Here is a 255,126-nt window from a genome sequence, read left to right on the forward strand (position 1 = left end):
CATATTTAAAGAAAAAGGAGCACTGCATCTCATTCCACTCTTTCTCACTCCTCTTTCTCCTCCTCCATTTTTTTTTAGCCAGGCTAAACCACCAGGGAAGGGCCATGCCTATAAACAGATGCCACTCACAGAGGTTCTGGGAGGCCTTCACATCATTAGATGATGGTGAACTTTGAACCTGTGATTTGGAGCCTCTGTTTGCAGGAGAGGAGGAGGAGGGGGCAGCAGGGATGAGTCTGGGGTGGAGGAGTGGGGGGAGTTTGACGGGACCTCTCTGGTGAATTGCTGGCCTACCCAGCACAGGAACGCTCAGGACTTCAAATCGGCTCCAGTCACTTTGAAGCTCCTCTCTCTTAATCTCTCTCTCTCTCTCTTTCTCTCCCTCTCCCTCTCTCTGTCTTTTCCCCCCTTGCATCTATGAATCATTCATGTCTCTTTTTTCCCCTCAGAGGTTCCTTTAAAAAAAAAAAAAGAAGAAAAAGAAGAAAAAGGGAGAAAAAAAATATACACACTCGCTCACAAAAAGCCCTGCCTGTGTTTATGTTCTTATTGCTCTGTGTAGCTTATTATCACCAATGTTGAACAAATTACTTACATGATGTTTGCACTGTGCTGCCAGCCCTCAGAGTGATGCTCTTGATGGGGCTGACTATTTTGTTTTAAATGTTAATGTACAGTGGGGCAATGTGTTAAATGTAAATACACGGTGAATATTATTTACACGGTGCATTGAAAAGAGCTTGGTCCTAGCTTTGGAGCTGTCAAATGCAGAAGTGAGCATGCATTTTCCAAAGACAAGGAGCCAAAGACTAACGCACATGCTGAATTCAGATTTGGGTGGGAAACATGCCTTTTGTTTTACATAGGCACATACACGCCTTCAGGAGGGGTTCATCAGTCTTCAGAAAAATTACATGAATTTAATGGTAACCTCAGAGGATTATCATTCCTTCTCCATCTCAGAACTAGGCAATGGGGGGGGGGGGGGGGGGGATGATCTTGGGACAAAGATCTAGCCCCTGGAATCAGGATGTTTGGAAGACACCTCCAGCACAGCTGGTATGATCCGTAGGCAGGTCATTCACAGGCTGGATTGCCAAAAAGCAGTGTTCAGCAGTCAGGCCAGAAGGTTAGGGAGCAAACACTCCCAGTGCTGAGCCCAGCCCGGGGCTGGCTGTAAGGTCTCAGTGGGAATGATGTGATTTCGAATCTTGAAAATCAGATACTTTGTCTTTCAGAATATATCTATGCTACCAGATAAACACAGCAAGGGATCAGTCCCTGCCCTGAGACAAAGTGGCATGGCATGGTTACATCCACATTCACTCTTGGACTCTCCTAAACAGGATGGTCGAATCTGAGCTGCTCGTGGGGAGCAGCACCCGGCTTGTAATGCCCAAAACTCGTCTTGAAGAGCATCAACATGTAAGAGGCAAAACTAGGCCAGTAAACATGCTAACAAGTAAACAGTCTGCATGGACTTGGGACATCTGCATCTAGAACAGAGGCGGCATGGGCATTCACGCTGCTTTCCTGTTAGCTTGCTCCCTGGCTTGCTTCACGCAACTTCAGCTGGCTCTCTTGCAGATGACTGGCAGCAGACCCTCAGCCTCCCACCCCTGCCATGAAATAGCAATGTTCCTCTATTCTGTCCTTGTTTTTTCTGAACCCTTTCAATTTTTCAGTGTTTTCAAGAAAAATGTCCCTTTATTACAAACAGCAAAGCACCAAGCGCAGGGAAATACTGACCCAGCTCTCAGTTCAGCAGGTATTAGTTTACCTTTGCTGATAACAATGGACACAGCAAGAATGGGGGTTTTCAGGCAAAGATATGATCCTAGAGGATTTTCCACCGTGAAAACAAGTGATTCTGGCCAGAAGCACAGCTCTGCAAGGACTTTGGGTGCAAACTGGAACTGGTGAAAATCCACCATGTCTTCACTAGGGTAGAGGTCTGCAAGCCCATCCCAGGGGGACTGCTTCACTCTGTCAGCTGGGAGGAGCCCAGGACATGCTCCTGTGCTCCTATAGGTAAAGGTTAAGCAGAAAGGGAAGAGAGAAATAACAAAGGCCATTTGCTGAGCGGACTTTCACAGTGAGAGATGGAGAGCACATGCTTCCCTCAGGAGGAAGGGGAATCTCAGTAGGTGGGACCAGAGGGGCTGAACAACCACACTGTTTCTGAGTAGATGAGCGGTGGTGTTACTGTAGCAGTGGGGGAGCCGTGAGGAAATGGCACTGTGTTCAGAGGGTTCCCTTGGGATGCAGCCACAGCTTTCACTACTGCCAACAACATGTAGCTGATGGATCTTGGCCATTTCAGTGTCTGCGGATTTTCTTTGCCACCTTTTGCTGTTGCAACAAATCTATTTGCAGTGAATTGTACTAATGCTCCTGCAGCAACAAGCTTGAGCTTGGGCGTTCACAGAGATGCAGCAGAAACCAATCTGCTCAGTAGCTGCTGCTCACACCATTGAAGAATTTGAATAGCTCAGATCTACTGGAAACAACTTTCTTTCAGAAGCTCCCCGCTCTGGCTGGAGTCACTGGAAAAATATTGTTTGCCATCCTACAAGACTTGTTCGTATCCCAATATGAGCAAGCTCGCATATCCTCATGTCACTGCTTTATTCCTCTCCTTTCTTGCAAGTCTACTCCTGGGCCCATGCAAAGGCCATGGCCTGCTATTGAAACATTATGAGTATATCTCAAGTTCTCAAAGCAAAAGGACACCCAGGGGGCCTATCGTTCATTTGGAAGCTGGGAAACTGGGGCATATAAGGTGGATATGATTTGCCCAATCCCTCCTGGATGGTTAGTGGAAGAACGGGAAGACAGTCAGCTCCAAAGCCCAGTGCCATACTTCCTGTTTCTATGAGGTCAGAAATAGGAACTTTACTGCTTTTTTGGAAGGAAATTCCACGAGGACACCCATTTTTTTCTGAGCTCTTGGAAGGTCTAAGCAGAGTGATGTGGGATTAATGCTGTCGGATGAGGAATTTAAAATACAGGCAGCTTTGTGTGGCACTTCTTTCCCCCTGACACCTAGACTTGGCAGCAATAAGGCTGATGCACTTAAGCATCCGGCTAACTTCAAGCTTTCAGCTTCTAAAGCTGGGGAAGCTTTGCGAATATTTGTTAATGATGTCTCTGAAGAGGGAGCAGAGCATTTGCTGTCACCACGTGCCTCCCAGTCACTTCTAGGATCCTGGAGGGCAGATTGGTGCCATTCCATTTCTAGACTGAAGCACAGTCTAGGTTAAGTGGTTTTATCTATCCTGACACGGAATCCCTGGGTGAGCTGAGGCTTGAACCTGCATTTCCTGCTCTGAGCATGTCCCTTGATCATATTTCTAGACCATGTGCTGGGAGATGCCAGAACAGGTCACACAGTCATGGAGGATGGAGATTCTTTCAGCCTTTCTGCAAATCTCACTGAAGGCTGTAAGTTTTTGAATAACACAGTTTGCACAGCCCAAGCAGGGACTCCTACACTCCCACTGTCTGTACAGACCTCAAAAGCAAAATCTCTTCCAGCCCAGCAGAGCCAGCACCATACACAGAGGCTTTATTAAATGGGATATATGACCTATTTAATATGTGAAAAATAAACAGCTTTGGTATTAATAATAAATATTTAGGGCTCATTCAGGCTGTTCTTGTATAGCTCTGCTACATACTGTTTACCACTGCTTTGATTTCTCAGGAAAATATTTCTACTGATGAGATGTTTTGTACATCCCCTACTTATTTTTAGCACATAACGAAATACATTTTTTAAGAGGTTTAGGACAATAAGTCTTATTAGGACAAATGCAAGATACCATCCACTTTGCTAGCCAGGGTGTTTGATATGTGCATGTAAAATTTGCTCTCTCTCCCTCTCAGTCTTTCTGGCTGATTTAAACCCTGGATCCTCAATATAAGAACCTGGCTCCCCAATGAACAGCACAGAGAAGCTGAAGGAGGGATTTAAAAGGGGTGATTCCTCAGGCAGCAGGTTTAAACAAATCAAAGGCAGTGCTTTTCCACACCACAAAAAGCCAGCTGGGGAACTCACTGCCACATGACAAAAAGTCACAAGCAGAGAGAGGCCACATACATTTGGGGCAGGCACCCATATGGTGCCTGCTGACATGGGACACCCTAAACTCTCAGTTGCTGGGAGCTAGAAAAACAGTGGCAGGAGAAGGATTGCTTCTAAGTACATTGTCTTGTTCTTTCCTAAATAGCTGTGAGCTGTACCAGACACAGGAAAACGTATACCAGGGTGATTTAGTACCAGCAATCATATTTTTTCTCTCACTTTGGGCTGGATCATTTTGCAATTATTCTCAACACAGTGCAGGCTGCAAGGGCTGAGCTTGTATGTGAAGCATTGCCTGCAGCACCTCCCTGAATTTGGAGCTGATATCCTCGGTTACTCTGTCTCTGCCCCAACAGAAGGGGGTTCAAATCCCCTTCCATCAGACTGGCTGCTGGATCATGAGGAGAATTCAGGTCCTTGACATGAGCAGGAGCATGTGCAGGAGTGAATGATGGATGCAGAGCGGGCACAGTGCTCCTCCTTACCACATGATGCAGAGAAGGTGACACTATGCTTATGGGGGAGCTACCACCCCTTTAGCCACCTTCTGCTAAGACACAGCTACCTCAGGCTCCTCTAACTGAATGGATTTAGGACATTAAGTACCAAACACTTTTTGACAGTGGGGCCCATGTTTACTACAGGCTAACAGAAAACATGACCCCAGATGGCTGCTAGCAAACGTGGGGGGTCTGATATTTTTAATTCTTCAGATGACTTTGGTCACAAAATGGGTCAATTAAACATCAGCAAGAGCAGATGTGTAGGGCCCAACTTCCCAAGCCACAGTGCAGTTGCTTTCCTCTTTCTGCCCTGGAGCAGCTCCTCTCTCAGCCCCTCTCCCCAGCATTGGCAACCGCTAAGAGAAAGGCAGGAGAGGTAGGCTCACTTTTCCATGGAGCAAGTCGTCTGTGGCAGCTGCTCAGGAGGTTTCATACCACCAGACAGAGCTCTGAGATATGCTTCCACGCTCATCTGCTGTGCTTTCTCCTTCAGCTGGAATTAATGGCTCCCAGGGCAAAAATACATGCTTTGTTCTCAGGGACTAGGAAGTTCAGCCAGCTGCCACAGCTCTTCTTGGCTGTCTCATCTCCCTCTGTCTGCATCTGGGTAGGGAACGGGTCACCAGAGGACACACAAAGAAATTGCTAAGAAGTAAAAGATGACTCAGGATCGCCCTCTCCCAGGCAGGGGGGTGCCCTAGAGCCGCACACAGAGCAGTGTTCAGCCTCCTGAGTGAGGGCTTGTGATGGGCTGGATCTGCCAAACAAGAGCAACCATAGAGGCAGCGCAAACCATGCTCAGGTGATTGCAACTTTGTGGGGCTCTCCAGGAACCAGGCACGGGGAGCTGGAAATTTCTCAGGTCTACCCCTTGCAAATACTTTCCCTACTTGTAGTCCAGACCTCTGTGGGGAAATGTAGCTACACCTTCATTATGGGGTACTTGGAAATAACTTGGAAAAATTCCCATGGGCCCACCCAATGTGCCTGGAGTCAGCATGGCATGAAGACCATGAGTCTATCTTACTAGAAACAGCGATAGGCCAGCCCCCCTGCCACAGCCACCTGGATATCAGTGCTTACTTCCTGCCTCCCTGCCCCAAGCCTTCAGGATGATCTATTTTAGGGAGCCTGCTGCCAGAAAACAATCTTCTCCAAGCCCGTCCCAGGAGTTTCCAAGGGGATAAACACCTCACAGCTGGAGCAATAAGAACAGGATAAAGACAAACAGCTCCATGGGCATCTGGCTTGCTTGGCCAGTGCTCACAGGAATGTGAGGAGCAGTAGGAATGGGCCAGGCTTCTGCTGAGCCTGGAAAGTTCCTGTCTGGCAGTAACCACATTACCTGACCGTGGGGCAGCTGAGGATCTGGGTGCTATCCTGGCCGGGAGCCCCGCAGCAGGGCTCTAACAGTGGTATAAGGTGTTACATCTACGTGTCTCCATATAATTCCCCAATTGAGGTCCACCCACCAGCAGCTAGTGGAGCCATGGCATCATTAGAGTGCTTTTAATCACAGCTTTTGAAGAGAAATCCCTGATCTTCCTTCGCTTGCAGGGCTGGACAGTTACCCACAGCTTGAACCACCTGGCAGCACCTGCTTTCAGTGATGGACATGACGCAAGGAAAGAGGGAGGGACGGTGGGATGCCTCTCATGGAGCAGCTTTGGGCAGGGGCTGGCTGGAAGTCCCAGCGACAGCTGAGGGCACCAGCTGCAGAACCAGCTCCAGCCTGAGACTCGCAGAAGTGGTGTAGGGAGAACAAAAGTGTAATTTGTCCTCTCCTCAAAAATCAATAGAGAGGGATTTTCTTAGGCACCTTGAAGAAAAGGTATTCAGGTACTGAGTTCTTTTCTGCTTACATGGGAGCTGAGAACTTTAGTACTTGTGAAGCCTGGCCCTTCAGCATGAGACTCATTACATTTCCAAGACATTTTCCCTCTCAGTCACTTTAACCCAGGAGGAAGTTTTGGGGCAATGGAACCTCAGTTCCTGTTTGAGCTGGCACCAGCTTCTTAAAAAGCTGAGAGACTAATTTTCTTACATTTTTATATTTACATGATAGCCAGGCAATCAGATAACTCCAGCACACATTTTCTGGAGAAAATGTGATGCTTTGGGAGGATGCAGGTAAAAAAAAACCCCTGTTTTGAGCAAGTTGTGTGAAAATGCATCTGAGTCTTGGAGAATAAAGCTAGACCATGGGAGAGACTCCATAAGGGTTAAACACCAGACTTTAGGGGAGGCTCCTAAAACTTCCCTGCTCCTTCTACGGAGTTGGTAAATACATGTATGGCATGTGCAAAACTGTCAGATCTTCCCAGGCTATTGATTTTTGACTTTCATTCCCCTAGCCATCTCTGACTCGTTAGCTCTGGATCAGGCAGCCTAATCTGACTTGATTCTTAGATCTTAGGCTGACAGATTTAAATAAAAGTCGCCTCTCCAGCCCTAATGCACTGTCTAATGGGCCATCTGCATGTCACTGGGGACTGGAGAATTGATGTGAATGAGGCTACTCGTTATGGCATTGGGAAGGATATTGGTATCTGAGGCTTTCCAGGCTCAGAAACAGGTTCTCTCTGTGCCTCAGAGCAAGGCACAAGTTTGGGTCAAGGTTAAAAACAGGCATTGGAAATGAAGCTTACAGTTCACGTGCAGAGGGGACCCAGGGCACAAAATCTGACTTCCAAAGCTACTGAGAGGCTGGCATCATAACCAGGCCTTGCTAACACCCAGCGTCTCTGGAGGGCCCCAGGGATCTACAACTCAGCTATAAAAAGCAGAGCAGGAGCAACCAGCATGAGTCTTTTTCCTGACACAAACCTGCTGACTTCAGTTATGCTTATTCTTAGATAGAACCAGAGCAGACTGGTGATTTGGGGGTTAATTTGCTGAAAAAAAGAGAGAAAGAAATAGGCCAAATGCACCATTGGTGTGCAAAAACGAAAATCTGTTTCTGACCAAGCCCAGACTCAATATCCAACTCCAGTCAGTGTGCTTTACTGAGCTTCCAACCAAATGGCCACCATTACGGCCACCTGCCCCAGTCCCAGGCAATTCACTTCCATCCTTTGTGCCTCAGTTTCCCCAACTGAAAAATGAGCGATCAAGCCCTCGGGGTCTCCTTTTGCTTTGATATCTTGAGAATTGCTCTATGAGGCACATACTGCAAATTCTCATTAGCAGGCCATGCTCTTTGCATGGCTCAGGGCCACCAGATCTGCCCTGCATAGACCTGTGGGCAGCACTGCAGCTTCCATCATGCTATGGCTTAGCCTTGCTCACCGACTTTGCCTTGAAGGCCACCTCAGCAGTGGGAGTTTACTAGCCATATGGCTCCACCGGCAGGAGGTGGGAATAGAAAGCCCAGCTGAGTGTCCTCAGATCTGTTGTGGCAGTAGAGGAGCTCAGCAGGGAGCATCCAAACCTTCCAGTGCAATCAGGATGTCTACCAGGAAAGGCAGTCAGAGCACAGGCTGAGCTGTGACCAGACCTCTGGCCTGCTCAGACTCTGGATTTCCCCAAACTGTGGGCAGGGGTGGGCAAATTGGCTTTATTACCTGAAATGTGCCAGAGGCAAAAAGCTGGGGGAGGCAGCAAGAAAGAAAGGCACAGAAAGGAGGGAAGAGAAGAAGAGTCTGATGTGGCCAAGGTAATTGCATCCCACCAAGACATTTGGACTAGTGGGCAAGGGACTCCCATGTCCCATGTGGGCTAGACCTTTTTCCTTTGTTGGTCAATGATGCTGAGCACTAACCACCCCCAGAGAAGCCTCCATGTCCACCTCATCACACCCCCCTGCCCCATCCATGGGGCACACTGCTTCTCCTAGGACACAAGGAATATTTTCCTCGAGTCTTCAGTTTTATGCTTGCATCTGTACAACCGATGCAGGTGAGCAGAAAGACTTCTAGATCATGAGAAACTATCGTCCTCTCCCTCTGTCTGGGGCTCTTGCCTTCCCTTCCCCACTAGCTTTCAATTATTTAATTTCCCCTCCCCCCCAGCATCTGAAAGCCAAGCGTCTTAAATACAAATCACCTCCAAATCATTACGTGCAGGACCTTTCAGCCCTCTTCAGAGCAATGGGCCGTGAGTAATGAGCTCTGCTGAGAGTTTGCTGGATTTCACATACAACAGATGTAAAAGATGGGGTTGGAGAAGGGGGAGGGAAGAGGGAAGGAAGCTGTCTCTGACTGGGGAAAGGAGATATTTGCCACTCACCTTTTCCTTCATCTGCAGCAGGCAGAGGAGATTCAAGCCCTCACACACTACTGTGCTCTGGCTCCCAAGTTGGTACCAGGCGGACAAACAGGCAGGGTACAACTTGAAATAAAGCCCTGAGCCCACCATGTGTTCAAGCATCCTTTCAGTGTTGGGGGGCCTACCCCCACCAGGTCCCAACTGAGCCCTGGTCTCCCAGGAGCTCTCCTCCCCTTCCTGTTGCTTCAGGAGATGCTAAGGTATAGGGCAAGCAGGAGGTTTGTCTGAGATGTGAGGACCAGGACTGGAGGTGATGCCCCACATCACCCCAGCCCTACCCACTGAGGGGCAGTTCCCTCTGTTTTTTCCAAGTCCCGGAGAAGCTTACTAGCGCAGGCTCTGCACACACAAGCCTCACTGCTGGCTCTGGGCAGAGCACTGTGAATCGGACAGCTTGGGACAGAAAGGAGAAACGCCATCAGGCCAGCCTGAGGGTGACTCTGGACAAATGCAGATTCAGAGATGGAACATGCTCAAGCTCACCCAAATCAATCAGGTCCCACCCCTAGAAAGGGGCAATTATGCATCTTCCTGATGGCTGTGTGCCTTTCACCTGTCCCCTTCCTCAGTTCCTTTGGTGCAATGCCAAGTATTTTGGGTGAGGAGTGCCTGGTAGGAGACAACTACCATGTACCATCCTTCCTTCCCAGATCGTGTCTACAACACCCCTTGCTGTTACTCTTTGGAAGTGGGCTTTACTCCACACAGCACACGTGCTAGCACCCACAGCACCCTGCGAGGTGGGAGGCAGGATGACATGCCGGGATCCTGTGGCTCAGGGTGCTAGGCACCATAGCCTCAGGCAGCTCTGCTCCGTACAGTGGGCCCTGCCTCGTTACTGCAGCTCACCAAGGCCAAAAGAGGCACAGTTCCCCACACCCACAACTAGGACATTGCAGGCCTCTCAAGCCATCAAGCGACCTGTGAAGTGGTTTCATCTCTCCACATCAGCCTCCAGCTGCCAGGAGAGAGCAGCGCACATGGACAGTTAATCTGGATCTCTTCCCTGTGGAAGTAGGCTGCCTCTGCACTGTGCCCAGCTCCAGCTGGCTCTTGGGACACCAAGAGGGCGACCTGCTGTCCCTGCAGAGGAGGCCAAGTGCAGCTTTGCTGTCATTCCACTCCCTCCGCTGCCCCTTTAACTTTCAAACACTCACACCCAGAGCACAAGATTTGTTCTCTATTAGGGATTCCCTGGCCCCTGCAGCCAGGAACCACAGCTTTCCTCCTGCTTCAGCAGCTCTGAGCACCATCGCAGAGCCACCAGCAAGTTCCCACACACAGGACAAAACACCCTCTGCCATCTAACCCAGGGCCACAGCCCTAGCCCCCCGCCCTGGGAAACCCATGTCTAGCAGCAGCTTGCCCTCCCCTTCCTGCCTGGGAATAGGTGGGAATGGAGAGGGAGGGGGGAGAGGAGAAAATGAGAGCAAACTCATTCACTGCAGACTTCAAAGTCATCGTCAGCAGGAGCCTTCGGAACAGTTTAAGTACAAAATGAATTGTTTTAATATTTAATCAGTCTATAATAGGCCCTGGGATCCCAGTGGAGATGGTTTGCAGTTGAAAGGATGTCCAAATTGAGTATGCCCCTCCAGAAGGGACAATAGTCCTGTAGAAGCCCTGACTCTGCTGCCCATGAGTCACATGTAAGGACAAGCCCCTCTCTCCCAGCTCCCTTTGATCCAGCACAGCACCTGGAACTAGCTCCCACCCACTCACCTGACTTGCGCTGTGGGCTTTGAAAGCCATAACCATAAATCCTCATCCTAGAGGATAACAATTTAATTCTCTGATGAGCTCAGAATAAATTCCAGCCCATTCCCTGACCATCCTGTAATACTCTTCTAGAAGAGTCAGACCCCCCCCCCCCCCCCCAGCTCGCTGCAGTCCCTATTCCCTGCAGGTCTGCAGGTGCACACAGGCAGAGAGGTGGGCCCTGTGGCTGCCGGCTCAGCTCAGCCTGGCCCCTGAAGCAGTTAGGCTCCATGGAAAGCATTTGAGCAGTGCTGGAGCCTCTCCAGCAGATCCTGGGCAGGCAGCTGAAGCCACCTTCATTCAGACAGTCTTCAAGGCCGAAGACACAAGTCTATTTCAAGAAGAGGCAACACTAGCCCTTACCAGTTTCAGAGGCTCCATAACCCATCTCTCCCTCTATCTTCACATCTTTCTCTACAGCTCCTCAGAGGAGAGATCCACCTAAGCAAGAAGAGAAAGCAAGATGATGGTCTAACGAAAGACCAACCAGAGCAGCACTCTGCATGTACCAGCCTCCAGGAGCGATAGATGTTGGTAAACCCAGGCATTGCTTAAAAAAGCAATTTGTTCCCCCACTGTAGGCTTGCGCACAACAGTCCTTTTCAGGGACCCATCCACAGTCCTGTTATATTGGCAAGAAATATTCTGCTCCCTCCCACTCTCCATCCAGAGAGTTGGTGAGCTGAGAGCTGCTCACCAACCTGTTCCTGGAAGGTTTGTTTACTCAAGATATTGCCATCCCTGCTTCTGTGCAGGCTCTTGTGCATCATCAGTCATGAGACATTTCTGACACCAGCCAGGCCTGAACACAAAAGTATGCAGGATTGATGCCACTAATAACTGCAACCCTCACTGCTGTCCTGCCTCAGAGAAGCTGGTGGATTACACAGCCAGGCATAATCAAGTTCCCAGGATGGGCAGGTAAAAGGAAGAAGTATTGTTGACTGCTTTCAAATAACGCTGTCTCCCATAACACCCTCATAGGCAAGCTCAGGAACTGCAGGCTTGATGAGGGGACAGTGAGGTGGATTGAGAACTGGCCGAATGGCAGAGCTCAGAGGGTTGTTTTCAGTGGTGCAATGTCTAGTTGGAGGCCTGTAGCTAGTGGTATATTCCAGGGAATCAATACTGGGTCCAGTATTGTTCAACTTATTCATCAGTGACCTGGATGAAGGGACAGCATGCACCCTTAGCAAGTTTGCTGATGGTACAAAACAGGGAGGAGTGGCTGATACCCCAGAGGGCTGTGCTGCCATTCAGAGGGACCTTGAAAGGCTGGAGAGATGGGCAGACAGGCACCTCATGAAATTCGACAACGGCAAGTGCGGAGTCCTGCAGCTAGGGAGGAATAACCCCCTGCACCAGTACAGGCTGGGGGTAACCTGCTGGAAAGCAGCTCTGAGGAGAAGGACCTGGGAGTCCTGGTAGACAACAAGTTGACCATGAGTCAGAAATGTGCCCTTGTGGCCAAGAAGGTCAATGGTATCCTGGAGTGCATTAGGAAGAATGTTGCCAGCAGATCAAGAGAGGTAATCCTCCACCTTTACTCAGCCCTGGTGAGGCTGCATCTGGAATACTGTGTCCAGATCTGGGCTCCCCAATATAAGACATGGAGCTACTGGAGTGAGTCCAACAAAGGGCTACGAAGATGATGAAGGGACTGGAGCATCTCTCCTGTGAGGAAAGGCTGAGAGAGTTGGCACTCTTCAGACTGGAGAAGAGAAGACTTAGGGGGGATCTTATCAATGTGTATAAGTATCTGATGGAAGGGTGTCAAGAAGATGGGGCCAGACACTTATCAGTGGTGCCCAGTGACAGGATAAGAGGCAAAAGGCACAAACTGAAACACAGGAAGTTCCACCTGAACATAAGGAAAAACTTCTTTACTGTGGGGGTGACTGAGCACTGGAACAGGTTCTCCAGAGAGACTGTGGAGTCTCTATCCTTGGAGCTATCCGGACATGATCCTGGGCAGCCTGCTCTAGGTGACCCCTCTTGAGCAGGGGGGTTGGGCTGGATGATTTCTAAAGGCCACTTCTAACCTTCAACTGCTCAGTGATTGAAGTACTACTGTTGCATTTTTCACATCGGCAGCTGGAGGCATGGAGCACCAAAATGGCCTTTCCAAAACTCTTCAGCAGATCTGAGTCCCTGTCTAGTGACAGCACTGCAAGCCCCCCTCCCCTCTGTCCACCCCTCCTTCCTCAGGGATCAAACGTTCATGTGGCCAAGAGGCCCCTGGGGCATGAAGGAAACAACACGCTTCCACCTCTTCAGCTGTTTCCTTCTTCCTTTGGGAAAGGGCAAAGCTTCTGTATCCACCAGGAGCCAGAATTAATTTTCTCAGTGCCAATTCCCTCATCTACCCTGTCATAGGTAGAGATTCCTTCATTCCTGATTAGCACCTGAGCACAGTGCTAAATCCTTCCCAATAGTGGGATTCAGCCACGTTTTCCAGAAGAATGACTGAAAGTCTCACTCCTAACTTTCCTGAGAACTCTCATCTAAATTGTCCCAGCTTAGAAGACTTGAATAATAGATCTTGTACCTTATAAACTGGCATAGAAGTCAGCTCCTGTGCAGCACCTCTCAACATGCAGCTCCAAATGCCACAGCTCTGCTTCTGATAGGTGCTGCTAGACATGCATGTAAGAGCCACTGGTGGGCCTAGGCTATGATAGAGCAATACAGTGAGCTCGGCTCCCTGCTATAAGTGCAACTGTTTTGGATCTTGCCAGGACTATGACAGTGTGAGTGACAGGTCCCATCTACACCAAGGATAAGGGGTATGCACTGGCATCTGATGGGGAAGTACAGGAAACAGCACTATTTTCAACGCAAGCAATTTTCTGAAATGCATCTCCAAATGTCTTCAGTACCCTGTAGTCCTGCTGCCCAGTTGCTCAAGGCCATAGGAGGTCGCCACTACCTCCTGCTCCCAAGAAGCCCAGAAAGGTGTGTGGATAGGAAGAGGAACGGCGTCTGCACCATGCTATCTGACGACTTCACCACTGTTTAACTTTGCACAGGGACAGGTTAGCCCCTGCTCGAGGAGCTGGGATCTCTTGCAGCCACTGTGCCAGGCAGTGTGGGCAGGAGGATCAGAGGTGCCACAGTAGGAGCAGCTGCAGCCGGAGGGAACGGAGACACCAGTGTGGCTCCACAATCTGTTGCAGACATCACCTGCGCAGGAGGGGCAGCGCTGCACATGTGTGTGCACAGGCTGCACACATGGTGACACGCTGGACCCTCCTAGCAAGAAAGTCTGATCAGATCTATTTTTGCTCCATGGAGAATGGAATGGTCCTGGAGCCCCATGAGTTCATCCTTCAGGCTGGCTGCAAAGGTCCTTCGCCTGTGAGAGATGGTAAGTCAAGAGGGTTTGAAATCTCCAGCTGGAGTTTCAGGACTCCTGGGTTCTCTCCTCAGCTCAGCCACAGATGGTGTTTGCTTGTTCTCCCTCTGCTTCAGTTCATCCACCTGCACAGGGACAATGCAAATACCAAACTGGCTTGAAAAGCAGTCTCAGTGGTTCCACTCACACAGACACAGAACAGCTGGAGATCCGTGAGCTCAGCACCACTGTCTGCACTGCAGACTCTGTGGTCCCCATCCCCAAGCTGTCTGGAGCTTGTGCCCAAAGCTGTAGCGGAAAGAAATAGTTGCTGTGTGTTCACAGCCTTCACAAGAGGGAGCCCTCCCCAAAGACCTTCCCCAGGATTGCCCCCTCCGCACGCAGTTTACTATTTTTCAGGGGAATCCCCAGAGTCACCCCAGTGTGGGGCAGTCTGGCCTAGCCAGACTATGCAGGCGGATGTTATGAGAAGGATCCTGAAGAAAAATAAATAAATCTAAAACCATTATCAATCAGGGTTATGCTTCCATTAGTCGCCCAGAGAATCCTCTGCCCAGAAGCAGCCTCCACCTCGCAGGTTTCGAGTTACTGCAGTTTAGCTCTCAGTAACCTGCTGGATGTAATAAATAACTCTGCGGGCCATGCATGGTAGATTTGGGACCATTAAACACGCTGAGTTATTTTTACAACGTTTCTTATAGGAAGGAGGGGGGGGGCGGGGAAAAAGCCCAAATCTAAACTCTCCTCTTCTGGCAGTAGAGTGGAACACTACTGATCGCTTTCCTACCAGCACCATCTTCTGGCCAGCCCCAGCCCCTATCCCCGAGCCTGGAGCGCGCGCGGCAGCACAGGGCTAAGCTGGACGCAGGCAGCTTGAGGCTCAATTCGGAAGAGCTGCGCTGCTTCCTAGGTCTGGGCGGTCTGGCACTTCTTGCCAGGTACCAAGTGGTGCTTTTGGTAGCACACAGAGGACAGCAGGCCTTCTCCCCTCTCCTGGGCCAGGCTGGGGACCAGAGTTAGGGTCCCAGTAATCAGCTACCGTTCAACTTTTTAACTCTGTGGGCCTGGCTCTCCACCTCGTTAAAACTGGAGGGAGTCTCCAGCTCCAGTGAAGTCAGCCTGGGTGCCCTGAGGAGATGCCCAGCTATGCCCATCTCCACACTCCCATCCAAAGCAGGTTTTCTTCACCAGCAAGAAATTAACACCTCATAGCCGAGAGCAGCCCAGGCTACATGTGCAGCCCGTGGGGAGAGCTTCAGCATCCCAGGGGGGTCGGCTCCCATTATATGCAAACCCCGCTTTCAGAACAAACGGTACAGATGCCTGACACCATAAGGCAGCCATGCGATTTCCCTAGTTCTTCCCTAGACAGTCCTTCAGGCCATCCGTTGATGGATGCGTTTATCTCAGCACCAGCCAGCTAGTTTTGTATTAGGGGAATGGGGTGTGAAGGAGGGGCATCTGTGGCTGTCAGGGAACAGGGTCTTTTTTCCCCTGGGTAAGGTTTCTCGTCTCCTCTCCAGAATGATTTCAGGAGCCAGCAGCCTCAGGAAAGGTCCCAAATGGCCACTGAGCCCATACTCAGGAGATGGCAGCATTCAGCAAGAAGAAGCACACACAGCCCGGACCTCCTGGGGACCAAGGCTTGTCCTTGCTCTGGGCCTGGAGCCATCCCAACCACAGATCACCCACCCCTGCTACCAGCCAGAAGACCAGTAGCAACAGCTCTGGGGAGACCCTGCATCCCCCATGCCTGGAGATGTGCAGCCTCCAGGAACCTCTGAATATTTTTGCTGTAGCAATTCAAAGGTCATTTGTTGCAGCTGGAAAAGTCCAAAGCTGAGAGCTCAGCAATACCATTACACGAACAAAGCAGAAATCCATCAAGGGCTGTTAATGCCAGGATGCCCAAGCCGTAGGCTGAGTCAGGAAGACAGTTACATGAGACATTTATGCACTAATTTTCGTTGTGCACTCCTCCCTAGAAATACGTTGTTGGAAGATGGGAACAGAGCACAAGTTAGATGGACCCTTGGCTCCAGCAACTATAGTTGCTCTCAGGCTTGTCCTGTATCTTGGCTTTTTGTATACTTTTTCTCCCAGAAGGTGTCTGGGAGAAGAATTCTCCCAGCATCCCAGGAGAAATGGCCTTTGAGCAGTCCACATGGGGAAGCAGGGAGACTGGAAGCAAAATTAAAAGCCTAAAAGTGCTGACTTTTTCCTGAAATCATATGTTAATGTTCATACCCATTTCCAGCTTCTTTTAGCAGCTGCCCATAGTAGAAGGAATGATAGCTTCCATTTTCATAGAAGTTTTGGAAGTTTCCCAGGAAGGTATGAACTGTTTTCTTAGGACATTTTCATTATTTGGGGCCAGAAAAGGCCTAGGAGATCTGCCAGTCTGACACAGCTCTTCCTGCTGAGGAAGGAGCAGACCTCTGAGAAGCTGATGCTGCTACCTGCATGCCAACAGCCAGAGTTCAGGTGAGGAGTGGGAGCACCCCTTTGGGAAAGGCTGCTCCTTCCCAGAAACATAGACAATTTGTTTCTTAGGCTTGCTTTAGAGATTTAAAGGGAGCAGGGGAGGAATTTCACGAACTGTGAGCAGCTCAAACACTGATGCATGCCAAAAGCTTTTTTAAAACCTTCAGGTTTAATCAAGTTGCCAAAAAAATCACTGTTTTGACTTAAATAATTTTTGCCTTCAAACCCCCTAACTTGGGAAAATAACCATGTTCTGTCTTATCCCAAACTGATTTTCACCTGAATTCCATCAGCTTCCTCCCTGCTTTCAGCAAATTTTTCCACCTCCTGTTGTCTTGCAGAGCCGCAGGGTCAGTGCATGGCAGGAGCTCTGAAGAAGCAAGCTCACGCAAGCTGCGGGTGAAGGGGCGCCCAGCACCTGAGGCAGGGGATAGTGGCAAGAAGAGAGAGACTGGCTGAAGGACAAACTCACACGTGCTGAGAGTGACAGGACCAAGGTCCAGGTCAAACCATCTCTGCAACCTGGTGTGGGAATCAAGTTCAAGGGTTTTTGGTGCACAGCTCTCAGCCCACCATTTGCCAGGACAAGCCAACCAGCCAGACACTGCTGGCACCACCTCAGCACACACCTGATGAGCTGCTGCAGTGGTGACTGCAGCCTGTTCAGCCTTCTTCCCTAGCTTCTCCTCAGATCCAGGCAGCCTAATAATTGCAGCCCTTCCAGAACAGCCACACCACCTCCACATCAGGCTGAAAGTACCACTGATTTGCTGTATCACAACATCTCTGCCTACTATAGCTGCAAGGGTGGCAGTGATCTGATGAAGAATGTAAATGCTCATTAGCATCTGTGATTAACTGTGTAATTAGCAGCCATCTCCCTCTCAGCCCTGCCCCTCAGGGATGCTAAAAAGATAACTGCATTAGAGAAGTGTTTGGTACACAGATACGGTGGGCTGCTTAACCTTGTAGGAACACAAAAGCCTGGTGAAATCTTGCCTCAGCAGGCAGCTGGGGCTGAAGAGGAGGAGGTGGCATGAACACGGAAGGAGTTAATTTACCCCTCACTGACATCAGCCAGGAGGACTCCAGATGGGTGTTTTCTTTGAAGAGCAGCATAGGCTAGAGAGAGAGGCTGGCATCACCCAGACTCCATGCAAAGGCCCTTGGGCTCATGTAGAGGCTCAAAGACATTAGTATAGTGGCAAGTCAGGAGTGAGGCCTTACAGCAGGCTCAGCCCTGCATTTCCTGCCATTCTCGTGGACTTGCGTCAGACTGCCCTCTTCTCCCCCAGCAAGGCAGCCCAAGGAGCCCACTAGGAAGAGCCCAGCGGGCTATTTTGTGTGCAGCCCCAGAACTTGAGTGGTGAGTGAACAGACAGCACTGGTCTCAATCCCACCTCCATTCGGACTTCCTCCCATCTACCCCAGCCCATTGCCTCTGCACCAAGGAGAGGTGGTCACAGTAGTCCCTCATTCTTCTCCATAGGGAGCCCAGTAATCTGTAACTCAAAGGCAAAGTGAGTTTGCTGGACTCCCCCTTACCTCAAATAATTTAGTACCCTAAACCCATTATGATACCAGGGAAGGCAGCATCCTCTGCCACAGAGGAAGCCTCAACTGAAGGGTGAGTTGGAAGAGTGGGACAGAAAAGATGCTGGCAATACAAGACAGGAAGCCAGACAGGAAGCATAACTAGATCTCCTTAATCGCCCAAGGCTTTATATGCTTCAGGTCCTACACATGACAAGGTTGGGCTGGAGAGCAAGAGCCAGGGAAGAGGCTGAAACTGCTGCCTTGACCAGGCCAGGCCCCACCATGGTAGCCAAAATGAAGCAGTCTGACCTCATTCTCCCTCCAATCTGTGAGGAATCCCACAATGACAGGCTGGCAGTCTCCTCATCCCTCCATACCAGAGGACTGTAAGATTCCTCCCTTTGTCCCAATGGATCAGGTGGGGACTGAGGAGGAGAGTGTTCTGTCTAAGGGGCATCTTCCCCCTCTTGCACCAGAGGCCAGGCTCTCATGGCCTTTGCTTTAAGCCCTGATGCTACTACTTACAAGTGGGAAGCCCACAAGTGTCACTCAAGGGCACCAGGAAGGCAGCCAGCCCATTCCTGAGCGAGCTCTGGGTCTAGGGCTTCAAGGGAGCCCTAGCAAGCTGAGTCCAGTCCGTTATCCCCAGCCAGGGGACTACGATGATCACCAGAAGGTGACACTGCATTCCTGTTGCCCCAGTGCCTCAGGGGCTGTCATGATGGTCCTTACAGGGCAGTTCCCTTTGCAGCTCCTCCTGCTCTGGCCTTTGCCTGTGCAGCCAGAGTGCTCCCTGTCGCCACTGCCCCTGGGAAAGGCCAAGAGGCAACCAGCAATCTTTCCTGAGCTCAGCAACACAAAGTCTCCTTTCCCTCCTACATCACTTTGCCCTTCAGGAAGTCAGTTCCTGGCAAGACCAAAAATAACTACCTGAGCGAGGTGGTGACCAAGCAGTCAAGTCAGGGCCAAAACAAACAGCAATTGTCTCAAAATAGCTCCAGCAGCATCCTGCTTCCTAGGGGACGGGTGGGCAGAATGGTTCCTCACACAGTCACTCCAGTTCCCACAAACGCATCCACAGAGCAGCTCTTCCAGCTTCATGGGAAAGGGAGAGGAAAAGTCTTCCCAAGTGCTCCACTTTGACTTAGCACTTTAGTACTCCTGGCACAGCAATTAGTTCCTCAGGGACCACATCAGTCACTGCACACCCTCCAGACCCTGCCCTCCTTCAGCTTCAGACTGGGTCTAGAAGAAACCATTCTCAGCACTGTCTCCTGATTAGAGTGGCTGGGCTTCACTGCCCTGCCAAGAACACTGGTACACAGGGTCTTTGCCTGCTCCTTGGTGGCCTCTCAGTGGAGATGCCCAAGGCGGTGCAGCTGACCAGATGCCGCCAAGCAATAGTAGCAGCCAATCTCAGCTTCTCACCATCCCCACACAGAGGACGTTATGTCTGAACCAAGCATCTCTGTCACTTTGGACAAATAGCCGCTGGCAGGCAGAGAAGATTCCTGACTGCCTCATCCACCGAGATAACTAAATAACCTCTCATTCTTAGGCCTGGCAGCCAGTAGTGATAGGAAAGATTACACATACGCGCACACACACACACTAGGAGACTGGTGCCAGGGCCTTTTTTTACCCACTCCTACGGAGAAGTGGTATGGTCTGATCTATACCACCAGATTCTCTCTACAACAGGGTTGGTATCCAGGTTGCATATTGGGACTGCTCCAGACCCCCACCAGCTCCACAGACCACATCTGTCAATTGTTTGGATGCTGATACTTGACCCAGGCTGAAACAAGGCCAGGGACCATCGTACTGACGTAACAGAACAAACGGTTATATTATGGCACCTAGAAATACTCATTAGACCCATGATTTACTAGCATAGACGTGGCCAGAGTCTGTAAGCCAATCCTGACACGAATTACATTTACATTTCCAGCTCTTAGCTTCCCTGAAGCACAGGTGGCCAAGTGTAACATTGATGTTTCTTGTATGATATGAGAGTATATCCAGAAAGTGCAACTATATCATGATGCTAGAGCCAGCTTTGGAACAAATGACTCAAGATGAAAAGTCAGTTAAGTTCCCTGAACCTTTTGGTTTCATAGTGTGATATGTTTATTGTGAAATTATTAGTTCAATATCTCAAAAAACATGGAGAAACACTCTGTGAACCTTAACAATAATAAAATATATGACAGGGGCATTTTTCAGTCTCTCCCTCTTCTGTACAGGGACAGACTGGGCACTAGACACAAGCTGAATGGATATGTTACACTTATCTCTACAAGGTAACCATAGAATTGAACTTCTGGGAAGTTCTGGAGCACAGAAAAGACTGAGGAGTCATGCCAGCATCCAAAGCATATCCAACGGTTGAGAGGTCCATTAGCAAAGGAAGATGTGTGGGGAAATCCATCCTCACCATCCTTCTTACAGTTACTGAGACGGAGAAAAATTGGCAGACTTTATTAATAGCATTTGAAAAGCTAAAATGCACTCTAGAGTTGCAATTTAGCTTTCATTTGTCTGGAAACATGAATGCTGGAGACACACAGTTCGTCTTGTCTTATCCAGGCTGGCTGAGCAGGATGCTGACAGCATCTCCACACAGATGCGTGAAGCATCTGTGTAGAGTAGCTCTTGCTGCCCACCAGGCTGATACAGAGCTGAATGCAGAGATTTTGCACCACCCCACTAGGGCAAGGTTTTAAGGCACAGTAGCATGGTATTGCAGTGGACTGAAAGCTCTGGTTACTCAGGGATTCACGTTCCTATGTAATTGCTAGCTGTGACAAAATGATCCAGTAAGTAACAGCTGTTCTGCTTTATTTGCTCTTTCATTCTTTCCTCCCTGCTCTCATTTCCCTAATCCTTCCGCTGCAGAAAATGGAACAGAGGATGTGCAGGACAGGTTATCCAGATCCTAACAAAACATTGCCAACAAGACAGTGCTTAGTGCACATCACCAAAAAGCCAGAAGACAAGCCTTCCTTGCAAAACATTTCTAGGAAAGGGTCACGGCCTGATCTAACAGCAGTGACCAGGTTCAAAAACAACCATACAGAAGCTGCAGGAGAAGAGCCACAAGCTCACTGCTTGCCAAAATTACCCCAGACAGATTAACTGGGTGTAGCACACTCAGAAGAAAGCTAGCAGAACTGTGCAGGCAGTAGGTAAAGTCTGGTCCCTATTTACAGTTCATACACACCTCACTTCACTCTATTTTGTGGGATGGTCCCACTTTACTTCCCTGACACATGGTAGGGAGTTCCACCCCCATGCAGACACGAATAGGGAGCGAATTGACTCTCCTGAAGCCTGGGCAGGGACTGAAAGCAAGCTATCCTTTGAGGATGTCCAGGACACCCAAAAGACTGGCCAAGAGAATCATTATCACATGCAGCACATCTACTTGGCCAGCTCAAGTCTTCTCCCTTTCCAGGGTCAAGGGAGGTTCAAGCTCTCAGTTTAGCCTGCTATGAGTTCCCAGCTTGAGGAACTGTGCACTTGAGCCTCCCTGTAGGGCTCACTTCCCCTCACTCAGACCCACCCCTCGTTACTCCAACCTCAGCAGTCCAGAAAAGCGGCAGACAGCCACCCCTTCCTGCTCACTGCCTTTATCACTGGCCACGCTTGCTCCTCAAATTGTTAATCTATAGCTGCCTCTCAGTGTGTGGCTCTGCAGACCCCTCAGAGCAGCCACTGCTGTGCCTAGCAGCAGGCTTTTATAGCACCTATGTCCAAGGACCTTTGGGTCACGGCTGGAGTCAGGAAGAAGGCCTTTCTCTCCCTTTCCAAAATCCTGCTCAGCAAGACCACATCCAAATCACGAGCTTAAGCCAGCACCTTCCATCCCCTGCTTTTGTCCCATGTGTATGTGGGAAGGAGCTTGGTCCAGCATCAGGACTCTCAGTTTTAACACCTCTTGTTGGATGTGAGCCAGCCCATCCATGCTGCTTCATGAGGCGCTGTGCTGATGGATTTGTTCACGGCATTTCCACCACCCTCTAGTAGGGCTTGCCCAAACTGGGATTGATTCCTTGCTTTGGGGACCTTGGCTGGTGCCTAGTCTGATTTTGGTAAAAGATGCACAGTGGGTTTTTTTTCCTTGTAGCTCTCTCTGGTCCTGCCTAGTCCTTGTTTGGAGTCCAAAGAACTGACTTTGCTCTTCATGTGTTTCATCTCACCTGAGGCAGACTCCACATAAGGAGTTGCATGCAAGGCATGGAATAAATTGTAATCAAAGGGAGTCAAATCCCTCCCTTTTACCAGAGATGTCCCTCTACTTCGCAGTGCAAGAAAATTCACACTGCCTAATGAAGGGGGGAAACATGGCAGAAGTGGTGTACGAAACCCTGGGAATGTTTGATTACCTGACATATTTGGGAGGAACCCTACACCCATGTCCATGAAAGACAAAGCCAGGTGTCTGCTAGAAACCCATGAAGCCTTCCTGCTTGTCTAACACACAGTGTGGTTAGTAGGATACACAACCAGGTTTTGAGTCATAGTTGGGCTGTTTAGCCTTTGCAGTGCAGCTTTGGGAAGAACCAGGGCCAAAGTATTTCAGCCTTTGCTACTCTAATTCTCACCTTTTCAGCTGGAAATGCCTCCAGTTATTCCATGCTGCAGGTGAAAATGCTTTCCATAGGGTCCAGCCCCCAGCAGTAGGCTGGCTGTGGAGGACTGCTTTTGAGGGAGTCCATCCTTTTCATACCTCAGTTTTCGAAAGGAAAAGACTGGGCTGCCAGTCACAGCAGGACTTTCTGTTCTCAAGCTGATGCTCCGCATCACAGCATTGCACCTGACACAGACCAGGCACTCACAGTATAGCATCTCCTGGTGGTATTGTATCCTGTCTATAGGTTAGAGAGATACAGGCATAAGACGAAAAGCCAGCACTCATAGCTGACTGCCTATGAGAGACAGCCAAGCCATGTCAGGCCACCTGAAAGAGCACTGTCAGAGTCCATGCTGTCTTGCATACTCCAGCAAGTGTCCTCTCCTCTCCTGCCACCAGTGTACACAGTCAAGAAGCTGGGGGTATGTGGGGGAATCACTTTGTCACTGCTAGCTGGGAACCTACCTATCCACATGCAGTGCAGCATGCTGGGATTCCTTTGCTTTGCTGCTGTTCCAGCCCCTGCCCCCTACCCCGAGCAGCTGGCCCCGGGAGTCATTTTCCCACCATTTGGTAGCAACAAGATTAACAGTTTCCGGGAAGTGAGTGAGAACAGAGGCACAACGAGTCGTAACGCTGCTGCACCACCCCTCTCATGCACCCTGCACATGTGGGCTCTCTCACAGCCCATCGGACGAACATACCATACAGACACCAGAACTTACAGCAGTCCAGGCCAGTCCCTGCCAACGACCTCGTATCTCTGCATATGGAGAGACAGGATATGAGCAAACTGGCGGCTTTGAAAGAAGTTAGATTTCGGGCATATGTTCTGGAGAATGAATTCCAAAAAGTCCTTTCTCCTTTCCAGTTCATTGACACATCAAAAGAAGAGACTCATGCACTGCCAATAAAGCTGAGATAAGCCTTACAGATCATTGCACTTTCAAGGAGGGCTTGGGGTGACATTATCCTTCTTGAGTTCTGACTTACGCATTCTTCTCCCATCAAAGGACTGCTACCCACTGAGATACTTCTGCTTCTGCTCATTATCCCTCCACTGCCCATCTTTTGGGCAGAGCTCCCATGGTCACCCAGCTGCTCCTAGAGGGAGTGCTAATGTGAACCAAGGTGTTCACCAGTCCTGCTGGGGAGCATGGTCCCATTGCCCTGTGCTCTGTCCATATTTAGCACTCATAGACTTGTCCCAGACAGGAACACCAGGAAAAAGCCTGCAGTTTCCATAACAACAGGCAAGAACAGGATGACTGGTTTTGTATTTGGTGGTTCAGCATTCTCACAGACGACATAACCTTCACCGCAAGGAGGTAGAGCCAGGCCCCACCAAGCAATTTCAGCTCCTAACTGCTCTGTAGGAACTAGGGATCTGTGTACCTTTTCCACAGTTTCCGATGCACATGGATTCTATATTTGATCACCTTGACAGACACGGGAAAACAGATACTAGAGTACTTTCTTATTGCAACGAGACTCCAGTGGAAATCACTGTGCACAACAACAATCTTATGCTGGAGCTGGATCTCGTCTGTGATCCAATGCATTGGGAGCAGCTGCAGGTTCTATTAATGCTCTTTGAATTTCTAATGGCAGAGCCGATGGCATAACTGGATACCAGAGACTATTTGTGGGTGTGTTGATCTCTGAGGAACTGACTGGGCCAGTGACTTATTTAATTGGGGATGCAAATCAGCTAAAATATACCCAGAACAGTTGCGGGTATAAGATTGATTCCCAAGAGTGTGAGCTGAACAAGAACTAGACAATCTACCATCTGAAAATCTGATGCATGCAAGCCCAGTGTCCAGGGACCAAACTGCATCCTTGTCTTCACTTGCAAGCAGCGCTTCAGGAAGGGAAAGTTGATCCAGCAGAAGCAATGGGTACCATCTTTCGCTTGACTAACCAGACCAACAAGCAGCCGCTCCTTTTACCTTGCAGAATGAGCCAGAGCATTTGGAGTGATAGCTGCTGCTGCTGCTAGCAGAGAGGATTACTCCTAGCAAGAGCAGATATCACCACCATTCCTTCCCCTGTGGTCGCAGGTGCAGGGGGTCCAGCTCTGCCCTTCCGTGTCTGGCTCACTGAACCTCATGCAACCCTTATCTCTGGCATGGGCATGCTTACAGTGGCAAATTTCAATTTTGTCTGCACCAGTACCAGGTTGGTGCCAGCTTTCCTTAGGAGCCGCACGGCTCTTGTCTCAGCACCAGGGCTGATGGGCAGACAGATTACCTTTTAACCAACATTGCTGGCTGCCATGAAGCCAACCTGTGCCATCCTGATGTAAAGAAATACCAAATCACTGCCCTTTCTCTCTGTTTAATGGGAATCATTTGGAAGCCATACAGGGATTTGAGCCTGGCAGTGCTGGAAATGTCTCCTTTAACCCCAGAGGCTATCAACAGAATAGGTTCCTAGGCAAGGATATTCTTGTTTGGACTCTCTGTGTTTCAGGGCAGAAGGTTAATTAGGTAGCAGGGTAACGAGGAGTCATTAAATCTGCCTTCACCATGCTGTTAGCATAACAAGGGGAGATCAAGAAGGTTAAAGCCTGGATTCTTGTTTTCCTATTGCCTTCAATTAACCTTTCCATGTTTTTGCAACATTGTGGGCCCCAGAGATGGGTTCTGGGTGTCTCTCAGAGGATATTAATTAGCAAGACACAGAAATAAACTTTTTATTTCAAAAAAAAAATGGCATGATCATCTTGGCTTTCAGTTAAAAAATAAACAGGCAGGACCCAGCTCACCCTTGGCTCAATGCCACTGTCCCATCAAAGTTTAGGGGGATGCATTAGGCTCCTGGGTTTTATTACAATTATTATTCTACTCTTTCTTTCACCTCCTGAAGTGGAAAGCACTGAGAGTTCATCTCAGCCCCAAGACACTCCATGAGTGACGTCCCTTTGCAGCAATCCCATCCTGCAGCACTTCAAGGGTGAAGGCTAAGGCAGGGTGCCTTAAAACTGAAGAGTAGAGGGGCTGTTGGGAGGGAGGGTCAATGAGCCTTTCCAAGTCTGTGATGTCTCCACAGGGCAATTTAGCACAGCTAAATTCAGAGTCTACATCATCCCATTAACTAGCAAGCAAGGATAGGATCTTGACTTTGGTACCTACAAATAGGCAATAACAAATGTATCTGTTGGATATACCTGAATAGCAGGCATTTTTCAGGAGGTCCCAGTCAGAAAGCACTGATTAATCTACCTCCTGAGAATGATTGCTCAGCTGGCATTGGCATTAGCTCATACTGGAACAGCATGTCAGAAATACCAAACTGTGCACGTAAGAGATGAGAAACAGGGGCCTGGCTGCATAGCTCCAGTCAGGGAGCACTTGTGTCCCAAACTGAAGCAGAGTCCAAGGTGTGAAGTAGCTGAGAAAAATGTAACCTCCCCACTGTAATGCATTAACAACTGCAGCAAGCAAATACACAGAAGAGATCTTTTGCTCTACTCAGTATCCACAAGGCCTCATCATGGGACAATGTCCAGTTTGGGGGATCATGATTTAAGAAAGATGAGCAACTGAAATGAAAATGCAAAGAGAGAAGTGAAAATGCTCAGCAGTCTCCAAACAGCCTGAGAGGGACAGAGAACCATCTGGGAACATCTCATCTAGAGAAGAAGAGGCTCTGCAGAGGGAAGTAATTCTTCAAATAGGAAAAGAGCATCTGAAGGGAGGACAAGAATAACCTGTTCTCTCTGTCCACTTCGGAGAGGGCAGGCCATGATAGCCCTTAATTTCAGGAGAGGCTGAAGCTGGGATTCAGTTCCTCTAACTCTGAATTTTTGCCTAAACTTAAGCAGACAGGATCTCCCTCTGAGATCTTCAAAGACTTGGTCCTCCCTCCACTGACTAGATGGAGAAGGAAGGCTTTTACTCTAGGGGATCTGCTCCAGGAGAGGTAAATGAATTGCTTGAGTTTGGCAGGTTGCATCCTTCTGTAGGAAAACTTCCAACAGAAGGGCGTCTGAAGCATTTGAATGTACCTCTCTGGATGCTGGGACGTCTCCAGTACTGGGGGACTGTAAGAATAGGATGGACAAGCCCCTGTCAGTGGGTTAGGTAGAGCTGATTGCAGGTGGAGGCAAGGGGATGGTCTAGATGCCTTCTGGAATTCCCTGCTGGGTAAGATTTCTTACAGGATGGGAAGATCAGAGAAGACTGATGGTGGTTTACAGTGAAGCAGGCAGATAAGAGTCTGGAAAGGTCCAGGCACTTTCCTTACTTTGATGAAGGTCTTCGTTCAGTGTAGGAAGAAAATATTGTTTTCTCCTATAGCCTTTTTATCACTGTATCAAGACAGCCTTCTGCCACCCAGCCCTGCTTTCCTCCGCACTCTGTGGCTCTCTGTTGGTGTTCTTTCCTTCTGCTGTCTTTGATCTACTTACAGATGGGTGGTGGGATTCCCACAGCAGCCCAGCTCTCTGGATCAGGTCCTTCCCCTGCAGAGATTGTGAACAGATCACACAGGACTGTCTCACTGACCACCAAAAAGAATATTCAGGGTCCATAGTGCACTGAGAGGTGGTTAGCGGAGAGACATCTCAGCACAGAGGGACCGCCCCATCACCAGATGTAAAGGTACTTAGCAGTGGGTCTCAGTTACTTCCAATAAGCTGCTTTCCTGTCTGAAATCCCAAAGGAAAGCTGTGTGTAACCAATGAGAAGCATCCACAAGAAAAGCCTTCTGCTCATCACTCCACATCAGCAAGAACCATTCTGCACAGCTCTCCCGTGCAGGAGCTTGCAAAAGTCCCAGAAAGCAATATTTTAAAGGCCTAAATAACTCGTGACCTTGGGAAGCAGTTTTAGCATGGAACCCTCCAAAAAAATACTCTTTCTTTCCTTCTCTCACTTTCTGTTTGTGAGAGCTGATGGAGCACAGAGAGGCTTCCTGACACACGATGTCCCCACAGACACTGTCCTTAACTCCACCAAGAAGATGGATTGGCCATAGTGGGGCCTCACATTCGGGCAACAGTCTCCAGTCACACGCACTGCTTGTGACCCAGCAGCCCTCCTGGGATGTGTAACTCTCCACAGAGGCCCAGTGTCTCCTCTGCACAGAGACAACATTGAGAAGCGTCACATGAAACTAGTCAGTCCTAACACGCGTGACTGCGTTTTGTCTCCAGGACATTCTTGATTTACAAGGCAACTTTTTTTTTACCCACTATTAGTGTCATTCCAGTCCTAGTCCATCAGGATGAAAACTTTGTGTGAGCCCCTTAGCATGTTTGTATCACTTGACTTACCCTAGAGTCTGGGAGCTAATTTCACATTGCCTCTCTCAGCAAACCCTATCTAGCATGAAGCTCCCAAAGATAGTTGACCACTCTGGTTGGAACAGGCACCTTCATGTTAGCTATAAATCTCCTGAGTGGGATATTTACTATGGCTATCAAGTTTACAAAAGGGGTTTGGAGGCTAGTGGCAGTAAGTTCAGAAATGGAACTGAGCTCTGGTGTCTACCATTGTTTTTAAGAGAACCTTGGGGCTAATACTGAGCTAAAAATGGGACCTTTGCATTAGTCGCTACTAAAGTTATCAGTATGCCCTGGAAGGAGACAGTATTTAAGATGATGAATTGTACCAGGAGACCGAGTAGTCATCAAAGATATGGCTGACATTTGGATGGAGAATTACTTGTGTCCAGAAGGGGTTTTGCTATTTCTGAAATCTCCTTGAGTAAAGCTGTATGTCCAAGAGGATTGTTTATATTCTCAACAGGAAGGAGGGGTTTGGAAATCTCCAGTCCATCAGTGACTAACAATCTGAGCAGAAAGAGGAGAGGAGAGGAGAGGAGAGGAGAGGAGAGGAGAGGAGAGGAGAGGAGAGGAGAGGAGAGGAGAGGAGAGGAGAGGAATGATGGGAAATCAAGCCATGAACCAGAACCATGGAAATCAAAACTTGTGTGAGCTGCAGTGCGAAATGGATTTAGCCCTGAATGGACATTCATGAACCTACTCACTAGCAGAAAGTCCTTGCAGCTGAAGGCAGAGTGGCCTCAGCAGGACAGCAGTCTAGGCCAAGTGATGGCTCCATCCCCTGCCTTTCCTCTGCTGCTGAACCAGCCTAGAAGCACATTGGTAATGAGGCATTTCCTTGGTGTCTGAGGTCAGCAGACTCCTCTTTCCACAGAAGGGATTTCAGCCAGACTGTGGTCCCTGAACCATTTGCTGTGGTGATGGTATGGAGGAGTCCATGGGTATTTGTTCTAGGCGGTCAGCCAGCTTACTCAAATGAGATAGTGTTTACCTCCTGATTGAGTTACCTGAGAGCACAAATACAGAGGCAGGCTAACGCAAGGGAAGGGTCTGTGACAACTGTATCTTCTAAGGGGTCCTCTTTCACTTACCCTGAAGCTTGGAAACTTTCCTTTCTACAGGAAATACAAACATTTCAGATCTGCTTTTCATTCCAGGTCAAACTGAAATGAAATACCTCAAAAATTCCCCAAGAAATAACATTTAAAAGAATTAATTTGGGAATTGAAATACTTGTCAAATACTAAGCACAAGCATGAACAATCGCAGAGTCATTTTTGTAGCCTTCCTTCAAATCTCGTCCAGGGTATCCACATCTGCCTCAAGGTCTGGACTACAAGGCGAAGACTGCAGTGCATTCCAAGAGCATCCAATTTTTTATCAGTAGAACTGGGGGGAAAGTTTCATTAGAAGCATTTCCTGCTTAAATTTGGAATTTCTGCTCAATGTTTCAGTGTTGCTAGTTGACTGTGACCTCTCCACATTTTTTATTATGAAAACACGTATAAAGAATCTCCACCCAAAGCAATATTATTTTATACATTTCAAAAGAAAACATTTCTCTGTGTGGGGGGGATAGGAAATCTATAAAATATTGTCATTTCAAATATACCCTTAAGCTTTCCTAAATTAAAAAATTACCACAGAAATAAACATTTCATTTGACCCAAACAAATTTTTGCTACTTTTTCAGTTAGCAAAAGTGATACAGTCAGTTGGATTAGATTTTGAACTGATAGTTCAAAAGTCGTGAACTGACAGTTCATAAAGTCAGTCTGCTATATATGTATTAAATGCTTTTTCCACCACCTCTTCCAGGGTTACGCTGTGGCAGCATGCAGCTACTAATTGAAGCTAGAGGGTTTGTGTCAACTCTCTGCTTTCTTAATCCATTTTGGGGACAAGAATTTCAAGTATCCAGCGTCTGGCCCAAAGAAGACTGTCACACATCGTGGTGCTGGGTTGCCTACCTCCAAGAGTTTCACAGTCATCCAGAAAAGTCCCGTTGGCATGATTCAACCAGTGATGTAATTCGCTTGCAAAACTCCTGATTCATTTTCAGTCTCACATCTAATTGCTACTCTGTGGTGGCTCTTCCAATGACAGAGCTCAGAGTAATAAAACTTGGGCAGTATTGTACAAAGCCACCTCCACATCATTGTCAGAGCTGTCACTCACTGAAAATATCTTAGTAAAAGGTCAGATCCCCTTCTGGCAGTGGGATTTGCAAGGTCAGTTTGATGGCATTCATGAACCTGTTTTTCTTCTAACAGGGTCCAGGTTTGAAGGCCAGATTTGAAGCCAGCATACACTGGAACAGGCCAGTTGTAAATTAGACACCATCTACATAAAGCTCTCCTTATGTGCGGCTCTTCCTTGAGCTGGCTACTAAGTTGTTAAACATTATCAGGAAACCCATGTCTTTGGACAAATGCTAAGCACCTTTCCAAGATACTGCCTTGGTTACGCACACGCTTAATGTTGTGAACACACAAAACTTCTTATCTCTGTTGTAAACAGCTAACTGCCTGAGTGGGGGGTCTCAGCAGGAAAGGCTGTTACGAGAGGTACCCAATTTACAGCCCTGTTTTATCTCACTGGCTGTTCTGCATAATCATGGCCAGGGAACATTTGTTTTAGATCCAGCCATCACTGTTTCTGTTTGTTCTCAAATGTTTCTGTGCTCTGAAAAAAGTTGGTTTGAGTCAAATACAGAGATTCTTGAAAATGGAAAAGTTTCCTTACTACAGTGATTTCTACATGTTTACTGCAGCTCATTCAAGATGTGTTGCTCTTGGTTGTAAAATCATTGCATAAAAGAATTGATTACAGTCAATCTTTTGGGGCAGTGAAGCCCGTACTGAAGAAGGCCTTGAGCTCCTCCTTAGTTACGTACTCATTTTCCTCAGTGATAACCAAAGCTCAGACTATAGGAAGAAGATGGCATCTAGCAGATGTTGAGGAGAGATGACATACACTTGTGGTTTTGTCTGTCTTCTCTGACTCCCAATGTATTTCTCTACTAGCTATGAGGCATTTTGCACTTCAGCCTTTCTGACTTTATTGCTGGTGAACTGCCAACAATTTGTGAGCTGCAGTGAGGGGGATGGAATAGGTTGAATGTGGGGAATCATATCAGTCTTGCTTTCCCCATAATTTTAGAGTCTAAATTACATGTTGTTTATCCAATCCATCTCACACTGTGTTTCCTCATTCCCAGTTTCTGGAAAGGTCAGCAGGAAAGCTGTATTGGTGGCTCTTCTTGAAGAGGCTATTAATCTTTATATAATTCATTGCAATTATTTCAGGGGCAATAACCCATTTCTCCAAACTTTTCTCAGAAGCTTATTAAGCAGAGTGAGGGAAAGGAAGGTAAGAGAGACTGGGAAATATTCCACTGATCTTCTGCATACCATGGCTATCATTGCTCCTCTGCTGACACTGTCCCGTCAAAGTCAATGAGCATTTGCACTGTCTGATGCACCAGTCTCCAATTTCCATGCTGGCAAGAGTGCAGGAAGAAACAGAGAAAAACCAGTGACCTCTCCAGCTTCTTTATGGGCTGTACATGAAATGGTTAGGTCAATATCTATACTGAAACTACTAGGATTTATTTTATCTATAATATTTCTTCTCACTGTTTTTCAGGAAAGTTTAAAAATGTTTGTGCAAGACAAACCAATTGTGGGGAGATGGAGCCATGTCCAGGGTATTGGTTGTTGGACAGAAAACTGTAGCCTGCTCCATCCACAACAGACATAAGACTTGGGTCAAGTGCTTCTCACCCCTCCTCCCCCCAACCTGAGCACTGCAGACCTAATAGGCAGTTTCTCAGAGTTTCTTCAGAGCTAGCTGAAGGGTTAACAGCTCTTGAGCTTGAAAAAGTGCCCTAAGCAGTCCTGAACTTGCCCATAACTTTCTCTTGCTCCTTTCAAAGTTGAATGTGGACCATGCACTCAGTCCTACTCAAAAGGAATGCTCAGAAAAATCTCAGCCTGACCTGAATCCTTCTCAGCTCTAGTTGGAATAGCCCTTGCGGCAATAACGCCTGCTGTGTGCAGTGGAAATGGTGTTTGGAGAGGAAGATAGCAGCTCATCTACTGCAAGATGTTAATCTGAGACACAAAACTAAGGCAAGAATTTTTCCAAGGACATGAAGTTTTGATAGAAAATATCAACACATTTTATCCCAAAAGATTAAGTCAAAATGTCTTAAATCTGACAGACTATCACTAAACCCAGGTGATGGAGCTCTGCCTTGATTTCTGACAAGTTGCTCCAAGGCCTCTGGTGGATAAACCTGAGTTTGTGGCTCTGGAGCAATCAAATTGCTGAGCTTATCATATATAATAGGCTTGAAATTACCAGGTTCCTCTCCCTGCAGCAGATTCTGCTCCTCTGGGACAGGCACATAAGCCATTTTTTCCCTCCGTTTTTGTGTTTCCAGGGTGAAATTATAAAAGCAATTTCCATTTTGTGAAAAAAAATGTATTACTTTGGCTGAGTTTGAGACACAAACAAACTGAGAAGGGAAAGAAAGAAAGAACCTGTCCTGCTTTTCAGCCAACTCTAGTCAGGAGGAAAGACACCTGAGCATGAAAATGGCAAATAGAAACAGAGGTCTTTGAGCGAATACCAAATGGAAAGTATATTCACAGTCAAACCAAGAGTAGAAGGTAAGAGCAGCAGTGGGTTTGGCTGCAGGCACAGAAACATCATGCCCTTGCGCAAAGAAAGCACATATCCCAGTGTGTTCCACTTTTCACTCCAACACTTCCAGCATCCATCTGGGAGGCCTCAGGGCAGCAGACTCCACGGCCTTCCATTTGAGAGCTCATGGTGTTATCTGTCATTGCCCCAAAGGCATCGTGGGGCCAGTTTGATGCCTGAGGGACAAATTCCCATTCTGCACAAGTCTCCAGTTCTCTACCTGAACTAATTAATGAAAAGAAACAGATCCCAAAATATATGGAGATAATAAACAATGAAACAATTGAATGAAATGAAATGAAATGAAAGAATTCAAAACAATGAACAAAAAAATCAAATTCATCTTCTATCAGATTAATCAGATCACTAGATTAAATAAGTCAATGATTATTTAAAAGCTATAGCGATTAGGGAATACAGGAAAGTTTGTTCAGCACTAGGAAGACATATGATTACTCTTAGTTTTTAGTGCTAACAGTGTTTATATTTCAGCCAAAGAACTGGTAAAGGGAAAGGAATATGATATTTATATCTCAGCTCTGTTGCCAGTCACAGTGGCCTATCCTTAACTGAGATCACCAGCTAATAGCATCAGTGCATGGCTACCTTGTCGAAAATATCTTATGTGAAAGCTGCAGAAAAGACAGTGAAATCTAGTACAGGAACACAGAAGGGGGGGGGGCAGCATTTTTTCATTTGGATTTTAGATGTCATGAGGAGTCTTTTCCTGAGCTGTTTCGGAAGGCCTTATATAAACCCTCACCTGAGGCAATCTGGCAGGTGTAATTTGGTGGGAACCTCTGTGCTCACAAGCAAAACATTCTGTTGTTTGCTTGAACAAGAAATAAAGAACTACAGATTCCAGATTAGGAAATGCCCCTGAATCTACAGACTAGATTAACGCACAGTCATTAAGATAGCATAGATATTTAGGCTGGGTCTTCAGAGGCACACAGATAAAGCCTTAGAGCAGACTGCAAATTCCAATGGGGACTAGAGGAGCCTTATCACCAGACCTGGAACATTTCCACAAAAATTTCTAATTTTGATGGAAATCAAGAAAATCAAAATTACACCAAATCTCCAAAAGGCTCTGACAGAAAATCCCTACTAGATGCAATACAGAGAGGGTACTGTTCTCACATAGTTTCCGATCTAGAGTTTTACTACATCTCTCCCTACAGAGCTGCAAGGCAACACATACTTCACAGCCCTTTGCATTTCACTGACAGTGCAAAGTGTGCCTGAGCACCAGTTTAATGCCTGGTAGATGTTTCTTTGTGTCTAGGGAGAATCCTTAGGATTTGTGGGGTGTCTGGAAAAAAAACTCCTCCACTCCTCATCAAGGTGTGGATCCACACCCTCCCATCACTCTGGTTCTGGCAATATCTTCGGAGCACAGAGATGTCCACAGTCCTTAATGACCCTTTCCACCAATAAGGATTACAGAATTGTCTGGAGCCCTGGTACAATTAGGCTTGCAGCGAAGGCTTTGTTTTAAGGCATCCAAAGAACTGGAGAGGCTCCCAATTATAGGAAGTCCCAATTTATCCAGTGTTGAGCAGGAAGTCATACACACATACCCCCTCAGCTTTGACACTAGGACATAACAGGCAACCTTCAAAGAGAAGAAACTGGCAAGCTTCCTTTCTTTCTTTTGGTTACTGGCTTGAAACTCCCTGTGTCTCAGAAGTCAAAAGCTGCAAAGGCTCTGTCATCCCTAGCCAGCTTGACTTCAGTTGGCCCCAACTGATAAGAGAGTTACAGGCAAAAAAACATCAAGTGCGGGGTCAGCACAGGCTCGTGGGAACAGCAGCGATCTGGCTCTGCGGTGCAGGGACGCCTTCTGAGACATCCCCTCCTCCAACAGGACGGAAGAGTCTCAGCATTCTGTGTGCTCTGAACAAGTCTATTTCTCCACACATCCATCCTGACTGATAGGAAGGGATGCAGCTGCAAACACAAATGCATATGTACAGGCAAATGCAAGTACTCACACAGTAAGTGTTTTCTATCCCTTCGCAAAGAAGCACATGGGCAGAGTTTGGTGGGACCCAGTCTGGAAGTGATGGAGGTTTTGTAGAGCAGGGTCCAGGCAAGGTTACTTGCAGTTCCTCTTTGATTGGTACAAGTTAAGGCTGGGGAGCACTGACAAAGGTGTAGGAGAAGAAATGGTTTTCCTCCCACCACTGAAGCTTTCCCAGGCCAATGGGGCACCTCCTTGGACTCTCCAGAAGAAAGCAAGTGAGCAGAGAGTGGGACTCATCTATCCAAATCTGGGCATCCAGAGAATGGCTGTCTCCATCCAAGACACATAGCCAGCCTCCTTTGAGAGTCAGCAGAGAATAAAAGGGAGCCTAGCTGGGAGAGCTCCCTCAGAGAGAGAGAGAAACTATAGCCAACACCTGCCTGCTTCTCTCCAGACTGCAGAAGGACCGGGATCTGCTCCCTGGGATGGAGAGTACGCCCTGCACGTCACAGAGGGCTTCATCTAACTGCCTGCACGTGTCCCCAGTGTGGATGGGCTCACATGAGTGGGCTGCTCTGGGCTCCCTGTGTAGTCACAGAGAAATCATATCCTAGTCTGCACTGATGAGCTCTCCCCTGAATGCAAGGGCAGCTCAGGGGGTGCATGTCAGGATAGACGCCACACTGACCCCTGCATTCAATACGATGGATCTTCCTTCCATAGTGCTGCTGGCCAAGCACAGCGCCAAGCTTGCCTTGTTGATCAGACTCGCACATCCACTTTATACCATGCAAGCCTGTCCTTCAGATGCCCCAGAAAACGAGGGCCTAGTCATGCCCAGGTCTGATCAAAGCTCTCTTTTGCATGGCCAGGTTGGATCAGGCCAAGCTAGGCCAGGCATGGTTTATAGCCCAGCCTACCAGCAGTTTTCTAAGCTGAGCTGTCTCCACATGCACTGTAGATGTTTGAAAGCTGTGCTGCAACTTGAAGCATGACTGAGAAACAGCTGGGTGACTGGTCTGAGGGTGCTTACATCTCATTCTCCATCTCTTCACCTCCAAAGGCAGATGCAGCCTCCATGGTTTACTCTTTACTATCCAACGTGTTCCCTATGGTGATTGCACTATGGGTTAAAACTGGAACACATCAGCTTGGAAAGGCTAAAGGATATAAGGAAGGTCAGAGATCGGCAGCACCTGAGAGCTTGGCAAGAATGCAAACATTTGCAACAGAAAAGCAACCTTGGAAAGATGCCAGAGCCGTGCTCCAGGACTCCAGTCCTCTCAGATAATAGAAAGAGAGTAAAGCCTTCCCCATATGAATTCTGGCAACAAGGTTTAAAGAGAACAGCTAGCAATGAAGGTACAACATCTTTTTAATAATGCCAGTGAAGATGTCAGTTTGGGAGTTAGTGTCTGAGGTATGATGTTACCATCAGCATTTCTAGGGCCCAGCAACAAATCCAAGCCTTCCTGGAGATTTTCTGAACAGAATACATGGAGTTTTAAAATCAGATGAGAACAGGTCTCACAATAGTAGGAGGATTTGCCCACCCACATTCCTAGAGAGCCATATTCCCAAGGATTTGTTCATACGGATCCTCAGCAGTCTCCTCTCCAGACTGTTTTATCCGTTTGAATTCCTAATGACCATCTCTAAATTTTCCTATCTGAGTCTCTGAGGAGACCCACTGTGCTTGACGTTCCATTGCAGGAATATCCTCCTCCCAGCCAGCCCCGCTTTATTGCACATTGCTTCCTCGTGCAGTCCCTGATCTTAGCAGGCAGTGGGGGGACCTCAGACAACCAGGAACATTTGAGACAATGCAGACACACACCCTAGGAGATGCCAGCTTTGGCAGGAGAAACAGAAGATACAGCATCTGGCTAATTGGCAAGACTGATCATGCTCAAAGTGATGTTGGACAAACTATGCTGGTTCCTGTGGCCAAGTTAACTCTGCATCATGTTGTGTTCCAGAGCACGAGCACAGTAGCATATGAGGCAAGGCCAGGGATAGGGTGGGAGGAGATGCAGAGGCATATAGATACTATGAGGGGGCAGGTGGGCAGAAGAAATAGGAGAGAGGAGGTGAGGTGAATAAGGTGGGAAGGGCAAAGAGGTGGTTGTGATAGCAGACTCCTAAAACTTCCTTAAGGAAAGCTAGAGACTGACTTGGATCTAGCTTCTGCCCATAAGGTCACAGGCTTTCCCCCATGCTCACCTGTGCTGTTCTCTCCATCCCTGTCCCTGCTGGTGCACTCCTACCATAGGATACCTTCCCACTGTCAGGGCACAGCAAGGACCAGCTCCTCCCTAAAGGATGGGAGATCCCATGGGCAGCAGGGCAGGGGCCTCACCAGCCAGAGCCCATTCCACAGTATCTGGGTGAGGGAGCAGGGCAGGCCTGGAGATAGCAGCTGGGTTCAACCAAGAGGCCAGATCATCAGATAAGTTCATGACAATGAGGCAGGTTCAGAGGTCAAGCCAGGAATTCCGTCCATGGGTCAGCATCTGGATCAAGAGGGACTCTGACCAGGCATGAGCATGGCTGTGGCTAAGGTGGGAAGTAGCATTTGTACAGCTGAGCTGAAATGGGGTTCCTGGGCCCATAGGCACAGTGTGGATGGAGGCCCCAGGTGGGGCTGGTCAGGGCCATTAAGGCTTTTTAGTGCTCTCAGAGCCCTAACACTCATCCCCATCCCAGGCCTGAATTTACATCATGGTAAACAGCAGAATTCATTTTGCAGGACAGTGAATGACTCTGTGTGTGCCCATACACTATGGGAGTATAAAATGAACCTCTTCAATGATTCTTCTAGAGATTTTTCTTCTGTACAATCATATCTGTATGATTTGATTCCTCTGATATATGATCACACAAAAAATTAGAGCACAAATTACTCTCTGGGGGATGTCTTCAATTTGGTTTATCTGCAGGTTAAAACCAGCAATTCAGAAATGAAGCAGAAGCATATTTTTTTCTTTACCAATGCTTTAAAGATTGCTGTTACAGTGATCTTTACTAGGGAGCCAGGAACATGTTCCCGCAATTGGCAAAGCTATGGGGGATGGAAATCCCAATCCGAGCTTCTCTCCAGATCACAGTGATAAGCTGTTCACACCAGTAAGCTCATTTCTTGCTGTGATACAGTATCATGGGACTTGGTCTTATTGTGATGCTGCAGTTTTAAAAAGCTAAAATTAAGCTTCCAGGTAAAGCCATGCAATAGGATGAATTGCTCCCAGAGGAGCAAGAGGGTTTTGGATCAAAGTTCAAGTACAAACTCCATTTCGACTCAGACCATTTTCTATGAGCATCTCAAACTGGGCATGCTGAATGTTACTGGTCAAAGATAGTCCTAGAGTGCACAAACAACCTCAAACTTGCCATTCATTTAATCTTGACCTGATCTCTTCCATCATAGTAGCCCTCTTTTGGTAAGCCTTAGACACAAGATCTTTGATATGACAAATTCATGCTTCTTAGGTTTTACTTATTAGCCTTTTTTCTTGTGATAATTGAGCACCATATGGACATGGACAGGTTGGGTGATAGGAAAGAACAGCAGGCTGTCAAGGCAGAAGGCCACTAAGTGATCCAAAGTCCATGTTAAGATGCACAAAGTGATATAAGATGATGAGCCCTGGATAAATCAAAGAGATGAATCGGGTACTCAGAACAGCTAGACTTAGTGGGGAAATGTGATTTTTCCACATCTTTGCTCCTTGAGTACAGAATTAGTTGTAGAAACCATGTAAGTTTAACTGCAGAGGTACTTTTGCACTGTGCATCCTTCTAGTAGCTCACTTAGTTAAAAATAAAAGCTGTGTTCTTTCTTGTGATATGATTAAGCCATGGTATTTCATTTAACCATAGAAAGATCCATCTTTCTTCTCAATAGAAATGACTGACACAGCAGCAGGAAGCACTCACAGGTGGACGATGGTCTTTAGCAGGATCTCATCCAGATGCTCTCTCAAGGCAAGGGAGTGTGTGTCTGATTTCCAAATGAGATCTTAGTCCCAAACTGCAAATCAATAAGCCAGTCTTAAAGACAGTGTGAAGACAAAGTATCAGTTATCTTCTTATCTCATACATCAACTAAGACTCAATGTATTTTTGAGCTTGCAGCGCCAGGCTTGGCAAACCTTGTCAAGCCACCTTCTATGCTGCTTGCTCAGGAATCAGTTAAGCACAATAGCAGAAAGTCAAATTGTTTATACCTGACAAGGCATCTGTGAAACAGAAGGGTCATGCCTCACAAACCTAAGAAGGGAGGGAGGAGGCAGAGAGGACTGTGGCACAATAATAGGTCTATATTGTCTTTCAGTGACTTTGGATCCAGCCTCAAAAGAAGGTGGATTCCTGTACAACCGGACCTAGAAAATAAAGAAGTAGAAATCCACCTATAGATTCAGCACATGCAGGACCCTGTACATTCAGGACACAGCACTCTGACAGTCTGTGCAAAACAGACGCCATGAAGCTATCACTCATCTGGGAATTCCAGCCCCAGCCACTCATTATAAGTTTGAGGACTTCAAGATTGCATGAATATGACTTGTTTTGTCCATGCCAGAAATACCAATTCAATTAGAGTGAAGGACATGACAGTATGAAAAAGGATTTGACTGACAGGTTAAGAATAACAGAGCTGCCCACAAGCTTTCTAGGCTTTAAGATGATTCAGACAAAAGACGCGTCTACCAGCATTTAGGTAGAACCCATGTTATTACCTGTATTCTCATTCATGTTTGAACCAAGCATGTCTGACCCAGTCGGGGTCCAGATCCTGACACCAGGCCAAAGAGCAGTCTTAGGATCTGAAAAAGACAGGAACAACTTCACTGACGTGAACTTTCCTTCTTCAGGCCTTCAGGGAAGGAGAATAAAATCTCTTAGTGCTTGCCCCTTGTCTGTGGGAAATTTTACTGCAAATCACAAGCCGTACAGTAGGCATATGCTGCCCAGCAGAAATCACCAGAAGCGTAATGTCTTGGAAGATATCCCTTGGAGTGACAGTTCCACAAATACACCCTCATAGGGATGCAGTCTCCTCTTCCTGCACATCCATCCAGCTCTTTGAGCTAACAATGAGGAAAAGGGTAAATATCTCCCCTGTTTTTTTCAGACAAGCAGATATTCAATTCTTCCTGCTCCAAAGAGACTTTTATGTAGCAGCTCCACTGTGAAGCAGCTTTTGGTCGTGAAATGATGGAATAGAATAATTTCATATTCTTTTTGCCTAATTTTTTTCCTGTGGTTCTGACTAGAAGTGCTGTTCTCCCTCCCTGCCCTAATCCACCATGCTGCATTGCTGGATGCTGCTGAATTGTACCATGACTTAGTTCAGAAGTAGTTGCTTCATGCTAATAATGTAAGTGATCCTTAACATCAGCCTTTAGATTGAATTGTGTTTTGAGGATGTTGGTTGACAGTACAATCAGATTGCTATTTTCTTGGGGGTCTCTGAAGGGGGCTGGAGCTGTCCTTTGTTTCCAGCAGGACAGAACAGCTATTCATTCCTCTGTCACATGCAGAAACATGACTGTCCCGGAATAGGGCTGCAGGATACCTCCTTAGTGGGGCCAAGAGGAGAGGTGCCATGCAGACTCATATGTTCTGGGAAGAGAGCCAAAGAAATGCCGCAACCCTCTGAGCAGGGCAAAGGGTTAGAGGAGGCAGTAACCAGTAAATTACAATTTGTGCCCTATGCAGAGATGAACTATTGGAGATGCATATTTCCTGATCAGTCTGATGAATGTAAGAGTGCAGAGGGGCAGGTTCAGATAGACCCTCAGGCAATGATCAGAGGTCACCTCCTAATGCCCTTCAAAGACATCAGCAAGTACCAAATAAGTTTACTCGCACCCTGCCTCAGACTGAAGGTCCAGCCAGCCCACAGCTGTGTAAGGGGCATCCACATGGTGCACAAATGTTCTGCTGACAAGTCAGGCTGTGCCCTTCAAGCCCAGAGTCTTTGTCCTACATTTCCACCCTAATAGGCTCATTTGGTCTGCCTGGGAGAAAGAATATGCCAGGAAGAAATGAGTACAATCAAGATAGGTGAGGAAGACTGAAGCTGGAGAAAAGAAAGCAAAATGACTAACTCTAATCACTACAAGGTCATGTCAGCAAAGAAAGTGAGAAACAGGATCCCCAAGCAGGCTCCAGAGGCAGCCTTCTAAAAAAAAAATGAAGTCATGAAGTGACAGTAATAAATAAAGCCTCCAATTTTAAAATGAAAGCACAACAAGCAAAACAAGATCCATCAACACCTGTCTATCACCTGTGTTGCTCTGTCACCAGAGCTGGTTAGAGAAAAGTGTTGTTGGAAATGTGTCTGTCCATGTGTCAGCACATCTCCAACTGCAGAGCAAGCATGTGCCAAGACTGGAGAAGGCCAGGGAGAGGTGATAGTGTGAAAGATCCCTAATAAGGAGTCTCCAATTTGGGATGCTTTGAAGGATGAAGAGAGAAGGCACTGAATGGAAGTTTTGTTGTCAGCTCTTCTGAATGAAGAATCTTTTCTGGCAAACAAGGATATGCAGTAAATGAAGACATTGCTTTTCTATAGATTATCCACAGCTCTGATTCATCAAAGCTGCAAATAATCATAGAAATGATTCAGTGGAGAAGCACAAATAATTTGCTTACACTCCAAGAAGGAAGAAAGTTCTGAAACAACCAATACAGAAACTTATGGAAGGTCTTGCGTGTTTTATGGTGACAATGTCTCTAACTAGCCAACACTCAGAAGATTTCACCTTCTTTCCATCACAATATTTATCTTAATCTACTCTTACGCTGTGACACAGGAAAACTGAACTGAGACAGATACATTTTATAGTGAGACTGGTTGTCATCAAAACCTTCCACATTGGTGACATAGCTGCAGCTTACTCCAGAGCCCTCCCAAAATCAGGTCAGGCAGAGACCAGTGCTCTCTAAGTACTTGGCATGATTATCTGTGCCCTATGTACAAATCTTGACAACCAAGAAAAGCAAGGCTGGCCAAATTCTTATTAGCATTTTTGGCCACATCTCAAGATGAAAGGGAGTCGTCTTCTTAGTCTAATCCATTCTTGTTTCTGGTTCCCAGCTGGAACAGAGAGCATCACATACTCTGGAGGAGCCCTGTTTTGGTGAGGTTTTCAACTTGAAAACCTGTATCAGAAATCTCTCATGAAAGCTCTTTTACTCCAACCATGATAGGAGAGCTGGATCCACTCAGATTTTCTCTGTAAGAGTGTAACAGCATTTACACCTTAAAAAATTTTATTGTGAGCTTCTGCTGTTCTCTCATAAGTAGCAGAGATATTGTAGAGACTCATTTACACTCCTTGTGAAAAGAATAGCAGCCAATTAGCAGTCAAGGCAAATGTAGCATCTTGTATTGCATTGCCTGGCAAATGCCAGCAATAATGCCAGAAAGTTTTCACTGATGGGAGTTGTTTTCTCTGTTGTCATGAGCTGCTACTCATTTCTTCTGGGAAATAGAAGTCCCTTATTAATTTCAAGATCTGTTCCTCATTGATTTCATTCTCTTTATTCTTCAGCACTAAGGTTTTTTCTTCTTTTCTCAGTTCCTTAAAAACTTGTATAATCTCTTCTGTCTTCTTACTTAATCTAGTCTGAGAACTATGATTCATTTCAAGGCCAAGACAGAATCTCTCAGAGTCACAGAAGAGATTTACTCGCACATGTTGCATGAGCATCAATGGGGACTTTTTCTGTTTGTGTCTCAAAGCTATCTTTGAAAAACTTCCTCTTATGGATTGGATAGTCTCCACCTTTAACTCTGAGGTGGTTTGTTGAGGTTGCAATCAAGCCTGGACTTCTCCTTGGTGTTTGGTGCAATACAGATTGACCTGGTTGATTTGAGGAGTCTCTGTAGGGAGAGTTTAGGAATTGCTGTTGATTTTATGAGCTTCCAAAGCCCAACATCTAAGCCCCTAGTCTTTTGCTGACAAGGCAGGAAGTGACAACTGCACACAGTCATTATCACAGCCTGTCTGGATCTTTTCCCAGGAGCAACAAAGTTGTCCATGAATAACGTACCAAACTAAACCTGGGTTCTGACCGGTCTGTGCTCTTACCTTAAATGCTCCCATCACTGGAGAGTGTACAGTGTTTGTCGGGGTTATCTCTGGGTGCAGACTGGCTGGCCAGTGCCCCCGCTCCAATTGACCAGCTAGCTGGCATGGGCCAGAGCAGGCAGTGGCTGAGCTCTGCTTACCTTTCAGTCACTGGGGATGCTGGTTTGGGTTTCTCTTTTCTGCTATGCTGCTGATTTTCAGAAAATACAGTGGAAAACAATTTATCTCTGAGATGTCTGACTTTTTGAAACGTTTGATTGAAGCTGAGACTAAGCTCACTGGAAAAGAGGAAGCATGAATGGGAGATAGAACAGTCACATAAACCCCATTTCTTTAAAAAACAGACCAGAAAGAATCACTGTGACCTAAATAGGGTCAATTGTCATCTGGGAAGCGCCAAGGTTTGAAAGCGTTTTTTTTTTCCCCCAGATGTTGGTCAAGAAAACCAGACATTAATTCAGAATCTTAAGAAGTCAGGAAGACCCCCAGGACAAAGGAAGTTTGGGTAGCAAGGGAGAAAGGAGAGCATGCTATTTTTAACTGAGGGAGCAGCTGAGGAAGAAAGTTATAGCCATGAAAGACAAAAGAAGAGAAAGTTCATGATTTTGGAGGTGAGAGTTTCAGACTCTGTAAAGTCCGAAGAAATCTCAATAACAGAGGAAAAGCAGCAGGAGAAATGCATCCAGATGTTTTACCACTGTGTGTAAATCTGTCTATTTCTCACATTACCTTAATTAAAGAGTGAGTCGTTTTGCAGTTTCTCACAAAATCCACAGTATGCTACTCTTTGTCTTCAGAGTACTGAATGGTTAAAGGTTTAGTAAGACATGTTCTAAGACAGAGTCACTGAAGATCAGCAATGACCAGTGGGGCTGAAAACAGTTGGAGTCCAAAGTGCCATTTCCACTAGAGAGTAACAGAAATATATGTGCCCTGCACAGAGCAAACAGGAATCATAAAGCTATAGTACAGGAGCCTGCTCAGGCTAAAAACTTAACATGACGTTGGATCTAAACTCAGTAGCCTTGTGACTGTCCAGGAGGAGAGTGATTTACTCAAGCTGCAAGGGAAACTGCATACCCCAAACGCATGTGGACCTCTCCTGAGTTACACTGCCTGATGATCTGCTTCGCAGCATCAGTGTGGAATCTGCAGGGAAGCACAGAAATGATTGTGTTTCCCATGGAAACATGTTCGTCTGTAAGGCTATGAATGGCTCTCCCCACAGTCAGCTATGCAGCCAGCCTAAATTTGCCCTCGCCTCAAGATGAATGGCAATGATTTGTTTGCCTCTCAGTTTCAATAAATCAGAATCATTTGTGAGTTTCATATTTGTTGTTTTCATATTACACAAGCTTAAACTGTCTGTATTCAGACTGACAAAAGGAACACATAGCACAGGAGTCTGCCTCCAAAAGTGGATTGCAGCAGATTTACAAAAATAACTTCTACAAAAGTAATGCATGATGTGGGGGGAGGGGGGCGGATGATGACTTATTAGTTTATTCTAAAAATGTATTTAAAAAAATAATAATTTTCTGAATATGCTCCAAAGTTTAGTAGTTTCAGTCAAGGAGTAGGAAAAGAGAAAGAAAAAGAAAAGAACAAAAGAACAAAAGAACAAACATTTTATATAACATTTTCAAAGCCAGATATGCTTAAATGGCAATTATGTTTTGAAAACTGGTAATGAAAGACATAACAAGAAAAGACCTTAGGAAAGATCATAACTTGAAGATAAAACAGTACACGAACAACATGATACAACTGGAAAAAGTCCAGAGGTGGGCAAAAGGATGAGCAAGGCAATGAGATGGCTTCCTACAAGAGAGCTAGACTTTTGGTCTAGAAAAAGGGAAACTGAAGTATGAGAGGGATATGAGTGAGGTCTAGCAAACAAGGGCTCAAAACACACAAAGGGAGCTGGTCCTTTACGACCGATGTGGGTAAGCTGCCAGACTCCTGGCTGCGGGATGTTGTGATTGTTCAAAATGTATGTGGATTCCCAGCAGAGTTGGCGAAGTTCAAAGAGGACCAATCCACTGAGAGTTATTCGGTACCTAGAAACCATATCTGGCTCAGGCCATCCATGAGCAGCCTAAATGACCTGAAAGAATTCGAGGCAGCATCACATACACTTCTCTAGTTCTCACCCTCTTCCCTTGGCAGTGGCTTTCGGACACTGTCAGAGTCAGGATCCTGAGCTAGATGAATGCTGCTCTGACTCAGCACAGCTGTTTTTCTGTTCTTATGTAGTTTGGGCTGAAGTAGAATATTTTGTTCAATATAAAATAATATTCTTGTTTGTTTTATTTTTCCCTTTCTCCTCTGTCAGGGACAATAACATTTCCTCTTATGCTCAGTGTGGCATGACCTCTCTTTCCCCAGCTTTTGGATCTAATAGCAAAGTAAAAACTTTACTTTTAATTCTGCTCTACAACAGAGAACCAATGGGAAAAAAAAGCTCTAGTTAACTTGAGAGATAGGATAGGATAGGAGATAGGATTGAACAGATAGGATGGTTTGGAAGAGAGTCTGAGCCCATTCTTTCTGTCCTTGCTTTGGGGCTAAAAGGGAAAGTGGTCCTATACCAAAGTGAAGTTGCCTTGACTTCACGTAGCTTTGGTACACCAAAACACCTTTCCAAGCCATCAAGGACTCCAAAGCAAGGTGACTTGGCAATTTTCTTTAAAAAACAACCTGCCACATATCAAATAAATTTCAGGTTCCTGAGCACAGCTCGGTTCAGAGCACAATGAGGAAAGAAATGTCCTTCTCTAAGCAGACGAGCCAAGGAGATTGGGAGAAGCTTTGTCAACAGGGGAAGAGACATGCTTGTAAAGCATGCAAATTACCTACAGATTCATGTAATTTGGAGGAAGACAGAAGTCTCACAAAAGAGCTGCTCGTGATCTTCTGCTCAGAGGCAAGTAGAGAGCAGAGAGGTCTTTGAGCCAGATCCAGGACTGTTTCCCTCTCACTTTGCTGGTAAAGATAATGGGGTGGGAAGTGGAAGATTCTGGCCTCCTCCTGTTTCACAGACTGCAGGGCTAGTGAGGTGATACTGGAAACTTTGCCAAAGCACTGGGGTGGGTGGAACAAGGCAGCCGACATGAGACACCTCAGAAGCATGGACCATGTTCAGAGACTTGGCCCCTGGAAAGGCTGAGGGCACCAGACACATGGCTGATGGCTGAAAGCTGATGTGACCATATGGCAGCAGCAAATTCTCAGCCATGAAGGGCCCAATGTTCTTTCTTGCATCTTGAGCAGTCATATGCTGCTGTTCAGGCAATTTAGGATGCACAGAAACCACAGCAAAATAAAAACAGGGCTTGCATGTGAAAAATCACAAGTGTAACTCCTTATAGATGGGAGTGTGGTCTGAAATCTGTCCCCAGCCTGTTTCACCTAGACGAGGACTCAGGGAGATTGTGTTAGAGGGAAAAGTGAGGCCTGTCCATTTTCCAGCACCTCAGGAAAGGCATCTCCTTATAGTCTGTCCTCTCAACTAAAAGGGAAACTGCACACCTTTTCTGCCATGCTGGCAGTACTCCTCTTGCTCCTGAATGTTTGATCTTCTTCAAAAGCCCCAAGTGCAGTATCTTGCTTTATACACCCTGAGCAAAAAAGGCTCTGATGTCTTCCAAATCCTTTCCCTAAAAGCGGTCAACACTAAAGCTCCATCCGCCAAAGCATAGCCACGGTGCTCTTCAGTCTGTCACAACAACGTGCTAGGCAGGATCCAGGCAGGCACTCTGCTCTGTGGTCAGAAGCCTCCCCCCCACCTCCCTCCCTCTGCCTGAAGCTTTATTTGTTTATTATTTTCATCTGCTTCACAGAGCTGCCCTGCATTTTTTCATTCTTCACCCTCCTCCTACATCCCTGTCCTGCGCTCTGCCTATTGGTTGCAGTGGGGAGAGCCCTGTGATTTTCTATATAACCAACTGCTCCATTCAGAGAAACCTCAGCAAATCACAAGAGGGAAGAAACATTCTCCTGAATACAAGCACACTCACAGAGGCAAACTCCGGGATCTAAAACACTGTAGTTCTCCTGGGACCTGCAGAACATGCTCAGCTGCCTGCTCAGACGGAAGAAGCCATAAGAGGGAAAGAAATTGATCCCAGGAGCATCAAAAGTTCATAGCCATGAAGAAGGTAACTTAATTCTGTCGAAAAGCTTTGCTGTTCCATGCAGTAATTTGCAAACAAAATGATTTTGTGCTTCAGTGTGAATTTTTGCATGTTTGTCAGCCCTCCCTGGGCTCCCACTCTGGGTGAGATGTTGAAGGGATCATGGTGCCTGAGCAAGGTCTAACAGGTGCATAGGGAAAGGGTGCATGAGCCGGAAAAGGAATCCAGGACATTTCTAGACAAATGCCTTAACCCTGCCTCTGCTTTGGGACCAGGTTGTGTTCAGGTCAGGGAGAGAGCTGCGAAGTGATATTAATATGAACCTGTTTCTTCCTTTCTCCCCACTCACAGCATTTTCCCCACAAGAGATGTTTATCTGTAGGAAAGGTCTGTTTTGTGTTTGGTGAGGTTAGTCTGGCAGGAGAGCACATGCTCTCGTGCACACAGTTGCTCCTGGATGCAGCGGGTGCCCTGTTGCAGGCAGGCCAGCGTGCAACATGGGGCACAGGGAGCTGGGTTAAGACGAGTAACCTCACTTGGGATGAGGCGGGCTCTCCCGGCTTCCAGGCAAGAGCAGTCGGGAGACCCTGGGCCTGCGCGTACCACCTTTCAGATGGGAGCAGGCTGTAGGGGGGTTTTAGCAATGGTTTTCAGTCTAACCTCCTATCTGAGCATTATTCTCCTGATGTCCCTGTCATAACTTCAGTGGATTCAGCTAGGTTTTGGACCCAGCATAGTGGAACGGTGGTCTCCATTTTCACGTTTTCAAGCTATTTGCTAACATAAGAGCCCAAGCCAGTGCAGGTGTCACTTCAGGTACAAAGTTACTTCCTCAAATGATTTTAGGTCAAGTGATGCTGTCCGTGGCTTCATATCTGCTGGGCACTGAACAAGCCTCAAGGTCCTCATTTTTCCCATAAGTGATACAGGCTGATAATCTCATTTTTGTTTAAGCACTCTGAGATATGTGAGAGGAGAGGCAATATGGAGGGGAAGAAGTAAATGAGCCAAAGGGCTGTTGAACAGGAGAAAACAATGCTCCTTTTTTACTAAATAATTGGATTTTAAGGCAAGCGGGACGAGAAGAATTTTTTTCAGAAATGGCTTTGCAACTGCGTTGTCGAGAGGACAGGCAGGATACAGTGAGCAGTGTCCTGTGATCCTTACTCACATGAGCTGTTCTGCCAAATACCCAGGGGCTGAACAGCCACATCAGACTCTGCAGTTCTGCCTCTGTGACAGCAGATAGGAGCAGCCCATGGCAGCAAAATGCACAGGACACAGCTTTCCGGAGCTGCTCTGTTACCTCTCTGTCTGCTTCTGACTCCAGGAACCACCAACTTTCTCAAAGCCCCCAGCGCACTCTGCTTGACTGCATGGGTACCCAAAGGACAGGCATTTGCCTACGCTGTGCACTGCTGCTCGCCGTGAGCTGCCCTGACCCTGGAGGACCACAGACAGTGTCCTGGCTGATTTCTAAGATAGGTCTGCACTCCCCACTAGGCCCCAATTCTGCACATAGAGCAGTGAAGAGAGGAGGGTGTTGGTTAGGGCACCCACCCAAGAGACTCTGGCTGTATGTGAAGGAGGGGCATGAACCCCTGCGTCCTGCACCCTGGACAAGGTCAGCGGTCTCAATCTCTCTGGCTCCAGCAGAACCAACACAAGATTTGCCACGGAAAAGAGCTGAATTTAAGCCTCCCACATCAAGACTGCAGTCATCAGATGATCTAGTTAACTCCTCCTCCTTCTTTGGCCAAATGAAAAACTTCTTATTCTGTAGAGAACAGCTCCCACAGGAAAGAGTGAGATAGCTGCACTCAGGGCAGACTGGGGCAAGCAGAGAGCTGGGGACCTTAGCAGGGGTGCAGGCTGAAGTCTCTGCCCCAAACCAGATGGGAGGGATTTGAGTCCAGGTCTCCAATGTGTCACGTCTGTGCTTCTTAGGGTTGTTCACCAGTTCTCTTCCTCCCTTCTTTTCCCCCTTCCAAACGCAGCTAGGTGCCCAGCACCAGAGCGGGTGTCACAGATGAGAACAGTATTATAACAAGTCAGGTCAAAAGTCCTCCCTGGTCAGCACCTTGTCTCCAGGACAGCAGTTGGATCAGATATTTAGGCAAATGTCAGAAGGAAGGTAGCGTCAGAGAACCCCCTCCGGTCGCAAGGTCCCAGATTTGGCAAACAGCTAAATAGGGACTTACTGAGCCCAGGGGAGGCTCCAGGACCTTCATGCATCATAGCCACCAAAATCTAGGATTGTTCCAGCAAGTAGGTGGAATTTCTCCCTCCAGACACTGCCTGGTGACAACTTTTTTATGAGTCCTCAGCTTTGACCAATGTATCCCCAAAGGGGTTTTTGTGAAAGAAGGCTCCTTCTTACCCAGACTTCTCAGTAGCCAGCTGCTCTGGTGCTTATCTTAGTCTCTTCCAGTAGCATTTTATACTGGCTAAACTAGGTGAGAAGATGGCATCCCACCATCCCTTCCTTAGGCACTTAGCTCTCCCCATGCAGGATGGACAGTATGGGCCAAGAGTTTCCCCAGTCTTAAGATAACTTCTTTCTTAGGAGTTACAGACTTCAGTGCTGGGATACCTACATGCCTTTGAGAGCTGAGCTCTTACAGGACAGACGTGAGTTCTTTTCCCAACTGTCATATGGAGACTTTTCTCTAAATACTCTTTAAGTCATTGAAAACGGCTTTCTTTCTGCCATAGGCAAGCAGATAGCTTTGTAGTGGCTGTTTTGGCTCATGCCAATATGGGTTATCTGCTGGTTAAGTTTGCAAAGCTGTTAGAGTCTGCACGGATGAAAGGCACAGTGAACACACAGGATGACTATGCACCAAGCATGAATATTTTAGCAGATAAAAGCGTGCTGATTCTAAGCTGAAAAGTGATGGGATCTTTTATTTTCCTCTGTGAAACCATATCTAATGTGCCATTCTAACATGAGGATTCAAACTAGAAAGGAAACACTTTTAAGATGCCTTTATTATAATGGAACTGAAAGCTTAAATTGTCTAGTTCATGAGATCTATTTAAACTATGATTGATTGAAGGAACTTCATTATTTTATTGTCTATCTTTGACATGTAAGTGGGAATAAGTTTTAAACTTCTTCCTAAAGCTGCTTGTTTACAGTTTAAAGCACTAAGGACTTGACTGAAGGAGGTAAAAGGGTCAGAAGGAACTAAGCCTGATTTAGATTTCTTGGCAAGAGTAGTAGGGTGAAACTGAGAAAAAGATATGCCTGGTTAGACTGCTTCATTGGGAAACAGCCCAGCTTTGTGTTGATAATGCTGGAGTCTTCCAAACAACCAGAAATGCACAAGCATTTCCACAAAGCCTGATTTGTGTCTCTTACACATGTGAGAAATGAATAGTTTTATCTGGAGGAGCTGGGTTTGTACCTGGCAGGGCTCATGGGTGTCTTGGCCATATCATCCTGGAGTGGGAACAGTATGCTCCCAACATACGCACACTTCTGGTCCTGGGATACACCGGGTACATGGGCAGGGGGGACCCCTGCTACATGTCAGCAGTGCCCTGGCTGAATGGTCCTAGGGGAGCAGATACCCGGGGATACACGGGTTTGGGCTCATATCCCCCCTCTGCTTGCTGGAGTTAAAGAGTAGAGACTGAATCCCATCTCTAAATCCCAGGTGGGCACTCTGATCACTAGAGTTGCCTCCCCTTGGGGTATGTGGAGGGGAGAGGGTGGCAAATCTCACCCCACAGAAACCCTTTAAGGCTCCTGCTCTCGTTCTGGGCACAGCAATTTTTCCCCACTGCAAAGCCGCAGAGTTTCACAGGATGAGAAAAACATTCTTCACACACTTTAACTAGGGGACCTAAGATCTGTTCCTGTCTGCGGCATGCCCTGGTGCTTAGAGAAATCACACTCTCAGACAATCCTTTTGTTGCCTCCTTCTCTATAGCACTAACCACTGCCACCAGGCAATGCCATTAGGAGATTAAGGTCTGGGATGTGCTTTCTCATAAGCCACAGGTGGAGCAGCAACTTGTCCAGTTCTGTTTGGAAGCACTGTCTGAGACTTGCAAAGCAGAATCTGCTCTGGGGATATTTATTATTAGTGTTCCAGCCTTGGTCAGCTTGAGAGGCCTTTTACTGCGCTCAGCAGTCAAAACTGCAAACAACGGGGAGATTTATATCCCCAGGAATTGAGTTGAATGGCACAGTGGCTTTGGAAAGGAAGTGGTTCAATTAACAACTATAAAGATGGGGAAGGAGGGGGTGTTCTATTTGCACATAAATTGGAATAAGATGTCGGGTATTGATACAGCATTTCTGGAAAAACCCTTGTGGTATTTTCCCAGCATGGTTCCCAGCAAGAATATGTCGAGTCTTTTCTCTTTGCATTGTAAGATGGCATATGGATCTGCTGAAGAATAGGATTTCAGTGCTGCTCCAGTTTTCTCGTGGCATGAATTGGGAGAAAAGCTCCACTGATTCTGTAGACCCCTGAGATGGGGTTTGCAGAATCATCCAGATGTGCAGACCTCGACAGGGCCTTGGAACTGCTTCTTTCTCTCCACTGACTGTAGAGGTGACTAGTTCATAGGCCAACACTTGCCTGTTGACATCTGCTTTTCATCAAAAGAATCCCTCTCTGGCACCTTCTCATGGGCCTTGGCAGTGCCTCTTAAACAGAAGGGTGTGCATTCATAGGCAAAATTCTGCTGTATCAGTGCTGCTGCATACTGCGTCAGCCCAGGGCTCGGAAAAACAGGGTCAATTCCCCTGCTCCACCTGGCATATCCTGCAGATCTCTGCACTAGAACATCCTACAGTGGGTCCTGCCACCCCATCACACAGCCAGCTCAGTCTTGTTTGCGGTAAGGGAGGACTTTTTTTCCTCTGACCTTTTTCAAACAGTCAGAAACTGAGAAGTATAGGGGGTGGCAGAGAGGTATAAAAGGCTGTGCCAGGGAGAAAGTCAGGTTTACTGGGTGAGCAGTGCTACCAAGCTGAATGCTCTGAAGGTGCATAGCTATTTCAGAGCTCCTTGCTGATACGAGGGTAACCCTCACCTCGCAATTTAGAACTCCGGCACACTCACACAGGGGAAATAAAAACGTCTATTTGAAAAGGGACAGGTGACATCGTTTGCTGAAATCCTGTGAAAGAGGCATAAGAGACTGCTTTTTTTCCCTTTAAATTTATGTTACTGAATAGGCATGTTTAATTTTAGAAGCAAAGACTCCCACCCATGGGTGTCAGCTGCTCTGACTGGATGGTATCTAATCCAGCATTACCTCTGATCGCTGTGATGACAGACTTTCTCCTGAGATTCCTTTCATTCAATTTCATCTTGTTCCTCTGTCCTTTGCTGACCAATTTCCCTCCCTTGTCCCTTTCTTCATCTACAGATCAAATCAAGACCCAAGCAGAGACGTACCATGAGCCTTGCAAGGAGTTCTGCACCAGGAATCTGCTGGGCTTTGCCATTTCAGTCTTCTTCGGTGAAAATCCCAGCTCCTGCAGCTCTAGCCATTTCTCTGACTTGCCTCTTCTCAGGGGCATGTGGCCAGACTCCAAGGGCTTTCCAGGAGAGCACCATTCCCTTTGAGGTGCTTAGCCAGGAGCAGGCTTACAGTCTTGTCCAGCCAAGCCTGTTCCAAGATGTCAAATTCTCAAACCACTCAGAGAGCCTCCCCAGGAGCACCGAGACCGAGCCACCCCTGCTGCCTGTGTGCGTGAAGCCTGCAGATATCAGACACATCTTCAAGTATATCAACACTATTGTGTCCTGCACCATCTTCATAGTAGGGATCATTGGGAATTCCACGCTCCTGAGGATCATTTACAAGAACAAGTGCATGAGGAATGGGCCGAATGTCCTCATTGCTAGCTTGGCCCTCGGGGACCTTCTCTACATCCTCATCGCTCTGCCCATCAATGTGTATAAGGTAGGTTCCATGTAGCATGAACGTCACATCAGCCTTGCAATTGCAGGAATGGTATCTGCTCCCACATGCCCTGGTTAAAATCTATCCTTTGCTCTTTACTGTGGACTCCATTTTTGCAAAGGAGAGGGGGAGGGTCTTCCTGTTCTCAAAAGGAAAAGAAAACAGACCAAAAGTGCAGAGTACATTTCTAAGAAAAAGAAAGTGTCCTTAGCTACAGCTGTGTTGTGCACATACACACACACAACATTCAGCTAACTTCCAGACCTTCTAAATCTAATTTAAAATCACAGGAAGAGAATCACTTGTAGTCCCATGACATTACAACCCAAAGTTTATTTCAGCTGAGCAAATACTATTGTTCTTGTGCACTGGAGACACCTCTCCCAGCACTGTTCAGTAAGTTGGCCTCAAGCAAATATGTATCTTATTCTAGCTAAACTTGAAGACTCATTAAGGAACAAAGTAAAGGGCTGTAATTATAAAATATGGGCTTCTTGCAGAGACATCGCTCCCCAAGCTAGAGAGAAGGTGCACAACAAATAACCAGGTCAAGCTGAGCTCTGCATGCCGCATCAAGGCAGAGAGGGCTGGGCAGACATGGGCATTAGACCTGAGACACCAGTTAAGAGCAGAAGTTAAGCTACAATAGCTGTGATGTGCCTGGACTAGTGCAGCTACTTGAGAAAGGTTTTGGTGGACTGGAGTCAGAGGGGAATCAGAGGATTATAGGAATGGCTGGAAGGGATGTCTTAGAGCTCAGTCAGATCTGTTTGTGGGGAAGTCTTTAATCTTCAGCCTAGAAAGTGAAAATTGAATCCTAGAGCATTCCTGAAGCAAACAGGCCAGGTGGCAGGGAGAAACTCAGAGTAGGAGGAAGATGTGCATAATCTGACTGTGAGAACAACCAGCTGTTATTGTCAAAGACTCTGATCACTCTGAATAGATACATTTTTAATGAAACTGGACTGAAAACTGTAAAGGGATTTTTAGTTCCAAAAAATCTTGTGAGGGAAGTCATTCTGCCAGGTTGTCCAGGTGGCCAAGTCTGAAAGCCAGATGATCCCCTGCAACACCAGTATATGGATCCACACACAGGATTTCAATCACATGTGAATCTTCTCCTGTCATCAGCTGAGAAAACAGAGTAGCTTGTGGCCAGCAGCACTGATCCAGCTGCCTTCCTCCACCCATGGGGTACAGCCCATCTCTGCTTTTACACAGACAGATCCCCTTTGTTTTGAATAATGTGTGATTTGTTCTGCCTGACAGGGGAGACACAGTCGGGGGAACGTGGCTGCAATGCTAGCAGTTCTTTGGGATCACATCTACCCTCTGCCCATTTGACAGGGCCGAGGGCTGTGCAGACAAGCACAATCAGGTCTGACCGAGGACTATCAGCAAAGCCCCTCCAATACCTGTCCTGCCAAAACCAACGCAGGAAGCCTTCCATTTTAATTCTTTCTTTGCCATGCTTCGTGAGAAGTGACACAGAGACATTTGACCATCTCAGAGCTGCAAGCAGCACAGCTTGCAGCTGGTACAAGAAAAGGTCAAGATATTTTGTCCACGCTAAGGCCTTGCATTGATGTTTCCTGCCTTTTCATGGGGAAACTGGGTCAAATCCCCAGGGACAGATACTCCCTGCTCTGGCCATATCTACACTGATATTTCCCAACTGATGCTTTGGATTTTCCTAATCTGCTTGAGCATCTCCCTCTGCCTTCTGCACCTCACCTTCCAGCCCCCTCTCAGAGAAGCTGATGCTTCTTTGAGAAGGCCAAACTAACTATGAGTAATGTGGTCCTAAGAGCAGCCCAGTTACCTCCCTCCTTTGTGGTGTGTCTTCTTATGAGGCAGAAACAGATGAGACGTGGATTGCCCAGGTTTTCAGACAAAAGGAAAGGGTAGGATGAATCGGTCACCTTCACCTCAGGCCCTGATTTCTAGGAGAGCTTCTGATTTGGGGTTGTGTTGCTGCTGAGGCCAAACTAAAGAGCTTGCCTGGGGAGTTGTTCTGAGTGAGGGCAACTTTAAGATGGGCCTCAGCTACCTCAGGGATATAAGGGTTGTGAGCCCAAGATCCATCACATCCTCGTGAGTCAATGACTCTGGATTTCTCCTGCCTCTAGGGCATCTTGTTGCCTCCGATAGCTCTGCTTGCCCCAGCTGAGCTGGGGGCCACAGGTAGCTACTGACCTCAGAGGGAAAACCTGACCAAATCAACAGCCAGAGATGAGAGAAGTTGGGAGCAGAAGGAAAGGAGGCTGCTGGCACAGGTTGTAGAACTGGACTGGAGTGAGAGAAGGCCAAGAACAGCAGATGCTTCCAGGGATTTTAGGACTCAGTCTCAGTGTAAGTGTTTTATCAGTCATAGATCAGCGTAGCCATGTGTGGCACTGAGTTTCCGTTCAGCAGTGTCATGAAATCTTTCTTAGTTAAAAACAGCCAGGCAGTGCAAGAATATAAATGTCACTATATGGAGAACTACCGTGTACCATATTATGGCTATGACCACTTCCTTACATGGGCTTCCTCTTCCACACCCTATCCAGACCAGGTCTGTGAACCCCCGCCCCTTCTCCCTCTGCACTATCCTCATTCAAATCAACAGGGGAAATTCATCCTTGGAGTAATGCTGTTGCATTCCATGTGATAATGGATCTAAACAATTATTTCAAATAAAGTAGATCATCTCCTATCTCAGACCAACTTGATACTTTTCAACTGGTGGAGTCTCCACTCACTGACCTTTGGAGTCTTAGCCTGTTTCTTTGTCCAGCAAGTAAGCAACTTGGAGGGTTGAGTGCAATTTGGTCCTTGGCAGAAACAAGACAGGGAAATCAAGTTAGTTCATTCTGCACTGCATTATCCTGATCTTCCTGAAATTCACTTAGAAACAAATGTAGCTTCTTGCCTTGTCTTAATTTGTTCAGGATGTTCTGACACACTGGGGATGCTCAGATCACTTGATTAAGTCCACCATTGCTTTCCTTTGGTCACAGGCAATCAAATATCATTCGTTTCAACTAATGCTGCACAAAAAGTTTGAGGGGGATTTGCACAAAGGACTCTAAGTGTGGTAGAAAGGCAGAGTATGGTGAAGGCTTAAGCCTACATGGCTTTGAAAGCATTCTGAAAGAAGCTGTCCTTCCAGGATTTTGGCTGCATCTGAGAACGAAACCCCCTACCCTTCTGAAAGCAACCCAAAGCCCAGGCTTTTAGGATACATATTCATCCTAAACCGCACAGAGTTTGGATTAAGGACCTAGTGTCTGGACCATCCTTCCATGTATGTGTCAATTCATCTCACTACCAGTCCTTGGGGAAATTAATGGTTCCCAGTATTACAAAAAGTACTGGAGAGCACGCACCACGTAATCCCAGTGGAGGTAACCTCAGAGTGCTTTCAGCTGCTCTTTGTGGACTTCTCTTACCATGTGGGTAACCACCTGATGTTACAGGAAGCTGGACACAGTTTCTCAAAGCAGACTGTTAACCCTGTGGTTCTTCCCCAGCTCTTGGCAAAAGACTGGCCCTTTGGTGTGCAGGTGTGCAAGCTGGTCCCCTTCATCCAGAAGGCCTCAGTGGGCATCACAGTTCTCAGTCTTTGTGCTCTCAGCATCGACAGGTAATAAAAAAACTTCTACTGCTTCATTGCTAGCCTGGCCCATATTTAACCATGGCATGTCCCTTCATTGTCACCAAAGGACAGTGCAGGGCAGCTTGGTTCCACTCCAGGCCAAATTTCAGAAAGGGCACCAGATGCTGTCACATAGAGGTGATATCTACCAGGAACTGACTCTTCTCTGTGGGGATAGAGCTCAAGTATTGCCAGAAAAAATTGAGGGGAAGAGCATGACGTGTTGGAATGTGCTGGGTTGGTGGAGGTGGGTGGCATCTCTTCCAGTGGAGTAGGGTAGAGACACATGGGATATCACACTCATCCCTTTTGAGGTCTCTTATGAGCCCATTTCTGATCCTTCCCATTCCACTGAAGGATGTTCCTGGGTCTGTTTCTACTCTGAAATGAAGGAGGAAGATGTAAGAGAAAGGGCCTTTGGGAACAACTCTTAATTTCCACCTTATCAACCCCCTCCTCTCTTTTGCTTTTCTCACTCCTCTCTGTTCCCTCCCTGTTGTGTTTCCACATGTTCGACAGGTACCGAGCGGTGGCTTCCTGGAGTCGGATCCAGGGGATAGGAATCCCCATGTGGAAGGCAGTCGAGGTGACGCTCATCTGGGTAGTGGCCATTGTGCTTGCAGTCCCCGAAGCTATAGCCTTCGACATGGTGGAGCTCAACTACTGGGACCGAGACCTGTGGGTGTGCATGCTCTCCTCCGAACAGAAATCCAGCTTCATGATGGTGTGTACTCTGCCCTATTGCAGCTGCAGCACAAGAGAGAGGGAGGCAGGCAGATGAGGCATCCTCCCTCCTTGTTTACAGAATCTGGTGCTTCTGCAGATGGCTTCTCCTAGCCGTCAGTGTAAACATGGGGAAAGCAGTATCAGACAAGGCACAGGAGGCCCAGCGTTGTACTGACACGGGGCAGTCTTGCTGTGAATGTGGGATCAGAAAATGGGGAGCTGGGCCTTAAGCTGGGTTGTGTTCACTGTCCACCTCAGAAGGCTGTACCCCATCTAAGTAAGCTCCAGAACCTGCTACACTGCCACAGCAGGTCAAGGAGCAGCTCCAGAACCATTCTGCATGGGTAACAGTTAGCACAAGGCCAGCTAAGGGACAGAATGGAAATAAAAAGGCATTAAAACTTACTGCCTCTGTCTGCCAAGATAAGCTCCTTGCAATTGCCTCTTGCACAAGAGTGCTAGACTGGACTGGCAGCTGTGGAGTGATGCGCCAGACTTGTGCTGGAGTATGTAAACCAACCTTTATTTCTTTGCGATAAGCATGTGCACTAGTTTGGGGAAAGATAATCCAATATACACCCAAAACAGGGGTTGTTACACTTTTCCATGTCAGAAATGTCAGAATGGTCTGATATTGGTCAGCATCAGGATCAGCTGTCAGGTCAGCTCATGCCCCAGTTACCCCCTCCTCATGCACACACACCCTCCTCCTAGGTTTCACATTCACATCCCTCTCTGTTCTGGGTTTCACATTCACATCCCTCTCTGTTCTGCATGCAGTTCTATCATGACGTGAAGGACTGGTGGCTTTTCGGGTTCTACTTCTGCCTCCCCTTGGTATGCACTGGCATCTTCTACACCCTCATGTCTTGCGAGATGTTGAGCAAGAGAAATGGAATGAGAATTGCTCTGAATGACCACATGAAACGGGTAAGGGACACAGAAGAGCAGAAACCCAGATATTTCCCAAAACAGGAGAGTGCCGTAGAAGGGGATGCGTGGATTAAATAAAGTACAGGGGCCTTCAGTTCTACAATCTCCCATCTCAGGGATAACCAAAACCACTAGCATTATGACCATGGATCAGCTTGATTTTCAATTTCTTATGGTCATTTATCTCTAGCCTTACTGTGGCACCACCAAAGTGGATCAAGTGCTGTAGGTGCCTTATAACAAACACAGGATGCAGGAAGAATAGTTCACTGGCCCCCTCTCGCCCTTTGCAGAATGATCCTTTGAGGTAGACCAGCTGGTCATCAAGTTAATGTAATGTGAAGGGTGGATGGGGGAGGCACCTGTGTCCCGGGGAGTATAACCCTACCAGAGTCGCAGAGAGCAATGACTCTGTGTGTGTATGTGAAGGAGTCTCTATCCTGGTCTACTTGTGCTGCTGGTACCCTACCCCTTTCTGCAGCCCAGATATCAGAACTTTCCTCATGACACAGCAATGAAGAGCTATAGGTAATGCCTTGATTCAGAAGAGGTATTCAGCCCTCATCAGGTGATAAAAATGACTTGAGGGGCCCCTGCTCAGAGTGGGAAGGTGATGCTTTGCTGCACCTGCTCTCCTGTGCTTAGCCGGAGCATCCCTTCTCCACTGTCCACCTTCTCCTTGCAGCGCCGGGAGGTGGCCAAGACGGTGTTCTGCCTAGTGGTGATCTTCGCACTCTGCTGGCTGCCGCTCCACCTCAGCCGCATCCTGAAAAAGACCATCTATGACCAGACGGACCCCAACAGATGTGAACTGCTCAGGTAGGGGCACGATCATGAGTGCAGCCCTCACTCTGGCACCATGTCCTGTGGGTGCTGGCAGAGACACTGCTGTGTTCATGTCAGACTGATGGAGTTGCCTTCCAAAACCCTACCTCTTTCACTGGTTCCTTTTCTAAACACCATTGCCCTTCTAATAGGCACAAAAAGAGGGTGTGGGGGATCCCAAGAGGAAGGGAAATTCCATTGTGCAAGGTCTCTGTAAATCTATGGATTAAAGAGATCTCCTGGGCAGAGAAGCAATCACTGCAGGAGTAAAGGACTGCAGCATTTCTGAGGACAGTGCCCACTTTATGCCACATGGTAGATGCCCATCTTCCCCTCTCCTTCCTACCCATCACACCTGAACACTGCTAGATACCGCTACTGCGTTTGAGTCTGAGAACATCAAGGTCACCCAGGGGAGAGCAGATCTTGCGATCTTAGGTTGCTCAGTAAACGACACTTGCAAGAAAAAGCATTGTGCAATTGCCCAAGTACAGGAGGGGCTGTTCTGTGCTTTCCCCTCTGGTATCGGTCACTGGCTCTCTGTGGAAGCAGGTTCCTGGGCCAGACAGTTTGCAGGCAGTTTGGAAATCCTTTCTCAGCTCTCTGCTTGGTGAGCTTCCAACATGTTCATCCCTTTCTCTTTCCTCCTGCCTCAGTTTCCTCCTGGTGATGGATTACTTTGGGATCAACATGGCCTCCCTGAATTCCTGCATCAACCCTGTGGCTCTATACTTTGTCAGCCGGAAATTCAAGAACTGCTTCCAGGTAGGAAGCCAGGAACCCCCTGGAGTTCCTGGCTATGACAACTGCACACTTTGGCCGGCAAAAGCCAGATGGTTTGCTCACCAGTGGGGAGTGACTTTGTGAGAGGGGCATGTCCCAAACACCTGTCCCAGAGCACAAGCTTCCCTGGACCAGGCACAGTGCAACGAGAGGCACGCTCATTGCAGTGGACTTACTTGCTCATTGGTGAGGGAAAAGATGGAAAATGGCTTGGCAAACACCCAGCAAGCAGTGGCAGAGACTGGTTTAGACCTTGGAGCTCCTGGCTCCCAGGACAGTGTCCCATCAGGTACATTTCTGGGCCTGACAGCAGCTTATAGCATTCCCATATTTGCTCTTTTATTGATTATATTTCTCCTCACAAATTTTCCCCCTGGTAGATGCCTCTCCTCCCAACTTGAAGTAAACTTGAGCATGCTGCCCTTCTCTCAGGAGGCTGTTACTTTTGCCAGTGCCAGATCAAGGACAAGCCAGTTAGTACTGGAATCCCATTCTTGTCCTTCCTGCCCCCTCCGACTTCCCAAGTATTGTCTTGCAAAGGATGAGAAGTTGCTGGTTGTTCCTAACTTCACATCCTGCTCCAGGAGCACAGCCAAAGAGGTTGTGCTGGAACAGACTGCTGCTGTGTTTCTTCCCACAGAGGCAATGATGCTTCTAGGCGTCCAAGCCCCTGCTGAGAAACATTTGAGTTAGATGCAAATGGAAAACAGAGTCAGGTTTATTTCCTCTTCTCCTTGTCTTCCTGATAGTGGAAGGAAACAAATTACAGAGTCTGCTGGCTGAGACAAGCACAAATGTACTCAGAGAGGCTGATGGGGGGTGATGTTCCTTGTTCCAATCCCCTCCTAATTCAACACACATGGCCCTGTGATATGGATCGGCACTGTCTCGTCGTGGAAGGGGACACCCTCCCATAGAGAGGTTAATGAGCAGTTCCAAAATTCAGCCAATATCTAGTCTGAATGAGGATCTGACAACTGCTGGACAGGGCTAGCTTTGCCCACTTTGGTCAACAAGGACACCTACAAGCATGCCATTTTTATCTGGGCCATTACTTGTAGAAAGAAGTGTTGCCCTGGTCTAGTCACTGACAAACCCCACCAGAGATTTGTTACCAATTCAGAAATGCATAATTCAGCCATTTGCTGGGATCCGAATCACAGTCAGGGCCGTTACACCATGGAATAGCCCTACAAGGAAGAGACACCCGTAAACTCTGGTGTGTCTGTGAAGTTACCCCAGAACTAGTTCTTCAAAAAGCAGAGGAAAAAAAACAGTCATTCTGGATCAGGAGCGTCCCCATACAGCACTGAAGTAGGGAGTGGGTCTGCTTTAAAATTCCAGCCTAAGTTACCCAGAGATAATTCTCAGGAGCAGTCGAGCCCTGAGAAAGGAAGAGAGGGAGGATGGGATGGGACGGGACGGGACGGGATGGGATGAGATGGGACGTGAATCACCTCCCAGCTGCTGTGGCAGAAAGAGGAGTTGAGCCCAGTTGAGCTTTATCCATATTTTTGGTCCTGCAAGGGTGAGAAAACACAACTGCAAAAAGTACCCAAAGTTTTCAAGATTTCCCCAGAGATCTGGGATCTTTGTTTCCAATCCACATCAGCCCTATGGTTACTTTGAAACACCCACTCTGACCAGATCTGTAGGAGAACTGGGCTCAGAACGTGCAACCTACAGTTCCCAGCCTAATGTTGTGCAGGTTGACCTGCCAACATCACTAAGGGAATATTTCTCCCTCTATTGTCCTGTAACCCAGGTTTGTAACTTCTCTCTCCACCCTCTTGTCTCTTCACAGTCTTGTCTGTGCTGCTGGTGCCAGAGACCAGCTCTGAGCATCACGCCAACAGATGAGAAGGGCTCTGTTGGGAAGTGGAAAACCAATGGGCAGGAGCTTGGTCTGGACCGGAGCAGCTCCCGCTTGAGTAACAAGTACAGCTCTTCCTAAAGATGAACTGCCCACAGGGCAGAGAGGAGAAGGCACTGTGACAACATGGCAGGACATCTCCATTTCTCTTGCACAGCCATTTCCTGGCTGGGCCTGAATCGTTTTTGCCTTCCTGTTATAACCCGCCTGGAAGGAGCTGCAGCAATTCACTGACCCCAGGACTAGCTCTGAATACAGCCTCTGAGCTGCACTTGTCCATCCTCTGGTTTGAGTTGCCTCTGAGGGAAGGGGAAGAAGGGGATTCAGATCCTTGTAGGGTTTTTCATTTCCTTGTAGGAAAACCAAGTGACTTACAGCCATTTGTCCTAAGTGGAAACATGGGGTGGGGAAGAGATGTGTGTGAAAAGGGAAGAAAGGTTGAGATGTGATCACTTTGACATGGATGTGGGATGGGAAGGAGAGCGTGAAGAACATGAATGACAATTTCCAGCTGAGAAAGCGAAAGCAAAGCCAAAGCTACATCTCTTACCCTCTCTCTCTTTGTTCCTGGGACAGTTTGTCCCTGGGCAGCCAGCCAGCATAAGACCTAGGCACCACATAGGTCTTATTGAAACCAATGGCCTGAAATCTCCAGCCATGATATGGAGGGATGGGCAGCAACTCAGCTTCATCGTGTGACCAACCTGCCCTGGGGAGCACTAACAGAGGGCTGGAGGCTATTGTCCTCTCTACCTGGTCCTCGGAAATCTAGCCCACGCTCTCTTCCTGAGGATGAAGTTCACCCCACCTGTGTAAGGCACAACAAAATGATTATGTGTGTGTGACAGCAACGCTTGGGAGACCGGAGATCCTTGGTAAAGCTAATGGCAGCATCCAACCAAACCATCTGCTCCAGCTTCCTCCTCCCCAAGGACAGGTTAGCCGCTTTCTAGCCAGGCATTAAAGCTGGCCCAAAGTGCTGTCCCTCCATGGAAGAGTTTCTAAGTCCAGTAAAGGGAAGGCAGAGATTGCTTGAATCTGGATAAGGCGGGAACCAAGCAACCAGCCCTTACCTTTCAAGCCCCCTTTGTAACCAGAAGCAGTTAATTCTTTGCCTGACACAGGATGCAAGTGAGAGGGTCAAGTTGAGCCCTTCCAGAGAAGCATCCGGCTTTGCTCTGCAGTCTCGAACAGCTGGAAATCCCACAGCCTCCTTCAGTCATTGGCTTCCAAGGGGATTGCCTGCAAGGCCATAGCTCTGACAGGAAAAAACAGGTGACCTGGGTTTTGGTGCCAGGATTTCATCTTCCCTCTGCTAGCAAGGCAGGGCTGCAGTGGGGGTGAACTTCAGTACGTTTTGGCCACAGCACCATGTTACTGAGCTTCAGGCAATTTGTAAAAAGGACAGAGATGCACGTTCTCAGGGCCAAACTAGGCTGGAAAAGGTGTCGGGGAAGGTCTGATCCCAGCTCAAATTGCTGCTGGAGCTAACTGAAATACGGCAGACCTTTCACAAATTTACTCCTTAAAACAATTAATCCCCAAGTGCTTTTCCCAGCATGACTTTCTAGGAACCATTGTGCTTGCATCTCTTGCTGAAAGGCCAAGAAAACCTGTATGAGAAAGTTTTAGTAACCAAGATTTTGATGGCTTTTCTGCTGTTTTTTTCTTTTACCTCTTTTCTCCTTCCTTCCTCTTTCCCTTTTTCCTCTTGTCACTGAAAAAAGGGAAAAAGGAAAAAGGGAGATGAGAAAAGACCTGCAAATGAAGCAAAATATTTTCAAGTCGTGGGGTTTTTTTTAGCTTCACTTTCACCAAAATGCAAATGTTTTATTAAAAAAAATCATATTTTGGAAAGACAGACAGGTTTCAATGAAAACAGAAGGACTGGAAAACATGTAGACCAGAATGTTTTCTACAGTCTTACATACCTACTAGAATAGATTTGTTTGTATCAATTTAACAGTGCCAGAGCTGGCTGCATTTCACAAATGAAGTCAATGGAGAAAAATGATAAATCCTGAAATGTTTCAGCATAGATGTCTTCTGAGCAGGAGGAATTTTTAAATGATTGCGCTTTTAAAAAAATGTGAATTCTACATATTTCTATATTTGTCCACATTCACAGACAAATCGAGTCTGTGACTTGAAAACAATCACTTCAGAGCACAGCAGTGGGTAAGCCAGTGTCAAATTAAGCCCAATGCCAGGCCTCACTCAGATTCTGCTCCATCCCAAACTGTGACAAATTCAGCTTCAGATAACCTAACTTCCTAGCAGTCTCCTGGTAGGATGTGGCAGGCCTTCTCCTCCTATTCAGGGCCAGCACTGCTTGGTTGCAAGCAGCTGCTACAGTGTGATTTGCTCCAGACCAACATCTCTGCCATTGCTCCTCTGTTGGTACTAAGATTCATGCACTCACCTGAGCAGTGGGTCTAGACTGCTCAGGAGGTGTCGGGGCAGCTGCTCAGTGCTGGTGGCTGGAAGGGAGGGTGGTAAAAGACAGACGAGATGCACTGACCTCTCCATCTGCTGCCATGTACATCACCAGAGTCTTTCCAGTAGTTAGAAACCTCTTGACTTGTTGCTTCAAAGAAGGGTCTGTATATTGGGCCACACAATGAGGAAGCCCTTGGAGGTGTCAGATCTTCTCAGGTCAATGGGTCCCAGCGACAGGCAGTAATTAGGATGCAATCTATCTAACAAGGCTGCTTTGAAAGTCTACCTTATACTCACCTGAAATGGCTGGTGGTTAGGTCACAGGTTGAGCCAATAGCTTTCTCTTTCGGGGTCCTCGTTGCATTGCATAAATCCGGAATATAGTCCTGGCTGTCGAGGACTCCACAGCAGGAGTCATATAGGAGAGGATCAGTGTGCAAGTAGGGGACTTGCCGGTGGCTCATTTGGGTCAGTGCTCTCATAGTCTGGATGACCTGGAGAAGACTGACAGGTCTAGTGACCAGAGGTTACTATGGATAAGATCTGGAGATGGAAACGGAGAGAATTGTCAGGTTAAGCTGGCAAGTCTGGGTCACACTAGGTAACTCAGGACCAATAGATGCAACGAGCAGGGCCAGCTTCAGTCCCAAATCAGCACTTGAGACAGCTGAGGATGAGCATGCACACACACATGGAACGTGACTTCCTCCATCCTGTCCATCTCTGCTCTCCTGGCATTTGAGCTGTTTCTCTGCTAGCCCAGGTGCCAGTTTTCAGGTCATTTGTTCCAACCCAACCCTGCAATGCCAGTCACAGTGCCACACTTAATTAAAAAGAAATAATGCCAAAAAAGAGCTGGAGCTGGCAGAAGAAAGGATCCCTTGGGCAGAGAGCCAGGAGAAGCAGTTTTCTTTTGAAACGAGATCATTCCAGATCCAGGAAGGATGTGGACACCAGCCCATTGCGCCAAGACATGAGGGAGGGAGATACTCTTCTCTTGAGGTGAGAGATACTTTGCACTGGGGACACAGGAACCTGATAAAATGAAACCTGTGCCTCCAACAGGCAGGAGAGAGCATCAAGCTCTGCACATCCTCCTGGTAGGGAAGCCATGAGTGACAAACTAGTGAAATGGCAAAGTGAGAAAGAAGCTTATGAGTTTAAAGCAGCAAACTTGGCTCTGGTTGCTTCTGCCCTCTCTGTTGCAAAATAAGACCAGGCCCAACTGGTAAGAGTCAACCTTTATCACACCGAAACAAGAGCAAAGCATGCAAGGGCCCTTTCCCATCCAGAACAGCTTAAGTCAGGTCAGCCTGGCTTCCTCCAGCTCCATCCAAACTAGCGATAAGCATGGTCATGCAGTTTAGTGACTGACAGCAGCTGGGGAAATGTTGTTCTGTCTCTTATTTGCACAGCACATGGAGACTAGCACATTTAAATGCACAGCTCCTGTTCATTTCAGTGAAGACTGAAGCACCTTGAAAATTTTCTATAGTTATCTTTGGTAATGCCATAAGGAGCAGCATCCCAAACTTCCAAGAACGACCATCCTCTCCTAATGACAGATAAAACAGACAGAACCTGCTAATATTTATAAGACAAATACGAATTACAGTCACACAGGGGAATCCTTTTACCTTATACAACCTTCTATGTCCCAAGTGGCTAACATCTCTTTTTATGCTCCAAGAGCAGATTTAATCATTCCTGCATTAGCAGCTACAATCAGATCAACATTTCAGGCTTAAATAGTTCAAAAATGAGTTTTAGATCTGCACATTATTAACATTGCAACAAACAGACTGCCATGAATACATCCCAGCTCTGGACATTGATATCACTTGCTGCAGATTTACTTCACAGTGACTTCAGTCTCTTTGGTATAGGTTTTCCCTTGCATTTTCCTCCCCAGTGTCTCCCTTCAAACTGAACACCACAAAGTTTGACCAAGGGTGAGAGAGGAGGGAGAGAAGAAGATAGCTGAGATACCAACTGAAAACGGTATCCTTTTAAAGCTCCTATATTGTTTTGACATCCAAATGCCACTTTCCCAGAGTTAGGAGGTCTCCCTTAGACTGTAAACAAGACCAAGACCAACAAGCTGCAGCCCAAAGAGAAAGTAATGAGCATCAGCAGAGGAAGAATGCATATGCAGTCTGGTTTTAGCTGCTCATAGAAGTGCAAATGCAAATACAGCTCCCTGCTGCCAGCTCCTTCCGCCCTTCACAGAGGAGAGCTGTACAGTTCTGAGCATATTCAACCTTCCCTTGCTCCTCCAGTGCAGAGGGAGTCCAAGAACAGAGCAAGCCTTGCAGCCCAGCTCAGGGAACATGTAGCTGGCACATGGCACACAGCATCCCCCGGGTGCTGGAGGAAGTGACCACTGCGTCAATGGCCAACTGGGTTTCGAGACCTTTTAAAGAAGTTTGTTACTCTCCATGAAGCCTCTGCTGAGCAGTCATGGGATTGAGTCTTGGTGCAAGAGTCAGGTTCTAGTTTATTCCATCCCTTCTCCCTCTTCCTCCACACCAGGAAAATTGCTTTCTTGCATTATCATACCTGATCACGCATGCAGAAGACAGTGCTGTGTCTGCAGGCCAGTGTTCATGCCAGAGGATGAAACGATTGCCAGGCATCAACCAGGCAAAGCCTCTCTTTCCCTTCTCCCACATGTTCCTGCTTGGTTCCAAGCCCTACGCAAAAGTGTATTTATCCCAGGCAGGGGTTTCTGCATCAAGAAACCAGGCCAGACAGGATTAGCCAAAAGTGAAGCCACTGCAGCCACCCAAGGCAACAGACCACTATAAATAACGCAAAAGATGAATCTACTGCAGCAGAGATGCAAAGGAGCCTTATTATGAAATGTAGCCTTCAGCTGGTTTCTCAACCTTACGTCTGATAACACAAACACACTGCCAGCCTGTCAGAGAGACCAACTCTGTCAATTTGTATTTGAAAGAATCCTGACATTTTATGATCTCTCTCTTATTCCTCTGTATGTTAATAAAACACGTTGGTGTTTAAAAGGAAAGTCACTGGATGTTTCTTATTAAGTGGCAGGGGGTCTGCAAAGTCTGCTAAATACTTAATTGAGTGTCAGCAGGTTCCTTTGGTAACTGCAGACCTCCACTGAAAAGAGAGAGAGGTGTCTCCTGGAGCAGAGTAAACTGGAAAGATTCACACTCCCATGCCTGGCACAGAGCAGATAAACTCCTGCAATTTCATGCCACATTACACTTAATAAAAGGCTTTCACTCAGCTAGTTGTCAGCAAATCTGAACAAGACCAGGGTTTCAATGTTGTACTCTTCAGACCTGCTCATCAGGAGTGGTCTGTCTGCATTTTTTGGAGGTTACAAAAGGGCAGCGGCTTTTTACTCACCTCACCCCCAAATGAGCACAGTACCATTTTATAGTGACTTGTTTAAATATGAACACTGGCCATATGTGTTCAAGTCAACTGCATCGGGGCCAGTAACAAAAAGATTTAAATCAGAGGACAGTGCTGCCTCTCTAAAAGCCTGATGTTACTCAACGGAATTCTGTGCACCAGACTGCAATACCATGCATGGGTCTGAAAATCCTGGGCAGGAAATGGCAACAACATTTGGGGAGGGCAAGACATAAGACAGAACAGTGAAAGATGAGGAAGTGCCTTTTGGCTATCTCCTTCTGTACCCATGCTGAGCTAAATACAGTGACACCTCTGCAGGATCACACTTCACAACTTTATTATTAGAAGAAATAAAAATTTGCTTCAAAGTAGTCATAAAAAACAACAAAGTCTTGACATGGGGAATTCAAAACACACACACACACACACACTATCCACAAGGGACTGCCATCTCCAGATGCTACTGCATCTCTTCCTCCCTCTGGGCCCTGTATTCCTTCATGCTCCTCTGCAAACAAGAGCAAAGGACAAATGTTAACACAGTATGTCTGAGTGATTCAAACACAACATTGCCACCACCCTGGTCTGTGTTGCAGCTTCTCAGTCTAACGCCTGGAAAGGCTGAAGGAGTGAAGAGGCTCTGATAGAGCTCCAGGTACTTTCAGAAATGACTGAACTTTACAACCACTGCAAGAAAAAGGAAGCCAGGCCATGCTGCTTAAGTCTAACTGCAGAGGCATTCCCTAGAGAGAGTTTGTGCAGGTACTGGCCTCATCCTGCTAGAGATTTTGAGGAAGGCAGGACTAGACCCATCTCAGAGCAATCCAGCACACTGTGCAAGAACATATGCAGCAGCTCTGATTCCAGGTCCCAGGATCGCCTTTACTGATCCCAGTTCAACCTCTCAGTGTCCTGCTGAAATGCACCTCCAGGGGCATCATTCAGAGACATGTAGTCCACAGACCAGCCATGGGATATGGCAGGGGCCTACAGCTCAAATTTTCTCCTGGCTCAAATAAAACCCTTTGTGGATGCTTTGGCACTGGTGTTGCTTCTCACCAGGAAGGGAAAAGCTCAGATACATTCTCATTTCAGGGAAGAGACTGGAAGTCTCTTGAGAACTTCTTCCTCCATTACCTCCAGGAGTTTCTGCTCCTTAGTGCTCTAGCAACAAAGAAAGCTGGCAGAAACAGCCGTGGAGAAATGAAAACCTCTGCTGAGTCCCATGCAAATATCCTTCATTACAGGACCCACAGGGATTTGCAGACACTCATTTCTCCTCTCCTCTCCCTCAACCTTAGGGGCTGAAATGATGACTTGGGACTTGGAAAACCAGAGTCAAATCAGGGTCAGGTAAAAAATGTCTGAAAATACTGTCATGTTTTCATGTGTAAAGTGCCTCTAACACCTCTCTCAGCCCATCCCTCTCCCCTCTGGGACCGTGAGATAGAAAAGGCCCCTCAGCATGTTCAGGCAATAGTCTCACCTCAAAGGTGTTGAGCACGTGCTGGCAAACTCCCATCAGATCGTTCAGCCCTTTTCGGAATGGCTCAATGGCAGGAAGGGCCCCTTTGGGAAAGAAGACGCGTTAGTGAAATGGGAGGTGGCTGCAGAAGGGTACAGCAGCCCTCTTCCCTGCCACATAGCGGCATGCAAAGGGGTAGGCCCCACGGCAGGGAGAGGCTCTCATGCCACACCTAGGTATGTGCCCACACACTTCTCCCCTCCCAGACCACCATCACCAGCCTGAGAACTGAGCACAATGTGATGGACCAGCCTATGACCCAGGGACAGCAGAAATTTTTCCCACAGCTGGTTCACATGGGGAAAGGGCTCCTCTGGCAAGGCCAACAGTCTAAGTATTTTTAAGTATTATAGTATTCAGTACTAAGTACTATTTTTAAAAAATTAAAGAGTCAGTGAGCACAATCTAGCTACTTGCTTCTAGGAACCGGTGTCTTTTACATAGCTGATGCTCAAGGGAACAGCCCCATGGGCAAGGAACGAAGTAATACCACCCCTCTAGGCAGCAGAGAAAGCTGCTGACTGCACACAGCCTGGGTGGAGGGCAGTGGATGAGAAAGGCGACTGTACTGGAGGGGTTGGTGAGCTGGGAGGAGTGAGGGTCTACAAGAGACTCAGAGATGTTCATGCTATCTATTATCAGGGGACAAAGTCCTCTCCGAGAGGCAAGTTTGTGGAAGAGCACAGACTGATGAGGCTTTTCAAAAGAGCCTCAGGTCACAGACGGATGATCAAAGCTGCAGGATGACTTGGAGGGAGAAGCAGAACCTAACTTTCTCACGAGGTGTGGGTTTGCAATAGCAGCTGCTTAAGCCAGCACATCTTGGCTTTGCTTTCCAAACCCCAAACTTATTTAGGGGGAAATGGAGCACTCATCACCTCTGACTGTGGCTGGTGAACCTACTCCACTCCTGCACTACAGTTCAGTGACTACTGCCAGTCAATCCAGATGTCTGGGACCAAGCAGAGCCATGCATTCCTCAGTCCTCAGCTGGTAGGACACTGCTCAATCTTACAGCCAGGTAACAGAAAAACTGTAGCATAACGGCTCAGTAGAGGAGAAGAGTGCTTTCCTTCCTTTTTTACAACCAGTGGTTGAGGCCTGACATGAGCAGGGGGAATCCCACAGAAGTACCCCAGCACAAAGGCAATGCATGTGCCCATACCCCTGGTTTGGATCCGGAAGTTAATCTTGCTTTCAGAGGGGTGAGTGATGCAGTAGCCACAGAACTCCACATCCGGGCTGCAGGAGGAGAGAGAGAGAGAAAGACAGACAGCAGTGAAACTCAGGCAAGTTCACAGCAAATCTCAGCAAAGCCAGAGGCTCAGGTAACCCCAACGGCTAACAAACCCGCTGGGTCTCAAGATGTTTCTGAAGTGACTGGGTCTTACGGGAGGGGTAGACAGAAGGGAGACTACCTATGCAGCCTTATTCACATTCCTCATCTTTCTTTAAGCTGTGGCTGGAGCTCTGGAGGTGCAGGACATAGCTGGCACTCTTCTAGGTGCTACCCAGACACTGCCAGCTGTACAGCAGCAGGCCTGAGAAGTTAAAACAGGGGATCCTGGCTGCTTGGAAACTTCCCTGTAAAACAGCTTGTACTTCTGCTGGGCAAAAGTGGCTGAAGGGATGAGGGCACTGCAAGGATTTACTTAGATGGTTTCCAGGCTGCATGGCATCTGCCTTCATACCCAGAAGTGGCTCCACGTGGGAGAACATCTGCACGCTCAGCAGAGAGAACAGCCCCTTGCAAAAAGTTGGCTGCTTTTCTCATCATGACAATTTATCAGAGGAATTCACATGATATTTGCAACGTAGCTGTCATTTGAGATGATGCGTTCAACTCCCTGCCCTAATTCTTCTGAGGTTTACAAGGAACTCTTCACGAACCTTCAGTGCTGTCCAATTCAATAAAATTACGTGACCAGTGTGACCCTATTTGTATATTTTGATGGAGCCAGCCAAATAATTAATTCCCAGCATCAACTCTGTGTCTCCAAGTGAGCATGAAAGACTATCAATTCGCTTAATACTAGCTATTCCTACCCTTACTTCTGAGACGACACATCCCAGGAAGAGACAGAGGCACTCTCTGACCACATGCACTTACACAGATTTGGGCATCATTTTACCAACGACGAAAGACTTTCAGAAGGCTTTTGCACATCAGATGTTAAATTTCCCCCATAACTAACTGTCAGAGAGCGGTAAGGGCCGGCTGCTCCCTAGGGGACAGGGAACCAAGCTTGGTAACACAGCTGGCAGGGCAAAGGCCTCACCAGTCTGGGCCCCATCCCACCATCTCCCAGGGAGGGAGTGGGGCAAGCCTGGAGATGGCAGCCAGGGGCAGCCCAGAGCCCAGGGCATCAGGCAAGCTCATGGGGATGAGGCAGGTCTGAGGTCAAGCCAGGAAGTCCACAGACCACGATCAGGCCCTGCGAAGGCCTTTGACATGGCATGCCTGATATAAAGAACCCGAAAGATGTGAATGGAGGTAGTTTCTGAGCATATGCCTTGCTCTAGCAAAAATTAGGACGCAGGTTAGTAAGGAGAAGGCCAGGGTAGGAGACGGAGGGACACTCAATGATGCCAGCCACCACAGGGACTCCACTTACTTCTTCATGACCATATATCGGAGGGAGTTGCCAAGCGTGTGATCCTCATCATGCAACACAAATGTGACACAGTTTCCATCTGTCCCATCTGCCTGGACCTGCCACAAATCAGGAAAGAAGAGATGCTGTAAGGTACTTTCTGAGGTAATGAAGGCCAGTCCAACAGTGAAGAATAAATTACTGTGTCCAACTAAATGAGCTGCATCAGGGTAACTGTGAACAGGGGCTGAGAAAATAATATTCAATGCTGTTTCAGCAAACTGGGCTCTCTATGCACGGCCTGCTTTGGGGGGACTCCACGTGTGAGCCCAGGTCATACGCAGATAACTACCTGCAGACAAGTAATGTATCTTTGAGGCAAAGAGTCTTAAAAGTACAATTTAATAAAAAATAAGTAGTCATAATCAGACAGTATCAGACAGACATAATCTCCTAAGGAGCCAGCTGGGTGATGCCCCCAAAAGGACAGTCTCTCAGGGAAGAATCAGGAATGCTCTTAAACTGTACTTAGAGGCCTGCATGCTCTAAAAGCTATCCCAGCACAGAAGCACCACTGCACAAGCAAAAAAACTTCCTAAGAGAGCTAAGAGGGAGAATACATCCAAAGAGAACCTACTTATGATGGTGCTTCATTAAAAATGTGTTTGGGGGTTGTTCAGAGTGGCAGAGGCTGGTCCCAGGGCCAAGAGAAACTGCAGCTCAGCTGACGTGAGGGAGGGCTTGTAGGTCTGTCTGGGCCATCTCCACAGCTCACATCTCAGATGCTGCAGTGTGACAAAGTGCAGCTCCACAGCAGAAGGAAAGATGCCAAATTACAGACTCCAGGCAAACATTTCCCTTGTTATCAAAGTGCCTTTGCATCCTTCCTCTTCAAGGGAGAGGAGAGGAGCCCAGACAAAGGCCTGCCTTCAGGGCCCATGATGCAAAGTGGCTGGGACGAACTGTTCAGGTTGGTGTTGCCAGGTCTCATCGCCAGTGGGTGACTAGACATGAATGAAAGGGACGGTCGAAAAAATCTCAAGGGGAGGGAAAACTGCTTGTCAGCAGAGAAATCTCACGTCATCTTGAAAACAAAGGAAGCTTTGCTGTAAGTCGCTATGTGCCAGTCCTAATGGCTTGGGATGTGCCTGGGGAGCCTTTGGGACTCCAGGCATCCACCAGCGAGCCTCAAGGGTGCTGAACCCCACACGTAACGAACCCAGCAGTGCCTGCAGCCAGAAGTCAACCTCTAATCCTCCTGCTGCTTCTGGCTCAAGCGCCTGCAAACAGCACTGCCAGCTAACGCTTCCTCAGCAGACTTGTTTGAGATCCTCTCCAAAACCAACAAGTCACTTAATTAATCGTTCAGCTGTCAGAGGGCTGCCGATCCTCTGGCCTTTCCCCAGGCTCAGCACAGCCACCGTGGAGCCTGACATGCCCTGACAGCCCCCAACTGTTTCCTCTCTCAGCAGCATAGAGAGGTTTCAAGGTTAAGTGTGGAGCCAGGCCCAGACGAGCACTGAACTCTGCACACCCAGCCCGCAGCCAAATCCTCAACCGCTCCAGGAAATTTATAACCCCTCACGTTTCCTGTTGTGTAGCAACACTCCACAGCAGTCCCATTCCTCCTTCTGCAGGTACAACCACAACGAGGAATTGACTCAGCATTTCAGAAGGGGAAGGCAGACTGATTTCTGAGAAGGAGAGATCACCCAGACCTGCAGCACAGTTCAAGGGCAGGCTCCCGATGCACCAGCTATCGCAGAAGGGTAGATGTGATGCAGCAACATTATAGTGACAATGAAGATGTTGGACTGATACAGTCTCTGTCATCTCCCAGCATCTTGCAATCCGTTCCCATGATCAAAGCAATAAGTTTTACTGACAGGGAAAATAAGTCAGCAGCAAAAACACTTTCCCTTGGTGTGGAAAGATAGTGAGTAAGTGACTTGCCAAAGGCCACTTGGGCAGTCAGTGGCGTGGATGAGACACCTCGCCTTCTCTTCCAGTTCCTAGACCCAATATCCTTCCTCCCTCCTGCTTCCCAGAACCAGCTATTGGCCTCAGTGTGTCCTACTGTGAGGCCTTCCAAGAAAGTATTTATTAAGATTAACATCACCAATAGTACTTAAGAGCTTGTTTTTTTCCAAAGGCTACAGACTCAAACAAGAACAGACTAACTCAGGAGTCACCTGCCTGCCAGGACAGGTCACCTGATCCACAGTTTGCTCCCTGCATCCCGTCACAGGATTAGAAGTGTGCCTAGGCATGTACCAAAATCACAAGTGTCCCTCACCGCCCCCAAGACAGGTACACTTCTGTTCGCTTGGACAGTGACATGCTTGTAATTTGGTCACAGGACAGGTGAGAAGCCCAAGCACGCAATTGTCGCATACTCCTTATCTCAGAGATGACTCTGTCACTGGCTGGGACTGCTCCAGGGTCTCCACACAGCGCTATCCACCACCTCCACTTCTATTGACAACAGGCAGGATCTGCAGTAATGAATTCAGCACTGCATAAATGCAGCTGCACTGCCTATGGACCCAGCCAGACAGCTGTATTTGTATTATCCTGCCTTTGGGCTAAAAAAAACTGTAGAGCAAGGGATCTACACAGCACTTTTCCCTGCCCACTGTAGCCAGAGCACGGAGGAGAAAAGAATTATAACTCCATCCTACAGATGGGAAACTGAGGCACTGGGTGATTCAACAGTTTGCCCAGACTCAGGCAGATGACAAAGTTTGATTCTGCAGCTAGATTTCCTGAATCCTGCACCAAGGCTTCAGCTGTTAGACTCTTCCCCTGGACAGAAAGGGGAATGAACAGAACAAAAAAATGCACATACAAGAGCCAAGAGATGCTTTTCCAGGCTGAGACCAAATGTTTACATCTGAGTTACAAATGGTGTATAAAAAAGATCTGAAAAACAGGATGACTAGGGCTTTAACATACAGCGCTGGAAGTTGCATTGACTTCAGACGCATTCCCAAAGTTGAAGAAAAATGTGTGCATGGAAAGGTGAGAAATGGGATAGACACGTCTCTGGTACAGGTGCTGGGTCTGCTTGCGGGGTTGCAGCAAGTGCTTAAGAGAAGTAACACATAGCAGAGATGGAGAAGCCAATCCACCATGCAAGATGCTACAATGAATTTAGCTTTCTCTGCCTGCTTACTGCAATCTGCGTACCCAGTGCATTGATCGGGCAGATGACAGCCAGGGCACAGCTGCTTCATGCAGCTGAAAGAAACACACTGTGCTGAACCTGCTTGCTTCACAAAGACTTGATTTCTCTCTCTCCTTTCCTGTGAAGAGTCCTCTGATACAATTCTGGATCTCAGCAGGAGTGTAAGCTTCCTTTCTTATGAAGCCATTGGCCCACCTAGTCACGTTATCTTGCCTCTGGCATAGATGCTATCTGATGCTTCAGAAGAAAACAGCCACCTTCCTTCCGAGAATACACCTCCTGAAGGATGGAGTCCTTTCTGGTCCTGGCAGCAATCAAGTCTGCAACTGGAGGCAGCAAGTTGAGGTTTCTCAGGGAATTCCTACAGGTCTCATCCAGGAGGTGTCTAGGTACCAAACTACCCATCACATGAAAACTCGTTATCCTATGAGCCAACCTGGAGAAAACCCTTGACTCCCCTGGGGTAGACAATTCTGCTCTTCTGGAGTTTTCTGTCTTTGGTTACATGCTGACTTGCCAATAACACTACCAAGTTGCTCTTGTATTACGGTAGAGGAAGAAGGAAGAGCTGATGAGATGTTAAGGCAGCTTTTGGAATCTGAAATGTACGACTCATCAAATTCAAATATTTCAGGGACCACAGAGATGGAAAAGCCCAGGGTTATAGAAGGTGTACCCTCCCAGCAAGGTCAGAATACAGCCCTTGAGGCCTGGCCACGCAGGCATCAGACTCCCTCCTCCTCCTCCACCTACTAAGCGAGCCTAAGAGACATAGTGTCTCATCCCCAGAAAGTTCTCCTGCTTAGAGAGGCTGTGATTTATGATGATGAATTATTTAGCACTGAATTTGGTGCCTAGGTACTGCAGTGGCATATGTATTAGCACAGCACTGAGCTATGTGCCATTGGGATTGGATATGAAGCAGGAAGAGAACAGTCCTACAAGTCACTTGTTCCTATCCTGCCGTTTATGCATAATTTGTCTTTTATGCCAGAACATACAGTCCTTTGCTAGTTCAGTTTTTATGAACCAGTAACACTCTCTACACCTTCTCCTGTTTTTTTTATGGTACTGCATTCCTCACTCTGAGAGCCTGGTTTGCTGCCAAGGGCCTCTCTCATAACTGCAGCTCTTCAAACATCAGTTTCATTCATCAGGGTGAGACTTGCAGGACTGGGCTTCCTCGCAACAGCGGCTTTCAACCTGTGGCTTGCACACACCAGGGGCAAGATTTGGGTCACACAAAACCTGAAAGTGGAAAGTAAAAAAACCCAACTATTGCCAAGAAACTGGAGCTCCTTCTGTAGGGTATGACGCACCATCAGGAAAAGTTTTGGAGCCCACAGATTGAGGGACTATGGAAAACTGTTGTGCTAGGAATGCCCCACACAGAGCTCTTAAAACCAGGCAATTTAAAGAGCCCGTTTGTTCCTCCCGTGCAGCTGCCCTGGTCCTCAGCTCCCCCTCCTTCTGGCTGACAGACTGGCACACAGACAGCAGGTGATCTTTTGGCAGGTCTCCCTGTAGCTACGTCCCCTGCCTCGGCCAGCTCGGTGCCTCACCCGCTGTTAACGCGCAGCGCAGGGCCATCTAGCGTCTTCCCCTTGCCTGCAACGGGGACCAGAGGTGGCGAAAACGTTCTTCCAGGAGCGAACTCCCACCAGCAGCCCTGGCACGGGGGTGAGTGAGGAGATGAGACACACTGCCAGTCCCTGATGGCTAATACGCAGAGCCACCCGAGGCCTGGCGTTCAGAAGTGCTCAGCAATTCATCTTTAAAAAGAAACAAAGCTTATTCTACAAAATGTTAGCCTTAGCCTCTTCTCATCTAGTTGGTCACTACGATACTGCTTCTGTTCCCTAAAGGACAACAAAGCCAATCTCAAACGCCGACATTTCAAGAAATTCAGGTCAAAGGCATCTTCTCAGCTCTGCGTCCTTCCTATTTCAGGAGGCTCTTCTTTACGCTCCCCCTCCTTCTTCCTCCCTCTGCTATTCGCACACAGTTTAACAGAGCGGCTGTACCAACAGCTCAGGCCAGGCGCCCGGTAGGACCGAGCAGCCTCACGGCTGACAGGAGCTGGGCGAGGCCACGCAGGTCTCCGCGGACGAAACGCTCCAGGATGACCGAGACCTAACGCCGAGGAAGACACGCTGCAGCTCGCGCGCCGCTTTGGGAAGGGCCCCGCAGGCCTTCGCCCCGCTCCGGGCCGCAGCGGAGAGGCGCGCGGCCTCCACCCGGCTGAGGGCGACCCTCCCCGAGGGGCTGCTCCGCCGCGAGGCAGCGCTCCCCGGGGCTCGGCCTCCCTCCCCCAGACCCGGCAGGCGGCTGCCGCGAGGGAGGGCGGCCGGCCCCAGGCGGGCCCGCTCTCCCGCCCTCCCCGGAGATGGGGCGCCGCGGCTCCCCCCGCACCGCGGGGCCCGGGCCGCCCCGCCCGCCCGCCCCTTCCCCGCCCCGCCAGCGCCGCCCGCGCGGCGGGAGCGGCCCCCCCCCGGCCTCGCCCCGCGGCCCCCCCGAGCCGCCGCCCCCGCCGCGGCACCCACCACCTCCAGCGCGGCCTTCCGCTCGCCCTCCTCCGCCATGGCCGCGCGGCCCGCGGACTACAGCTCCCAGGAGGCAGCGCGGCGGCGGCGCCGGGCGGCGGGAACTACGCGCCCCAGGGGGCCGCGCGGCGCCCCGCCGGAAGTGCGCGCGGGCGGCAGGCGGCGCAGGGCGGATAAGAGCGCGGCGGGCGGAGGCGCCTGCGAGCGCGGCGCCCTGTCCGCGCCGAGCGGTGAGCGGGGTCGGGGGGGAGAGGCCGCGCCCGGTACCGGCCGCCGCGGGGACCGGAGCGGCGCCCTGCCGGGGAGGCGGCCTGGGCCGGGCCCGCCCGGGGAGGTGGCCTGGGGTGAGGGCGTCACGGGGCCGCTCCCTCGGCAGGTCTCCGCCTCCCCCGGCGCCCTCAGCGCGGCTCCCGAGCGAGGCCGGGGCCGCAGCTCGGCAGGGCGAGGGCGGCCCGGGGGCTGCGGGGCCCGAGCGCACGGGGGGGGGGCTGCCTTGGCCGCTGTTTTGGCTGCCCTTCGGCATCGCGTGCTGCTGCTGTAACTCAGGTTATGGGCTGACAGGGCCCTTAGAGGTTGGATGCCGATGAATAATCTACAGCGGGGCTTGTGATAGGGGGTTGGGGAGGGTGCCAGTGATCCTGCTTTGGGGTGTGCACCGGCTGTTACGTGTTACCTCCTTAGCGAGCTGCTTATCCAAGAGCTGTGATGTTGTTTCTTTACCTCTCTTGTACAACATGTTGTATTGCCTTCCAGAGAAGGTGATGGGCCTGAAAGAGAAGCTGGATTAATCTTGCCTAGTGACTTGTTTTCCTGGTGGTGAACCAGAAGAGACCAGAAGGGAGTAAGCTGTGTGTGTAGAGGGGAAACTAAACTTCTGTTAAATTAGTGCATGAAATCTGTGCTTCTCAGGCTCAAAATGGACAGATAAGCTATTGCACTAATAGTTGAAGTACCCCCTCCACTATTTCCAAAAAGGAAGAAAAGAAATAATAACTTGGAGAAGCCAAGGAGGGGTTAAAGGGAAGTCTAGACTACTTTCTGCTGAAGTCACTATACTTAACCGATCTTTTTCATTGCAGCCAGGCAGCTTGCAACTTGTAGAGTTGCAACACTTAAACTTGCTTTGGGTTTAAAGCCGGTAGTAATGTGAGGCCCCTTGCTTTCTGTATTTCTGGAAATATAAGGAGTGACTTCCTCCAGCACTTGGTGCTGAAGCTTTGAATGTTTTGATCAAGAAGTACTGATGAGTCCTCTCTGGCTGGTAAGGGCAGTACTGCTGAGTGGTAGAGAATGGGTGCAGTTGCTCTGGGATGACTTCTTGCCCCAGCTATCTTAGCTACCATCAGACAGTTTATTCTTGGTCTTCAATGAAGTCAGAGCAACAAACAAGTTTTGTTTTCTCACTTCACTCAAAAATAATAGGCCATCTGCTATGTTTGGACACTTCACAGCTGAAACTTTAAACATCACATTGAAGACTGAACCTGTATATTTTTCATTCTTTAAGATGCTGCAGATTTCTATAGGCAATTCTGTCAAATATCATAGGAGAGCTTGTACATAGCAGTGTGCTATGTCTTGCATTGAGTCCTTGATGTATGAATGCAATACTCAAATCCCCTTTTTTACTTAAGCTGTACTAACTGCCTGATGCTTTGGGCACAGCTTAAGGAGCTTTTTGGTTTGATGTTTTCTGGTTGGCTGAGGAATACAGCCTTTTTTCCTTCTTCCCTTTCCCTGCTGCCTTGGAGCCTTTTGATGTAAGGCCTGCCTGGTATTTCTAAGTGAATTCAAATTGTCCTTTAGGAAGGCTTACCCATGGTTATTTTCAGCCACTAAGTATTGTAAGTTTAGACAGAAACTAACTGGTTTCTAGGTTATATGAAGAGGTGAAGTAGTTTATTTCAATGGATATAATTCCGGACTCATTTGTAACTTCTGAGGAAAGATGTTCTCTAGCAGCTTAATAGATTTTTATCTTATTCTTTTCTAGGAAAAGGTGCTTGTGCTCTCTTCTAGAGCTGGATGAGACACTGCTTGGAGAGAGAAATGTGTTCATCATTAGTCTGTTTTACTTGATTTAAGCTACTTCCAGAAAAGCTGAGAGAATGGTGGCTGGGAGAATGTTTGTTGACTGCTCGGTAAGGCTGAGAACTGTGAATTCAGCTGGTTTCCCTGCCGACACAGGACTGCAGGGCCAAATTACTGACTTCCTGGTGAGGTTTCTGGGTAGCTTCTGGAGTCTCAGCTAGCATCACCCTTCTTGTGTCCTGTTGGTAACAGCCCTGTTGAACTCCTAACTCACTAAGAGTTCTACAGATGGCCTATAGTAAAAGACTGGAGACTCTTAAAAGTTGTGGCAGAGACTTCAGAATCTGCAGTTTGAACCTAGAGATTTTCATTTTGGGAATTAAAGTGTCTCTGTGCTTGTGTGGGCTTTGTAGTTCTGAGGTTAGCTGCTGTATGGCAAACTGCTGATACTTCGCAGATGATGTGTGCATCTGATGTGTGACTGGCTTCTTGATATTTGTCAGTCACCTGATTGCCCAAGAGGCTTTATCATGTTTGTTTATCCTGGGCTGTGACCTAGTGTTGTACCACACACTGACATTGTTCTGGTTAGGTTGCTTGGCTGGCCAAAACATTGCAGGCTACCTCAGGGGCTCTGATCAGACAACTGTATTCATTTCTCTTGTTTCAGTTAGTATTGTTGCAGATCGGTGTGCTGTTGCAATCCTTGTTGCAAGTACTTAGAACTGTGCTGCCCAGCAGTTCCTTGCTTCCAGCCCTTCCTCCCTTCAGTTCCAGCTCCTGAAGAGGTGTTGAGTGAGTAGAAAACAGAACAAAGTGTGTTTTGTGTAGTTCACACTTCTAGCTTTATTTACAGGAGTTTAGACAAAGTAAGGGATAGTGAACAGTTTAAGCTTGTATAGGATCAGTTGTGTATACCTGTTGACAGTTACGCTCTCTCTTTTTTTCCACAGATGTTAGTTATTTTTGAGGGAAAGATGCTTGTGCTTTTTCCTTGTGTCCTCATTAGGCAGAAGAATGAGCTGCTGTCTCTTTAATCAGGAGGAACCAGCAACAGTTGCATAGCAGTTTTATGGTTGGGGGTGGGGGGGTGAATTGTTTTTGCGAGATCAGAATCAGCTGTTGGGCTGCTCTTGTCTCTGGTGTGATAAGCCTTTAACTTAAGTTATCCAAGGTCTAATTTTGTTTCATGTTTGTCTATAAAAGTGACTTGTTGGGTCTGTTTGGCTTGGCTTCTCTTCTGCTTCAGCGTATTCACATAAAGGTAGTTCTTCCTTCAGGAAGATTCCAAGAAACTATTTATTTCTTCATGGCTTAGCTTGGAGTAATCCCTACTTCTGTTCACTTCCTTATCCAGATGCTCATATTGGACACAAATAGTGCTGTGCGTATCAGCTTTTGGTCTCTTCAGGTCAGTGGAGGGAGAGCTGTGATTGCTGACTTACTCAGCTTGTGTTTAACTGAAGTTAGGTGAGTCGTGGCTTGGAGCACTAAAGTCTCGCTTTGTGACCCTCAGATTTGTCTGTCTTTAGTGATGTGCTTTGGAGAGCTGAGAGCAGGTTAAGACCAAAGGCAGCAAAAAATCACTGGAGCCTGACTACTTTTCTTGCTCTGCTGTCAGCTTGTGGCTGCTACAGCAGTTTAAGGCTGGATTAAAAAAAAAAAAAGTTGTATTGTGGCCATTCTAGTCTTCAGTGGAAGGATGTCAGAGCACAGGAGTATCAGTAGCACAGTGACAGGAGTATCCCTGGGTGATTTGCATGTATGCACATTGGCCAGACTGTGGGCTCCTAGATACAGCTTTCCGGAAGAAAGTTTGGATTTTCTTTACTGGGGCAGCTCTGAAACACTCCAGGCATGATGTGGTCTGGCAGGCTGGTTCAGTGATGCTGGAAGGAGGAGGTGGTGGTCAGGCTTTGCAAATGGCTTTGACTCTGTGTTCATATCTTTTATTTATTTTCCTCTGGCTAGTCAGGCTTGACGAAGTAGTGGAAGAGATGCTAGGATGCCTTGGAAGAAATGCTTTTAAACCCCTTTAAGCCATTTGCTCTGAACTGTAGTGCTGGGACTCTGTAAGCTTTTGTGTAACTGTTAACTGTCTCTCTATGGAAAGAACCCATAACTATATGGATAGGGAAGAGCAGCACTAAGCCAAGGCATTACAGGAGTTGTAACTTCTACTAGGGCTAGACTGTGGATCTGACTTCCCTGACCTCCTGCCTTGTTGCTTGAAGAAATAACTTGTTTCTAATAATATTTCTCCCTGGAGAGCTCCTGAACTTCTCTGGAGTAAGTGATTCTGTGTTAAGAATGGCTGTACTGAGTCAGACCAAAGGTAGGTCCTGTCTAGTATTGGCCATGGTGACTAATGGGAAGTCTAGGGAAGAGTGGAAGAATAGAAGAAATTTGATAAACTTGGCTCCAGTGAGCTGCTGCTTGGCTGGTATTTGTTTAATAGTGATTCTTTTTCTATAAATTTGTCACTCTTTCTGAAGAGTTCATATGAACTTTTTTCCACAATATTCTGAGTAAGTTTGAGGATGCACTGTGTGAAGAAATACTTCTGGTGGAACCTGTTCTCAAGAACATTCTCCTCTGTTTTGTATTAGAAGTAGTGAATAATTGCAACTTTTTGCTTTACATCCTTTCTGCTTGGATATCTTTCTGGGCTGATGCATTCTCTTTCCCCCCCCCTTACACACTTTCCATATTACTCTTGCATATTCTGTAGCTTCTACAATCTTCAGATGGATGCTAATGGTGCTTATTATATTTAATTAAACAATAAGTCCTGACCTTTAAAGATCACCTTTCTGAACAGTTCTTATTCAAATCTTCAGATGTAAAATAACATGGTTTTTATTCTGTAATGACAAGACACTTAATGTCAGAGGGCAGGTGTGAGGCTGTGAGTCAGTGTACCTGTGACTGCACTAAGTCAAGCAAGGCAAAGCAGCACAAGGGAGACTTCCCCTGTCCTTGGTCGAAATGGTACACAGACAGGTCTGAAGAGTGCTAGCTTCAAGCCAGGAGGAAGTGAAAGAAGCAAATGTGTTTGTAGGGTACTGCTGCTGAGTGCTCTGGCGTTTCCTTCCGCCCTTTGGTTTGATGTTCCTCTGGTGTCTGACTGGTGAGAGAGAGTGAAGGAGGACGGCTTATCTGATAACTCATGTCTGAATGATATGAGGCTTTGTTTTATGTGTTCCTCCTTCCCCTTTACTGATGCTATGAACTTCCTCTGTCCTTTCTGGAGGTGTTTGGTGGGTGCTCTACTCTGAAGCCTTTGAGAGCTTTTATTATGCTTTGTGCTTTATTTGTTGTCAGATTAATTCTTTGCCTTCTGTTCCCTTTTGTAATGCCAGTTCTGAATACCTCAGTGCTCTCACGTGGCTGAGTTAAAGGTTGTGGCACAGCCATGGAGCGTCTCCTGAATAAGTCCATAAGCTTGTTCTTTTGCCCTCAAATGTTGAGCTCTTGTGCCTCTGGGAAGTTGTCTGACCACTAATGGCCAAGCCTGAAGCTGTCAAGTTCTGGCTGATAAAAAGGAGAACTGTGAGCATTGCAGCAGTGAGGTCTGTGCAGTAGTGACTGTATTATAACTTCATGGTCTTGTTAACAGTTCTGCACCTCTTACTTCACCTCTTCCAGTATTGCTGTGATCCTGTGTTGTACGTCAGCTCAAGTTAAATAACAAGATCTTCAGGGAAGATCTGTCTGCACAGTGCTTGGTAGGACTGATCGTTGATACAGAATGCCTCACTGAGATCACGAGGTCATTTCGGTCAATGCCAGATGGGTAGAAAGTCTAACTGGGCATAGCCTGTATTCATAGGCTTTCTGTAAGTGGTCTTTGGATCCTAAAGCTAAACCAGTGCTTTGCTGCTGTTGTGCTGATTTGTAGAGACGCTTCCAAGTTACTCAGTTGCATTGCAATAGCTGTATAATCTTTCCAGCCAGAATGTGGAGGCTTCTGGACATGGAACAAGACAGGCAGTACCAAGTGCAAAGTGGAAAAATAAGATTTTCTTGCAGAGTCAGAAGTCTTCCTGAGTCTTTTCTAAGCAGAAAAGAGGCTTATGGGTGTACTGAAATCAGCTGAGCAGATGTCACAGCTGCAACCTGGCATGTGGGTTTGCATTTTAAATCTTGAATTTGTGTGGATTAATGTGATGATACCTGAGCTGATTAAGTGTGCCCTCTTACATGATAGCATACATTTTTTCCAGCTCTGGAGGCTTCACAGAACTCAAGCCCTTGCATTCAGTAGTCTGTGCAGTTTGATACATGTGCAAGAATGTCACCTTGTGAAAAGGATGTATGACTGTAGATAATCAGTTTGCAAATGTGCAATCTGGCTTTGAAAAATGCAGATTATGTGCTTTTACAGAAGTCTTAGAGCAACACACCTCAGTAAGTGTCTCTAAAACATAAAAAGTGGATGTGCATGGTGTGACTCTAAGCAGGTAGTAGCTTCTCTACTTCAGTTTTAAGAGTGTCTTAGTTCTGAGTACCATCAAACTGAAGTGATAGGTTCAGGATGTTGGACTTGTCTGTGTAACTATTTCCTGTTAAAATACTTGCAAGACAGTTGCTTTCTTTCTGAACTGTAGTTTGCTGGCTGCAGGCAGCTTCTTCAAAGAGAAGCAAGCAAAATCTGAAGAGTCAGAAGAGCTGAAAATGTACTAATATTTAGGAATCTAGATAGAATGTAGATGAATCTTGTTATGGGTTCACTGACTGTGGGACATGTGGTAGTTGCAAAAAAACACCTTCTAGAGGTTAGTGCAGTCTTGCTGTCATCCTGAACGTGACCTAAAAGAAGTGAGAGACTAGGAAGATGGCTTGCTGATAATGGTAAAAGTATTAAACATGCTTCTGCCTCTGTCCTATTACGCTGGGAACTGAGAATACTGTTAAGATTGTAATGTATTCTCTGCCAAACAATGGAGTCTAACTCTCTTCTTTTATTAATTCCAGATAGTGTGAAGTCATGGCTATCCTGTTTGCTGTTGTTGCAAGGGGCACAACCATACTTGCCAAACATGCCTGGTGTGGAGGAAACTTCCTGGAGGTGACAGAGCAGATCCTGGCAAAGATACCATCCGAAAACAACAAACTCACCTATTCTCATGGGAAGTGAGTAATCCTTCTCTGGAAATGGGAGGGGAAGCTTGAACATATGGTGGGAGTCTAGCCCACTTCAGTTCTTTACAACATATTTAATGTGTTAGTATGCTGCCCGCACATGCAGTAGCCCAGTAGCTACTTATTTCCCCAGATTTTGCAAAATAACTAAGACTTGGGTTTGGTTTAAGTAGTAAGCATTGAGGCAGTTGAAATGAAATCAAGTTTTCTAACTGGATGCCATTTCCAAAGTGAATTGGAAAGCGTTCTGCTGTGGATGTCAGAAGCTATTGGAGTTTTTTCTTGCTGGTGTTTGGAATTTGGCTTGTGGAGTCTTTGCTGGCTTTTGAGGCTTGGACACAGCTTTAGGCAAAGATGTTGCCCATCTTGATTACTTGTGGTTCTTTTAAGATGTCATATTGCCAATATCTTGTAGAGTGACCCTGAGCTACCACAAATCCAGTCAGACAAGCATTTCTTTCCCCAAGCTTTTACAGATCTCTGAACAGCCCTGATCAAAGTTGATGGAATGAGGGTTTAAACATAGCATCTCTTGAGACTATACTGGATTGCTGCACCTGAAAGTAAATGCACTAATGTGCTGGTGTATGAACTAAAGGAGGAGCTGTGGAGGCAAGAGTAATTTAGAAACCTTGGATCCCACTTCAGCTGTCTTTGGAATTAGCATTGCGGTTGGGTTCTCAATGTTGTCCAAGCTGTTGTGTTAAAAAGCTGTTTTTGTTGCCTTAGGTTTTGAAAACATAATACTGTTTGTCTGCTTCACTGATAAGAACTTGGATGTAGAAGTTCTGTTGATGGGTAGTCTTTCTGCACCTTTCTCTGGTTTGGGAGCACTAAAAATCCCCAAGGAGAAGTTTTATGAAGAGGCTGCTTGCTTCATGGTCTAAGCTTCTCTAGATGCTGAATCTTTGCTCTAGTGTAATTCTAAGGGCGTGGTCCTCTTTTGCTTTATCTTTGCCTTGAATATGTTTTGGCCAACTACAAAGCAGAGTTTTAGGAGTGCTATAGTGCATTTTTATAGATGAAAACTTGAGTTGCGATAGAGGCTACTGCTCTTCGAGAGCACTGAGAGGCAGTAATGAGTGTTTACACTTGGAAAGCATGCTGTGGATGAAATGTATAATCTTCTGCTTGTTACTAAATGTTTCCTCAGTGAGGCTTCCATAAATGTGGCAAAAAGATCACTGCTGTCATGATGTGGTTTTTCTGATTTGCATTGTGCTTCTAGAGTGTACTGATGCTATTCTGCAGCTCTGGGCATTAAGCTTAGCATTAGAGTGCTTCTGCTAAAACTAGTCTCTTCTGACAAGTCTTCTATTAGCATTAGTTTCTAAGCATTTGGAGAGCAACCTTTTTGGTTAGAATGTCTGTGCTGCCTTCACTCTGGGAGAGGTGAAGAAAAAGTTTCTAGTCTTCTCTTTGGGGTGGAGATTAGATATTCATGCACGCTTTGGAGCAGGAAGTGTCTTCCTGCTGTGGGAAAGCAAGGTTTTAGTTTTAGTGCCCTTCTCTCCCTACATGCAACTGTAATGCCTGGAGAGGACATTAAAACTGAGAAGCTGGGTGAGCTCAAGGAGTTTTTCCTGCCTATATGATTTCAGGGATCTTTCTGCCTTGCCAGGGCCCCAGCTTATAGGCTAGAAAATCACCCCATTACCTGCATGTCTAAAACTGTTGCTTTAATTCTGCAAAAGGAGAGAAAAAACACTCATTAAATGGAGTACAAACTCTTTTAGGAAGACTTCCTGAGCCTTTAAAAAAAATCTCCAAGGAAAACTAGCCCTCTGGCATCTGGAGTTCTTGAGGATGTTCTGTCTCTGTTTAGATTCTTCCACATATCACTGGGTGTCCTTTAAGGTGGTGTCTGATAAGCTTTGCTTCACTCCTTCCAGGAAGGAGTGACAATAGCTGTAGATACGGAGGCTTTCTCATGAGAACAGACCTTCAGGGCAGCAGGCTATACTTAACACACCCCTGAGCCTTATTTCAGTGTTCAGTTACTTGCATAATGCTAAGCTTGAGTTTGAAAACTACTGCACAGAACGCTCTGGTCTGTACAGGGCAGTTGCTGTGCAGCATGTGTGTTCGCTTGCTTTTATTCTGGAGTTTGTAAAAGGGTCCCCACACTTACTGGGAAACTTTTGGAGGTCTGCAAATATCAAAATGAGCAGATATATGGTGTTTTAAAGTATTCATGTGGTCTTTTTTGCAACTCTTTTCCTATTCTGTCCTGCTGTGCTGGCCAGAAGAGTACCTCACTTACTGGAGTTTCAGATAGTAGTGGGACAATATAAGAAAAGGGCAACAGCTAAAGTCAGTGAGTTGAACTAAAACACTCATTCTGGCTTGGATTTATCTGTCTGAGTTGATGCTTTTTTCTGATAGGCCTTAGAAATAACAGCTTGGTTTCATTTTGAGGGGAGGTTATTGTTTTGAGCTAGTTTGGACTGTTTTTTCTCAGGATCGAGTTGCAGTTAACTAACATCTGTATTCTCCTGACACCAGCACAGGCATCTTTCTATGAACAGCTAACCTAGCCATATGCTTTGAGCCAGTTTAGTATGATTATTGTTCTATCTGATTCACTTCGTGGGCTGGTTGCTCTTTTATCATCTTTGTGATGAAAACCAAAGGCCGGCCAGCACTGCAGTCATACAAACAAGGCTTAAGAAGCAAGTTACTGCATGAACAAGGTTCATCAAAGTATTAATGTTGTCACTCCTGGCAGCTGCAGATAGTGTTGCATGTTGACTAGTGTATGGGTGCTTGTATACCTATTGGCTAGGAGCAGGCATGAATGTTATCCCTGGAATCCCATCAAGGTTTTGTTTCTGCAAATACGTAGCTGGTAGAGTGTGGAACTGAAGTCAACTTGGAATTCATGTCCCACAAAGCTATTGCTGAATCTGGAATGCTGTGAATGGCTTGAGGCCAGTGATCCTTTAACATGTAGGTGGTCTCTTTTTTCAATATAGCTCTCAGGAATCCAGGTGCATCTGAACAAAGATGGCTGGGCATCACTCATGGCATCTACATGATTTCCTGTAGGGTAACTGGAATCTGGTCCTCTACTTTTTAGCCTTTAAGGCCCCACAGACACTAGTGCCTTTTACAAGATTTGTCCCATGGCAGCTCCAAATGACTTGTCCTCTCTCTTTGCAGTTACCTGTTTCATTACATTTGCCAAGACAGGATTATATACCTCTGCATCACAGATGATGTAAGTATTTCGGTTACAGCTCTTGCACACAGAGGCTCTCTGCAAGTGTTAGCTTTTTGGTATCTGCATGTCAGTGAAAATCAATGGGTGCCAATCTGAGATTCATTTTTTCCATTGGAGCTACTGCATGTAACTGATATGAACAAGAACACACCTGCAGAGTTCTAAGCCTGAAACTCAAATGCTTTTGAATAGTTAGCTTTGAGGTTAAGCTCTTATTTTGCCATAGTCTCCCAGCAGTCCCAGTACAGTAAAATCTAGATGTAGTGATTAGTCTTTAATCATCAGTAGAATATGTGCAATGCTCCTCAATTCTGGAAATGCTGAAGGAAAAACTTCTTCCTCCCTGGAGAGGCATAGGGTTAGTACAGAGTATACTCCATTAATGTCTGCTGCCAATGAATGTCCAGGAAGCTGGGATTAAAATCTGTTTGCCATTAAAACCACAAGATAAGCAGTTCAGTCTTGGCATCATGCACAGCATGCCTGTTGAGAGTTGATAATCGGTTTCTCTAAAATTGGCTACATACTCTGTACATTTCATTATCTAATAGCCCTGTGACTTGACATAGCTGTAGCTAACTGCAGCAACGTCTGGTGTGAATGTGCTCTCTCCCTTCCAGGACTTTGAACGATCTAGAGCCTTCAACTTCCTGAATGAAATAAAGAAGAGGTTTCAGACCACATATGGCTCAAGAGCACAGACAGCCCTTCCATACGCTATGAACAGCGAATTCTCGAGTGTCTTAGCTGCACAACTGGTGAGACTTGTTGTAAAACAAGGTTTCTCTAACAACCCAAACTTCTCCCCATAAAGTGTGCTTGTATTTCCTCACTTGGAACGGAAGTGCCAAGCTGAGTCTAGGTATAAGGCAGGGGGAGCTGGTGGCTTTCCCCCAAACTTTGCCTATAGCTGAGCCACTTCACAGCTTCAGTGTTAAAAAAGAGTTTGGGATTAATAGTGAATGCATTCCCTGTTCAAACCAGGTAGCTGCAAAGACGTACTGTGAACTTCTGCATCAGTAATGGTGTGTGCTCTGTCTGTGTAACAAGCTAGATTCCTTGTGCTTCTGGAATCTCTGCTTGTGGAACAGCTGAACTTGCTTACCTCTTGAGGGAATTTAATGCTGGCTTCACCCTCCTTCAGACTGGTGTCTTGCCCCCTTTCAATTGAGATTAGATCTTAAAGGTAACATTTGAAGTCTCAAATCTAGTTCCAGGTTGACTGCCCAGTCCAATTTAACATGATTGTCATGAAGAGCCAGACAAAAGTATAGCATTACTTCTGTCAAACTAAACTTAAGACTTGAGTATTTAGTAATCACAAACTGCCTCTTGCTGCTGCTTTCCCTTTTTCCCTGTTGCTTCATAGTAATTTCAGTGGCAAACTGGAGTGTGATAGAGAATGTGCTTGTGGTATGGCTTACTGTTCAGGACGGAAGAAAACTGGGATTAAGTTACAGGCAGGTACTGTATACAGAACCATGATAGACTCCCCAGCATCTTGCACAGGCTCTGAGTATTTCCATTCCCAAGATAAGAGATCAGACAGGAGGATAAATGAGTTGTCAGTTGTGCCATACTATCAGAGTTGGGATTTGACCTGCACCTGCCCAACCCCCAAAATATATCTGTTTCACTGTTGACTAATGTTTTTTGGTGGAGGCTGTATTGATGTTTAAGGTGATGCTGGATTCTGAGACTAATCTTTGCAAGAATGAGATGGCTGCTCCACCAGTGTGATTGCATTCTGGAAGCAAGATGAAGCCCATGTCATTGGGGTCTGTGCAGGCACCAAACACTAGCATGTAAAGAGCTGTGGGACAAATGGTTGTCTTGGTCCACTGGAAAGCTCTAAGCACAATTACAGTGAGAAAAAGCTAGTCAGACAGGGAGCTGTGAGTAGTATGAGGTATCTTCTTGCACATTGCTGTAGTAGTGAGCTGGTGCAGGGCCAGGCTGATGTTCTGGCTGAGTTGTAGCAAGCAGCCATCTTCTGTGGTGGCAGAAGGGAGCAGCCTGTCCAAGGTTCCCATTGGCGATGTGGTGTGTTAGCTTCCAGAAGGTGGGACGGAGTGGATCTGCTGTCCTGATGTGATCAGACTTGTGCTGTCTGACATTAGTGGACTGTTGATAGCTCAACTAAAGCTGTGTTCTGAGTGTCATCATTATGGCACATTCAGGATACTGCAGATCTCCTTTTTAAGAAATTTCCAGGTTTTAGGACACTTTAGCTAGTCTGAATCCCTTCTTGGATTACTGAAGGAGAAGGTGGGCTGGGCTGGAATCAATATCAGACTTGAAGTGCTGAGGCGCTGCATGCTGACTTTGTTTACCACAGGAATCTGCTACAGTCCTGATGCTAGCATCACACTTCCACAAAACTGCTTTGCTCACTGCTTATGTTTGAGATATGACAAAGCCCACAGCTACCAGGCAGGAGAAATTTAAAATTGAGTTGTATTGCTCTATGTATTGTATTCACAGCAATGCAAGAATACAGATGGGTGTAGCTTCTGAAGTATGTCAATGTGCAGCATAGCCTTTGCTTTTGCCCTCCACAGAGTGAGGTGAGATGTATTTCAGGCATTGTCATTAATGCACTGTTGGCTTGATGTGTGACCTGAGTATGCTCAGGAGTCTGCAGACAACATGCTGCCTTGTTTCAGTGAGGATTTTTGTGGAGGGAGAGTAGGAGGAAAGGCAGAGAGCAATTGCTCCAGCAGTGGGATTGGACTGCTATTTAAATACAAGCTCTTAATGTAGTGGGAATGTTGCGGTTTGCATTTCTCCTTGGCACTTGGACTGCTGTGGTACAATCCCAGTACCTGTAAGGAAAACAGGCCTGTGGAAAAGGATAGGCTAGATGTAATGTCAAATTAAATGAAGTTGGATAGAAAATAGAGGAATAAATAACTGCCCTGTGGCTCATGATTGATAGCCTCATTGCTGCACAAAATCTAGAGGCTGCATAGTCTCCAGGAAAGTGTTTTGAATTTTCTGTTTAAAATTTGAGTTCTATTCTTGGAGTCCTTCATTGATTCCATACTTAATGTTGCTCAGGTAATTATGAAATTAAATTTTTTGAGATCACCTTTAAATTAAATGTAAGATGGCCTTGGAATATTGGCTTTGGGGGCTTTTACACAGGCTGCATTTGAGGCAGCTACAACCTGAGCTGTATGCATGATGCAGCTCATTCTTAATTTGCTCCACTGTGGCTGGTGAGCGTGTTAGTGCTGTTACCGCTCTTCACAAATGGCTTGGCTTTCTACCTGGTCTACTAAAAATGACAGGTTTGATATTCCAGGTGTGGGCTGAGAGGTCCTCTGCTGCTGGTGACCATGAGCATGCATGCTCCTTCCTGTTAAGTGAGGAAACTGGGCCACCTTTATAACACTCTCCAGCAGTAATTGTATTTTGAGGTGTAGGGTGAAGCCAGGAGCTGGGGACAGGAGGGGAATTGGGGGAAGAGGAGGGAGGACTTGCATTTGCACTGTTTCTGCCTGACATGTGTATTAGCGTCAGTCAAAGGGGCTGTTGGTCTCGGTTCAGTCAGCTGATTGCAAGAGGAAATGGTGACTAGTGGAGGTGACTCGGAGCGCAGAGTTGCACATAGGTCACCACAGAGACTATTCCTTGGCTTATGCAGCAGACGGAGCAATGAATAGCAATGCCAGTGTGGGTTCAGAAGGGCCCAATGGATTGTGCATAATAAATTAGACTAGCTCCCTATCTGTGATAGGGCTGAGTCTTTTCTGTCTCCGCCAGTCTTTGATATGTAGAAACTGAAACTATATGAAGTGATGACTTACCAAAATGTGAGCAATTCAGTGGCTGGAGTAAGCTTAACAAATTGCCTTATCAGAGCAGCCAGGCAGTCTTCAGAGCCATGGTGTGATATTCTGCTAAAAATCCCCAGTCTTTCCATTTCTTAAAGCACTCTGAGTAGAGCTGGCTACCTTGGCCCTAGCATATTGATAGAAATCCAGGCATCAACTGAAGTCAAGCAATGACAGAAAGCTGTTCTCTGAAATGGCTTTAAAACTTGCCGAGATTAGAGCCCTACTGATCAGACATCTCATGTAGTGCAAGAACGGGACTTATCTAGATAATTCCTGTAACTCAAGGAGTTTAACTAGTGTGACAGTGAGCATGGAGGAGGAGATCATATAGCAGTTCTGAGATCATGCTGCTACTCAAGTGTATCACAAATAATACTGAAAAAGGTGGGGGGGGGAGTGCATTTCCAATAATATTAATGACCAGCTTTGATAACATGCTGGTTCTGAAACTTTAAAAAAAAAAAAAAAAAAAAAAAAAAAAACCACACACTGAGGACAAGGTTCAAAGGAGCTGTTGCTTTCAGTGCCATAACTATTATGACTCGAGTCTCTACTGCTCTAACAGCATCTACATGCTCATATTTCATGTTGTCAGAAATGGATGCAAACTGAACACTTATTCAGGAAAAAAAATGTGGTGTAAGTAGCCACTTGAGTGGTTGTGAGGTACAAACTCTTAATCTAGTCCTGGCCTCTGCTCTCACCAAGTCTCTTTTGACTAGTATTAAAATACAGATGTTCCATGAAGGTCTCCCCACCAGATGTGAATGTGATGGCTACAAGTGCAGAGCAAGGCAAAAGCTTAACTTTGAGTTCTGCTATGGTGACCTAGATCTGTGGATGGAGGCCACTTAAAGGGAGCAAGGCAGTAGGAGCAGTGACTAGCAGTGCTTGACTGGAAAGGACCTATGTTGAGCAATAACTTAAAATCAGTCCTGTACTAATAGAACTTAGTTATCCAGTACTGGCTTCATCTCAGTTTGCTTCCTTTGATTCTGTAGCTGATTGTGAGACTCTTAACCTGGGAATGTTGGCTAGCAATTCTCCTACTTACCAACCATGTAACTGCCTGGGATTCATTTGCTGCCCTGGTAACAGGAAAAACAGTCTTTGAACACCTTCTCTTCTCTGACGGGAAGAGAACTAAGGGAGAGGAGTCACAGTAACATCTGTGCTTAGTTTTCTTCTGTGAGACCACAGAATGGAGTGGGTTGTAACGTAGGTATCTGATGAGCAGGCAGATGAGCTTGATTCATACAGGAATTGAGCAAATCACATCACTGGGGTATCTACTGTTTTTTCCACTTGCTGTAATACCAGAGGGATTGCATTGTCAGCAAAGCTGTTCAAGTACAGGCTGTAGCAGGAAGGCTCTTTCCTTCCAGGTGGGTCTAGTCTAGGTATGTCTTCCTAGACTGGTCTAGTACACATCAGTCTGACTCTGACTGTCTCAGACATTGCTTGGTGTGGTGTTTCCAGTTCATGGGCCCTTCCTGTCTCTGCCAAGGCTCCCTCTAACATTCCTGTAGTAGAGATACTTGTGTACTGTCTTGGTTGTAAAATTGTGGGGCTCTTTTGACATCTTTTAGCCAAGAAGATTGTGAAAAGCTCTTAACTTTTACGAAGGCAACAGTGATGTGTGAGAATAGGAGCGATTGTAGCCCAGGGATTTGGTGAACCACATCCAACAAATCGTCTTAACTGTCCTTCTTTGCTGTGCAGTGCTGCTGATTGCTTAAACTTTAAAAAGTGACTGTTAGTTCTGGGTGCTCTGGAAGTTGCAGGCACGTGGCTAATGTGCAGTTCCTGCACTGCAGGAGCAGATGGGCATGTGACCAGCAAGTGACCTGGAACTCGCTTCTGGGTCTCCTACCCACTTCTAAATGCCTCAAGTACTTTGCAATCTCAAACTTGTGTCCTCTGTGCCCCTCTGTAGTGACCAGGAGTTCCCCTTTTTGTCCTCTTACGGTCCTTCTATGCCAGGGACCCCTGCTTTCACTGACTATTTGTTTGTTACAGAAATACCATTCAGAGAGCAAGGGTACTGACCAGGTGGCAGAGACGCAAGCCCAAGTTGATGAACTTAAAGGAATCATGGTTCGAAACATAGGTATTTGGCTTCCCTTTGTCTTGCATGCAGTGTTCCTTCAGGCCTGGGGTGGCAGTCCTGCAGTGAGAGTGACCGAGAGTACAGCCGATGAGTCTGGCCTGTTGTCTTCATGCAATAAACTAAAAGAAAAAAAGGGGCTGGGGGGTTTCTGACTTGTAAATGTGTCGTGGTTGACATGAAAGAGCTCAGAGTTTGCAAACTGCTACTTGTGTTGAATTTAGTTGAGGGTGGCACACAAGGGTGAGGAGCAACACTTGTGAACTTCCCCAGCCTGTGATAGGATGCAGCATGCTTCACACCCGGTCTCTGCCACTTTGGCCTTCCTGCAGGGTGAGAACTGCTGTGAGGAGAATGCTACTTGGTAACTCACTTTGTCAGATGTGACTCCTTAATTCAGGTTTGGACAAGTCTGATCACCTGAAACAGAGGGCTAGGTATGGAATTGGGAAAAATCCCACTCAGTTTTGACCAAAGTGTGGCCTGGGTGACATGAGACTGTTCCTGAAGTGCTGCTGCCTGGTAAACTCTGAGGGGCTGAGGACTGCTTTATGTCTAGGTAACAAAAGCTATTGCCAAGAGCTCCTGGATTACAGTTGGACTTGGGTATTGGAAGCAGCTCTTTGCACTGGGATTCTGCCTACTGATTTGGATTCTTCTTTTTCCAGACCTAGTGGCACAGAGAGGAGAGAAGCTGGAGTTGCTGATTGATAAAACAGAGAATCTTGTGGATTCGGTAAGTTGGGGGAAGAGCTTAGAAATAGTAGTACTGCATCAGTTATGTTTATTGGTGAGCAGTGGATGCCAAGACAAGGCTGTAGAGCAGCTTATAAACAGAGCAGACACTGCAGCACTTAGATCTAAAGGTAATACTGCCCTGTGTCAAACAAGTCCTGTCTTATTGCCCCTTTCATGCAGGTGTTTTAACAAGCTGCACCTTAGTCTTGCAGCATCTTAACAGAATGAAGAAATAAGGTATCCCATACATCTTCCTATCCTACCAGTGCTGGTGTGACTTGTGAATGGCTGCTAAATACTGAGATGCACAGCTGGCAAAATGCTTTGTTCCTAAGGACCAGCTCAGCTGGCTGTCTGCTACTCATCCTGTTAAAAACCTCCTTCAAGTGGCTCCTGTTTGCTACAGCCAATGTATGGGCTACCACACTGCCTGCAGAAACTGTGGTGTTTCTTGTTTTTGTGTTTGGGTTTCTTTTTTTTTTTTTTTTTTTTTGTGGCATAGTAAAGGGAAAACCTCATTCTTTATCTGGAACTACAGGAAGCCAAGGAACATAACTAAAATTTTTCTCAGCCTATTCTGAAGTCAGCTTGACACAGATGAACTGGAAACCTTTTAACCTGCAGAGTTGCTCTCTTAATCAAGAGGAGAAAGTGCAGGTGATAAAAAATACTCCATGAAGCTCCAGGACCTAGGGAGTCCAGGTGGAACAAATCAGCCTTTTTTGTAACAGACAAAAGACAAAATTTGTTTTTAATTAAGATGTAAATTGAGTCTTGTATATGCTGTCCAGTTAAGTGGCCTATACTCTGGAATCTTCTTTTTACCTTTTCCTTTTGAACCCCTAGAACTGACTAAGCACCTTCCTTTGCAGAATGCTGGCTTGGTGCCTAATTCCTTTGGCACTTGGCCCTCAGAAGGCAATCTTGAACCCAGTAGACTGCCTGTATGCCTTCCGTGGGGCTTGTGGAGATCTAAGCATCTTTGAGCTGGCAAAAAGCATTCATGCTTGAGATATGTAGTAGAAATGCCTGCAACTACTCAGTAGGGAATACTGTCCTCCAGCTATCAGGTTTTTAAACAAGTCCCCAGGTAGACAAGTCTGCTCACCTGGGTTCCAGAGGCTTTTTCCTGAAGCGTGTGCCTACACCTTTTAGGGCAGGAGGGGGAGGTTAATCTGAACAGGCCCACTTGTTTCTCTGCCAAAATGGAGCTGAAAGAGGTGCCACCTCTTTCCTGCTACCTTTGCTGTTATCCAGGTGATGTGAAACCTTGTAAACCAAGCATGTTAGGCCATTTTTAGCACTTTCTCAGGTGGTGGCACATAGTCTAATATCAGACTAATTTCTTAGGGGGGGAAAAAAGGCACCTGGAAGCCTTTCAGCTGAAGCCATGTATGTGCTGTCCCAAGGAATGTTTGTTTTTTGGAAACCATGCAGAAAATGTGCTGCTTGTCTGAATTTTTATCACCTGATGGTGAGAGCATCCTAGGAGATGCAGCTTTGACCATCAGCCCTGAGAGAGCAGTGTAGCTGTTTCCTATTGTCACCTGTGCAAGCTTCTACCATATAATTACTCTAAATTAACAAGGCAATTAGATCCTCCCAGGGACAATGGCAAGGACTTCCTTTTGGGAGAGAGGACTAAAGATGTTGGTGTTAACTTTGCTTGAAGTAGTCTTGTCATCTGGAGGAACTAGGATGGAAGAGTCTGGACTGAAATGTTGTATGCTGTTATGTTGTCTGAACTAGGATAGCTGAATGCAGGTATCCAGCAATCTGCTCCCGCACATAGAAAACTGCACAGCTGAGCAAGAGAAATGCTTCCAAAGTTTAGAAACAGACTGAGCATGAGAGTCTGCTTTAAATCAAAAATGTAATTCATAGTGATGCAGTTCTTTAGGGTAGCCTTATCCAAAGAAGTCTGGAGGGGTGGTAGAGAATATGCCATGAAACTCGGAAGTAACCAGCAGAGTGTGCTGCTGAGTTGGCTTGGCCTGGATTTTGCAGCCTTTCTCTGGGCAGATACCTCACTGCATGAGCTGTTCAGGGAAAGCATGTGGAAAATAGTTGCACTAATACTTAGGAGCCTGGTGGATGTTTGATGTCATTTGGTGACCAAAGCTTGTTTTGAATGGGTGGAATTACAGGATACAGAGAGACTTTTTTGGAACAGGATGAGCACAAGCTTACCATGAAGTACAGCAAGCCCAAATACTGAAGACAAATTCTGGTATTAAAGGGCTTGTCATTTAACCCCCAATGGAACTGTTGTCAGAAAGTAGAAAAATGAGTTGCCTCATCCTGGCAGGTATATTTATAGTAATAAAGTTGTATGTAATGCTTTCTTCATTGGTTGTTGGATCAGTAATTCCCTAAACACTACCAAATACTTTGATTTCCTAAAGTTTGCAAGTTAAATGAGTAGCCAGAGGTACCTTGAGGTAGACTAATCCTTGTGAGGATGCCTTATCTGTATCTCGCCCCTAAAATAGCATAGGAAATGCCTGTTTGGTTTTATATTACTGTAGCTGCAGGAGTTAATCTCTCTGGAGGAGAGAACTGTAGCAGGTGAGCATGTTATTATTCAAAGAAAATGGGATCCAAATGCTGAGTTGACTGGGTGAAGTGATGCACTTGTTAGTGACACTGGCTGTCTAGGCTACTGGGGAGGTAGAGACTGGCAAAGAGTATGTTCTTCATCCAGCTTCCTGCGATGCAGCTTCCTCTGCAAAGGATTCAGGGACTAAATAGTTGTTTTACCTTTTCTTGTAGTCAGTCACCTTCAAAACTACCAGCAGGAACCTTGCTAGAGCCATGTGTATGAAGAACCTCAAGCTTACCATCATAATCATCATTGTATCAATTGTAAGTATGGCGTACAGTAACTTACCTCTTAAGGCTTAAATATCTGAAAATGCTAATAGCATTACTGTCTTTAGATCTGAGCCCAGTCAGCTCTAACCCTGGATCAGTCTTGGCTCCAAAACAAGTATTGATGGCTTTGTGAGGAGACAGGGTCACTGTGCCAGGCAGCTTTTTGTGTTAAGGCAATAGGAAGAGCATTCCAGAAAACTCTGCCTAGCCTCTAAGCACCTATCAGACACAGCTGCCTTGCTGACTCCAATAGAAGTGATGACACTGGGTTCATGGCTATTCTGTCTGTAATGGCTTTTAGGCCTTAGTCCTATTGGTATCTTGTTACTTAGCTTGGAAGTAGCTTTTTCATGTGATGGTGTGCCTCCAACCTGGAATAAATGCAAACAGCAAAAGCATCTTGAGGTGCTGAAGTGTAACTGCAAGTTAGGTATGTGTAAAGTACTTTGTCACTACTGGGCCCTCCTGTTTTGCTAGAGGACAGTTCTCATCCCTGTGTTCCTGCAGGGATGTGGAGGAAGAGGCACTGGTATGCTGTGCTGTAGGGCATTCAATGAGCTATTTAAGGTGTTGATAGCCTGGGGTTTCCAAACCTGTGTCTTGATTGCCAGACTAAATCAGCAGTTGATTAATCGAGGTATAAATCTCTACTGAAGTCAACTGTTTTCTTTCTCCAGGTAATCATCTATATTATTGTATCAGCTGCCTGTGGTGGGCTTGCATGGCCAAGCTGTGTGCAGAAGTAACTGGAGGAGAGTGGTGCTGGTCAGTTGAAGATGAGAATCACAGGAGTCTGAAGAATCAACCTACAGAATAACTCTTAATCTTTCACTACTGACACCTTTTCATTCTTCCATCCCTCCTGGACTTCAGACTTTTTTTGCCTTACCAACCCAAACAGGCCCAACTGGTCCCTGCTTCTGTGCAGCTGTAACCTCAAGAATGGGCTGTTTTAAATTACTTGAAGGAATTCTTTGTTCTTCTGTCCCAACTACAACCTTCTCAGCTGGGTGGGCGGTACAGCCAGCTCTGAAGCGTGTGTGCATGTTTGCCCATATGTACATGCAGCTTTGCACTTCCATGTGAATGTGTTAAGTGGACAACAGTATTGCTAGCAGCTGTCCTACCCCCAGGATTGTCTTGGAGAGTAGTTCAGGGTGGGCTGAGCCAAACTAATGGGGGAGGGAAGAAATGGGATGTGAGTGGATTTCTGTTTCTTACAAATAAGAGATCCAAGTGACTCTCTGCATACCTGGCTGTATATGGAAGCATGTAGCCCTTCTGTAGTGTTCAACAGCTCGAAGGTGCCAGTGCAGTATTGGTAGTAACAAAAAGGCCTGGGGTAGAGGTCTGTGCACTGTAAGATGTAAGTGCTGCTTCTGTATGAAATCTCCCTTTTCCTGGAGGTCTTTCTGGAGTTGGTAGGAGAGGGTGTTAGGTCACCTCAACACTTTGGAATGGCCTTCGTCCTTGCTATCCCCCCCCTTAATTTGTAGCTAAATCCTTACAGTAAAGGAGATGGTTGCATATGGTTAATGCTGCAATAATGCATCTGCTTTGTCACATGTCATTTCTCTTTATTTTGAGGGTGGACTGAAGTTAATACTAATGTTATCACTTGCTGGGATGAAACTGGGAGCCAGTTTATTGATCTGGCTTGATAAGCTGTCAGGTATCACCTGCTTATGTTTTTATGCTGAAGGTTTGTGCTAAAAACTGAGTACAGAGAAGGGACAGCACACTGGATTTGATGCATAGTTACTTTTTTTTCTGTTGGTCTGAAGAGGAAAGGCTTTTTCAGAGGATCTAGTAACTGATACTTAAAAAAAAAAAAAAAAAAAAAAATCCTCCAAGGCTAATAACCAAATGTAGGGTTGGGTCCCCTGATGATATGTTGCTGTTGGAATACAGGGCAAAATCTTTGACTGCTTTTGCTAGTGTCAAAAGCTGACTGTGAACAGCTTATATCTGTCCTACCAGCCCTGGGAAAGGAGGGCTGCACAACAAGGAAGCAGGGCAGCATGGGGGTTTGAAGTTCTGGCTGACTGGATCAGAAGCTGTTGTTGCCTGGAGGGTGTGAGTGGCTTACAGACTTCAGTCTTATATCTTACAGGCTCATTCTTCAAGAGGAGAAATGGAAACAACTGAAATCTGATGAAGGCATCAGATGGTCTAATAAGGAGCTGCTTTTTTTTTGGCCCAGAGAAGTGGCTTGCTTCTAATGGTGGGTGGAAGTTGTGCAGGTATGGGAAAGGGAGACTTAATTCAGTGGCTAAACTCTTGCACTTGGCTGGTGCCATGTAATCTGACTTTACATAGTGTTTATACATCTTAGTTCCTTCCTTCCTTATGTGGGCCCTCTGAGCTGTGTGAGATGGGCTTGCAGGGCGATGAAATTAAATTGCTGCTCTTCCACATCCTTTTCTCAGTGTGTGCTACACCAACTTTGGAGTTTTCAGGCAGGTCCTGGGTAAAGAGTTCTCAGGTGAGCTTGGTGTTACTTGGATTTGTCTTCTACTAGGCTAAAATTTAAAGAATAGTCAGATCTTGATATGCAGAAAGCATCAGTGACTTCAGATCAGCATTGTGGTCACTTGCATCTTTCTATTTTGTTAGTCCAATGTACAGCTCATAGAAAGATTTTGGTCCTCTTGAAATGGCTTATCTGGAAAAGGATGTGGAAGAGAGCTTTCCTTGCTCTCCTTGTTACTTGTACAGCCACCCACAGCTCAGTGTGCAATTATGCATGTTTTAGGGACTGATGTTGCTGTGTTCATTTCTATGATTTGTCTTATGTATAACACTTTTTAAAGAAAAGACTTCCTCTCCTTTTAAAAGATGCACTGAGGCATTAGTGTAAAACAAAGTTAACCTGGTTTAAATAAAATTGCTGTAGAGAAAGCAGCTTTCCTTAGTTTTGTGAAAGCTCATTTTGCACAAGATGGAGACAAGCAGTAGGAACTACTCTCCTTTTGGCTAGAGCTCCAAAGCAGTTGCTTTCCCTGAGGGTGTGGGGCTCTGTAACAGTGCAGGTCCAAGCTTGGTATCACCCAGCAAGGCTTCTGGAGAAATTGCCTGTAGAAAGTCTGCTCTGAAGTACCATTACCACAAATCTATCAGCAATGAAAGAATTGTGGTGTTTTGTTTTTTGAAGGTTTGATGCAGGTGCTAGTCTGTCATGACTTAATTTCTTGAGAAGGGAAAATCTTTTCTTTTCCCTTTCATGAATTCATAGCATCTGTAAGTGCCTTATAAAGAGGGCTGCTGAATCAGTCTGGGGACAGCTGCCCACTTGCTCAGAGTATGTGTCAGGGTGGAAAGAATACAGAAGAACACAAGTGGTGGCAATATGCCTGCTGCTCAGTACAGGTGACCTAGTCCAGTAAGAACCTGCACTGAGTAAAGGTTGCTATTACTGGAAGCCAAGTGAACATCTGTGAACCCTTTGTTTTGAAGGAAACTTTCAGTGGCATTAGAGAGCTAAATCCCTAGTAATGAATACCCTTTTCCTCCAGTCTTGTCTTGGAAGAGCACTGGCTTTTTTTCTGTGGGTGTATACCATACCATGCCAGAGTGATTATGGCAGCATTGACTGAGCTCACCATCTTGCACTAGAGTCTCTGTAAAAGTTTGGTGGCCTTTCATCTACCTCAGGAATGTTAAGTGCTTATGTAGTATAAGGTGTTGGGAGTAGGCTCATGCATCACTATGAGGGAGTTGGATTTCCTCTTAAACTTGCAGAAACAGTTCAAGCTGAATTGATTGTTATCTTGGATCTAGGTAAAGAAAACATGCATCCTAATGGCGTATCTCTTAGGGCTTTAGCTGATAGAGTATAAAAATGCAAAGACTGACCACCTGGTGTGAAAATGGCTTAGAGAATGAAAGGATCTGTAATTTGAATTAACATCTTAGTAGTCTGATTAGTGGGTTTTTTTGTGCTTCATACTTCTGATCTGTGGACCAAAAGCCAAAGAGATGGCTCCCTTCAGAAAAGGGATGACCATCTTAAAGTACTTGACATTTTTTTATAAAACAGGATACTGACCATGAATTCAAGCAGAAGCTAACTTCAGATTAAGGCCCTTGTTAACCTTCTTGCTTACTTCTGTATGAGCCTATGGTCCACCTGAAAACATGTATCTCCAACTCTGCATCTTTCTTTAGAGATATTTATCCTGCAGCTCTTCCTAGAAATTACTACATGTCTGATGAGCTTTAAATAGCTTAAGATTGTATTCTGGCTAAACATCTTACATCACTGCAAAGTTTTGTTCTTTACCTACCATTAAATGTCTGGTTAAAATAAATAGCAGCAGCTGTCTGGATGTTAGGAGGCTACAGAAGAATACCCTGCCTTTAAAGTGCAGGCACGCTCTTACTCTCAGCATACTGACCAAAATAAAGACAAGAGATGATTTCTTAAACAATTGCAAAATCTAACTGAAGTGTCACTAATCATTTATCTTTCTATGCATGGGGAAGGTAAATGTGTGCTCAGGGTAATGAGGCAGCAGCTTTTCCACCAGAGAGAAGTATTGAACACAACAAATCCTGAAGTGTGTCCACAAGGGAAAAGCCTTAAGATGACAGTGCTGTAAACTTGCCAAGCCTTATCAGTGGGTATTAGAAGCCTATTTGCCTCCCCCCACTAAATCTGGCTCTCTTGCATGTGGAAGGGAAGTGCTAGTATTCAGAGACTGAATAGTCTCATCTGCCTGCTTTTTGTCTTAACTATAACAGTGCTCATAACAAGAACTTTTCTTCTTGCTCTCTCATAATATAGAACTTGCTTAGTGAGTTACAAGCAGATTTTTCCACCTCTGGGCTTTAGTAGCTACAAGCTGCTATTATACCCTGGGCACTACCCTTAAAGGTGGAAGGAAGCTATTTCCACTCCAGGAAAATAGTGGTAGACAGCTATTTCTTGAGAAGCTAATGGTAAAACACTAATATTAATTAGTGAGCAAGTGGAACATGAGAATGGTCCTGCTTTAAGAAAGAAACCCTTGCTGCTTCCATTCTTATTTGCTTAAATAGATGTATCTTTCATCAGGTAACAAACCCAACCTTAGTCTCAAAGCATAAATACTAAATGCTAAAACCTACTATTTTATGAATACTATTTCTTATCCCTTTGTACGGAACAATAAGCAGAAAAAAAATCAGCTAATCATGTAGTCAGTCCTGTGCCAGCATTTACTTTCTGATGTAATGCTCCTCCATAAGCCAGAACAAATAGCCTGTTTGAAACTTGGCCATTAGGTACAACTCTGGCTCTCCCTTTTTAATTTAGTACTTTGATGTAACAAGTGGCCTTTGCTATGAAATGCCTTATAGGGCTTCTTACTCTAAGAGCTATTTGCAAGTGCTGTTTCCCATATCTTGTTCTATTTAAGCCACTTGCAGTGGTTGTCCTGTAGGAAGATGAAAACTATTAATGCCTGTATCATGTAGGTTGGAGCCCTGTGTCAGTAACCAAGCCTCCAAAGGAAGTCCCTTGAAGCTAAAGTGTGGAAGCAGTATGGCTGTGTCATGAAAAGCCTCATTCCTCAAACACAAAAATAACTCACTCAGGCTCACTGTTTGTAAGGCAGGTCTATTTCAGCACCATAACATTTTATTAAACTATACTATCAATCACATTGATGGCAGGGAAAACATTGCTATTAGTGCATATTTTGTGTACTAAGACTGTATTAATGGCCCTCCAGCACTTGCTGAGGAAAAGGACATCATTTAAACAGAATCCTTCATATCCAAAGAGACAGTAGAAAACTTTTCTACAAAAACAAGGGCAGTCAGGACTAGAACTAGTTGAAATAGATCAAAGGGAAATGCTTCAAGAGGAATTAGTCAGGGAGCACTACCAGTGCTTGTTAGCTTCCTCATGAGACATGAAGGTGCTGATAAACAGCAGTTTTTAAATAGCATCCACCTGTCCCTGCAACTGCCTGTTCACAAACCCACACAAATATTGTGTACTGCTCCTTCACTTGTGAACTGACTACTGTGATGCACACACTTGAATACAACACCTGGAAGTGTACTACAGTTATAAAAACCAGCTTCATCTTCTAGAACAAACAATAAAAAGTAGCAGAAATACATTCTATACAGAAGTAAAAAAAAAAAAGTTTCAGACAAACATCAGATTACACCAGGTTGAATTTAAAAAGTCTTACTTCTAACACCTATACAGCTATTTCTAGTCTCCCCAACCCATTGCTATGCAACACACCATAGCAACAGGTCAAAGGCTTCTGGCTGGCATGAACAAGCCAACCTGTAGCCTTTTTAAGCAAGCCATCCTCATTAGTGGGTCATGGGTTTCTGCTGACAGGCCTTTCCAAGGGTTGCAAGTTAGAGGCTTATAAGAAATAAGGCTAGTTTCAGTCTTCATGTGAAGACACTCATATTTCAGTAATGTTTTGAACAGTAGGAATACAGTAAAGTAGTTGTCTGTTCCACCAATTAAGAGGCTAAACTCTTGCCAAAAATAAGTTTGCATTCAAGAGGCAAAGAACTATACAAATCAGTCCCCAATGTGATGGGTCTGGTGAGAAGAGTATTGTTTTAAAACAATGTTCTCATGCCCAGCCAGCTGGGTTCTGCTCCACACAGGTGTTTGGCAGTGCATCAGCTCTTTGGGATGTATCAGTAACACCCATCCTTCCAGGAATCATCAGCAGTTGTCTGACTGGTCTTTGCTGATTGAAGAAATCTGTTTTGAGAGACAAAAGTCACTAAGCACTACAAGAAGCAAAGTTCTCAGTAGTCTACTGCTATACACAGGAATGCTTGTTTAAGGTTTCAGTTTACATTAGGCTTCTGCAATGTCCATCCTATTACAATGTCAACATCTGCCTGCCTTAGGCAAACTGTTGTATTGTCTTGCATATATGCAGCTTGCACACCTCATGTACCAGGCAGCCACCAGAACAGACACAGCTGCAACAATTTCAGGTAACTCAGAGAAATTAAGTGAATATGACTGGATACTGAAACAATGACATGTTTATCCTGCTCTGTTAAGTTAACACTGTTGTGGGGTTTTTCCCCATGAATGAGTCTGGAGGAAATTTCTCCTACAAGTGTGACTAAATGCATGAAAAATAATCAGGTGATTGTAGAACACTACTGGAAATTAAGAATTTTAAAAATTTCTTTCAGAGTATTTAATAAGCAGATATAAGTCAATCTTAGGCTACAAATAAATAACAACAATGAAAAAAATCAACAGTACAATATGGCTTATTAGACTGATACTGCATCAACTTAAATTTTCCTCAACTCAAAAGTTTACACTAAAATTGCATTGAAAAGAGCTTGGGGGAAGAAAAAAAAAAGAAAAGCTTTTGACAATTTCAAAGAGGCTGCTACTTACTAAAAAGTATCAGCACAGACCTATGCTAAATTATCTCCTACAACTCCATCAGCTAAGACTGTGGGATCTGAGAAACAAGCTATGATTTCAATGTTAAACATCACCAATAACTGATCCAACTACTTCGTACATGCTTTAAAATAAATCTGAGATTAACAACACTTTATAAAAAGTATTTCTAATCCATGAAATAAAGGTAAATGTTCAAGTCCATGATGCTTAGTCTCACACTTACCTCTTGGATGGTGGTGTCAGTTTACTCTTGGGCACTGAAGTTCCTCCAACAGATGTTCGTGCTTTAACAGGTGAATTTTTAGCTACGGTGACCATATTACTGCTTCTAGTAGTAGAACTGCTACTGGAAGAGCCCGTACTAAGTGAAGAAGTCTGAGGCTTTCGAACTCCACTGACAGGACTTGCGTAGCTGCAGGCTTTTACTGGCTGCCTAGGTGTTAACAGAGAGTTTGTGCATGACCCTGCTTTTATTGATTGTCGCACTGTTAAAGGAGACTGCCCAGCACTGGAGGAATACCTGAGCTTACTGGGAGCCAGACCTAGAAATGGAATGACAAAGAAAGGATAACCCAGTTGGACAGTGCTATCTTAGGAACACTTTCGGATACTGGGCCTTTTAAGGGCCTCAGTTTTAGTCAAGTAGGTTAAACAGACAAAAGGAAATCAATTACAACAGCGCTCATAGAACAAGTTTAACTGACTTGTTGATGGCTGCTGAATTCTTGAAAGTCGACTGCTTGGCACCTGCAGATCTGATTCCAAGCTCCGACTGCTCCTGACAGACTCCAAAGCTCGAAGGCTTGTTCTAGCCAGGTTGGGCATACTGTGGCGCATATCCTCTGAAATCAAGAGCAAAGTCTCTATTTGCTGCTTCTGGTAGCAATCAAGACGTATTATGGTTTAGGCTATCCCTAGACAAACATAAGCACTTAAAAGTAGACAGATATGTAGCTAATTTCTACAGTAGCTTCTATTAAGTAATGTTTTTGAAACATATGGTTCAAATTATTTTTATTAACACATATCAAAAGCTCACAGATCAGCTTACCTTCATTGTTTGCATACTTCAGGCGGTCCTGCATTGGACTTTGCACAGATCTCCTTGGGGGACGGATACGAGAGGTAGATGCCCTACTATAATCTGCACCAGAAGGGGACTGACATCGGGGTGAACTGAGCGGAGACGGTGAATATCTGTGAGCGCTACGGTATGACAGGGAACAATCATAATCATCCTCATCCTCAAGGCTGTATGTATCAAACTCCTGGTCACTGTAGGTGCCTCTTCGCAGAGAGTGGAGGGAGGCACTGGAGCTGCGACGCGATACAGAAGCAGAGCTAGAGGCACAGTCCTGACGGAGACCTGAAGATACAGAGCAACATGGCTCAAATTAATACTTAATATAAAATAAAAATTCCTTACTCAGTTGCAACATAAATTCAGAAGCAATACTGTTATCAGATATTCCTTTCACCTTGGAAGAAGAGTCAAGCTAATAGAACTGTCTTCACTGAAGACACAGAATACAGCACATCACTGAATCTCTAAACTGGAACAGTGTCACCCATGTAAGTACTGATTAATTAGAGCGAAGAGTTAATATTCGGACTGACCTGAATTACTCCTGACGTTACGTGGACAAGCAGCTGTGCTTGTAGACTATTTTGCCACACAAGCTGTGTTAGGTTAACTATGTATGAGTCTAACTTACAATATGAATATTTTACTTCGATTAATTATACACCCACCAGCATTTCAACAGGTTGAAACACAGATTTCAACTTACGTCTCCAAGTGAAAACACACCTACTTTTTTATTGGTGTTTACAATATATCTGCCTAGTTTATTTACAGGGTAGAACCCAAATTATGCCTCTATTTAAAGCCTTCTTGCCCAACAAAATACAAGGGACTTCTTTAATAATTAGTTTAGCAAACTGGGTGAATGAGCTTTTGAGAAAGGCATCAGTTAAAGTTCTGGAAAAAAACACTTCTCAGTGTATTCCTTTCATTGCAGGGATAAAAAACAAACATCACCACACACCTCCCTTCATGATACAAATATGAAAAGTTTACATCATTCTGAAGATTACATAATCTTTTCATGCTTCACTGGAAACTTGGTAATGTGACAGGATTTCCTTGGCATACTTTTTGAAGTGATCACAAAGCATAAAAATACACGAGTTTACAAAGAGGAAAAGCTGCTCTTTGATTTATTCACTTGATCTGTCTTTTGCTCTTTTTGGTCTCATATTTCAATTACTATATCATAATCTTTTTTAAATTTATAAAAGCACAATGCTAAATGGAAATACGTGTCTTCCAAATGAAGGAAGAACTTCATTGTCTATTTCCAGTAAATCAAATTAATGATTAAATTACACAGACCAACAGATCCAACCACTTGATTCCACCTTCATCTTGAGTATGATTTAGATAAGGTCCTAACTGAAGTCAACAAAAAGTTTACCAATGATTTAATGGGAACTGGATCAGGTCCCTGAAACCCCCCCACACACAAGGAAACAGATATGGTTTATGCTTAGTTAAATTTGCAGAACAGTCTCTGAGCACTTAACCAGAGAAAAGCTTAAGTTATAATTCCAACTCTTTCAGTTTTAATATTCCTGAACTCTTGGCACTCAAAACAACAGTGAAAATACTTGCATCTTCTGTGCAATGAGCAGTTTTTAAAATTCAGTTCCCTAGACTGCTTCTACTCTAATTTCAGCCTGCAGTTACGCATTAGGGTTATAAATTTTTCACCCTCATCATTTGTGGTATGACAAGCAGCCATGCAGTGAACAGGAGGTGAAAGGAGAATAGAGCCTGCTTCGAAAAACAAAAACTTACACCCAAGAAATTTTGGTAGGTTATTTTTTCACCTGGATCAGTCCCCCAAACTGATGCACCCTGCAGTCATGCAGCTGCTTGCATTGGCTCATGTGAGGGGGCAGCAACCTGACTGGCAGCTGTGAGCAGCTATTATTTAAACTGCCACTGCTATGAAACATTTACTCAAACTTCACCATACTTCAGAGACAATCTAATTTGGAGCAGAATATTTGTGAAGGTCAAACGACACTTACACATTTAACCAGGCTGAGTTTTTGGATAATACTTTCAGAACTATTCTCTGCTTTAAGAAACATATGTTCAGAATGTTACACAACTGAAGTGGCAATTTGGGTCTTTAGATTTTTAAGGGAAACTCTTACAAAAAGCCAATCATTTCAAATGATCCATTAAATCTTTCTGCTGTTGGGGGAGGAGGAGGAGCAGAGGACAGTGGCTGAAATCCATCTACATTTCTAGACCTGTAATACGTAGGAAATTGCTGTCACATACTTTCTTCCTGAAGGCGTGCCATAACCTGGACATCAGTCAGGTCCTGCAGTTTATATCCCATGGAGATGGAGTCATCAGATGTACTCAGCTCACTGTCCACAGACGACTGAGAGCTCAGTGCAGAATGCATGCTCAAGTAACCTTTAGGAGCAAGGAAGAGGGAGGGAGGAACAGAAAAAACATTTAGACATCCACATACAAAACGAGAGTAAGCAGCAGAATCTTTTCTCCAGTAATAAAATCAGTGCAGGTGTCAAGTTCAGTGCTGAGGTGCAGTTGCTAGAAATAAGAAGTTAGCAATGATTTGAGAACACAACGCTCAGTATTTTAACCTGCAGCTTTCGGGAGGCTGAGAGTCTTTGTGTGGGGAGTATATCATGGGCTTTTGTCCAAAAGAAGGCAAAGGGATGCTTATTAAGTTTGAGCTTAGAAACATTCTTTCAAAGATCAGTATTTACTGTTTCTGCCTGTTTTTAGGAGGCTGCTATTAGTCTAGATATCGAACAGCAAGGCTGCACAAAATGTCTGCTACCACGTTTGTAAGCAGTCATAGGAGTAATGGGATCTGAATGGCTTTCAGAGTACTGTACCTCAAAAAGTGGACATGCAATTTACTTACGCAAAGTAGAGTTTACACTAGATTTACACACCCCCCTCCATTCCTGAGTTTTACCCATTCTCATCACGAACCAAACTGAAAGCTCTCACAGGAAAGGACGTAACTTGTTCTTACAGCAGGTCATGGAGCCTTTACTGTAACATGAATAAAAAACAAGCTGGAAGGATCTTCCTACCAGGATGTCTTTTCATAATGCAAGCACTAGAAAGAGGAATGAATCATTTTCCTTCCTTTAGATAAAAGCATAAAACCATCATTAAGTGCAAAATTTTACCTATTACTACTTCTTAGTAAGTGAAGCAAATCAGTATTTTCCACAGTACAAAACCACTACTACTTGCTACTGAAACAGGAAGACAGGAAAAAGCCATATAACTTGTGGGTTATACTAATATACTTGTCCGTTGACAGCGGACAGCTTGTAAGCAACCCTATATGCAGAAGTGTTGAGTCTGCTGGTTTTCCTCAAATACTTTTCTTCCTGGTGACTACGAGGAAGGTTACAGCAGTAAGGGTGAGCCTGTGGCACCACCTAACAGTTAGCATATCTCCATCTGCAGATGGCACACAGGAGCAAGCAATATTAGCAGAGTCTTGCTACCATTCCATCGAGATTAAGTTTTGGCTTGGAGCAGTATCATTTTGCGAGCAAGAATTGGTCAGTAGTTAGCATGCTAGCATACCTCCATCTTCCCTTCCCATTTTAAAACTACTATACTGCTTTATACAAAAGACATTACTAGAGAATCCTTTGGAAATACAAGTAAGGATTGTTGAGTGTAAAATCTCTCATGGCAAACGTGCCTACCTTGTCAGAAGTTACAAAATACTGTAACATGCTGCTAGCAGAAGTAGCCCTAGCACATAGGCTTGTAAGACCACATAACTTGCAGAACTATTTTAGAAGAGCACCTAATTATCTGAAAGTAATTCCGAGACAGGGCTGTAATTAGTACTACATAGACTTAGACAAACAAAGAAATAAGGAGAAAAAGAACAATCTTACAGAAGGTTGGATAAAGATGTAGATGTGCAAGAGCACTTGACACCACTTCAGCTACAGCAGGATCAATAAATACAAATCCCGTTCAGACAGGGATTCAAGATCACCACTTACATAAAAATCAGCTGGTAGGCTCTAAAGCCTCAGCAGACAATCAGGAACATATCAGCCTCCCAAAGCATCTACGTAACATCATTCACCATCTACCTTTACTTCAGCTCACGCACTTTTGTCAGCTGTGTTCCTGAATAAAAAAAGTGTTTAAATATTGAAGGCAGTACACTTACTGAATAAGTCTCAACAAAGTTTCTCCAAATGACACTGGAAATAAAAACCTTGTCTGTTCTAGGCAATGCATTTAAAAACCGCTGTTGAACAACGCTTTCAAACAATGGCTAATTTCCTTACAGAAAGGACAAAGTAGCAAGTTTTCCCTGTTATTTCTTCAAGATTTTCTTTTGTACTGGTTGTCAGGGTACTAACAGATGGCACAGAAAACACACAGTTCAAGTCCAGGGCTTACCCCAGACTCTCCATGTGGACGTTGATCCAACTGCTTCCTACTGGTGTGCTTCAGATTCCTCATCTGAAAAGGCATCAACTTTTTCCAGTTTCAAGGTGCTCACATATTGTGCTGACAAAAGCGCCAGCGTGGTGTAAGGGAGGTGCGTGTGCATATGACACAAACACGTATGAGCTCCAGATCAAGACAGACCAGTCTCAAGACTAAACTACTATTTAACATAGTCCTGTTTGCTTTCTTTTGGTGTTAAGAAAAGGTACTTTAAGCACCCGAGGTAAAACTAACATGTTGGTAGGGATCATACCAGTAGGAAGTAGTATAATGAATAACCCACCATGCTCTCTAGAAACATGCCACTCTGAGCCACAGCTAACAATAAAACGTGCATGACCGCTCTGTTCTGGGAAAGGACAACAGATTAAATCTTTTATTAGTTACCGATCACAGTGGTCTTAGTAACATCAACAACATCTGGTAACTCCAGAAAAGTTTTCAAGTTATTCTTAAGTCAAAAATAATCAGGGAGACTACTCAATCAAGTCTCGACTCTTGACCGAGTATGTGCTGGTCTAGTTCTGTTGTGTCACCTGCGCTTCAGTCTCCCAGAAGAAATTCCAAGGATGTAGTAACATAAGTCTTACGGTACAGATATGCATTAGTCCACTTGACTTACTGTATTTGTATAGCACAGTCCAGTGTTAGGTGATACAGTCTAGGTTCAGACTTCGATTCATATTACTTTGGAACTCTTTGTACCAATACAAGCACAGAAAATAGTCTCCATAAAAGAGAAAATAGCGTTAGATAGGAAGGAAGAAACCAGAAATTTTCTTAAACTATAAAAACCACTCAATGACTAGCTTTGAAGTTATTCATTAGTGGACAGAACAACATTGGTATTAAATAGGTCAGAAAATATAAAAGGCTAAGATACAGAAGAAAAAAAAAAGTCCTGACCCATTCTCATATCGTAAGAGAACAATTTCAGAGCTAAAAGGGAGGAGAAATACAGCTACAGCAGATTTTCAGTGGATGAACAGTCCTAGAAGTTGCACAGACACTTCAGGTTTACAAATCAGTAAAACAGCTTTATATGAAAATTAGGTCATTATAGATCTAGTTTCAAATCTTGCACCAAAAGAAGACAAAATCACAACTAACCGCATAAAAAAACCATACACACACAAAAAAACCCTGAACACATAGATAAATCAAGTATTTTAAGATGATTTAGAGATTTCCACCCCTGAAACTCAACTTGGAAAAAAAAAAAAAGTTTTACATGCATCTCTTTTCTTTACTAAAGACATAAGCATTCATTCATATCTACAGGTGAAAATCAACAGATCCCAAAACAACCTGCAGCTGTGAAAACATCCATATGCAAGAATTTTTTTTTTAAAGGTTCATTTAACATCAAGTTTCAAGCCAACAGCTGTTAAACATGCTTTATGTTTTTAAACATGCAAATTAGGATGTAGCAATTTCCACAAAAACTAAACCACACAAGGAAGCCTCATTTAATAACAAGCCAAGAGGCAAAGCGTTTCTAATAGGAAACTGAGCATGAACTACATCAAGGAGAAACAATGCTATTGAAATAGCCCACAAGGACTCCTTAGGCAGCAACTTAAAAGCAAAGGCAAACTTGAGACCAAGAAATTGAGGAGAAGTTTCATTGTTACACCTACAAACACACAGAAAATTCTGGTTAGAAGTCAGTTGCCTCTAAGTTAGGAACTCTGACTCCAAATACAGTACAGCCTGATGAAAAGCTTTTGCTATTTCATGTTCAGTTGCTCACTCAGCCAATTTAAAGACATGCCTCGAAAACTATGCTTTTTATCTTAAAGCATAAAGCTTTTTTCTTGTCTAGATTTGCATTTTTTTAAAAAAAGAAAAATCACAAACTCTCAAGCCAAAAAAAAAAAAAGGAATCCAAGTAACTTTGTATAGTTAATGTCCATGTATGATAACATTGTTCAAGGAGCAATGTTGATTTTTCTTTTGGCCCCAACAGCTGTTTTGTATTTTATGTCACTTAAAATTAGTACAATTTAAAAATATAGAGACAATGTTATAAAAACAAAAACATTAAGTAATCAAAAGACATTTAGAATGCAAGGAGGTTTTCTCCCATGTAATAGATCAAACTAAAGTCATTAATAGAGCATATTAAAAGGAGAAAATCCCATGGGTGGCCTTTATCTCTCGATAACTTTTCCCTGTTGCTTCCCTAAAATGACCCATTAGTAATCCTCCTTGCATTTTAAATACTGAAGAGGTTTGCACTGCTCTACTGACATGCCATACCTGAGCTGCCACAGGTTAGTAGTGCTTTGTTAGTCGATTTGAGATGCCCGGGAGAGTTTAGTGCATTGCTACAGGAGCCTGTCTCTGTATTCAAATTATGTGCACTTGGTGATGCCAATGGACTGCAATACAGGTTTTTCCATCTACTGGCTAGAAGGAAAAATATGAGAAAGCCATAGAGGTTATCAAATTATTTCTAAAAACAAAAAGCAAAGGATAAAGAAAGGCATCAGGTCAAACAAGATTAAATATCATAATTACTGTACTTTGACTGAGACATCTTGATGTTATCAGTTACAAGGCACAGAAAGCAAAACTACCTGCTCCCTTGCTCAGTCTCCCCCTTTAACTTGTTCTGACACTTCTGAAGAATTCCATGAATAACTTATAATAAACTTAGCTTTCAAGATGACATACATCTCTGAAAGTTTCAATTCTGGTTTTCAAAGAGGACTATTGACTTAAGTATCTGTCGCTTTCATATCCCATCTTCATCTTAAAAAAAAAACCTCAATTGAACTCTATGTTTAAACATATATTATTCTGAATTTTTAATGGCGGAATCAAAACAGCATTAAAGTACAAACACTATTACTTAATCTTAAGAGAGCAAATGATTACGGAAAGCAACCGTTTTGAAATATTTTTTCAACACACAGACTTGCATACGAGTTAGTGAAACAACCAAAAAGAGGTAAGAAGCAAAACTCAGTGCATCCATGCTTACTGCAGCTGGAAATAAGCAGCTATAACAGTACGGTAATGACTGTCTATGACCCGTGTATATTCAAGGGACTGCGGAACTGTCCAAACCCTTGCAATTTAAAAACAGTAGCCAAGAAATATGTGATGATTCGCTATGTGTCTATGTAGGCATGGGTTTACAGAAACATTAGATCAGACAATATTTTAGTTAAAAAGGACTGCTAGAGTACATATAAAGCCTGATAAAATTCAAAAAGAAAACAGAGCTAATCAAATTAAGTGTCATTCAAATTTCTAAGTGTGTCTGGCTTACAAAAGTAAATGAAAAAGGTTATCAAACCACATTCTGTTATCTTAAATCAGGAATTTCAAGGTCAAATTCAAAATAAGCCTGATCATGGGCAGTACTAAGGGCACTGTTATTATGTAAATTTGAAAAGTGGTGTCTCTGACTTCAGATCACTGAGGTAGAATTACTGGTGACAATGGAATCAACATTATTGCATTCATACAGAGACAAAGCTGACCAATTCAAAACCTAAGCAGACTATCACCCCAGTGTTGTCCCAAAGTTTTTTTTTCAGCACTTAAGACCATCAACAGGCTTCAAAATGTTAATTCTCTCAAAAAAGTCACTCTTGAACTGATAACCACAGTATTTGTATTTAGACTTTCATGACTCAAACCAGACAGATGGGGTTGCAACATGTCCTGCTTTGCAATGCTTTTGAACAACCAGTTGTTAGAAGAAAGCAAAAAAAAAAAAAAAAAAAAAAAAAAAAAAAAAAAAAAAAAGAGTCATCCCACCAGCTGCAGGGTAAATCACAGCTGTAACATAGGAAGTTTATGAAATATAGAAACAGATTACTTATTCACTTCAAATCCCTTACTGTCTTATCTATCAGTGATTCAGCTCAGGACTTGCACATTTTAAATAGAGGAACCAGGGATGCATTTGAAAAGACAAAGGTAGGATATCCACCAGATGGTTTACCAGCTGATGCAGTATGGATATGCATAAACATAACAACCTTCTCAGTTCTATAATGAAGTAAACTATACATCTATTCTAGCAGCTCTGACGTGAGTGAAAGGCTAACATGGAACAGATAATTTTGTGCTCTGATAAAGGGGAAAGCAGAAGAAAACACAAACATGAGACTGCAGAATACTGACTTAAAATACAGTATGCAACTGCTGAAGAGAACGTTCCATAGCATTTTCTTTTCAAATAGGTTAACCACTGAAAGAGAATCTCTTGGTTAAGTAACACAGCTGAAATAGCCACCATTAAATGCTTTCAAGAAATGTTAAAACTGAAAGAGGCCTACCTCTTTTCCAGGTGAAATTCAAATTACAGGATTCTAACATTTCATAGTTGTCTGATACTAACAGCTTACAACAATTTTAATCAGGTCTCAAAATAATTACCATTAGAAACACTGAACACTAGAATTTTTTTTACATAGAGAAAGCTATAATAGTTTCATATAATTTTCCCCCCTAGAAAGACATTTTTCCTCTATATTTTTATATTAAAAACATTTAAGTATATCAATGTCGTCAATTAAGACTCTGAAAACACTAAAATATATTCTAGTGTTTAGGCTCTAAACACATTAAAAACAAAGAAAGATGATCAATTTGGTGTTAGACTTGAAATACCTATATTTATAGTTTAACAAAAAAGCAGAAGAGACAAAACAGTTGCATTTGTTTGGAGTATTACTTGTAATCAGCAGTTTTCTTAAAGTTTACAAAACAATCTCTTACCTTCATCAGTTGATATAATACCACTGTATATCAAAAGCAGAGAGGTTTTTACAGAGTGACAAATATGGCTTTACAAACATGCACTAAGAACACAACATCTGAAGGTGCTATCTCTGCAGATATTTTAAAACGCAATAAATTGCAAACTTGATGTCTCTTTCATTTTACTATTTCTTAATGATGTGGAGTATCTAAACCAAAACAAAAGGAACTTGAAGTAGCAATGCTAGTTTACATACCTTGGTCCAGTCTGTTTATAAGAGTTCGGCAGGCTGCTTCTGTCTCAGGGCTGGGATTGTCCAATACCTGTCGGCACCATTTTAAAGGGGAGCCCGTTTTCTGATCTCCAACTGATTTCCTCGGGGAGACATACAGCCTTAGAGCAAGGATTGAAAGGAGACACTGTAAAAACTCGCTAACCCAAAGCATACAGCCATAGCAGTAGCATTTCCTAAGATAAACCTAACACTAAATGACAGAAGAGTTTAAAAAAAAGGAAAAAATATCCATTTATTCTGTTTAAATTACTAAAGTGTTAGTAAACTATGACTCAAACCACATTTGCTTTTATGACAGTTAAATTCACTTCATGTTGCCTCCACAGAGAAAGTGCACTGCCTCCACAAGGCAAGCTTCAAATCTGGGGTATAAGAATACTACTGGAATATTAAGTTGCCTGAGAGTAACTCTGAAGTTACATACTAAAAATCACATAAAAAACCCAGGTGATAATTACACTGTCATCACTAACAACAGTTAAAACATATCACCTGGGTCCACTTTCTTTGAGAAATTAGGATGCAAACCATGCTTTCATGAAGTGCTCAATAGTGTGTGGGGGGTCTAATTTTATATTAAATTGATCTGCTTTTAAAAGTCTTTAACAGTATTTTGTTATTGTTTTCTTTTTTTAACAAAAGAAAAAAAACACACGCAGCTCTGGATTTTCCACCTGTGCTGCACTGCAGATAACAGCATCTCTCTGGGACACTAAACGAATGGTATAAAGACTGATCACAGACTTCTGGGACAAATGCAGGAGAAGAATACCGTGATTTTAATTAGAAGCTTCAGAAGTCTTCGTATTGTTAGTATGAACAGCATGCCAGCTTTTCAGTTTGTTTTGTTATGTTAGATGAGTTCTGCTAAAGTTTTTGTCAGTTCTAATACATTTAGCATAGCATTTTACATATAGATGCAGGATTAGCCTTACAAATAAACAGATCTGATGAGCTTATAGCCCCAGACTATTTACAACTGATGAGTAAAGTAGCATCTTAACTGTATTTCATAATTAAAAATCTCTCTCCAGAAAGGTTAAAGGGTATAGGAGCCACACTGAAAAGAAATGCAAGAATTTTACTTACACATCCAACATTCATAATTTAAAAGTCATAAAAAATCCCCACTAAAATATATATATATAAATATTATATATTTATTATATATTTATAGATATATACATATATAAAAAATATATATTTTTTTATATATATTATATATATAAAAAAAATAAGAACAAACTTGAGAAACATTTGTAAGGAAAAAAACAGCATTGTATACATGTAAAATTTAAAACAGATCTTAATTCTCGTATGTCATTCAGTGAAGAAAGATCTCACGTAGAGCACATTGAGATCTCAATCGACAGCATGTCAGAGGTGAAGTATCTTTGAAGTGGGAAGCACAGTCACTAACCGAATTGTCCGCAGCGACAGTAAGCTTCCTGGAAATAATAATGCATACCTTACTGTTTAAATATTGGAGTTCCAGCTACATAGTCTTAATACACATATGTTAATATATTTTGCTGCACTGTGAGTGCATTTTGTAGCTGTACATGCTACAGAAGGATATTTAATATACTGTTCCACTGAACTCATTCAAAGGATCATAAAAATGATTCACAGGTAGGAAAGTAAGTTCTATGATGACAGATTTAAAGAGCTGCAGCCGTGCAGTTTATCAAAGAGTCTGATATGACTATCAGTGAACACAGAAATAAAAGCGGCACAGGAGAGATTCCTGAAAATGAGCTTTTTTGATCTTGTTAACAAGCCCTTAAGATTCTCAGATTTCTGTTTTCAGCTACTGAATTTGTCCACCATGTAAATTCTCAGAATTAAGGGTACCAAAAGAGGTGGAAGACTTGAGAGCTCTTTGAAATCTAGGTATTGAATACCTTTCTAGAAGAGAGATGCTTTGAGAAGAAATTCTTTGGGATGAATGCACAAGAATCTGATCTGTAAGTTCAGTTGTCCTTTGCAGGCAGGAAGCCTGGGGCTCCAAGCAGATGAGCTGCTTGCATGGCCTTCAACAAGCACAGCAGTTAAACTTCTGCATCAAGAAAATTCTTGGTGCAGGCTTCATGGTTCATAGTCTCCTACGAGAGTTACAGTGATTTTCTGTGCACACAATCACACAACAAAACTCCTGTTTTTCCCAGCACCATTTACCTCTCAAACATCAAACCCGATACTCCTTTAATCAGCTGCTGCCAGGTAAAATGAACTGCTTTAAAAAATCCTCTTGGTCATCAGCAAAACCAGCTGTAGTCACATTTGATGCAACTGATTTAATTGCTCCCAAGAGCTGTCTGCCCTGTTGGAAGGTTGTTGTCTGCACACAGGTATAAGCATATTTCACCTTTCTCAGTGCAAAATATAGCATTTGAGCATAAAAATGATCATGAGGATGGTTTTAAGATTTCAAGAAGTCTGCGTGCACTTCAATTCCCTCCTACTCTCTCTTCTAGCTTTCAGAAGAATGTAGAGCTAATGGCAATAAATTGTTATACTACTGCAACAAGACTAAAGTCTTTTTCCCCAGTTACTCGGTCTCACTCAGATTTCTCACCTTTAAATCATGAAATATCCCTCTCCCCAAGAAAACTAATATAAATCATTAACTATTTTCATAATTATAACATAGATTTCTAAAAAAGCCCTCATTTTTAAAAGATTTAGGAGCATACTACTGAACACTCAGTTTTCAGGTGTCCTATCCATGAAAGCATCAATGTTTGTCCAAGATAAAACATACAAACAACCACAGTATTTAAAATTCTGTACTTACATCAAAATGTCTATCTAACCTTTTACCCTCTCTCCAGTCAATAGCAGATAGGTAAGGATAAGTATAAAAACAGATCTATTGATACTCAGAAAGATTTCCCACAATTTCATAATTTGGGGCTATCGGATTTGAGCATGTCTGTGTGCAACAGCTCAACAGATTTTTTGTTTTTTTTCTCCAGTGAATCCATCTAATTTGGACCTATATATACTTTTATCATTCACAGCACCCCATTGCAGTGAGTTTTGCAAGGTACTGACATGTCGTATGAAGAACTACCTCTATTCACTTCCTTTGAAACTGTCACCTGCTATTTACAGTTGATATTTCCCAGTTCTTGGGGAAGGAACAGAGGTGGAAAGCAATTATTCTCTATTGCCCTTTGACATGCCATTCATGACTTTACATGACCTCTGTTACATCCCAAACCCTGGCCAGACACGTCTTCCTCAGGGTGCAAAGTTGCAGTTTCTGTAGTCATTTGTCAACAGAAGCTTTTTCATAACAAGCTTTACACAAAACCACAATAAAATATTCCAAAAGCTAATTTGGTATTGACAAAACACATGATGAGAAATATGAACGCAAATACTCTTGAAAGGGCAATGTTATCTATTGTAATACAATAGAACAGAAAAAGCAAAGAAAGCTCTCTCTCTGGATTTATTTTACAGTTCAGACCAAAAAAGCAGCAATAAAATAATCAAACAAAAAAGAGGCCAATAACCTCCTTAGGGTAGATTGTGCTGTTCTTCACGTATTTTAGGTTAAGAAAGAAAAACCTTGCTCTACTTTGGGAAGCTCTTGTTAGAGCCGGCTCCTTCAGAGTGGTTGCTTATAATCATGTCTGTACCTGGGACTGTATCAGCTGAATATTATGATGCTTGTGTGATTGCTAGAAGCCTGTTTCCTCGTGGAGTAGGTCTACCTGCTTCCCAGGGTGTAGGAGTTGCCCATACTCTGTCAGAGGACTCCTATTTTTCAACTAACAAGTCTACTGACAGAAGGTGGTGTCACTTATAACTTCACTAAACACAATAAAGTAAGCTCAATTCAATTTTTCAGAACATTGCCAGTCACTTTATGAAAAGACATGTCTTTAGAGGAACTCTGGTTTGATTCTGCAGTGTCAGGTTTACTGTTTTCCTTTTTAGTCACTTGGAGAGGAGTTTAACGCACTTACCAACCTAATTTCTTAAAATACACTAGCATAGCTTATTCTTCTGGAACGCTACAAACGATCAAGTTAGAAATTGAAAATACTAGCCCCACAAATACAGGTGAACATTTTCCCAGACATGATATTATGGACTAAGTCACTTTTTACTAGAGGTTCCCCCCAAACCCACCCAGTTTAACCCTTCTTTAGCCACCTTGGCACAATTGCCACAGCAACAGAGGAAAGGTTAATACAGTAACACATCTCTAGCTTAACTAAAACAAGCCATCTTCTTCTGACAGAGGTTTATACAATAAGCTAAATTCACTCTGCTCAGTTTAAAAAATAAGAAGAGTTTTGGTAGCTTTATGCTTTAAATAGATCTGTGAGGATAGCTTAATTCAATAAGCACAGGAAAAAATGTACTCAGGCAAATCCTTAAATATACATAAGAATTCCAGTTTATGAGTAAGCTGAAGTAGTCTTTGGTTTAATAAATATCTGATTGCTGAATAAGTTTTACCTTGTATTTTTTTCCTACAACTCTGCAGTTTGGTATGAAGTAAGTTGTATTTAAATGGCAAAAGGTTACATTCTAAATATATTTTTGTCAAAACTCTAATGACAACTAAGAAGCTATTCAGATAGTTACAGGGCCTAATACAAAATTCAGAGAGTAAACGTTTGGGCATATATTCTCAATCTAATATACTGGATATTTCCTGTGAACTCATTAAATATGAATGAGGCTTTCTTTAGCTTCTGCAAGGAAACTATTAGATAAAGCACATGTAGTTTCTGCTTACTGTTATGTGTTTCTTTTTCCCATATAAAGCATTGTGAAATGTGTATTTACACAAGTAAATCTATAAAACATGAGTATTTGGACTGCAGAAAGATCTATAACTAATAAATGCGTACAATGAATGGCAAATAAAATGAACCTCAGTTTTCAAGACATGAGCTTGATTTATTACGCATCTTCTATTGCACTTATCACCAGTAGCCGTAGCAGCACCACGAACGGCATACATTACGCTGATTCGGGAATCTGTGAATTAGCTATATCAATGCAAGGAGAAGAAAACCAAAGGTAGCTAAATGCATTTAAAACCAATTTAGACTTACAAGATATGCCTCCATGAAGCACTAAGGAGGCAACTAAGTTCTCCTATAAAGCATGTATTTCAACAGATGCGTTCACTTTCCTTTAGGTACCCTACTTCAAGGACAGAGGTCTTCTGAAAACTATCTGTGCTTCCATTGTTTCAGTCTCAAATCCAACACTATTTTTGAACAGAAATGCCAACACCTATACATAGCATTATGGAAAGCAACATTAAAAGGACTGTCCAGATCAACACAATAGAAATGCAAGAAAGAAAAGGAGGAGAAAAATGGTGGGGGAAAACCCTTCTACAAACAGAAAGAGCATAGTAGTAGCTCAAGGAGCAGTTTGACCCTTTTTTCCTGAGACACAGAAACTGGGAAGAGAGAAGAACGCTATACTGTAATCTCAGAAGCAGCATCACTTTTTCGTGTCTATCTAATGACTAATCCTGCTGAGCAAAATACCAAAAATCTGGTCACTTTAGCCAAAAAAGCTCTAAACACCACATTAGCTTAATTTCATGGCATAGCCAATAGCCTATAAGACGATCAAAAGGTACCTTGTGGGACGATTTAAGAGTCATTATACACACACTGCATGAAGATGCTAAACAACATCTGCAGCAATTTGCTGCAGCAATGTAAAATGTTTTCCTCCTACACTGTGGCACAACTGAGCAGAGAGATTACCATGCCCATAACTTACTTGACAGAAGGCTTGCAGTTGCAAGCCAAAACCTCAACTGTTTCAATAAAAAGTCAGTCATTTTAAGCCTCCTCCACTGACAGCAATTTAACCTAAAAGATCGTATTTTGCACACAAGGGTCAGACAAGCAGGTAGATTCTCCCTTCATCTTACTCTACTCTGGCACTGGCAGTTACTGACAAGGGAGACTGCTGATGGTAATACTATCTTAAAGCTGCACAGAAGGCCTTGAAGAAGCTCACCTAGCCAGAGACTGCACAGCAAGACAGATGTCACAAAAATCACTGCTAACAGCTTACTGCAGCTAATGCAAAGAAGTAACACTTAAAATAACCAAGAAAATCAGGAAGTAATATTTGATAATATTACATTCTATACATTACTTAATACGATAAAGCTAACTTGATACAGTATAAAGAATACCTTAACAGTTTTTCATAAGTCTACCAGCCTGAAAAATTAAAACTTTGCAAGTTACTGTTTCAAAGTCATGCAGAATGTTGTTGGCAAACAAAGATTACAGGCAAACTGCTGCATTGCCTTTGGAAGTGTATGAAGTGACTACACAGACATTAGGGAGATAAAGTTCTCCACCATGTCACAGGTACAAGATGTCATGTTTTTCACGATGCTATATTGGCAGGATACCTGAATTTTGTGCAGAAGGCACATCCTCATTTGGTGGAATTTCTCAAGAAACTTCATTCCCATCTCCGACTGGGCAACAAACTAACAGCGAAGATATCCTGCAAAACGTTGTACTAAATTCCATTAGGACATTAACAGGGAAGGACACCGGACAGGGGGCTAATGCTGAAAATACACACTCCCATGAAGCTCCTAAGCAGTCACTTATATTTGAGCAATCCACACCTGTTCCAACAAGCCTATTTCAGGGATTCCTTATTTGCTGTGTTGAGCTCCTGGGTTCAAACAGGAGACAACAGAACACAAAAGTGAAGAAGGCACAGTCTGCTTTCAGTTGAAACACATGCATTTGGGAAGGAAGAAGATGCAAAGCAAGGACGCAACAGCCACACACTGATTCATCTAAGTGGCACGTGGATTCCCTTCCCTCCCCTTTCCATCCCACAAGAAAACCACCACCATGAAAGGCTGACTAAACCTGTACAGTCACCGAGGCACCCCTCGTATCTGACATTCTTCTACAAGGAACTCATCAAAAGAAACCTGAAAAGACTCTGTACATGGGTTTGCTTGCTTGTTTTTTAAACACAGAAGAACACACATAAAAGACAATTTGAAGACCTGCATCAACCTGTTGGAAATAGTCTAATACAGTAAGAAGGACAAACAGTGATGAAAAAGTTTAATAATCTTTTCACTTCTGCCATATCTGGCTACCTTTTATCCAATGCCACATTAGTAAGAACACTTTATATTTTGGGGTGGAGGGGGTTTAAAACATTTCATCATAATTCCCAGCCAAAATTCTGTCACCCAAGTCTTACTAGGGAAAATAACTGACAGCTGGCAAAACACCAAATGAGTCGCATATGTATACATAACAAAATGATCAATACAAGTCAACACAGGAAGAATAATAACCTATACTCACAGGAAAGCACAATTGAATGCCTACATACGGTGAGTTCATGAGAATGACAAAGGCTAAGGAAGACAAACAAGTTAACACTCTCCTGCAAGTGTATCTTGTCAGTTCTCTTCTATTAAATAACAGTTTTTTCTCCAAAGAGCTTAGGAGTTAAAGTGCTTTGAAGTGTAGCGTAACAGAGCTGACTGGTAACTAAGTGAGGGCAAAGACTAGTAATGTCTAAACTAAGCCTCACATTGAATTTGACAGCACTGAAAGGCGACTTTCACATGGACCGATTGTGTCATGCATGTTTACAAATCTGAATAGTTACTTGAGAAAGCGACATAAGAAAATAAGTCAAGGTGCAGACACCAAAGTAGTACAGAACTAGCTACAGCTTGTGATGTATTAACCCACCTATCAGGTGAGTTCAGCCATTGAAATGCTGTTTTTAAAGACAAAAACAAAAAATTAGAAAACATAAATATTGCTGAAGGAAAGGGAAGATGCATCATCACCACAGAAAGCAAAAAAATGAAGAATATACTTGTATCTGCAGAGAATACTAAAAAATCCTCTGACCCACTCCTTTGTGCTTCAACTTTGGCCCTCCTACAGCAAGAGTTCTTGCTTATTGCCACTTTAGCTTAAGTAGCAAAAATGCATACAGTAGATTTAACTAGTGGTTTCAAGCCTATTAAGTCACAAAAAGAAATCAGGAGCTTAAAATTTAAGAAAGGCCAGCCTTGTTGTTCCATTATGATAGGGTTTTATTACACAATCGCAGAGATTAAGCGCTGTTGTTCTCAGAGGGAATGAAGCAAGACCCACCTCAAAAGTCTCTGATCACATGCCCTAACACATAGGCAGAGTGCTACTCACCAAAACTTTTACAGAACAACAAAAATAAAATCTCTTTTTGAAAGATGCCTCTCCGCCCACCCCACACACACTTTGAACAGTTTCATACCTTAAAAGAACATTATAGAAACTCTTAGTATTCCTTAAGGTGTAAAACGCCACCCATCTACTAGATGATGTTAAAGAAAAGGTCACAAGCCTAAAGGACTGGGTTAAAAGGGTTACAATTCTACCAACTTAACAATGTCAGTCAAAAACAAAGTCACTGGAAATTTCTCAAAAATTACCAAGCAACATAAATATCAAAGCACACACGATATGTTTCAATATTAGCTACACTTTTTTTCTAATGCATAACATTAAAAAAGGGATTGCAAATATATCAGTATAGTAAGCTGTTTCGATTTATACACTGTTTAATGCACTTTGATATTACTTCCATCCGGGCAGTAAAAAAAAAAAAAAAAAATCTCCCAAATCAGCACAGCCACCTTATTAAATTTGATTAATTTTGTTTTGTTTAAAAAAAACACAACCACTGATTTCTGGCTGTTGCTCATACAAAAACATGAATATTTGCAAAAACAATGTGAGATGTGTTCTTATGAAGAGAATTTAGTATACTTGGCAATAAGCAGAAGCATATATTATTGATGTTATGTAGATTATTAGTCTCCTACTTTCAATTCTACTGAGGAGCTGCAGAACAAGAAGTCATCATAAAAATGACTTCTTGTCAAACAAATCTGGTAAAACAAGAAGAAAACAAAACAGATTGAAGTAATACAAAATAACCATAACTAATTCATTATAATAGTACTGGCACATGTGCTCACAATTTTTGAATACCATCTTTCTTTAAGCTTTTTGGGGCCTCTATCAGTCCCATGCTTTCTACCTTTTTTTAATCCATTGGCCCATAGCAACCAAATTTGACAAGGTGATAGAGATCTCAACAACACGAAGATCCTACAAGGTCTAGTGAAAAAGGTACTTGGTAAAGGAGAACAACTTTATTAGCAGCCAGTTCAAGGGAAGGTTAATAAACTCAGCCTCCGAGTACAGAATCTCTCCTGATTGCATTCAACAGTATTCACTGCCCCAGTAAAACCCAAGCCGTGTCCGGCTGCTTCGTCAGGAAGTACAGTTTGAAGAACCTTTCTTATGTCACAGACCATAGAAGCATACATACAGAAGCAGGCGTTTCATAAACATAGAAATAACAAAGCCTAGCTTCCAAATCCAATTTATTAAACAGATCTTCTTACCCTTTTTCTTTTTTTAAAAAAAGGAAATCTGATCAAAATACTATTTAAGTATGCTAAAGAGCTGAACTGATCAAATTTGGCCCAGTATTAAGTTTTCGCAAGAAAGCTTGCAAAGAAAAAAGCAAGACCATCCGTGGAAGTTAAAATCAAATAAGAAGTCCCTTGCACCATCTGCAGTCAGAGAAAATAAAGCTTGCCAGGCACGTGGATGAACTTTCCTCTAATAGGTTTTGGGGGGAGGGGGCATTCAGAAACTCACTTTTGAAGAGCACTTTCAACTTTATACGCTTAACTCTATCATCTGAAAAAATTTTCCCCCTTTTTTAAATAAAATCTTGAATTTAGACTAGAACTGATGTTATTACATTATTGAGCTCCATTCCATGAACAAATAACAATTCTTTGCTGATAACAGCTAACAAATTTTTAGACTTTAAGACTTGCTTTGTATTGAGCAACTTATAGCGGAACTATATCTTCAGTGCATCATCATCCATCTCCAGCTAAACAATTTTGGAACAGTTTGCCGATCCCTGAAGCTATCCTATGAAGTTGTAAAATCCCAAGTCAGAGCTACTGCATGAGATTAAATTAGCTTCAAATTTCAACTGGTTTTGAAAGGGCAAGGGAAATTAATTTGCTGATTTATAAAACAAGTTCTAAACAAGGCTGCTGGTGAACTGGAGAGTCCTACAAAGCAAGGTCCATTACAGATTACATCACTGATCTGTTTCAGATCATTCTGTGAACAAAACAACAGGTTAACTACAAAAACAATATTCGGGAAACAGAAATGCACTGTCCTCTTAGATAACAGTGAAAGCCACAAATTCCAGGGGGAAGGAGTAAAAAAAAAGTGAACCAAGGTTTCGTTTGTGAAAAATCTTATTTTCTTATTAGAAAATTCTTATTTAAATAAGATACCTGAAGGTTATGCGCAAAATTTAAGAACTCCATATTTCCTTCATCTGTATGCATTATACATAAACAAACTAACAGGAAAAAGTACGTTTTCTGTGCTTATGACAGTAGCTTCAGGAAGTAAAGCCTTATAGTTAAATTGATTCAGAACAAAAAGTGTTTTTGTGTTCATTTTGTTATGGCACAGTGGTCTTAAAAATCAGAACAGCCAATAATGAGAATTGCATTCTTGCTGTTAAAATGAAAGCACTGTAGAGAAACCACTTTATTCCTTTAACATTATTGCAATAAATATATCCAAACACAGCAATTCACAACTGCATCAGCAATCGCAGGTTCCACATATTACTAAAGTTTTGAAATACATACCAGCTATCTTCTTCTTCGTTGCAGTTTTCAAGTTCTAAAACTTTCACTTCATCCAGAGCTGTATTATTCAAGAAGTTTTCTAGATCTCCACGTTTTCCATTTGGATTTTGTTCATTTATTTTAACCGAGGAATCAAGACCTGTGATGACCAGATTTGCCGTAAGCTCTGGGCTATTACTTGTATCCATACGTAAAGAACACCTAGAATTATCAGCAGTCTTGATTTCCGCTTTATACGTGTTAGAAGAAAGTTCCTCAATAGCACTGTTACAACTATATTTCAGTTGGGCATCTACGTCTTTTTTTAAGCAATTGTTCTCTCCCTCCTCCTTCCTTATTTTGCTTAATTTGTTCTGCAGATCTGCCATTATTTGCAATTCTTGCTTCTCAGTGATAGAATTGATGCTATTATTAATTTCCATTCCATTAAGACCAGAGTCATGGTTATCCACACCAGTGTGGATCTCGCTCGGCATATTGGTCCCAAGCATACTTCTGCGGCTCCTGGTTCTTAGGTGCTGATTCTGGATCTCAAGCCTCCTCACAAGCTCCTGCAGCTTTCTCACCTCCTCTAGCTCTGGGCCACCCTCATCAGACGGTGGCTCTGTGTCGGGGCCCATGGCAGAATTCTCTGTTGAGTCCTGCCCTAAGTCAGGCTCCAGGGCATGATCCTGCTGTATGACCGGGGCACTTCCAGGAACTACCATCATCCAAAATGCACAGTTTCACTGCAAGAAAAAAAAATACATAAGAATATATAAAAGCTTTGTAAAGATGAAAAATATTTTAAACAAATTGGACTTAAAACACCAAAAAAAACCCTGACTTTTATAAGCATAAACTAATGATATTAGGATACACAATGACTGAAGGTAATCAAAATCAATTCAAAAAGAACAGCAAAGATTAGTATGAAACATTATCTAAAATACTTAAACGAATCTTTAAATGGCTCAGATGTGCAACTATTCTGCCACAAATTAGACTGAATAAAAGGAAGCTGATTTAATCACACGCAATAGCTTAGTTTCCATCCGTAAACACATGAAACACACGAGAAAAGCTCTGACTGAGCAAAGTCAGGAAACATAATTAGCAAGTGCTGACGTCAGACAATGACAGCATTAAGAAAGTGGTAAAAACACCCTTTGTTCATTACCAGGTTTATTCTGGCAGAGCACAAAAATACCTTGAAAACATTTCTACATTAACTTCTACCAAAGTCTGCATAAATGACATTAAAAATGACTAACAATAGGAGCTCTTGTTACTACGATATATTAAAATAAGCACAACTAGTGTTTTTATTGGCTTTTTTTTTAACAATTGCAAAAACAGGGGCAAACTCTCTGGTACAAACACAGGAAGAAGATAAATACAAAGAAATAAACCGCACCACAGATTACAGATTCCAATAATGGTTATGAAACAAAGCGCTCTCTGATTTTCTGGTTGTAAGTACTACTATTTATCTTGTGGTTGAGTTGACCGAAGAAGAATGCACAGAGAATGTGTATTCAAATTTCCAAAAAGCCATAAAGTAATACTAGTGCATAAACGCATATTCTTTGTCATTACCTTAGCTACCTATTATCTGAACACAAATAAGAGGTCTGTGGTGAGACATGTAACATGCACCCTTACAAAGTAATTAAGCAAACACTGATTTTCCCCTGCTGTAGTGATTTACACCAGATAAATAAATGCATTGGAACTGAAAGTTATTTCTAAAGTGACTCTTCTTTGAAAGCCCCTAATATGAGATTAATGTTCTGTGTAGCAAATAAAATGGACATCCCCCTGAAAAAAAAAAATGCCAATACATTCCATTTTGTGGGGGACGGAGGGGACAAAAAACAATACAGAAGATGGAGTTATAGGAAGCAGTCAAATCAAAAAGATCTGATGCAGGTACAACTGCATTCAAACTGAGGTTTTGTGGCTCTGGCCTAAACATTTTTTCTCCCCCTCTCCTTTACTCTGAAAGTTTCTCCTATTTTCTTTTTTAAGGCCTGACTACCAGCCGGTAGAGGAAACCACAAGAGTTAACCGTTGCACAAAGTGCACAAAGCAAACAAGGTAAAGGCCTCCTCCTCCTCCTCCCCCCCAAACACACCAGCTTAGCGTCCTTCTACTGCTTTGTTGCTTCTAACAGAAGCAGCTGCGCACACATCCCAGAAAATACTTCTGTATTTGACAGTGCTTTATTCCGGTCACCTATGGACAAGATGAAAATTAAGGCATGGATTGATGAACCTGAACAGCATTTACCAACGGCCACATACGAACACAACCGACTTCAGCGCCTTTTAAACGCGGCTCTAAAGCCATACGTCTAAGAGGGATTGCTGGAGTTGTTTTGACTTGGAGAAGAAATTACACTCGTAAGTAACAAGCAATCCAATACTTACTCATAAGCTTACTTCAAAGGGTAACAACACAAGCACAGTTTTCAAAGGCAGTTAACAGCTATTGCTCAGTAACACACTGAAGAAACACCATCAGGGAATTTAAGATTTCTTCTGTCAGAGCAAAACACAAAGACTCAAGGGGGGAAAGTAATGAGTTTTGCCACCCGGATAATCAGTTCCCTCAAAGACTGAAGGGGAACAAAACTGTGTTTTCCTTCACAGGGGGAAACGAATAGATTAAAAACGCTTAGCCTCTCCCCAAGCCCAACACCTCTTAAAAACAAAATCACCAGAACTGACAAAAAAGCAGCTGCAGCGATACGAGGAAATATCTGTACAACTTCATCCCCTCGTGCGTTGCCCTGCAGAAGAGCCGTTACGGGCAGTGACCATCTCGGAGAGTAACTCGGAGTTTCCAGGGGACATCCGGGCGCTCAGGCGGCAGCTCGGAGGCTCCCGGCCCGGTAACGGGCGAGACGCGGCCGCGGGGGCGAGCACATGCCTCCCCTTCCCGCCCGCCGCGCTCCCGCCGCCACAAAACGCTCCTGCCGCAGCCGGGCGCGCCGGCGGCCCCCTCCGCCCAGCCGCCACCGGCCCCGCGGCCGAGCCCCCCCGCCGGAGCCTGGACAGCTCCCGGCGAGCGGGCGCCGCAGCGGCCGCGGGTGCCGCGGGCAGGGCCCGGCGGGAGGGAGGCAGGGAGCAGGAGGGCGGCTGAAAATGGGCGCCGCGGCGCCGAGGAGGCCGTGACCGGTGCAGGGAGGTGAGCGGCGGGGCGGCCCCGCGCCGGCGGCAGGCAGCGGGGAGGCAGCGGGGAGGCTCCCGGGGCCGCGGGGCGCCGGGCACGGCCCCGCGGGGGGGCGGGGGGGCTCGGGCGCGGCCGGCCCCCGCCAAACCCGACCGACCCCAGCCGAGCCGGGGGCTGCGGCCGCCCTCGCCGCCTCCCGGCCCCTCCCGCGGTACCTGCGGCCGCCGCCGGCGGTCGGCGACGCCCGGGCTCCCGCCGCCTTTCTCCGGCTACGGTTGGAGCCTCGCTCGCCGGGCGGGGGGAGGGGGCCGCCGCCGCGCGCGCATTCGGGCCCCGCCCCCTCGCGCCGCCGCCTCGCGCCCCGCGCGCGCGCACTCGGGCCCCGCCCCTCGCCCGTTACCGCGGGGGAGGGGCAGCGGGGCGGAGCTCGCCGGCGCGGGAGGGGCTTGTGGCCGGCGGCTCCGCGGGGCGCGTGCGCGGCGCGGGCCAGGGGCTGCGGCGGGTCCTGCGGTGCTGCGGCCCCCGCGGGCCGGGGCCGGGGCCGGGGCCGGGCAGGGGGGGCGGCGGCAGCCCGCGGCGGAGCGGGGGGGTCTCCTCGTGCGCGCAGTGAGGTTGAGGCGGGACCTCCCGGAGCTACGGCGAGGGCAGCGTCGCCTCAGACCGCGGTGCCAGCAGGAGACAATAAAGACGTCGTCAGTCGTTTCCCGTCGCCTCCCTCCTCCGAGGTGGAGGTTGGACCCAAATACCCCCCTCCAGATCGTCCGATAACCAAGCGTTAGAGGGTTTTTTTGCTGTCATCAAGGACAAGCGCTACGAGCAGAGTCTAATTTTTTTTTCCACATTGTACTTTGGCCTGAACGCCGCGTTCAGCACTGCGGCACGATCGCTGCCGCGGGAAGGTTTAGCCTGCGGAAAAGCTGGCACCCCCCAAGCACGGCGCGCCTGCCAGGAGCAGGTTGGCCTCCCCGTCCGCTCGGTCACCACCGTCACTTCGTAGCCCGTCCACACGTTTCTGTGACTTCACGTGAAAATCTGCTCGAGGTTTGTCCCTCCCAAAGAAGCAGCAGGATCCACCCCCAAACCCGCGGCCGGGTCCCATCCAGGCCACGTTGTCAGAGGATAGATGGGCCCGTAAAAGCAAAACTTGAACTGGCTCTTCCAAGTAAGCTTCAGAGAGGCAAGAAAATGTGTATTCTTCCCTATTTCAAGGCTGCATCTATCCCCTGTGAAATAAGATCTCTTCAGTGTCTGTGGAAAGCACATTACCTCATCCAACACACAGAAAGCTGCGTGCAGATGACCCGTTCTCCACAAATACGCGGAGACACCAGGAAGCAGGAGGACTTAGATCTTTGAATAACTGTTTCATTTCTTTGCTGTTTAGGGGGGTGGAGCAGGGAGGGGTAGGTTGGCCATTGTCGAAACTTCGGAGATAGACAAAAACAAACTAAAAGCATGTTATTATTTTTAAAATAGCTGCAGGCTCCTTTTGGGTGACATGTGTTTTTCTGGTGAAAAAAATGCCACTGAACCTTGACTGCTGCGGCCGTACTACACACTGCCACATCATCAGGGTGGCAAGTTGCAGCAGCCTAATCCTGGGAAACGTATGGAGAAGGGACAGGCAGCACCTCTGAGAGCAGCCCGTGAGACAGAAAAGCCAATACACCTCTGTCTTGACACAGCGGCTTGGTTTTCTTTTCCAAATGGAGGCCAACTTGCACTCCTAGGATGACAGCAGCATGTATCAAGGCTCCCTTCTTCCCAGGTAGTTGGCAGGTTTTTAAAGCAAACAGTTAAACTGTGTGAAGACCATCAGATCACACACTTGCTTAGCCAGTTGCAACCCCCCACCTCCTTTGAGGATGCCCTTTCCCACGGGTACCTTTCCTCCTCTTTCTCCTTGTCTAATCCTCCATAAGGCAGTCATGCTTTACCGACAGTCATGCCCTTAGGCCACTGAGGAGAAAAAAAATGACACAGACCTGCAGATCAAAGGGGTCTATAAAAGGAATATGTTCTACAGCGACACAGGTAAGTGGGTTGCACATGAGCTATGAACGTTTATTAGAGCTGTGCCCTTGAGGTTAAACAACTGCTACAGGAAAATACAATGCTGAAGAGATATGGTGCAAAATGTATGATGGACCAAACCCTTTCCCCATAAGGCCACACACCCATCAGGAACTCTGCAATCAGTGAATAGGTTATTTCTGCAGATCATCATCTCCAAGTGCATCTGTAATTATATACCCATGTGTTTTGGCATTTTAAACAATCCCCTTTCAACCATGGCATAATAAGGTTTGTAACAGCTTCTATACCCATCATTCCCAGCCACAGGTGTAAGTACCAGGGAGGAACTTATTTGGGGAGGTTCAACACGAGATGCTTGTGAGCCTCTTCTGTTCACAAAGTGGATCTCTCTTTAACATCTCAACTTGAGAACTTAGAAATGTAGGTGGCCAAAATCAGTAGTCATTTCTGAAATCATGGCTTTCTGATTACTGCTATGGGCTTCTCCCCCATGCTTTCGTAGTGGGCTTCAAGGCTGCTGTTGGTCCCTTGGCTATATTAAGCATGCTCAAAATGGAGCTGCCCAAGCCCCTGTCGCAGACATGGCCTTAAAGTCTCAACCTGAAAGCTGTCCAGTAGTAAAGCTGTTACTGATTTCAAATGGAGTTCCCCTCATGGAGTGCTTCTAAGGTCATGCCTATAATTCAGTTAAATAACTGGTACAGTGGCCTAAAAAAAGCTAAGCAGCACTGTGCTGTAAAAACACTAACTTGCTAAGCTTTTGCATGCATGCCAGCTTCCATCACTAAGAGCATAAAGAATTCTCTGGCTAACAATAGTCTGCATTAGAGCTTTTGCCATCACCTACTTCCGAGTAAGAGGTATTACAGAAAAGAGTTGGGTGCTTTGCAGATATTTCTAATGCTTTCAGAGAGAAAACAGTAACTGAACACATTCAGAGCTGTATTTTTAAGGCAGAGAGACTGACTTCCTAGGCTTCAGTATTCAGTTTCCTCAGTGGCTCAGCATTCAGCCTGTCAGCAGCTTAATTAAGGGTTAAAAGTATGAGATTCTGACTTCTAGTATGTAGAGCACTTGCTAGAAGTTCAATTTTGTGAGTTAGCATTTGTGATGTAAAGAACTTACAGCAATAAAAGAGGCATTACAGCAAGCCTCGGCAAGGTGGGGGAAAATTCAGATTCAGCTGAGCAACGTTCCCTGTCAGGTGAACCAATTGAGATATGTATTCTCTGGCACATTTTGTTTGGCCAGCGGACACTTACCATCAGAAGCCAAGTTAGACTACCAGGTGAAAGAGAGTGTTATCTTCCCAAACAGGCAGCAGACATGCATGCTGCTGAAGGAACCCACTAGGGAGTAGGCAGAAAAGAGAAATTAAAGCTGACACACAATTAGAGTAAAGTGAGTCTGCAAGTGCTCCTGAAAGGCCATGGAAAGCAAATGGAAATCAGGCAGAAGCTATTTCTAGGCAGGATTTGGGGGTGAAACAAACAGAAATAGGCTTCTGCTAAGAGCTAAATTCAAACCTTCCCAAGAATCCAAATTTAGTGTTTAACACTTCTCATATCTGCCCGCTTTGTGCCAGCTGACAGGCACTAAGCTGCAGCCTGATTGCCAAAATGAAAGAAAAAATCAAGAAAGATTTCTCGCAATTAGCTTGGATAGACCTAAGGAGCTTCTACCTGATTTCCAACACAGGGAGCACTAGGGAATCCTAATTAAGCTAAAGACAGTTGGAGGGGCTCAGCACCTTTGGAAAATCAGCCCACTTATCTTTTGTAGATGACACTGCCTTATCTTGTTAACATTGACACTTGTCTTGTATGCAGCTGACAGCATAAACTAGTGGATGTTAAACTCATTCATCGTGATGAGGCAGTGAGAGAGAAAATAACTTGAGGAAAGGGGGAGCAGGAATGTTGCTATCTTGGCCAGTCAGAAACTGCTAGATACATTCTGATATGTGCTGCTGAGGACTTTCCACTGGCTGTCGTCTCCAGCTTTGCAAAACCCTGCAAGCAAATAAGAGAAGGTGAACACAGGATCTGGGTACCACACAAAACACTGCATTACAGAGGCCAGTGAAGCAGATGAACGCGCAGGAATGGGATGAAAAAGGCTAGCTAGTCACATTGCATTACATGACAAACAAAGCAGCCAGTTATGGAATGGGGCAGGTGCCCCTTTCCTTCTCTTTCTCTGCTCTATCACGAGGCAGAGAGAGGAAAGCAGGCGCCTTTTTTGTAATCTCACTGTGATGGCAGGGTTTCTGATTGCTACTGTGGTGACTCCTATCCCCATGAGATTATCAAACGCAACAAAATCCTCTCCAGTCTACCTCCTTGTTGATCTGTCAACAGAGCGTGCAGCTCTTCGGTTTTCCCGGTGATCTTCATCTCAAAGGATTTTTACATAAAGCAGGAACTTCACCTGCCACTGACATGCTGCCTCCACCCTGGAGGGAAGTTAAGGCTGCCAACGGCAGCCGGCTGCACTGCAGCAGGTTTGCCCAGGAAGCGAGGGGGAACTCACTTCCTGGGAGGACTCAAAGAGGACTCTCAACCTCTAACAGATACTTTTCTGCTCATCTCCCCCAAGTGAAGCTAACACAGCCTGTTTATTATGACCAGAGATTCCCTCTCTGTAACTGGGACCCCTGGGACTAGCTGTAGCATGATTCTAGCTATTTCTGTGACAAGGCTCATTGTTCCCCACTAAAACCCACAGGAAAATCCCCATGTAGGTCACTTGGCGCGTATCAGGGTTAAATGCTCATCATTCAGTAAGCTCTTCATGAGCTCTCATCTAGCCATTTATGCTGATGCTGTAAAGGGGCACTCACCTAGAAGAGCTTCTCATAGCACTTGTCACAGTGGACAATGTCCCGGTGGATGAATATTTTATCCAGAAGATCTCCCATTGCTTTGTGGCAAATTCCACACTGCCAAAGGAAAAACAAGATGGTTGGACAGTAACCAAAGCACCACACAATTATGTCAGTATGAAGGGGGCAGAGAAATGAATAGCCTCTGTATCATTTTAAAGGCGGTGAAGATGCCGAATCAGTGTCCTTCAAGACTAAATGCTTCTACAGTGGAGACAAATGCCACCAGAGGCTTCCTCCACCCACACCAATACCCAACATTTCTACAGGCTGTGCTTGTAAACTTTGCAAAGTTTGAGAGATTCAGCAAGACGCTGGGGAACAGACACCACAAAGCAACATGTCTACCACAAGTACAGGGACATGAGGAAAGAGAATGTCCTCCAGGGAGGAGGCAGCATATCAGTGGCAGGTGAAGTTACCGCTTTATTTAAAAGATCCTTTGAGATAAAAACCACCGGGAAAACTGAAGAGTTGTATACTCTGATAGAATAGCAATTCTATCAGAAAGAATTCTGCTTGCTCTAATATGCATTTATTTGAGGAGCTGAAAAACTTTTGGGACACAACCAAAACCTGTGGCTGCATGATTTTTGTCCCACTGTGGATGCAAGTGTTTGGTGCACATTACATGCACAATATACACTACTCTAAGAGTGTGTGGACAGAACTGGCACCAAGATCCCTACTCCCACCACCCCGTTTCACAGCAACATGCCTAAGGTGGACAGTAGCAAAGTTTTTTACCCTGAAACAGTATTCATGGCAGCAGATGTTAAGATGCTCTATGATGATCTTAGGGCAGTCTCGGATCTCACGGCCACAGTAACTGCAAATAGCTTCACAGGACCTGTGAAGGAGCAGAACAGTGAATTCCTGCACCACGGTGCCTCTGTAATGCAAACAGGTTCCAGTCCCATCACTGATACCAGAGATCTCTTATCTAACACGAGCACTGCTCTGCTCCAGCTACCTGCTTCTACGTGAGTTTGGCTGTGCCAAGAAACAATACAGAAGACCATGGGGTACCTCAGGTATGCTCAAAGGCAAAGACCACAACAACAGAGCAGTACAGAGCATTAATTCAGTGTCACTGTATTTTCAAAAGACCATTTAAACTTCCTGATTTCACCATGACATGATTTCACCAAACACATACCAGAATTATAAAAAAGTGAAACCGTAAAGTTGTTTTTGTGCAAGTCTGCTGAAATCGCCATGCAGCCCTGAACTGTCCTACCTCTGCAGGGGAGAGCTGGACAGGTAGCTGTGGTGGCTGGAGGTTGCTCTCTCCAAATCAGTCAAATCTACAAGGCTGCCACTGGAAACAGAAGGAAATATCAGCACTTAACAGTGATACATGGGAAGAGTGTTGCACATGGAAACATTAATCATTAGACTATGATGACCTACAGTCCTAACTGGGTCACAGTGCTTCTTTGCAATGTCCCAGCTGCCCGTTTCTTGGAGAGAAGGTTGATCCTTCCCAACTAGCTCTGAAAAGGCATATCCCTAAAAGTCAGAGCTACACTGACTGATGGACCTGGGCTGTCAGCAGCAGCGCCTGCTAATCTTTGCTGTATTCACAATGCAAATTCTGCCGTGTAAGAGTGGCAGTATCCCTCTCTCTGCCCCATACCACAATCGCTGTGCCTCAGGCCTGACTCACAGCACTGCGCTGAGAGCTGGGAGGGGGGCACAGGTCCTATGGCCCACTTGGAGCTCAGTCTGGCAGATAGGGTTTGCAAGGAAAAAAAAACTTGGAGAAAGGGGCAGCCAAGAGTTGCTGGCCCCACGGCCTATGTGAAAGCACTGAAGAATGTGTTTGGCTGCTCCACCACAGGAGGAAGCGGGATGTGAGCAGCCTGGCTGGGAAACCAGGAGATTCACCCTGAAACGGGGCTCCTTTGAGCCTGAGGGAGGTGGCATGGACACACAGCAGCCCTGCACTGCAGCCTCTCCCCTCCCGTGATCCTCCGTGCCAGATGGAGCTGGTGACATGTCACAGTGATCACCGCTGGCCGCTGTGGCACAGCAGAGCGGCCTTGGCACATCACTGCAAAGGGGTGTCAGGAAGTCAGCATTTTCAGTCCCACACATCGGTCTGGCAATGCAGCTTGCAAGGGGGCTGAGAAAACCTAACATCTTGCCAAAGGAGAAGGAAAGATATTGCTCCCCCTTGCCCTCTCTGTCCTCCAGCATGCTCCCAGCCACGTGCTTCCACCCACTTACTTCTTGCCAGCCATCAAACCCCTCTGTGAGACAGGTTTACTCATTAAAATGACAGAAAAAGAGGGGACTGGACTGCCTGGGAGCAGGGAAAGAAAGAGGGGGAGCAGAAGAGGAGGAGGGGAAGCAAAGGCTCCCCTGTCAGTGAGAGCCATTGCCGCCTTGGCTCAGCTGCCTTTGGGCTCATGGCATGCTGTCCAGCAGGTCTGCACTTGGGACAGGCCTGCCTGTGGCCCAAATTACAAGGATCAACATATCCTACACCAGCTGCTAGACAAGAGGGGTAAAATCCTGCACTGGCTGCTGGACAGGCAAGCTGCGAAATCTTGCCTCCAGTACACTCATCAGTAAAGATTCTCCAGCCCCACTGGGGCCCTGATGTTACCTATGGACCTGTACAGAGTTACTATTTTTACTGTCCACTAACGCATAAAACCCCAAATCCTGGGCTACTCTGCAGGAAAAGGCAAGAAACACATCCCGAGGCTCACCTAGCTGAGTGCTCCTTTTCCCTCTTCTGTTTGCACGTGTTTCCTAGACTGTGCGGCAATATGCATATCTTTGGTTGCCAAGACCTGCTTTGCAGACTTACAGAAAAGGCTAGAGATTTAGGGAGTCTGTAATCACCTTCCATGGTAATACCAGCACAGCACTGAGGGAGGATAAACCCCAGCAGGGAGGCATCGTAACTGGGTGTTAACTAGCTGTCCCATCAATGTAAGCAGGACGTACATAGTGCCATGTTCTGTTCTCAGTCATATCAGTGTGAATCTGGAGTAGCTTTAGTGATTTACTTTTGACTGAGCAAAATATAGAAGACTGAAAATTTTAGTTTGAAAATGGCTCCTTTTTAACATTTTTTTTCACTCATAAATGGCTCATCTTTTCAGAGAGAACTCATAAACCCCACATTTTTCTCACCAGTTCCAGCCTTTTTCTGTGTTTGTACAAACGTGCAGTGAGGCCCGACAGTGTCAAATATGTAGTGTTTTCACCCCCTCATCCACCTCACAGGCTGACCCACTTGCATGGGGAGTCTACCCCATGAGGGGTTGTGGGACAGAGGTTCTCCTGCTACTGCAATGGTGCTAGACAGCACAGTGCAGCACTCTGGAAATACCCACTTGGGTCCCCAAAGTAGCAATGCTGTCTTAGCACAACTCTGCGCCCACCCAGTGCAATAATCCCTCCAGGGCTAATCAGCTCACGCATGATGCCATGTTGACGCAGTGCTAATGGTTCCAGCTCTGGAGCTTGTTTGGGGCGCATCAGCTAGCAGAGCCATACACTGCTCTTTGCACACGTATGTAGACACATGATCACCTCTACACCCCTGCTGTAGGATATGACCACAGGCTCCTCATACCTGCCATAGCGTGGGGAGGACGATAACTCACTGCTGTTCACGTACTCCTTCACAAAGAGGACCCCTTTTCTAGGAATAGACAGAAACAGAACAAGAAGCATTTGCATTAGAAAAGACTGAAACTAATGAGAGACAGCACAAGGGACCACATGTGTGCACTTGGACACATAACGTCTGCATGAAAAGGCACAGAGCGAGATCCTGTTAGTCTTAAATAAATACCAGATTTCAAGCATTGATGCTAAATAACACCTAATATACCCCTCTAATTAGCCCACCAAAACAAATCATGTTAATTAAAAAGAATGGGATGGATAATGCAACTCTTTCATCCAGTTATCCTCTGTTTTGCAAGGATAAACGTCTTTTTCAGATCCTCTCAGGATTATGCATACAGTAAGTATTTAGAGAGCTTGTGGTTCTATTCTTTAACATCAAAAACCTACTGGCACAGCACTAATTACAGTGAATGTTTTGTCACTGGAATACCTTCAGTATTTTCATGCACTACAAATTGCTAGTCTGTCTGTGGGGTGTTTTTTTCTTACAAAACTGACCTTCCTTGCATAGTCTTCCTTTTTTGAAATTCTGATTCCAACATGACATGCCCCCATCTGTCTGTCTGTCTAGCACTCTGCGACAGATCCAGAGGAGACACTGTGCCCACCGGCTCTCTTCGCAGAGCTACAAAATGAACTAATCAGGCTCTTTCTCCGTGGTTCATTTTCATTGCTGCCTTTAAGCTGTGACTAATCCCTTCTTCTTATATGAGCAAATTAAGCCATGTTCCAGCTAAGGGAACAAAAGGAGAGCTTTTTTTAATTAGCACAGACACTTCTCATGGCAAGTGTTTCAGATGAGAGTCCCCTACTTAGACAGGTGTTGTAACAAACAGGCTGTGGCGAGGCTAGGAGGACCCACATATTGCCTGTCAGAGTGTGTGCTGACATCACACAAGTCTGAAACCTGTCCTTAATTTGTGTAAAATTGTGCAGATTTCAGTAGTTTTCATCTTTAACGTGAAGCCCATGGAAACTACAGATCCCAGAATACAACACTGATTTGACACTATCCTCTGTCATACACCATGGATCAGGGTCCTGTGCTGGCCCCAAATTGCTCTGATGGGCTTGCTGTAAATTGCTCACTTGCTCATTATTGACCACAAGGCAAAGAATTTGTCTTGGGCACAGCATGGCATTAACACAGTCTTCCAAGAGCCCCACACCTGTGATGAGTGTGTATGGCATGAGGAGCTCCACCATGTTTCTCCAGCTACAATGGATAATGGAGGATTCATGATTTAGCTACGCCAAAGAGCAAGGGCACAGCTTACACAGTGAGCCACTTCCTAGCGATCACCCTCTCATCCCTGCTTACCACTATGAGGCTTTGGCACCCAAGGGCCACAAACACTCTGTTCTTTGACAAATGAGTTAGGGCTCTTTCCAGGTCTAGAAAAGGGTGCCTGGGGAGAAACACCCAGTTTGTCTATCCCTTTCGGGTTGCCCAGACCACCATGGCAGTATCTGTGCTATTAGCTAGAACAGGTTGAGTAGTGTCCTGTGTCCCAGATGCCAAGCAGCAGAGCCTGGCTCATGTTCACACTGCTAAACTCCCTCACCAAACAGGATGGCTGCATGCAAAATGCCTATTACACTGGGACGATCATAACCACCCACTGCTCCTTACCCGGCGGCGCTGGAGTCAGGCCCATACCCAGAGGCTGATGGGCTGTTGTACTGCAAGGTGGCAGCCGGAGTGGAGAGCTTTTCACTTGAACTTGAGAGAAGCCTGGAAAGAAAGAGAGAAAAGTCTGTGGATGTTGGGAATATGAGTCATGACATAATCCAAGCTGGCTGCCAAGGAAAGACCTACCACTACTATTAGAAGGGAAGTTTGGGAGGGTGCAATATTAAGGCCATTAACCACACAGATATCACAAGCCCAAGACACTCCTTTCTATTTTTAAACCTGCCAGATATCAGTACTTCTTCCACGGGGAAGTGATTTGGGAAAGTCTCGCTTTGGGGCCACAGGAAAAAAGATCAAACAAGATCTTCAAATGAGCACAGACCTTAACTGAATCATGTAGCCTGAATGGGTGCAGCTCTGGAGAAAAATGACACACAACACATTGCAGGAGGGGAGGATATGTGGACATACTGGCCAAGGCCCAGCATAACTGTCCCCAGTCTAATCACCACAAAAGCCACAATGGAAACAAGAAGGCAAAGCTATGGCTACTAAGCTGTCATCAGAAGACAGCTAACCACCAAGACCTGTCATGTCTGCCTTGAAGGGATGAAGCTGATCTTGCCTGGAGCCAGCCCCAGGCTATCCAAGGATCTCACACCTCCTGTTCTTGCCCACATGCACTCTACCTACACTACCCACATGCCACACTACCTGCTCTACCCACACTCTACCTGCACTCTTCCTGCCCACACTCACTTTACAGATCCAACACTTAAACCTACACTGGTGCATCCATACAGTGCCAGACTTCACTTGAATAGATTGAAACTGCCATGAAGGATTGTAGAAAAGCCCAAAGTAGTGCTATTCCACAACGGGTACCTCCTGCCTCTTCCAACAGCTTTGTTTTGGGACCAGTTCAGTCATTTAATCACTGGCTTTCTGGAGACAGTGATTTTCTCCCTTGACATGTCTCTATGCTTTTAGCTCTCTGTTTCTGTAGTTTCTGTAAAGGCTGACTTCTCATTAAGGGAAGGTAGCCAGGAATGATCTATTCAACATCCCTGCACTCTGTTCTGGCACTCACATGGTGGAGAATCTCCAGCATCCAGAGATGGGTGTATCACAGATCCTGTGCTGGGTAGCTTTTGCTAGGGACAATGCTGTTTAAAAGTAGTTCTGTACATCCAAATCACAAATGCACACCCTGGGAACCCTTGCATCTTTCTTCCATCCCTTGGCTCTGCTTCATACCTCCTGTTCCACAGCAGTTCTGTGCAGATTTCCCCCACAATCATTGAGACTATCCATTTACCTGGTGCTGCTATAGCCTGAGCTGTCCATGTAGAACGGCACCCTGTGGCTTCTCTGGGACATGGTGGTATCTCTGGTAAGAGAGTAGTGGCTAGGAAAGGAAGTGATACAATCTCAAGCAATGAACTTGAGCACATGAAGGGTTCTCACAAGTGGTGAGAATCTTGGCTGCATTTCTCCCTGTCTGGCATCAAAATCACCCACATGCCACAGCCATCCATGCAAACAGGAGCTCACTAAGCATGCTTAGACCCAGGCAGTTAGTAAGAAAGAGGTCAGGATACTCCAGATATTGAGCAAATCTAACAGCACGGTGTTATTTGGGTTAACAAGTCTGGATTCCCCCCTTCTGACTCCTTACCTTCCAGCAGTGGGGGTAAATTCACAGTGCCCCCTGGCACTAGCACTGTCATATCTGCTGTTGCTAGGGCTGCTTCTCCCATCATAAACTGTCCCTTTGTAATCCGGGATAGGTCTGGCAAGGAAGCAAAAAGCCTTGATTACATCATACCAGGAATCACTGTAGTCCCCACACTGGCTTACTAATATTTTGTCTCGGCAGTCAGTATCATGTAGTTCTTCCTCTGCTCTGCAGAACTTTGCTGGTTCTGCAGCAGAAGCTCTGAAGTTAGGAAAGCAGACTCAAAATCTAATGCTTGAGAATAAAGCCAAAGCAGTCCATAAATGGATGCATCCTGAATACTGTTTCCTTTCCAGGTGCTCATCAAAATCACCACTGCAACATCTGCAAGGCTGAACTGCTGACTAGTCTGCGTGTCAGACCTGCACATTTTCACTTCTCCAAGACAGAACTCATTATCTGAACGGCTTTAATCTGCAGGCAGAGCTCTAGTTCTTTCAATAGCAAAAATGTGCTGTAACGGTCATTCTTTTCTTGCAAGTGCTCTGGGGCACAGATTATGTTCGCATTGTATGTTAGGACTTTGATCCTGATTAGAGCTTCAGGCAACTGTATAACTTAATATTAAGCAATGCTGAAAAACACCAGAAAGCTGCATTAAAAAGAGAAAGAGGGGTCAGCTAAGCTCATCATGAGATGAGGAAAAACCCTGCCCTGGGCAAGACATGCACTTGGTCTGTGGTAAAAACCAAAGGGGAGAGCATTTTTTTCTTTCTCTTTTTTTGTCTATAGCACTGCAAAGAGACATGTCAGCACCACACAGTGCCATGCTGGTGATGAGAGGCAATAAGGAACAATAAAGGTCTGTCCCATTTTTTCTAGTCCTAGTCCACAAATGCCCTCAAATGCAAATGAGAGCTTTGTTACACCAGGCTCTGTGAGAGATGGCAAAAGAGGTGAAAGGCCACATTCAGATCACACGAATGTAGGTGCACAGAGTAGTTTTAAGTATACGCCTCTTACAGAGTTGAGGGTCATGAGAAATAAAAAACTTAGACCTCTCCCAAATCACTATCTCTGCAGCTACAGAAGAGAAGCAGATGTGTTTTTTACACATCTGTCAGGTCTGCAAGCAGAGCAATTATCAACACAGATGTTCTGAATCCTGTGTTCAGCCCTTTTGTCCAGAAAGGATCTTGTTGCATGTGTTTTGACAGCTGGCCATCCTGTTGCTTCCTCTGGGAACAAAATCCACAGTCTGTTCTCACTTCTTTATGCAATGATCCTCCAACCTGGACCAGAGCTCCTGTCAGACACTTCTGTACCAGCAGCTTTCACCATGTCTCTGCCCCTGCCCCAAAACCCTTACCTTTGAGTGCTGAATACTTGGCTGGCCATATAGCATGGCATCCTGTGACTGGGTGCTGACACACCGGTGTTATAAAGCTGGCGGTCCGCATACAGTGGCATGGGATGTTGGGTCTCATATGCACTGAGAGCACTCTCTTTAGAGCTGAAGTTGGACCTGCTAACAAATTAGAGCCAATCTGACCATAAAGCCAATGAATGTATTTGCTATGACTAGCTCACACAAGCATTCAGAAATTGCAGAGGGCTGGATCATGCCTCTCTCTTTACTGGCAATAAGGAAAAGCCAAGACAACACGCTATTAATAGGTTCTTAAAATTAGGGGGAATGGCAGAGGTCTGTACTATTTCCCCTCTACACATCAGCTGAATTTCCAGCACAATGAATGGCTGCAAGATTCAGCAATGCTCTAAACTAATTTGATATCTAATATTAAAGATAAGCAAGCATATTTGGGGTGAAATCCTAGCCCTACTATTCCTTTTGTTACTATAAGTTGATTAGTATACACTGTATGAATTTACATAGATTCAGGAGTTCAGTCAGGGCTATATCAAGAAACAGGACTTGCAAAGGATGAAGACTTCAGAGTTGTTGATGGTGAGAAGCAAGGGTATAGTCCCATTGTACCTTGGTGCCATTGGATTAGGTTCATTGTGTCTCAGGGCTCCCAGGCTCTCATGGTGACCATCCCTGATGGAAAAGGTTTGTTCTTCATAAGCTGGAGTTACCCTGGTCAGGAAGGAAAAAACTTGTTAGCAGCTTTAGCACTTGTATCTGACCCTGCCCACTGTGGTGGGTAAATGCAGCACTATAACGATTATGTTGGTTTCTGAATTCAGCTCCCTCCATTTGCACTAGCCAAGAAAGCAGCATTTGTAATGCCTGCAAACAGCAAATGAGGCAGGAACATGCAGGAGAATACAAGATGTGTGAGGCAACACCAAAGACGGGCCTGGTCCCTTCACTCCATACCTTTCCAGGCATGAGTCAGGTTTGTTTGCACATTGGGTTTCTGGAGCAGTGATGCTGCTTTCTCCAGGTAGGGAGCTGGACCTGCCAAGACAGAAGACCATTACCATCTGCAAATGTGCAACGGAGCATAGGAGAATTGTAGGATGTAGATACAAGCCCTGGTGAATCTCCTGCCTCAAGAAAAGTATTTCTGCTTGAGAGGATGCCAGATAACCCACAGAGATGTGAAAAAAAAAAAGAGGGAAAATACAGTTCTCTTCAAATAAAACTAAAAAGGAAAGAAAAATATAGCTCCTGATGAGCATCAGTTACCTGTTTCCTCTTTCCAAACTTGAATTCATTTAACTATAACCATCATGTTTTATTCAGTACCTCTGCATTATATTTCAGACTGCTAAGAGCATGAGCTGGCCTCATCTGAGTACCATCTCAGAGATATATGCGCTAGATTTCTGCACCCATTGCAGAGCAACCCTGGATTTGCAGCTCTCTACATTAATCTAGAAAAAACTTTGTTCACTTTTTCTGTCTGTTTCCGTGCATTTGTACACCCTCCTATATGAACACTAACCCCTCTGGGAATGTTTGATAATCTGTGTAAACGCAGAAAATCAGAAACTGGCATGGGATCCTGCACCAAAACTCTGCATTTAATCAGACTCTCGGAAATTAATTCTCAAAATGCTTTCAAAGATCCTCCCCTGAAACACTGAGGCTGATGAAAGAAAAGACAACCCTTACACTTTACTTGGTTTTAGCTGAGGGCTTGCTTTCACCAGAACTAATTCAGTTCCTACAATTTCACAAAGTAAGCAGATAAGCCAACAAAGACAGTTGGTACAGTCACCCAAGAGAAAGCCAAATCTATTTATTTTGATTATTTTACAACAAAAGTAGGTATCTCAAATTCTTACTTCTGGCAAAACACTAATGTTCACTGAAGTTTCATTTTTACAATAGATGCCCATTCAAGTTGGGATAATCTGAGTTAGCGCATAGAGAAGATGTATTTGTCCAGGAGCTCAGCCTCAATAGTAACTATCTGCTTGTATGGTCCCAGCTTGTAGCAAATACGAAGCTGATGGATTTAGCTTAGCCCATAGTGTAAGGGTTAATCTAAGTCACAATACTTTGCTTTTGCTGCAGGCTAAGGACACACAACATGGCCAGGTACAGTGGTTCAGGTGGGTGTGCAGTAATATAGTCACCCCTTGGCTGTACTTACTTGATGTCCTGTACTTGCTTGACTCTAAAGGTTTACTAAAAATAACTACAGCCAAGAGAAAAGAGCAGGAGATAACTCCAGAGTTCTTTGGTGGAGGAATGCAGCAAAAACACTCCTGACTCCTCCTTGATCAGGCTGATCCAAACTCATTGCACCTGGAAGCACTAAGACTCTCAGATAAGGGCTCTGCATTTCTCTAAGTAACTTGGAAACTTGGTAAGCTTGAAAGTTTATCCATAGGAAGGCCATGATGGGGGAATAGGAATGGAATGAGCAAGGGATTGCCTGATTTTTATCCATCTTTCTCACTTTGCTGGGGGCTGCTGGAGAAAATGAGGCAGTTTCCTCTCTGTACCTTTTTTCATCAGCAGTCTAACTTTCATTCACATCCCTGAGGACTGGGAATGATCTGTCCCAGCACATTCTGCCTCTCTTCACAATGAAGAACTGCAATTCGTGGTACATCTGGGATAGCTCCCTTCATTGAAAGGGCCCAGCAGTACAAAAGGACACTGACACTACTGGTGTCTCCTGGCTGTTTTCCCCAGTGTCCCTTCCTGAGCTCCCTCCTCCATAGTCCTCTCTAACACGCTGTCTGCTGTGCTACCACTCACTACGCATCTCTGTGTGCATGCACGACGAAAGCCCAGCTTGGTGACTCCTGACCCCAAACACAGCATCCTCAGTCCCCGTCTCCAGAGCCACCTGCAGTAAATTCCCCATGTTCTCTCATCAGAATAAGAAATCCCATCATTTCTCTTGCCTTCTTGGACCAGCTTCTTCACTCTGCACACAGGGCAAGATCCCCTTGTTAATGTCCGTGCTCCTGCTGATGCTGTCCTTGGGGTATGTCCTGGACCTGGGGGAGAAGAGCAGCCTGGATTACAAGCTTATTTGGAGATGAGCTGCTCACTGAAACACATGTGTGAGGAAGCCCTGTTTGGTCAAGAGCCTCAACCCTTCAAATTTAGGGGGAAAATACACACAAAAGGAAAAATCAGTCCACAGAGTCCTTCCATTTGGACATTTATCCCTGCACTGTTTTGCAGGAGGCAGGCCAAACACATGCGGGCAGCTACCGCAAACCCAGTGGAGTCACTGGGTGGCAGTGTGGTGGGAAGGAAAATGGTCCTGTGCCCAGGGTGACCAAAGCGTAGCCTGACGTCTGATGCTGCCTGGGGAAGCTCTGAAATTAGCCCCAGCATTACCATGGAGGCATTGCCACATGCCAGAGCGTGTTGCTTATTGGCAATTGAAGGTCTAGGCAACTCTTGGCTGTCCAGCTCGACAGTGTTTGATGCCTCCAGCTAATTAGGATGTTTTTTTCCAGGCTTTTATATAAAACTATGTTAAGAGGGTCACTCAACACAAGTATACTAGCATCAGGCATATGGGGGCAACCTAGGAGAAGGTTTTATTCATATGCTGATGTGGGGGAGGACATGCAAAGAAATAACCCTCATCCTACAGGCAAAGGCAGGGGCGTTATTCTCTGATTCTTTACTTAGCCATGCTCTCCTCAAACTCAGCGTGCTCCTTTGACCTGGGAGACTCTGGGTGGGTGTCATGTTCCGGAGGTTCTTCTCGCTTCTCAGTATGGTTGTTTGAGTCAGAAAACCTAAAATAAAGATTTTTGCTGAAGGCAGTGAAGAAAAAACATGCTGGAGTGGGTAGACATCCATTCCCTAGACAGGAGCCATCAGGCAGGGAGCAGGAGGCACTGTTTGCAAGGCCTGAGCTATTCCAAACTGCCCTATGGATTTAGATGCTCAATCCTCACCAGACCTGATGGGAATCATGTGTATAAATCCCATTCCAGCTTGGAGAATCACAGCTAAAGGCTATTTATCTGAGACGGTCACAGTACAAAAACACTAGGCACAGGAAAAAGCGTCAGAATTAGCGTTACTAGAATTCCTCAGGCGGACAAGTGCTTCTAACATCTAAGGACACCCTCATACATGATTTTGCAGCATCCATAAATGCCTGGATAGTACTTGGTGAGATCTCTGGGTAGCAGAAGCTAAAGTCTGCCACCCTAGTACCAAGGGAGCAATGCTGATGCCAAAGGACTTATGGCACATGTCAGGGCAGAAACTAACTTTGCATACTGTATGGGTGCATCCCATCCAGCTGGCTCTCCCCTGACAGTACAGGTGAGATTGACTGGTAGAATGTGCCATTGTAAAGTCCTCACTCCTGGGTGCAAAGCAGGGGAGCACTTCTGTGTTCTCAGTTACACTGGGAACAGAGTAAGTTTTGGGTGCGTCCTATGGATCACTTACCCTCCTAGGCGCAGCTCTGATTTATGTTCATCTGTGGCCCGTGTGCTCTCATGCCCCCTTTCTCTAGGGGTGTCCTCTTCTTCGTAACCTTGGGCAGACCTGGCAAAGGAGGAGAAACCTCACTCATGCAATGACTGTCAGTACTGAAAACGAATGACAGCTCAGTTCAGTGCACACTGAAAGGTATGAAAGCCACAGGGCTTCAGTGGACGATATTGCAAGGGCTAAGCTGTATTCAGCACAGTGAAGCACTGACTTCAGCAAGGCACTAAGCGCTGCTTAACTGCTTGGACTTCAGTGGACAAGTCAAGCAGCACCATTTTCACAGCGTAAAATTAGCTCTTTAAAATACCAGTCCAAACTGTGTTTACTCTAACATGCTGCTTTCTAGCATAAAAGTAGACCTGCAAAATCTTGAATAACTTATGGGGGCCAGATTATAAATCAGGACTGTGTATGTCAGGACAGAGGACATATGTCTGATAATGGTGTTTTATCATTTCTGAGGCTAAATTTCAAGTGTTACACCCTCTGCAATATTCGGGGGGGGGGGGGGTGTTCTGGTAGCCACTACCACTCACTCAGTATATTCAATGAACTACCTAACACAGCTTCACCTCCCCTTGCCTTCCTCAATCAAACTCCCTTTTCTCAAGGCACATGGAGACTTTCCACTGGACCTTTGGAGTAATGGTGTTGCTGTCTCTCATATAAGATTTGGATCTATCAGAGAAGGAGTCCTTCCACCATGCTAAGTACAGAGGTGGACTCTGAGGGAACTGCTTGGGAAATGACTGTGTTGGAGCTGTGCTTTGGGATGACAATACACAGAAGCTCTCTATAGATCTGCCTTTTCCTCTGCAATGTGGAAGGCTATCCAGAGTTTTCTGCCCAGCAGTACTGTTCCAGGTGATGAATACTAGCCAAGGAAACCTGACCTCAGTCATGCTTGCAAGGAAGAATAATAAAGACAAAGTGCTGGATTGAGAAGATGCATGACCTATTCCTTCATTACTCTACATCTTTGGGATGAGAGCTCTAAAAGGAGGCTTGATTCTGTGCCTGCCCAGAGCATCTGGACTTCAGATTTCCCTTAATCCTCAGCATCATTCGTACCCCTACTAAACTTACCCCAGTCTTACCTTTTAAAGTAATATTCTGTGTCCTCTAGGTGCACAGGGGCTCTGTCAGTGGGAGGACAGGGGACATTAGACCTGTCGAAGGAAGGAACCAACAGCTTCATGGCTTGCCAAAGGCTTTTACAATGCTTCGAGAGCAGACTCATTGAGTTCAATGAGTTCAGGGGACTCATTGTATGAAATAACAACAATGCGTTTTATATGAGACCAAAAGATAGAGAGTAATTTTCTCAGAACACTGCTTTTCCTTCAGAAAAACATCCTCACTATCCCTAATCGAGTAAAATAGAGACTCTTAGTGGAACCAATGTAGTTATTCAGCCTAAATTTGCACAAGTCCTGGCCAGATACATAACTCTTCTCTCCTGTCACAGATCATGCTCCTGGGGCAAAGCACAACATAAATGTTTTGGGGGAAGATGTTTCTACATTACTAGCACCAATTATAGGGCTTGGGCTTTAGTCTATCCTACTGTGAGTCCTGTGGTCCTCCTCACCTCTGTTAGGAGGTGGGAAGACATCATTTGCTCATCTCAAGTCTCAAGACTCAAAACAACCAACTAAAATAAGAAAAGAAAGCAAGCTTCCGGGAGTTTAGTGTGTTTGGTGCTGATAGCAGCAATTCTGTCCTGACTCTGTGCCTCTGACATTGTTAGGGGAGCAAGCACACTCTAAAAAACATGTAGAATGGAAGCAGTTTTGAGATCAATGCGAAAAACAATAAGAAAGGGGAACTGGAATAGCAGAAAGCTGCTGTAGCTGCTTCGAGGCTGATTCTGTAGAAGAAAGGTTAACGAGTGAGAGTGAACAGAAAGAATGCTGATCCCACTGTTTGGCCACTTCGGATTTTCTGTGTCCCTTCATTATGGTGCACAATTTGGATTCTGCTTCCAATTCTATGGTAGACAAGTGCTTTATTCTCCTGCCCATACGTGTACTTGCTAGCAGCATCATGAATACCAGCATCAGTCCCTGACCTTGCAGGTTTGGACTTTGCATCATCCAGGTACTGAGAGATCTCATACTGACAGTGCAGCTTGGCTATAGCATCTGCAGTTTTGTCCCCCCAACCAGAGTTGGGCCTGCTAAGAGAAGGGAATTCATGGGTCACAAAAGGAAGCCTGGCAGGTTGGAAAATGGACTAAAAAGTAAAAACATCAAACATGAGATTTTCCTGTTTGGAACATTATGTCTTTTCCTACCTCCTGATTAGCTCAGTAACTTCCCTGCAGCAGACCTGAAGGGCAGAGACAGATCCAAATGACTCATTCCAGTGCAAGGAAAGAAGCTGAAAGATCTCAGCACATTTTGAGCTGGTGCATCAGGTTCATACCCCTTGGTAAGTGCATGCGAATGCTGCTCCCAGAACACATTTGTTAGGGCAGTACTATGTCAGGAAAGACCCCTCTCACTCTGAAGTTAGGAAGAAAAAGTGAATTTTAAAATTCTAATAGGCTTTACACTTACTTTGGTGGGTAACATCCATTGTTGGCTTCTGTGTTTTCCAGGTAACTAAAAAGGAGAGAAAACAACTTCAGAAAGTATCTTTGCTGTGGGTAATGTTATGCAATTATTTACTTATGCACTAAAAAGAAGAGAGAAGAAGAAATCCCTAAATCTTTTCCAAGGTGTTCCTCAGTGTATTTTTATAGGTAAAATGGCAAGACACTTTGGAGAAATTCAGTGTATCAAATGCAAAGGAGCAGTCAGTAACCTTGAACATCATCAACATATGACAGATGCCAGCGGTATGGAGTCACACAGAAATTCAAGCCAGGGCACTGCCAAATACAGTGGGATGTCCTGCAGCCCACAGCTGCAGCACAGGTACCTCCATCTGCATGCACAGAAAGGAAGGCTTGCTTCAGGGGAGCTGACAAGATGGGGAACTTCAAGTGTCTAATCCAAAACCGTATGCTTTTGTTTTCTTGTTTCCTGGCTGTGAGCAGTGATAAAGCACATGGGTGAACAGCTCTCACTGAACTTCTCCTCTTCTGCATGCCACAGTCTCTTTGGGAGCAGCACCTTTCCTCCCGCACTTCCACTTCCTCAGGCAGGACAAAAGCACAGTCACAGCCTGAAAGGGCAGTTTGCAATCTTTTTTGATCTACAGAGACCTAAAATTTTTCCAGTGAGGGTACAGACTACTTAGAAATGCTGTGAAATAGACTGCCATACAGACTACCACACACTGCCATAGACAGGCAGGAACTGAGTTGTTTCAGTGGATGACCTTTAGTGGATCTCTGAGAACTGGTCATCAGACTCACAGAGGTTTCTGGACCAAATTACACCAGTGTTTTCCAGAGAGGGAGGTGTGCCTCCAGCAAGATCCACTGACACAGCAGTGAAGAGCAGCACAGTGTGGAGCCCAAGCTAAGGAGCTGCTTGAGTATGAGCTTGGTTCCATGCCAGAAAAGCCAGTGCTCAAGGGAGGGGGCAGGATCTTGCCAAGGACAGGTCCTGGAGGACTGGGGAAAGAAGGCAGGGTCTGGAGAAGGTGTTGGGTGGAGAATGAAGAAGGAGAAAGAGATAGCAGTAAAGAGTGGTGTAACAGAGTTTATTTTTGTTTGTTTGCTTGTTTTTTAGAAAGCGGTCTCTTGTTGCAAGGAGGGAGACAGGATGCCTACAGATATACGGAGAATTGAGCTCTTCATTTTAAAGGAACTTTTAAATTCTGGAATTGGTTTACGTTTGGGAGCAAATTCTGAACATGCAGAAGTGACCGACAAAAGCCAATTATATTTTTCTTGTACCATAAAAATAAAGAAAAAAATGGAAAAAAAAACCAAAACTTTTTATTTGAAAGAGGGTATTTTCCCCCCTTCCTAAATAATATTTTAGAGAAACTGCTGCAGTGCTGTAAAGCACAGACTGAACTGTGTTTTTCCATCAGTAAATTACCATCAGGAGTTTCCACACAGCTCTAGAGCAGCAGTTTATTATTCGCACAATGCCCGAGTCAGTGACGGAACTGCACACTAACTCTACCTTCCATTTGTGGAAACTGTGGTTGCTCTGGAGGCCAATTCATCCCACGAGAACAGCTCAGACTTTTGCTCAAGAGGTTTGTCACTAGAAAAAGGAAAACACTGGTAAGATAGGACCTGATAGTATTTATATTGTATCATCACAGGACAGTGTGCTGGCAGTTAGTTAGGAGGAGCACAAAATGGGGCTAGCCCAACACATCGGGATGGGAAGGGCCAACCTTCTAAGTACTATGGGCCTGATTCCAGTTCATGGGGTACTCAGAGAAATGCCTCACTCTCTAGAGTGATGTACTGATAACCCCTGTGCTCGGCTGAGCACTAGCACCCTAGGACAGCTACTCTCTGTCTGTTCATGGGCCAGAGTGGCTTTCCTACAGGTCCACCAGTGGGACCTCTTTGTGCTCAACTATACCCATCATTCATTCCCCCAGACCTGTTGAGACGTGTGGCTGTCTCCTTCCCTGCCAATTATGTCTCTCCAGTTTTAGGTGGCTCAAATAATAAGGCATCCTCTGATTTCCCTGGGAGACTGACTCACAATGAGGAGCAGCCACGTGATCTAAATGACCCTTAACCACCATGAGTGCCTTATAATCAGACCTTCCCCACAGTGACATACAAGGATATATTTATACTTTATAGCCTATTTATATTTATGCTTTGGCTGAATGACCACAACAACAGTCTAGCTTCTACCTTTTCTCCAGGGCTCTAGACTTTGCTTCAGTCTGAGATACTGGTTTGGGAACATTTCTAACTTTTTATTCACTGAAAAGAGATAGAAAGTTTTGCACTTGACTGTACATGCTACAGAAACTCATTTGGTAAATCCAAGCCTTCTACAGCTACTTAAGCCCAGCACAGGGAGAGGTGAGGACAGATGGACAACCTGGCTTGCTCCAGTCTAGACATAGCCAAAAATTCTGACTGATAACACTGAGAACAAAAAGAGTCCTGCTAACATGGAATATATTTCAGCAATCTGAAACAGACTTGTGCGTGCAATCTAGAGGACAGAGATTACTGGACATAAGCATACAAGTAGGGAGTGATCTCTCTCAGTAGGGCTAGAGGATATGACCAAGGTTAAATTCAGAGGCATCTGTACACGCAGAAACAACAGAGTCCACTGGGCAGAACTAGCTAACTGCTCCACTGTTCAGTCACTAAGTGAAGAAGTGCTCTTCCGCAGAGAGGAATCACCTCTTCCTCAAAGGAAATGGGGAAAACAAGTGACACCACATAGGATACTGTCTTCTGCCCAGCGTGTATGCGAATCTAGACTAGCCAGCAGCACCCAGCCTTGGTGTACATGACACTTTCTGTTTACTGCTAGGCTGGGTTCATCTGTCATTGCTTTCTCCTTGGAGGTCCCTTCAGACTTCTCAGCCACTTTGCCACCGAAGATAATCAGGATAAGTTTCCTGATATGTGTATTTGTTCATGCTTTCCTACACACACAGCCCAAGACTCCCACAGGGTGAGAGATGCATATGCACTAAAGTGTTGAAAATAACACTAGCACTTCTGAAACACCATATAAACTGTCCTGGATCTGCCAGGTTCCTTTTTCCCCATGCACACCAAAAAGAGCACTGGGGTCTTCAGCACATCTACTGTTATTTGATGAAGATATTTAGGTTACGAGATCATGCACCTTGATCATGCTGCTCTCCACTCCCAAGGTCGATAGAGAGAGAGAGCCATCTCCAGGAGTAGTGTGGATGTGTGGGCTGAATCACACTCCAGAAGTGCCTGTCTCCAACAACAGAAGAGCAAGCAGGATCCTCAGGTGAGCACTCAAGGAAGGAGAGATGAGTCTGAGTCCTGTCATTCAAAGGGCCTGACACTTTACTGAGTGAGTGAAGCATTCACAACCATAGCTGTGAGTTCCCTGCCTCACCTGTGCAAATATGCAGTGTCAAAGCCCTGAGGAGCTCTGCCTCTTGAGCTCTGCCCACAGTACCTGTCCCTATGCCTCTTGGTTCCTTCTTCCTTAGAGTTTCCTCCATATCGCAGAACTCTTTATACTCTCCCAATGTCCAGCCTCCCCTGATCACCAGCAGACTTTCCACAGAGTGCAGAGGAACAGAACCAAAATTAGCAGGAGCTACCAGTGACTTAGGCTGTTGTACCACAAAGGCCATGGAAGAAGCTCCGTGAGGTGGGCAGTGGCAGGGCAATTGGAGCAATAAGAAAAGTGTAAAGAAATGCTTTAGGGACTGAGCCAGAGAGGAGAATCCCCGAGGGAGGTGAAGGAGGAATAGAAAAATCGGACAAGTTGCAGCCTAGCCAGCAGATGATGCTCTTGGAGAGCAGCCCAGGACCATGACTGGAGAGATCCCATCTGTTTGAGACCACTAGCAGGTATGTATTATTTCTGAGCAAAAAATGGGGTTATGCTTTATGTTCAGCAGCACAGATGAGCCTTTCTCAATTACTTACCCGTCCCCATGCTGTGACCCAGTTTCAGATGAGAAATTCCCATTAGGGGCCTGTCTGTTTTCACCATTTCTGCAAGCAAAACAACAAGACTGATTAGGTAGGAAAGATGTGGGGATACAATTCGGAGCACAAGAAGTGTAAGGCAAGGTGCTTGTTGGAAGTGTGATATGTGCAGGGCAGGGACTGTATTAAAACAAAAGCCTGACCAGTCTAGGAGATAGAAAAGTCTGCAATTTTTGTGCTCATATTCTGATCAGAAAGGATGGGGTGATGTTTGAGCTGTGGGAGGCCCACAGCTCCCATCTGGGTATATTTCCTCCCAGATTGCTAATACTTTTGTAGAGTGCTGCTTTCTCAGTATCCCCATGCTATAGTATTTATTGTGCTGTGACTGCAGTGTCCAGAACAATCGTGTATCTGGGCAAATAAAACAAAGCAGAGCCAAGCTTGCCAGTGCAACATCTCTGTTGCTATCATTTTTGGAGCTTTAGAAAGATACAGAGCCAACAGACCTACCTGATTTCAGTACGAGTGGAGATTCTCTGTGAAGTTTCACTCAAGGATGTGGTTGTTTGGCTCTTACTGCCTGTTTCAGCACTGCAAGACAAGGAAAAGAAAAAAAACTGTCATTCTTGAGCAAGCTGGCTTCCCATTGCAACTGGCTAAAATTTTCCTGCACTGAAATGTTCCTGTCTGTGAATAAATAAAACAGAAAACAAGCATCACTGTTTGCAATACATTCACTTACAAAGCAGTCTTTATCATGAGCAATTTTTGAATTAAAAACACTGATATTACCATGAATATCCACACTCTGCCAGTGAGATGCAGAGAGGAAAAATAATAACACAAAGTCAGTGACCAAAGCACTGTTTTCAGTGCTGTGGAAAATCATTTCAACATTTTTTAAATCATAGTCAGGAATTCAGACAAAGAAAGAGACACAGCTGAAAGCAACTGAAAACCTGAAAATGATTCCACTATACACAAGTGGCGAGAAAGAGTTCAGCAGTTTTGGGTTTCCTCCCTGGAAATTCCTTTTAGGTTTTGACCACTTCTATTAGGGTATTGTCAAATCATTGCAGGACATTCATAATTCCAGACATGAGACTTTTTTAAAATGGCTGCTTGGGTCTAAGAAAAGTATTCCGTGTATGATGCTGACGAGTTTGCTGCATTTCACTTTCCAGAGCTGTGCTCACAGAAGCCTCGGACTTACAGCTACGTGTGGGCTGATACAGTGGCAAAGGAAGTCCAAGATATCCTAGCTGTACTAAAACACTTACCTGGTGGGAGACATTGCTGTTGCCTTGGCTCATTCTGGGAAGACACAACTGTGTTTTTTCCTAGCATATTAATACTGACAAAACTACCCCAAAGTAATAAAGCATGAAAAACAGAAGACTTTTTTGTTGCATTCTCCTGTGGGGACCCATCCTGCCTGCCTGCCCACAGCTCTTGTGTCTGCCTCCTGGGCAGTAAGAGGCCAGATCCTGCTGCACAAGCATCCACACCAGCAGCTGCCCCTATGCAGAGCTGCACTGATGTGACTAACGTTTGCCTTTCTGCTGAAATGCTTGATCGTCAGAAACTGGCTTTTCCTATTTAACATGGCTGTGTTGTTCCTATCTCCAACATTTGAGTTTGCACTAAAAAATAGTGTCCCCAAATGTACAGATTAAATTTCAGCCCATTCACAAAATTGTTTTCACTATGTGCACATGTGTAATATGTGAGGAAGGGAGGGCAACTGCTTCCCAGCCATGCCTCAGACCTATACTGCAATGGCATGAAATTGCAACTGAAATTCATGAGGCAGCTCCTTCAACCCGAAAACACAGCACACCGGGCTGAAAGGCCTCATCTACTGGACTCCCTGCTGGGCCCAGTAAGGACCAGTGTGGCACAGAAGCCAATAATGCTGCTGCCTGGCACCAAGCCACCCCTCACAGTGGGAATAGAGAGCTGAATCCTGAATTAAATGAATCTGCTTGAAAACAGAGCAGGATTCTCCCTCCTAAGACAAACATTTCCACCTCCGTGTCAGTCTCACTCAGCCCCACACCACATGCCAGAGGTTCCTGACCAGTGTGGACTAGGAGAGGATGTCACTGCTTCTCCTTTATGTCAGAGACAGCCTGTCCCCAGGCCTTGCATGCCATGGCAAGAACACTCCAGCCTGTCTGCCACAGCTCTGTGTGGCTTTGCACTCATTTGGGCTTACGCGTAGCCTTTGGAATGGGTTGGTGGCTTGAAATGAGGCTAACATTTACTGCCAAAGCAAAGATCAATTTAAAGATAATGAATCTCTCAGGTCACACCTATCTGTTGCTATCAAGGCAGAATAATTAAATCTTAAGTCTCACAAAAGCTGTGGGCTGGCACAGGGGACTGGAAATAATGAGATATTGAGTCTTTCATGCCCAGCTGATGGGGTCAGTTCATGCAGCCAAGGTTGCTAGTAAAAGAAAATCATTACTATCAGATGGCTGCTTGATGGGGAGGTGAGCTCATCGAAACCTGCTCTGACTCTTATTGCGGGCTGTTTCTCCAGGACTGGTGCCAGGCTCATTCCTGTGGCATATGAGCGCCTTGTGAACACAAGACTAGTTTGGGCTGTGGCATGTGAACACCCCTAAGCCTTCAGATCAAGACAGAGGCTCTGTGGCAGGTTTATATCATGCAACTTATTCCAGAGCTGGCCTGTAGTTAAATGCAGTCTGTCACTCTCCAGGGCTGTCAGTTGGGTACCTTCAGATCCTTTGGCCTTGTCATCATGCCTGCCCATTTGTTTCCCTGAGTTTGTTTATCTCAGGTTTCATTTTGGATCCTTCCCTTCTTGCAAGAAAGAGGCAATCAGAGTCTCATGGGAACACTCTTTTGAGAAGCCTTGAGAAACCTCAGTCCCCAGCCGTGTTCAGCCAGCCACCTTGCAGTTAAATGCAGTATCTATAAAGATGGCAAGTCAGTGGACCCTAACATCAGAGATGGTCAGCACATTACTTCAGGATGAGTCCAATACCTATTGCCATCTGGTGTAAACTTGCATGAATCAGACACAGTCGAACTCCTCCTCTGCTGTCCTTCTTCTTCTTCTATCTCAATTCTTTCCAAAGGCAAACAGAGAGAGAAATATCACATTGCTTCCTATTCTCCATTGCCAACTAATCCAAGCAGTTTATTTTTGTTTTCCCTTAAGCTATGCTTTTCCTCTGTCTCCCTTGGGGGCATATTCTTCCTGTTCCTTGTGCTTCACGTACTCTGTTAGTGGTGAGTATCTAAACTGGCTGAATTAAGTGAGACCTTCGGCCCAAGTCAATGACATTTTTCTGTCTGCCACAGTCACTTTACAAATGGCATCAGCTGATGCTTAAATTTCAGAAAATGCCCTGGGCGTCATTCCCCTATGGTACTGACTGCTTTAGAAGTTAAATGCCTGAAGGATATTGGCACTGCTGGTTGAAACTATCCTTCCCTGGAAGAAGAAAGGCAGTGAACAAGTCCAGGCAATCACTCCGTGCTTTAGGTTGCCCATAACTCAAAGCATCATCAGTACTGTAGTCTCAGTGCTTACTACATTGTGGGCTCTCAAAAGCCAGCACCCTTTGGCCCAAAGAATCCTGCTTTTCAGCTAACTCTCCCTCCTCCACTTTGAAACACCTGGGAACCTCCTATCCGAGCATTTAACAGTATCCCTGGTACCGTACACAGACACACAGCCTCCGCAGCATTTCCACAGCAGAATCAGTGACCTACCTCTTGGCAAACAAGGGTGGGAATTCTTGTGTTGGGCTGCTGCAAAGGAAGCACAAGATAAAAGTTAGAGAAAACTTTGGAGGCAAAGTCAGACCTTGGGCAGGGGCAGCTCCCAAAGGGACTCTGACCCATAATTGACTCCTATGGTGCAAGGTATTGGGGATCACATAGCACATCTGGGTAGCATTGACAGGGACCGTGTTTGTTAGACCTGTGAGAATTATAGAGCAGATAAGCTAAACATAGGAAGAGCAGCAAATTATAACGTGAAGTAAAGAAGTTCCCCCAAAGGGCCTTTTTGATTTTACACCTTCCTGATGGTTGTTTTTCTCCCTGCGCACAAACATGTCTCTCCACACAGCACACCACCCTCCATGCATTAGAGAAACTAGTAACCAGTGCAAACTCCCTTCTTAGTGCCCTTATGAATCCTACCCAAGAACTTCTTTCATTCTGGGCACTGTCAAGTGTTGTCGGCACATCCCCTCCCTGCTTTCCCCTGCACTAGCAACCTCCTGGTGCCTCACTGTGTCATCCTGAGTTATGTCAGGAGGAAAAGGATTCACACTGAAAGGGAGCTGCAAAAAGCTTATCATAACAGCTCCTGGGAGATCAGAGATCTTGCAGATCTGCCTTTCTCCTACCAGGAAAGAGATGGACAACAGAGCCTCAGACATCAGGAGCTCCCATACACCCTTCTACACATTACTGTTAGGGCTTTTTACAGAATTACTTTGAAGCCACAACTACGATCAGGATCTTGTCATTCTAGGTATTGCTCAAACACAGCATAGAGACAGACTCTGTCCCAAAAAGCTGATCCAAGCCGAATGCAGTTTCTTACAGTGGTCTATACTTTTCATGGCTTGCCCCTTCCATCCCACTACTTCCTGCAATGAAATTGCAGAGAGGAGTACTAAGAATTGAGTCTGAAAACTTGGGTCTTAGTTGTCGGTCCCAGGGAATTAGGGAAAATTGGTTTTTTTTCTTCCTGAAATGTCACCCCTCTTAGTAAGAGAAACGTCTCAAGATTTCTAGAAGATTTGCCCCATTCTGCAGAAACCAGTGAATCTCCTTGGTACTTCCAGATAGCTGGCAGCTAAGTCTTCTCCACTCAATGGAGAGATACGCGTTGCTTTCAGCAAGTCTTTGGATCAGGTTACCATCCCTGTGAGACCATGTTCAGTAGCCTCTTCCCTGTCTTCTGCCCCCAAAATTCCACCATGAAGACTCACCCGTTGCTTTTCTTGGCCGCTGAGAGGACGTAAGCACGTTCCCTGCTGGCAGTGCGTCTCAGGACACTGTTGGCCGCCTCTGTCCTGGAAGGAAAGGAAGGAGTCACATTCTGCTCATGCTGCTAGTAGCTGCTGAGTGTAGCTCTGAAAAAGCTATAGATGAACAACCCAGTGGGGGCTTGTGCTGACCCTGACAGAGCTCCCATGCTCTGGAAAGATTATGAAATTCAGCCAGAGCTAGGAGGAGTAACAATGTCTTATCTTTTTCCCTAGCATAAATCCTGCTCTTCATACTGGGACACAGTGCTCTCTCATAGATGTAGTGTCAGGTGAAAAAAAATCATTCCTCCTCCAGGAGGGCAGAGGGAGTTGCCCTTCTCAAGACGTGGACTGGTGCAATATAGCATACCATGGGACAAAAAATGGGATATAGGCTTTGCAGCTAACGTGCTACATGGATCGTATGTGTCTACACAGATGTCAGTACCACCAAACATATCAAAGGGGGAGTGCTAATCTCAAAAAGATTTGGGGGGGTGGGGAGGGGAATCTATCTCCAGTGAACAGATCACTAAGTTTTCATTTGTAAAAGCCCTGCATCTGAGACAAACATTTTTAGAAACACAACAAGGACTTTTAGAAAGCAACAAGGGTTCTGGTTGCCTCAGATGCCGTATCCCAGGCAGATCCGTCACACGGGAAAAAACACATCCTACTCATGATGCAAGGAATGAGAAACCAGTCTGGATCCAGATTTAAATGAAGGTCCCCAAGTGGTCCAGACCCAAAGGCGCATGTGAAGACTGTGGGAGGTGGACTCCTCCCTGTACTGCCAGGCTATTTGCATGCTTCTATCTTTTCATATAGACAGGATACACTTGACGGATTCCGCAACCCAGCTCCAGCTGCCAAATTAATTGGGCTATGCTGTCAGGCCGAATCATGTCAGGCTTTTAATTATATTTTGTTGGGAGCGCAGTCGCCTGTGGGCATAGATGCGCTCTGTATAGAAATATCTGCTTATTATTATTTTACAGCAATCAGCCCTAATGGGTCAGTTGTAAACGTCATCACATTGACCCTCCCAGTAATGAACAGTTAAACTGAAGTAAGTCCACTTGCCACTGCCACTGCCCCTGCAAGACAACAGTGGTCCCCTGCAGGGCATACCTCTTTTTATGTTCATCTGGAGTAAAAGGAACATCCTCCTCATCCAAGTCCACTGACCTTTGCTTGACATTATATGGAGCTCTGAAATACAAAGGGAAGGGGAGAACCAGAGTGAGGGTACTGCCTCTGCAGACTGTTCAAGAGGCAGCACAAACAAAAGCCTAAATAATCCAAGGGCAGGCCATGTAGAAATGGGTTCAGGCACTGGAAATGTCGCACAGGAGTGGGGAAGACACTTGTATTTTTCATGTGCTTTGGGGTACACATGTCCTCATAGGATTTTGTTTTCTTAGTGCAGGTATTAAGCCTAGAAGGAGACTGATGCTAAATGCGCAGCTGCACTTCAATGGTGGAGGCAGTCTTTGACATGAAAAGCAGCATAGAAAATGTCAGGAGGCCTCTCCTTTCTGTTCTGCCAGGAGGTCTCTCCTTTCTCCTGGTTTCAGAAAGGTCAGTAATGCTGCAAACCAAGCCCCCAGGCTGCATCCTCCAGCTTCTGCCTCAGTTAGGATCAAGTAGTAAAATTTGCTCCACACAAAGGCCACTAGTAGGCCAAGGAACGCCTCATGGCCCAGACAGGCCTGGAGGTAGCACCAGGAAATGATTCACTTTCAAGTGAAAGCTCCACAATGCTCAGCTGACCAAGTGATCAGCCTGGCTGGGCATCCACACACAGGTAGCTTCATCTCTGAGGCTCAAGTGCCGCTGATCTCCTGCAGCAGCTGCTCAGTGCACAGCAGAAAACACTGCTCCCCTTTGCACACTCACAGTTTCTTGTAATCCTCAGTTGTCATCCTGTAGCCAGAGGAAGAACGGCACTGGCTGGATCCCTTCACTGCAGTGCTGCAGATAGCACAAACCACATCTGTTAACATGACCCTCCTAAGCTCTTACCCTTTGCCACCCTCTCCCCGAGGTGGACTCATGCTTCACAAGACAGGGGAAAACATGGTAATCCCAAAGATTCAATCTCTGAATTCAGGGAATGCCATTTAATGGAACGGCAACATTTGTCTTTTTTCCACAGATTTGGACTAGGATTTGAGGTCTGCTTTGTTTCCCCAGGGCCACTGAGAGTTGTCAGAGCCAGTACGCACATATCCTACTGTGAGATGGTGCTACTTCATCACAGGATCAGCCCACGGAAGGGAGGAAGATGCCCTGTGGCATCATGCTTCTCTCCTGCTGAATCAAAACAGGGGGAAACATGGGGCTTCAAAAAGTTTGACTAGAACTGCAACACAGCATCTGCTGAGATCAGAGCTATGCTTAGATGTTATTTTCTAAAATTAAATGCAAGTACTTCTCACAGCAAGGGGGGTTTCAAAACAACTGACATTAGAAACATCAAAATGAAGTGTTCCAGCCTTGCAAGGATTCTTTTTGATTTGTTCCCCAGTCAAAACTACTTACCAAATTAAGCCTAAATCTGGGAGTAGTTTCACAGTCAACTGTCCTCCCTTGCTTTGGTGAAGGAAATACAGAGTTTGATGCCCTATCCCTTTCCTATGTCAGCTTAGTGGAGCCGTTCATCTAACAGCCTCTGTCTTCCACGGTTTAGTAGGGATTTAAAGGAGCTCAGTGGAATCCCACAAGCACTGGCCAAGGTAAAAGGATCACTAGAACGATATACAATACTTAAAACTTCAGTTTCATGAAGAACATGAAGAGCTGCAAACCTTTTCTGTGCCTCATTGGAAGATGAAGAATCTGGCAAGGAAGGAGTCTTATCAATGGTTCTTGTGAACACTCCCCTGGAGAGAAAAGAGACATGCTAAATTTGTTGCAGGGCAGAGTTTGGAACCACAACTAGGAGAGATATGCAGCCATTCTTTGGCCAAACTGCATCTGTGTGCCCTGTTGAGAGCAAGCTGCTGGCTCAGGACACAAAAAATTAGTATGTGCTTCCTTGGAAGAGTTATCCTGAGAAAAGTCCCTGCTTTCCTACTCCTTGGCCTTTGAAAACACTGTAAAATCAGCTCCCAGGAAGGCTTAGGTATGGCATCACAGGACTTGCCAACCTGTTTGGGATCAGGGAGGCATCAGATTCTCTGTGGGCAATGACTGATGTGTCAGAGGAAGCTTAACCACACGAGCCCCATCACCAGGGCCGTGGTGATCATAAGAATGGTGGAACGTTTTCATAGCACACTCATCCTCCCATGTGTGATCACTGTATTTTTCAGAGGAGATCCAATTTTCTGTTAACGTCACCAGCAAACTAGCTGGTATACATGATACCCAAGAATATCTTTCACCAAAGAACTCCTTGCGCATCACCATGTTTCCCGCTAATAGAAGAGCCCAAGAGAGCAATATTTCTCGTATTTGTTGCTCCTGATCTAGTTGTCCTTCCCCTATAGTCCAAGTGCTTCTTGCGATTCTGTGTACCAACCTGATGAGGTAACCAGACTGAGGCTTGGAGGCAGAAGACCTGTGCAAGAAACAGACATAAGTGAATTGAGAACACACAGGAAAAAACAATAGCGGCACCAGTACTAGAACAAAATGTCCACAGGACACATGGCTGTCAAGCCAACAATCTAGCCAGATAAGCTTTGGGTGATAGTTCAGATACTGCAAGAAAATTGACCTCAGACGGTTTCTCTAAAAATGAATAACCATCAGAACATGCTCCATAAAAGAGTTCTATCAGAAAAGCGAATTTTAGAGTTAAGTCAGTTAAAATTAGCCAAGCTGACAGTGTCTGCTGGCTCAAACATAAATGGTCAGATTGAAGACACAGAGGGGGAAAACTGGATATAGATCTTTGTTATTTTGTCACAAGAAAACATCAGCTTCACAGTAACTTTTCTGAGTGTCTGTTCTCAGGAGAGGAGTGTAGCATAGCTCCCCAGAGGGAAAGGAAAGAGATACCATTAGGTGGGGATATGGCCCCTTGCATCAGGGCAGGAGGAAAAGTCCCTGGAACCTGCTTCAATGCTGGGTTGGAGAAGTCTTCATGAGAGCAAGGTGGGGATCACGACGGCCAGGCCTCAGGGACCAGGTTCCCATCAAACTAGGCACGGGCAGCCTCCCTGTAACCCTGCCTGGATACTACCCCCTCTATTATCTGTCTGTCCAGGTGCCCTTACGATCATAGGATAATTCAGGCTGTATGGAAGCTCAGGAGATATCTGGCCTAGCCTCTTGCTCAAAACAGGGTAAGTCATGATGTCAGACCTTACCAGGAGGGCAGGATTACACTGCTTACCACTGTGTATCTGAGGTGACTGTCAAGTTCAGATTTATCTTTCCCCAATCACAGAAACAGAAATGCAAACTCACTGCAGGCATAGCCTAGCTCTGGAGTTCTCAGAATGGGATGAGCTGGAGCACGATGAGCGCTGGGCACCATCCCAAGTTCTTGCTCCTGCAATGTCCTCTGAGCAGGCACCAGCAGAGTGTAGCCCATTGCAGCCCCATTCCTTAGCAGTCCCCGAGCACGGTACTTTGATGAGAGCTGCAGGGAGGCTAAGTAGCCACCCAGTTTGGCATACTAATGCCTGTCCTTACTTTGCAGCATGAACAGATCCAGAGCATCCTGGAATCCCTGTCATTTGTCTGGTGCTGACTTCAGTCCCTCACATATTTGTGTGAGGTGAAGAGGCCCCTTCAGATGTCATATTTCCAACATCACAGATGTCTCTGTTAGCATTTATACCGTGACCAATAAGCACAACACTGCAGCGTGAGGCAGAAAGGGTAGGGCAGGCCAGGGAAACTGTCCTGATTGCAACAAGAAATGACAAGAGCTGGCACAGCAAAAGGAAGCGTAAGCAGGAAACCTGTCAGGGGAGACAACAATGCTTTCCCAACAATGGCACTGTAGCTAGCAAGGAGCTCACACACAGGGCTATGCCCTTCCAAGCAGTTTTATATTTTAGGACTCCAGTCCTACAAGCTCTTAGGTCCCTGAAGGGCCATTGCACTGTGCCTGAAGCAACACAGGATTCCCATATAAGGCTTCTCTTGCTGTGAGGAGCCTCCAGGCTCAGAATGTACTGATATTGTATCAGTACAGGAGCCAACATGCAATGGTGATCTCGTGGAATCACAGCCTTGATGGCATCCATTCATCTGTATCAAGGACTTCCATCCATCCATTCATCCATCTCTCCATCCATCCATCTGGAGTTTGTAGGAGCTGAGCCATGCTTGGTATGAGGTGAGAATTTGTAAGACACTGTACTGAACAAAGCAGACTTTCCTCAGGAACTGTATTTTTCAACACAGTCACAGCAGTGAGTGGGTATGAGGAGGTGAAGAAATACCATACATTTGGGAAGAACCAATAAAAACATCCACTGATCCCATGAGGTAATGCAGAAGGGAATTGACAGGAAGGGTCCCCCAAATTACCTGTCGCTCTGAGGTGTAGTAGGTGCTGAGTCTGAAGATCCCCCATCAGCCCGTCCAGACCTGAGTAAATAGGAAACACAACCACATGATAAACTTCTAATCTTGTTTAGACTTGCCAAACATGGCAGTGATGTTTTCTGAGAGAGTTGTTAAGAGAAGAGCAATTTGGGCTTGGTTTTGTTTCTAACTAGACAGAGTCTGATGCAGATTGAGGCCTCTCCTGGTGCAGGGGTAGCTGCATGTCATATCCCTGTGAGCTGCAGGGGGAGATGCAGACCTGGCTGGATTATGTCATTTAGAAAGTCCCTCCCACCAAAGGAATCTCTGTCTGCCACTTTTTCTGTCACTCCAGAGATGATGAAACAGAATCTGACTTCATGCAACTTTGGAGTTCTCCTGAGACTTCAAATCTGCCTGTGCTGTTGGACTGCAGCTCCCAGAAAAGGCCATTTCTCAGTGTTTCTCCTCAGTGTGTATTTCTCAAAAATAAGTAGGAACACTGCATGCCTTTGGCATTCTCATTTCCTGTCATCATGGGGACCCCACACCATGCCAGCCCCACATGAGCTTTTCCCACAGACTGGAGAACAGAGTACCCATGACAGCTGGATGAGGGAAAAGGAAGGGAGAGGAAGGGCATTTCTCAGTGGCCATACTTACAGTGGGCTGCTCTTCTTCTCCTCTTCAGAATCTGAGTTCTGGTGATGGATCCAGCTCTTATCCCCTTTCAGCGTGGTGCGAACCTTCATCTGCCTTATGATCCTCTTGCGGTCCTCATCTGTAGGTGGAATCACACGTCCTAGGAGAGGCAAAGGAGAGGAAAGAAAGGAGAGAGCAGCAGGGTCATTGAGAAAGGGCAAGAATTCACAGTGTTTGCAGGTGAGCTGGGGCAAATCTCAGACAGTAGGGAGCACAGATTTCCTTTCAGTCACAGAGATTAAAGCACTGAAAAGTCTTTTGCTACTTCTGATGGAAGATGGAAACAAATTGTCATCTACACTTCAGGATCAATTTATCCTGGCTTCCCTGGTGCATCATCTCCTCTACAGAGATTTATACAACCTTTTTATTTCTCCTTTCAGAGAACTGTTTAACATTAATGAATCGTTTTCTTTCAGGAAGATCAAAGACATACAATGGGTGGTCTAATGACACATTTAAAAAGCAGCGAGTTTCCTCTGGCGTTTCCCGTCAGATCAGCTTTTTGGTTTGCCAAAGAGGATAATAATTCTGGTGCATGAAGCTGAGCCAAGGTTTGAGGGATAGAGATTAGCCATAAGATGTAAACACACAGCACTCAGCTTTGTTTTGTGTCTTGTCAGGTTTGGAGAAGACACACTTTGGTTGCTCATTTCCACATTTCCATTGCCAAGCGCAATTTCAAACTTTTTGTCAATCCATGTCTCTTTAAGGGCCCAGATTTCAAAATGTCCTATCCTGTGTGGTCTCTCCTTTAGGACTGGTATGTTAAACAGCAGCTCAGCCCTCATCCCCATTCTCTTGCTTGTCTCTGTCCAGACAATGAACCATAACTACATTCTCTGTTTGAGGAAAAGCCAGCAATGGCAATTAAAACATAAATTTTAAAGGTAGAAAATTGGAAAGTGTTATAGATTAGGAGATGCTAAATCCTCTCAACAGTACAAAGATCAGGTGAAAAAAGGCAGCACAGGTTAATGGGGAGGAGCATTGGGGCCAAAAAGGATTAGGAGCAGGAAGGGAAGGTGACAAGAGGGTGAAGAAGGTGGAGCAGTCTGTCACAAGGAAAGGGAACGTGCAGGTGACTGAAGTGCAGAGCTTCCATAGTCCCTGGATGCCAGCATTCTGCTTTATGACATGGGTTTGACCAAGCTAAGTGCAGCTGGATAGGAAAAAAACAGCATTTTAACTGTGAAATTCCCCATCCAGCTTTTTCTTGTTTGGGAAATAGCTGTTTTCCCATGAGAAAATCATAAGATGAAGACCAGATGAGGAAATCTTCTCCATGTGTTTCTTACTATCTTCCATCTCTTGCCATTTTGAAAATGACTACTAAGGGCTGAAAACATTAGGCCTCCTCTCCTCATAGCACTTGGACTAATACAGCTTAGAGGTTCAGAGACACCAGCAAGTTACTGCACCTTAACAAATAAATTCTTATCAGCCAAGCCAAGGAAACTGTCTGCACACTCTTAGCCTGTGGCAAACATGAAGTAGTTCAATTCAGCTACCAGGAAAAGAGGGTCAGCTAAGTCTCAATATCTTGGGCCTGAGGTGGACTATAAGGCTGCTCAGAAATAGTTATCACTGATGAGTTGTTACGCAGTAATATATTTAATCTATGATACATGATCATGTCTATGTTTCTATGTTTCTTCAAGTCTATGTTATGTAGTGAGGGTATGATTTCTTTACCAAATGGTCACAACAGATCACCTCTAAGGAGAATGCATCTATACCAATGAAGAGAATGTCCTCTGCCATGTGGAATTAGCAATAAGGGTTGAAAGGCACAGATATGTTTGGGGGCAAGGATGTTAGGCCAAAAGTAAAATTCCTCATGGGGAACACTTGAAAAGGGAAGGGCTGCTTTCCTTAGTAATGAAATTTAAAATAAAATCCATTGCCTCACAGAAAGAATTAAGGCTCTTCTATTCTTCTCCAGATTACTGTTTTGGGTCACCTATGGATTTGGAAGCATCATCCCATCTATTCACATCTAAAGGTTCTGCAAGCATCTGTTGTTTAAAAATTAAATCTCAGAATCTGCTACAGAATTCTGCAGCCTGGGCATGTTTTCAGGACAAATCAGAGCAACTTGCAGCCCCAGTGAGAATTTTTCACACTCCTTCGATAATAAGCGATTATTAAGAGTGTCTTATTAATAAAACACTCTTTCATTACCATGTGAAGGTAACACACTGCACAAGGATGGTCTCCACTCCACATACCTTATATTTTACTTGTAGAAGAGATAAGAATGGGATGTGGGTAGACAAGGGTACGGAGAAGCCATCCTGCCCTGTTGCTGCAGTGGCAGCTAATTGCTGTTGTATTTTCAGTAGACATTTCAGAGAAGGAGGACTTTGAGGAGGGTCTTGAAAAGAGAAGAATATGGTAGTATATTATTTTATCCTCAAACCTCAGCTAGGCTTTAAGCTCTCCAGTTCTCCATATCTTTGCGGATACTGAAATTCTAGCCAAATGCACATAATGTTGGAGCTGTTGCTTGAGCAGGCTCTGACAAGGAAGATGTGTCCTAATCCCTTGAACACACTGCACTGGAGAAGCTGAGCTGAAAGGGTGTAGTTGATACAACTGAGCAAAGACGACAAGGGAAAGTCCATGGAAGAGCAAGAATCCCCAGCAGCTTGGAGTGGGGAAAAGAATTACCTTTGTTGACACCCAGGGACATCATGGTTCTCAGAAGCGCCTTCTCCTTCGGCTCCTGTTAGGAGACAACAGGCCCTTCGAAGAAATGGAAAGGGGAAAAAAGAGATCAGTAGTTCTGATATAAACATCTTTGAGGCCATGTGAGGGGGGAGCATCACAACAACATCACAGCCACAGAACCTGGAGGAAGGGGAGACTGTGGCACAGACACCAGGGAGCAGTCATTTCTGCCCCTGACATGTACTTTCTGGGACTGTTCAACACCCAGGGACAGGTGCTGCACCACAGCAACATGTTCTCCTCATCTGCAAATCCACAGACAGGTCATGACAGACGTCTCCTTCCAGGTCTGGGAGGAAAGTGAGGAAGGTGCACCTTAGCAAAGTGCCCAGAGCCACCCAGACTGGACAGACACCACGATGCCTTTTGCAGTCCATAAAATGGCTGAGGCTGTACTGGTGTTGGCCCCCACACTACCTTTCATCCTCTGCTTGTCTCTGAGAGGGTGCTCGCAACTCACACAGCCACTAGCTTTTGCACCAAGCCTCAGGTTCTCTCCAGGGCCCCCGAGGTAGGACAGAACAAGACAAAGGTGCTTTCCTCTGCCTCCTGCCCAGCTCCCATCCCACAATTTAACACGGCAATGCAGTGTCCCTCCTAACAGGCAGCACCCAGGGACCAGCAGTTGCAGACCCTCTTCCAGCCAGCAACCTCCACCTTTTATTTTCAGATCATCATCTCCCAAAAAACATTTTGTTGTCCAAGGTGTTGCTTTTTTCGAAGTAGCTGAGGTTGCTTGAGTAAACCTTAGTATTTTCATCAAGCAGGAGTATAACATATGGGCTCTTAACAAGTTTCTGTTGGTAAAGATGCCCCATTATTCCCCTCAAAATACAGCAGAGGGACATCTTACTGCTCATCTAAGAGGGAGGAGTTAGCTGCTGCTCTTGAGGGCATCTAAGTCCCTCCGTGAAGTGACCAGTTAAGCAGCCAGGAGAAACTCTTGGATGTACAACCTAGGACATGATTTGAGATTCGGAATTTGCAGAGCACTGATCATTTAAGTGCAGTGGTTGAATCAAAAACAACCACAAAGTAAAAAGCAGGAAAAATCGGCTGTTTCAGATATTGCCAAAACACGATTTTTATGTATGCAAACAAACAAAACAAAAGCAAAAAATCCTCAAAGTGAACCCATTGGTTTGGAGGCTAGCAGAGCACAGGTTAACTGAGCAGTTGATTACATTTTCATCTGAATTTTTTTTTTGTTTTTCCACACTTTGAAGTTTCTCAGATAAATTGTGAGATAAGCACTTGTTTCAGAAGAGAAAGTCAAGGGAAACTTCCAACTTTTACAACCCTTTTCTCCATTCTTTCTTTGCCAAAACTATCTGCTGAACCTGGATCCTTAAGCGACTACGCTGTTCATATAGAAATGTGCCCAGCCCTATTTGGGAGTCTGCAAATCTAAAATTAGGCTGTTATTATCTGCTGGTGGGCTAGTTTCTGCAATATTGCTGAGAAGCCACACGCCCATAAGGAATGCTGAGCACTGATCTCATAGCATTGCTTCTTGGCAAAGTCTCCTCCTTCGGCTTGTCTCAGCTGAAGACTCACCTCTGCTCTGTGCCTATCCACTCCTCATCCAGTTTTCACGGAGACAGTGAACAAGCCCTCTTATATTACCCCAAGGCTTCCTCTCCCTTTCACAAACACTCCCTCCCACTTTCCAAACATCAGTTCAACTTTCGGTGTGAGCAGACAGCCCATGTCTATCCTTATCCTTCCTAGATCCCCCTTTGCAAGCCAATTTAATTGACCATGCTATTTACAGAGGAAAGAGAACTGCAGCATCGTCCTAGATATCCACAAAGAGTCTCTAAATAGCAGCATACCTTTATTCTGGAGGTGAGAGACATGACTGCGGCCTGCAGGAGCACAGCTGAAAGACCTGTGACCTGGCTACTTTGGGTAAAAAAGAAATCACAACATCTTGGATCTGTACATAGAGCATCCATGTGGCTTCATTAGTATCAGCATCTGCGGATTCAGACCATGGTCACATCACCAGCTGCAGTTCAGACATGCTCTTAAGCATTCAGGCCCCTCTTCTCCTTATTAAATTATTTCCTATTCCAGGTCAAAATAAACCTGAAGCGAGTAAGGGAAGAGTAGTGGAAAAGAACTGTCCCAAGAGTTTGAAATGACCCTGATCCAGGACAAATCAGCAGCAGCACTGGGTATAGGCTATACCTCTAAAACTGTTGTAATATAGTTGAGGTATTCAGAAGCTGGAGAGTTGTTATATCAAACAGCACAAATGAGAGGTGTTTCGTGCCTTAGCACAGATCTTTCAGAGGAATAAACACAGGTTTAGGGGCACGCAGGAAAGACTCTCGGAAAGATTCAGGCTGAGGGACGGAGCTCATCAAGGCGCAGCACCGAACCCTTGCTCCCAGCCACGCGCCGCAGCCCTGCCTGGCACGTACTGCAGGCCTCGTGCACCAGCCCTGGCAGAAACGGTGCCTCTGTTTATTGCTCAAAAAGAAACTGTGCTTCTTACTCATACATTCCCCCTAACCTCACAAAAACACCCAAAAGGAAGGGAAGACGTGGAGAGTGGCATTCAGCATGTGCATAAATACATAGGCCAGAAACGACACGTTGGCCAAGCCTTTTCCTCTGGCGCTGCCGATTCCTCAGCCTTCCCCCTTCCCTGCTCACCTCATCCTGGGAGGGACGGCAGCAAACACAGACATATTCCACTGATATTTCTGGCTTGACAAACAGGTGTTGGAACATGTTGCTGGTGCTCCCTGGGCTTGGCTTTGGGGCACTGGCAAGGTTTTCTGACAGCCTGTTTTTTCCAGCCCTGAATCATGCGACGGCAGCAGCAGCAGCCTTGCCTTCCCAGGTCAGGCCTGCTCTAGCACCGCACAGGACACCCACACAGCGTGACCACTCGAGATCTCTCTACTGCACGACCAGCAGAAAGTGCTGGAGGTTAGGGGCTGATGGCTCAGGCTTCGGCTGTCCTGCCCCACACCCAGGGTTTTACACTCTTCAGAAGCACCATAACAACAGACTCCAGAATGAAGCTTTCAGCCAAATTTCTGTGGCAGGTACAGAAGGGTGTACCTTTCCTCATGTGAGAGGTGGAGAGGAGTCAGTTTGCTGCTTTCTTTACCATACATTTAAGACAGGAAAAATTGCCTCTTTCATTAACGAAGGCCATCAAGTGGCTGCAACTTCTACCTTTCATGTGAGGATTAAGGAAATACAGACAAAACAAGATCACCAAAAGCTGGGAGGATGTAGGAGAAACAATTCAATTCATTTACCCTATTTTTTGCATGCATTTTTTAATCATCTGCTGTAAGCTCCTGCTGGAGGTAGGATATTGGTCCAGGCAAACCTTTGGGCTGATGCCGTACAAAACTTTTATGTGTGTTTAGTGCCTGCTAAGTGACTAGAATATTAAAAGACAAATCAACATGGGTTATACCATGGATTCTGTAGTTAGAGTAACTCAAGATTTCCTAGATGAGAAGCAAAAAGCTCATTTTCTTGTTTTAAAAATAGCTGGCACTGATATTGGCAGAAAAACTGACATCAAGAGATGCAGAGATAGTACCTGCGCTGAAGAAAAAAGAACAAGAGAGATACATGGGACTCACCAACCCAAACCAAAAGAAGTCAGATCAACAAACTAGTATCAGGGAAAACGCTCACGTGTTTCCAAACTAACCCTGCTTGTATTTCTCCTACCTCCTGCCCAGTCGCACCTTTCTCATAACTATATTTGTCCATGTTTTGACATTCCAACAGCTCATGCTCAGAATTAGGGACAGGAGATGTAGCTTCTCCAGCCTCACAAGGCTGCAACAGGGCCGTATCCCAGTCCATCTGCTCAAATAATACTGCCATGCAGAAAGGAGTGCAAGATTCATGGGGCCAGAGAGAATTAGCAAGAAGGTGTCTGATTTTAGAGCAGCGATGACAACACTCCTGTGGAAGAAAGTAGTTCTCCTCACTGCTCCAAGGACCAGAAACTGAAACAGCTTCTGCTCTTTGGCAAAATTTGAGTTTAGGCTTCAACACACAGGCCATCAGATTGCAAAAAATGTTTAAAAGCATTTTTGCCTAATCTTCTATTTTTGTGAGCCTTACCTGCAGTAAATCCCAAAGACCTGAGTTCTAGATTCTGAATGGTGTTTTCAACTGTACATGTTTGCCTACCATTATTCCCATGAAAGATAGTGACAAGCCAATATGGAGCACTTCTGAAATCTTCCTTACCAAAATGTTACTGGGGAACATGTTTCTTTTTTTAAAATATGTTTTTCTACTATTGGAAACCCCATCACAGATGAAGTTACAATGTCAAAATGTGCTTTTGTTGGTATGGCTTATTTGGGAATTGGTATCAGCTACAACAATAAGCTACAACAATTTCTTCTACTGCTGCAGAGACAAAACCATTTGCCTGGTAATGGAACGCATTGCAACTGATCCCATAGCTCTCCTTCCCTCCTAGTTTTAGTGAGAAAGTAACATTATTTCCCACTTGAGTAAAGCTTAGAGATCTGAACTCAGTAGGTGAGGGAAAAAATTGATACTCAAAATACTTTCCATGGCCTGAAAACTCAGCTGTTAGCATCTCCAGGCTTTGGAAAAGACTGAACATTTTTCGCCAGGTGGGTTAAGTCCCAGGCTGCACTGCAGTGAGCAGTAGTTCTCGAGGTTTTAGGGTCCAAAAGCAGCGTTCCATTCTGAGAGAGTCATCTGGGCATCAGGAGCACGGCCCATGATTTTGGGACCCCAAAAAAATCTCTCTTCTGGCAGCACTGAGGGATACCTATCAATCTCTGGAGCTGGCAGTGAGCTTAGTCTCTGGCTATATATCACTGCAACTATCTTTTAAGACAGCTTCTCAAAAAGCCCCAGAAGAGTCCCTTTCCCCTAGACAATATGCCAGAGACGTGCTATTCCCCACAGCCTGCTCTTGCAAAGAGAACTCAAACATTAGCCCAACGCCTGGCTCTTTTGCCAGAAAAGGAGATGTTTGCCAGGGAAATGCGGGAGCTGGCGCTCCCTCCCACGGCTCCCTGAAGGCCCCTGGAAGGCGCCTGGAACAGATGGTGGGAGAGACAAGTGGACACCCACGGAAACGCTGGCGAGCTCTGGCAGGCAGGCATCCAGCAGAGACAGGGCAACTCAGACCGCTGTACAGCACGAAGTCTACTGTCCCCACGGAGTGCCAGGAGAAAGGCTCCGTATCAAACGTGTGTTCCCAGGCCAGCTGCTAGAAGGGGGGATGGCAAGGGAAGAAGAGCTGGGACAGTCACATTACACAAGTTCGAACAGCAAGGCAGTCTTTCTGGGGGTACCACAAATAATTCTTTGTGGTAGGAAACTGGGCAGCAGACTCCTCTATATTTTGGGCACTCTGAGTCCCCATGTCTGTAGCATCCTATCATTGACAGAGAGAGCACTTTGCACGAACAGAACTCCCAGACAGTAGCACCACAAAAATGCAGCTAGCACTGGAGAGGAGCAGGACAGCGAACAACTCACTGCCTCTCTTATTGCTATGGGAGGGTGATTGTCCCCTGAAAACTCTCTGGGATCTTTATCTCCATGCACCAGTTTGCAGGTCTCAGCTTTCGAGGCACTGGATAAAAGCCCACCAGCTGCAGCTGAAGAGTTTGTAATCTTTCCTGCTCTTGTCCCACCTGCACCGTTCAATCCTCTCTGCACTTCACTGTCCCACAATCTCTCTCTCTATCTCCCCAGCACTGCAGAATCCCTTTTTCTGTTTTTTTTAGCCCTGTCCACACTGTTTCCCCTACCTCTGTTTCCAAACACACAGCAGCAACTGTATATCTCTGCCTTTCAAGTAGCCCAAAACCACTTCTGCCTCAAACTAGATCCATCTCTTACCTCTTGTCTCATAGTTAGAAAATAAGCTCTGCAGGGCTGGACACACCTCTGTGTCCTCTGTTCATTCATCACCCAGTACCTAAGGCCTCTGCTGTGTGACTGGGCACATGTCTTATAAACAGAGATTGTAACTACTGCAGACATGCAGCAAGTCACCCTTATGCTGGCTCTCTTTTAGACACGAAGCAGAGCTGAGAATGAATTTTTCCTTGGTGAAAAGTGTTGCTTTTTTTTTTGTTTATTTTTTTTCCTGTTCTTGAAAAACAATTATGAAAATCTGACAATTAAAATAAAAGCTCTTCAGAAACTGATCCCCTGTCCTATAAACAAGCACACACTTTTTCACAGAACCCTCCTAAACACTCACTAAAAATATATAATTTGAGAGAAAAAATCCATTTAAACAAACATACATTTTCCCCTTCAAGATATTTATGTGGAAGGTTTTCCTTCAGAATCCAATGGGAGCCCTTTGGAGCCAACTGCCTCCTATTAAGTGCCTGCGCACCATCAGCACAATACATCCTCGATGCTAATTGGCACCCCCGGGTGCCATCGGGATGCAAATGAGCAATAATCGCTCTTCACTGCCCGATCTGAGCCGTTACTGGAGGCTCTGCTGCACTGCTAAGCAGTGCCGAGATGGCTACGCTTCGAGAGATGAATCCTTTAAGACGACCCCCGGGACAACCTTGCAGAGCTACCTCAGGCTTAGGTTTGCAAAGTGCTCCGGGATCCTGAAATAAAGGCCAGATCAGCTTGCAAAATGCCATTTCTGAGATGTGATCCCCTTTGAAAACGATCACACAAGAATAATGACTTGCATTCAGCGAGTTGCCTCCCTGGAGCAGACTCGCGCTGGCCGGCTGCAGACAGACGTGTATTTATTTTGTCCGCTGCTCGGTGGATTGCGGCTACGTCTGTGCCACGGGACTTCCCGTGTCTCCTGTTTAGGTACGTGCTTCTGCCGTGTCCTGACTCCTTGCTGGAACAAAACCAGCAGGGGCACCACCTTCCTCCCCAGTCGTCCCCCGATTTCTGTGGGAACAGAGCCCGGACACGGTGTGCTTGTAGGAAGCTCTGTTGCAGGCTTTCTACCAGGACAGTGAGGGAGACAGTCACAGTTTACCCTTAGACAAGATGTCTAAAAACAGGCATGGGTAACAGCTCTGTCTGCTAAACCGTAATTAGTTACACCTGCATACACCCGTTAAAGACACAGGGCATGTTTCCTTAGGGGTGGGCACAGCTGAAAGACATGAGAGGATAAATTCATCATTTCTGACACAAATCCTGGGAAGAAAAAAAAAATTCTTGATTGGGAGTAAGCAGGACAAATTGCATGGGCAGAGAGGCAAATATCTGTTGACACACGTTTCAAGGTGGACTGTGGTTTAAAATTAAGCCTCATGACCTGCCTGGTAGCAAGGTCTGCTTGTGTCACAGCTGTAGAAACAACCTGGCAGGTTGAATCCAGGCCATGCAGCAAAGCCAGGAGCCCCACGTCCTAACTCCCTGGTCTTGTGACAATATCCGATTTTATACATACAACTGGTTCACAGATTCTCTATGCCTTGGCCCAAAACTTGAGAAAAAGCCTTTGACATGAACTTGTGAGCATCATCTGCTAGAGAAACATTAAACGAGCAATAGGAAAAAACCCAAGCTGACCATAGACCTGCCTGTTGGAAGGACTCCTTCCTCAGCAGGAGTTGCTGGGCATCACTACAGCCAATACTTAGGATGCATATACCTGTGCCTATGACTTACCTGTCAAATACAGACTCCACAAAAAATTCCTAGGTATCATGAGGGATAGGGTTCAGCTCCCCCTGCACCTTCTTACAGACTTCCCTTTTTGAGCTGGAGTAATCGAGATTTCCTCCATTTTAAAAGGTCTATGATTCACAGAGCGGCGCGTATCTTCCACACAAAACACAACTGGGTGCAAATCCAGATACCACCTGTCTTCAAACCAATTCACAGTAATACCTCCGGGTCACAAACACAGAATCCTTTCTGTGACTTAATCAGTAGATGTATTTAACTACCTTACACTCTTTCCATTCTATATACTTCTTTTTCCTTTGGATTCAGTAAAGCCACTAAGGTTCTGTGCATGGATGTTTCCACACACAGCTCCAAATGGGTGTTTCTAATGGCACAGAAAGAACACTGGGATTTGTGTGCTTGCAGCAAGCGCTAACAATAATATTTGCAGAGTGTTTTGGTTTTGAGATCTATTTTTGGAGAAAAAGATGGATTTGTAAATATGTGTCAATTTCACCACTTTCTTTACCTTAAAACAAAAATAAGATATAAGAGATTTGCAGAAGCCCTTGAGCTGGAAAAAGAAAGGGCAATCAGGGAGCTGCCACAGCAAGCACAAATCCCAGCGATACTGGACTTATGGGACACTAACACCTTCCACATTGTGGCCATGAGGAACAAACCTGGTGAGCAAATGCACCGAACTGCAGAAGACCCCTCATGGGCTGAATCAAACCAGCTACTGAGTTTCTGAGAAGACAGCTTCAGAAAAGCTTGGCTGCCTAACAAGGCTTAATGGGAAGGAACTGAATCAAAGTGATTCTGTTTCCCGGGATAAATGCCTCCAGGAGTTTTCATCTTATGATCTTCGAAGCCCTCAGGGTCCTGTAGCTAACTTACAAGAGTAGTCCCTTAACGAAAACAAGTCCAGGGAGGAAGGCTACAGGCAGGACATTGGGTCATCAAGTGGGGAAGGTGTATCCATAGGAAATGCAAACTACACACTGGAAAAGGCTGAAAAATCACCGGTCAGCTCACTAATAAAGGAGAGAGCTTGGACCCATCTAATGAATGACTGGGAGCCTGTTACAGAGAGGCAGCACCACTGATACAAGAGGGGTTAACTCCCGACTGCCCTAATGTGAGGAAAGGAAAACCAAGTCCCCAGGTGCCATCTGAGTCTATTTAACAGGGAAGATTAAAGCAGAGGCTCAGGGTTGTGCGCTGCCCTAGGAAAACACGGGCCTCTTTGTTGCGAGGCACTGGCGTGGCCAGCATTAGCGAGCAGAGCCCCGCGGCGCTGCCGGTGGGGGGGGGGACGGCCCCCGAGGACCACGGGGACACGGCGAGTCTCAGCTCCCGGAGCTGCGCTAACGTCCTGGACAAAGGTGTCTTTTAGGGGTCCTGAATCTGGCAGTGCTGCTGGCACATAGGGAGAGGACAGTCCCCTCCCCTCCCCTCCTCCCTACCCTGCTTCTTTTTATTTTCTTTTTTTTTTAATCTAATAGTGCAATGTTAGAGGAGTGGGAGATTTGGGGCTTATAGGGTTATTTGCTTCTCAGTCAATCATTAGGAACAGGCAAAAGATGAAGGTCTTTTTAGTTGCTGATAATTTGCAAAGGTTGTGCTGGTTTAACACGAGAACGCAGCTTGCAGCAAATGGAAAATTTCAGAATAGATCATTACAAGCCAGCCAAAGGATTTAGTTATATATCAAGCTGCTATACATATTTTAAACAAAAAAAAGGGAAAGTGAAGGAAAAAAACACATTGTTTCAAGACAGAAAATGAAAATATTTCATTAGAAATGGCTGAAGTTAGCCATTTGTTTCAGGTTTTAACTTTTTTCTGTGGGAACAAAAGCCTGATGAAACCTGCATGTACTTTTGAAAGGGCTGTGTTGCTAATTTTGCAAAAAGAGAAACTGCAAGCCTAACCACAAAGCTGTATCAGGTTCGTCCCTGCTAGTCCAAGTTCTCAAAGCAAAGCAGCTGCCAGCTACAGCTTCCTCAAAGTACTCCAAGGGTCTCCCTCACCCTGATCCTAGCTAGAAGAATAACCTGAGAGTCCCTGAGAAGTAGGCTTGTCCTGTTAAAAATCACCAGATGCTCTGCCCATAGACTGAGCCTTGGGTTTGGGGTACGTCTTTTCATATGATCCTAAGATTGTACCTGCTTCAGTGTAGCTGGCCTCAGCTTTACTTCTCCTATGGGTCCATTTCTCTGCTCTTAGGCAAGAGGTGAAGCCTTACCCTTGCTATGGAAGTGTTATTTTCCTCTCAGCTTCTGGCTGGAAGCCGTACATCATGGGAATGTTTAGTAAAAACACTCAGTGGTGGTCTGCCTGCACTCCCATCAGAGCTTGTGGTGAAATCCTATACTGGGAGCAGAGTTAGGAGCAGAGTTAGTGTTGTAACTTGGGTATTTCATATCCATCTTCACAAAGCTCACAGCCAGCACTGGATGCCAGGCGAGCAGAGAGGCAAGCACGGACTGTTCTACTCTTTATCTCAAAGCATCGCTCCTAAAGGTGATCCTGCCACAACAGGTTAAAATAGAAAACTCTGCTCTTCACACCCTTCCACTTTGCGCTCTGTGCTTGCTGCTGGGTTCTCTGCTCCCTGGTAAGCCCCACTGTGCTGCTTAGCCCTGATACTATTGTCGTCTCTATCATGTGTGACCTCCCTGTCTCCTGAATCTGTCTTTCCCTCTTGTTGGACCTCCCCACATCCCAGGATTGAGGTAGGCTGGCACCTTACTGAGGCGCTGACTTCACTGGATATGAAGATGTGTTTCCAGTGTGGAGCATAACAAAGAGAAACACAATCGACTGTAACTGGCACTAACGCCACAACTCTGCATGGGGAAGAAATGACTCATTAGTCCCTAGCCACTGCATGGAGGATTTTTTTTTAATTTAGCTCTTCTCTATAGGCTCATACAAGCTCTTTATTATTCAGGACTTGAGCACCTTTCAGGCAATTAAACACAAATTACCTCCTCCCTCCCTACACCAGCAGCTCTCAGGTATGTAACACAGGTGGAGCTAAGTGCTAAGTATGCTGGAGAAGGTGAGGTTGATCATCTGAGCGATATTACTGGGAGAACCTCTGCTTATGAGCTGTGTTTCCTTCTCAGTCAGCTCTGCAGGGCTGATTTCAGTGGGTAGCAGGGATCAGTTTAGCTTGGTTACAGCAATTTACAACCTTCTTAATTCTGCAGAGCACTTCACAAGCCAGACAGATCTCCAGGCTTGCCCTCCCTTCTTCTTGCTTCTCTCTCCAATCCTTTCCTATAAGCAGCATCAAGATATAGGAAATTGCTTAGCTATTTCTGGACAATACAGATAAACGACAGCTAGATACTGCTTCTGATACCTCAAACCACCTGTGCTTAACAGTCCAGCTCAACCTTACGTTTCTAGGAGGAAAAGGTCAACACACTCTCACTGCAAGTCACTCAACTTACCGCTGGGTGATTGCAGCTAGTGCTCAGCTTTCAAACAGCGGCTTCTGGAATCTAGCACTGAGATGTCCCAGGTGACCTTTAAAATGGGTGTTAGTATGGCTAAATTACTGCTGACAAAGCATCCAACGTGAGCACCCCTGCAAAAGAAATAAATGTTTTTCTTGCATAGGACCTAAACCCCATTAGACGGTGTCCTGAGACTGTAGGCTTCAAATGGAGCTTGTAGCTAAATCCACACTAACTGCTTACATAGGAGACCTCATTTTCAAAGGTGCTGTGCACCACCAAGGCTCTTGACAAGCATGGTCCTGAAGATCAGGTGCAGGGTATGTCTATCTCCGGGATCTCCTGCGGTACATGAGCACGGGCAGTCAGTGCTCACGGTAGAGTCACTCTGCGACTCCAGGCAGGACGGGCACGATGCCGGCCGATACGATACGCTGCCTCACACTGAAGACGCTAACTCGGAAGATCCTTGTCACGTGAATGAAAGCAATTACAAGCTACTTAATAAGGAAAGGAGAGCTGAAACCTTGTTTAGATTTTAATCTCCAGGGTGTGTCTGTCTGCGGGCAGCCGGCCAGCTCAGCTCTCCCTCTGCACACTGCCGGGTGATAGAGTGGTCCCTGTCCTGGCGCAGGTATTTCAATGTGCTTTAAAGACAGCTTCAAGGTGTGTGCCGCAGCTGCTGATGGGATATGGGTCTCTTCTCCTCAGGCAGTACTTCAGACAGAAGCTCCTGGCATCCCAGGTGAAAATCCTCACCCTGCCAGGTGAGCGGGTGGCTGTGTTACACGAAACAAGCCGAAGAGTCTAGCTGCCTGTGAGTAGGCAACACGTGCAACCACCACAGTGGCACCACCAGCAGCAATACCAGCAGAAAGGCAAGGAATGGCTCAGGCGCCACAAACTTCTCCCACACCCTTAGAGGGGGATGATCTCTATGGATCACGGCCCACAGGCGGAAGAGAGGAGTGCCTAAGGCTGTGCTCTCATCCATGGCCATGGCCACTGCTCTTCCCAAGGCCAGGGAGGCTGCAGCTGGCCCAGGAGACACACGGAGGGAGAAGACAGCATATCTTTGCCCCCTACACAGTTCCTCTGTGAAGGAACTGACCTACAGCCAGACCAGCACTCTTCTCCACTAATACATTCTCCAACAGATAGAAATGAGTAGCACATCACTTAATTGGGAATGATTCTGCTTTCCACGTAAGCCACTTAAAAAGATGTAATTATACCCCAGGAGATGAAACACCTGCTATTCTTTAAAAGCTGACTGCAGCTCCTATTACCTGCAAACATGCAGAAGAAAAATCTGCCAGCCATCCCCTTCTTGATGGGTTACCTGCAACTTTAAAATGTTAATAACAATCTTCTGCCTGCTTTTGTCAGGAGTTTGTAGGGCACTTGTGGTAATAGCCCCTTTGCACCTAATAGCCAGCTTACCCTCCGTTTGTCTCGGTGATGAGCTGGATCCCATGTTGGACCCAGTTCTGAGAACTAAACGAATGCCCTGGAAAAGCAGGCAGAGCTGCTTTGATCACTTAAATACAGCCTGTTTGGAGAGAGCCCAGGGTGCCTTTAGACTTCTTAACTGTCCACACCATCCAGATTCCAGGCCAGCTGCTGAGTTCATGTCACAGCGCTCCTGTTCTCTGTGCCTCGCTCCCCAGTCCAAGGACAGGGTCTCCCTTTGATGCGTGGGGCACTGGGCTCACCTTACCACAGTGACCCCTGAGAGAGCTGCACAGCAAGACGCTTTGAGCCAGGAAATTGTGCCATGTAGAGACAGAGCAACCCAGCCCTCTGATCAGTCAAGTGACTTTTGCTAATTCAGCTTCCTTTTTTCTTAATGAAAGCAGCAGCAGAGGTGCTGTATGTCACCCGTGTGGCTCCTGGCAGCCCCGGATGTTAGCTTGTTCTGCCACACATCAGATGATCCGCATGGTCTTTGGTAATGACAGGCCCTCAAGACAGCTGTTACCAGATGGAATTGAACAATGTTTCAAGCTGTGTTAGTCATATCCCTTCCGGATAGGCATCCCAAGGCTGATTTGTGCTGTGCTATCTTCCTCAAGCCATACAACGGGGAGGTAAATCATTGGTGCCTCAATATCAAGGCCATTAATAGATGACAAATTGTGTGCTAAACCAGCGTTACTTTCCTTCAGCCTAAAGCCCAAGTGGCGCCACTTGTGAGACCAACTGCAAAGCAATCATCCCTAGTAATACAGCATCTGCAGCCAGCAACCCTGCGTGGTGCTGCCTACTAGCAAAGACCAGCAGTGTTGTCACGCTGCCTTCCAAGCGTGCACTTGGCAATCTCTCACCAGCTCTTCTGGTTCCTAGGTACAGTCACAGAGCTCACTCTGCCAGCTGGGAACTTGTCTACTAGTAGGAGGACTTGACCAACAGTCTGAAGGTTGGCCCTCAGCTGCAAACTGGACTGGGATAGGTCATGAGGAAGAGCCTCACAGTTTAATGATTGATGCATCTTCCAACCTTCTGGATCCTCAAATTAAAATATATTTAAAGCTTGCAAACGGTTTGAACAGGAACTTCCTCATTTGAGCCTCCTAAACTCTGCTGTGGATTTTGTCACCCAGACCTAAACCAGGTTCCGTGTCTCTGCTCTCTAGCCCACATGGTGAAAGACTGAACCTTGGATTAACATTCAGCAGATTAAGCCCAACTGTTCCAAACTCACAAAAGAAAAGCCAAGGAGAGAAAGCTTCTCCGTGTAGGTTACATGCAGCTACTAGTTTCTGCCCCAGAAAGGCAGTATTCTGGTTTCAGGATTGCTAACCCAGGCCTGTGGCCTGCCAGACTGCCCTCCAGTGATCTGGATTAGGCGTGGGCACATGCTTGCATTTCTCTTGCATTAGCCAGGGCACACAATGCAAACTTTGTGCCAATGTTATGCTTTTATGTCAGCTGTTACCTGATCAGGTATAAAGTTAGAGCAGTGTGGACAGCCTGTGCCTGATCCAGCATAGAGCCTGCCAGAACAAAGTTAACCCTTCAAGTTCATTTGAACAAGTTTCGGCTGGCAAAGTAAGTTTATGTTGCATTATCACTTTGTGCCCAGTAGCTCTAATATTTCTAAGCCATGATTCCTAAAACTAGATTTATTTCACCTGTGAACTCTGGCTTGAATGACATCCTGTGCCTGGAAGGATGGACAGCTTCCGCCCACTGTCTGCATTTGGGGAAGCAAGTGACAACACGAATTGTACTTCAGGCTTTATGGCATAAACTCGTAACCGACAATTTAAGATATCATCCCACCTCATCCACACAGGTGGCTGAATGTTTGAAGTGGGAGGCTGTCAGTCTCTGAAGGATCAGACCCACAGCCTGAGGCACAGTCCAGGACTTGGGCTGAGCCTCGATGCCAAATCTTACATGTAGTGTTGAGATGTTGGCTCAGTGTTAGGAACAACTGGGTGGCTGCAGGCTTTCAAACAGAGATAAACTCATATACAACTGCTTTTGAACAGCAGAAACGTTCATAAAGCTAAACCCCAGCTAAATGGTCATCCATAGAGGCAGGGTAGTGGGTCCTTTCATTTTAGACAATGCTTAGCTTCCCTGAAAGACCAGTTTTTCACCTTTGCCCTCCACCTTTCCTGTGCAATGATTATTTAACACTGACACTGTTACATACACACTTAGTGACATTAAAAAAGCATTAAGAAATTTCTAAAGTCAAGCTTACAAATGATCAGAAATGTCATAGAGCAATCCAGGCAACCTTAAATCAACCATGCTAGGCATGTGGAATACTCATTGCTATCTTGTTCAGGGCATGTACAGCCACCTTAAAGAGCAGCCATGCTAGAACAAGAGGAGGCTTTTGCCCAGGAACCACTACTGGGGTATATGAGGAGGCAAGTGCCAGCTGGAGAAGACAGTCACCCCTGTCGCAGGTGACATTTCATACTTCTGCCACAGTTCTTCCACAGTGCTAGTCAAATAACTTAAACCACATCATAGCTTGTCATTAACGATGCACCCACCTTTTCCAATATGACTGCAGAGTATGAATTGCAGAAGCACCTGCAGCTGACCCCAGCTGGCTGTGCAGTATTTCTGTGAAGAGCCTCAGCACTTCAGACAGGGCCACCACAATCCCTAGGGATCTGTCATCTGTACCATGGGGATAGTGAATGTCCCTTCTCTCCGGAGCATGGGGAAAGGAGAAATGAATGCCAGCAACTGCCATGGGGAAGCCTGCATGGAACTCGTTAACGTGAGCAACACAGACACATTTCAGTCATGTCTAAGACAACGACTACAAGTTACAAAAGCACAATTGTAATTCTTTTCAATTAGTTCACAGCCACACACACCCACAGTGAAAGCTTCAGTCTGGCCAGATGAAGTTGGCAAAGATATGAGCTACTGAAGTGAGGAAAGTGTGGCATAAACTTAATTAGAGCTGCAACCCTGTCTATCCTGAGAAATCATCTTGGAGCCCTGTTGGGCTAGGGGCTTCATAAAGCTACATAACATGACCATCCCAACGCAAAAGCTTGCTGCTCTTATTGCCAAAAATTACTAAATCACTTTTCACTATCCTGCATATTCAGTTTCATTACTGCAATTACAAGACATTAACTCCTAATTGCTCAACTAATTTCTGTATTTGAAATGGAAGGATGTTTACCACACCCACATGCCATTGACCTTAAGCCTTGATGTCTAAAGATGAGAGCAAGAAGGAAGGAAAAGTTCTCCTTGCCTTCAAAGGCAGAAATGAACTTGCATTTGTATCACAGATCCACAAACAGAAGAGGACAAGAAATCCACTAAAGTTTCATAACACCTCAGAGATAGTATGAAGTTTTGCCAAGAAAATATGGGGTTTTTTAATTAAAATCAATCATTTGTGGAGATTGGGATTGTCAATTAAAACATGAGAAATTTTAGGGAGCACATTTAATGTTTTGTCTTTTGCTGGATGAATAAAATAAGCCAGCATAAGTACAGTGGCCCGATCAACCCCATTCAGAAGGATGTCTCTGCTCCCCAGCTCAAGGCAAAGCAACCAGCTGAATCCAGCTCCAGTTCTCCTGGTCAGGATCCCGGAGCAGCAGTGGGGATGGGGAAATGGGGAAGACGTTCACCAAGCTTTGTAGCAGGACAAAGCAAGGACTGAGGGAGGTGCTCGTCTCCTCTGTACCAGCTTTACCACTCCCATCCCTTCCTTTCCAGGGTGCTGATTTCAAACTAATGCAGAGAGAAACAAAACACGGCTGAGTGGGAGTGAGAGAAAAATCACCATCTGTGCTCCCTTTCACACACAGGTCCTCAGGGGTAGGAGAGGTGGCAAGGGGACAGCTAACCCCAAGCCCCCAAGGTCACCAGGGGTCATAGGCTCAAATTTTACCTGTGTTTTCCAGACTCTACTCACTCCTGCACGCACACAGATTTTTCCTGTCTAAGCTCACTGCCATACTCCCTGCTCTATGTAATAAATTAAGACGGAGCCAGGATCTCAGAAAGACATGGGATAACAGGGAGGGAACCCAGGGATCGGGAAAAGGCAAGCAACAAAGACCCACATCCACATCTCCCCCGTTGTGCCCTATTTGGCTGTTTGTACTGGCCCCATCCTTGTAATTAAATACCATTTTAGATCCACAGTTTGGTCCAACACATTACAGAAAAGGGCTTCATCTCCCAAGCCAGGAGGTGGATTTAGGGTATCAGTTCAAGTCTCCCTCACCCCTTCTGGATCCCTGTATAAGCAGGTTACAAAAGGACAGCCCTCCTCCTCCTCCCCAGGCAGAGAGCAGGTGAAGCACAGAGAGAAGCGGCACCCCAGCTGCCCTCTGCAAGGCTCGGAGGGCCAGTCTCCCTGCCCAGCCCTACCTGCAGAGGCTCCTCAGCTGCGGTTTCCCCCCAAGACCAACGTGGGAGCAGTCTGCAGCCGATCGCCCAGCGCTCTTGCCCCCCAAGGGCTCGCAGCGGGTATCTCCGGTACTCCCTGGCAGCCAAGACAGCTGTGGGCGAGGCAGAGCGCTTACCTGCTGGGGCTGACCGAGAGGGCTGGCTCTTGGTAGCCAAGCCTTGTTTTGAGGAGGAGACTTGGGTGTGTTTTGCCCTTCAGGGGAATCAAACAGGTTTCTCCATTCAGACTGCACGGTCTCCCCTCCCTGCAAGCTCTCCTGTACATTCCTCACATTCTCCGGCAAATGCCATGTTCCCCAGCCCTGTGCTGCAGTGGGATAGCAGAGAGCAGCCCCCCTCTCGCCCCACTGAATTCCTTCCCAGGCCAAGCATTGCTAGTGCTGCCCGGAGACAGGCTTGTGCCACAGGAAGGGGAAGCAGGCTTCCCACTGCTATGCAAGTACAGGCAAGCCCTTGAGCCTGGGAGAGCTGCTTATGGCAGTGGTACCTGGGGAGCATCAGGAACTGGCACTGTAATTAGCACTCCACAGTGATTGTCTCATTCTAACTAACCAAATGAGGTGCGCAGGTGTGATTATCACTCTTTCACTGCAGAGTAGGCTGCCAGGTACTCTCATCTTCCTCAGCTTATTTTCCCTTCTAATTAATTGCTGTAGTTGCCACAAGATCCCTGAGGCCCAGCTCCACCAGCGATTCTCTGAATAGACACAGCGAGACCCCTGGGTACACCTTCTGTCTTGGCTCCCTCCGTTCCAGTTCCCAGAGACTAATGGTTGGAGACTTGAGTTCAGAGCACTTCTAAGAAGTCAAGGCATCATCTCAGAGCTGCCACAGGAGGGCAAGAAGAAAACGAAGCCTCTATCTGGGCAACTGTCGCAGAACCTTTCCCCATCTCTGCAGCCATCAGCACACATGATCCCCCGCCCCTTGGGCCCAGAGCAGTTGTTCTACATACGCACTCAATAGCGAGCTCTTATCTCGGTGTTTGGTCTTAGATTCTTCTGCTGCTGTTATTCCTCTCCTCCTCCTATCCTTTCTGCTGGAGGCGAAGTATGTCACCACATCTAAAAATTGCTTCTGCATGAGCCACCAGTGAGTGCTCTACAAATTGATCAGAAGTAACATTGAGTTTGTAGTAGAAGGGGCCTTGGAGAGAAGTACTCCTGTGTTCTCCTTGCAGCTCTGTGACTGATCTGCTGTAGGACACTGGGCAAACCCCCACTGCTCCCGGCTTTAACAGAGCTAATAACCCCTCCCTGGCTCCCAGCAGCATAGTGAAGATAACATCTGAAAAGCCCTGATGTCAAAATTGTTATTCCAATGCCAGATCTTTTTCTCTGAACTACTTGCGGTGCAACAGCAGCAGCACCACAGAGCTCAGCTCAGCTGCGCTGTCTTCCGCAGAGGCCGATGATGATCTCAGCTGAGATAGGCACTGGAGAGAAGATGCAGTATTTACAGAGCCGCACCTCAAACTCAGAGTGGGCACGGAAGGGTGTCCAACTCAGGAAACAGCCTGTTTAAAATGCACCATTCCTACCTCTGTAAAGGATCTTCTGCTTCAGGGCTCCAGCTGACAGTGCAGTCTTAATTTCTGTAACCCCAAGTCATCCCTTCACTTGCTGAAGGTTCGTTCAGGTTCCTTCCTGAAATAATAGTGACTAATAGCTTGACTAGCCTTTTGGGTACGATAGGTCCTCTGCCAAGGGAGCAAAAGGGACTCCCCAGGGTCTAAGGACTATATTCTTTTTCCAGTGTGAACACACTGTTCTGCAGTCAATGTTCAAAAAAAAAATATATAGCACCTATTACGATCACCTTAATATTAAACACCAAAAAAATGGATAAGGAGGTCATAGAACAATAGACACAGAAGCTGACTGACTGTTGTTTTACTAGCTGCAGACAACTGTTTCTTTGAACTGGCACAGATGCACACTAAAACATTAGTTGCAATGATGTCTATAGCATCTTCCTTAGAAGAAAGGAACACAGCAAAGAATTGCTTTTCTAATTAACTAAGAGGAGATAAGTACAGTGATAACTAACATTTTGTTATTAGATTGAAAATACTGGCTCAAGAGTATGTACAAAACTTCCAAAGACAAGTCTTAAATTCAGGGGTGTGGTAGCAAGGTAAAACAGAGGAAAATCTGCTTCTGTGCTGGCAACTCCATCACAACACCTCAGATGAGCACACTGCTAATGACAGACGTTGCACAGCATGTAGCCAAGTGAAATACAGAGAAAAGCCCTGCAGCACACTTCTTCCCCTCCAACAACATGATTTAAACAACCACCATTCAAGCCCTGGCCCACAGTCATTTCATACTCTGAAGGCTTCTCAGTCTTCACCCTGCACGTACAACCTCCTGATGCCATCCAAAGCCCCACTGATTCAGTCCTGACCTTCAACGGCCTTCCCACATATCAGAAGTCAGCCCCCTTGCTACTCCAGTCTGAGGTCTGCATCAGTGGCCCTTACTGACACCTCAGCCCCACACCAAGTTCTCCGCACTGTGCTAAGCTTGTGGCAGTGCTCCTGAGAGGATGGACAATGGAAGACACCTCATTTCGCTGAATGTAGCCATGGTTTTCTGGTGCAAACGCTGTCTCTGTCATTAAAGCTATGGGCTAATGCAGTTGTGAGATGTAAGGCTAACGCAGAACAGCAGTTGTTGAGTGAAGGAAAGCTTTCACCTGCTCATTGCTATATGTCACACTGGCCACATGGGCCTCCTTGGGAGCACGGCAAGAGGAGAGTCAAGGCTTGTCCGGGAAAGCCAGGGGAGAAATACGATACTGCTACAACTGCCACGCATGGTCAGTTTACGCCAGAATAAAAGAGACTTTATTCCACTACTATTCCCCCTTCCAGCCCATTTCCCATTTAAATGTGTTACCATTTCATTTTATTTAATTAAGATGCCATGATTGACTGGTGAACTGCAGCCCCGGACGGGGGAAGCAATACATACTCCTTCCCCTGATACCTGTGGTCCCACCAGTGCTGAGGTACCAATCTCTCTTGCAAGCATTTTGAATACAGAATCCTTGTGAACCTCTGTTATCTGAGATCTACACCGAGGAACCAGGAAAAAACACTACAGGATTTGCCCAAGTCCCACAGTGACACTGAGGAAGAGCAGTAGGGATAGAAACTGTGATCAGTCAGGCCTGAATAAACCACTGCAGTTCTCCCTCCTTGCTGAGCCCATGGACCGCAGGTCACCATCAGGTAGCACAGACTCTACTGCAGCAGCACCTGCTCTCCAGCTGGTGCCTTGCAGGAAAGGTACTGGGCTTATTGTTGTGATTAAACCTGGGACCTCTCCAGCAGCTCCAATTCCCTCTGTCCCATCAGTTTTGAAGCAGTGTAGTCCTTCACTTACTTTCATTTACACTAAGGCAATAACAAGAAGAATCAAGCTCATGTATTTCAGAGATTTGAGGTCTGCACAAGAGGATCACGCAAGACACCACCACGGCCCTAACGAACACAGCAGCCCCAACACCATAGAGTGAGCACACACCAGCTGCTGAACACCACTTTCCGCGGAAAGAGTAAAGCACAGAAACTTCTCATCACGGCTGCTGCTCAGGAGGAGCAGGAGACTGGATGCTCCAAGAACAGCGTGAACGTGACAGAGTTCTCGAGGGGTGGGTTTCCCTATTAGCAGCTGAGAGAGAGAATGCTTTAAAAAGCCTTAAAAGAAGGAAGTCTCAAAAACAGTTTTCTTCCAGCACTGGCATAGAATAGATAGAAAGGGACCATCTGTCTTTCTTGCATGGACTAGGACAATGCCAGAGGGTCACAGATGTTGAATATCACGCAAAAGTAGTACAAGCATATTAACATAAAGCAGAGCTTTATCTTTTATTTCCCAGCAAGAAGAACGGAATAGGAACTTTTTTTTTTTTTTTTTTTTTGGTAGAAAAGGGGTTTCACACTCTCTGTTCAGATAAAAATAACCATGGCCAGCAATGCAGACGGCTTACCTTGCACTAAATATTGCCAGGGCTGTTGCGTCACCACAAGTCACACTCCCTCTCTATTGCGAACAGAGCTCATCAAGCACATCTGTGGTATGCAGCAGCTTGAACAGTTAGGGACAACCAGTCCCAAACAACCGTTTGTATTTTTATTCCAATTAAGCTCTTAGATAAACCAGTCTTTCCCAAGTGTAAGTGAATGTCACTCACACCAGCAGGCACAGAAACCCTGATGAGTATTTTTCTTCCTCATAATTACAGCAAATATATTCATTTTTTAATGACATGGCATTTCAAAAGCACAGCAGTGGCCAGAGGCAGAAGCTTTTTCCCAGCAAGTGGTAGACCTGTGTGACACCTGGTACAGCACCACACCACAAGGCCACTGAAATGCAGCACCATCAAGTCACCCCAGATCAGAAGCCCAGTTTCTCTCGCTTCTTAAGAGGCTCAGGGAAAGACTCCAGAGTAAGTGGATTCCTAACTGTGGTTCCTAACATAAGTAGGCAGTGGGGGGACACGGAAGGGGGAATGAACCCGGGCCTTTGTTTCCCTCTATTTGCAAATATATACAGTAGTAATTGCAAGACTGATAAAAGCTGGAAGCTAACAGAAGTAACCAACCTTTGCCACTGCAAGAAGTAGCAGCTTTCCCAAGCTAGCCATTACAGGTTAAATACTGACAAATGCACCACACTTCAGGACACAGCCACCAAACTCAGACTCACCAGCAAGGCCAACCACAGCTGGAAACAACAGAGTTAACTTGCACGTCTCTAGAACAAACTCTGCATGTACCAAAGTCAGCAGAAAAGAAGCCCTTAACTCCATCAGTACAGGAGCAGAATCAAAGAGGGGCTGTTTTCCTCTGCACAGAGGGTCTGGTTTGAAAACACTCCCACCCCACTGCAGATCTTGACTCCCTGCTCAGGCTAGCAGCCAAAGGTGGGGCTAACGCTGCCCCGCCGGTGCGCGGGAGAAGCCAGCCCAGCCCACAGCAGCAGGAAGGTTCTGTCGCCCTGTTGAAACAACGCTACCTCTTCCAGGGACACACAAAACTTCCGGCAGCAGGGGAGGAGGGAGGAATCTGAAGGCTGAAAGAGCCCTTTTGCCATCTCCAGTTAGGAAACCTTATCCTTCTGTAACAGCTGAAGGTAAATTTCAGCCTGAAGTATCTGATTTTACCCGGAAATGGATTCTCCCTGCATCTTCTTTAAGAGAAAAACACAAGCACCTCTCATAATGATGTTGCACAGTTAGCACTGGTTAATGTGTGTTTCACTACTGTTTATCTGCCTCCCTCATAGTCTCGGTGCATTGTAAAGCAGGTCATTTGGGATCAGTGAAACATAAGAATTGCCTCACACAAGGAAGCTGCAGCCACAGAAACCACTTGCAGACTTGAGAGAATGTCTAACAGCAAAAGACTGGAAGGACTCAGGCTGCTTAGCTCCACAAAAAAGAGGAAAAAAAATGGAGATGACTTGACCATGGTGTAGGAAAATTTTCAGGGATAGAACATACGAAGGGCATTTGCATCCAGGAAATAAAAATAGGAAAGCTGACGACCAATGCTCCAACTAAGCATATTCCAATTGGAAACTAGATTTTGGGTTTGAAGTTTTGGGTTTGGGGTTTTTGGAACAGCAATGGGCGTTAAACACTGCCAGTGCTCTGAAACATGAACAGATTAGTTCTCCATTTCTTGAAGAAGTCCAGAAGCTGTCCCAGAAGGGATTCCTTAGCCAAACCCCAGCAGCTGGGCCATACAGAGTAAGTACTTAAAAGCTGACAGCTAGCAATGTCGATCAGGCCAGCAGGTCTGGCTGGCTGCAAACTGCAGTTGTGCCTGAACAGCAGTCACTTCTTGACAGGGTAAATCAGTCTGCTCTAAGCTCTCTGCTGCCATGAGCACACTGCTACTACCTCCAGAGACAGCCTGTTTACAACCAGTTTGCGTAACTCCGCAGCATGCTCCTTCCTACAGGTGCAGTACACATAGCTTTTGAACTAGTGATGTCTAGAAGGTAGGAAGCTGCTCAAGTCGCACAGCCAGGCAGCCCGTTTTACAGGAAGACGGGTGCACCAGGGAGCACGGTGATTCTTGTCACCACTCTGACAACAACGCACTTCCGCCCGGAGAGGCACGCGATCTCCCTCACCAGCGCAGCTTGTATTTGAACAGTTGTTATGATATATTCTTAAATTTATCAGGTCTTTTCTAGCCATGAAATATGACTCAACAGCACTCAGGAGCACTGAATTCCATTGGAGCATTTCCAGCTTTTCAGATGACACTTTCTCCTGTGTAACTAGCTAGCCCTCATCCTTGCAGTGAAGGTAGAAGGAAGGTCACAAATCAATCAGTCCTTTGGGCCTTTGCCAAGGTGACAGAAAACCAAAGCCTCAACAGAGACTGAGCAGAGCCGTGATGAGTAGAAGGGCGTAAAATCAAATGGGTGTACCCATTTGTTGCAAGGGAATCAAACAGGTTTTTCATGAGGTGTCATTATAAAGCACTGCCAAAATGCCAGACCTCGCCTTCCTAATAGCAGGTAGCAAAACAGAATCATATATGCTTGATTATTTAGTGCGAGAATACAGTAATCTCACCAGGAAACCGCCCATGGTCATAAAGACGCACCTACAGAGAAGGCCAGGAGCTCTCAGTGCTAAGACAGGATGAGCTTGCCAGCAAACTCAAGGCATAGGAGAGGCTGTGGCTATAGTGCCAGGCTGACGGTATTGTTAAGACAGTAAAACAACATGTGCAATCTGGTAACAGAAACACCTCAGACGTGCTCTGTTGCAAGTACAGAGCTGCGTATTTATTTCTCATCACCAGCTCAGCAAGCTTCTTCTGGTCTCTGAGGCAAGCAAGTTGTTTTCCTTTTCCCATAATAATGGCAAGTTGCACCATCACTTACACCTGTGGGCCTGGCACTTTCCAAACGTTTGCATAAGAATTAGCGAAACTCGGTAACCAGTTCTCTCAAGGGGCATATTCCAGCCCCCTCATGCCATATTTGGCTCTGCAGGGCTAAAAGGTGTGGGAAGTCATACCAGAGCCTGGAGATCACTAGCATCAGCAGATTTGAATAACGTATGCAAGGATCTACTAAGTCAAAAGACGCCACATACAGACTTTCATAAAAGGCTGCATTTGAGCAGTGTGATGGCATGGCAGGTCCCAGTATTTATAAGTCTTCAAAGGCAGTGAGCTTCCACAGCTGTAACTGAGCCATACGCCTGTGACATGCTAATGTTATCCTCCACCTGAAACCTTCTACATACCCATCTCAGGCTTGACTTCAAATTGCCTCCATGCCTCTCTGCTCACTGGATATGCAAGGTAGTTTCTGACCTGCTTTTTCATCAACTGCTCCTCTTATCTGTTTCAAGCAATTACAACCAAGCCATCATTTTTCCTTCCTGACAGTGAGGTGTACCTGGACAAGAGCTCCCCAGCAGTCTAACTCAGGGCAAGACTGCAAGGCATTTCTTTGACTGTAACATTCCTCCAGTGCTTATGCACCCTTTGCAGTCTTTCTGTTAAGAGGGGGAGTAACCGAGGGTGTTCTCGGTTACTTTAACTCCACCTAGAACTAACACCACCTAGAACTAACTTCCTCCTCTCTCTCTCTTTCCTGTTTCTCTAGAGGAAGCTGTAGATGATATCTCCTTTATCTCTCCCACCACTCCTCAAACCAAGAAATGTCTCAGGTCAGCAAGATTAGTCACTGAAGCAAGAAAAAGCCAGGAAAGCAAAGCAATAGAGATAAAAAGTTTGACAAGAGTGGTCTAAGAAATTCATTGAAGCCTCTGGCAGCTCTTATCGAATATTACTGACAGTGGCAGATTGCAACTGCATTTGACCCAAGATACTTGAAAGAAACTTTTGACAATGGCAATTTTGCTTTCTATGCCCCTGTCCCCCGCACACACACACACCCCCAAAAAAGATAGTGTGTGAAGAGGAAGCATGACAAATAACGCACAGGAGAAAGAGTACGAAAGGATCCAACTGTTTCCCCAGTTGGGGAATACTGAGAAAAGGAGCTGAGAGGAGGAGATTTGGTCAGGAACAGAAGAGACTATGGATGAAGCAAGCTTTCTCCTTTGTAACGGTCAGGGGTACAGACATGCTGACATTAGGATCAACCACAGCAACTTTGTGAGTTTACTTCTGTTTTGGAAAACAGAAGCTAGTCAGACTCCCATAAGAAATGCTGGGTACTGACCTAATTATATAGGGAGTACCAAGTCAAACCAACTTCAGCATGATGCAATGCTTCTTTCAGTGCCCAACATTGGGAAACCACTTGCCCCCACGGAAGCAAACCTCTGGTTTACTCTTGTATCAACCAAACACGTGAGGGAAAACATATTGCTTGCTGCTTTTTATCCAGCAGACTTGAACTTCCAGTGCCTCTTGTTTCTGTAGCACCTGCTGGGTGGATGTTATTTACCTCTTACCCTGACAGTTCTCCAAGGACACAGGGAGATGAGTAACACTCCACCAGAACGATGTCCAAGGATTGAGAAACAGGCTTTTCGGACTGTTTGAAGCTGCAGGATAAATCTAGCTGGGAAATGCCATCTAGAGGCCAAAATGTGTTTCTGTGAGCTTATTTCTTATTTTTTACTTCAAGTAATTATAGTGCTTGCTCTTCTCACTTAGTAACATCCTATTCTCTCACCTCCTCTCTGAGTGAGGGCAGTGTTATTTTTATTTTGCAGATGGGGAGTTGAAGCTTGGAGAGATGGCCAGGTGTACCCCATTATGCAGCACGGCACAGAGTTGAGATAGTTCCTAACAGCCTGATTTGCCCGTGTTCCCTACTGCACTGCAGCATGAGTCCCAAAAGCAGTAGTTCAGTGTAGCATTACACCTCAGCTCAAATGCTCTGTCCCTCAGGGCTATTTGCATGTGTACCAGTTTGGGTTTAGCAGGCACCTCTACTGCACATAGCAGAGGTATATTTGAATTGCCTGTTTTCACAAGGCCATTCCTGTTAATGACTTAAAAGTGTCATGTTTGTTGAGTACATTTCAAAAACTGGTGCTGAGTCCAGCTCCACAGAGTGGAACATGGACATGTTTTGGTCCTTCCTCACTCCTTAAAGCAGGTGAGATGTTGGGCTAATTTATTGGCTATTGCCAAAGCCCTGGCAATAAAGCAATGTCTCTCAGCCAGGTATGGTTCCACAGTGCGAGTGTTTATAAGTTACACATTTTTAAAGATCTGAAGGGGAAACTTGTATCCACTTATGTCATAGAAACTGCATCTTTCCATTAAGATGGGATTTGTGCCAGCATATTGATGCTATTTGCCTGATATGACTGCATGGAGCAAAACAGCTCAGGTTAACAGAGGCATCTGTCTCCCACTGACACTGGATGCAGGATGACAAACAGATTCCAGAAAACTATGGACTCACAGGGCTGCTTTTGATCAACACGCCGCTGAAGGTTTGCAACTCAAGCTTTCAATCCAAGCTTTAAATGTTTAATCCTGCGGCCTGCAAAAAATGGCCAATGTGGCTGACAGCTGTGAACAGCAACTGTGTGAAGAGCAAACCAACCCAAGCAACCAGCTAATATTTACTTCAAGATCTAGCACAACAAAGTCTGAAAGAACAAACTAGCTCTTAAAAGAATCAAATAAAAGTTTCCAGGAAAAAAAGACCAACATAAAGCTTTCCAGAAAATAACAAGCAGCTAAAATAATCTTATTTCTAGAGGATTCCAGCAGTACAGAGCTCCCAGATGAGGTTAAGGCTCACTGAACTAGGCACAGTATGAGCACATAGTGGGGCACCTCCCATACATTTTGAAATTTGAAACACCAAGACTCCTGGAGAGACGGGAACTGGCACAGAGGGAAGTTCCAATTCTAACCTAAGCTCTTCATTTAAAAACAAAGCCAAACTGAAGCACTTAGCAAGATTATGGGGTAAAGTAAAGTTAATATAAATGTCAAACTAAACAGCTTGGTGAACACAGCATTACAATAACCATTTTCTTGTGGGAAAAAGTTTTTCGTGTAATGAGTGGTCAAAGCAACAGAATCACCAGTATCAGACAGTGGCACGCCAGACGAGATTGGAGCCTTGTGCAGCAGGATCTTTCATAGTGTAGTTCCCATGGGGAGTGAGCAAGCTATGGTAAAATAGTACGTGCCGACTGAGAACAGCCACAGCAAAAATTCCACCATCACCCCCTCCCCCCCAAAGGGAATGACTAAAATCCTATTTATGCTGAGATGTTCAGAACAGAATCTGCCCTTTCAAAGATGGAACACAAGATTAGGAAGTTGTTTCTTCTTGATTTATTTGTGTTACTTTTGAATAGAAATAGGCTCCTGCAAAAACAAAGGCACAAGCTTCCTTACAAGGACAAGCCTAGTATGCCATTTCTCAGGTTTTCTTCTGATACTTTAAAAAGAAGTCAAATCACCCATCAATCATGGAGAGATCCAAGAGCAGTCCCAGAATAATAAAATCAACTTCAATAAATTAAAAGAAATGGTGGCAGAACTCCTTTTTGGTGTGAACTTCTTTCATTGCTCTTGTATAGAAAAGGCCAAACCACAGAGAGGAACCAATCGTAAGAAATATTTCATTACTCAATCTGAAGCTATGAGAAGAGGCAGGTGGAATCACCAGAGCAACAAAACAGGACAAGGGTGGAGAGAGAAGAGTAAGGAATTTGCTGGGTTGGGATTGAAAAGGGCACAGCAGGGTGTTTGTTTACCCATAGTCCTTAGGGTTCATCAGCTGTTTCAGAACAATCAGCCACACAGAAAAGAACTGTTAGCACAGCTACTACATGAAGTTTTTTCCACCCAGAGAGAACTTTCTTGATGATGGTAATGAGGAGGAGGGACTTGGGGAAGATTCCTTTTTCCAGAGAATTAGTGAAGCTTGCTTCAGTGTTAAGCTGTCAAAGCACTGGAAAATCAAGTAGAAGAAAATCCCTCTAGGACTTCTCAGGCCTTAGCCCGGCGCAGGTGGGGGTAGCTCTGGAGAGTCCTCTCTATTGCTTCATCCAAGCTCACCACCGGCTTGTAGCCCATGTCTCTCTTGGCCCGTTCACAACTGTAGTAGTGAAAAGTTCCAGCTAACGCTACCCGCATAGGGGTAAAAGTGGGCTTGATGGTGACCAGTGGACTTAGCAGCAACAGCACAAGAGAAAGAAAGAAGGCAAGGTAATATGCCAGCCAATAGGGGATCTGGTACTTGGGCATATCGTAGTTCAAGCCAGTCAAGATACGGGACATGAATGCCCAGAAAGGAACAGGTTCATCATTTGTGATATGAAATGCCTGAAAGAGAGGAAGACAGAAAGCCAGATGACAAAAACATTACTGTTTGCACAAACTCATCTCTGTGCTGGCCCACCTCACGTTAAGCTGATGAGACTGATATCCCAGACATGAATGAAAAGATGCTTCCATGAGAAACTGATTGGCACCAATTACCTCTGTCTGAAAAAGTGATGAACCTCCTCTTTGCTAAGGAAGCTAGCTGCTCCTGAGATTACAGACCTTAGATTACTCACAAATGGTCAAACTGAACAATACAATACAATGCAAACATGCTAAAGCATCCTGGCCATATGTATTGTGTGTGCCCAGAGCACAGTGGTGGATCAAAATCTATAAAAATTTCTGCAGAACTGTATTGCAAGAGCTAAGTAACTGCCTTTCTTAAGCACATATCTAGGGTGCCAAGAATTTTGTCCAGATTTCCTTTCTCAAGGAGTGCTCTAGAATGAAGTTCAAGTATATTCATATATCTTAGCCTACATGCTTGCAAAGAACCATCACCAGATGTACAACCAGATGTACAACCAATCATTATATCCACAGACAGAAAAAAATAGACCTGTGCAAGCTAGTCCCACTCATCTCCAAGATGTTCAATACAGATGAAATCAGCATTAGTTACAGAACAGACACATGGAACCAGGTGAGCTTTGCAGGTGAAGTTTGGCTAGGTGACACCCACTCCCCTACCACTTGCTAGTTCCTTTCTTACCTTCCCACACAGGGGAGAGTCTTTCTGAAGGTGTTCTGCAGCTAGAATGTGTCCATGCACCACATTTTCCACATAGGTGAAATCTACCAAGTTCTTTCCATCTCTGCACAGACAAAAGGAAAAAGTTTAACAGAAAGGCAATCCAAGCTGAAAATGTGTTTGTGGCAAAAAGAAGGACTTTCACTCAACATATATTTGTTCTAAGTTTCTTCTTCTCCCCTTCTGTTGTGCTGCAACTTCAGACCATATCCTGTCAGATGAAGACTCTACATCTTCAGGCTGGAGGCAGAGTCAAAGCATTATTGTCTCAGTTCATCAAGACCCTCAGAAAGTTTCTACTCCTGTAAGAGAACCCTTTTTAAACCTTATGAGTTGCCAAATTTCTAGGTGTTTCAAATTCTAGAGGTCTCAGAATCAGAAGAATGATCCACAGAAGAACAGACAGAAACAGACTAGTAACTAGCACACAGAGTCACTTAAGGACAAGCTTTCCATTATGAATTTCTTGGCTCATGAAATTTTAACTTACTCCCTCAATAAGCCAATTCAGTCCTAGCAGAAACAGATTTAACCCACTGTGTTAAATCTATTTCTACACAGAATTAGAAAATGAATCTGCATATCACTTTCAAGAGTCCAGTTAAATCAAACAAACTGTTTGTTACAAAGTCATCATCACACTCCTTTTGCCATGAAAACAATATTGTTGTAATCCAACATTCTGATGATTAATAATTCTCATTCCTGGCATTCATGGATGAATGGCTATTTTATTCTCTTTCTTGGAAAGGATACACAAGTCTTTATAGCACTAGGAAAACTCAGATGAGGGAGGCATATCTGAGCAAATTTTAGTGAAGAATGGCACTAACTGGAAAGCTCGAGTTTATTCAGGTTTACTACTCAGCTCAGTTTGACAGATCATTTCTGAAGTACGGTGCAACAAAGAACAACAACCAACTATTCCATTTCTTCCTCCCACCCCAGTCCGCACACATATTCATTCACATATTCCCATACACACATAAACCAGCCCCCTGCATGCAATAAAAATCTATTATAAATTAAAAAGGAGATTTATTTTCAAGAGCAGAATACAACAGTTAAAATTCTTAGTAGTAGATCAAATCCTTTCTTGCTCTAAAATTTCAGGAGTCCACTAGAAGCTGTGCCAGGCACAATAAGGCAAATATCTTTGATCTTATCATCAGAAATATTAAAATACAATTAGAATGTGGGTATGACAGTAAGACCCCCCCCAAATGCCAGAAGTGTATATCAGGTAAATTAACAGCAAGTAATCTGAGCAGTCTTGTATTTAAAAGGAGAACTCTTAGGTTGTACAAAGATCACAAGATCACTCAGGCTATGTCAGCTTTCCTCACTGGTATTACTTTTGTACAAAGAACACTCATTCGTCTGAGTGCATGAGTCCCGCACAGAGAAGAATCCTGATCATAAGTGAAAAATTGAAGAAAATTACTTTTTTCTTAGAATTATATTGCAGTTCTCAAGCAGAAATTGCCAGTGCAGAAGCTTAAATCCTGCTTCCTCCTCAGATGTTGAGCACCATAGGACAGGGATGAATATTAGAGAAGATCACAACACTACTGATTTAATATTATTCCCTTCTAAAAGGGGCTTTGTGGGTTTAGCATGAATTTTAACAAAAACTGTAAACTGACTGAGCCTTGCTCACCCAATCATGAACTTCATTTTGCCACTCTTAGCTGCTTGGATGAGGATAGGAACCAGCTGAGGATCTCTAGGGCCAAATATCCCATGCGGGCGAATAGCAGTAGTGAAGAAATTGTTGTCTGGGTCATTTGCTCTCAGCACTTCCTGCAGAGGAAAAAGGGTATTCAAGTCAGGAGAGAAAGGCTGGGAAGAAAGATAGAGCTTAGCAATATATCCCTAACTCATCGTTAAATAGGGCGGAGGTTCCCACATCTTTTTGGAGAAGACATCAGTAAAAGGATTACTATTCATCCATGTCTTTACAAATTATTCTTCCTCTTAGTCTACCTCTTTTCCCACTACTAGTTAATGAGAAAGGCAACAGAGAAACATCTGTTTTCATTAGTGAACTTACTTAATGAATCAATTGGCAAAGGGAAAGAGCTCTTAAGCTCTCTCATGTAAGGCCATGAAGACCGGAGGAATTTTGAAAGTTCTTTCACTCTCCAAAATCTTTACAGACATGTTGGAGAAGAGATGAAGGACACTAAGCAGTTCAGTGTCCATCTCTGTCATCAATTAGTGGAAGCTTTCCATCATAGGCCTTCTCAATCACATTCAGAAGGGGTGTCATCCCATTTTCCTGGCAGCACCAAGTACTAAGCAGATCCAGCAAGGCATCTTTGAAGAAGATTTAATTCCACCAGGAATTTCCAAACAAGGTGTTCTAATTTTAATAGCTGCTATCTTTCCTATTAAAAGCCAAGAGCAACACATACAAATAAACACTGAATACTTTCACTGTTTCACCCAGCAGACATAATTACAAGAACATGGGGCTAGATTTGATTTCTACTCATAAGCTTCCACTTTATTAGTCCACTTTAGTGCAAAGCCAGTATGCTTGTAAATGAACAGATGTTTTGATGTTGTGTTGTCAATTAAGCCCTTTTCAAGGAACATAAGGAAAACTGCTAAGTCTAATACTCTGCTTAACAGGATACACTATCTACTTTGGTCTAGATGCAAGTGTAAATTCTTCTTACACAAATAAGTTCTATCCACAATTAAAATGCAAACAATTGAAAAACATGTGAAAAAACATTTGTTTTAATTCAAAACATTGGCATGCTATGCTTAAACCACAAAAACTGCAGCATTAAGAATTCTAAAAGCAGAACAGATACTGGTGATCTGCAAATGTCCAAAGTAGTGAACATTCAGATGCACGGGAATTTTAATACTTTAACAAGAATATTTTCAGTTTATGGTCAACAGAATTTGCTGATGACATGTCATTAAGCTGGCATGCCCTTAACTCTATCTCCATCTCATCTTGTCCTTCTCCAGTAACTTGCTGAGAATCTCAACAGAAACACATGCCCATTGCCATTAGTAACTTTAGGCTGCAAAATCAGGTAAGTGTCATTCTGAGGCAGCCTTCCAATAGCAGCAGAGAAGTCAGAATATTGCCCCCAGCTGCTCTTAAAATGAAGCTGGATCTGTTCATAAAGGGGATTGTGACATTTTAGGTGATTTAAGACCTCTCTGCCAATTCTTCTATTCTTTCTCCAGAAAGAGACCCCCCCCCCAACAGTGTGACACACTGTTTCAGTCAACTCTCCTAGTAATTTATGTCACAGCTTTATTTTATCCTCTTTTTATTAACTAAAAAGACTGCTTAGAGTTTCACCAAATGAGGAAGACAAAACTGAGCACTTTTATATTTGGACTGGAATAACACTGACAGCTGCTAAGAAAGCATCCCCTGTATCGCTCCATCAGTATGCTTAGGCAAAAGCATGGGAATCATTTGTTAAAGATGGAAGTGGCAGCCACCTCTCATACTTCTCTGTAACAGAAAAAGAATGAATGACCATGTTTCTTCAGCTTACTAGTTCCCAAGATGAGAATGAGAGGGCTAAGATCAGACAGCTTTATTGAAAAGCAGGGAATTTTCTCAGAAACTCTGCAACTATAACAGAAATAGAACTCCAGCAGACTTTGTTACATGTGCATCATTTTAGACAGATTTTCTTCCCAACAATAAGAACAAGAGACTTCTTTTTTTTTGATGAAACAGAGATTCTGGAGAACAACAGAGATATGTCCGATCTTGAAGAGTCTGTTGTGTCCCCCATGGCATGCCCTGCTCCAGGGTGGAGAGTTACAAGCCTTAAGAATAATAGTGTTAAACCTATGATGACAAATACCTTCTCCTGTAGGATCTTCGTTTCTGTGTAATAGTCAATTGGTTTTTTTGCATAAGGGAGGTCTTCTGTTCCATTTTTTATATCTGTGCCCTCAAAAACAACACTGGCACTGCTAGTTAACACGAGTTTCTGCAATAGATGTGAAAGAAAACAGTTGTTTGAAACCTAGGACAAAAGGGTCATTACTTACAGAGCAGGAGTAAAGACAGCAATAATGTTTAATCAATCGATTCTACAGAGAATAACCCATGTTCTCCTAGACATGGTTTAACTTAATATCTGAAACTTCAGGTACAAAAACCTCACACATTCTTAATCGATTCCTTCACATTGTTACTGCTACCTAAAGCAGATGAAAGCACAACTCTTGCCTGAAAGAGCAAGAAATCTTACTAAAGTAGTAACAAAACACTTCAGAAGCAGGTGAAGTACACATTTCAACAAGCTTCCAGTGCAATCAGTCAAGAGGAAAACATCTCCAAAGAAAACAGAGTGCCCACTTGACTTGGCACATTTTTACACTTAACACACAATGAGTACTTTTAAGACGCATCTGTTCACCTTTACAATAACAATATCATGCTGGATTAAAACAAAAGAGAATTTTTATCCTGGATGTTTTTGCTGGATAAAAATGTACCCTAATGGATTCAAAACAGGAAGTCAGTGATTCATTTGAATAATCAGAAACACGTGGTGTTAAACAATATTGTAATAGAAAGATGACTGGATCCAACAAGTTCCAACAAGACTTAGCTCTTGCTCTGACAGCACCCAGACTAAGCCTGAAGGTAAACACTACATGGCCCATTTCCTACAACAGCTTGTTACAGGAGAAGAAAAACTGTGGGCTGAGAGTCCTTTATGATGTACATAATTTAATTGTAAATAGTCAGCTCTGTATATGTACATGGACAATGCAAAACACGTGCTTTGCAAGTAACGTTTCTGACCAGAATAAGTAAGGGACCTTCACATACACTGTGCTTGGAAATTTGGTAAAAGTTTAAATAAAAACTCACGTGCTATCAAAAAAACATTAAAAAAACAAAACAAACCCATACACCTGAACAGCATTCTGGTTTCCTTTGGCTTTTTCTTTCGTGGACAAATGACTTTCTGAATTGAATTATACTGAGACTGTGGCACAAGCATATTCCTTCTCCTTAATACATCAAAGAATTTATGTAAGTAATAGATGCCACAAATACTTTCACTGCAGGAAAAACTATATTTAGAGTTGGCCCTTCATTAAAAGCATGAAAGTATCCACCTGTCAGCCATTCTCCCTTGGCAGAATTCCCAGGTGTCTAATATGACAGATTCTAATGGACGCTTTTCCTGTACTGAGAAAATTATGATGTGTAGGTTTTCCGTGACCAGCAGGGATTGAGCTTACATCAGACTCTCTCAGTGGGATAGCAATAGTCTCTCTTCTACTTATTTGCATGGAACAAATAGGAATTCAGTTTCTCAGAAAGCTTTTCCCTGCTATCAAGCCAGATTGAAATTGGTCCATAGTTCAAAATTTATAAAGTCACATCAGCATCTTCTACTCCCCATGTGCTTTTCTGCCCTTACCGGCACTCCAGCTTCTTTGCAGGCTTCAATGACTGTTTTGGTTCCCATAAAATTCACCTTATAAAACAGTTCCCTGTTGTCACTGGAAGGTGCTGGTGATGCACAATGAAATGCCACTGACACACCTTGTAAAGCTGGGAGCAAGGCCTAGAAGACAGATGGTATAAGACAGAAATGAAACAGCAAGAATAGCATCTACTATTCTAGACTAGCATCTAGAAGGAAGGATATAAAACACAGTTCTTTTTCTCACTCAAATTTCAGATCACATTCCTCCCATAAAGGTGAGCAGCAGAAATGGGATCATCTCTGCCATCTTCACAATGTCCTATCCTTCTTGCTAGGCAGAAATGCACATCTTTTCCTTCCAAAGAGGAACCAGGGAACTTTGAGACCTGGAGGCTATCTAGACAGCTATTTTCAGGTGCCTCAAAGGTAGCTATGAGACTCAAGATTACCTGGAGATAGGAGTGAGAAAACTTAGCATATAGCAGGTTTAACTTCTGACTGTACCCCATGACACTGTTTTTGAGATGACTGTCATAAAACTCTGAGATACAATGCCTCATATTAGTGGGGACATGTCTCTTCATATTGCATACAAATGTTTTTGCCAAGGCTCACATGCATGACTGAGTTAAGGCATAAGTGTCCAAGAGGTCTTAGTCTGCCTTAACTGTGAAAAATAAAATAATGCATTCTGTCATTCTCATACAGCTGAGGTGAGCTGAGAGAACACCCACACGCAATTACCAACAGTGACAGTAATTAGACTGTACAACTGAGCTCACAGTAATAGAAATCCTAATACACAAATAAGTTCTGTTCCTGTCAGCTCCAAGCAGACCTCAGATATATTTATTTAAATGTTCCACAGAAAACTCTTTAAAGTTACTGACTTCACTGGGAAAGAGGAGAGGGAGGATACATATCCACATACCCCCCCCCCCACAACCTATATAGTGCTTTCAGGATACCTGCTATGTAAGACGTTCTCAAGAAGTTCTCTCAAAGAACTGATTCAGTGCTTCAGAAAAAGCTTGGTTAGCTGTTCAAATGAACGTTTGTTTCAAAAGACATCCTTCCCTTCTACCCAGCTCATTTACTGTTGTTAGTTTCTACCTCTTTGCTGCACAGATCTCCCAGGAAAAACTGCACCTTCTCATTCTCAAATCCCTTCCGAATATCAAACACATTGACAGAGTAGCCTTTGTCCAGGAGCTGCTCCACCATGTGCTGGCCTAAGAATCCTGAACCACCAATCACTGTGCATTTCCTACTGGTCTGCAGAGACAAAGAAGAAATTATCATAGCAAGCAAACATACACCAACAAACCATACAAGTAAACTTGGATCTAAATTCTGTAAGATATTTATGGGCTGGAATTTTGCACAACCACAATTGTTGTAATCAGTACCTAGGTTAATTGAAGGAATCTAAATTCAGGTGTCAGAAGACTTTTCAAGTGTGTCTGTACTATCACAGTACGTTAGAGTTCAGCCTTGCCATTAGTCCACACAAGCTGGTTAATATTTTGGCAGGATTCTGCCACATAATTAACTGGCTTGCCTAGGAGGAAAGAGAAAGACGACTAGCTTCAACCAGCTCTGCCTTGCTGGTAAAGCAACAAAACTTACCTCAGCCACACAGCACAGAGAACTCAAAATACTAAAACTGTCACAGTTAGCAAGGACAAAGCCATTCCCAGTAATGCAAAACTTAGGCTCTTCCCCACCAAGAAAGCAATCAAGTAAAGGCAAAGCTTATCCTTTTCTATTAGTCATTAGTCTCTTTTTTTTTTCCTCTCCTAAAAAGCTTTTTAAAATCAATGGCTAGAGTCACTAATTAACAGATTCTGGTCTGGTCACTCATCTAACTAGGATGAGTCTGGAAACCTCACTGGCAACAGGGAATATACAAGCAATAAGCCTGCAGAAACATTTGTACAAAGAATGCTCTGTCATCATTGGAAATAGATTTGCTTCTTATTGTTGCTATACAAACTCCACTTCTGCAGTTATTCTGTTGAGCTAAAGGGAATTTTAACTGAGTGAAACCACACAAAGGCTGCAATTGTTTGAAGGTTTCCAAATGTTACATCTTTAAAGAAAGGTTCTGCTGAGGAGTATCAGTTATCCATAACAGAGACAAAAAAAGTGCTTGTTCACTTACATTAAAGTATAACTTGTTATTTGGGATGGCACATGTAAAGTACACTCTAATGAAGAACATAAAATTCTATTGAGTTGGTCCAATATTCTGTTTTTGATAGTTGAGAAGAGAACAAACCAAGAGCATGCGAGTCTAAACACTCCTGCAGTTCACTCTCCTTGTATTCCCCCAGCATCCACAAGATGATGTATTGGAAATGACAGAAGAGACAGCGTTGTCTCTCCCTTCTAGTGTCCATTTCTGGACCTCCATGTACTTGCCTGACTCTTTCTTGACCTTGCTGGTCATGTCTGTCTCTACAACCTGTATGTCAGCAAATTCCAGAAGTTCACTGCCTGCTGTGTAAAGTAGCCTGTTATCTTTTTTAGGCCTGTTTCCTACTACCAAGTGCTCCCTAGCTTTAATATCACAGGATTCAACAGAGAATTGTTTTATGTTTGCCTTACTCATCACCTTCCTGATTTTGTAAATTCAGTCACATCATTCCCGTTATCAGTTTCCTCTCCACATTTGAGGAAAGACTAAAAAGGCTAGGACTCTTCAAAGTCCGTTGCTCCATTCCACTGATATTTTTACTTGTCTTTCCCTATACTCTTTCATATTCCAGTATGTTCTTCATAAATTGGGAAAACCAGAACTGTACACAGTACTTAAGATGTAGGTAAATCCAAGTTCTATACAGAGAGAGAATGATGCCCTCCATCTGGCTCAAAGTCTTAGAATCATTTTCTAGTACTACAGATTAGACGGTCCAGGTTTTTCTGTAGGACAGTTTGCCCCTTGCCCAAGTAAAGCACAGTATTCTAACTGGTGATAAGAAGCAGATTTATTTAGTCTTTAGTGCATATTTATAATATGCACTACAATCTAGTATACAGACCCCTTGGGCAAGTACTAAATGAACCAGCTCAAAGACCAGAATTAGTATAACTGCATCTAACACATTACTGCTCCTAGACTAATTAGCCCTGTTAGAAAACTCAAGTAGAAAGCCAGGCTACACATGATTTTACCTATTTTAGGATATAAACTACTATCAGTCCACAGTGTTGTGCCATGAAGATAAAACAGCTTGCTCATGCTTTCTAACATGATGCTACTTTGCTTTTTTGTTTCCTTGTTTTCTAAATATCTGAGAATCCCTGGTGTTCTGTAAGCTTAAGAAGAGGCTATGAGAAAATAGTCCTGAAGCTAGAAATTTCTCATAAAAAAGAAATATAGGTAATGCAACAGAACAGCTTAGTAAATTGTATTCCTAAGAATGAAGTCTGAACTCCAAGCAACATGTTATTGTTTCCACATTCTAGCTTTCTGCATTCAATGCATCAGTCACAGAAAGAGGTTGCAATGGTCTAGTATATACCAGGGACTTCAGCTGGGCCCTTATCTGCATTACAACATGGAATATTGTTTTAATGCATGTTGGAATGACCCTGTTGTTACTGGATCTCCAGACCTATTGATTTGGCAGCACAGGCAAAACCACTGTTCTTCTTAGAGGCTTTGAGCATTCCTGAGTATCTTCAGAACTGTAACAACAGCAAACTCTCCTGCAAACAGATTACCTGATGAATCACTTTTCCACAAGCAGTATCTTTGGAGTTAGCATTAATGCAGAAACAGTCTCATGTCTTTTCTAATAATGTTCAGAGGAAACACCTATGAAAGTAAGTTTGCATAAGACAATCCTTCATAAAACAATGTTTGAGTTCTCCACTTACCAGTCTGAGGTGTGTGGCCATTTCTCAGAGGATTCACTACCACCAAATTTCTTTTTTTAAAAGAAAAAATAAAAAAGAATGTTACTTTATTCACAGTCCTTATATCACATGCTGAAGTATGCCATTAAGACAAAACAGTTTTTCTTTGTAATTACAGATTTCTAATTATAGAAATTGAAATGTGAAGCCATTATGCTAAAGCAGAAGCATGAAAAGAACCAGGTAATATTCCCTGCCCTGCTGAACAAAACAGACAGCACAGCATTAACAGCAACATTAAACAGCATTCTCAAAAGCACAGTTCTAATAAAATAAAATACCCCAGCAACAAAGGTACTGTTTCATTTTAGCTAGCATTAGCTTCACGCTTCCTTTAAATCTGAATCTTTATACTCCAAATAACATGAACATGATCCTAGTCATTGGCAATCCTCTCTCCAAGAGTATAGGTGCTGAAGAATGTTAGAAACAATTAAATAAACTGAAGTTCAAGCATTTCAGCATCCGCCCGTGCAAAACCAGCAGACACACAGCACGCAAGAAACCTAGGTACTCACTGATGCCTGTCAGCAAAGAGATGGGAACCAGTGCTGAGATTTTCCAGTTTATCACACCACAGGCTGTCGATGCCACCAAAATTTCATTGAAATGTATTCTTCCTCCCAGAAACAGCAAACAAAATTCCCAACTCAGCTGGGATCCTACAGTATGGGATATAATTTAAAGACAGAAAAATAGAATATCCCTATTTAGATCTGTTTAGAACACACACACAAAAAAAAACCATACACTAAAACTTCTCATAGTTCTTCAGTCACTTTAAGCCAATAATATCACAAACTACTGCTTTAAAGGCTGATTCCATCCTCATTCCTAGTCAGATGTTTCCAACATCTCCTATTATTCACGGATTGAGATCGATCAAGGATGCAACTAGTTGAAAATTAATCACTTTCTGCCTGGATTGGTCTGCAGCCAGAGCAGGTCTCTGTCCACCCCGTTTCGCGAGCACGTGAACACTACTGCCAACACAACTGGAGGAGGGCCAGGTGAGCACAAAGGGTGAAACAGCTGCACCAACGCTGCAATAAAGTTATCATTGTACCATGCTCGCAAGTGTCTGCTGAAGTGGCTCACTCAGCGCGCTGCGCAGCTTGCAGTTCCCTTGCTTTTATTTCCTGAAAAGGCCTTTGAAGCGGCAAGGAAAACGCCAGACGCAGCAGCACAACCGGTGCCCGTTGAGCCAGGAGCAATGGGCTGGTTTGGAAGCACTGGCACAAAGATGACCCGCCCTCCCGCTGTCCCCACTGCCGCATCCTCCTCGCACGCGGGCCTTTCCCTCCTCCAGACGGCTATTTATGAACCGCGCTGCCTCCAGCCTCCTTCCAGCTCTTTCACCCCCCTTCCCAGAGACCCCCACGCCCTTCCCCCCCTCCGCCCCCCACGCACGCCCGGCTTCCCTCACACCCCCAGCCTGCCCCCCCCCACCCTCTCACCCGCCTCAGCCTCCCCCCACACAGCCCCGGCCTCCCACTCCCCCCAAGCCCCTCACGGCCCCGCAGCGCCCCTCTTCCCCCAGCCCCAGCCCCAGCCCCAGCCCCAGCCCCAGCCCCAGCCCCAGCCCGCGGCCTCCCACACGCTCCAGCCCCCCTCACGGACCCCAAACTCACTCCCTGCCTGCTGCCGCCCGCACCCACCTGCGCCGCTCCTCGCCGCCACCGCCCAGCTCCTCCCCCTGCTTTGGCCACGCCCCCCCGCCCACCAATCAGCGCCGAGGTTTCCAGCCAGCCCCGCCCACTCACCGGGCTCTCTGGTCCACGCTCCTCCCGCGCGCCTGGGCCCAGCATCGCGCCAGCCGGCTGCCGCTCGCTGATTGGCCCCAGCCTCTCCACTTCAGCCAATCGTGTTGACAGAAGGCGGAAAGGTTGTTCTTCCCCGTATATCTCCCCTAGGATACGCTCCAGCACGTTTTGGCCAATAGCTATCATCCAAGAGCCTCCGGCCTCCAGCTCTCCACCAATGGGAGCGAGGGTTGCCATAGCAGCAGCGTAGGGGCAATAGCCAATGGGGAAGGGTGGCATTGACAGCGGGCTGCTCAGGACCGGAGCTTCCCTAACGGCACCGGCCGCCGGGATGGTGAGTGCGGTCGGGCCGCGACGCGACGCGACACGGCGGGACGGGGCCTCGGCCGCCGCGCTGCTCCTCCCCGGCCTCCCGGCGCCACGGCCGCGGGGCTGCGGCCCCTGTGCACCCGGAGCGGCCCGGGGCCGCGGCGGGGGCTGGCGCTGAGGCGGCCGCTGTCCTGCGGGCCTGAGCCGCCCTCACCGCGGCCTTGCGTCCGTCGCGGCGGCCTGATGCCCGTGTGCTCTTGTGTTGCCGTGCCAAGGCCTCCAGCTTTAAGAAGCCCTCGCTGGGAGCCACGTCCCAGAGGAAGAAAGCCAGTGCCAAGCTGGAGCTCACGGAGGACCAGAAGCAGGAGATCCGCGAGGCTTTCGACCTGTTTGACACAGACGGCACCGGCAGCATAGATGTCAAGGAGTTAAAGGCAAGGATTTCCCAGTGCTAAAAGTACGCTCGAACTCGGGTCATAAAGTAAAAGGGCCATTGCACCTGAATGATGTTAAACAGGAAAAGAAGAAAAAAACGTGTTTTTTTTCCAACACAATGTCTTGCAACAGATAGGCACGTTTCTCTTTGATTATAACTCCCTACTGCTGTGTCAGGTGTCTCTAGAACCGGGCTGGCAAAAACACTTTGTTCTGCATTTTCTCTATTATCTCCTTCCATGTTAGTAAAACAGAAAGGTTTTCTGCATATTAAGAAAAAAGGCTTTTTTTCTGCTAGTTGTGGTTGAGGATTGCATACTTTAGAAATTAGGTTAGCCCAGCTATAGAATACACCAATGCTATTCATTTTCATGGCTTTAGATGTTGCAGAATATCTTCTGTGTCTCTCCACCCTTTTGCTTTGGGAAGAATAATAATCAATAAACTAGGACTCTTTTGCTTTCAGAATTTGCCCTTCCTATTTGCAAGTTGGATGCCCATATTACTTAAGGCAATAGGGAGGAGGATCAATGATTTTTAGGTAGTCATTTGCCTGTTCATCACAGAAGGAAAAAGTAAAGCATGTGGGTGTGCACAAGTGAAGGCATCCTTCAATATGCTGCTTGTAGGAATGTTGTCTCGAAGGGGTGCAGAGTGTTTGCTTTCTGTTTTCCCTACATTCATTGAAATAAGTCTTGTCACTAGGATGAAAAATTAACTGGCTTAAGTTCATTGTGGCCTACAAGCTTAAGGGCTTCCATCTTTGTGCCATCAGATTAAGAGCTGTTAAAATTCTGCAGAGTTGCAGGTACGATGAAAGCCTCTTTATTAGAGCTGCTTTTTTTGAGGGTATTTTGTTGCAACGTTCCTATGTCTTCCATTTATCTGTCTGCTTACAACAAGGTCTGACACATACTTTTTTTTTCTTTTTTATTCTGTAATTGCCTTGTTTCTTGTTCCAAAGGGAATACCAGTAGCAATTCCATCGACAGGGAAGAGATAATGTTCTATTTTCCAGTAGCCTTACAAAATGCTATCTGTAGCACTGTGCTGGTGTTATGCAACAGTGTGGGTTTTCTTCCTTCAAAATATTAACGGAAGCAGGATTCTTTTATGCTCTGAGTACTTATCACAGGAATTAAAAAGATATATACCAAAATGGGCATACTAAGACTTCATGAAAGAATCAAGATTTTCTTAGAAATAACTTTTCTCCCAAGATTCTGTTATATAGTTTTATCTGCCATATTCTTGCCAGCTCTGACCTAGGGGTGGTGGATGCAATGGCTGAGATGTGTTTAGGAAATTTGAGTTAAGTAAAGGTGTGACTCCAGAATATTAATTGCTGCATGCCCGTTTTCCGCATCTTGATATGGCCTTGTGTGTAGAAAAGCATTGCTCTAAGACTGCTCCTTGATCTTGCTATTTTCTTTGAGACACGAAATGCTTGTTTTAACATGGTATGGCATGAAGTTTAACTTTTTTTTTTTCATTCTGTCACGTTCTTTACAATTTTGCATAGCTTATCATTTCTTTGTCCTTGCAGGTAGCCATGAGAGCTCTAGGGTTTGAACCAAAAAAAGAAGAGATCAAGAAAATGATATCAGATATTGATAAGGAAGGAACAGGAAAAATCAGTTTCAATGACTTCTGGGTGGTGATGACACAGAAAATGGTATATAAATTTTGAAAGTCAAAGAGGAAGCAATTTTGAAAATGGTTGAGTACCTTTCATCTCCTTTGGGTTTAGTGGTAGTTAAAGGCACTGTCTTAATCTTGGCAACAAAATATGTAAAAGTTGTAATTGCAAGATGGGGACTACCCTATCATATTTTTCAAGTTAAGGTTGAAAGAATGATATCATTAATAAGCTGCTTTTTCACACATACAAGACCAGTTGTTAAAGGGAGAACATTGCAATCAAGATTTTTAACGCAGATGAAAAACAGCTCTGGCCTGCAGAAAGCTGTCAGGAGTTTTCACACATTATGTGGATGACAAGGTAGCAATGTACTGGGTTTTTTTCCTAAGTTTATAAAATAATTACAGATGAAACCTGGGCTTTTAAAAATCATAGACTACATCAGGTAAAAACAAATACTGAACAGTGGAGGATACTGAAATCCCTGAGAAATGTTTCTAGATAGGAAAAAAATCTTGCTGAAACCCTGAGGTTCAGGAGGCATTGCTGTGTGGGCAAGTTAAGGTTCTCTGACTTCCTTCAGTTTTTATGCGTGTGCTTCCTGCTTGCTGGGCTTCTTTAAATTTACTCTTAAGTTTCTTGCTTTTTTCCTTTTTTTTCCCCCCCTAATGTTGGTGTTTTATAGGTGCAGTCTTTATTTTGAGTGTTACCTACAACATAACCATTTTTTTTTCCTCAAAAACTTCCTTAAGGCTGAAAAAGATTCCAAGGAGGAGATTCTCAAAGCTTTCAAACTCTTTGATGATGATGAAACTGGCAAAATCTCTTTCAAAAACCTCAAACGTGTAGCCAAAGAACTGGGGGAAAATCTCACAGACGAAGAGCTGCAGGTTTGTGCCTGGTACAACATAAATATGAAACTGTGTCATGCCTGAACACACAGTGACTGCCTTTGTGTATAGCAGACATAGTAAAGTGCAGAGTGCAGTGAGTCCATTAAATATGAAGGCAGACACTGAGTATTCATGTATTACTTGGTTTCATATTGACATTATTCTAAAATCTGTTTAAATAGTCACTGAATCTAATCTTCCTTCTGTTTAGAGTGCTGAACCATCTTTCTGACTGGTTTGCTGAGCCCTAGAGCTAGCAGAAATAAGGAACGGGAACTTGTGTCTCGGTGGGGGAAGGAAGCCCTTTCGGAGCAAATGAGCTTTTAAGTAAAGGCAGCAGTCTCTTAGTTTTAGATGCTGTTCTCTAGGATCCTAAGGGATCTTTACGCTTGAGCTGTTATGAAAATCTCCCCTTTACCCCAGAAGAAATAGAAGAACGTCTCTCAATTTTTGACTGTGAAATAGATTCTAAGGCTTAAGATAGGTTAAGCATACGTGGCTGCCCAAACTATATCACAATAACTGTCACAGTGTCAGTAGAATTGCAGTATTATGGAGTTAGGGTGATGTAAAAGGAATTACTCTATTCCAAGCATTTTGTTTCTTCTAGGAGAGTTCCTATAATACAACTTATTATACACACATTTATAAGTGTATATATATAGTGTGTGTGGATGTATGTGTATATATATGAACATGTTAATATTTGATTTAGTAAATTCTTTGTAGCATGGTAGGTGTCACATTGAGCTAAAACTGTTTTCCCTTCTAGTATGAGGGGATCTAACCTAATTTCTGAACACAAATGTCTTTCAGGAAATGATTGATGAAGCAGATAGAGATGGGGATGGGGAAGTGAATGAGCAAGAATTCTTGCGGATCATGAAGAAGACCAGCCTTTACTGAAACTGAATTTTATTTATTTTTGCACATGTGCATATACATTTGGTAGGTGTCCCACTTTTTTCCAGTCTTTTATTTCTTTTGAGACAACAAATAAGTTAGATCAATATTTTTTGATGATCTTAAATTTATGTCTGTGTACAGTTACCAACTGCTGAACTGTTTAAATGTAGAAACATAGTTGCTAGTTTGTGCTTGTAAGATTTAACATTGTTATGATTTGGATACACAAATCACATTTTCAGTGACAGTATTCAGATTCTTATTTGACTAAAAACCATGTGTCAAATGCTTATGGTTTGGTTAAGAGAGGTCTGAAAACCATATAGTGTAAATCTGTATTTCCCACCAGTTGAAGGGGTATTTTGGTCTAATGCCTTGGTTTGGACCCAGTTATCATAAATTCTTTATATGATGTATTTGCAGGGATCAGGTTTTTTTACTCTGTCTCATGGAGATTATTCCCTTCCCCTTTTTTAATATGTTCTTTAAACTGAAAAAGTAAGTAGATAGACTGGTACAACTTAATTTACTGCTATTCAACTCACAAGTTTGAAGAAATTTCTGCAAAAAAAAAAAAGGGGGGGGGGAAGTTACCAGTTCTGGTGATTAGAGCTCTGTATGTTTGGGGGAATACGGCTTCAAATGTAGGCTTGTATTTTAAATAAAGTTTCTTATTTTAAGCCATCAGAGTTGTGGAAAGTATACAAAAATATGAACAAGTCCGCTGGTGCAGCATTCACTCTGATTTGCTGGTAAACAATAAAACAATTCTTCCAGGTATTTTTTTTTATAAGAGTTTCAACTTTTAAGTAGTCTTCAGAAGGGTTCTAGTTATGAAATGGTTCACTACAGAAGCAGCAGGTACAGTATATTCTGTCTTTGAAGTGGCATCTATCTGAGGTAAGTGTGTAATTGAGGGGTGGCCCTTCCCTTGTGTTGGAAGGAAACAAACTCCCATGTCTTTCTGCTACTTCTGTTTGTTTCAGTAATCCCACTAGATTCCCCCCTCTCTACTCTCAGGCAAAGGAAAGGGAATCTTCTTTCCAGAAACTGTAGCCTCTCCCTGACTCAAATCTAATCTATTCCTTTGCTTTTCAGAGTTAGTATCTGCCTTTTTCCCAGTGCAGCCACCAAGCATTCAGCTTACCCCCACTACTCATGAACGTGGGAAAAGTATAAGACTAAACTAAACATCAAAGTAAATAACAAGTGAATACTGCAGTGGTACAGGCCAAATTCAGTTAAAGCCCTTTTCTCATATTAAAAAAGAAATCCCTTGTGTGTGTTGGCATTGTGTGTAAATCAGAAGAACTACTGTGGGGTAGAAAAGATTCTTGCAATGTGTTATGCCCCCATGTGGTAAAATACCAATGTTACAGAAAACTATTTCAAAAGTAAAAACAGATTTCTAATTTTAGCACAAGCCATGTAGAGAAATAGTAAATGATAAATTGCACATAAAAGGCTCCTATTTCCTTAATTTAAAAGTTAATGTACAGTTGTTGCTTTCTGTACATTCTCTACTCCTTTGTCCAGTCTACCTCAGTCTTCAATGGTGATAAGTCTTCTGCTGATGCTGTGTGGTTCACGGTTTTGATAAATTCTGCTGTGCAGAAATCTGTTTCCTGGTCTTCATCTTAAACTTCATTTTACCTAACACTGTGCAGAAGTTCATCAGTGACGGTCAACCTCTAATGTTTCTGTTCAAAACATGCATGATGTGGATCACTCACTCTCTCAGAAATAATATTCAGCTTGCTGCAATATTTTCAGATAACCAGGCAGGGTAGTTGGTATTTTAATTTTGAAGGCCTCATCAGAAATTCCAAATGTAGGATAATGATGTATGGATCTTAAACTGAGTTAGTTACTGGCAACCATGCAGGGAACTTTGTGCATCACTCCATCTTTCTCTGGCCCCATTCTAGAAGTTTATTCCTAATCTGTTCTAAAATAATTTATCACATGAATCCTAAGGAGCACTATTTTTTTTTTCCAACAGAGTTGCAGGATTCACAGTCCTGCAACTTGGGATAAGGCAAACAGATCTGGATGTGTATTATGTCCCCTCTCTGCCTGACATTCAGTGCTGTTTATGGAAGAAGCAACTGAACGGTACAGAAGTTTTGCTGGCTGAAGCATGAAGTTTGGTGAGAGTTGCTCAGTGCTCTGCTTGCACACAAGAACCAAATGACAACGGGTGGGGTGTGGAGCTGAACGCTTCTGAGCAAAGGCACGCAGCTGGTAAAGCCTGCATGTGGGGGGCTTTGGCTAATGCTTCAGTTCTCTGGTAGCGTGCAAGCTCTGCTTGTATTTTTTTCCAAGGCTGGAGGACTTGCAAGGCTTCTGTTTATTTCAAAAGTAGTAAGCTTCAGTGAAAGCCTATTCCTGGGAGACTAACACTGTCTCTTGGCTGATGGACTACCTAGTTTCATATTCGTTGCAGTATTATGTGTCTCTTACTCCCTTCTCAAAGGTGTTTGCAATTGGCCCGAGGTGTGCAAAGCAGCTGGGCTCCTGCCTCGTATCTGTGCTCGTATGCTCAGACAGTGCGGCACGTGAAGCCGGGAGTGCTAGTCTCAATTAAAAACCAGCACCTTCACCACTGTCTCTGCACAGAAAAAGTAAGTGACAGGCACAAAGCTGTTATAGGTGGAAAAAAATAGCTTATTGCAAACGTTAACAGGTGGCAGATACGTGTGAGGAGCGAATGTCTGAAATTGAACCCTCAAGCACAAACATGCTAGTTGCAGCCAGTAAATGCTGGCAATAGCGGGATTAAAGAGAAGTGTCACGTCCCAAACTCCCCAGTAATTGGAAGTGTAAGACGGAAGCAGTGCTGAGGAAGCCGGTCGCACGTTGCGCTTCTGCACAGAGACAATTTAGATGGGCACAAGTCGGGTTTCAGGCTCTGGAAAGAAGAGGTGGTGCCGAAAGGAAGCGTTCCCGAAAAGTGGTGGTGGTCTCGGAGAGTAGCAGGGGGCCCACGAAGGTGAAGGGCCCGGGGAGCAGGGAGGATCGGGACGGTCAGGACGCGGGGAGGCGGCTGCCGGGGCCGCCCGAGGCCGGTAGCTGCGCGCAGCACCGCGAGCCCCGACCGCCCTCAGGCGCCCGCCATGGCGCAGTAATGCCCTGCCCGCAGGGCAGCAACGGCTGCCGTGGCGGGGGGAGGGAGCGAGCGAGCGTCTCGGCCAATCGGCCCGCGGCTTCCTCCTGAGGAGCAGGAGCGCTAGCCAATGAGGGGCCTGGCTGCCGTGGCGCGGCGGGGCAGCGGCCGGCGGCGGGATGGTGAGAGCCGCGGTGGGGCGTCGCCTGCCCCCTCCTCCCCTGCCCCGGCCCGGGCCTGGGGGCGGCCCCGCGGCGCCGGGGGAGCCGGGCCTGGCCCGCCCCGCCCGAGGCGTCTCTGAGGGGAGCGGGGCGGGCGGCCGGGAGGGGCGGCGGGAGGAGGCGCCGGGCGCGGCGCGGCCCTGCCCTGCCCTCCCGTGCGAGCCCGCGGCCGTTCGTCCCGCAGCGCCGCGGCTCCGCGGAAGGCGTCGGGGGCGCGGATGCTGCCGCGGGGGGGCGGGCGCGGGGGGAGAGACCCCCCCTCGCCACCCCCCTCAGCGAAGGGCAGAAGCAGCAGCTGCGAGAAGCCTTCGACTTGCTCGACCCCGATGGCTCGGGACAAATGGACGTCAAGGACCTGAAGGCAAGAACCCGTGAATACGCAGTGTGTTCGCGGAGCAGCACTGCCGGGCGGCAGAAGTAAAACCGACGGTGTCGGAGGGGCAGCAACTCTTCGCTCCATCCCACCATGGAGCCCCACACAGCTGCCTTGCTCCTGCCACACGCCTCTCTTGGAGAAGAAAATCTGGTCAGGAGCAAGGACCAGGTCCTTGAGCAAGGTCTCAGCTAGAGACCTAGAGGTCCCCTGCTTTCCTGCCGCGGCGGTGCTCGAAGTGTGCCGTTCAGCCTGCTGGGGATGGTTTGTGCGGCATGAGTAACGCCGGCCAGAGTCGTGGATCCCCTCCGGCTGGGAGAACCACCACCGTTGCTTTGTGGCCGTAGTTGCCCTTGGAACTTGAGTTACTGTCGTCAAACACGAACGACAGGCAGCAAGCATAACTGTTGCAGATACGGCTAATCATTTACAGGCACCTGATAAATGCTGCTATATTGTTGTTAGAAAGCAGTTAAGTCTTTGCCATCCATTATTTTCAGACCACTTTCTGTGCTAACAGACTTTGCTGCCTGAATTCCAAGTCGTTATGCAGCCAGTGATGTAGGGATGGTGCCAACTTTTTAGCCAGGTTTTCTTTGGAGGGACTGAAGCCTTCCATGTCGTCGGCCCTTGCCTGCAGTTCTTCCCTGAACTTTCTACAATCTCATGCTACTGAAGTTAGACAACTACAGAACCCTGTTCTATGGAGACACAGTGGTGGATGAGTAGCTTAGTCTGTGTTTTATAAACCCCTTCTGTCTTCCTCTGCTCAGTCATCTGCACAATTCCTTCCCCTTCACAAGGAGAAGGGAGTTGAGTCAGCTCTCGTCTGCACTGAGATGCCATATCAGTTAGTACAGATCCTATCCTTTTTTTTCCGCTGCTGCGCCACCCCCCCCCCCCCAATTAGCTAACTGTGGAAGCACAGAGGAAACTGCATGGGGAGAGTGGTCTGGGTTAAAAATAACCCCAGTAAAAAATACATATATTTTTTAAAATAAATAAATATTTTTTAAACTTTCAGAGGGGAGGTGCAGTGCATTCCAGCAGGGGAGTAAGAAGGAGCAGATGGGGATAGTAAAGGGTGGTCACGCAGCACACAGGTATTGCTGCTAAAGATGTGTCTTGAAAAGTAGCAACCTGAATCTCTAAAATGAGCTGAGATAGCCTTCACGTTCCAAGCAGTGTTATTTTTAGTAGTCTAATTTCAGCAACATCTTTTACTCTGTGGCCTCGTAAAAAAAGTGTTTGGGGTACTAAACTGCAATATAAGGGCAAAAATGAATATCTGGAACGGGACTGTGGGGTTTGAAACTTCTTAAGCAGGTTTGGTCATCAAGGATAGTCTCATGGACCTGCGTAGCCTGTTAGCGTGGGACCAGATTCACTGCAGAGTCAGCCCTGCTCCATTACCTGTATGTTGACAGGCTGTTTGTCATGTTATCTTTGCATGTAGTTTCCAATGTAGCAAAGAGTTCTAGTGCTCCCCCGCCCCCTCCACTTTCACGTACCTGGTTGTTTCAGACATCTTCCCCTCTTTGCTTCTGTATGATTTGAAGATAGATGCTAGTTTGTTTTCTCTTTTGGCAGATACCCATAACAGCTCTGGGCTGTGAACTCAGGAAAGAAGAGATGAAGAAAATTATCTCCAAAGTTGATGAGGATGGGTCAGGGAAGATAAACTTTGAGTCATTTCTGCAGGTGATGACTCAGAAAATGGTATGTGAACCTGTCTGGTCACAAAGACTGAGATTCCCCTTGCCTAACTGTACAGTGCAGGTACCCACAATAGATCAGGTCACTCTGGCTCCCTGCAGGGGAGAAACAGTTTTTCAGTGTCATCCGAGCTATTTGAGATATCTACCCTAGGATGCTTAGCCCTCTTGTCTCTTTACTTGGACTATACAGGGAACGGGATGGCTAGCTCAGCTAGAGAACAGCTGCATTTCAGCAGACAGCTCTTCCCCGTTCTGGATCATTTTGGCAACTGCTTCCTCCTCCGGTAGTTCTGCTAATCCCCCTCTTCCTGACAAAGCATGGTCAGGATCTCCCAGCCAAGTTCCCATGCTGTTCAAACAACTTTGCTTGGAGTTTTTCCTTTAATATGTAGTAACATGGAAAAAAAAAAGCAAATGTGAAATAGCAGTGGTAAATAACTCTCTGCTATGGCCATGCTTTCCCCATAATGATGTCTTGGATTTGATTCCAAATGTTTGCTGGCTAAAGTGCTTGACTAGGGATTGTAGAGCAGTGTGATGTCATGCTTGCATGGTGGCATTTTTCGTTTCCTTGCTAAGGCGGAACCGTGTTCGAAAGAGGAGCTCCTGAAAGCTTTCAAGCTGTTTGATCATGATGGCACCGGCAAGATCTCCTTTGAGAAACTCAAGCTAGTGGCTGTTGAAGTTGGGGAGGACATCATGGATGAGGAGCTGCAGGTTTGTGAAGTGCAGTCCTCCTGTGCTCCGCTCAGGGAAGCAGGGGTGTGCCTTAGTGCAGGGAATGTTAGTAGGGGGACAGCTCTGTGTTGCTTTGCAAGGGACAACTCACCCCTGCTGCTCTGATTTATAAACCTGCCTCTTCTCTAATCTCCATCATGTGTCCAAGTGCTAAAGTCTAATGCAAGGTCTCTGTCTCACTTGGGATTAAATTGAAGCCTTGCCTGAGACCTTTGGAGGTGTTCAGGCACCTCTCAGAGCCCACCTAATCTGGTCTCCAAATCTTTGCTATCCCACAGGAAATGATTGACGAAGCAGATTTGGATGGAGATGGGCAAGTGAATAAACAGGAGTTCCTGCGGATCCTGACTCTTACTGACCCATAACTACATAATGTTTTTTCTTCTCCTGTTCCACTGTAAACAACAGGTAGAAATGGCACTTTTCTCCAAATTCCTTAGCTTTTGTGGGTTTTACTCAGTTTATTGCCTTTCCTAGGCATGATATTGTTAATGTTTTACCTCTGGGGTCAATTTTTGTGCTCCACTATTGCAAGCAGTTTTCTACATCCTAGTAAACAGTGTTGTTACTAGCTCTGTGTCTGTGTGGGTTGGTTCTGAAGTCTGAAATTTGTTCAAATTCTCCAGCTAGTGCCTGGAATTCCCCCCCTTGTATTGTAATTACATCCTGTTGCTTTTCAGCCTATCTGATAAGTTAGTCAAAATGCTCTTTACCCTCAGAAAACCCAGTATAACTCTCAGAAGTTAGTACTGTTGTCAGAAACTTCTGTACCTTTCCTGAACTGCATCTGTGCAAAAGACAGTTGAAGGAATTGGATGCAGTTGCAAAATCTGCAGCTCTGAGGCCAGGAGGTGTAATGAGACCTACCACGCATTTGTGCTTCCTGCCTAACAAAATGCATGTTCAAATTGGATGTTGTTCTGAGGTTGGGTTACTCACCGCAGTTCTCTGAGAGGGATTCTCTAAGGACCAAGAGAACAGTCAACAGGATTTTTGTGCTGGTAAGCACTTTCCCTCCTCTCCCTGGCAGCTGCTCTCCCAAGACTGGCTGATGCTTTATATCTTAGAAGCTTGTACACCTTTGAAAACATTGTGGAAGACAGCCAATGGGTTGAAAATGATTGTTAGGGGAACCAGTGGAAAAAGGTACCACAGAAAAGAGTGATTGGATAAGCTCCATTTTCACAAGAAACCTGGGTAAAAGTGGTGGTTCACACTACTCTGGGCTGTTCTGTCCTTCCCATAAATGTCGGTGTGCCCCTCTTTGCAGCATGTAGATAAATTCCTTCCCACTTTGGTCCTTGGTAGAGTCTTGAAGGATCTTGCCATGTTGATAAGAGAGCAAAAATGTGCCAGTGGTTTGGAAAGGATTTAAAAACTTGAAGAGTTTGCTGACAAGAGTGACAGATGATAGTTATAAGAAAATGTCTTATACTGAAAGAATTGAACAGCTCAGTCTGTAAAGATTATATAATACTACTTGAATAATAAGAACCTGTATAACGAGAACATACCAGCTACCATCTAAATGGCTTTTCAACCTAATGGAGATAAACCTGTCAATATCCAGGTGCTGGAAGTATATTCTTCAACTATAGGAGAGAAATAAAACATGGCTTATTCTAAATGATGTTGATTAACTGTGAGAATGAGCTATCAAATGGTATAAGTAGTGTGTTCAAGTCAAGACTGGATCCTCTTAGAAGGCTTGTTTCAGTCAAATATAAGTTACTGTACTCATTACAGCTCCTGCAGAATGGTCAGATTACATAGACAAATGGTTCCTTCCAGCCTTAAAAGTCTGTGCCTGGCCTGTTATCTGAACAACTGTTTGTGATACTGGGTTATTTTTAGTGCCTTTGTTTGCCAAGCATTGCTGATCACCCAAACCAGCGTACAGCTTGCCATTCAAGTTTGAGCTATCTTGTTGAGGTATCTTGTCTGGCCCTGTTGCCATGCAGAATTTTCTTCCACACAGTTTTTTTTTTCTAAATGAAGCGACTGGAACTTGCACCACTTTCTTTAGAATGTCTAAACATCCCCCTGGACTCTTTCTGCTCAGGATTAGTATGAAAAGCTACCTCCTAAATACTCCATGCTATCATAGCAAGTCTTCTGTTAACACAAGAACAGAATGTAACTGCTTTCCATTACAGAATCACAGAGCAGTTGAGGATGGAAGGGACCTCTGGAGATTATCTGGTCCAACCCACTGCTCAAGCAAGGTGGGCTAGGGCGGATTGCCCAGGACTGTGTCAAGTTGGGTTTTGAATATCTTCAAGGATGGAGACTTCACAACCTCTCTGGCCAACCTGTTGCAGTGTTCAACCACCCTCATTAGTCTTCAATGCTAATAGTGGTTTAGTTACTCACTTCAGCATGGAGGAGAAAAAAAAAAAAAGTCCAGAATACCTGCTTCCCCTTTTCCACTAATAGATGCCATATTTATGCCCAAGTCTGAGTTCTGAGGCATCCAAGCAAAACAAGTGTAGTTTATAACTGGCAACTTTTTCCCATACCATTCTCCCCATTAATGGCCCAATCAGTAGTACTAAGAGCACCTCCTAATACAGAGTACAGGGCAAAGATAAAAGCAGGTCATTCAGTCAAGGAGAATTCAGCACACATAGCAAGTGTCTACTTTTATTCAGTAGCACAATCATGTTCCTTCCTTTGGTCACTAATATATCCATTCTGTGAAGTGGTACTGTATGGGGAGCTTTAAACCAGCAAAGACAGATTTGAAAAGTATCTTAGGGGCAGATTCCTGTTCACACAAGATATGCATATGTCAGGTCAGCCCAGTTATGACTGAAATGACCTAGGCAACTCCGCTACTACTCACAGAGGCAATGGCTGTATCTCAGCCCTGTGGAGACCTGGCATCTGCATGTCAGCTCGATGCACACCAACACTCCCATTAGTGCCATTTTATGGTCAGTACAGTGAGCAGTGTGTCCTTGGCAAGGCATAGCAATGCCTACATTGCTCCAGTGTTTTCCCTCCTCAGCAGCCAGCAATGGTTCAGTGGGGGGAAAGAACTCCATTTGACTAACAGTTTTCCTATTGACTTGCGAGTGTAAAGGGGGAAGGATGTTATCTTATGCTAAGTGCCTGAGCTCCGGAGGAGTTGGATCCTTCAGCTTTGTGACATTCAGGCAAGTCTGACCACTTCTTTGACCATTTTTCCAACACCGTCATAGATCTCATGAATGGGGGCATTGCACATGAAGGCACTGGTGGTCACCAGCTTGTTCTTCACGTCCACGTGAATCTCAGTGACGTGTTTGTTCACATGCTTGCAACCGAGTTCCTTCATGGTCTCAGCAGTCTTTGCATAAGGCCATCTACAAGAATAAGAGAGTAAACGCTGCGTGGAGAAACTGTCATTGCAGAGAAAGATCTGACAAAGGCCTCGAGTGAAAAGCCCATGAGTGCCTCATGGCAGCAGCTTCAAAGTTGCTACAGAGAAATTAATCCCTACAAAAAAGCTAGCTCAATAGGACCCAAATCTTTTTTTGTCAGAGGAATTTCTCAGGGGCTATAGAACTAAGCAGGAAAACCTCCAGATTACAGTAAGCTACAAATCCTGAGTAAAGCCAAAATAAGACCTTGATGCAAAACTATAGACATTCCCCACTTAACCCTGTCCCACTCCAGACTTTGCATTTGGGCTTTCTTCACCAGCTTTCTACAAATGACCTTACTTCCCAGCTAAATGGCAAGCGCCTGCATAGTTCCTTTCCTACCACTGGAAGAATTCAGTCACAGCTTTCATCAATGATTAAGGGCAGTTTCAGCCCCTCGCTCTCATAACACTACCAAGTGTTGTGCAGCCATGATCCTGCCCAGCATCTGCTTAACTTCATGAGACAATGGTCTGGTGTCTTTCCTACCCTGGGACTGAGAGAAGCATGAGACAGGGTGTTGCATACACTGGGGAGGGATGTGATCATGCAGTGTTTGAGACGTGATTTTGTATCAGCACTTTGTGATTACTTACTTCTCACATTCTGTGTCATGACCCACGGTCAGCTCACAGCCTGGGAAGATTTTGGCTGCCAGCACTGGGGAAATGCAGCACAAGCCAATGGGCTTTTTGGCAGCATGGAATGCCTTCAGTATGTCCTCCACCTCTTTGGAGACTATGCAGTTCTTCCCTTGGGTGGCCCAAGTACTCAGGTTTTTAGCCACTCCAAAGCCACCTGAGGAAAGGGAAATGGATTAGGCAGGAAGAGTATTACTCAAAGGCAGAATTTTTATGTCAGATTTGACCCGGTAGATTGCTAAAATGGATTTGGTGGATGGAAGCATTTGTCCAATGTTGACAGAAGAGCTAAAATATACAAGCTAAACTTTTGTGAGCATCTGAATATTTTTCAGCTCCTGACTGTTGGGAGATGAGACTCCAAAGCACCTTTGTTGCTTCTAAACAGAATTCAACTGGAGAGATATCAATGCTCTGTTAATTACCCTGTGTGTCACCCATGAGCTCTTCTCTGCAGAATTATGGTGGAGCTTGCTTACAGAATTTTTCTGGTCATTTGATCCTTGCTCCAGGAGTAGTCCATCCACACTGAAGTCACTTGGCCATACCTTCATCAAAGACTAATTGCCAGACCAATCAAACTTTCCACTTTTGAGTCATCCCCCCTCTGTCCTAGCTTCTCCTAATAAGGGGGTAGGCATATTGGTGTAGGAAGGGATAGTGTAGGTATGTCCTTTCATCAAGCTGAGACAAACGAAGTACATGGTACAGAGGATAAGAAGTCAATCAACAGTTACCTACCCTCTCCTCTTGGGAGTAAGCTTCTGCATTGCCATGTGCTCTTGTAATACAAGTCCAAGCAAACACACTAGTACCAGCACAGATGGAAGATGGCCATCCTTCCAATCCCTTCCTTCCTCCAGACTGTCCTCTTCCCCAGTAGTTCTATTCAGTTCTTCTCTGGGCCACAAAGCCCATGTCATTCAAGGCTCATGGCATACTCTAAGCCCTCCCACCAAATCACCAAATAGTTGGGGTTCGAAGGGAATTCTGGAGATCACCCAGCCTAAAACCTTGAACTTGCAGAGCCCAGTGCCATCCTACCTGGTATGATTAGGGCATCCAGTTCCGTGACATCCAGCTTAGCTAGATCCTTGATGTTGCCTCTGGCTATTCTGGCACTTTCAACTAGCACATTGCGCTTCTCCTGAGTTGGCTGTCCTTTTATATGGTCCACGACATGCATCTGGTCCACATCAGGAGCGTAAACCTCTGCCTGGGGAGGGAGGGCAAGATCTGTTATTCTTTGGGCACGTATCCTAGGCACTGCTGCAAGGCCATAGATAGTGAATGAAGGTGCTCGAGTTACTTCATTAGGAAAGAACTTTGCTGGTGAACACAGTGACCCTCAGGCTCACCTGTATCTGACATTGGCATGGGGAAGGTTATTGTCATTGGGAGGAGAAAAAAAGTTCTTTGGTGGCCTCTGCATAGGGAACCCTTGCACTTATCTTGCAGGGACAAGGGTATTAGGTGAAAGTGAAGAATCTAGTCTACTGCTCATTTGGGGGGGGGGGGGTAAATTTGGGGAGAGGAGAAAGCCACTCCTTCCCCTCCTGGGAAAATAAGGTGTTCCAAGAGCATGAAGCTCATTTCCTAGCAATTGCCATCCATGTCCCAAACAGCCACCTTCACTGTGACAGCCCCAGCCCCGCCCTAGCTACCCCCAAGCAAAGGGCAGCACGGCCCTGTGCCTAGCTGGGCGCTGCACCTCAGGAGACTTGCCGGCTGCCTGGCCAGTCTTTTCATGCCTGCTGATTGGCCGGTCAGTTTGTGCCTGCTGATTGGCCAGTCAGTTTGTGCCTGCTGATTGGCCAGTCACCATGCGGGTGCTGACTGATTGGTCAGTCCACACCTGCTGATTGGCCGCTCAGCCTGTAGCTGCCGATGGCCCAGCAAGCTGCTGCCCAGCCCTGTGCCTCCCTCCAAGGCAGGAATGCGAGTTTCTTCCCTCCACCGCTGCCTTCCCAAAGCCCAGTGGATTTCATTGCCTTGAAAGTGCTTCCCCTGCCTTCAGGCCTGGTTTAAGCTGGCATGCAGAAATTAAGGGTGGGGAGTGGCAAATACACGGATGACTGATGGATTTTGCAATTGTGCAAGCTTTTTTTCTTCTCTCCATCCTATTTGCCAAAAGCAAAAGAGGGGCAGGGGGAGGAGACACCTGAGTTTCCTCCGCTAGAGGTCCCCTCCAATCAAGGGATGAGGCTGCCAATTTGAAGTAAGGCAGGAGGGGAACAATTGCAGAAGCTCCAGGAGAAAGAAAAAAGAGACAAAAATACAGACAGTGGAGGAGGGTTGGGCACATCTCCCCTTTAACCCAAACTGAGAATACACACTCCAAAGACTTTGGAATCGGGTCAGCTGGCTCTGCAGAGCATGTAAATCACTATTGCACCTTTGTAATCAGTGGACCAATGCTGATTTCCAGGAGAAGGTCTCTGGCCCAGATTTGTGGGTGGCTCAGAGCTCAGGATAACATTACACATGGCTTCTCTCCTTCCCCTTCCACTCTTGCAGAGTGGTTATAGTGATTAATTGCACACTGAGCAGCTGCTTGAGGGTTGCCTTTAACCCTATTGCAGTTTAACTCACAAGAACTCATCCATCTTCTATTTTAGCCATCTAGGTTTTAAAAAGATGCATTTCAAAAAGCCAGAAACAGTAATAGCTTTTTAAACAGAAATACCAGAGCGGAAAAGAGGAAGTGCCAGCCAAAAAGAATAGAGAATGCATTTAGGAAAGTTTGCTTCAGAGCTTGGATACAGTCAACACGGAGCACCCAGCCAATCCCTTTGTGGGGCAAAGCTGTGAGAGCAAAGCAAAGACCAGGGAGTTCTCCACGCTCGCTGCAACAGCTCCTGCACTGTGCCCTTCACTTTGCTTATGCTCTGCAATAAGTCCAGCAGCAATGGGGAGCTTGTAATTTGTCCAGCAAGCTGCAAAGCTCCTTAGAGCAGAGTACCTTCTGCAAGAGAGAGAAAGAGAGAGTGAAAAGCAGAGCAGGGCAAAAGGAGCCACAGATGGGGCAGCAGCCTGCCATGGTGCCTCTTACCTGTGCCCCCTCCCTGCTGAGATGCACCAGCACAGCAGAAGACTCATGGATCTCACTCCCATCGTACACCCCGCAGCCAGCCAGCACAACAGCCACTTTCTTTCCCATGGTCACCACCAGAGTGAGAGGATCCCCTGGAGAGCCCCAAATTGCTGTGCATCTCTGTTCACTGCCTGGAGCCTTTTATAGCACGATCCCTCCCCCAGACACAGGTGGGGCCAGGACGGCTGGGCTGAATTTCTTACTGGCAGGAAGGTTTTGTTTCCAGTGCCACAGGCAGGGCATGTAAATATTATTTGTTTCCTAAACTGAAAGCTCCCTTGCAGACCTTCTTTGCAGCACGTTGTCCACAAAGTATTCCCAGCTGACATGACCTCTTCAACAGAGCAGCTGTGTTTTTCCTTCTTCTCAGCTGTCAATTTTCCATTCTATTTCAGAATAACGCACCAAAATCTTTGTGCATGTGATGGCATCGAAGGCAGCCAGCCCAGACAAAGCATTCAGGCTAGTGAATTTCCTCTCTGTGCCCCATTTTCCAAACCGTACACTGCACGGGCAGCCTCTCTTAATACCAAATTTCCCATTTCGGACCTTAAATGTTCTCACCCTCGCACCCTGTCTCTGAAGAGTAGTTTTCACCCAATTGCAGTTGTTTCCTGGCCTTTGGGCCCCGGGATTAGAAGTGAATAACTTGAGACTCTATCAACAGCATCAGCTCTCCAAGAAGGTAACAACACCAGTTGTCAGGAAAGTGGTAGCATGGTAAGGAGAGAAACTGGCAGACCTCTGACCTCCTAAGGGGCACCTGGCAGCAAGGTTCCCAGCATGTGAGGAGGGGACTCCCTTGCTCATGTGGAGACCTCTTCTTCCCTGTCCTTGGAGTGTTCTCAGCTGAGAAGATTATGAACCTCTTTTTACTTCAGCTTTGCACCGTTGAAATAATCCTGGCTTGCTAAGTCTACCTTGCTGTTCTTCGGAGAAGAACAGACCTCATGCAACATGTCTGGAAAATGTTTTTCAGGGCTTATTTATAAGAAATTTTCTTTGGGTCTCTATTGTATTTGGAAAAGGCATGAAGTGTATTCAGTGTATAATGAAATAATATTTTTGCAAGCTCTTTATCCATAGCAGGCATGAGGAGCATATTCACTGCTAAAGCACTTGTCTTCATTTATTACAAGCATCTCTTAAAATTAGTGATATAAGGCACTACATACTCCTAGCTGTTGTCTTTACAAACAGAAACAAAAAACTCATGTGTGATCGGTGGAGAAGGGATTTGGTGAAGTCCAGCTAATCTAATGCAGGCTGTTCCATTCAGTTGCTTTTATTTTCCAGAAAAGGAGTTAAACTCTGAGACATAGATGGAAAACTCCAAAAGTGTTTTCCCTGCTGTTTGGTTTGTTATCTAAGGTATTGTAAGTGTGATTCAGAAATTTATCATTTCCTCTTATACAAAAAAACAGCTGAATCATGCTGCTGCTTGAACAGATAATTCCTTCTTCCTTCAACTGGTTGGAGAGCAGCCCCATTAGTGATGAGACAAAGGCAGCCTAAGGCTACTGATTTAAACAAACTTACTGCTCATGGCAAAGCACATTGTCTAGCTCTGCATGTTGCAAACTGACTAAGCAAGTTCACCTTACTGAAATAATTGGTCAGGTGTAACAAAACAGCCTTGTTCTGGTGCTCGTTTCCTCATATGACAAGACCCATCTATCTCAGTAGACATATGGAACCTAAAGATCTACCTGCAATAGACTTTTTCTGGATATTTATCTGGAAATAGACATTAAGCTTTAATATTAATGCCTTGTTCTAATCTGCATTAACATTCCAGCGAGGATGACTGTGAAGAAACCCTGTTGCCTTAAAGCTCTTCTTGAAGGGTGAACACAATTAAAGATAACTGTCTTCCAAAGCACTGAAGAAACCTGGAGGGTTTGGGAGCCATTATAGGGGTCCAGCTGCTCAGTGAGAGCATGCTGCCATGCTTTACCCAGCTTGGAGAGCAGAAGGAGCGTGGTCCCTTGGCATTACCTGTGGACTCTGCCAGTCAGGGATTGTTCGGACTGCTGCTGCAGATCTGACACATCTGGGATGGTCCTGGCGGCCTGACTTTGGGCTCCGGCACTGCCCACTCTTTACAGCTCTGGGACTCATTTCAACATGCCATGGAGCATGCCCGATGGGAGAACATAGAGCTGGGTCTGCCAAGAGGAACATCACAGCTTGCTGCTGTAGGGCCTCTGCAGGGAGTATCCTTGTCCAGTCCAGTAAAATTAGTGTGAAGCTCTTTACACTGTTCTGTGCCTTTTATCTTATCCAGAGGCCAAGAACAGGATTTGCTTTAAGTGGGCCAGATAGGAGCCGAGTCCTCCACAGGAGTAGGGCCTAAACTGGCCCGCTGCTCCTGGGAAGCCAACAAGACTCTTCTAGATTTTATCCTCACACTGGCAGCCTCCAGAATGCATATCTCCACTGACACCTCCCTCATGAAGATTACGCAGGAACAAGGAGGAGCTCCCTGGGAACATGCACAGAGAGGCTGGATTAGATAGAGGTGGACCGGCACATGGACAGACGTCACTTTTAAGGGGAACGGCACTGAATCTTCCCTGGACTTTCCCACCACAGAACAGTGGTGCCAGACATTCATAGCTGTGATAGGGAAAAACAGCAGGGCCATGGCCAGTGTTAGGATAAATTACTGGTCCCCAAGGAGCTCCTGGGCTTGCAAAGTGCTTGTTTGCTCCAGCAAGATGTATTCTTTAAAAAACCTTAATTTTAACTAGTGCAATTTCCTCACTGGCAGTGGCAAAAAGGCAGTAATAGCAATAAACCCTTAACATTATTTTTCAAGTGTCTTTTTTAACAAGAGTTAATCAACAGTAAAATTAACAGGCCCCTGGAGGGAGCTACCAGCAGTCCATGCTGACTCACAGACTGAAATTTATTGCAGCTAGGAACTCGTTTGCATTTCCTCCCTGCACACAGAGAGGAACACTAACAGAAGATGTTTGTAGGGAAAAGGGGTGGAGAGCAGGGAGGAACAGAGGCCAGTGGAGTTGGTTTGGTTATAAAGAGCTAGGGAGGAAAGAGAGGCAGCATTTCAGTCTGCATCTGGGTCTTCAGCGGACTCTGCGATGGCAGTCAGAAAAGCTGAATCACTGCATTATTCCATAGGGCTCTTGGGCATTTCCGCAGGTAGGGATCAAGTCTTCTTGGCATGGGAGAATGGGGTAGGAACTAGCTTTCATGGACAACCCCCTTTCAAAGGGGGCTACAGAGTCTGTTTATTCCAAATCTCTCTACTTGGATAAAACTTTTAAATCCAGAGATCCCTCTGCCTATTTCGAGCAGCCAATAACATATTTGTCTCGGCTTTAAAGTGCTGGCCTGGACTGTTGTACTCAATCCATCCTGGGTGGGAAGCAAATCAAAACTTTGTGATGGTCATTTTCATACAGGATTTTTTATTTGGATGCACTTTCCTCCCTTTTCCTTTTTTCTAGCTGTCTTCCCTGCAGATCTGTTTTCCTTGTTCACCCCTGTTTCTTTTGCTCGTTCTTTGCATTTCTTCTTTTTGAGTGCTGCCCCTCTTTATTTTGGGGCTAGTTTTCTGTAAGCAAAAATCTTATGTGATCCTCCGTAGAATGTACATGTGTGTATGCCTTTTGTGTAACTGGAATCTGAGAGCTGATTCTACCTTTATCTGGCAGTGGAGGAGCAGTTTCTAAAATGATTAGGTTCAAGTTTCTTAAAACTAGGCACCCAGGAAGAGGTGAGACCATGGACACAAACCTGTAACACACCTCCCTTCCCTTTAGATTTCATTATTTGTAGATCCTGTACGGTTATTCTCTCTCTGTTCCCTGTTTCTGCCGCTCTGGGTCTCTCCTGTTTTGGGAGGAAAGTTTATAAGCTCTTTCTCTTTTTCCTTCTCCCTTGTCGCACACAGGATCACTCTTACTGGCTGTGCACTTCTACAGCTTAAGCAGAGCAGCCCCTCTGATCCCCAGCACAGCTTTAGGAATCCTTCTGTTGATTTTATCAGCTCTTCTGGCATATGCAGGTAAGACTTGGAGTGTGGCCAGATTCGAGGCCTCCCCCTCCTATAGCTTTACATGTATGCTTTGCCAAGAGGTTTATGTAAACCTTGGCAGCCTTACCAGACCCTTGATGCATTATCCAGTAGGAATATGTCAGCACACCAATTTTTTCCAGTATATGCAGCCTATGAAATAGATGTTAATTTTGAACAAACACTTTACTTTACTCTCAGATCTCAGAGAGTTTCATCAGAGTGGATGCATAATTTCTCTAAAATCTATTCCCAGGCTTTCTGAATGTGTGGTTTAGGCATCTATGGATTGAAATAGCATGTTCATGTATAAATTCCAAGGAATCTACTTAGCTGAGAGGGAAAGTCTCTGGTTATATTGAAATTCACACTCTTTAGAATGAATGCTGAAGTATTCCTCCTATTTCACTGCAGCAATGAGGAAATGAACTTCCAAGTTTTGATGCTGCAACTTACCACTACCAGTCCTGATATTTTTCTCTACAAAGCCGAGGCCTTGGGAGAGACAATACATACTTTAACACATAAAACATAGGTCCACCTCCTTTCTCAGTCAGTGGTGACACAAAACACTAGTAGAACACACTTAGAAGTAGCTGTATTAATGGGGCCATGTGGTATGGCCCATTAGGCAGGTGATGTCTTCACAGTTCACAGAACTCAACAGCCTCCTACCAGAGGTGGGAATTTCTGGGGTCCCTTGTTCCCAGAGGTGCATACCTGTGTGATTACAGTCCCCAGCAGCCTGGGGAGTCATCAGCAGAGCTCTTCCCAACATGAGTGTTGCCCACAAGGCTGTAATAGTTTGAAGAAGAAATGAAGCACAGAGCCATTACAAAGTTCCACTTTGGAAAGAGAATTACAAGTCTATCTGTAAGATCCCCTAATAACAGAGGTGATCCTGAAATATGCCAGGTATTTCCCTGAGTGATATAGTGTATAAGTTGCTAGTAAAAATGTAGGAAGTCCCAGAGACATTTGTGCTGGAGTTGTGCTGTCAATATATTCAGAATGCACATAGAGGAGAAAATGTAGCTGTAAAAATAAGGTACTTTTTGGTACTGTTTGGGAGGAGTAGTTGGGTTCCATTCAACTTGAAGTCTTTTAAAGCAAGGTCTTTGTCATTTTTGAGATGAGGATGCTGGACAGGATAGTTCTTGAGAAGGAGTGAGTTTGGTAGTTTCTATGCCCATCTTCAAGAAAGACCCATTATTTATGGAAATCCAGCAAGATGTTTGAGACCTGTAGTACAAACATACTTGGACCTAACAGCTTACAGCTGGAAAAAAAGAAGCCACTAGGCAACCTAAAGGAAAGTAGTGTCAGGACTTGATCTACATTAAAATATTATTGTCATTGTTGTTGAGTCTTGTGGGGACTATGAGGAAGAGAAGATAATGGCTTGCTGAACGTGGACTTCATTAGGGCAGACTGCATGTCAGGCCTGGTACGGTATTAAGTTGAAGTAACTCATGAACCTTGAGCTTACCCCAGGCTCTTTGATGAATGCACAGTGTTATCCTGAAGTCTTTATGGTTATGTCTACACAGGGTAATGGGGCATGGTGCAGACCTACCCAAGCTTGTGCTAGCTCTGTCTGGAATCATGCAGAATCTGTGCAGCTTCATGTGCCAACATACCACATGCCTATAGCACAGATGCATGTCCTAAGCACTACCTTCAGTAATCTGGTGTCTTAAAATCACAGTTCTGTCTCCATTGTCTTTTGTTTCATAGGAATTCGGAGAAGCCTAAGAAATGCCTCCCTGTTCTTATCTCTCTGCCTGACCATCTCAGTGTTCTGGTGCAGCTATGGAGTGGTCTTCATCCTAGGAGGGCAAGGAGTTTTGAATGACACTGGTGATTTCCGCAATGCCTTAGTGCCTGGCCTGGTCACATTTACTCTGGCACTACTCATTATTGCAGTGGTGGGCTTCCTTCACAGGGAGGTCATTCTAGCTATGGTTGCTTCTGCTGTCTCACTTGCCAGCGCTCATGAAATTGCCGTGCACTATAACACAGCTTTTGGTTCCTCTGCTGTGGCTTGCAATTATATGATTGTCTGTTTGGTTGGAGGTTATTTTGCTCTGGGAAGGATTCTTTATTTGCTCACCAAAGAGAAAATTGTCCTTCCTGGCACAGATCTGGCTAAGAATAAGACCCATGAACAGATCAAGTCCACCAGTGGCAGCGTGAATCATTTTTCAAACACAGGTCTGATCCTGAACATGCTGTCTGCCAGTGTCTTTGGCTGTAGACTCCTGGGTGTGACTAGCAAACTATTTATCGGTCAGGTGCCCTGGCTGTGGGCCTCTGGGATCTATCAGATTGGGGTATGCATTTTATCATACCGTGCCATGGATACACTGATGGCTACATTCTTTGGTTTCACTTCCATCTTGAAATTTGCTGCAGGCTATTGCCTTCTGTACCCAATCTGGCAGCCAGAGGAGCCATCTTTCCGTATTCCATTTCTGGTGGTTTTTGCAATTCTTTTTGCTGTCTTGGCTCTTTTTATCACTCTTAAGAGTCCAGTGGATGGCCTGTATTTACTGTTTTATGTGGCTTACTGCATTGCAATAGCTTGTCATCCCAAGGGATTTTTTGAAGGTGGACCCCAAGGCATGGATGTGGCCATCTTTGTGGCCTCAGCCTTGATGACTCTAATTTACCTGTACAATACAAAAGAAGGTGCCAAAATCCCAACAGGGAAGGGTGTTGTGAAGGCCTTACTTGCTCGCAGCAGTTTTCTGAAGCTTCGTGAAGGGGCAGACCTTTATGCTCCCTATCTAGGCTACTCCAAGTATGCAGATGCTGAAGTACTTGGCTATGCGTGCAGTGTCCTTGCTTCTTTCGCTATAATGATGACAGGGGACCCACAGGCTCCACTTTCTACTGTTGTAGTTCCATGGGTTGTGGTAGCTGGTGGGATCCTTAAGCTTCTAGGTGGCTCAGTGGCCTTTGCCCGGGGTAAAACCCTGGAGAGCAGTGCCTTCATTCTCTATGGCGTCATGTGGATCATCTGGGGCTTGACAAGATATGGCGGCCTCTATGGCACTACCAGAAGCTTCCACACAGCAGTGGGCATCATTGCTTTCATGCTCTTCAATGGCTTCATTGTCTTCTGCACACTCTTCTTAAACATCACCTGGTTCTTTTACTCCCTCTCTTTCTTGCTCATCCCTGTCAGCTTCTTGCTGGATGCCATCAGTGCTGTTCCAGCTGGCTATGACCTTGCTGCCACTCTCATCTTTGGTCTGGTCAGCTTCTACTGCTTCCTGTCTGCCCTTTTCAACAGTATCTTTGAAGGTTCCTGCTTACCAATGGGTAGGCCTGTTGTGCAGCTCAGTGGTGTGGGGGGAGGAATGAACAAGTGCCTTCATCTGCCTGCCAGAAAAGCTTCCTCAGTCAAGAGAATTGCAGGTAAGGGAAATATACAGGGGACAGTGTGCGGGTGGAGGGTTAACTCAGAGAGATTTTGTAGCAGAACATTATTAAAGGAACTTTTTTTTCACATCCAAATGTGGAAACCATGATAATCTGATTACATTTTGACCAAGCAGGCCATGTTACAGGAGGCATCAGGACCTAAACACATTCTGGGGAAAACAGGACCAATTCCGTGGCAGAAGCTGGGTTTAGCAGTGAATTTGTTGCTATATCTCCTATATCATATCATCTCTGTCTGCTTGTCCAGTCTCAGATACACAAGTCCTCCAGGCTGGGGCTACCGCTGAAAGCTTCGTACAGAGAAAGCAGGGCCAATGAATGTGCTGCCTCTCTCCAGAGGGTTCAATGACTTCTGGTCCAGATGAAAATGGCTCAGAATTCCCCCACATGTCAGAGCTCTTCTTGGGTGAATTCTAAAATGCACTCAGAGGAAATACTTGTTAGCTGGGAAAAGGAGATGAGATCACTGAATTGGCTGTTTTGTCTGTGACAGCTCTTCCGTGAATTAAAGCTCCTCAGTTTTAGTCGCTTAAGGGACTGTTCCCATGTCAATAGATATCCTGAAGAATGGAGGGACCTGCGGCATCCCCACAGATACTGTATATGTGCTTGTGGCAGCCTGTAATAGACCTGATGCTGTGGAGAAAGCTCACCAGTAAGTATTTCTCTCACCGCCCCAGTGAGGGCTTCCCTGGCTAGTATAAGGAAGCCTCTAGGACTTACAGCTGTTACTGAGTACTGGCTACAGCAACTGTCCAGAGTAATGTGACACACAACTTAGCTTTCTTGCGAGGAATAAGCTGACAAGCCTGGGGATAAGATCTGAATGAGAAAAGGGGACAGCTGAGCTGAAATTGTCTCCTGGAGTATTGAAAGCTATTGACAGGTGATGGATATCACAAGGAAACCTAAAGACCAAAAAGTGAGAAATGAGGCGGGGTACCTATCTGTGGGTACATACCCAAACCCCTCTCATTTTAAGGAATGTCTCTGGCTGTGCTTTTGTAAGCAGCTGGAATCCCTCAGGTTGGTGGGTATTTCTCAGAACTTGAGCAGTTCTGACCCGTCACTACACAAGGAGTTAACTACATCACTACACAAGTAGTGACTCATCACTACACAAGGAGTTAAAACCGTAACTGGGAGTAGACATCCATGTCCTTTCCTGTCAGGTCATCTATTGGACAATTTAGCTTTTACTACAGAGACTGATCACCTCAGGCAAGGCCCGCGGGTATTGTCTAACACTAGGCCTCTCCAACACAATTTCTGTTTCAGCTTGAAAATAAATTCCTAGCTTACTTCCAGGTTCATTTCTCTTTTCTCCATTCTAGCTCCAAGCACCAGGCTCAAGAGCGGCCCATGTCGCTTTGGATTTCTAGCCTGAAGCAGCTGGAACCTGCAAAGCATTTGTTCACGCCCCTACTCTGGGACTTCATGGAGGCTGCCTGGCCATCTCCTATTAGCTTGGTAGTTCCCAGAGGTGAGGAAATGCTGTTGTTTACAAGCTCTCTGAAGAGCTCTGAGTCTGAAACTCCAGCACAGTCACACTTCACTGCAGTGCCATTTACTCTATGTCAATATTCCTGGTAAGATCACTGTGGTTGGACTGATGTGTATCAGTAAGTGTGTGGCTCTTCCTTGTGCAGGAGAATGGGTGGACTTCCTGGGAATGAAGGAGTCTGCAAAATACGTTGGTACCCCTCAAAGCATCGCCATCCGCATTCCTGACTGCTCTGTCACCACACACCTCATTGACTTGGTGAGTGGTCAGAGCACACTCTTCTCAGCAGCACTGGCAACGAGACCTTGCCACTCCACCGTGTAGGTAGCAGGCTTGGAGTCAGTCACTAACACCTAGGACCTCTGGTCTGCTGGAAGGTAGAAGAATGGTGAGACTGAAGTACTCAGCCAGCCTTCTTGCTGGGTCTTGACAAGTCACCTCTCCTCTCTTTTTTTCTTTCCTCTTTGAAATGAGGATCCTAGAATGTTCAGAGAGCTCTGGGAAGTGAAAAGTGAAAAGCTACTCAAATGAGTAGCTCTCTCTCTCAAAAAAAAAAAAAGTCATTAGGAAGGAGTAGGGTATGCAGGCAACTGTAGCTGATTTTATTGCAGGAGGGAGTGAAAAAGGAAGAAAAGAGACCACCAGGTCAGAATGCCAGAAAAGATGCAATTAACAGATACTTTATATGATTTCCTACCTCCAACACTTCTACTGCAAGCACAGGCTTATTTTAAGCCAGTATAACTTGAGGAGGTCCAGAATGTGGCTTGTAGAGCAACATCAGTTACAACTTATACTATGTTATAAGCAACACTGCTCCATGACTTTAGCCAGGGAGTAGCTGCTGGGGTGACCACCTGGGAGAGTGTGTGTATGTGTTAGAATAATACAGGGGTGAACACATAAACATTTGAGGGTGCACAGACACCTGAGGGTAGGGTCTGGCCTGTACTGCTATAACCTCAAGGGTGTTACAACGTTATGGGCCAGACAAGCTGGCTTGCCCATGTGGTCTCCTGAGCCCTCCTTGGAAGAAAGCTCTTTCTGTCCTGTGCCGTACGACCTCGTGGCAGCAGCAGCTGCAAGTGAATATGCAATTGCCTGTAGCACAGTGGCCTAGCAGCTGCAGAGAAAGTGTGATAGGAAATGTTCTGCTGCAGCGCTGAGCACTGCCCCCAACATATCTCGACACAGCTCCAGATGAGAGCACTTTGATGATGCTGCCTGACATGCTGAGTAGTGTTGCTTTACAGAGGCAGTTTTCTTGCGTGATCTTCTGTTTAAAAAGCTGATCTGTGGCTCAGCCAGTTGCAGCTGTGCTCTGGATGGAAGGAATTGCATGGCCAGGCCACTATTTTGACTGCAGGAGTTGGAGATGTGTGACCATGAACGATGGATACAGCCCCATAGCTTTGCTAGTAAATTCACCTTGAAGGAAGAAATCCACATTCCTCCCACAGTTCAGATCCATCATCCATCACTGCATTTCTGGGCTTTGCTAGAGAAACTATGGCACCCTACAAGTCCTACAGTAATGTCCCCGCTCACTACTTCATTTCTAGGGCAACCACTGTAGCTCTTTGATAATTACTATCTCTTGAAAATAAAATGTTCCTTTTTGATCTAAGTCGGTAAATCCCAGTTCATCAGGGTCTTAGTCACTGATGCACAGATTTGTTGGGCTTCATCTCTTCCAACTTTAGTTGCCTACAGAATAGGTGTCTCTATCTGGGTGAGTCACAGTGAGTTCACTTTTCAGCCATGGAGACTCATCAGTGAACTTCAGAGTGCAAGTCATCTGTGTTGTACAGCAAAGCCTGCTCAGAACCCCTTTTTCCCATTTTTCTGTTACCAGGTTGGCCCTATTGTGGTAACATCAGCTAACCCAACAGGGGAGGCAGATACAACACACCACAACCAAGTGTATGCCAAGCTAGGAGATAAGGTAATTGCGGCTATGTTTCTTTTTATTCAGGCTGGTCCCAAGAGAGATGGGGATGGAAGAACATAATCACTTTGTTCTGAGTAGCCAAATCATTTAATGATATCAAGAATCTGGAGGAACATCTAATTAAAAGAATCTCATTGACACTTCTTATGTTGATGTCAAAGTTAAGGAGAAAGAAGGGTGTAAAAATAAGAAACTTGATGGGAAGCCAAAATGCCTGTGTTTTATGTGGTATAGTTGTGTCCTGACACCATGACTTAGTTCATCTTCCATCACAGAATGATATGAGCAACAAAAAGATGTTTCTTTGCTTAGAAGCAATAAAACCATCATTGCCTGAATGTGACAGAGCTCCAGTTGGTGCTGAATTGTCAGAACACTGAGGATTCCCATCTAAAGCTAAAGCTGGCCTAAACTGCCATCAAAGCTTTAACACATTCTTGTCTTTTACAGCTTTCGTAAGTTCTGGAAGTACAACAGTCATGGCCATTCAAATGGCTATCATTCATTCCCCTGTTAAATCCTAAGAATACTATACATAGGACAGAATATTCATGTCAGCTCATGTAAGGGCAGCTTTAAACAAGAGGTAATGACAATCTACCTCTTACTCCTCAAAAATCTGGTTTACTACACATTTGCTTTTTAGATGGGACTTCATCAAAGCTCCTCAGCTGATGCAAACATGTCTAGCTCTGCTGATGATCTACACTACATAAAGAGCTCTCTCTTTGCTTTTATTGAGTTCATTCATTCCACAGTGCAGTCAAATTCAGCAGGTAGTTAGCGGACAATACAGAGCGAGGGTAGGAAGGAGCAGAGCTGCCTGTGATAATAATTACCAGATGTTGAGAGGGGGAAACTGCCATCTCTTTTCCCAAGTGCCTACAGGGAACTTGGTGTGAACATTTGCTTCTCTTCAGGTGGATGCAGTTCTTTGTGATGGGCCTTCTCCAGAGAACATTGCATCCACCGTTGTGGACTGCACCAAAATCAGCAGTGGAAACATAGGTTTCTTCAGGGTTGGTATCATCCCGAAGTCTCAGGTAAAATTAATCTTGAGCTTGTTTCTGCTCTTCTTCTCTCTCTGCTTTTCCCGTCTCCCAGTGAGTATCAGACAGAGGGTTCACTTTTTCCACAAGGAGCTGAAGAAATCTGTGATAGCATAGGGAGATATCCTAGGGTGGTGGGAAAGAGCAGAAAAATAGAGCTTCACATTGCCTGTGTCCTGATCCTGCCTATCGACCACTATTGCATCTCTCTGTGCTAAGCACATCTCTCAGGCTCATGTAAGGTGAGACTGATTCATTAAGGGAAATAAGTCTGAGATCCACAGTCACAGATCTCCATGGAGCAGGCCTTCCTTTTACGTTTGTCCCAGAGACCTTTGAGCAGACAGCAATGCTTAGTGTAAGCCCAAGGAGAGGCCCAGACAGGTAACTTGAAAGAGAACAGAGCATATTTCAATAGCCAGAAAAGAAATTTGTGCTTTCCCCTAACCAGTAAGCAACTCACATCTCCATTTACTAATTCCAGGTGCTGCAGATACTGGAGCAAGTGCAGAAGAAATATACATTGGTTCACAGCAATGGCCCGGTCATTGCAAAAGGCCAGGAGGAGCACATGAATCATAGCCATGCTGTACGCAATGGGGTAGGCATGGCTATCTCAGAAGATACAGTTCCAGTGCAGTCCACCGATGACATCTGTGAGAGCCACACTCGTCTCTGAGATGCCCTTGCAGGTCAAACAGTTACTTGCTCCCTAGGGAGGTGTTTGCTGGAAAATGACGTTCAGGTCAAATTGGGGAATGGGAGAGGTTTCCCAGCTGTAGGGGTGACTTATTCACCCTTCTGTGGATTCCACTAAAATGTCCCAGTGCAGAGCTGACTTATAAACCACATTCACCTAGTTTGTATGCGTAAATTTTTAACTTTTGAAAACTACCAGCTTTCACTGAAGATCAGACATAACTAAAGGAAGTGTTACATCAGTGACTGACTGGCCCCAGTGTAACAAAGCTGTATTTTTTTCACTAGGAGTTAACATCTTCGATTTGGGGTAGAGATTAGCTTGATGTGTTTCGTAATTACATGTTGGGGGAAAAGCCCTGCTTGAAACAAGAAGTGGGAGATGAAGAATGGAATATGTATTCAGGTACTGTGTTGGTGAATACAGTGAACTTCCTAAAATAGATGAGGCAAAACATGATCCTGGGAGCCTGGGCTGTCTTCTTGGAAAAGAGTTGCCATTATGTTAGGCATAGTTTCCGTATTTCATGGTCAGTGTGAGGGTAGAATTATCATTTCCATGACTTCAATAATATCTTCTTAGAAGTGCTGGAGCATGATGAAAGACCCTCCCTTCTCATATTACCTTGTGCAAAATATGCACGTCAAGAGTATCACATGCACTACATTTGAGGATGCTAGGAGCTGATCTTATCCTCTAGCATAACTGTACACATTTCTACAGTTCATTTCATGGTAGGTTTCCTCCAAACTGCAGATTTTGTACAGAGTGGTAGCTGCTGACCTAGAGGAGGTAAAAAGAAGTTTCAAACAGACATGAGGAGTCATCTTTGATGAAATCCGCCTGGCCAAGCAGTTAGTGGCTTGTTTAGCCTCTGAAAACTGTGGATCTTATTCTTACCTGGCACACCTGCAAGGAACTGCAATGGACAATCTCACTGATTTCACCTGACGTTTTGCTAGAACTTAAGTCAAGCATAAATCCTGTGCAGTCAGAGGAGCTAAACTTCCATGAACTATGGTAAAACCGTGCCTTCTCATCTGTTCTTACAGAACCATTTCTCTTCATGTAGAGAAAGATGTTGGATAATTGAGTTGTTAATTCATTTTGCCAATTTGCTCACTGTGTCTCTTTGGGTTTTTGATTTTTAGAAATCAATAAAATATTTGTGGTAAAACATGTCATGCACAACTGCACTGCCATCTGCAGAAAGTATCTGGAAAAATCTTTGCAGGTCAAAGAATTAGGCATTTCAGCATGTCAGGGTTCCCAGTCTTACACAAATGACCTTACAAGTGAATCAAATTGCATCACTTTCCTGGGTAGGAAGAGAAAGGAAAGGTAGGATAATTCCTAACATCCAACCCCTAGTGCTGGCTTCCTTGATGAGGAGTGCTAGTGAGTTCACAGGACTGAACACCAAGACTGAATTTGGCCCCTTTTCTTAACCAAGTTTTTTAAAAAAGAGATGTAAACACTGAAATCTGGGATAGAAGTATTAATCTGGAGAGGTGCTGAAGCATCACAAAGCTTTTTCCTATAGAGAACAGCCCTGACTTAAATATGCTGCGGGTGCTGTTGCCCTGCACCTCATATGATGATTTATTTTAGTGCACCACAAGTTAAAAGTGGTTTAAGGAGTTGGATTCTTTACAAGATGCCTTGACTGGATTCCATTTTTCCTCCTTCACTCTCTCTCCATGAGGCTTGTTTCTTACAGAAGTTTTGATCACAGAATCAGGATGCTGGGAGAATATGATGGGGAACCATTTTTCACTTTGATAACTAATGTGAAAGACAGAGAAAGATTTCAGTTGAGTTCACTCCTTATTTTTCTCCTACACACCTCTCCTGTGTATTGGCAAACTGGAGAGAAATAATTTTGGGAGGAGATTTAAACGGGATGTTTCAGTTAAATCAAAGCAAAACCATTTCTGTTATTTCCAGAGTTCTCCCAACATTTAAAGTGAAGCAAAGCATTTTTAAAGAGAGGTAGAGAGAGGAAAAAAGCCAGTGGTATAAGTGGCAAATCCAAAATACTTCAGTCAAACTGTTGAGAGAAACATTGGGACTTTTTCAGCTTATTTGCTGAAAAATCTCAGATCAAATACATTTTGAGATACTGACAAGAATTTATCACACATTTTAATCACTAAAAATGCACTTTTCAGCCAAAAATGGTTGCCCACATTTCTTCAGAAGAGACTCCACAGTGTGCCCTTCCAGTGCCATTCCTCTCCCATCCTGCTCAGTGGAAAGGAATTGCTCCCTTGCAGTGTATCAGATGAAAGGAATAGAAGAGAATTTGGGGTCCCCAAACTTCAATCGAAAGAGGAGGTTCAAGTGACTAAGGAAAATCATGGACTTCAGACAAGGGCGAATTTTGGTTGCATTGTCAATTACTGAGGCCTTTAGGCCTGAAAGGTTGGTCTGGGAGAAAAAATAATCTGATGAATGGACCTTTTTATGAAATAGACAACACTTTAATCCCACTGGGGTTGGAAATAACCCAGGAAGAAGGGCTGTCCCACCTTGATTTTGCGCTTTGTAGAATCCAGACATCTGTGTCAACGGAAAAAAAAAGAATGGAAAACAAAGAAGTGTATTTTTTGGTCACGAGAAAAACCAGCTCACCTTTTTGAGAACAGAGCTCTGCCATATGAACAGGAACTGACTCAATGACATCTTCAAGGATGCATGTTGGTATAGTGGGTGGACCTGATACTGCAGTGGGTAGAATGGTTCAGAGAGGAAGGGTGGCATCACAACCACCTCTTGAATGAAACCAGCTTAGCAGAAGGCTTGAGGTATGGGAGGAGTCCAGAATGTGTCCTGACTACCTCCAACTTAAAGAAACACCAAGAACCAGGAGCTCAGTAGCAACAGAGCCCGTATCTATTCAGCTCCTGCTCCTGAAATACGAAAGTCAAACTCTGCCTATAGTTTGAAATGGGACATGAGATGGAAGAATAGGCAGAGGGAAAGTCCTGCTGATTGTGTGATAATTGGTGAAAGTAAAACCCTGATTTCCTTGGCACTATTGAGGGCATAGCATCTGAAAACATGACCTGTAGTGATTTTATGCCATACTCAGCCGCCTTCTTCCTGGTACACTCTAACTAAGTCCCTAGGATTATTTCTACAAAGTAGCCTGATAATCTGGTTTGTCACATCTTAGGGAAATACTGAGAAAACAAGGATACAGCATATTTCAAAATCCTGGGCCAAATCTTCAACTGCTCCACAAAATGCAACTTGGATCTATATCCATGATAGCTGAGTGTGTTGCAGTGTCCAGCCAAAAGCCAAACAACCTCCAATGGTCTAGAGCCATCTGGGAGTCATTGAGGTTCTTGCCAGCTGCAATACTGAATATGTGGAGCAGCTCTGTGCTGAGGTTTAGAATAAGTCAGAACAGACATAGCTGGGTGATAGCAACCAGGCACTTAACTAAAGCAGAAAATAACTCTGTTAAACTCTGTTAAAATTATCTTTTGCTGCATGTCTCCCTCATAATTCACTGCACACCTAAAGTTGTCAAGTGCAGAAGTCCAATGAATAACGATAAAGCATCTAGTGAATAAAATCAATTGTATAAAAAATCCTATGGGAAAAAACTGTGGTCTGGAAATTGAAATTGAGCTTCTTGAGTCATATCAAGAATTAATTGGATTAACTTCCAGTTATGACCCCATGACATTCTTCCTTTCTGCCCCAACTAAAAGTGTCTGATGGCTCTAACACTTCCAGAATTTGTCTGGGCAACCTCCTTTTTTTGCACTGTGCTGTCTTACCTGAGCCTGAGGAAATAAAGGCTCTGTAGTTAACTGCCTCTTGTTTGGGCAGGGAACAGTGGGCTTATCAGATCACTGTATTTCACTGTTCCATTTCCATAGTTCCTGCCATGTTACTGCCAAATGAGCCCTGTTAATAACTGACCATGTGCATGAGGGCTTCTGTTCCTCTCAGTGGCACCGTGCTGTTTGTCTGTGTCCCCTGATGGAGGTGATCCTGCAGCCCTAGGTATTTCTGCATAAATACCCAACCCAGCAGTTTTCTATTCAGATACACGGTGTGGTGGCAGGGTGTGAAGGGGCACAAAGACAACCAGGCTCAGGCTCTAGCCCTCTGTACCATTTCCCATCTTGGTACTGCAGATGCCTCAGGAGTTCTCGCCCCAGTACTGCAGCAGGTCTTCCATGCACCGGCTGGAGGAAGATGGGCACAAACTGCTGCGGAACAGTAACTGAGTGACTCGGTGCAAGGGGTAATGTTGCGGGGCCAGCTGGGGAGGTCTATCCTGTACATCCAGTTCAGCACTGCCCCTGCCCCTGCCCATCGTTCAGCAGCCATAACAAGTAAATCAACTGAAAAAGATCCTATTCAAAGGCTCAAAAATGTCAGTTCATATAAGAATCACCTCCTTATTACTTCCTAGAAAATGCAAAGAGGTCTTACTCATGTTATTAGCTTACTCATGTTATCGTCTCTTTCTAGATATCAAAAAAGCAGGAGTTTCAACAAATGATTCTGCTTTGGCTGTGAGACTGATGTCAGGGTTCAGATACTTACCCTGAATATATCTCAATAGTTCTGGAACAAAGAGCTAGCCATCAGCATCATATGTTCATGTGTCACTGGATGAAGCCTCAGAAAATAAGGACTGTCAAGAAATCTGAATTTATTTTCAGATTTGCCCAGGAATCAGGAAATTCTTTATGAGGAAAGAGCATTTGACTTGGGAACAGTGGGATGATCCTGCAGTCCCTTACGGGAATAGCTGTGCCCAGAATCCTCTAAGGAAAACCATGTTGTCCGTGTTCTACCATGGAAGCTGGAAACCATGGGAATGCAATATTTGACCATCTTGCAAAGTAGGCTATGTTGGCTCTTACATGACTTTGAGTCCTCAGAGGAGTTGGGGCTTATAGGATCACATCCTGAATTTACAGACGTAAATCTCAACCTGAGCACCTCCATTCTCAGAAGACATAATTTTCATATTATCTTCCCAGCAGGAAACAACTTGAGTCTTTTATAATGAGATGTTTCTCAGAAGTGTCAGTAAACAGCCAACTTTGATTTCCTTCTCTAATGTAAAACTAATCATAGCAGACGATACAGCAGCCTTTCTCCTTTCACCTGACTGCCATTTCACTCTGAACAATTCCTTATCTGCTACATGAATGATGCACTTGTTGGCCAATGAATAACCAGTTCCGCATTGTTACAAGTTCTGCTGTGACCTCTGCAATTAAAAGACCCCCAAATGAGCAAGATGTGATTAAGCGAATTTCCTTTCAATGCACTGTTCTCAAAAGCCTGGAAGATGGATAGCTACCAGCAGCACTGACCCTGCCCCCAACCAGACTCACCTTATCTCCTCAAAATTCCCCTAAGCCCTCCAGCTGCCTCTGGAATCCTTTGACTTGCAGCCTTGCTAAGGACTATGTGCTCACACACTAGGTAATTAGGATCTTATATGACCTAGGGCATACCACAGTCTCTGTCCCTCTTCCTCCTCCCCACCACTTACAATTGTTCCAGGCCCTCCTTGCCTGTGGCTGCAAGCAGCTGCATTCACTTGCAAAATAAACCAAGTCCCAACTGATAATTCAGGAGCCTCTAGTGAGAAGTAGAAATGGTAGTGGAGGTAGAGAAGGAATAAAGAAGGAGCAGACATAGCAGCTTGTTACAGTTCTAGGAATGAAGAAGAAACCAAATCCTTCTCTTGGACCAGCAGGTAACCATGACAGTGACTGCTGGGACACAGGATACAGGCATGAAAGAGCAGAGATGGGATTTCCACAGACATCCAGCATCACTATTAATAATGATTATGTTCTTTGTCTATCTTCCAAGCAGTGCCTCTCCAAAGGCACACAATGAAGTGTGGGTGAAGGGAGGCTAAAGTCCCTATCTATGGCTCTCCATACGTGCTCTCCTCTCCTAAAACAGAGCAGCTCTGATGAGCTGCGTAACTGAAGACCAGCTTCACACAGCAGCTGTGGGATCCTTTGAACTTGCTTTACTTGTGATACTATATGTTTTGGTAGCTTTAAAACCTTCTGCTGCTCTATCATCCTTCTTTGGGTCTCATCTTCATGAAAGTACATGGATATACAGATGCACTTTGCCAAGAACAGTACAATTCATCCTATGTATTGAGGAAGTGAGTCCTACCAGGTCTATTGGGGAAGTGTTAAGAGAGAGAGAGGAGGGTGTGTGCATCTGTACCACAAATTCTAAGAGACCAGTTATTTTATCCTGCTACTGCATGAAACTCTTTAAAATGTGGATTGATAAAAAGCAAATCCCAGGAAGATGCCTGTTCTTGACTCATAAACATAACCGTCAAATAAAATGAAATAATAAAACAGTGGCAAGAAGGAAGTAGAAGGGTTGAGACAGAACAAGTACAACTGAAACTCGACAGCGCAACTCTCGACATGGGTCAGCTCCAGGGATGGGGGACAAACTCATGCAATCTCTTTTTCCAGCTTAGCAATTGCTGTTTCTTTTGTGTTTGAGTTAAACTGGAGTTTATGAAAGCTGCCAGCCCAGAAGAGTGGACAGTATTTTTCTGTGTTGAGACAGAGATGGAAATGCAGTGCTTTGGGAAGCTGAACTGACCAAACGACACTTTGCGAAAGGAGACACTGAAGAGGTGTCACAGACTTGGAGGTATATTCACGGGTGCTATTGCAGTTGGGGGTATTGGTCCCCAGGTCACAGAATGGGCCTGTTTGTGGATGGATGCTAATGCCCTTTGGAGCGTGATGTTTCATTGGACTTCACCTTCTACACTGGAAAAGAAATGTGATGTTCTTTACCAGCAGTGTCATTTAGTGGAATTTACTTCCTTAATGACATGAGTAGACATTCAGTTTTGCAATAACTATTTGCACAATGTTTCTATTAATAAAATAATGACATTTTGTCCCCTTGTCTAAAACTTCCTCTCCTGTCCCTCCCTCTACACCTCTCTCACCTTCTTATCTGAATGCACAGAAGCCCATCCAACAAGTGGGCTGCTCTTCTCTTTGCCATAGCTAGTGCCTCATCCTTGAATATTATTTCCCTAGGGCTCAGCTAACTTCTGATCGAATGCTAGGATGAGAAGGGGAAGGGCAGAATGAAGAAACCCATCCACAGGAGAGATTTAGGGACAGATGCGACATGGTTTACATCTATTCTGCCTGGCTCAGTAGGAAACCAAAGGCCCAGATGCTCATTGCTGGCTTCCACTTGGAAATGGCCCTTCAGCATTATGTAGCATCTCTTAAGGAAGAATACTGCATCAGGCATTAAATATTAGCGATAGCCATAATGAAAGGGCCCTGTGTTTAGGAAGCTTCATTGAAGGAAATGAAGATTCCCGTTGTTCATCTAAAGGAAATGTTTGTTTCCTTTGACTTTGAAGAAATGCCGGCAGAGGCAGTCTAGGTCTCAGGAGTTCTGGAGACCTTGAAAAGAATTTGGGGTGTGTCACCACACAAAAGTTACTGTAGCATGCAAAATTCTTGTTATGAATTTATGGGAAACAAAGATCCGGTATGTTTGTTGAGTCAGCCCTGTGGCTGGTCACTAATATGGGGGTTGGTTACTAAGCCATTTTCCAGGTTACTTTGTAATGCGAATTGTTCAGATCTCAGTGACAAATTCCATTTTATATTTGATTAAAGAGAAAGAATTAACAACCTGATGCACTAACCAGTCAGAAGTGCATCAAAATAAATATGAAAGGAATAAATGTGGCAAGTGTTAATGAGGCCCTGTCTCAACTGACAGTCAACACTGCTGAAGACTGAGAATCTCCAGAGATCCAATTGTTGATGCTAATGTATTTGGCAGGATCCCATCATGCACGGTCAGGATTTAGAGTTGTTACTTTTGTGAATACAATTAAATCTGCTTGGAGGCAGAAAATTTTGTGGTTGCTTGTCTTGAAAAATATGAGCCTTTCTTTGCTATTTGGTGAGAATATCTACTGGGCATGAGCTCTCAAGCCAGACATGTCTTCATTCTGTTTTTAGTTTTACGATCTCTATGTTTCTGTGGTCTTGCACACACAGTTGGGCATTTCCGACCAAAATCACTGGAGATAATTGAACAATAGGTTGTCAAGAGGGGGATGCTGATAAACCACAGCTGAAACAACATAAAATTGATGTCATTGCAAAATACTGTAATTCACAGAACTTTAACAAAAAGGCCTCGTCATGGCAGTAGTATAAGGAAGATTTACCCAAATCTGTTCTGGAAAGGAAATATTTCACTCTTCTATTTAGCAGCACTAACTAGGAAAGACAACACTGAGAAATCTTATTTCCTTGTATGTTGTAAATACATAATTGTGCTTGTTCCCAGCACAAACCAAGTGAAGATGGAAAAGTTTGTGCACTTTATTATTAGAAACAGATGCATCTATTTTCCTTTTACTCATGAGTCAGCAGAGGTGACTTCACCTTCATGAGAAGGTAAGTATCAAGCTGAGCCTAGATTCTGGTAGATGTTCTTCTTTTCTGTAACATCATTTGATTGCTTGATTCACTGAACTGTAAAAAAAGTCCCTGCCTTTATATTTCCTGCTTTCGCACTGCCCGTAAATACAGACAGAGTTTATTGATTCACTTGAGCTCTACTGTTCCTCACCTCATCTAGGCAGCAGTCCTCAGGTAATCTTTTGCTTCTGCATGTTGTCATGGCAATATCATTGAGGGTTCTCAATGAAACTAAGCAGTTGTCTGAAGCTTTATGAATGCGTCTTATACAGCACATAGCAACAATCTCTGTAGTTCTCCTAGGGCTGAGCTACCCTGTGCTACCTCACATTGGCTGGTACAACAGAGTCAAAGTAATGTTTCCCAATGTAGGCACTTAACCAAGGTATTAGGAGGACAGATACCTTAAGATCCCTCTATAGCTGATGCTGAGACACCTATCTCCAAAGAGCGATCTGGAGAAAATAAAGGACCCAGTGGGATTTCCATAGGTATCAGGACTGTTGTGTGAACGCCAGGTGAAGTCAGGGCCCTACTGCATTTGGTCATGTATTCAGTGTAGACTAAAGCCAATTTCTGCTCTCTGGTTGTCCTGAAAGCCCTTCAGGGAGACAGATGGGGTGGCAGAAAGTAGGTGTGATATTATTTTGCAGTCAGAGCCCTGTGACACGCACACAGAGGAAATGTTAAGAGTCTTCAGTGGGTTTATGCCCTTCAAGATGAAAAGAGATGTCTAGCTGGTTTGAGACATTGAGACAAGCTCTTTTCCAAACTCAGGTCACAGAGTTTGGCACATGAGCTCCAGGGCCAGACCATATGTTTCCAGCTCTAAATGCATTCTAAAATCTAGCCCTGCCTCAAGTCACCCAGGGAGTTTGTCTCAGAGGAGAGAGCTGAACCCAGACTTAACTCCTCCTGGTGGACCCTGAAGGACTAAGAGCTGATTTGGAAAAAAAAAAAGAAAAGTAAAAGCCCAAAACAAGGAATATTTTTAAAGACCCTTTCATCATGGATCTTTACAACACTCTTGCTGTCTTTCTGTGCCATTAGAAGAGAGCATGCTCCAGTAGTTTTCTTATCTTGCTCCTTTTATAACCTAAATTATAGATTTGTCTGTAACTCTGAAGTTACAAAACAGTTTCTGTTTTAACCCCTAATTTTCCCATCATCACAATGTGCTCAAATGTTTTCCTTAAGAGCTGAGACATTTCTTTCTTGATTTCTCTGCTAGATAGCAGCAGTGTAAGGCAATAGTTGCTACTCCTACAAAAAAAATTCTCACCGTTGAGCATCCCAGAAAACCATGGACCAGGCAGGTAACCTTTCCAGCTGCTATACAGGGCAAAATCTCCTGCTGAGCTTGGCTTGATTTACCAAATTATGTGCTGTTTGCTGTGCTCATTGTGCATGTCAGATGGGGAACTCCACATCATTCTCTCAAACTGACGTGCCACAGACGCCGTCTCAGTTCTGTGCCACTGGCAGGGATGATGGTCTCACACCGACCCACATCACAGAGGTGAAAGGCCAAGAAGGAGACCCTTTGTTTTTTTTATTGCAACAACCTATGGCCAGTATTGAAAACCTCTTTTGCTTGGAGCGGTCAAGCTGTTTTTCATGTATTAAAACATGAGAGAAATCCCATGTCGTGGGACTTCACCACTTGCTTCAAGTTAAGCCTCTGCTGGAAGCCTCTGCTGGATGATGGTGGCCCACAGCTGGCACTTAAGTACGTGTATTCAATAAGTGCTTTATAGGGCTGGGACTTGCTGAATTTTAACAGTTCCTGGCACTACACTAATGATCAGTTGTTAGTGATGGCCTAGGCTCCCTGTTTGTCTAATATATTTATCTGTACATTTAAACTGAATGACAGCATCTGTTGCAAACCTAATGTTGCGGTAAGGAGAACAGCTGATGCATGCTGGGAGCACAAGAACCAAGAGGGCAGTATGATTTTATTGCACTGATTTATTGATGAATCTGTTGTGTCCTTTTCTGGGTACAGGCCAGAGAGAATGACGATGTTACAGCTTCCCCAGAACTCCTCACGGTGCTTGTCCAGCATCCTGTGGTTTTTGCTCCCCTCCCAGTTTGTCCATCCCTGCCTTTCTTGCACTGACGACGTGGTGCTGCTGATGTTCCCAGGGTCTGCGTTCACTTTCACCAGACACAGCTGATCAGTCTGATCTGTTTTGGGAGGAGCATACAGTCCTGGAAAGGACAAGGGGCTGCGATTCAGCATATGAAGAGAAGGAGGAAGGCTGGTCTGAAAATCAGGGAGGACTCTGTGCCCTGGGTGGAGGAGGTGGCAGAGAGAACCTTATTACTTGAGGCTGAGTGTAAAAGCAGCAGGCCAAAGCCCTCCTGGCTCACTTTTTATCTTGTGAGGGCCCTGGGTAGCCTCTGGAGTCGGAAAAGACGAGCAGATCCACAGGGCAGGACATACCAAGGTAGTTACGTCCCTGCCAGGGGAGGCAAGCAAGGAATGAACAGATGTTTGTTCTGCTCTCAGCCTCGCCATGCCCAGCCAGCACAGCTCGGTCAGCACGGGGAGGAGGGGAAGCAATTTCCTCAGGTCGTGAGAGATGTACTGTCCACTTAGAGAAAGAGGAAGGAGCAGATTTTAATCTCCAGTGAGGAAGAGGGGCTCTGGCCACGTACCCTGGTCATAGAGGTGCTGCCCTGACAGATGGCTCACCAAGGCAGAATGCATGCTCGTGTGACAGAGAAGGACACAGTGCGTGTGGAGGCTTGTTGAACTGTCTCAGGGTATGTGCAGGGAGGAGAGTATGAATTAATTGCACGTGCAGAAGCTGGTGTGAGCTGACAGACCGCAGGAGGCTGGGAATATCCTACTGTGCTTGCATGTAATGAGGCACAGTGACAGCCCAGGAGTGAAGGACGCAGGTGTGTTTATGGGGTCAAAAGGCCTCAGGCTACAGGGTCAAGGGAAGTCTGTGCTGAGACTGGAGAAACAAAGGCCAAGGATTTTTAATAAGGAGTTTGGGGAGTTGCTTGAATGAAACAACATCTGTCACCTGGAGCCAAAGTAAAAGCTGCTGTTTATGGTGACTTCTGAGTGCAAACTAAATAGCAGGCTGCAGCTCAGGGAGAATCAGATAGACAACAACCCGAATGCCAAAGCAAGCTGAGTGCAAAGCTGGACTTGCTGTTTGCATGTCAGTAATGAAGCGAGGGAGGAATCCATCCCAAAAACCTCCCAGGTTTGACTGATCAGAGCCCAGAGCAGTGTCGGGGGAATCAGGAAGGAGGGAACTCCTGACCAGACAGGCAAGGGGAAGGTGAATCAAGGGAGAAGTCCATGAGCAGGAGAGAAAGATGCTTCAAAACCTGATAAGGAAGAAAAGCTGGGAAGGGGATTGTCCCCTGGGGTCAGTAGGAGGTGGTACTGTGATGGTGCTGAGAGAGCAGGCACAGGGATCCCTGCATGGAGCAGGAGGGAGAAGGAATGACTGTAGGGAGCCGGCAGGGAACTGCTGCTTGGACACTGTTTCTGTTACAGGAAAAGCACATTACAGAAAACCTCCAAAGCTGTATTGCACATCTCAGTGTTTTTAAGCCAGTCTCTTGAGTTTCGGCCCTAGCTCATTGTTTCCTTATTTGGGATTTGTCTTTTCTGTGAGTGAACTTCCTGAGTCTCTGACTCTTCCATGGTTATTCGCTTCAGGGCAAAGGAAATTGCAGTTTTCTGGTCCTGGCTCCATCTCCTCCACACCACATGCTGTTGGTCTGCGTTACCAGGAGCGCCCAGGGGAGTCACAGCCTTGAGCTACCTGACAGTGTTGCTCGCAGCTTGGCCATGGACCTACATTAGCCTCTGCGTAGAGGAGGCTTCTCGAACTGTGTGCCCTGAACCCAGCTGGGTACTCATTTGGCCCAGCTGGGCCAAACAGGGAACGATTGGTAAAATCACAGAGAAGGAAAGGGAGTGAATCAAGTGCCATAAGCCCTCTGTCCGAATTGTGCTTTCCAATGTTTATTCCTTCCTCTAGGAATAGAGAACAAATATCTCTGTGGAAACCAAGTGAAATTCAAAGTCCTTATGTTCCAAAAAGTTTTATTTAGTGGAATTTAGCTGTTTAAAATACACAGATCTGTGTGTGGTGGAAGGGAATATACAAGTAGGCATGACATTCACAGTTCAAGGCATTTAGGAAATACGGGTGCTTGGGGAATTCCCGCAATAAAGCCTTAACTCCTGATCCTGCTGGCACTCTGTGGGCAGGTTTCCTGGCGGTTTCAGGCACTTACTGGAGATAAACAATGAATAGCCACAGAAAGCTCCCATGAGAGGTGCTGGGTGGGGAAGCGCTGCTCTTTCCCAGGAAGGTAAGTGCTTGATTAGAGAAGGTATAACTTTCACAGGGCCAATTGCTCCAGTAGGGCATGGGGTGCTTCAGGTGTTTTTGCTAGAGCAGACACTGTTCCTTTGCTTAGGAAGAGTTTCTTTTGGCTTCAGACTGTTCTGTTCTTCACCCTCTCAAATATCTGCATCACCTTGTCCGCTGGTATGCAGCCTTCTCTCACAATGGCGATGCCACCTTCCCAGAGCAAGAACAGGGAAGTCAGGATAATCCCCACATCACAGCACAGAGGGACAGAGAAAAGGAAGGAGGCATCAAGAAACATTTTGGACTGGTAAAACTATCAAATGTTCCAGGCCTCCACACTGTAAAGTTCTGCAGCAAGCTGACCAGAAACTTCGTCAGAAAGCAAAATGTCTGCTGACACTGACCCAACACTTAGTTCAACAGTTTAGTTTTCCACTAGAGAATCACACTCAAATGACAACCCAAATCCATCTAACAAGATCTCAACTTGTGATGTTATATTATTGCAGATAAACTCCTGTAATTCTACCTTTATTCTGGTGGACTACAAGGAATATACTCCCTACCTTTCAGAAATATCCACCCCCACACGTGAAGCATTTTTGCTCTTGTAAGGTTGGTTTTGCATGCAGCACACTGTTTCTCCTCACTGCCTCACTCTCTGTCAACACAGAGGTACTCCAAGGCCATCTTTTGTTTGTTCCTCTCCATCAACATGTTTGCAAGTGTCCAGGCACTCAAGAAATGTTACTCTTGGAGCACACTGCACTGCCAGATTGATATTATTGAAAGGAATGGAAATATTCCAGGAAAATCCTATTGCTCACATAGAAAGGGTGTTTCTCACACTCACTTTCATCAATCTTTGTGCAGTTGACCACAGTTGATGCCACCACCTCATCAGATTCTCCATCACAGAGAACACCCTCCAGCTTATGGCCAAGACGCCTGTAGGGAAAAGAAGGAAGAAAACTACACAATAGCTCATATTACATTGAGCCAGATTCCCCCCACCCCAGTACAGACCATCAGCTCATGATCTATATACACCACTTAAACTTTCTGGCCACCCAAATGACAGCTGGTTTGCAGCTGTGATATAAATGCCAGTTCTGGTTAATGGACAGAGTACTTACGAGATGACCATGTCATGGTGTGTGCTGTCAACCTCTCCACTAGGATTAGCAGATGTGATTGCCAAGGGTCCCGTCATGTCAATGAGGTGCACCAGCACAGTTAGGTCAGGTACTCTGATCATAATGCTGTCTTGAGTTCCCACTCTGCTGTAGCCTGCTCCAACCCCTTGACAGACAGGCAGAGAGTGTTGGCAGATGAGAGACTGGCACAGACCTCCCGCTTTCCTGAAGCTTCTAAGTGGCTCAGCTCCATATCCCCAAACAAAATTACAATTCTCTAGGTACAGTTTCACATAAGCAGCACCTTAGATTAGAAATGAATAAGAGTAGCTCTAAAATTTCAGGACTAACTGGACAGGAAGAAGCAGAAGGGAAACAATCAAAACCTTAGTGGCTGGAGATCAGCACAGCTGATTTCACGGAAATGTAGGACATAGGGTCCTTCTAGATCACAGAGTTTAACTTCTTGTGACTGTTTGCCACCTGCTCCACCCTTCACTACATACATAACTCTGCCAGTTAAGTATGCAGAACTCCTACTGGTTTTCAGCCTTTAATATTTGTGTTGATTTCCAGAAGCCAGGCTTGAGAGTGAATCATACTGCCGCTTGCACTGTTTTGTCTTTGTTCATATGGAGAGGAAGGAATAGGCGAAGGAGTGCCCGTAGGAACTCCCTCCCTTCCCAGGCTCTTGTCTCTCTTTGACCCTCCACCCAGGGGGTGTTCATTGCTAGATAGCAGCCGTGGGCTTGTAAGGGTTGAACCTCCCAGGCTGATGAGCCTCTCTTGCTTTGAGTCTGACTTGGTTAATGAGGTTATCATGCTGGCTCACACTGCTAAGGAGCTGTTCCAGCTCATTAATACCCTCTGCTAAACGTTTTACCAAGACAAATAATAGCTTGAGAGGTGTTTTCTCAGAATAAAGTGAACATAAACCCTCCCTATTGCCATGTGAAAGGGTGTGTGGATTGCAGAGCTGCTGTGCTGAAGAAGGACAAGACGAGGGGAAGGGCTGTCTTGTGCATCCCACCTAACTTCTTCAGCCACTCTCCTTTCTTGATAATGCAGCCGATGCCACCAGGGTAAACGTTTTCCATGAAATCCCAAAGCAGCGGGCTGATGGGGGGAGCAGCAGCTCGCAGCTGGTCTAGGTTTGAAATAAAGATGCAGATGGGCTTTTCTTGAGGCCTGTCCTGCACAAATCAGGAAAAGAGGAAGAAGAAAAATAGGTAAGGAGACAATCTCTGCGTTGAGAAGATTTAAGCCCATTAGGATCCCATTTCATATACTTCCCAGGGACCATGAGCTGCAACAAGCAAGATGTTATCCCTGCACAAAATACTGAGCAAAGGAGATGACTGCATGCTGTGATTTGTGCCACACCTCAGCTCTGCATGTGCAAATTGAAGAAAAGAGAGAACATTAGTCTGCTCTCAGGATCTTGGTAGGAAGCATCTAAACCCCCTGCTTTAGACACAGCAGAATGAGGGAAGACGATACTCTGCTCATTATCAGTGCTTTTAACATCTTGTGTCGAGGAGCCTGATGTTCTTCTAAGTTATTCTGGTATAAATCAAGGGCAACTTCACCAATTAGCAGTAGTATAATGGATGGCGAATCTAGCTGCCCTGAAAAAGATCAGCTCCTTGATGCTTTGAAATACTCATGCAATGATATTAACAGTGACATAGAAGGAAAATAAAAAGAGCTCATAAAGTGGTGTCATTTCAGTTCTTGAGTGACATCAGTTTCAGCAGAGCCAGGTGACTAAGGAACTGGGCATGTATTTGCATTCTGTTTATATTATCTCATCCACAGGGAAGGTTAGCACTGGCACCAAGGCAGGAAAGAAAAGACTGCCTTTGTTGCTGATGTTCACACTAAGTGCCAGCTGAGCTAGTCTGTTATGCTTATTTCTCCAGGCTAGCCAGGAAATTGCCTCATGGAGAACAGACAGGGCCAGGCTGAAAAAGATGCATTTAAGGTGAAAAATTGGGGTCCGATTCCAACACTGAACGTCTCCAAAAGTCTGGGGAAATTTAGACCTGGGATTCTGATTCAGCACTTCATAAGACAGAGGAAAATACAGGTTTGGACCCATTTTTCACAAATGTCAGGGCTATTCCAGTATGGTTTTTGCTTTGTCCCCAACAGTGAAGCAGAATGGAGCCGTTTAATTCCAAATGTCACACACCAAGAGCAGCAAGTGCTTTTTCTCCAGGCAGCTCAGATCAGAAAATGGTCCATGACATTTTGTTGTGACTGCTCATAAACTTTACCCACAGTCAAATTCTGAGTCTGCTAGACTCAAAACAAGGGCATCCCACTTCTACTTGTGTAAACAGCTCATCCATGGAACATCAGCAAGATCCAGCTAACAATACTTCAGTCTTGCATTCACACCTTGATTCTGTAGACCTTCTCGATGGCTTGAGGGTGTTTGCAGGAGGCTGCCAAAGCATACACAGTATCTGTTGGGACCCCACACACTGCCCCTGTGTTCAGCAAGTCAGCAATCCTCCTCAAGCCACTCGTACAGTGGGACTTGGGGCAGATGCAGGGTGGAGGATCTTCGGGGTCCTTCTTAGAGCTCTCAACCTAGTAGTAATCAGGAGGCAACATATCCATTACTTGGAATGTAGTTGGAATAAGCAAACATATGACACACAGGCCAGGATTCAGTCTGCCCAAATGCAGGTATCTCACTGTGCCAGGCAAAAGGCAGAAGCAGCTCTTTTAGGTACACTTCATCTAAAGTAGATCAAATTAATTGCATGGTGGAAGTGCTTATTTCTGTCCCAATAATAGTCAAAGAAACTAGCTCAGATTCAGACATTTGAACTGCTGATGTCTAAAATTACAGGAGACGAATTCCAGCACAGTGACTGCTTCCTGGAGAAATAACTATCCTCCGAAATGACCTAGACAAACAGCTAAGAAATCCTAAATCCTGAGGCACTTGGAGCAAGATCAAGTTTCAAGTGCTTTCTCATGAGTCCCAATGTTTAGAATCTCTGATTTAATCTTTCTCTGCAGGAAGATTTGAAGCTGTCAGATCAACCAACCTAGTTAGGTGAAACTGTCTTGGTCAGACATACAAAACTGTAGAGAAAGTTTAAAGTTAACCAATATGGTGGAGAGCACTTGCTGTCCAGTTTGGGAAATTTTTCACTCCCTTTTTCCCTTGCCCCCAAGATTACGGCCTTTAAAACTTCAGCCTGTCAATAGTTAGTGGATGGGAGACAGCTAATTTCACAGGACCATGGAGATGCACATTTTGGAGTGAGATAGGAATTTTGTAAATGTCCCTATCCTTTCTCCAAGTTTCCAGACACATTATTCATAATGTAAAGGAGCTTGTTTTCAGCTCATAGC

At 45.1% G+C, this 255,126-nt stretch overlaps 10 protein-coding genes across 34 annotated transcripts; 5 read left to right on the forward strand and 5 right to left on the reverse strand.

Moving 5' to 3' along the window:
• The first annotated feature begins 46,609 nt into the window (after positions 1–46,609).
• On the forward strand, positions 46,610–67,016 carry LOC112983290 (endothelin receptor type B-like). Its single transcript, XM_026100302.2, has 8 exons — positions 46,610–46,859; positions 52,227–52,766; positions 56,282–56,394; positions 56,926–57,130; positions 57,913–58,062; positions 58,751–58,884; positions 59,547–59,655; positions 61,478–67,016. The coding sequence occupies exons 1-8, from the start codon at positions 46,851–46,853 to the stop codon at positions 61,625–61,627; spliced, it is 1,410 nt and encodes a 469-aa protein (XP_025956087.1). The 5' UTR covers positions 46,610–46,850; the 3' UTR covers positions 61,628–67,016.
• LOC112982510 (DNA-directed RNA polymerases I and III subunit RPAC2-like) lies at positions 60,861–77,353 on the reverse strand. Of its 2 annotated transcripts, none has more exons than XM_064518056.1 (5): positions 77,228–77,353; positions 71,519–71,616; positions 70,069–70,145; positions 68,865–68,947; positions 60,861–64,528 (listed from the first exon to the last, which is right to left on the reverse strand). In XM_064518056.1, the coding sequence occupies exons 1-5, from the start codon at positions 77,264–77,266 to the stop codon at positions 64,499–64,501; spliced, it is 327 nt and encodes a 108-aa protein (XP_064374126.1). In that variant the 5' UTR covers positions 77,267–77,353; the 3' UTR covers positions 60,861–64,498. The 2 variants fall into 2 exon arrangements, with proteins under 2 accessions (XP_064374126.1, XP_064374125.1); XM_064518055.1 differs by lacking the exon at positions 60,861–64,528 and adding an exon at positions 67,699–67,886.
• Positions 77,338–101,630, forward strand: VAMP7 (vesicle associated membrane protein 7). 3 transcript variants are annotated; one of them, XM_064518053.1, is made up of 9 exons: positions 77,376–77,457; positions 79,221–79,368; positions 84,236–84,394; positions 87,566–87,623; positions 88,247–88,384; positions 93,488–93,578; positions 94,244–94,311; positions 97,086–97,178; positions 97,865–101,630. In XM_064518053.1, exons 3-9 carry the CDS (start codon positions 84,249–84,251, stop codon positions 97,931–97,933), a joined length of 663 nt encoding a protein of 220 aa, XP_064374123.1. In that variant the 5' UTR covers positions 77,376–77,457; positions 79,221–79,368; positions 84,236–84,248; the 3' UTR covers positions 97,934–101,630. The 3 variants fall into 3 exon arrangements, with proteins under 3 accessions (XP_064374122.1, XP_064374123.1, XP_064374124.1); XM_064518052.1 differs by lacking the exon at positions 79,221–79,368 and having other exon boundaries at positions 77,338–77,457; XM_064518054.1 differs by lacking the exons at positions 77,376–77,457; positions 79,221–79,368 and adding an exon at positions 83,315–83,384.
• Positions 101,631–102,766: 1,136 nt separating this feature from the next.
• Positions 102,767–129,431, reverse strand: LOC112982732 (SLAIN motif-containing protein-like). 5 transcript variants are annotated; one of them, XM_064518049.1, is made up of 9 exons: positions 129,277–129,431; positions 125,906–126,633; positions 115,117–115,253; positions 112,400–112,549; positions 107,942–108,082; positions 105,638–105,952; positions 105,291–105,428; positions 104,810–105,128; positions 102,767–103,911 (listed from the first exon to the last, which is right to left on the reverse strand). In XM_064518049.1, the coding sequence occupies exons 2-9, from the start codon at positions 126,613–126,615 to the stop codon at positions 103,845–103,847; spliced, it is 1,977 nt and encodes a 658-aa protein (XP_064374119.1). In that variant the 5' UTR covers positions 126,616–126,633; positions 129,277–129,431; the 3' UTR covers positions 102,767–103,844. The 5 variants fall into 5 exon arrangements, with proteins under 5 accessions (XP_064374119.1, XP_025955125.1, XP_064374120.1 ...); XM_026099340.2 differs by lacking the exon at positions 129,277–129,431 and adding an exon at positions 128,617–128,812; XM_064518050.1 differs by lacking the exon at positions 129,277–129,431 and adding an exon at positions 128,317–128,561.
• Positions 129,432–131,100: 1,669 nt separating this feature from the next.
• ZNF185 (zinc finger protein 185 with LIM domain) lies at positions 131,101–184,485 on the reverse strand. Of its 8 annotated transcripts, none has more exons than XM_026099272.2 (30): positions 184,337–184,485; positions 167,277–167,351; positions 164,565–164,703; positions 163,905–163,964; positions 161,938–161,976; positions 161,222–161,296; positions 160,311–160,385; positions 159,543–159,623; positions 158,373–158,456; positions 157,138–157,173; positions 156,404–156,487; positions 153,898–153,978; positions 153,382–153,450; positions 150,935–151,018; positions 149,411–149,455; positions 147,947–148,018; positions 146,805–146,903; positions 146,024–146,137; positions 145,283–145,378; positions 143,295–143,375; positions 142,950–143,051; positions 142,320–142,478; positions 140,951–141,064; positions 140,591–140,680; positions 139,270–139,371; positions 137,578–137,646; positions 135,223–135,303; positions 134,730–134,832; positions 133,941–134,039; positions 131,101–133,110 (listed from the first exon to the last, which is right to left on the reverse strand). In XM_026099272.2, exons 2-29 carry the CDS (start codon positions 167,299–167,301, stop codon positions 133,941–133,943), a joined length of 2,358 nt encoding a protein of 785 aa, XP_025955057.2. In that variant the 5' UTR covers positions 167,302–167,351; positions 184,337–184,485; the 3' UTR covers positions 131,101–133,110. The 8 variants fall into 8 exon arrangements, with proteins under 8 accessions (XP_025955057.2, XP_025955075.2, XP_025955049.2 ...); XM_026099290.2 differs by having other exon boundaries at positions 146,063–146,137; positions 157,138–157,176; XM_026099264.2 differs by having other exon boundaries at positions 142,320–142,475; positions 157,138–157,176.
• A 10,199-nt stretch (positions 184,486–194,684) lies between these two features.
• Positions 194,685–207,542, reverse strand: NSDHL (NAD(P) dependent steroid dehydrogenase-like). 5 transcript variants are annotated; one of them, XM_026100252.2, is made up of 9 exons: positions 207,473–207,542; positions 206,333–206,476; positions 205,776–205,825; positions 203,004–203,165; positions 201,882–202,028; positions 200,301–200,429; positions 198,110–198,252; positions 196,411–196,513; positions 194,685–195,695 (listed from the first exon to the last, which is right to left on the reverse strand). In XM_026100252.2, the coding sequence occupies exons 3-9, from the start codon at positions 205,794–205,796 to the stop codon at positions 195,360–195,362; spliced, it is 1,041 nt and encodes a 346-aa protein (XP_025956037.2). In that variant the 5' UTR covers positions 205,797–205,825; positions 206,333–206,476; positions 207,473–207,542; the 3' UTR covers positions 194,685–195,359. The 5 variants fall into 5 exon arrangements, with proteins under 5 accessions (XP_025956037.2, XP_025956043.2, XP_064374127.1 ...); XM_026100258.2 differs by having other exon boundaries at positions 207,446–207,526; XM_064518057.1 differs by having other exon boundaries at positions 207,435–207,485.
• Positions 207,543–207,797: 255 nt separating this feature from the next.
• LOC112983239 (centrin-2) lies at positions 207,798–212,446 on the forward strand. The gene is made up of 5 exons (XM_026100220.2): positions 207,798–207,911; positions 208,162–208,320; positions 209,868–209,996; positions 210,716–210,853; positions 211,673–212,446. The coding sequence occupies exons 1-5, from the start codon at positions 207,840–207,842 to the stop codon at positions 211,760–211,762; spliced, it is 588 nt and encodes a 195-aa protein (XP_025956005.2). The 5' UTR covers positions 207,798–207,839; the 3' UTR covers positions 211,763–212,446.
• A 134-nt stretch (positions 212,447–212,580) lies between these two features.
• On the forward strand, positions 212,581–219,487 carry LOC112983246 (centrin-2-like). Of its 6 annotated transcripts, none has more exons than XM_064518061.1 (4): positions 212,581–213,912; positions 217,053–217,181; positions 217,760–217,897; positions 218,197–219,487. In XM_064518061.1, exons 2-4 carry the CDS (start codon positions 217,095–217,097, stop codon positions 218,281–218,283), a joined length of 312 nt encoding a protein of 103 aa, XP_064374131.1. In that variant the 5' UTR covers positions 212,581–213,912; positions 217,053–217,094; the 3' UTR covers positions 218,284–219,487. The 6 variants fall into 6 exon arrangements, with proteins under 6 accessions (XP_064374131.1, XP_064374128.1, XP_025956026.1 ...); XM_064518058.1 differs by lacking the exon at positions 212,581–213,912 and adding an exon at positions 213,932–214,386; XM_026100241.2 differs by lacking the exon at positions 212,581–213,912 and adding an exon at positions 214,443–214,754.
• Positions 219,488–220,534: 1,047 nt separating this feature from the next.
• Positions 220,535–225,173, reverse strand: LOC112982582 (glutamine amidotransferase-like class 1 domain-containing protein 3, mitochondrial). The gene is made up of 4 exons (XM_026099080.2): positions 225,019–225,173; positions 223,011–223,182; positions 221,922–222,123; positions 220,535–221,265 (listed from the first exon to the last, which is right to left on the reverse strand). Exons 1-4 carry the CDS (start codon positions 225,124–225,126, stop codon positions 221,073–221,075), a joined length of 675 nt encoding a protein of 224 aa, XP_025954865.2. The 5' UTR covers positions 225,127–225,173; the 3' UTR covers positions 220,535–221,072.
• A 2,900-nt stretch (positions 225,174–228,073) lies between these two features.
• LOC112982502 (uncharacterized) lies at positions 228,074–238,937 on the forward strand. 2 transcript variants are annotated; one of them, XM_026098959.2, is made up of 10 exons: positions 228,074–228,225; positions 228,980–229,093; positions 230,840–232,525; positions 233,108–233,207; positions 233,887–234,035; positions 234,202–234,314; positions 235,912–236,001; positions 236,928–237,050; positions 237,541–237,748; positions 238,513–238,937. In XM_026098959.2, the coding sequence occupies exons 1-9, from the start codon at positions 228,165–228,167 to the stop codon at positions 237,733–237,735; spliced, it is 2,631 nt and encodes an 876-aa protein (XP_025954744.2). In that variant the 5' UTR covers positions 228,074–228,164; the 3' UTR covers positions 237,736–237,748; positions 238,513–238,937. The 2 variants fall into 2 exon arrangements, with proteins under 2 accessions (XP_025954744.2, XP_064374132.1); XM_064518062.1 differs by having other exon boundaries at positions 237,541–238,937.
• Positions 238,938–255,126: the final 16,189 nt, after the last annotated feature.

Source organism: Dromaius novaehollandiae, chromosome 11, assembly GCF_036370855.1.
Source record: "Dromaius novaehollandiae isolate bDroNov1 chromosome 11, bDroNov1.hap1, whole genome shotgun sequence".
Classification (NCBI taxonomy): domain Eukaryota; kingdom Metazoa; phylum Chordata; class Aves; order Casuariiformes; family Dromaiidae; genus Dromaius; species Dromaius novaehollandiae.

Bases quoted from the DNA above. Each gene is read 5' to 3' on its own strand.
- ZNF185 (XM_026099249.2), bottom strand. From the start codon at position 167,301: ATGATGTCCCTGGGTGTCAACAAAG. The intron at 161,977-163,904 runs GTAATTTGGGGG...TTTCTTGCACAG, and splicing joins ACTACACCTCAGAGCGACAG to GTCTTCTGCCTCCAAGCCTC. The intron at 146,904-147,946 runs GTAAGACTGGGG...CTCCTTTGCCAG, and splicing joins ACAGAATATTACTTTAAAAG to GTCTGCCCAAGGTTACGAAG.
- LOC112982502 (XM_064518062.1), top strand. From the start codon at position 228,165: ATGGCAGTCAGAAAAGCTGAATCACTGCATTATTCCATAGGGCTCTTG. The intron at 232,526-233,107 runs GTAAGGGAAATA...CCATGTCAATAG, and splicing joins CTCAGTCAAGAGAATTGCAG to ATATCCTGAAGAATGGAGGG. The intron at 234,036-234,201 runs GTGAGGAAATGC...TTCCTTGTGCAG, and splicing joins TAGCTTGGTAGTTCCCAGAG to GAGAATGGGTGGACTTCCTG.
- LOC112983290 (XM_026100302.2), top strand. The intron at 52,767-56,281 runs GTAGGTTCCATG...GTTCTTCCCCAG, and splicing joins TGCCCATCAATGTGTATAAG to CTCTTGGCAAAAGACTGGCC. The intron at 56,395-56,925 runs GTAATAAAAAAA...CATGTTCGACAG, and splicing joins TGTGCTCTCAGCATCGACAG to GTACCGAGCGGTGGCTTCCT.
- LOC112983246 (XM_064518058.1), top strand. From the start codon at position 214,213: ATGTGTCTCTTACTCCCTTCTCAAAGGTGTTTGCAATTGGCCCGAGGT. The intron at 217,182-217,759 runs GTATGTGAACCT...TTCCTTGCTAAG, and splicing joins AGGTGATGACTCAGAAAATG to GCGGAACCGTGTTCGAAAGA. The intron at 217,898-218,196 runs GTTTGTGAAGTG...GCTATCCCACAG, and splicing joins TCATGGATGAGGAGCTGCAG to GAAATGATTGACGAAGCAGA.
- LOC112982582 (XM_026099080.2), bottom strand. From the start codon at position 225,126: ATGGGAAAGAAAGTGGCTGTTGTGCTGGCTGGCTGCGGGGTGTACGAT. The intron at 223,183-225,018 runs GTAAGAGGCACC...CTCCCTCCCCAG, and splicing joins TCAGCAGGGAGGGGGCACAG to GCAGAGGTTTACGCTCCTGA. The intron at 221,266-221,921 runs GTAAGTAATCAC...TTATTCTTGTAG, and splicing joins CATGACACAGAATGTGAGAA to ATGGCCTTATGCAAAGACTG.
- VAMP7 (XM_064518052.1), top strand. From the start codon at position 84,249: ATGGCTATCCTGTTTGCTGTTGTTGCAAGGGGCACAACCATACTTGCC. The intron at 87,624-88,246 runs GTAAGTATTTCG...TCTCCCTTCCAG, and splicing joins ACCTCTGCATCACAGATGAT to GACTTTGAACGATCTAGAGC. The intron at 93,579-94,243 runs GTATTTGGCTTC...TTCTTTTTCCAG, and splicing joins AATCATGGTTCGAAACATAG to ACCTAGTGGCACAGAGAGGA.
- LOC112982732 (XM_064518049.1), bottom strand. From the start codon at position 126,615: ATGATGGTAGTTCCTGGAAGTGCCCCGGTCATACAGCAGGATCATGCC. The intron at 108,083-112,399 runs GTATGGCATGTC...TTGCTCCTAAAG, and splicing joins ACTAACCTGTGGCAGCTCAG to GTTACTTGAGCATGCATTCT. The intron at 105,429-105,637 runs GTAAGCTGATCT...TCTTGATTTCAG, and splicing joins GAAGTATGCAAACAATGAAG to AGGATATGCGCCACAGTATG.
- LOC112982510 (XM_064518055.1), bottom strand. From the start codon at position 77,266: ATGGCGGAGGAGGGCGAGCGGAAGGCCGCGCTGGAGGTG. The intron at 71,617-77,227 runs GTGGGTGCCGCG...GATTTGTGGCAG, and splicing joins GGAAGGCCGCGCTGGAGGTG to GTCCAGGCAGATGGGACAGA. The intron at 68,948-70,068 runs GTATGGGCACAT...TCTTTCCCAAAG, and splicing joins CTTCCGGATCCAAACCAGGG to GGGCCCTTCCTGCCATTGAG.
- NSDHL (XM_026100252.2), bottom strand. From the start codon at position 205,796: ATGGCCACACACCTCAGACTG. The intron at 200,430-201,881 runs GTAAGGGCAGAA...CATCTATTGCAG, and splicing joins GCAAAGAAGCTGGAGTGCCG to AAACTCGTGTTAACTAGCAG. The intron at 195,696-196,410 runs GTAAGAAAGGAA...CCTCTCTTTCAG, and splicing joins ACTCTCCCCTGTGTGGGAAG to GCATTTCATATCACAAATGA.
- LOC112983239 (XM_026100220.2), top strand. From the start codon at position 207,840: ATGGGGAAGGGTGGCATTGACAGCGGGCTGCTCAGGACCGGAGCTTCC. The intron at 207,912-208,161 runs GTGAGTGCGGTC...TGCCGTGCCAAG, and splicing joins CGGCACCGGCCGCCGGGATG to GCCTCCAGCTTTAAGAAGCC. The intron at 208,321-209,867 runs GCAAGGATTTCC...TTGTCCTTGCAG, and splicing joins TAGATGTCAAGGAGTTAAAG to GTAGCCATGAGAGCTCTAGG.